The sequence below is a fragment of the Xenopus laevis genome, chromosome 8S (genome assembly GCF_017654675.1).
Source record: "Xenopus laevis strain J_2021 chromosome 8S, Xenopus_laevis_v10.1, whole genome shotgun sequence".
NCBI classification, from domain to species: Eukaryota; Metazoa; Chordata; class Amphibia; order Anura; family Pipidae; genus Xenopus; species Xenopus laevis.
Genome location: NC_054386.1, coordinates 21,958,533 through 22,242,756, shown reverse-complemented (window position 1 = coordinate 22,242,756; position 284,224 = coordinate 21,958,533). Strand labels below are relative to the sequence as shown.

General features: G+C 39.0%; 3 protein-coding genes across 12 annotated transcripts; 1 reads left to right on the top strand and 2 right to left on the bottom strand.

Annotated features, from left to right (window-relative positions):
• Nucleotides 1–46,079: 46,079 nt before the first annotated feature.
• On the bottom strand, nucleotides 46,080–96,113 carry ptpn21.S (protein tyrosine phosphatase non-receptor type 21 S homeolog). 3 transcript variants are annotated; one of them, XM_041574495.1, is made up of 20 exons: nucleotides 95,491–96,113; nucleotides 85,679–85,963; nucleotides 76,801–76,970; nucleotides 74,528–74,625; nucleotides 72,415–72,482; nucleotides 71,690–71,760; nucleotides 69,347–69,434; nucleotides 67,249–67,337; nucleotides 66,312–66,399; nucleotides 64,988–65,064; nucleotides 59,239–59,346; nucleotides 56,910–56,964; nucleotides 56,741–56,819; nucleotides 52,950–54,418; nucleotides 52,073–52,213; nucleotides 50,291–50,512; nucleotides 49,493–49,621; nucleotides 48,344–48,578; nucleotides 48,010–48,170; nucleotides 46,080–46,767 (listed from the first exon to the last, which is right to left on the bottom strand). In XM_041574495.1, exons 2-20 carry the CDS (start codon nucleotides 85,856–85,858, stop codon nucleotides 46,639–46,641), a joined length of 3,657 nt encoding a protein of 1,218 aa, XP_041430429.1. In that variant the 5' UTR covers nucleotides 85,859–85,963; nucleotides 95,491–96,113; the 3' UTR covers nucleotides 46,080–46,638. The 3 variants fall into 3 exon arrangements, with proteins under 3 accessions (XP_041430429.1, XP_041430431.1, XP_041430430.1); XM_041574497.1 differs by lacking the exon at nucleotides 95,491–96,113 and adding an exon at nucleotides 75,872–75,924 and having other exon boundaries at nucleotides 85,679–85,816; XM_041574496.1 differs by lacking the exon at nucleotides 59,239–59,346 and having other exon boundaries at nucleotides 95,491–96,111.
• Nucleotides 96,114–102,229: 6,116 nt separating this feature from the next.
• On the top strand, nucleotides 102,230–128,718 carry zc3h14.S (zinc finger CCCH-type containing 14 S homeolog). Of its 3 annotated transcripts, none has more exons than XM_018231792.2 (17): nucleotides 102,230–102,384; nucleotides 105,282–105,324; nucleotides 106,288–106,402; nucleotides 107,258–107,298; nucleotides 108,057–108,237; nucleotides 108,396–108,807; nucleotides 109,896–110,077; nucleotides 111,322–111,422; nucleotides 111,887–112,030; nucleotides 113,312–113,386; nucleotides 114,799–114,958; nucleotides 115,784–116,001; nucleotides 116,758–116,872; nucleotides 117,958–118,094; nucleotides 124,225–124,316; nucleotides 124,972–125,078; nucleotides 128,351–128,690. In XM_018231792.2, the coding sequence occupies exons 1-17, from the start codon at nucleotides 102,349–102,351 to the stop codon at nucleotides 128,355–128,357; spliced, it is 2,166 nt and encodes a 721-aa protein (XP_018087281.1). In that variant the 5' UTR covers nucleotides 102,230–102,348; the 3' UTR covers nucleotides 128,358–128,690. The 3 variants fall into 3 exon arrangements, with proteins under 3 accessions (XP_018087281.1, XP_018087280.1, NP_001121296.1); XM_018231791.2 differs by having other exon boundaries at nucleotides 116,755–116,872; NM_001127824.1 differs by having other exon boundaries at nucleotides 102,340–102,508; nucleotides 116,755–116,872; nucleotides 128,351–128,718.
• A 4,716-nt stretch (nucleotides 128,719–133,434) lies between these two features.
• Nucleotides 133,435–252,477, bottom strand: LOC108699830 (echinoderm microtubule-associated protein-like 5). Of its 6 annotated transcripts, XM_041574774.1 has the most exons (44): nucleotides 251,964–252,473; nucleotides 217,604–217,763; nucleotides 216,334–216,432; nucleotides 211,166–211,234; nucleotides 199,378–199,563; nucleotides 198,274–198,409; nucleotides 193,880–194,081; nucleotides 190,663–190,800; nucleotides 189,095–189,351; nucleotides 188,659–188,871; nucleotides 186,168–186,335; nucleotides 185,449–185,555; nucleotides 183,975–184,093; nucleotides 182,718–182,904; nucleotides 181,268–181,373; nucleotides 174,951–175,044; nucleotides 174,420–174,520; nucleotides 171,508–171,716; nucleotides 170,782–170,893; nucleotides 170,208–170,335; nucleotides 168,811–168,952; nucleotides 167,062–167,214; nucleotides 166,717–166,848; nucleotides 164,194–164,282; nucleotides 163,756–163,932; nucleotides 162,414–162,615; nucleotides 162,088–162,214; nucleotides 161,726–161,740; nucleotides 158,249–158,257; nucleotides 154,772–154,850; nucleotides 153,539–153,668; nucleotides 152,753–152,851; nucleotides 149,099–149,119; nucleotides 148,814–148,987; nucleotides 146,984–147,192; nucleotides 143,696–143,853; nucleotides 143,255–143,369; nucleotides 141,614–141,802; nucleotides 141,363–141,535; nucleotides 140,454–140,616; nucleotides 138,535–138,638; nucleotides 137,339–137,492; nucleotides 135,908–136,008; nucleotides 133,435–134,136 (listed from the first exon to the last, which is right to left on the bottom strand). In XM_041574774.1, the coding sequence occupies exons 1-44, from the start codon at nucleotides 252,158–252,160 to the stop codon at nucleotides 134,100–134,102; spliced, it is 5,940 nt and encodes a 1,979-aa protein (XP_041430708.1). In that variant the 5' UTR covers nucleotides 252,161–252,473; the 3' UTR covers nucleotides 133,435–134,099. The 6 variants fall into 6 exon arrangements, with proteins under 6 accessions (XP_041430708.1, XP_041430709.1, XP_018087922.1 ...); XM_041574775.1 differs by lacking the exon at nucleotides 158,249–158,257; XM_018232433.2 differs by lacking the exons at nucleotides 158,249–158,257; nucleotides 161,726–161,740.
• Between the last annotated feature and the right edge of the window lie 31,747 nt (nucleotides 252,478–284,224).

The following is a 284,224-nucleotide window of genomic DNA, read 5'->3' as shown; positions in this document are numbered from 1 at the left end:
TGAAAACTCACTGAACATTTATGTCCCATGTGGCCCCCCTTCAAGTCACTGACTAACTCAGAGTTAGAGAGCTGAAAAGCAGGAAGTAGTGTTGTGTTCTGTTATGTTAGACATTCAGTCACTCCAGCCTTTTGGCTAACTAACTATATTAGAAACATTATTTTTTTTGCACTGAACTGTTCCTTTAAGAATATGCGTATTAGATATATTAAAGGAATATACACCTATGCTCAATGAAACGAATAAGTTCAAATACAAAAATGGTTCTCTGTGTATAAGCCCCTCACTTCTCCCAGCTGGCAGTCCGGGTGTGTGGCATGACATTTTTGAGATCATAGACAGTCTAATTGGAATTTCCAGTTAAAGGAGACCCGTTACCCAAAAAAATTATTCTAAATCCTATTTTATTACATTAGTCAAGCAAAATTAACTTTAATTATACTATATTTTGTTGACACTGTTATTAAGGCAAGCCTTGTATCATCTCAGAATCTTGTTTGTGCACCAGAATGGGGGACCTGATGTCCATCCCCATGCACTGGTTACACAATTAAATGGTTAAGAGAATTGGGGGAATGTGGGGAGAGCAGTGACATCTAGGAAGTGCTGAATGGAAAGTGAGGAGTGGCAGACAATATTTTATTGACAGCTGAGATTTTTAAATGAGTTTACTACAGCTATGAATGCTTTAGTAAAAAATAAAAATTGGATTTCATGTTTAATTTGAAAAGGACTTTTATTATACAGATTTTTGTGTCTGGGTGACAGGTCCACTTTAATTAGGTTTTCTCATTGGTCCTTTATAAAGAGATACCACATATCTACTGTATCCCAGCACAGATATTCCCTCTGTAGTATGTTATTACAGTATAGTGTAGTATGACAGTCCAGGAATAAGATTTTAGTTAAATAATAGTGATGGGCGAATCAAATCGCCTGGGGCAAATTTCCACATTTCACCACCAGCGAAAAAAATTGAAAATTCACTGGCGAAATATCTGCCATGACCAAAAAAATTGGTTGAGTGCAACAAATTGTCGCACGGCATGCCCTAGCGTTCTCATCAACCTGACATTCTGGTTATGGGTATGCATGTTAAAGGAGAAGGAAAGGTTGAGACTAAGTGAGTCCTCTGTCAAAAAAAACACAGCATTTCTTTCCTTCTATTGTGTACTCATGGGCTTCTGTATCAGACTTCCTGTTTTCAGCATAAACCTCCTTGCTCCGGGTGTGAGCATGCTCAGTTTGCTCATCTTCCCTCCCCCCCATTCTTTGCTGTTATCTGAGCCCTGAGCTATGAGTGAGCAGGGAGAGACTCAGGCAGGAAGTGATGTCACACCAATCTAATACTGCAGCTGCTATCCGAAACAAACAGAGAGCTTCTAGAGCATTTTACTCAGGTATGGTAAAACATTCTACAGAATAAATATAGCATTCTAGCTTGCACTATTGCAGCTAATCTATTGGCAATAAAATACCTCTGTAGTAGTGATGGACGAATTTGCGCCGTTTTGCCGGAAAATTCGCCGATTTCGCGCGAAATCCGCGAAACGGCGAAAAATTAGCGAAATGGCGCCGGCATCCGTTTTTTTCTCTACGCCGGCGAAAAAAATTTTTGAATTTTTTCGGGCGTATTTTCGCGGGCGTTACGCGAATTTATTCGCTGGCGGCGAATCGTGCAAATTCAGCGCGAATTCACGCCTGGCGAATAAATTCGCCCAACACTACTCTGTAGCTTTCCTTTTCTTTTGTATAGGTAACAGCTATAGGTAAACTTGGGTATTATATTTGCTTACAGCACACATAGTACATATGTTGTAGCCTAACATTGATTCTTTCTCTCAGTAAAAGGTTGAGCTCTGACAAATTTATTTAAGTGCCCGCAGGTCAAGAAAAGGGGGAAAAGCTATTTAATGATATTCCTGGAGTAGATTTGACTCATCTTTCTGATAATGTGACTCAGTGTGTCAGAAGAGAAATGAGGCAGCCTGTATCAGTGTATGTAGTCATCCTGGGATGAACTGCAGTTTGTATTGTACTGGAAGCAAGTAAAGCAGCATTAATGATTAGAGGATGGACATAAATGCCTGTCTGGCAGCCAGGGCAAAAACTGGAACAGAGATCAGATTAATGCTACTGGCAAAGATTTCAGGATATCAATGAGTCAGACTTTCAGAGCATCAAATGGTCCATCAGACTAGTCAGATTGCTCACTATTTGCAGAGCCCCTTGGGAATCTAAGCCATCAATTTCTAGCTCCCTATTTGTAATCTAACCCTGGCATCAGCTGTAGGTTCTTCTTTTATTGCCTCAATAAGTAAGTAAAGAAGAATATCTCCCAGGGTCGTCACTAACTCATACACGTCACCTGACACCCAACCAGAACCCAGAGGTTGTACAATTTATGTTCATCATATATGAGAAAGAACAGATATGTGTCTGTGCATACAATATATAAATGTGTGTCTATTAATATATACAAAATCACTGAAGTTTCCATATCCAATGAGACGTAAATAAAAGTGAACAACATAGCGATGTGCATATTTGCTTTTGTGGGAGCCATGCTTTTTTGGATACATTTGCATAATTTGTAATATATCTCTATGTGTGTGTGTGTGCATTAGACATATGTAACTGTGTAACTGTGTATGTATGTGTGGGCCAGTAAGAACAATAGTTAATTTATTTAATTTAGGCATTGTTAATCCAAACAAAATATACAGTAGGTTTATATAGGAAGCATAATGGAAAACAAATTATTCTATTAACCTTTATTCCCTGACCAGTAACAGAGGTGTTCGCTACACACAGTAAACAATGAATATCTACAGTAAATTATTTCCTGAACAAGCCATTAAAAGTCAGGCATATGTGCTTCAGGACCATGGACAGAGTGGAAAAATAACAGAAAGCAGGAGGGATATAAAAGCTTTCAATACAGGCAATACAGACTTCCTATCTCAGTTCAATTTGAAGGGAGATAAGGACATAAAATGTTGTAGCTTGCACTAATTTGCACCTACGTATATGGGGCAAATTCACTAAAGTGCGAAGCGCCAAACGCTAGCGCAAATTCGCCATCGTGACGTCATTTCATTACTTCGCCGATTTACTAACAGGTGCTGGCGTAAATTCGCTAGCGAAGTGGACCTACTCTAGCGCTACTTCGCACCCTTACGCCAGGCAAAGTTGCGATATGGCGAAGCGACGTAACTACGCTAATTCACTAAATTTTACTCAACTTGCGCCAGGCTTGCCTTCACCACCTCAGACCAGGCGAAGTCAAAAAAAAGCTGGTGTCTTTTCTTTTTTTAAGGGTGATAGGCTGAAAAAGATCGTACATTTTTTTGGGGGTACCCTCATTCCCCCTACATTTCCTAACATATGGCACCTAAACTAAACAGTGGGCACATGTGTAGGGCAATATAACAACTCTATTTTATTTCATGAAGCTTTCGCAGGCTTGTGTAGTGTAATGTATTTGCTGCTACATATACGTCCATTGTACTTTAACTTGGCGCCGTATGCAAATTAGGCATCGCTAGCGTAACTTCGCTTTTCTTGATGAATTAACGCTAGCGCAACTTCGCTACCGTTCGCCTCCCTGAGCGCAACTTCGGATTTTAGTGAATTAGCGGCGCCCTGGCAAAACTTCGCCTGTCGAAGTGCGGCGAAGCCTGCACTAGCGCAACTCCACAGGTTAGTGAATTTGCCCTATGTATCTAAAACCTTTAGACATTTACAGCTGGGCTCACTGCATTGCGCTGAGACATGGTGCAGATGAAAAATATAGCATTATTTGATACATATCTATAGTCTATAATAATGCTATATAAATCCTTGAACTCAAAATGCCATTAATCTGTTTTTTAATCAGATTTTTTGATGTATGCAAAATACATTTTACTGGCTACTGACCCAAGGCAGAAAGGGCTTTGGTAAAAAAAAAAAAAATGAAAACATACAATTACTGATCCACAAAGCTTTTTATTGAATTATGGATTCCTAGAAATCACATGGCATTTTCTTGTTGAAGATAAAAGGGGTTATTTACTTAAATCCAAATTGTTCTGTCAGAGTTTTAAAGGCGAAAACTATTTTTTGTTTAAAAATAAATTGGAATTTTTTCGAGATGTATTATACACCGAGGCTGCTTAAAGCCCGAATACGAAAATACGCCATCTCAAACCTGGTCAGGTCATGTAGAAGTCAATGGCACATGTCCCTTTTACAATTGAAGGATATCATGATCTGTACTGGGTTTCGTACAGGTATGGGACCTGTTATCCAGAATGATCGGGGGCCTGTGGATTTCCGGATAGCGGATCTTTCCGTAATTTGGATCTTCATACCATAAGTCTAAATCATGTAAACATCAAGGGGCAGATTTATCAAAGGTCGAAGTGAATTTTCGAATTAAAAAACTTCAAATTTCGAAATAATTTTTGGGTACTTCAACCATCGAATAGGCCAAATTTGACTTTGACTTTGATTCGAATTGAAAAACCTTCAAAAATTCGACCACTCGAAAATCAAAGTACAGTCTCTTTAAAAAACTTCGACTTCGACACTTTGCCACCTAAAACCTGCAGAATTGCTGTTTAGCCGATGGGGGACCTCCAAGAACCCACCTGAGGCTTTTGGGCAAGTTTTGAGAAGTCAAAGGTTTTTTTTGAAAAATCCTTAGATTTGAAGGGTTAAATCGCTCGATCGTACGATTTTACTTCGATCGTTCAAATACGGCCATTTTCACTGGAAAAAATACTTTGACTATTCGATGGTCGAATGTCGAAGTTATTTTACTTCGAAATTCGATCCTTGATAAATATGCCCCCAAATATACCCAATAGGCTGGTTTTGCTTCCAATACAGAATTAATGATATCTTAGTTTGGATCAAGTACAAGCTACTGTTTTATTATTACTGAGAAACGGGAAATTTTGTCTCATTTGATTCCGTAATTATGAGTTTTCTGGATAATGGGTTTCCGGATAACGGATCCCACACCTCTTGGCGGGTTATAATTTTTCATTCAACTATGGCAGGTTTTAGTTTTTTATTCTTCTACTAAATAATAATTCATATTGTGGAAGAATGAAGTCTTGGTAACGTGACATAATATCAGGGAGGGTTTATACAGGTTTGTGATATGTACCCTTGCCAGTGCTGCTGTTTAATTACAGACCTTTCTACATGTTATTGCACTCAGCTAATGAAGCAGCACTGCAGCTATTAACCAATTACGTCACCTTTTTTCTACCATGGCATTTTTTATACACAATGCAGATTAAGAATGTGCTTTGGAGTAGGACAATTAGATCATCTTGTACATTTTCTGTAGTTTGTATATCGTATGTACAGCTTTTTCAATCAGTGTAAAGCAGCCTTTCGGTGTCTTATTTCATGTATGGCAATAAATCTTGTCTTCAGTGAAGCTGCCAATATATCATATGTCTTGAAATACAGTAGAACCCCCGTTTTATGTTTTTCTGGGGACCAGAAAAAAATCGATCAAAAAACAGGAAACCGTATAATCAGGGAAATGTATTATGCATAATATATAGGTTGGATCACAAAACAAGAATGTAAAATGAGGGGAAACTTAAAATCAGGGGATGTACCTACAATGCATTAATGCATATCCATTGGTACTATGGTACTATTGGTATCTATTTAAGGCTTCATTTAATGAAGATTACCAGTTTATTAAGCAGGAATTATAGGGAAAGTTATGTATTGTGGGTAAAAATGTAGCTGATCATCTCCTACAATAACATACAATTTTGATGCAAAGGACTGGCAAAAACATGACTAATTTCAAAAGGCTGAAGAAAATATTATTTAACATAGTTCATAAAAAAAACATTTAGAGGCATATTTATCCAGGGTCCAAATTTTGAGTTAATGGGAGTTTCTAAAAAATCCCATGAATTCCCATAAACTCAAATTGCGGGGAAAAAACGTATATAAAATGTATATAAAAAAATCGAATTTTCTATATTTTTTGAATAGGTCAACCTGACCTATTCAGTTGTAGGGGGTCCCCCATAGGCTAAACATGAATTTGGCAGGTTTTAGATGACGAATAGTCAAATTTGAATCCTTAAAGAGACAGTACATGTGAATTTCGATTTTTTTTTTTTAAACTCTAATCGAATTTGGACTATTCCCTAGTCGAATTACACTAGAATAAACTCGAAATGTGAATTTAAAAATTCAAATTTTAAATTTGACCCTTGATAAATTTGCCCCTTAGTGTTAGGTCCTCAATCATAATTTTAAGGGTTATGGTATGCTAGGCATGTTCTGTGGTACAAAGACTGCCACCTCCCATTCAGTTGAATAGGAAATACACTGGCATTGGTGCTTTTAGTTAAAAATTACTAACCAGAACATTTTGGGCTTGAAATCCACCTATACCAATTCTGTACATATTTCTTATTCCAGTGAATCGGAGGCTATCAGACAGTGGGGGACAGTAATTGACGGCACTCGTTACTTTCAAAGGTGATAGCCATCTAAACACAATTTATTTGGTTATTCAAGTTATTTGTATAGGAATGGAATCCATATCCACACATTGTTATCCAGAAAGCACTGAAGAAGGCCATCTCCCATAGACTTCATTTTAAGCAAATAAATAATAAAACAGTAGCTTGTACTTTATAGTAACTAAGCTGCATGAGTCCATATGGGATGGTGGATATTTAAATTAATTTTAGTTGACCTCAGGCATGGTGATCCAAATTATGTAAAGATCCTGTATCTGGAAAACCCCAGGTCCTAAGCATTCTGGATAACAGATCTTGTATACACTAAGGGGAAAATTCATCAAGGGTCGAATATCGAGGGTTAATTAACCCTCGATATTCGACTGGGAATGAAAATCCTTCGAAAGTCGAAAGATTTTGCGCAAATACTGCGATCGAACGATCAAAGGAATAATCGTTCGATCGAACGATTAAATCCTTTGAACCGAACGATTCGAAGGATTTCAATCCAACGATCGAAGGATTATCCTTCGACTTAGCCAAGCCTAGGGGGACCTTCCCCATAGGCTAACATTGGGTTCAGTAGCTTTTAGGTGGTGAACTAGGGGGTCGAAGTTTTTTCTTAAAGAGACAGTACTTCGACTATCGAATGGTCGAATAGTCGAACGATTTTTAGTTCGAATCATTTGATTCGAAGTCGTAGTCATAGTCGAAGGTCGAAGTAGCCCATTCGATGGTCGAAGTAGCCAAAAAAACACTTTGAAATTCGAAGTTTTTTTTACTTCGAATCCTTCACTCGAAGTTAATGAATTGGCCCCTAAGTAATTGCTATTGAAAGCAAAGTCTGTCCGGCTGTATATATTCTGCAAAGGTTATTGATTACACAAGGAGCAAAATATTTACCACTTGCCCTTCTGATTACGCTGCTGGAGTTCCATAACATGGGATTTTATTATATATAAATTATGCCTGATTCAGTTACTGAAGTGTTGAATCTAGCATGATATATTGGTAACAAACCTCTAATTTATATAGATTAAAATACCACAACACACATTGAGCACAATACTTATCTGTAGAACCCCCATTCGTTTATATCTGTCTGTTATAGTGACATGTATGCCATGTGATTTACAGAGAATGGGAGCGTTGTTGGTCATCACACAGATAGTATGAGTGCAGCCTTTCTTCTTAAAAGGTTATTGATCTTAGTGACTTACCACGGAGGTGTAATTCAATATTCACACAGAGCTTGGAGGGCGTGATTTGGGGGAAGTATTTAAGGTTCTGAAATACAAGAAGAGGTAGTTAATACAGCCATGACACCAGTGGGGTGTTATTTCCAATAAAATTTTTTATTTTCTGCATACTCCAAACCATAATTTCTAAATATATATATATTTTACAGTCATGGAATTTGGCAAAGCACATTTGCTTAGGTGATCATGTACAAGTCAATTCTAAAGCAGTTGTCCCCAACCAATGACCCTGGAGAAACATGATGTTCACCAACCCTTTGGATGATGCTCCCCATGGCCTCAAATCAGGTGCTTTTTTTTAATTTCTGGATTGGAGGCAAGTTTTTGTTGCATAAAAACCAGGTCTATTGCCAAACAGAGCCTCCTGTAGGCTGCCAGTCTACATGGGGTTAACAAATAGCCAATGACAGCCCTATTTAGTACCTCCCCAGAAATGTTAGCGTTGCTCTCCCAACTCTGTTTATATTTGAATGTGGCTCACGGGTAATTTTTGACACCCCAGAGTTTTCAGTAATAATGTACCTGTATCAATAAACATTTGCAACCTTTAAAACATCTATCATTGAACAAAATCAGCCCCTTGCAAAAAAGATCAAATTGTGAGGAAATTTTCTGCAATTATCTGTCTCATTTATTTTAACTGAAGCAATCTGCATTTTTCCAGGGTGTGAAGTTATTGCAGGAGATTTGTCACCTGTGGGTAGTGCGGATTTCCCATGGGTGACAAATAACCCTGTTTAAGCAGACCCACACACAACCCTAGACCCGCACATTCACGCTCTGTCCTGGGCCCTGTATAGTAATGATGTGCAGGTTGACCTGTGGGTTGAACGGGTTTGGGTTGAAATTTGGGCCACCTTTGTGGATCAGGGTTGGGTGCAGATCAGACTGGGGAAATAAACTCCTCCTCTGGTCACAAACATTAAAACCATATGAGCACGCAGAAGTAGCAAACAGAGCAGGAAGATGCAAGTACGGGCTGGTTGTGGGTCCTACAATGGCAACATTTTGCTGGTTAGGGTCGGGTGCAGGCTAAAGATTTGCAGGTTAGGGTCGTGAGTTTATCCTGACCCGCACATCACTATTGTGTAGTACCTGGAGTTGAGTTAGCTGCTTACAGATAATATAAATTCTTAAATCAAATGAATGTAAAATTGCTCTGAGCACTTTTGCAATTTACATAAATACATTAATACAACATGATTATGTTGTAAGCAGGAGATTGTACTGTGGTGTCGAAGTTTTCTAGTTTTTTTTTAAAAAAAAAAATTTGACCTAACTCCCAACCAAAAATTGCCTTAATTTATCAAAAAATCTTATCGAAAAATATTTGTGCGGGAAAAGTCTCAACAATATTGTCAGACAAATCGAATTGTGTGATTTTTTTTTTAATTGTCACCTGAAAAACTGGATTCATTCAGATTATCAAACAAAAACCACCATATTTTTCAGATTATCGAACGAAAACTAGCGACAAACAGCCCGAAACCTTCGAACATCAGGAAGGCACAACATCTTCCAATAATAAGAGGGACCATCTGCCATTGAATGTTACATGACTTTGACAGGTTTTAGCTGGAATATTTTTGGATTCGGATTTTTATCAGCTTCAGAGCTTAATAAATTTTGAAAAATTTTAGGGGTCTTTTTCCTTTAAAAATCCGGATTTTTCCAATTTCAAACATGATCAGAAATATTCAAAGTTTAATAAATAGGCCCCTTAACTCTCAATTTACAAACAAGCAAATACAAATTTCCTGGCAACAAACTCCCTACTTAAAGGGTACTTGTTGGGCAAAAAATGTTTTCCCCAACCAAAGATGCGGGCTAATAGAGCTCGCATTCCAGATGGGGATAAAAGTATTTTTTTCTTTTTTTAAAAATCCCCCCCGGCCAGCACTATGCTACCGCACCCAGAGGGAGCTCCCCGTACGAGCAGCCATGTCCGGTCACTCGCATGCGCATAATGAAAATGTGCCACGCATTGCTCATTATGCGCATGCGAGTGACACAACATGGCTGCTTGCACCAGGAGCTCCCTCAGGGTGTGGGTAGCATAGCCCTGGCGAGGGGGAGCTTTTTTTTAAAAAAAAAAAATACTTATCCCCAACTGGAATGAGGGCTCTATTAGCTCGCAACTTTGGTTATTTGGTCGTAACTTTGGTTATTTTTAAAAAATATTTCCTTTTTCTCTGTAGGAATAAAACAGTACCTTGTACAAGATCCAAGCTAAGATATAATGAATCTTTATTGGAAGCAGAACCAGCCTTATTATTTAGTGGGTTATTTATCAAAATCTGAATGCCAAAAGGCAAAAACTCTAAAAATTCATGTTTTTTTTACTATAAAATCTAAATTTTTAGTGGAAAAAAAGAAATTGTCTTTTTCAGGATTTATTGAACCCCGAGACTGCAAAAAGTTAGAAAATCCGGCATCTCAGACCTGTCGAGTAGTGATGGGCTGCAGGCAAATAAATTCACGAATTTGCATCGAAAATTCGCTGGCATCTCAATTTCGACGATAAACGGACGCCCATTGACTTTAATGACTCATTTTGACACTGTCTGCGAATTTTTCGACAGTTTCGCGAATTTCTCTGCGAAATTCTTTGCGAAGCGAAACAGGACAAATTCACCCATCATTACTGACGAGGTTCTATATAAGGTAAGGTATGCTATTTGGTAGTATATGTGGTCTATGCTGGAATTAGCAAAAAAATCGAGTGATTCAGGAATAAAACGTATGATTTGGATTTTCACTAGATTTTTCGTGTTTGTCCCAGATCCTCAAAAGCTTTATGAAAAATAATAGAGGTATAATAAAAAAAAACTACAGTTAGGTGGATTTTATAACAAAGGTGTCCCCCCCTTTAGTTTATTATTTTATTTATTGCTAATTTCTGCCCTGTAGACAATGTATTTCACAGCCAATCCTTATTTCTTGGCTGCTTGTGCTTCTGTTGTACATTCCATCACTGTCTAAATCAATTGACCCTTTGTGATAGATGCCGAACATGCAGTTCCCAGGAGAGACAAAGCTTAGCTTTAAACAAAGCATATTTTCTGTGCTGCTTTTCCTATTGTTGCACCACGGGAAAATTTTCAGCCTAGATATTTCCACAAACTGAAAGCAGATCTACACAATAAACCACTATATGAAGAACATCATTTATTTTATAACTACATTTAAATTTGCACTATGTTCATATGATTTGAGTTTGTTGGATTTTGCGACCTTCACTAACTGCATTTTGTATAGATTAGTTCAAGCTGTGTATTTTTGATCTCAGAAAATATATGACTACAAAAATACAATTCAGCACACAATTAGCACTAAAATTCAAATGCGTCCTGTTTGACACACCGGGGAAGATTGTGGAGCAAAATTCATTATATGTCAAAACATGTCATTTGTGTTAAAAATGGCTCGTTGCACTCTTCATTGCAATAATAAATAACCCCTACAGTCACTCTTCTCGCATCGGTAAGTGGAATTAAATGTCTCTTCAATTACAATATCTTTTATATGTGAAACACGTTTAATAAATGAAGATCTGGAAAAGGGAATCCCTTTACTTGACCAGAAAGTAAAATGGGCAATTACAGTAAATATTCACTCATATTTATATTAGAAGCAATGCAAACTCTTTTGGAGATCAATACTTGGCTAAAGCTAAGCGTATATCAGCTAAGATTAACAATGTTGTGATGGAAGCAAATCCCCTTGACAAAGGCCTTGGTGCCGAAACGTTGGGGTCATTCTCATTTTTCTGGTAGGTGTATCCGCTCCCTTGCTGTCTTCTTCTTTTTTGCTGTATATAACTAATGGGTGGTTGATACTTACTTTTAAAACATTGTGAATATTATGCCATATTGTAAGGCATTGTTTGTATTAAATGCTTTTTTGAACAAATAGTAAAAATTTACTCTCAAACCACCTTTTTTGCCAAGTTGTTTTTACTTTGAGTGTGCGAACATGTGGATGAATTAGTGCTGTTATTTACCTTAAGTAGGGGTAACAATTGTTTCTGCACCTCCAATTAACCTTTGAACTTTTTCTGGTGTGCCCTCCATTCATTACTAATTATGGAAGCAAATTAGAACATGATAGTTGTATTAATAAGGACACAAGGTGTAAGCTCTGTTATCTTTTGTTGCATATGCACGGCAAAACATTACAACTGATCCCCTTGATTACCGAAATGCGAAATCTAAAGTTTCATCCTTACTCCAGAACTGCAATCAGGCTGTATCATATAATTGCAGAAGTCTTGAAATTTCTCGCTGGCTAAAATCATATAAAACCCTTGAAACCATCTGATCTGATCCAGAGTTGAATTAAGACTAAACAGGGCCCTAGGCAAGGTAGTGCTTCTGGGCCTCTCCCCTACCTCAAACCACCTAAAGTTATAGTTGTAAAAGAAGCACACCTCCAAACATTTTCAGAGGGATGAAAAAGTTGAAATTTTTTTGACCACACCCATTTTTGTGGCCACACCCCCTAATTACCATGTTCATTTTACAAAATTTGGCAGGTTATTTTTCTCAGTTATTACAAATTACACAGTCGCACTCCCAGAGACCCTTTACAAATTACTATACCCCCAAATAATTATTTTGTAGTTTTTTGTAGGTTTTTTTTTGTTTTGTTTTTTTGGGGGGGTTTTTTGTTTTTTTTCCTCAGTTCTGTCTGCCCCCTCCCTCACTCCTTGCAACAGTTCAACAGTCCCATACATTGCCCCAGCAGCCCACAGACCCTTTTCAATTTTACCCCCAGATCCCAATGTATATAATAATAGTAATAGCAGACCCCAGAATTGTAGCCTCCCACTCTATGCTCTAATAATAACAGCAGAACACAGATATTTGGCCCCCTGCTCTATGCACCAATAGTAATAGCAGACCCTAGACATGTGGCCCCCCGATGCATGTACTGGAAATAGCAGACCCCAAGCAGGTGTACATGGGACATCACTAAAAAGACATGAAAATATGTGGCCCGCTATCTGCAGCATGCTCGGAATGTGACCCCCTCAAAGTGTTGTTGCGACAAACAAAACAAAATACACTAGTAAAACGCAGCTTGTTGTGTCTATATATAAAATGTTATTGACATATTTGCCAAAAATGTGTAAAGAAGAAAAATAACGTTTATCATTTGCAAGTGATGTATGATGACCTGTGCCCACCCCAACCAGTTGGTAGGAATAGCAAACCTCCCCCAATGTATACAATAATGGTAATAACAGGCCCCAGAGCTGTGCCACTCCCCACTGATTGGAATAGCAGACCCCAGAATTGTGGTACCCCAATGTATACAATAATAGTAATAGCTGACCCCAGACCGATGCCCCCCTTCTGCATGTGCTGATAGTAATAGCAGACCCCAGAACTGTGGCACCCCAATGTATACAATAATAGAAATAGCAGACCTATGGCCCCCCCGCTGCATGTGCTGATAACAATATCAGACCCCAGAAGTGTGGCACCCCAATGTATACAATAATAGAAATAGCAGACCTATGGCCCCCCCACTGCATGTGCTGATAACAATAGCAGACCCCAGAAGTGTGGCACCACATCTCTATGCACTAATAGTAATAGAAGACCCCAGAATTGTGGCCCCGCTGCATGCACTGATGACTAGTGATGGGCGAATTTGTCTCGCTTCGCCGAAAAAATAGCAAATTTCCCGCAGAATTTGAGAACAATCCTGAAATCGGAAAGTTCACGGAAAAACCATGGAAATTCAAAAGTTTTCACGAAAAAAGCGTGAAATTTGAACATTTTCATGAACAAATCGTGCAATTTGAAAGTTTTCACTTAAAAATTGAGCAATTCGAACATTTTCACTTAAAAATCGAGCAATTCGAATGTCTTCACTAAAATCGAGCAATTTGAATGTTTTCACCAAAAAATCGAGCAATTTGAACGTTTTCACAAAAAAATCAAGGAATTCGAAAGTTTTCATGGAAAAATTGAGCAATTCGAAAGTTTTCACGAAAAAATTGTGGAAATTGTCGCCGGAAAATTTTCACTGGCAAATTTTCGCGGGAGATTCGTGAATTTATTCGCCGGCCGCGAAACTCGCAAATTCCGTGCCAGGCAAATTTATTCGCCCATCACTATTGATGAAATAAAGCAAGTAAAGCAGTAAGTAAACAGCACCAAGCGGGTAGAAATGGCTTCAGCATAATCTAATTTATACATTGTGGCTTTGCTTGCCATGTCCTTGTCCAAGGTGCTGCTCTGTGAACAGGCTAGAAATCATTGTACACTGCAGGCTAGAAATCATTGTACACTGCAGGCTAGAAATCATTGTACACTGCAGGCTAGAAATCATTGTACACTGCAGGCTAGAAATCATTGTACACTGCAGGCTAGAAATCATTGTACACTGCAGGCTAGAAATCATTGTACACTGCAGGCTAGAAATCATTGTACACTGCAGGCTAGAAATCATTGTACACTGCAGGCTAGAAATCATTGTACACTGCAGGCTAGAAATCATTGTACACTGCAGGCTAGAAATCATTGCAGGGTGCTTCTGGAGTCTGGTAAACTAATGACTCCTAACTAGTCCCTAAAAAATGTGTCATTGTGATAAAGTCCAGGACCCGAATACATGAGCTGCCTTTTTTTTAAAGACAGATAAAGAGAACATAATTTAAAAATATACAGGTCCAGTCTAATTTGGACAAAATGTGTTTCATAAACAAAGAAATATGTAAATTAATGAAGAGGCAAATTTGAGATGAATTTGACTCCAGTCCAGGATGAATGTGTCAGCAAACAGATATAAGATGCATTGTAAGAGCTGCTGTGTTTTCAACCTTGACATGTGCTTAGACAAAGGTTTGCAATGCAAGATAAGACAATTGCTAAATAAAAATTTTGCTAAATAAAAATTTCCGTTAAAGGGGTTGTTCACCTTCCATACACTTTTTTCAGCTCAGTTGTTTTCAGATTGTTCCCCAGAAATAAAGACTTTTTTCAATTACTTTCCATTATTTATTTTTTACTGTTTTTCCAAAATTTAAGTAATGTTCCTGTCTCTGGTGTTTCAGTCTGTTTGCACGCTGCGTCTGTCGTGTCGCGCCGGATCAATGCTGCGACTTCCTCCAACATTTCTATCACTTACCTTATTGCCGTTGCATGCGATTTGTCGCATGCGTTTTACCGCAGCGTGCGGGTTGCGCCGAAAACGTCCGTGAAATCCTACGCTAAGGGGCAGATTTATTAAAGGTTGAAGTGAAAATTCGAATTTAAAAATTTTTCATTTCGCGCTAATTTTCTGTTTACTTCAACTAGGGAATAGTCTAAATTCTATTCAAATTTGACTTCAACCATATGCCATCTAAAACCTGCCGAATTGCTGTTTTAGCCTATGGGGGACCTCCAAGAACCTATTTGGAGTCTATTTGGTGGACTTTGAAAAATCAGTTTTTCTTGGCAAAACTTTGAATTGAATTTGATCTAATGCGATATTACTTCGATCCAAAACTGACCTATTTAGCCAAAAAAAAAACTTCAATTTAATTTCGGTTAGTCTTTTTGAATTCGAATTTCAAAGTTTTTCAAATTTGAAATTTGACCCTTGATAAATCTGCCCCATAGTTGATACATTTCTCACCTGCATTTCTGGGGTATTAGCGACTATTGTATTAATTCTAACAGCTGCCTGGAAAAGTAATTGGAAAAAGTCGTTATTTCTGGTGATCTATCGGAAAACAATTAGTTGCTTGAAGGTGAACGACCCCATTAATGGCACAATGACACATAAACTCATGGCCAACCATAACAGCTGTGCACATACAGTATAAAAGGGCTTCTGAATCTGAAAATACATTTTTATTATTTAAAGTAGTGATGCAGAGCAGTAGGGTACTGTGTAGTTAAAAAAAATGGACTATTCATCCCCATTACATAGCTAACATACATGTTCTAATTAACATCATCAGCAAAATGTCTGTTAACTAACTCCCTGCACCCCACAATAATTGAAGGCAAACTGGGAGTTGAAGCTCAGAAGTGCTGAAGAATGCAATATATTTTCTTATCTTTGAAGGTGACCATAGATGTAACAATTCTGATCTTTGGTCGCAGGAAAGATTGTTCATTTTTTGGACGATTCAGTATTAACAAAATGCAAAAATCCTGAAAAATTCATGTTTTTTTTTCTTATCAGACTTTTAAAAAATCACAAATTTTTCAGAATTTATTAAACCCAGAGGATGGAAAAGTCTGAATCAGAAAATGCGGCATTTCAGGCCTGTCTGAAATGGAGATGTGGGCTGGGTTTCGTGCAATACCCAGAAGTTTTTGGAGTTTTCGAGCAAAAATCGGGGTTTGCGGGTAAAAAATAAAAAAAAAATCATAAAAATCGGCTAAAAGTCAGAAAAATTGTGAAATTCAGATTTTTTTCCCGCAAAGCAAATTTTCGGGAAAATGTAATAATAAATAAGCGGAAAAAAACAGAGAGGATTTGATCGGAGTTTGTAGCAGAAAATATTGAGATAAATTCGGAATTTGATAAATAGCCCCTTGCGTTTCGTGCAATATTATTGTAGGGTCTATGGAAACTGTTGGAGTTGTAGAATAATGTGCTTCTCTTTTTGTAGCATTTAGCACTGGAACAGCTGGCTAAGTGAGCAGTCCAGAACACAAGATCACATGGTGGTTCACTACAATAAAATCCTTGCAGCAAAAAGGTAAAACTATTATTACTTAATTTAAAAAGGCTTCTACAGGAAAGACATTTTTCTGGTGTAAAACAGAGGTAGATCTAATCTGGTTTGCTAATATAATGTTTAGAAAGCACAGCCATGCTCCAAATATTTTTCAGTGTGCCCTGTTTTTTTTATCTATGCAAAGCTTCAGACAGCAAATGTTTTTGTTTCACCATTTTATTTTTTTCTTTCAGCTGCCATTGACTGTTCAGTACCAAAGAGCATGCAAAAAAGAATCTGTGGCTCTTAATGTTTCTTTTTATAGACATAAAGAAAAACATACACAGGTATGGGATCTGTTATCCAGACAGCTCTGGAATATGAAAATACCATAACATTTTCTTTATTAGAGTAAAACAGTACCTTGTGCTTGATGGTAACAACCCTACATAAATACACATTGGTCCTGTTGGTTTTTTAAGATTGAAATGTGTTTTTTTGAAAACCTTGAGATTTGGCTAAATGATTAAAGGGGAATTATCGCAATAATTAAAATTTAATATTAGCTTCAGCATACTGAAATAAGAAACTTTGTAAATACAATCGATTAAAATACTGTATCATTTCTGAAATAATAAAGTTTATCTTCACTATTCCTCTTTCAGCATATGTTTCTCCTCATTCTCTCTTCATTCAGGAGTTGTGTGTCAGATGAATGATCCAATATATCTTATGGGGGGGGCTCATTTTACCTAGAAGATGTATTAGAGCTCCCTCTATTAAAATCACCAGACATCATGGCCCAAAATCACTAAAGTTCGAAGTGACTAACGCTGGCGCAATTTTGCCAGCGTGACGTCATTTCGGAGATTCGCACATTCACTTATGTGCGCAGCAGTACTAACGCTAGTGAAAGAGAAAACGCTAGCAATGATTTGCACGCTATCGCCAGGCGCATGATCGCCCTAGTGAATGGACATAACTTAGCTAATTCAGGGGGACGCTAGCGTTGTTTCGCACACTACGCCTGGAGAATTTGCGCACTGGCGAATAAACGTAACTCCGCAAATTCATTAAGATGCAGATTTTACTGAACGTTATTTCCTTCGCCAGACTTGCCTTCGCCAACTGTGACCTGGCAAAGTGCTTTGGAGTGCATAGAACAACCTCAATCTTCACTTACTTACATTGTAATTTTACGCTGGCATTTTTTCATTTTTTATGGGTGATAGGCTGAAAAAGATCAAATTTTTTTTGGGGCTACCCTCCTTCCCCCCTACATTTCCTAACTCATGGCAACTTAATGATACAGTGGGCACATGTGTAGGACAAAATTTTATTTGCTGTTTTGAAGGTTTCCCAGGCTTGTGTTGTGCTGTTACATATACCTCCATTGTAATTTGAATTTGGCGCCGTATGCAAATTAACCATCGCTAGCGTAACTTCACGAATTAATGCTAGCGCAACTTCGTAACCTTACACTACCCCTGAGCGCAACTTCGGCTTTTAGTGAATTTGCTTAGCGCTGGCGAAAATACGCCTGGCGAAGTGCGGCGAAGGCGTCGCTGGCACATTTTCGCTGCTTAGTGAATTTGGGCCACTGTCTCTCTACATGCAGAATTTGTGCAAAAGGCAGTTATTTTGTTAGATTTTGTTTATACTGGAATCAGTTATTTGGGTGAGCTCTAATACATCTTCTAGGCAAAGGGAGCCCCATATAAAATATATTGACCATTTGGATTGGACAGTCAGCCTCTGATTGAAGTTTATAGCCTTCCCTTTGTTCATGTGAACAGAACAGGTGCAGGAACTGCTTCAATCAGTCAAAGGCTTCTAAAACGGTGTAAAATGGAACTTAGATTCAATCACTGATTTCAAAAAGAAAGTAACCATAGTGAAGACATAAATCCTAATTCTATATAAGGTTATTCAATCTATACTTTCATTAAGAGTTATTTCCATAATAATAGGGGAGTTAATTGCCAGAGATCCCTGCCATTTAATGATTTTTAATGTCTTTAGTTGTTTTCTATGCTCTCTTTCCTTGAATCTGCAGGACCTGTATGTTTAGGTCTTTTTTATTTGCTCTGTTATTCCAGTCCCATTCTCTCTTCAAATTTGCTTTAGTTCCCTGTGCTATTTACTTAACCTCAAGCACCTGCTCCTTAACCTTTATCTTCCACTGTTGGCTTCAAGCTAGTCTTATCTCTTTACCCTACCCCTCTGCATTTAGAAGATATAATTTGGGGGAAAATAAAGGATGCATGAAGAAGCATTTGTAAATGACATGGCACAATTGATGTAGGTTGCAATTATAATTGTGCTTACACCATAAATTATGTGTACATTATAGTATATACACTACATCTGTTTTAATCTAAAAAGGACGTTCCTTCCATTAGAGGTAAGGTACAAGGGGTAGCGTGTGGGTGTGACACCATCTTTTTTGTCCAATCGGAATATTTGTTTTTAAAAAATAATAATATAATCCAATAACATATCTGCATGTGGCAAAAGTAAAGGGAATCGTTAGGATAGTCCATATAATTTAAAGGTGAAAGGTGTTTTCGGTCAATGGGATGACAATCAGGTGTGAGTGAGAGACCTTGTTTTATTTCAAGAATGGTGATCCAGCAAACCTTGATCACATATACAACACATTTGTGGATGTGTATTATAGCTTGAACAAAGGAGGTGTATGGGCAGGGCTGGAACTAGTAGTGAGCCGAGTTGCCTTGGGCACCCAGCACTGTGTCCCGGGACCTCATAAAAAAAGTTGTTGATGTCCATTAAGATGTAAAAGATTTCAAGGCTATCTCTAAAGAATCTGGACTCCACCAATCAACAATCAGACAGATTGTGTAAAAATGGAGGAAATTCGAGATCATTGTTACCCTACCCAGAAATGGTTGACCATCAATAACCCCAACTAAAGGGTGTCTAATAGTCTGAGAGGTTACGATGGAAACCAGCGTAGCTTCGAAGCAACTGAAGGCCTGTCTCATATTAGCGAATACTGATGTTCATGAGTCCACCATCAGGAGAACACTGAACAGCAATGGTGTGTATGGCAAGGTGGCAAGGAAAAAAGCCACTGCTCTACCCCAAAAATATTGCTGACTGTCTACAGTTTGCTAAAGATCATGTCGACAAACCAGAAGGATACTGCAACAATGTTCTATGGTCAGATGGAGCCAAAATAGAACTTTTTGGCTTAAATGAGGAGAGTTACATTTGGAGAAAGAAAAACACTACAGTCCAACATAAGAACCTTCTCCCATAATACTAATTCACTTACTTTCTCCACAAAAGTACAGAGTTAGCAGAAATGGATCATCAATGTCTGCTGTTTAATATAAAAAAAAACAACAATGATGGGCTTATGGTAGGCATAAATATTGCTCTTTAAGAAATCAACAACCTGTAGTTGACCACATTATTGAACAAGTAATTCTTGTATCTAATCTAGAAATCTGACAATTTTTGAGATTTATTACGTGTCAATAAATTAACATCTTACCTTGTTTATTCTTAAAACACTTTTTTCAGTTCCGTTGTTTTCAGATTTTTCCACAGAAATAATGACTTTTTTCAATTATTATTTATTTTTTACTGTTTTTCCAAATATAATGTCCCTGTCTCTGGTGTTTGAGTCTGGCAGCTCAGTAATTCAGATGCAGACTCTAAACTGTTACTCTTTTGCAACATTTAGTTGATCCATTTCTCAGCAGCATCTCTGGAGTATTAGCAACTATTGTATCAATTCTAACAGCTGCCTGTAATGAAACTCAGGGATTCTGCCCAGCAGGGACAAAGATAAGAAATGTATCAACTAAATGTATCAAATTAGAAAAGTTTAAAGGGTCGGCGACCCCCCTCCCAGAGCTGCTTTAGAAGATGAAAAATGACACTTTACAATTCAATATTAGAAAAACGGTAACACAGAAATTTTCTGAAATTGGAAATATATAAGAATATCATCAGTATGACTAGTATAAAATGGCCGAAATTTAGGGGCCTATTTTTTATCATGCTACCGTTGGAAAAAATTATCACCAGTGATGATATCCATAGCAACCAATCAGCAATTAGATCTCAACAGGAAATACCTGATTGGTTGCTACAGACTCTTCTGTATAAGTTCTGTCCTAAGTTCTAGGACCACAAATAAATTGTCACCCCCAAATCTAAACGAAAATTAGACCCGCTATCCGGCGCTGACCCAAACATCAGAGGGAGTCACTATGAGTAAGTTTGTGAATGCGTTTTTTATTCAACACACACTGCGGTGTACATAGCAATGGGTATTTGCAGAAACGAATGCATTTCATGCCCGTACAGCACTTCCTCAGGGTTCAGTGTTGAACACGTGTTACTTAGATTAAATAGATTAGGTGATGCGTGTCGATTAAAACATTTGCATATCAATTAAAAAAGTGCATACATTAAATTCATCAGTGTCTTGTAATATAATAAATAAATAATCAATGTGTCTCAATATATACGTGCTACTTATTAAAAGTGTTTTTTTTATATAGGTGAATTTATTCTATATATGTGCATACTAATAAATACATTAAAAAATATATATACATAATTGTATTCCCCATCAATAGTATAAACTAATTGATCAATTATCTATTTGTTCCAGTTAATAAAAAACAACAAAGTATTGATTGGATCTTACTTTAAAAAAACAATATCAATTAGCATATATATTTTCCTTCCAATGTATTTATATCCAATTTAAATTAAATTATACATAGTAATATATTTACTACAGCATGAATATATAAAAGATTGCTCTGACATGACACAGTAATTCATGTGAACACATTAATCTAATGTTAATACTAATAGCAATGACAATAATATAAATATTAATATTATATTGTTCGGGATTACATATATTGAGTATACTAATCATATTGTACAGAAATATTTATTCCTATATATTAGCATTTGCACTTATATACTATTTCTCATACCTTATTTACTTTTTTGTTTTTAACTTTTAACTCTTTTTCCTATATTAGTTCATTATTCAGTCTACAACAGATTTAGGGGAAGATTTACTATGCTCGAGTGAATTTTCGAAGTTAAAAAAGTTAGAATTTTGAAGTCGTTTTTTGGGTACTTTGACCATCGAATAGGATACTACAACTTTGAATTTACTTCGTCTTCAATTCGATGTAAAAATCGTTCAAATATTCGACCATTCGATAGTTGAAGTACTTCAACTTCAATACTTCGCCAACTTAAACCTGCCGAAGTGCTATGTTAGCCTATGGGGACCTGCCAGAGCAATTTTCTACATTTTTGGGTATGAAAGGAAAATCGTTCTAATCGTACGATTCGAAGTACGATTGGAGTACGTTCATTCAATCGTACTACGACCGGAATACGATCGTACGATGAATAAAATCCTTCGAATTCAAATGTCAGAGGATTCTATTCGATGGTCGGATTTCGAAGTATTTTCCACTTCGAAATTCGACCCTTGATAAATCTGCCCCTATTGTCACATTCCTTATTTAGCCCTCTTGGTGTAACTGTTCCCAACAAAAGTATCCATTTAATCTCTTTCTTGGACAACAATCTATCAATGTCTCCTTTCCTTTTCCCCAATTTCACATTCTCAATTGCAAGATCTTCAGTGTTGTTTCATTTATTCGCTACTTGTTCTTCACTGTATTCCTGTCTTGTCCTCGCTTGGGTCTTATCTCTCTTTTCATCTTTGTTGTTTCCTCCTCTCGTGCCCCTTTGTCGTTTCCTGTTTTTTTCTGTTTGACAAAACTGACCATTCCCTCGTCTCCTTCTTCTTGGCTCATTTCCAGGTCGCTGCCCGACGTCACTAAAAAAGATACACTAGGGGAAGAGGTTTCAGAAGACGTCATTATTAACTTCATTACTGTGTCCCCGATATCTATCTGTTTTTAGAGTGGGTTTCATGCTCTCCCATCTGCCTTGCTGTGAGTTTAATTTCATTCCCCAGGAGAACACTCTCTCTTGGTCATAATCAGATTTGTCTCTCAGATATTTCCTTTGTTTTATCTCCATGATCTTATTCTCCAATGTGTCCAAATCCTTAATCCTCTTGTTAAGTTTTTTAAATTCCAGTCTATCTCTATATATCTCTAATGCTGCATCAATCTGTATAATTTCACTGTCCAGTCTCCCTTGTTCAGACTGGTATTTATTTATCAATATTCGCATCAATTTAAGGGAACATTCAGTGAGTGTCTTAAACCATTCATCCATTAGAATTTTATCTTGGATCTCAAAAGCTGGGAATTTCTTAATCCTTAGACCTCGTGGTACTCTGCCGACCTTAACATAATTTTCTAGTGTAGTAATCTCCCACCAAAGCTTTAATTCCCGTGTAGACACTTTCTGTAAGGTTTTGGAAAGTATGTGCATATTGGTAGTGGACTGATCACTATCTTTTATTGTAGAGGTACCCTCTAATGTGTCCGTGTTTTCAAAGTCAGCAAGCTTTTTGCAGTCGCTTAGAATAAGATCGCTGTAATGACTCCTGCTCCCCAGTTATCATTAGCCCCATACCCACTGCCTTGCTTGTTTGTGTGTGTTAACCGCCATAATTGCTGCCGTATATATAATGCATCAACAGTTGAATAAACAGGCAAATACCTGTCCGTACAGCATTCGGCAAATAGAATCCTTGTTCAATTAAGAAGCATCGTGGGGTCTCCAATGCTAAATATTCACACTCCCTCTGATGTTTGGGTCAGCGCCGGATAGCGGGTCTAATTTTCGTATAGACATACCGAACAGAAGTGGCCGGGTCCCGCGACAGCTGCGACCAACGGAGAAAACGCTGCACGACTATTGGTGAGCCCCGCTTCTGTTACACATCCTCAATCATTGTTTACCCCAAATCTAACCCTACTTGACTTTCAAGCTGGACTTCAGATGTATCTAGGAGAAGTGATGGGCGAATTTCTCCCATTTCCCTTCGCCGAAAAATTCGCGAATTTCCTGCGAAATATATTCACTGGTGGCGAAAGCGGAAACTCGCTGGAAATTCTAGGAGAGCAATTAGGCTTAGTTCTTAACCCTAACTGGCCAAAACACATTTAGCGGTTATGAAACTTCTTTCACATTCACGGGGTGCCAGGCTCACAGTTTGGGATCTGCTCTAGAATTTTCATTGCTTAAATTTACATTTCAAATTATGGTGAATATATATTACCATATGCAGACAAAGTCGTATTGTTACAGAACTGGATTGAGTTCTTTGGAAGCTCTTCTGTCATATGGTATTTTAATTAATGGCATTTAATATTATGTTTGGAAAAATTCCCGCATTGCCATTTATTTTTAGTTATTCCGCTGCTGTATGAACCAGCGGGCAGAGCAGAGCTATGGCTACATTGCAGCACAGATATAGCAAAAATCTTCAAAATGAAATGTGTTAAAGGGTTTTACATCTTTCCTTGACATTCTTCCGTGTCGGTATGTTTAGGTCTGTATTCTTCTGTGTCTGTATGTTTTTGCAGCCCTCTCTTCCCTCCCATTGTATCCTTTCTTTAAACTGATCACCCTTCTATTCAATTATAGTGAATTGAAACCGAAAAAGAAACGGTAAATGCATTCCTGCAACTCCTACTGCTTTACAAATAGTTGCACTAAATGTGCTTTCCTTAGCAACAGTAATAAACACATTTGCGCACACAAACACTATTGGCGGTGACTAAATTTAAACTAATGATAGTAATTATATGTACAAGTGCAGAAACACAGATGGCTCACGAAAGCCCAATCATTCTGTTTTTCTTAATTTTGCAATTTTGTTATTTATCTATTCCTCTACAAAAGAATCCCACTGAGTTCACTGACTTTGTAAAATGCGCCTATTAAAGCAAGTCAACTTACTGCAACAGGGTGGAACAAATGTTACACAAGGTTTTGGGTACCATGCACATCACTGGTACTAGGACATTCAATGCACAGCGGGTCTTTAATATTTAATCTGTCAAGATATTTAGCTTCCCTGGCAACCACCACAATGCACAGGTAGCTACAGTCATATGAAAAAGTTTGGGAACCCCTCTCAGCCTGCATAATAATTTACTCCACTTTCAACAAAAAAGATAACAGTGGTATGTCTTTCATTTCCCAGGAACTGGGGTGTTTTCTGAACAAAGATGCAATGCATTCAGAATTCGGTTCGGGATTCGGCCAGAATTCGGCCTTTTTCAGCAGGATTCAGATTCTGCCGGGCCGAACGTAATCCTAATTTGCATAAGCAAATGCATATGCAAATTGGGGGCAGGGAGGGAAATCGCAGGACTTTTTGTCACAAAACAAGGAAGTAAAAAATGTTTTCCCCTTCCCACCCCTAATTTGCATAAGCAAATTTGCATATGCAAATTAAGATTTGGTTCAGTATTTGGACAAATCTTTCGCAAAGGATTCGGGGATTCGGCCGAATCCAAAATAGTGGATTCGGTGCATCCCTAATTTTTAGTGAAGCAGTATTCAGTTGTATGAAATGAAATCAAATGCAACAAACTGGCTGTGCAAAAATTTGGGTAATTGGGTAATTTTGCTAATTTGATGCATGTAACTGCTCAATACTGAATACTTACAACACCAAATTGGTGGCCTTTCCCTAGTTTAGAGTCCTGAAAGGATGGGCTTCACATAAAAAAAACGTAAAATGTGTTTTGGTTTTCTTATGTACCCAAATCATTTTTCTCTCTTTTCTCTCCCAGACCCCAAGGTCCTAGAATGTGTATTTAAATGACATCTTGGGGAAACCTTCATTGTTTGGATGAGGTAAAAGCTTTTCATTCCTAAAATGTGTGAAGAGGAAATAAAAACCTATAAGTATCATACTAACTGGGCGTTATTCTTCTCTATAGAGTTTTTTATGGTTATTCATTATTAAATTTTCCCAAAAAATTGCTTTGCGGGAAAATTTTCACAAATTTTTCTGACTTTTTTATCCAATTTTACGATTTTTTCGTAAATTTTCACCCGAAACCCAGCACACATCAAAAAATCATTGGTGCTTCTCCCGTAGGCTAATATGCAACCTCGACAGTTCTGAGATGCCGGATTTTCAGATAAAGACTTTTCCATCCTCGGGTTTAATAAGTTAACAGTAAATAACCCCCTTAATGTTTTAATTGGATAATATACTGTATATACTGATACTTAGGGGCCGATTCACAAAGGGTCGAATATCGAGGGTTAATTAACCCTCGATATTCGACTGGGAATTAAAATCCTTCGACTTCGAATATCAAAGTCGAAGGATTTTAGCGCCAATAGTGCAATCAAACGATCGAAGGATTATTCCTTCCATCGAACGATAAAATCCTTTGAAACGAACGATTCGAAGGATTTTAAGGACCTTCCCCATAGGCTAACATTGAGTTCGGTAGCTTTTAGATGGCGAACTAGGGGGTCGAAGTTTTTTCTTAAAGAGACAGTACTTAGACTATCGAACGGTCGAATAGTCGAACGATTTTTAGTTCGAATAGTTTGATTCGAAGTCGTTGTCGAAGGTCGTAGCATTCGATGGTCAAAGTAGCCCAAAAAACACTTTGAAATTCAACGTTTTTTTACTTCGAATCCTTCACTCGAAGTTAGTGAATCAGCCCCTTATATATTCGACCCTGCTGTTTAAGTGGAAACTATGAATGAGTTGGAAGGATCTTCTCTATTGAATTAAAATTCCTGTTTACAGAGGAACAAACATCCTGCGCTATCCTATTTGATGCACCTTTAGCAGTAAGTAATATTTTGCATTGCCATCACATGTCACGCAGTGGGTTCCTCCTTTGCCCATTTAAATTATCCTGATGCAATCCCTCCATGCCACTTCCATCTAAAGCTGTCTGTATCAATAGCATTATTGTAAAACATAATCTTGCTTGAAACTTATTGCAAACTGGTTCGGCTGACAAAACTTTTGGATGCAATGCAAAAAAATAATAAAAAAAGATTATGTTGAAAAAAAAAAAGCTGTCTGTAGGACTCCTATATAACTGCAAAACATTACTCTACAAACTGCATATTTTGTTTCTTTGTGATGCTGCAACCTCTTATCAGTTCCTTTTAATTTCTGGTTTGAGCTTCACTCACCATTTCGTTTAATGCAAAAGTGCATTTATGTGTGTATGTGTTTTTAAAAGGTTAACTTCACTTTTCGAGAAAGTGTGGGGTGCATTCAAAGGGAAAATGTGAAACAAATTCACGCCTGTGTTGAGAATATCATGTCTGTTCAAAGGTGTCTGCAAAAAACATCCTTTTTGTATTCAAGAAACTTTGTTATTCTTGCACTTATGCCTAGTGATAGAATTCATAGAGGTGCCTTTACAGAGAAGCTTAAAGGGATCCTGTCATCGGAAAACATGGGTTTTTCAAAACACATCAGTTAATAGTGCTGCTCCAGCAGAATTCTGCACTGAAATCCATTTCTCAAAAGAGCAAACAGATTTTTTTATATCCAATTTGAAATCTGACATGGGGCTAGACATATTGTCAATTTCCCAGCTGCCCCCAGTCATGTGACTTGTGCCTGCACTTTAGGAGAGAAATGCTTTATGGCAGGCTGCTGTTTTTCCATCTCAATGTAACTGAATGGGGTATATTTATCAAAGAGTGGAGTTAATAGTGAAGTTCCGCCACTAGAGTGAACTTCCGCCACTTCCCATTCATTTCTATGGGGTTTTTAAAGGCGTATTTATCAAAGGGTGAAATTTCACTTTCACCCATTGATAAATACGCCTTTCAAAATCCCATAGAAATTAATGGAGAGCTGCGGAATTTCACTCTAGTGGCGGAACTTCACTCTTTGATAAATTTACCCCAATGTGTCTCAGTGAGACATGGGTTTTTACTATTGAGTGCTGTTCTTAGATCTACCAGACAGCTGTTATCTTGTGTTAGGGAGCTGCTATCTGGTTACCTTCCCATTGTTATTTTGTTTGACTGCTGGGGGGGAAAAGGGAGGGGGTGATATCACTCTAACTTGCAGTACAGCAGTAAAGAGTGATTGAAGTTGAGTGATTGAGCACAAGTCACATGACTTGGGGCAGCTGGGAAATTGACAATATGTCTAGCCCCATGTCAGATTTCAAAATTGAATATAAAAAAATCTGTTGGCTCTTTTGAGAAATGGATTTCAGTGGAGAATTGTGCTGGAGCAGCACTATTAACTGATTCATTTTGAAAAAAATTTTTTTTCCCATGACAGTATCCCTTTAAGATGTGCAGACAAATTGCACAAAGAGCACTGGTTACATACAGCTGTGAAATACCAGGCAAAAACTAGGTGGGGAGAATATGGTTTACTAGAAGGAGGTGGAGAAGATATACCTGCAAATACAAAAATGTTTTCATTTCTATACAAACCTGGTTGCAATGGGTGAAGATCTGTATAAACAATCCAAACTTATCAGAGAAGCCACTGGCACATGTGGGAGATTATTTAAAAAATACACTTGTTTGGGTTTGGAATTAAATTTTGCAAGGTAGAGAAATTCATCTCTGTGTATGGACAAATTGTGTTAATATCTGGCCAACTAGATATTATTCCCAAATTGTACCTCACTTTGACCAGTGTTACTGGGCTGGATGTCAGGCACAAGTCAGAGGTTCAAGTCTTCTTATTGTTACTTTATCAGCCGGTGCCTCATGCATTGGATGTGAGAGACATTTGTCTGTATCTGGAAAACTCAACAATTTATGTTTTAGTATACTAATTCTATTATGCTTGGGCAGTGTCTGACTGGAATGCCAGGGGCCCACCAAAAAACCTTAGACCGAGGGCCCATATTCTAAACTATTGGAACCTCACTCAATCTATTTATACTCCTAGTCTCTTTTCTCTACATACTATACTCTATGCTTCCATTATTAAGCCTGTTTTTCCCCATAAAGAAATAGGGAATGACCATGAAATAGGCCAAATGGTTAGAAGCAAGAGGCTCACTGACACCTGGAGTTTTCCTGGTATCCCGGTGGGCCAGTCCGACACTGTGCTTGGGTTTTTTGGGTTTTTTCCTGCCCTTCTGCTTATCTGAAACTAATTATTACGATTACAAACCCCAGAAACTAAAATACTTGTGCTTGGGGATAATTACACCTGCCCTGACTAAAACTGTGCATTCCCCCAATGTGCCAAAATCTCCAGCAGAGAGGCTTTGGTTTGTGTTGCAAACTTTGAGGAAGACAAATCTTCTGGTCCTCTTTAGGCTCTGAGTGTGCCAGCTTTATATACGTATATATATATATATATATATATATATATATATATATATATATATATATATATATATATATATATATATATATATATATATATATATATAATTCGGACAAAGAAAACCAGCACCAAGGGACTTGAAGTGAGCAAAAACTGTATTAAAGCATATGTATCACCGACGTTTCGGTCCCCATTGGGACCTTTCTCAAGGTACAAATACATATAAAAAAGTGCATTAAATAGAGAACACACCTCCCCCATGTGATCGAATCTGTGACATCATGTGCATTGTTAACTCCTTATAGAGCTGTTTAATAGCCGTGCAATATAATCCTGCTAAAAATCTTCTGTAAAATCAATAAAATAAGGTGCAAGGTTTCTAAATTTGGAATCAACCCCATTTAAACCATGTGTTAACAATTTTAAAACATTAAAAGAACACTGATGAATATTTTAGACCATTATTATCTCCAATCCATTCTGTAACTACATAAATATAGCCATATTAACTTTAGTTGCAATCTATACATCTTAGACAACATTGTAACAAATTTTTAAAAATTTCTAGAGATAATGTTATAACACTGTTTCCTCAGTCTTTCAATATGAGGCGTTATCTTTTGCTCAAAAAGCCATTTAGCTGTAGCGTAGAGTTCAGTCCTTTAGGGGAAACACATCCTAACTCGAAAGTCCAAAATGCCTCCCTCTGTAGCAGCAATTGGTCTACATCACCTCCCCTGCGCGGTGTTTTCACGCAGTCTATGGCATACATTTAAATGAAGCAATGGGATGATGTGCATTTAGCCAGTGTTGTGCCAATGGTTGCTTGGAGATATCCTGCTTCATCTTTTTATTGGCATAATTGGGATCTAATGCTGCCCGTATAGTGGAACGGTGCATGCTGATTCTATCCTTCAATTTTCTTGTGGTTTTCCCACAATACAGCATCCCACAAGGACATTTTATAATGTACACCACATTCGGCAGAGGCTAACGTGTCAATCTCAAAATGTGGTGTACATTATAAAATGTCCTTGTGGGATGCTGTATTGTGGGAAAACCACAAGAAAATTGAAGGATAGAATCAGCATGCACCGTTCCACTATACGGGCAGCATTAGATCCCAATTATGCCAATAAAAAGATGAAGCAGGATATCTCCAAGCAACCATTGGCACAACACTGGCTAAATGCACATCATCCCATTGCTTCATTTAAATGTATGCCCATAGACTGCGTGAAAACACCGCGCAGGGGAGGTGATGTAGACCAATTGCTGCTACAGAGGGAGGCATTTTGGACTTTCGAGTTAGGATGTGTTTCCCCTAAAGGACTGAACTCTACGCTACAGCTAAATGGCTTTTTGAGCAAAAGATAACGCCTCATATTGAAAGACTGAGGAAACAGTGTTATAACATTATCTCTAGAAATTTTTAAAAATTTGTTACAATGTTGTCTAAGATGTATAGATTGCAACTAAAGTTAATATGGCTATATTTATGTAGTTACAGAATGGATTGGAGATAATAATGGTCTAAAATATTCATCAGTGTTCTTTTAATGTTTTAAAATTGTTAACACATGGTTTAAATGGGGTTGATTCCAAATTTAGAAACCTTGCACCTTATTTTATTGATTTTACAGAAGATTTTTAGCAGGATTATATTGCACGGCTATTAAACAGCTCTATAAGGAGTTAACAATGCACATGATGTCACAGATTCGATCACATGGGGGAGGTGTGTTCTCTATTTAATGCACTTTTTTATATGTATTTGTACCTTGAGAAAGGTCCCAATGGGGACCGAAACGTCGGTGATACATATGCTTTAATACAGTTTTTGCTCACTTCAAGTCCCTTGGTGCTGGTTTTCTTTGTCCGAATTGCATACTAATTTATTCCGTGCACAGGGGCAGCCATCAAGAGGCTTACCTGATATGTGGTGCTGTCTACCAGGAAAATTTATATATATATATATATATATATATATATATATATATATATATATATATATATATATATACATACATATATATATATATATATATATATATACATATATATCTCATACAAAGATAATATCACTCTGCTTCCTGCATCACAGGGGAAAATGTACAATCTACTGGACAACCTGCAGAAAGATTTGGGCTGCAATGAAACTAACAATTCCAGTGAGTTTTGGACTTAAAGGGGTTGTTCACCTTCCAAACACTTTTTTCAATTTAGTTGTTTTTAGATTGTTCCCTAGAAATAATGACTTTTTCCAATTACTTTCCATTATTTATTTTTTAAGTTTTTTCCAAAATCTAAGTTTAAAGTTGAATGTTCCTGTCTCTGGTGTTTGAGTCTGACAGCTCAGTAATCCAGGTGCAGATTCTGAACTGTTACAATTTTGCAACATTTAGTTGATACATTTCTCAGCAGCATCTCTGGAGTATTAGCAACAATTGTATCAATTCTAACAGCTGCCTGTAATGAAACCCAGAGATTCTGCTCAGCAGGGACAAAGATAAGAAATGTATCAACTAAATGTATCAATTTAGAACAGTTTACAGGATCGGCGACCCCCCCTCCCAGAGCTGCTTCAGAAGGAGAGAAATGACACTTTATACTTCAATATTAGAAAAACCGTGACACATAGAAAATAGAAAGTCATTGGAAAAAGTCGTTATTTCTGGTGATCTATCTGATAACAACTAGTTGTTTGAAGGTGAACAACCCCTTTAAGTAGATAAATAGTGATGGGCGAATTTGCGAAACAAATTTTTTTGATGCTGGCGAATTTTCGTGAATCATGGGAATTTGACGCAAATTCACGCCTGCCGAATAAATTCACCCATCACTATAGATAAACCATCGAGAACAGTGAATCAATGTAGTGACATAAATCAAGTTCTGCAAGACTTGGCATGCAATGAAGGGTCCCAAAAACACATTGAGCTTTTCCTGTATGAAAGATGCTGAAACCTTCAGAATGGAAAATAAAGCAGATTCTCCTTTGCATTATGAAAGGCTTCTTGTATCAGAGGACACTACTGATTTTGGCAGTTTTCTTGCAGATGGTTCTGAGAATGAACAACATGCTTCACTCTTGGAAACCCTTAATACTTCAGTTGAGCTGAACAGGGAAGAAGGTGACCCTGAAGAAGGGGATTAGTCACCATCAATTGATGACCTGCAACATAGATTTTTCTGAAATGATTACCATAAAGGAAGCAGGGAATTCAGTGAGGAAGCTAATAGCCGGAGACTGGATGAAAATGAGTGAGACTGTAGAGATCGTTTGTGAACCTTCATTCATGAAGGTTAAGTCTTATATTTGATATATGGGTATTGCACCACAGCTTGATTTAAAAGTAAAAGTAGTTTACAGCCTCATATTTCTCTGTTTAATGCTCTTTTTTTATAGTGATACGGGTTTTAGGGGGTTATTTATCAAAATCCGAAATTTTTCTGATTTAAAATAAAAAAAAAATAAAGTCAGACCAAACTAAAATCCATGATTTGCCCCTATTTAACAATAAAAAAACTCAAAAAAATTGGATTGGGAAAAAACGTGACTTTTTTCGGATTTTTGCTCAGAAAACCCACATTTTTCGAATTTGAAGGTTCAAAAAACACAAAAAAAATTAACTTTTTCATGGAAAACCCATCGTCACACCCCTAACATTTCATGAGAGTTAAAACATCTTCAAATGGTTAAGGGGACATCTGCCATTGACTTTTACATGAATCTAAGACTCTTGTTGTGCTGTGCATTACTCAGGCAGGGGTGCTTCGACAGTTAGGCGAGTTGAGGCTGTCGCCTCAGGCAGCAGCGCCCAACTAGGTACCAAAAATGCGGCAAAAATGCTGCTCCTGGTACTTTAAGAGTGAATCTCCGGGGGAGGGGGGGCAGCAGCAACTGCTGCTGCCTCAGGCGGCAGAGGGGCCAGGATCGCCCCTGTACTCAGGTACACAATGGGGCTCATTTGTAAACTTCACGCAGGGCAGAATGGTCTGCACAGAGAACATATTTGCCCTGCGTACGTTTATATTTATAAAGCTAGATTAGGGTGGTGTATTCAATGTGCAAACAGAATTGCAGTTTATTTTTTTGTACTGCAAATGTCCATAAGAGCTTTTTAAATATGGCAAACTTACAAATATTTATTTGCGCACTCAGTTTTTTAAAACTCCCATGAACCTGAAATTCAACCTATCGAAATTTATTTAAAAAAAATAGAATTTTTTAGTCGGGTGAATAGGATCGACCTGCAAACTCAAATTTGAGTTTTTTCCTGCACAAAAAACTTGAATGTTAGGAAGGCTCCAAACAACTTGATCTCAGGACGTCTTCCATGAGCTTAAACAGCAGTTTTAGGTGGCGAATAGTCGATTTTGAGTTCGGGCCAGTGCATAATAAACCTCGAAAACCGAATTCAAAATTTTAAAGAAAACTCTAATCAAAACTTAATAATTCCCTAGTCGAATTTGACAAGTTTGGCCATAAAAAATTCTAATTTTCACTTTGACCCTTGATAAATCTGCCCATCTGTGTGAGTTACGCCACAATGGCGGTGAAAAAATATTTGCAAAACAGTTCCCCAAATTTGCACATTTAAGTTACTTTCAACTCTTATTTTTGCCAACAACAACCTCTTACAGTGGTGCAAACACCCGTCTTTTTTGCAAAAATCATGCACAATGTGAATTCACTGAACAATGGGCACAGACAGCAGTGCAATATTTTAGAGCTCTGGAAAAAACATGGGCAATACAACCATTTGTGAATATATACTTTATAAATGACCCCCAATGTGTTTGGATCTGGTATTGGAAACTAGGTAACATATGGCATAAGATCCGGCTGCACTTGGTGAAATCGGGGCACTGACTAGCCAATGGGGTCACAACTTCACTGTGATAACTGCTCTCCAGTCGGGCTTTCAAAACTGAGGGTGAGGGCTGTTGGAGAACCATTTAGACATTTAAGTCTTACTGCTGTAATGGGGTAAATAAATATGTTTTACTATTCCTAGAAGAGACTTTGCAGAGCAAACATTTATTTAGAGTATTTGAATGTTTTGCTCTTAAAGGAGAACTAAACCCTAAAGTTAAATAACCCCTACCCCCCTACCCTTCCCTTCCAGTATAGCCGTTACCCCGCGCCAACCCCCCCTAACTCTTTACTTACCCCTCCGTGCAGATTCTGTCCAGCAGAGTTCACGGGCGCCATCTTCAGCCGGTTCGGTAATCTTCGGAAAGAGATCGGCGCTTCAGATTCGGCACATGCGCAGTTGTTGCAAAACAGAAATTGCTGCATGTGCATGTGCCGAAGTTTACCGAAGTGGCTGAAGGTGGCGCCTGTGAACTCCGCTGGACAGAATCTGCACGGAGGGGTAAGTAAAGAGTTAGGGGCACTTGCCCGGGGTAGCAGCTATGCTGGGGGGAAGGAGGGGGACTATCTAGGGTAGGGGTTTTTTAACTTTAGGGTTTAGTTCTCCTTTAAATATTGAAAACAGATTAATCTATGCCCTGCCAGGGGCACACCAATGAGGCGAGTTGAGACACTTGCCTCAGAAAAATGCAGCAAAAATGCCGCTCCTGGTAACCAAGTTTTTCAACCTGGAAATTCGGCTCTTCTAATGCAGAGTGCACAATTGTGCCCTCTGCACTAGCGACTGAACTGCCCACCACCCCCTCCCGCACAACATGGACCGCCCCCGACCCCCTCCGTCGATGAAAGGTGTGCTGCGGGGAGGGGTGCGGGACGGCAAAATGGCCGACTCAGGCGGCAAAATAGACAGAATCGCCCCTGTGCCCTGCTAATATGTACAGAATAAAGGTTAGATAACCAATCAATCCGTGTATTCCATATTCTTGTTAATGAAGAACGCTGACCGGAACACTGTTGAGTGAGAAACCACAGGCAACTCCACCACAAGTAGTTTTCTCTTTGATTGTGCCTCCTTATACACTTAGGGGCAGAATTACCAAGGGTCGAATTTCGAGTTCATGGGAACTCGGAAAAAAAAAAACTGACCAATCAAAATTCAAAAAAATTTAATTTTTCAAATTCCAATGGATGGGATCGACATGCAAACTCGAATCGAATTTGAATCAAATTAGTTTCGAGTTTTTTTCTCCAAAAAAAGCCCTTCATTTTCAGGAAGGCTTTTACATCCTAGGACATCCCCCATAGGCTAAAACAACAATTTAACAATTCTTAAAGGGCCAGTACATTTTTCACCAGCACAATTTCAAAAATCGAATTCAAATTTTTTAAAAAACTCAAACTATTCCCTAGTCATATTCCACAAAAAAAACTCGAAAATTCAAATTTTCACTTTGACCCTTGATAAATCTGCCACTTACTCTCCTCCACTGTAGATTTTACAATTAAATGAATATTTAACAGATTATGACAAAATGGTTTTTTTTTTCTTCGTACTGCAAAGTGATTTTCCATATATTGAACAATTTACATTCATTTTGTATATGCATTTTGCTAAATCAGTGTGACTCCCCTCATTTTATATAGCACCTGTTATTTATTTGTATTGTTTACAAGATTTCTTATTGTTTTTATTATTCACTGCATCTCTATCCTATACTATATATAGCCCTGTTGTTTAGTTATTAAAGTTCACCTTTAAGTTATCTTTTATTATGTTACAGAATGGCCAATTCTAAGAAACTCTTCAGTTGGTCTTCATTATTTATTTATTTATTGTTTTAATTATTTGCCTTTTTCTTCCGATTCCTTCAAATGGGGTCACTGACCCCATCTAAAAAACAAATGCTCTGTAAAGCTATAAATGTAGTTATTGCTAGTTTTTAATAACTCATCTTTTTATTCAGACCCTCTCCTATTCATATTCCAGCCTCTCATTCAAATCGATGCATGGTTGCTAGGGTAATTTGGGCCCTAGGAACCAGATCACTGAAACTGCAAAACGGAGAACTGTCGAATAATAAGCTTATTAACTCAAAAACCACAAATAATAAAAAATGAAAACCAATTGCAAATTTTAGAGACTCCGTAATATTATCCTCCAGTATAATTAATAGAGGAATGTATACAGCTCAAATGAAAATTCTTTAATGGAATTGGAACACACAACACTTGTTAATGATTCAGATATTTATTTCCATGGCAAAAATATACTATGTTCATTTTGCATAAAATATTACATATATTACATGTATTTGGTAAAACAAGCACTTCTTCCAATCTCACACCATTTGTACACTGTTTTACAGAATGTATTGAGCTTTAACATGCTAACTGCAGGGATTATACACACAGTTTGTACATTCATATTAATCAAAGCCTGCACCACAAGGAGCTGAGAAGCACATTGATGTGTGTTGCAGGAAAAAAAAACCCTGTTATGAATAGGGGAAAAACATGCTGCCATTTATAAAAACACATCTGATGGAGGACTCTATATCATGGGTGAATTTTAAGGGGTTGTTCACCTTCAAACAACTAGTTGTTTTCAGATAGATCACCAGAAATAACTTTTTCCAATTACTTTCTATTTTCTAAGTGTCACCGTTTTTCTAATATTGAAGTGTAAAGTCTTTTTTCACCTTCTAAAGCAGCTCTGGGAGAGGGGGTCGCCGACCCTGTAAACTGTTCTAAATTGATACATTTAGTTGATACATTTCTTATCTTTGTTCCTGCTGAGCAGAATCTCTGGGTTTCATTACAGGCAGCTGTTAGACTTGATACAATAGTTGCTAATACTCCAGAGATGCTGCTGAGAAATGTATCAACTCAATGTTGCAAAATTGTAACAGTTTAGAATCTGCACCTGAATTACTGAGCTGCCAGATTGAAACACCAGAGACGGAAACATTCAACTTTAAACTTAGATTCTGCAAAAACATTAAAATATAAATAACGCAAAGTAATTGAAAAAAGTCTTTATTTCTGGGGAACAATCTGAAAACGATTGAACTGAAAAAAAGTGTTTGGAAGGTGAACAATCCCTTTAACTCTTACTAGAATTTGGTGGTGCTCAAAATCACATTGGGGCAGATTTACTAAATGGCGAAGTGGCCGTTGCTAGCGAAAATTAGCCAGAAATCTCATCCGCAGGGACATTGTCAATTTACTAACAGGCGTAGAGGACAATTCGCTAGCGAAAGGGACCGTCGCTAGCGCAGTTTCTCGCCCTATAGCCAGGCGACTTTTCGATCTGGTGAACAGTCGTTACACCGCAAATTTTATAGAACGTTACCGGTTTCATAGTTACATAGTTACATAGTTAAATTGGGTTGAAAAAAGACAAAGTCCATCAAGTTCAACCCCTCCAAAGGGGTTTCGCCAGAGTTTCCTTTGCCACCTTAGACCTGGCGAACTGATGAGATGAAGCTACATCCTCCTCAATCTTATGTCAGTGACATCATATCCTGTATGCCAAAAAGTTATTCAAACTATAAAAAAAAAAAAGCTGGCGTTTTTTCATATTTTGAGTGTCTTTAAAAGTTGTAACTATTAAATATTTTTGTGTTGTTTTTTTTAACCAATTTGAGGGGCATGCCACATTTGTTTTAGGGTGGGCTTTAGGACATTAGAGGATCTCTTTTGTCTTTATTTTGCTTCCTGGGACATTTTTAATTATAAGTGGCCACTTCAAGCATTTGCACCAACATCTCTAATAAAGACGTATATATAACCCATATGTACCCACCCTATTCAAATTGACCTAAGCGCAAGTTTATAACGAAGTTTCGTTAGGCAGAAACTAATGTTAGAAAAAGATCGTAATGAAATGCTTGCGCTGACATAGCTAACAAAACTTTGCCACCGCTCGGCTGCAGAGACGCAGCTTCGCAGTTTAGTGAATTAACGTAGTAACGAATTTGCGCCTGGAGAAGTGGTGAGAAGCCTTCGCAGGTGAAAATTCACCGTTAAGTGAATTTGCCCCATTATCTTTTTTTATGTCTCTTATCAGTGGTGCAACCTTGCCAACCGCAAATTTCTAGAAGAACAAAACTATACCACATGGTTTATTTAAATGGGGAATTTACAAAGATTACATTAGAAAAAAAAAATTGCAGTAATACAATGTGACCAGTTTTCGTTGAAAAGTTCTTAAAGTTTCATGTTTAATTTGAAAGGGACTTTTATTAGACAGCTTTGTATGTCTGGTTGGCAGGTCCCCTTTAACGGAGGCAATTCTAAACTGCTCCTTATTTCCCTAAGATTGGCCACTCTTTCTACTACATGCAAATGAGCAGTTTAATTTAATTTAATGCAGCTCCCTTGTTGCAGTATCCATGTAGTCTGCCCAGATATGTCCAATGCTCTCCAGCACCAGGAACTTGCATGCAGGCCCTAAAGTAAACAGTGATCTATTCTAAATGACAAACGTGGTATTCTGTGCCACCAGTGGCGTAACTAGAGTTCGCTGATCCCCCCTATCAAAAATTCTTCAGAGGGGCCCAGCACACTCCAATGCCCATCCTCCCACCCACTTCCTGCTTGACTCCATGCACTCCCCCTGCATCTGCTGAGTCCAGTGGCCGCCTGACCACACCCACTCCACACCGTAACTCCACCCACTCCCCTGATATGTGCGATACCTCGCCATAGATAAGAGAGTGGTTGGGGATGGGGAGGTTTATTGTTAGCTATAGAGAAAGCAGACCCTGCAGTCTGGGGCCCCCTGCGATTGTGGGGTCTGCTTCCTCTATATTTACTCCACTGTGTGGCACCATGCGCTGGAAAGAAAAATGGCAATGAACACAAGCCATTTATCCCAGTCTGTTCCATGGCTCTGTAACCTGGGAGCATCAGCAAAAAAATAAAAGGCCACCTCAATAGAATGTAAACAGTTTCTGCCATAAGATATAATCAAAACGACATTCAAGCTTATATACACTAATATTTCTATACACATGTATTAGTGATGTGCGGGCCTGCCCAATACCTGCGGGTCGGGCGGGTTCTGGCCGACCTCGCACTCCACTTTGTGGGTGGCGGGCGTCGGTTGAGCTCTTCTCCTGCTCTCCCCACCAGCCACCTTCAACTGTCGGCCTCAAATTTCCGGCTTTATAGCTGCGAGCCTGGTCGCCCCGCCCCTTTTGTGACATCATCAGCGGGCGGGTCTATAAAAGGAAGCTGGTAGATAGGTGTGGGTTGGTCTATAAGAGGAAGCTGGTAGGTAGGGTGGGCTGGTCTATAAGAGGAAGCTGATAGGCAGGTGCGGGTGGAGGGAGGTCGGGCTTCAGGCGGGTCAGGAAAAACCCGCACATCACTAACATGTATCCCCTTATTGAACCTACACTCCCATCCTTCTACACACATTACTCATTCCAACTGAAACCTTAGCTCACAGTCTTCTCATTTTGAAGGTGCAGACGAATGTCTCATCTGAAGCTGCTACCCCTCCACACCAACAATAGCTGCTCCACACTGCTGCACCACAATCACAAAGATTGGAACTCACACATTTCTACATTTTTCGCCTCAGATTCCGGCCTATGTAAAAAAAATTTAAAAAAAACATTTGTACCGGACCAATACTGATTTTTGCAGATTGTCATCATGTGAAATGAACACTATTATAGACACATTCTGAAATCATTTGAATCAGGCAGCACATGAATGTAATAAACACTGACACCAAGTTATAATAGTAGTGCAGTGTTGCTCAATGCTGTCCTTGGTGGCATGGCCAACTCAAACACTTTCCCCCATATGTAATAAAAGGCACAAATCTGTCCAGGTGACGTCATCAATGAGATGTTTGCTTTTAAATAGGTGACCAGTAGAATCTATCTGCTAATAGGATGCTATAGGCAACTTTGCTACATCTGCCCTGCATGATTCATCACACTTAAGCAGGATAGAATAATGGTTTCATGAAACCTGTGAGGACTCAATAGCTCATGTGTTAAAGAGTTACTGTCGTGGGAATTTTTTTTTTCAAAACGCATCAGTTAGTGCTTCTCCAGCAGAATTCTGCACTGAAATTCGTTTCTCAAAAGAGCAAAGAGATTTTTTTATATTTAATTTTGAAATCTGACATCGGCCTAAACATATTGTCAGTTTCCCAGCTCATGTGACTTGTGATAAACTTCAATTACTCTTTACTACTGTACTGCAAGTTGGAGTGATATCACCCCCTCCCTTCCACCCCAGCAGCCAAACAACAGAACAATGGGAAGGTAACCAGATAACAGCTCCCTAACACAAGATAACAGCTCCCTGGTAGATCTAAGAACAACACTAAATAGTAAAATCCAGGTCCCACTGCAACAGTTACATTGAGTAGAGAAACAACAGCCTGCCAAAAAGCAGTTCCATCCTAAAGTGTTGGCTCTTTCTGAAATCACATGACCAGGCAAAATGACCTGAGATGGCACCTACACACCAATATTACAACTAAAAAAATTACACTTGTTGGTTCAGGAATGAAATTTTATATAGTAGAGTGAATTATTTGCAGTGTAAACCGTGTCATTTAGAAATAAAAACTACACCATAAAAATCATGAGAGAATGCCACTTTCTTTATACAATATAACTATACACATATCCCATAAAACCCCTTAACCTGTTTCTATAAAAACATACAACAAACACTGTTCACGGTCATTTTCAGTGGCCATGGGGCTACAACTCCTTGCAGAAGTCAAATGGAAATGGAACATGTTTTCCTTAAGAGCTAATAAAAGAAAGGGCTGTGGATTGTCAATCGTTGGAGAAACCGTGATAGAACAGAAGTAACCAGTACATATGGGCAGAGACACACGCACAGATTCGGGGATGTTAGTCGCCCAGCGTCAAATATCCTCTTCTTCGAGGCTGACAAATCTCCCCAAACTGCCTCCCGCCAACTAGAATACAAATCGCCGGTGGGATAGCAATCGATGTGCTTCGTTTTCAGGAGGAAACTTCGAGCGACTTTGGAAAACAAAGAGCTCTGAGTGCCATCCCGCCGGCAATTTATATTCTAGCCGCCGGGAGGCAGTTCGGGGAGATTAGAGAAGAGGCGATTTATTGCCGGGTAGACTAAATCTCCACGAATTTTAGCGTGTTCCCTGACCCTAAAGGCTATACACGCATTTAGATTTGGTGCTTTTAAAGAGGAACTTCACCAAAAAACAAAGACATTGGAACTTTGAAAGGAATTCTCAGCAACTTTTCAATATGCAGTGATGAAAAAGTTATTGTGGTCTTAAAGTTATGTATGAAAGTGTATTAATTTGTCCTTTTCTGCCGCTGGTTCGGATTGTTTAAGAATTGTAGCAGAAGCAAGCTCTCTTTCAGCAAAGACTCAAATTGTATGCATTCTATTAATCAGAAGCTCCAAAATGTAGAGCATGTGCCAATTTGCCTGTTTCCCTGCCCGTCTGTTGAGAACAAAGGCATAGGTTGCATCTTCCTCAGGCTACATAAACGAGTGACAGATACGTAGGGTTCGGTAAAACGCCAAAGCAGCATTTTGTTCAGGCTACATTAACTTTACTAATCAGCTTCTCAAATCCTTTTTTTAAATTTGGTACAGAACACTGGCCTCATTAAGCAATTTGCCAAGGTCAACTTCAGGCTGATGCTAGGAAAACCCCAAAAAGGGTTCTGTATGGGGGAAAAAAAGACCTAAGTTGATGCAAAGGTAAGGGCAAAATGCTACATGGGCAACACCTGGCCTGAATGAGATACCTGGGTAGCTTAGAAGGACAACTCCTGTAAGAAAAAGGTGCAGCCAAATGGAAGGCGGATGATGGACATCTGGCACTTGTCTTTCCGTCGCTCTCCAGAGCTATTTGAAGTACCACCAGGAGTGGTTTCTCTGCAAATTCTACTCTTCAAACCCTGCTCCAATATCATGGACCAATGACATCAAACAAGATCTCTGCACAGTTGGATTTGTGGCTCTGAACCTTAAGGTTCTCTCTATGCGTGCAGACTTGATTTGCATGTTTGCTTGATCCCTAAGCGAGTTACAACCTCTCATTGTTGGTTTCAAGGGCATATTTTGAGTGTAGCAAGAGGGATGTGAAGAACGTCTGTCAGAAGCAAGTTTTCTTTGCATTTACTGTGCAACGAAAGGGCCTTATGGCTAACTGTTAATCCCCTTCCCTCTCTGAAACAGGAGAGCAGAGAACAGAAAGGGACACTTAATTCACATTTTCAATAGTTTTATCAGTTGTATATTGCAAAGTTGCTTAGAATTATATTCTGTTTAGGCCAGGGAGTACCCATAAATGTATCACACAACCATGTGAAACAAAAGTACACACAAGATTACTTTCTTTTAAAAAAAGAGATTACAATGTATTTAAAACATTTTAAAATACATTTACAAAACATGTGCACCTTTGTCATGGAAGAGTGATAACTCAAATACATTTCTATAAATACATTTATCCTTTGCTACAGTAAGAAGTTACAGAAGCTGCATTTCCAACGGCTCTCACAGTTACTAAACTTTGCTTATTGCAGCTCTCAGCTCCTCATTCATTTCTATGTCTCATACAGGAATTTAGTCATTTTCATTATATGAAAATCACTATTATTATTAGGGATACACTGAATCCAGAATTAGGTTAGGGATTCGGCCTTTTTCAGCGGGATTCAGATTCGGCCGAATCCTTCTGCCCGGCCGAACCAAATCCGAATCCTAATTTGCATATGCAAATTAGGGACGGAAAATGGTTTCCCCTTTCTACTCTTAATTTGCATATGCAAATTAGGATTCGCTCAAATTTTTCGCTAAGGATTCATGGGTTCGGCCAAATACAAAATAGTGGATTCAGTGCATTCCTAATTATTATTATTATTATTATTATTATTATTAAATTACCAATTTTCTGCAAGGAGAAAGTTAATCGAATTACATGCCGCACTGGAAAGGTGGGATTGTATTCGGAAATTAACTGTTTTTCCAAAATCTTGAATAAAGCAGGATGCCGCTAGTTGCCTGAAGCAGAATATGAAATAATAGAACTTTAATAAAAATGGAAAAGCTTAAAGTCAACTTTCTCTAATGGCGAGCAAACGTTCTGATTTTAACTCCTACTGTGTGTTTATTATAGGTGTTATAAAGAAGGGAAGATGTCTAGAGCCCCTTTAAAAAGGAATGGAAATATGTTCTTCTGTCCTAAAAAGTGTTTTATACATATTACTTTATGTTATGAACCTGGCACATCTGTTGCATCACTAAACCATAATAATGAGTGAGGAGTCCTTTGTCCTTAAAATTAAAGGACCAGAAACATATTTTTTTTTTCTTTTTAAAAATTTGTTTATACATAATGAAAAAAACAAAAAGACACATTTAACTTTAAATTTGCCATGGCTTTATTAAGAAATAAATTACTGATACTCTGCTTGCGCTCCTCTTCAGGAAAGGCAAAGGGGAGACGATCCATCGTGCACCGCTCGATTTCTCCTCCCTGGATATCTCCTATACAAGGCAGGGAGGAGAAATTAAGTGTTGCACAATGGATCGTCTCCCCTTCGCCTTTCCTGAAGAGGAGAGCAAGCAGAGTATTGGTAAGTTATTTCTTAATAAAGCCTTTGCGAGACATAGACATGCATGACAGGACTGTACAGGCTTGGGACCTGTTATACAGAAAACCCCAGGTCCCAAGCATTCTGGATAACAAATCTTTCTGTAATTCAGATCTTCATACCTTAAGTCTACTAGAAAATCATGTGAACATTAAGTAACCCCAATAGGCTGGTTTTGCTTCCAATAAGGATTAATTAGTTTGGATCAAGTACATGGCGCTGTTTTATCATTACTGAGAAAAAGGAAATCACTGATGGAGTCTATGGGAGACAGCCTTTCCGTTATTTGGAGCTTTCTGGATAACGGGTTTCCAGATAACAGATCCCATGCCTGTATTTATGGTTGGTGCCTTCCTAGGAACCAGACCTAACAGCGTTCCCCAACATAACGATGGGACATCCTGCACAGATATGTGTGATTTCGGTTCTGGCCTAGGTACATGCAACATATTGACTTCTGTGAAAATATTATATTTATTCTTCACTGCTCCGATAACGGTTTTGGAGCCAATGCTGAAAAAAATTAAAGGAGAAGGAAAGCCAAACAACTAAACTACCTTAACTTTGTTCTCCATCAGGCCCCCTCCTGAAACGCAGCAGTAAAAACACTGAAATCAGTGCTGAATTTGTGCACAAGCGTTTGTAAGTTTTCCCCCTTATATGAGTTTGCCGCCGCCATTTTCAAATTGTCACGTCAGTTCCGCCTTGCGCTCCGTCGTGAATGCGCATGCGCCTCCTTCGTGACCCACATTGTGACAACATAATTTACATGTATTGAGTACACTGGGTTAGACAAAAAAATACACGACGTAGTTTGAAGTCAAAATAACATGTCTTTTGCTTTATGCCTTTATGTACAGACCTCAGTCAGACAGACCCGATCCTTTGCTGCCTTTTGTAAAGCTCCCCTCCTCAGCTCCTGCGCTCGCTCACTGACAGACTGTAAATTAAAACCGGAGCGAGCGCAGAGCTTCAAAGCTTCCCCTAGTTTCCTGGCAGAGGGGAAACTGCATCGGCTATTGGAGCTCTGATTAATGAGGCGGGGGCAGAGAGGTCAGCGATGACGAGCGTCTGTGTCACGTGACCGCATCGTCATCACTGCACAAGGAAGAGAAAACACTCATGCGCATGCGCAGGGCATGGATGGAAGCTAATGCGCATGCGTGTGCCCTAATTCTATGGATTTCTTACAGAGACAAAGGTAATCTTTTTCATACATGTCTATACTTTTACAAAAATTGATTGAAGCAAAAAGATTTTGTGAAAAAGTAATGAGGGAATGCTTGCTGGTAAATATATCTACTATACATTGCCAACGCTTAGAGCTTAAGTTTTTTTTTGGCTTTCTTTCTCCTTTAAAGCAGGTATAATCAGCCATTTAGCTCACCCATAAGCTCAGCTGCCAAACCTATTGGAGAAAGCAATGCAGGAGAGTAGCGCAATAGTAACAAGGTGAATAAATCAACATTTAAATGGAATTAACAACTACGCTAATTATATAGCAATTACAAGGAGACCGTAACTTGAGGTTTGACACAGTTTGAAATGCTCAACACCGTTTTGCTTTTTTCAGACTTATTTGAGTAGTAGTTTGGCAGTTACTTGTGGCATGTGTGATGTCTTATACAGAACTGGATGCAGCCAACCAGGGACAATTAGGCTATCCTCAACAAAATGTTTGCTATGGCCCTGAGCTGTATAAGTGGTCTCAATAAATATACATCATTCATATGTATTGATTCTAAGCTGTACTGTCTCTGCTCTTACTGGTGGGATAATTCTAGAATTCCTGTTTTGGTGGAAACTAGGGATGCAACCAGAGCCGGGCCAAGCCAGGCAGGCGCCCTAGGCAGCCTGCCCGGCTGCTCTGCCGGCTAGTTGCACGCTTCTGTGCATGCGCGAAAAGACACTCAGCGCATAGACGCTTCTGCGCATGCGCGAATCGACGCATGCGTTCGCGTACTCGCACAGATGGGCGGTCGGCAGAGAAGAGACCGGACTAGGGGTAGGAGTACGTGCCTGGCGCCCCTCCACCTTTGCGCCCTAGGCACGAGCCTGCTCTGCCTACCCTTAGTTCCGGCCCTGGATGCAACAAATCCAGTATTTGGTTCAGGATTCAGCTTTTTTCAGCAGGATTCGGCCGAATCCTTGTGCCTGGCCGAACCAAATCCGAATTTGCATATGTAAATTAGGTGCGGGTTGGGAAATCACGTGACTTTTCTTCACAAAAGAAGATTTTTTTCCATTTTCCTTTCCTGCCCCTAATTTGCATATGCAAATTAGGGGCAGGAAAGGAAAAAGTGGAAAAAAATGCAAAATATGCAAATTAGGATTCAGTTCGGTATTCGACCAAATCTTTCGCCAAGGATTTGGCCGAATCCCAAATAGTGGATTCGGCGCATCCCTACTGGAAACCCAGCCATAATTAGCCGGGGCATGGTGAACCAGTAATTTTAGTGCAAATGACAGCTATATGTATTTAAATATAATGGGGGGGGGCATTAAGGCACTTTCTTATTTAGGCCCTTAAATACAATTCATTATTTTGACTATAAAAGCCAACCTTGCTTATGTGGTTCGTTTTTCAATAACCAATCGCTACCTGTAAATGTTATGTAAATGTTAACAAACCAAATTCTAACTTTAGACCTCTAAATTCATCTTCCCTTTAAATGTGTGTGTGTGTGTGTATATATATATATATATATATATATATATATATATATATATATATATATATATATATATATATGTGCTTGTGTCTCATAAACAGCGACCCAGAAGTTGTGGCCACATTCAACCCATGCTTCATTCTCATCAGCTCATTAGTATAAAATACATTTCTAAAACAGCACTGGGTTAAAAAAATAAGCAGCATCATAAATAAAACCGCATGGGAATAAAAAGTGCTTCAAAACTTCATTAGCATCATGATTGATTTCAACCAGTAAAATCAGAGCTTTGCATAATAACACTGATAAAATGTGCTTGTCCTGCTACCCCAAATGTTTCAGCAATGGAGTTAAACGTAAGAATCCAGGCTGATAGATGCAGAGAAGATACCATTGGCCGGTCTATGTCTGTGGCTTATTCGGACTCCCAAACAAAGAACATGCCAGGAGCACATTTTGATCTTCCCTTTTTAGAATCTCATTAGATGACTCAGTTCTGAAAGACGCCGGGCCAAATAGACCCAACTACCAGAATCCACTTTTGAACTGCTGGTTTCAGAACTCAATAACAAATATGTGGATCTGTTAGATATCCAAGCCTTCAAAAGAATGCAGCTTTAGCACCATATACCTGGTCTTGGTCACAGTAATACATGGCTTCTTTTGTATACAAATGGCACCATATGTGGAGTTTGCCCAGTCAGACGGGCGTCCCATTTTTACAAAGAAAATGAGCTTCCACAAGCTCCTCTTGCTGCTTCCATCAGTGGCAGAACTCCAGTTGTGGTCAGATCAGCCGGGAACTTTTCAGAAACTGAATCAGGACTTTATATACAAAAGTGTACTGAGAAAGAGTCTGCACCATCAGCATCCTCTGGTGCCGCAGCATGTCCAGGACTAGGGGGATGTCCAGCATCTGAAAAAGAGCAAACACCAGAAGTCATACCACAGAATATACTATCTACCATTTTTTATTTTTGCTTTTGTTCAAAGGGATATGAGAATATTAATTAATGCATAGAGGAGGAGCAGGCACTATTTGATTGACAGCTATTTTTAAAAGAGTTTCCAACAGCTATGAATGCTTTAATAAAAAAAAGAATTTGGGTTTCATGTTTAATTTGAAATGGACTTATTATACAGAGCATTTGTTTTTTAGAAGGGAGCCAGTGACGCCCATTTGAATGCTGGAAAGAGTCAGAATAAAAAGGCAAATAACTATAAAAAATTAATAATGAAAACCAATTGAAAAGTTGCTTAGAATTGGCCGTTCTATAACATTGCCATAAATAATAATTTAAGGCAATGTCAAGACAAAGCCTAGGACTACACGTGGGAATGCTTACACCTAGGGCCGCCATCAGGGGGGCACAGGGGGTAAAAGTGTACCAGGCCAGGGCCTGAAGGGGGGCCTAGCAGTGCTAAACTGAGCCGGGCCCCCCTGAACAGCCGAAATGCGGAAGTGCCGAAAAAAGCCGAAGTGGTGAAAAGACCCGAAGCCACGAAAATAGCCAAAGCCGAAGTCCCGTAGCGGCGTAAAGACCTGAAGTCACGGAAACAGCCGAAATTGAAGTCCTGAAGCGGCGAAAAGACCCAAAGTCATGAAAGGAGGCGAAGCTGAAGTCCTGAAGCCACCAATTGTGTATTTTTATTTATTTTAATCCCCTGGCAACCAATGTATTATTTTAATACTCTATAGGCCCCTGCCAGCAATGTTTTTAAAAAAAAGTATTCTTTGGGGCCCCAATTTTTTTTTAACTTGTAAGGGGGGCCCTGGCGCCAATATTTTTTTAAAAAATGTTCTTTGGGGCCCCAATTTTTTTTAACTTGTAATGGGGTGCCTGGTCCCCAATAGCTTTTTATAACTTGTGTGTGGGGGGTTACCTTTTTTAGCGCTGATGTCTGTGTGGTCTTTTAACGGGGATGTGGAGTGGGCGGGATCTGGGGTGGGGTTTGTGGGCCGGGCCCAGGGGCCCCCGAAAATTATTTTGTACGGAGCCCCATGATTTCTAATGGCAGCCCTGCTTACAACCTCCATAATCTTTGTAAACCGCATCGTAGCTCAGTGCTGGTTAAATAAATTATGTTATGAAGGACACAGGATGTTCGTCCCATTTCTTAACATAATGCTCAGCTTTGCATAGTTACCAAGACTTACCTCATTATGTTCCAAACATGCAATCATAACTTCAGACAAAATGATCACCCCTGCCCGACCAACACCTGCACTGCAATGCACAAGCACAGGGGGATTTGGGCTATTAGGACTGATTGTGCTGTTTGTGTGACGGCGAACGGACTGGATCTCTTCCAAATAGGCTACAAAAAACGGAAATAAAAGGATTTAGAATTTTTTTGTTTGTTTGAAGTAAACTGAATACAAGACTCATTTATGTATTGGGAACATGTGGAATGAAAAGTATTGCTTTTATTTTTCTCTTTAGTATATTTCAGCAATAAATCAGCTTTGAGACAAAAATTACTGAACCTACAGAGGAATCCTTTCACGTCATCTGGATGTCCATGTTCTGGCCAATCTGTATACTGAAGGTGCCACACTGTCCTCTCCTGGCCAGACAGAAGGTGTTTTATCTTTAAACCAGTGGTGGCATAGCAACCAGAGTCAGTTCGGAAGCGGGTGGTGATCTTAAACCTTCCATAATTGACAGTGTTGTGCCTTGAGCCAAGTCTTGGCCAATAGCGATTACTTTTCTCACGACTACCCTCCTTCAAAAAAAGACAAAAAAGCCAAGGTTTATATTACTGGCATTAGCACAGGAATGAATCTTTTGTATAGAACTGTGAAATTCAGTTATCCCTAGAGAGGGGGAAAACCGTAAAGCCTGCTATTAACACCTTTAAGCTTGCAGGCATGCCGATAATAACTCTCAAGGCACTTAAATTTTCCATTTTCTCTTTGAGCTCTTCTATTGTGTTATCCATTAGAAACCAGCTAGAAAGGGGCATGACCAAGCATCCCAAGGATTTAGTATGATGTTTTTGATGTCATGGTCAGGTGAACTGAGGATTAATTGGAAACCTTAATTGCAAGCACCATAAGTGTCTCGCCACACAGGCAGATTTGGGGAGATTAATCGCCAGGCGACAAATCTCCTCTTCTTCCCGGTGACTAATCTCCCCGATCTGAGTTCCCCTGCCTTCTGCCGGCTAAAATGTAAATCGCCTGGGGGCAGGTACACGAAACGCTTCCTTTTCTGAAGTCACCTGAAGTTTCCTCGTGAGGCAATTATGGGCAACTTCGGAAAACAAATCGTTCTGTGTGCCTGCGCCCAGGACAGCAGAAGGCAGGGGAAAGTAGATCGGGGAGTCACTGCGAAGAAGACGAGATTTGTCGCCTGGCGACTAATCTCCCCGAATCTGCCCGTGTGGCCAGACCCTAAACCCCAAAGGCTTTTGCCTGTGCACAGAGATTATTATTATTTTCATTACTGAGATGCCATCAAATAATACCAGAGTAGGCATTCCCTGCAGAAAAGTAAGGGGGAGCTTTAAGTGCACATGAAAATAGCATAGCTCTACTCTTTCCGATAGCAGTGCGCTTTTTCCTTTCGGATATATTTATAGGTAAAGCCCCTACTCTAGACATTTCATGTTTCTTAAATCAGCAGACTGTAACTTACATCTTCCAGTGTTACCATGGCGATTATGGCAATTCCCTGCTCCCAGACCATCTGCCAAAAATCTTGGCATGTGCTCTGAAGTGGGCCCTGTGTGGCGATGTAATCCCAATCAACTCCACCAACTGTCACCTGCAAAAACAGAGAAGCATTTGATACACAGCTAATTTTTTATATCCATACTTCATCTAATAACTTTCAAAAGATCAATTTGTTTAGATAAGTGACAGACAACCTTACCATCCTCTGCAACTCTCAGCAGCCTGTGGTTTAATAACATCTGGTGGGAATCATGGCAATTGCCAGTTGCTGTTTTAGATTCATCTGACATAATTTTGATACATTTTAAATGAACAGTAACACCAAAAAATTAAAGTGTTTAAAGTAATTAAAATATAATTTACTGTTGCCTTGCCCTGGTATAACTAGTATGCATACTTCAGAAAGTATATTCAAGTTGCTGTGTAGCCATTCAAAGCTGAAAAAGGAGAAAAGGCACATGTTTACACAGCAGATGTGTAGTAAACAATGGGATTCTACAGAACTTTTCTGTTATTTTCAATGTAACCTGTATCTTTTCTTATTTTTTTTAGGTTGAACAGGCCCCATGGCAACACAGCAGCTTGTCTATATAAACTATACTAGTATTTCTGACGCAAACACACTCGTTTTACTTATGCAGGGCAACAGTACATCCTATTTTAATTACTTAAAAACAATTTCATTTTATTTGTGCTACTGTTCCTTTAAATTCTTTTGCTTTGAGATTCATACACTGCCTAGAACTTTGACTTATCTCACCTTAATGTGGGAGGCATTGATATAACCAGTGTTGTTTTCTTTGGTTGGAACCAGCTCTACCCGAGTATCATCATAGGGCAGCACATCCTGATATCGATTTCGTTCTGCGTTCTCCGGAAGACGAGCTATGGAGCACTCACTGTCTGGCAGTCTCTTCTTGCTGATCTGTTCATATTCTGTGAACACCATGCCCTGCTCCAATCTCTGTTCCAGCAGTTTACACTAGAAATAAAAAGATGCATTTTCACTCTGGGAGATTTGTAGCTAATCAGCGATAACAATCAGTCCTCATTGTACGTTTACTAGAAACAATTCAGCCTGAAATTACACTGTTTGCAAATTGTAAGGTTCAATTTTTACACATTCTAAAGGTGGCCATACACGGAGAGATCCGCTCGTTTGGCGATGTCGCCAAACGAGCGGATTTCTCTCCGATATGCCTAGGGCCCAACGATCGGATCCTAACGCATGGGAAGCGGGGGTCGGATCACGGGACAGCATCAACGAACAGATGCGCCCGCGATCTGACGGTATTTTTTGTCCCATCCGATCGAGATCTGGCCGACTTTCGGCCACATCTCGATCGGGGCAGCCCGTCGGGGGGCCGCATACACGGGCCAATAAACTGCCGAATTGGTCTGTTGTCAGCTTTTATCGGCCCGTGTATGGCCACCTTAAACCAAGGGTACAACGATGCAACTTTAAATAGCTCCGAAAAGAAGTGTCAACATTTACTGCCAAGAGGAGCAAGAAAGGCACTTAAAGGGGCTGATTCACTATGGGTCGAATATCGAGGGTTAATTAACCCTCGATATTCGACTAGGAATTGAAATCCTTCGACTTCGGATATCAAAGTCGAAGGATTTAGCGCAGAAAATTCGATCGAACGATCGAAGGATAATTCCTTCAATCGAACGATAAAATCCTTCGAATCGAACGATAAAATCCTTTGAATCTAATGATTCGAAGGATTTTAATCCAACGATCGAAGGAATATCCTTTGATCAAAAAAAGATTGGCAAGCCTATGGGGACCTTCCCCATAGGCTAACTGACTTCGGTAGCTTTTATCTGCCGAACTAGGGGGTCGAAGTTTTTTTTAAAGAGACAGTACTTTCTAATATCAAATGGTCGAATAGTCGAACGATTTTTAGTTCGAATCCTTCGATTCGAAGTCGTAGTCGAAGGTCGAAGTAGCCCATTCGATGATCGAAGTAGCCCAAAAAAACCTTTGAAATTCGAAGTTTTTTTACTACGAATCCTTCACTCGAAGTTAGTGAATCAGCCCCAAAATGTTGCCATATTAGAGAACACAGTTCAAAATAAGGCTGGCCTGCCATTTTAATTACTACTACTCCGTGTATTTTTGTTTTTAAAGTTCTTTACTTTACAACATAAAAAGGTGATACCGAATATAAAATAGCAATGATAGCAAATACTAAGCAGAATTACTTTTTTGTGTTAAAAAAAATATATATACTGTTCATTTCTCTTTAGAATTGTGCAGAATTAAGTTAGCACAATAAAATATTACAGTATTAATGCCTAGTAAGGTCAAACAATTGAGTAAAGTAACTAATAAATTGCTGGATAAAGAATGAGCACCATTTTTTGTACTGGTTCCCATTTGTCATACCAATTGCACAGTGGGGTTGGAGTACTGAGTAGCATACAGATACCACACGTTCACCTTTAGGTCTTTATTTCCAGATTAGAGTTCTAGAAAACAGATGCACAACTTGTTGCCATTAAAACTTTTACAAAATTACGTATGGATAATTACTCTGTCGTCATTTGAAGCACTGGAGGGTTCCTCTTTCTCTTCATCTGGTAAAGGCATACGGGACAAAGATAAACCATTCCATGCAGCCAGTTTCAGGGGACCAATTTTTTTGGCTTCCATTCGGGGGCCCTTCTTTATTCCCTAGAGAAGTAAAGTTTCTAATTTTAATATTATTATTATAATAGGTAAAATAAGACAATAGCTTGGCAAATCGCTTGCCAAAATGCTGGTGAACTGTAAAGCTATATTGAGGGATCATATAACAAATTCAAGCACTAGCATTCCAGTTGAATATTATCATATAAGGATAGGGTGAGGGCATTTCAGTAATTTATCAGCTCAAACAGGTTAGGGGCAATTGGTGAAGAAACTGACATCCTCTGTGTGTCTACAATACTCAGGCCCCCCCTAGGCCCGGGCCTAGGGCGGCAGGATTTTAGGGGGGTGGCATGCTGCCCAACCACACCCACATTGGTTCAAAAACACTGGGTATGCGTTGGAAATACAATCATTTTTTTTAAATTCCCATTCGCCAATCCCCATTGCTCCAGTCCAGATGATGAAAATTTGCACAAATAAAGGGGAGGGGACAGGAGCGACAAACGGCCGTGGGCCATGGGGCGCCCACTACGTAAATTCATCAGCAAGGATAATAAAACACAAAGCTATAAATTAATGACAATTATCGCCTATGGAGCTGTCTTGGAGGAGTACAATAATATGTGAACTTGACCAGCCTTATTTGCCCAGAGATACTAATCTAATCCTCAGAACAGAGGGAAAAAACACTTAGATTCGTTTTGTCCAACTAAGCTTCAAAATCCCACGAAAAGTCCCAGAAAATATATTGGGAAGTTCAAATAGAGGGCCTACTTACTCCAGAAGGTGGCAGTCCTTCCACAATATCCTTCTTTCCTGACAGGACATCAGACACTGGCCTCTTTTTTAATGGATCCTTCTTAGGTCTATACCTTATGCTGACTGCAGTTAGGTCTGACTCAGATGCTGAAGGTGGTATGTTGCCCTCCCCTCTCCTATTGGGTTGAAAGTCATCAGAAAATTGCACTGGGCTTACAACTTTAAGCCTCGTCTCCTTTTCCACCTCATCTTGTTTTTTGTGTTCATAAATGTGCAGATGGTTGGCAGGAGCAGAGCTGTAGATGTCATTTGTCTCCAGCTCATCAGGGTACGTTTCCATTACAGTACGCAGTTGTGCTCTATCATAGAACAAGGGCGCTTGAGTAATGCTGGTTCGGTTATCTTCTTCAGTCTCTTCATCATCATCCTCACTGCTGTGAATAAGCATGGTGGCATCAGAAAGTGACTTCTTGTGACCATACCCTCCTCGGTCAGAGTCTTCACCCTGTTCCTCTTTGGTTCTTTCCATGATGACAGTCTGAGATTCACTTGACAGGAGTCTCTGTGGTGTCCCACTGGCAGCAGATGTGGATATCGACCTTTCTTTCATCCTCAAGCCATCAAAGTTATGAGTTAACCCTGCAATTTCAATGCTGTTCCTTTTCTGAAGGTGAACCTGAAGAGCGGCTGTCAAGGGCTCACTTACTTCTTGAAGAGAATGAGCTACCGGTAAGCTGTCTTCCTGAAACATTTGTACAGAATGGTGAACTCTCCTGGTGATGAGATCAGGATTGCTGTTGCTGATGGGATGTCGAGTAAGATCTGGGGTGCTGTTTGCTGGTCTTGGATAAGGATATGGAGGAGGAGGGCGATACACCCGAGTCTTCATGATGTTCGAAGCGGGGTAATCCTGAACTTGAAGTTGAACATTGGTTAGTTCGGGTACACTTACTGCTCCTACAACTGGACGCCTCTCAGCTTGATATGGATAGGGGGACTGACTGTGAAAACTATAATTCAGGTTAAAAGGATAGTGATTGGACTGGGGGCGAGTGAACTGCGCATGCTCCCGAATTTCAGGTTGGCTGTAAACCAATGCATCAGGCCTGCTGTAAGCATAGGAATTGCCAATGTTAAGATTTCTCATTGAGTGGCTCTGCCTCTCTGAATGCATCATGCCCCTGTTCAGCTGCCTCATTACAGTCTCATAATCTGGTGTTGGCCTATAGGAGGGTGGGATGAGTGCACTGTGGCGGTGTGAAGGGATGTACTCTGGTCTCATGATGTCACTTCCTGTGATGCTAGGATTGGATGACATAGGTGAGGGCTGCATATAGTGTTGCTGGGTATTCAGAGAGTTGGTGCTGTGAGCACTATAGATACTTCCATTGCGAATTCTTCCATTGTAATCATGTGCTGTTCGATCAAGGCTAGTCTGGGAGTGGTAATAATATCCATTCTGACTGCTCACAAACATTGGGATATTGTCTGCAAGAATTAAAGGATATATTCCATATTCAGTAAGAGAGCCTGTTCATTATATATTATTTATCTGCATTGGCAGGTTAACAAAGACAAATCAAACTCTCCTACATGTTTAGATAAAACACATTTGATGACATTCATATAGCAAGCGGATGTGAGCAAACCTGCAGCTTTAAAACCTATAAATCTTAAGTTTCACTAGCTACTAAACTGCCAAGTTGTTCATTTTCCGCTGAGGCTGCAAAATCTGTCAACTTTGCAGCTCATCTCCATCTCAGAATTCAGGTTTAGGATCAATAAGCAACCTAATGCTTTGTAATTTCTGCCAAGTCAGGTCTCAGATGGATTTCAGAAGTTCATTTAATGTGACTTTTAAGTATTAAACCATGAAAAATAATGTTTCAGTATTTTTCTTCTGGTGGTGTGTTGAACAATGTGTGCCTGTATGGACCTTCCACATATGCAATATAAATTCTCTAATGGGACTGAAGTGAGGCATAAACGTTTTGGTCATTTTTTTAATACCCTTGACACTAAAATGAATAGTTGGTAAAGGAAGTAGAGAGAAATTGTTATAATAAGCCTCCTACTAAAATTTGCAACCATGGAAGGCTCCAATTTTATGAGGCAAATTCACGTAGGAAAAACTTATTGGAATATATTATAAAATGAAGATTAGTTGAGAAAAGGTTATTAATGACAGGAGCTCTTTATAGTCGGACACCTGTTCATGAACATTTTCTTTAAAGTAAAACTTTACCCACAAAATAAATACTTAAGCAACAGATACTTTCTATAATATGAAGTGGCATATTAAAGAATCTTACCAAACCGCAATATAAATTTGAGTTCTACGGGGGCGTCCCTTAATTCACCTTCAAAACTTTTTATAGTTTTGTTGTTTTCAGATAGTTAACCCGAAATAAAGACTTTTTGCAATCACTTTCTATTTGTGATTGTTTGTTTTTCTATTTTTTCCCCTTATAAAGCAGCTCTGGGAAGAGGGGGTCGCTGACTCTCGTTCTAAATTGATACATTAAGTTGATACATTTGATATCTTTGTCCCTGCTGAGCGAACTCTGAGTTTCAGTAAAGGCAGCAGTTAGAATTGATACAATAGTTGCTAATATTCAAAAGATACTGTTTATAACTCATGAAGCCACTAAATGTATCCATTTGTAACAGTTCAGAATGGATCAGTCTCTCATGTTTGAGTCTGGCAGCTCAGTAATTCAGGTGCAGAGTCTGAACTGTTACAATTTTGCTACATTTAGTTGATACATTTCTCAGCAGTATCTCTGGAGTATTAGCAACTATTGTATCAATTCCAACAGCTGCCTGTAATGAAACCCAGAGATTCTGCTCAGCAGGGACAAAAATAAGAAATGTATAAACTAAATGTATCAATTTAGAACAGTTTAGAGGGTCGGCGACCCCCCCTCCCACAGCTGCTTTAGAAGGTGAAAAATTACACTTTACACTTCAATATTACAAAAACAGTGACACATAGAAAATAGAAAGTAATTGGAAAAAGTTGTTATTTCTGGTGATCTATCTGAAAACAACTAGTTGTTTGAAGGTGAATAACCCCCTTTAAACTTTAAACTTCAATTTTGGAAAAACGATAAAAAATAAAAAACGGAAAGCAAATGAAAAAAGTCTATTTCTGGTGAACAATCTTAAAACAAGTGGACTGAAAAAAAGTAGTTGGAAGGTGAACAACCCTTTTAAAATGACAATTTTCTATTTAGGATTACCCAATGGCACACAGTAATAAAAAAGTATATTTTAATGATATATGGTTTAGTTACATGGAAAAGGTTACTTATGAGCTGGTTTATGCATTTTTATAGAGACCGACATTGTTTGGGGTATAGTTTTCTTTTAACAAAGTATTCTGGGATGAGCCGCAAAACCAAATAGGATATGTGTACATCATTAAGCAAATGTATTTAGAACTATTAATCCTTAAGGTGGCCAAACATGGACCAATAAAAGCTGCCAACTGTCAGAGTTGGCAGCTTATAGTCCTGTCTTCTGGGCCTCCAACCTGCAAGATACTGTATTGATCGCGCAAGTTTATCCATCCCATCAGGGCGAAAAGCACATTGGCTTGTCCCCACAGGCTGCTTCCTCTGCATTGTGATCTCAAGTACGGTTACTGTTAGAAAATCTGCCCATTTGGCAACCTCTCCACACTACCACATCTGTACATGTATGCCCAGCTTTAGTTTTGCTAGAACTAAAAGCTTTATAGACATATATTAATATCCAGTGTGCTTATCTTACCACTCATGCAGTTCATACACATGAAACATCACTCACCTTGTGAAGAAGTATAAGGCTCATATTGTCCATTATAGTGCATCTGGTGCGGAGGCATCATGTAAGGCTGGTGTTTGGGCTACAAAAAGATAGAAGACCATCATTTGAAAAGCATGGACAGTACAGTAGGGTTTGTAATACTCGTCAGTAAAAGACTCCGTTTTCTTACCAGTGAAACTCTGGTTGAAGATCTCCGACGAACAGGATTAACAGTCTGAGATTGTCTGGGGACAAACACATTATATTAATTGCTTGTCTGTTACATCATCAAAATGCATATGAGCGCAAACACAAAGTTCTGGCAGTATAAAACACCTTTAGCAATAGTACTAGGATCAATCCTGAAAATATAACCAGGAACCAAGCATGTTCCTTTGGTATGAATAAATATTTTGAAACCTTTATAAATATGTACAGGAACTTTTTTTGCCCATGCAGTACCTTTTTTTCCACAAGTTTATCAATTCAGTTTCCTTAAGGGAACAAACATGCAAATAAAAACATACAAAAGCATGGGCAGGTTCCCTGAAGTCTTTAGAAGGGTACCCACCTAAATTTTAATTACAGGTTTAATCCCATAGAGAAATTGCAACTTTTTGTTTTTTTGTCCAAAATACAATGACTCAGACGAGGCTCTTGTTGTTTAGGCTCTTGTTGTTTAGGCTCTTGTTGTTTAGGCTCTTGTTGTTTAGGCTCTTGTTGTTTAGGCTCTTGTTGTTTAGGCTCTTGTTGTTTAGGCTCTTGTTGTTTAGGCTCTTGTTGTTTAGGCTCTTGTTGTTTAGGCTCTTGTTGTTTAGGCTCTTGTTGTTTAGGCTCTTGTTGTTTAGGCTCTTGTTGTTGTACCTTATGTATTTGTTATGCTATACTTTCCTGTCACTGGGGAAACCAAGACATTAAGCTGGCCATAGACTCAAAGATCCGCTCGGCCGTATGGTCGAACGATTGGATTAAAATACTCCAAGGGGCTCCGACGGGTCGGTCGGGTAAAAATCAAACCTTCCCGATCGATATCGTGGCCAAATATCGATCGGGAAGGCCCGTCGGAAGCCCCCATACACGAGACAGCTGTCAAATTGGTCTAAACGACCGATATCAGCAGCATTATCTGCCCGTGTATTGCCACCTTTAAGCTTTGAGATTTTTTAAAGATCCGATCGTCATCGTGAGACCACGATTATCTGGGAACGATCGTACAATCGTAAGAATTGTCCATCAACTTGTTTGCCAGGAAAACAAAGGGGAGCTGCCTGCTTGGCCCTGCAAACATAGCATTTTTAACCTGGCCGATCAATTTCCTGATTGAGTTAGTTTGTATGCTACACAATGAGCCTTCCAAATTCTCGACCTCTGTCTCTACTATCAGTCTCCCATCTGTCTACCATCTGTCTACTATCAGTAATCTTAACCAAATAAGGCCACAACTTTGTGGCCAAAATGTGCCCCATTGAGTTCTTCTATAAAACAAAAAGATTCATGGAATTACACGTAAACAATGAGAATTTTGCTACAGCATCACACTGAACAGGACTAAGGATATTGGTTATGCACATTCCAGAGCTCAGTTGATCTAGAAAAAGGGTATATTGTCTGAACCCGTCAAAGCAGCACATGTTGCTCTGACAGAACCTAGCCCACCGTAAGGTTAGCTACACAAGAGGGGCTGTTTGTGAGGGGAGGACTAAATCAAGGACAGACAACAGTGACCCATAATTGCCAAAATATTGTTAAAACATTTACATCATGCACTTAGGGTTGCCACCTTTTCTGTGAATAAAAATACCAGCCTTCCTATATATTTATCAGTTTTCCCTATCAATAACATTGGGATCAGCCATCATTTTTACCGGCCAGGTGGCAGCCCTACATGCACTTGCCAAATGGCCATGTCTGCCAGATTCCTAGAACATGCAAAATGTTTAACTGGAAAACAATAGTTTTCCTATCTTTTTGGCAGTTCATAAATATATAAGCAGATTATATGTATGTTATCTTAAGAAACAAGGCAATTACAATATTCCACGAATCTGCTTTGTAAATTATTTGGTTTAAAAAGTTATATTTTTATATGTTCTTCATGGATATAATGCATTTAAATAAAAATACATAAACAAATATAGAACAATATATATATCTATATATTTATTTTTCACTTAGACAGAAACAAACTTCCTAGCAAAAAGCATGGAAACAAAAGGGTTTTGATTTGAGTTGACTTTAGCCATAAATAAAACTGGGCAGTACAGTGGGACGGAAGCAGATCAAGCTCTTAAAAGCAGGTTACCACAAAAGGAGACAAGCCTCTCTTGTTGGATGGGACTGAAAGTCTGATTGAATACTGAGAGACAGAACAGATGATGAAGCAAGAAAATAAACTTGGAGCAGCTGATTAATGTACAGATCATATGAAAAGTAGAAATAAGCTGTAGGAACATGCTATCCCTCCAGATAAGGCAGCCTCTTGGAGCAGTGTGAATGGTACAAAAATTGCTCAAGCTCACCCTTTGAGAAGAGAAGGACGAGACAGTATTGGAAAGCGTTGAAGGGAAAGGAAAAAGGGAGATTTCTGTAAACCTTCCATAGGAGGAGGAGGAGACTCTGGCGAGTCCCTAAGGACGAAAGGTCAAAAGGAAAACACAAGAGTTGATAATCAAAGACCTGTACTTTATACTTCCAATCCCTAAGTGACCTTTGCTGGTGCCAACACTCTGTCCATGACCAACAAATAAAAACAGGGACCTAACCGAAGCCCCTTACTTCTTTCTTTTTTTTTTTTTGAAGGTTATGTTTTATTTGTTTTAATAAACATTACAACAAAAAACATTGATATATCAATAAACATGTGTACAGTTAAACATGTATCACGGGTACTGGATGATTTACATTTTAAGTTTTCAGCTTATTTTGAAGTTGCATTAGTCTTGGAAGTCATTACAGGTACAAATTAAAAAAGATGCATTATCCGGTTGCATGCTGATCTCTTGGTTGTGCGCCCGGGCCCATTTCCCACCAAGGACTCCATACCTTCTCGAACATATCTGCTGTCCTATAACTTCATGGGTAAGCTTTATTTTGGGTATTGTAGAATCAACTAAATTTATCCAGGAGTCCTTTGTGGAGGGGTGGGCATAATCACACATTTTTTAGCAAAGAATAATAGTGCCCTAAACCTCAATCTTGCACAGATAGTGGATGCTAGGTGCTCCACTACACCCAGGAGACAAACTGTGGGGGAATTCCAGGGTGTTTGCTAAGGAAGCCATTACGTGCGACCAGTAGGCGTTTATTACTGGGCAAGTCCAGATCATGTGTAGAAAGTTGGCTTCTGGGGTCCCACATCTGGGGACGGTGTCATTGTCCTTCTTACCCTTTGCCTTTAGTTTAAGTGGGGTTGTGTAGAGCTGGTGGAATACTTTGTATTGTATCAGTCTATCCTTCATTGCTATCAAACTTTTGTACATAGTTTCTATGGCCTCATCCCAGTCATTCTGGGTTAGCTCTGGGATGTTTGTTTTCCATCGTGCCTGAGCTGTAAGGAATGGAGGGGGGACATTGGCTAGAAGGTTTCTGTAGAGCCTGGACACCAACTTTACAGGTTGTTCAGCTATAAGGGTGTACTTCTTAGCTTTAATGTGACTGGCTCAGCTATGTATTTTACACATAGCATAATGTCCTAGTTTTAGCAAAGCAGCTCAGACTGGTTTTGACATTTAAACTTACAATTTGTTCTACAGATTGAACATTTTTGCATTGTTTGAAAACATTTTATGACATTTCAACATTTTTTTTAAATCTAATTTTAAGAACATTTTAATTTTAAGTGCAATTTGGTTTACATACCAGAGTGTTTCCCCACTACTCCTATTGGCCCATTTATCCAAATTAAGTTTGCCAGCTTTCAGCAGACAGTACCTCCATGTGGCCCTGTGCAAAGCCCCTGCTACCGGGACACACAGATAAACAGTAGGCAAATATTCAGTGCAGGTAAAACAACATGAAATGGAATCTGCATAACTATTGAAATTACTATTACACAGATTAAATGTAGCAACCATAACAAGATTTAGGGATGCATTTGATTAAAATAGCTTCTGTATTATGTTTTCTAACTAACGATGGAAAGAAAGTATACTGCTTATCAATGTCACATTTAAAAAATGCAAACGTATAAATTTGCTTTCGACGCATTGAATATGATAGCACTATATTCAGCATGAGCACAGTATTAAACATACTGCAATGCAAGACACTTGAGAATGGAAAAGGTTAATGATCCTTTATACTTTAAGTGTAAAAACACATTAGCGCCTCTAAGGGCTCTTACACACGGGCGGTTTTTCCTGTGCTCCCCTGCGTTGCGCTTTCTTCCATTCAGCCGCAGGGGAGCGCAGGAGTAGACGCAGTCAATTATTTTGATGGGGGCTGTACTCACACAGACGCTTGTATGCGCCGAACACAGGTGAAATGCAACATGCTGCGTCCCAACCTGCGTTTGGTGCTTACATGCATCTGTGTGAGTACAGCCCCCTTCAAAATAATTGACTGCGTCTACTCCTGCGCTCCCCTGCGGCTGAATGGAAAAAAGTTCAACGCAGGGGAGCACAGGTAAAAACAGCCGTGTATAAGAGCCCTTAGTGTGGGGGCAAGACAGGTGGCAGCTCTCTGCAGCCGTGACTCATTTAGGCTGTAAATTGGCTAAACAGGTGTAAGAGACAGTGAAACAAAATTAATTCAGAGAAAGAAAAAATATTGTGACAGGAAGAAAAGGCAAATGGAAGCATTTGGCCAGAAGGAATGTGCACACTAAGTGACAAAAGCTGCTTGTATTTCTAAAGATACAGTGAGATATACAGCTATACAATGTATGCAATAATGATTAGCAGCTGTCAGTGCAAGACTAATGTTTTCCCTCTGTCTAGAGGCCACAGTTTCTCTTGGAACAGGTACTGCTGCAGAGTCAGAGATCAAATAGGCAGCAGGATTGTGCTGCTCAACACATTTTAAACTAAAAACATAGCGCTGATGCATCAGACAACCAAAGAACAGCTTTGTTCTAAACCGGTTTTCACACAAAGAATGTTTTCTGTGTTCAGCATTTTCATACGCTCCTCTTGGTGCAGCCCCATAAGAGAGATTGGGGTTGGTGTTCCTCTTCAAAAAAAATGTACCAGCCTGGGGTAGTGCTTGTGAATCACCTTGTCACCATATTCTTTTTTCTCTAAATCGTCCTCTCCTGCGACTCTGTAGAGCGCATGCACAGTACTGAAACACGGACTGTTGTACAGCAAACAGTACCAACCCAGGGCAATAGGTAAGCAACTGGAAGCACTGGGAGTGCCTAACAACTTGGCACCCCACCTAGTGATTTTACATTCCTGGCCCTTTAAAAATTAATAAAAATGTCCTAATATATACACATATGGGTTTAGTCATTAAGAAATAAAGACTTAAGTACTGCTATATTACACCACAAAGTCTGATAGCAATAAAGCACAATAAAGATGTGTGCTATTTTTTGGGCACATTCTTGTGGTTAAGCTATCATGCCATCGCAAAAGTTGAAAACTTGAAGAGGAAATTCAGACATCCATGCTTTGACAATCTACAGGTTTCTCGAATATTTCCTAGCATTTTGTTCAGTACTGTTTTTTTTATTTCCTAACAAAACTATATTTGTTTTTCTTGGTATAAAAAAAACTTCACTGGTTATTTTTCCCTGTGCAAGAGACAACTAACTGTCCCATGTGCCAATGCATTAGAGAAATGAACTGTGGGAACGCAGCAAAGTGGGTAGGGACTGCAGATTTAAAAAAAATCCCACTCAACACAACAAGATTTCTGCTCAAAAGTAAACATCAACTTTAAGACAAATTGATCATATTTGGTTTTACGGATTCCAGTAATTTTCTGACTTCCAAGTAAATAAAGAAACAGCTGGGCAGCTGCCAGCATCATCCCCCCACATTTAAAATACACATGAGCACACTGTGGGGCAAATTTCTGGACAAGAGTACACATGTAAGCATACAGGGATCTGTGCAGCTGTACATTCTGAGGAAGACTACCCTCACTCAGGGTGCTCCTCTGTCACCCTAGAGCAGTGATGCCCAACCAGTAGCTTGTGAGCAACATGTTGCTCTCCAACCCCTTGGATGTTGCTCCCAGTGGCCTCTAAGCAGGAGTTTATTTTTGAGTTCCTGGCTTGGAGGCAAGTTTTGGTTGCTTAAAAAACAGATGTACTGCTAAACAGAGCATCAATGTAGGTTGACAATCCACAGAGGCTACCAAATGGCCAATCACAGCCCTTATTTGGCACCCCAAGAACATTTTTCATGCATGTGTTGCTCCCCAACTCCTTTTACTACTGAATTTTGCTCACAGATTCAAAAGGTTGGGGATCCCTGCCCTAGAGGATTCTAATTCTATCGCACACAAAAAAAGTCTCCTTAAATGCAAAATATAATTCAAAGAACCCACAAAGTAAGGTGTGTGTGTCCCAAAGTGCCTTATATGAATTATAAAATTATAATACAGATGAAAATATTTCAGAGACCCAAAGCATATAGTGCACTAAGAGGTGAGTTGCATAACTTTGTGCCCATGCCAGCTCCCCTCCTTGTTCATTGCCACTTGCTGGCAAACCTCCCTTAACTCTAGCGCTACATGCAGAGGGTTCAGAGTGCCGGAGGCACCCCTTTCCTCCCCAATTGTTCCCAAGAAACATGCCTACAGACGGACTATCCATTGCAATGCCTGCTTGTCCTTGGGGAAGTCGCAAACTTCCTATATAGATAGGCAGTGCAAAAAAACACAGGTACTTACATTAATGCAGAATACAACATTGGTAGTAAAAATATTGGGTCTATGAAGGCTTCCAAGTCTAAAGCAACTTGACATTCTAAGTAATCTTGAAAACAACTTGCCTTAGACTGTAAATAAGCAGCATGGATCCATATTGGCGGCAAACAATCCTATTGGGTTTAGTCTTTGTTTTGTTTTTTTTAGCAGACTTAAAGGGGTTGTTCACCTTCCAACACTTTTTTCAGTTCAGTTGGTTTCAGATAGTTCACCAGAAATAAATATTTTTTCCAATTACTTTCTATTTTCTTATGAGTGACCATTCTTCTAATATTGAAGTGTAAATCTAATTTCTCGCTAGGGATACACCGAATCCAGGATTCGGTTCGGGATTCGCCTTTTTAAGCAGGATTCGGATTCTGTGGATTTGGTGCATCCATATTTTTCACCTTTCTAAAGCAGCTCTGGGGAGGGGGGGTCGACGGCCCTCTAAACTGTTCAAAATTGATACATTCAGTTGATACAAGTCTTATCTTTGTCCCTGCTGAGCAGAATCCCAGAGTTTCATTAGGGCAGAAACATACGCAGCAATTCGGGGAGATAAGTCTCCCGGCAACAAATCTCCGCTTCTTCGTATCGACTAATCTCCCCGAACTGCCTCCCCGCCAGCTAAAACAAAAATCGGCGGCGGGATAGCACTCTGAGCGCTTTGTTTTCTGAAGCACTCAGAGCGCTTTGTTTTAGTCGCCCGATGTTTCCTCGTACTTCAGGCGACTTTGGTAAAACGAAGGGCTCTAAGTGCCATCCCGCTGTCGATTTCATTGTAGCCAGCGGGGAGGCAGTTCAGTCACCCCAAAGAAGAGATATTTGTCGCCAGGCGACTAATCTCCCCGAATTGCTGCGTGTGTCTCTGCCCTTAAAAGAATTTATACAATAATTGCTAATACTCCAAAGATGCTGCTGAGAAATGTATCCACTAAATGTTGCAAAATTTTAACAGTTTAGAATCTGCACCTGAATTACTGAGCTGCCAGACTGAAACACCAGAGACTGGGACATTTAATTTTAAACTTAGATTTTGGAAAAACTGTAAAAAATAATAAATAAGTCTGAAAAACTGAAAAAAGTCTTTATTTCTGGAGAACAACTGAAAAAAGTGTTTGGAAGGTGAACAACCCCTTCAAGGTATGATGATAAAAATTACAGATAGATCCCTTATCTGGAAATCACCAGGTCCCAGTATCTGGATAATATATCCTATATCAGAGTGGGATAGATATTAATGCAAAAAAACATGTAACTGAACACCTGTGGGAAAGCATAAAACTCTAAAGTAAAGTTACATAAAAGAAACCAGTGGTTCATATGAAGGCCTATAAGGAGTAAGATTATCCTTTTTTATAGTTATCCATTAATAACAATGTAGCCTTTAACAGGATAGGTGTTACTTACAGATTGCCGTTTAGCCTGTAGAATTTGTGCCTTGCAACACACATCCGCCACACATATTTGGCAGTTTCCATATCCTCCTAAGAGAACAAAACAGGAAAGGTTATAGGAAAATAAAAATGGGCTGGTTAGTTGCTTTCCCAAAATAAAACCCCGTTGGATTCTAATATAACAACATTAATAGAGAAAGAAAAAGTATTTTAAAAAATAAATGCAGCTTTTCCTGTTCTGTGCAGTGAGAAGATGATGTTTGTTTTTTTTTTTAATCCAATTGATAAAGAACTTGGATTGTTTCCCTTACATTTGCCATACAATTATACTATAGTATAGATATAAATACAGACATGGGATACGTTATTCGGAAATTGTTATCCAAAAAGCTGAGAATTACGGGAAGGCCATCGCCCATGGACTCCATTTTATCTAAATGATTTAATTTTTTTTTTAAAGTATTACTTTTTTTCTCTGTAATCATTACATAGTCCCTTGTACTTGAGCCAAACTTAAATATAATACATCCTTATTGGAAGCATAACAAGCCTATGGGGTTTATTCAATGTTTAAATGATTTTAGTAGACAATATTTAAAGTAGGGATGCACCGAATCCACGATTCGGCCTTTTTCAGCAGGATTTGGATTCGGCCAAATCCTTCTGCCCCGCCGAACCGAATCCTAATTTGCATATGCAAATTAGGGGTGGGGAGGGAAATCACATGACTTTTTGTCACAAAACAAGGAAGTAAAATAATTTTCCCCTTCCCACCCTTAATTTGCACATGTAAATTAGGATGTGGTTTGGTATTCAGCCGAATCTTTCGCAAAGGATTCGGGGCTTCGGAGAGAGAGAGAGAGACATATATAGATACACATATATAGATAGTTTTTGGCTAAATAGCTGTTTGCATACAATTGGGACATGCACATAACATGAAAGGATAGAGTTAATTTGAATTTGATTTTCCAGCCCTGGCATGTTATTTAGTTATCTCACCCTGGTCGACAGTGTTTAATGAAATTGCTCAATCATCTTACCAGCCTGCACATCTTGAAAAATAAAACCCATCACAGGAGAAGTGGTGATGCCACTATATGGGCAATGAAATCATCAATATTACAGTAAACATTCCCAAAGAACATATTTATGAATAGTGTGAAAACTCAATATCTCCAATTCCTCTCACCATTACATGTCTTAATATACGATAAAGCGTCACATGGTGTGGTCTATGGACATCACCCCATGCTATTTATACAACCACTCAATACAGATTTTTTTTAATAAACACAGGTAAAAAATTGGTTCAGCAATTATGAAATTTAACACACCATCTGGAACTGGGTGGTTTCATCTTTATTTGCCAATTCGAGAGTAAAAAACGACTTATTGTGAGACATATTTGCGATATCAAGCCACCTGCAAACACAAACAGAAGGAGAATCATAACGGAATCAAATGTATCTTATTCAAACTAAGAAACCAGCCTCATAGCCAAAGAGAGTGCAGTGCACAACCTATAACATGTTGTAAACTACTTTATAGCGGAACCCCTTATCTGTTTGACTCCAACCCTTCCCAAGAGACATACCTCCCTCGCACTGCCACACTAAGCTTCCCATCACACTATATCCTCCCCTTTTGACTGAGAATAAATTTTTTTTTCATAATTTAATGTGGGGTAAAGGGCTGAAGCCCCTAATCCAGCAGAAAACCCAGTTCGTCTCAGCCCTCATTGGCCCCACGACCTAAGACCTCTACCTGGCCAAAATCTGTGGGACCACTCTTCTTGCTGGGCAGAATCTCTGGGCCCACCCTGTTTCCTATAATATTTGAGCAGCCGCACGTTTTCTAGAGAAGAGAACATGGGAAGGTAATCAGATAGCAGCTCCCTAACAAAAGATAACAGTTGCCTGGTAGATCTAAGAACAACACTCAGTAGTAAAATCCAGGTCCCACTGAGACACATTCAGTTACATTGAGTAGGAGAAACAACAGCCTGCCAGAAAGCAGTTCCATCCTAAAGTGCTGGCTCTTTCTGAAAGCACATGACCAGGCAAAATTACCTGAGATGGCGCCTACACACCAATATTACAACTAAAAAAATACACTTGCTGGTTCAGGAATGAAATGTTATATTGTAGAGTGAATTATTTGCAGTGTAAACAGTGTAATTTAGAAATAAAAAATACATCATAAAAATCATGACAGAATCCCCTTAAGACAGTCTGCAAATGCTCTTTATTTTTACAGCACCCGAGAACTCACCGGAAAACAATAGGTGGGCGGCCATTCTTGTGCTTCACAAATATGCCATTGAGACAAGCCCCAATGCAGAGATCTGTACCATGGCTATCCTGGATTGAAACAACAAAACAAAAAAAAATAAATGAGAAAAACTGCCTAGCGTGCTTTGCACTATAGTGTTAAATACACCGCTTGCTCAAATCTGAAATAAAGTTTTATTTTAGTCATATAAAAAAGTTTGGCAACCCCTCTTAATTCTTTGGCGTTTTGTTTATCATATGACTGTAAGGGAAAGAGAGAAAGAACTGCTCTTTTCTGCATCTGCCAATGCCACATTAAAACTTTAGGAAAATCACAGACGTATTTTTGTAAAGTTTGCAGAGACTGAAACAGAGAGAGTGAGTGCTATGCATGCCCAAGTGGCTGGGCATTATGGTCAGAACTGGCTAACGATAATCATGTATGGGCCACCTCAAATATACGGGAATCAATAAAGTAAGATTTTTTCCATTACCAAAGAATGACACAATACTGAAATTGGGGGAAAAGCCATAGAAGACCTACTTGCAAACATCACACAGGCATGCTTAGAACAGTCAAGTAAATACAGATAACTAAAATCAATAATAATATGACTTGTATGCAACGGCTATATTTCTATTATAATAATTTTAAAGGAAGGAACAAAGCCGAGTCAGAAATAGAAAACTTTGTTAAAAGCAAAAATGTTAGCAGTGCTCAAGGCCAGTGTGTGTTTTTTAGTGAATCGTATATTCACTGGGTGAAACGATTCAGATGACTCAATCCCCTATTGACTTGTTATGCAGTTAGTTATATCTCCCTAGGTACATCTCCCTGTACCACATAAATCACACCTGAAAAGGTTGGAGCTGAGCTATTTAGTGCTACACTGTTTTCCGATCTCCCAGCATCTCTGAAAAATATGCTATGATCCAAAGGGAAATGAGTGTTCAGATATACAAACCAGCAAGGATTACCTTTACTTCACCGCAGGGTTCATTTTGTAAACATGCTGCAAGGACGGCTGGCTCGCCACTAGTTTCTGGACTATAGCTTCAAGCATTCTCTGTCAGTATGGATAACAGGTTTCATCGGCTGACATAGAATGCCGGGTGTTGTTGATAAACAACAAATTCTAATATGCTTATTTGACAAGAGAATCGCAAGAGAGCACTGAACTGTATTGTGTATGTGTGGTGTATTCTCTTGTTGTTAAACTATCTACAGTGTATTTATACATGTTAAAAACAACTCTCTGTTAATGGTTGCCATCCCCACAGTTCGAACAGGTCAGTTTGGATAAGCAGTTTCCATTAGGTTCCATAGGAATATTCCCCAACTGAGTAAATCTAAGTCACACATTGAAACAGGACAGTGTGTAAACGACTGTAAAGCGCCAATGTTTCTTGCATGCAGACAGATGTCATATAATAAGCAATAACAATAGGTGGTGCCTTTCAAAATCAAAAGTAAAATATATAAGATATATATATATATATACACTGTATATATATAGCAAAAAAAAACTTCCGCACACATAGGTCTTGATAAGTTGATACATATAATCTAGGGGTGGTGTGTGTGTGTGTGTGTGTGTGTGTGTGTGTGTGGTGTGTGTGTGTGTGTGTGTGTGTGTGTGTGTGTGTGTGTGTGTGTGTGTGTGTGTGTGTGTGTGTGTGTGTGTGTGTGTGTGTGTGTGTGTGTGTGTGTGTGTGTGTGTGTGTGTGTGTGTGTGTGTGTGTGTGTGTGTGTGTGTGTGTGTTGTGTGTGTGTGTGTGTGTGTGTGTGTGTGTGTGTGTGTGTCCATGTTTTGTAAACACATGCACTTCCATTTATACTGAATTGCTTATGAGACAGGGGGCCAGGGAAGTGCATTGTAAGTAGCACTTCCATTACACTTAAATATACTTTAATTTAGCATTGAGTGCTTCCACAACCCCCGAATTTCGTATATATAAGCAATATATCTGTAAATAAAATCTGTCCCTATAGCACATGTATGCTATACATCCAAGCAAGTCTCTAAATTGTGATATATTGTGAACTGTACTACACAAAGCTGTTATTAAGCAGTAAAACACCAACAGATCATTACTACCTTGGCTGAGTAACTTTCCTCTCCATAGCTCTCCAACCTTTCAATCTCCTGCATGTACAATAATTCAGCATCCGAGGGAGAGAGGCCCCTAAAAGTTAGGTAAAATGGGCAGAATTTACAAGCTGATACAGCAGTACTTAGGCACTATTTGTTATGGTCACACCTCACTAGATTCAACACAATGACTCAAAGAGCATAATGCCAATGATAGCAGTCAGATTCCTACCCACATATTTGTCAAAGCCCTCTGTTACATGGCATTTTGCACTTTGAATACTGCCTGTCTCACCAGAGAAAGGGCAGAAAAGAGCTTATTTTCACAATTGTAACTGGAGCTTAAAGGGCATGTAAAGGCAAAAAAAAATAAAATCCAATTTTTACTTTCTTTAATGAAAAAGAAACCTATCACCAATATACTTTAGTTAAAAAATGTGTTCATTTTTATAAGAATCCTGACTGTATGCATTAAAGAAATTCTCCCTTCATTTACTGCTGTGGATAGGAATTGTCAGACGGTCCCTAACTGCTGGGCAGGGAAACAATCATACTTATGAACAGCAGGGGGAACCCCCACTTCCCAGCCATGCAGAACTCAAGCAGCTTTGTTTGTTTCCCTGTAGAGCAGTCGGCGACTGTGTAGAGATTTGTATTAGATTTTACTGTTTTCAACTCCAGCTGCAGGAACAAAGATCATGGAGCCAGATTTAAACAGATAAACTGGGATTCTATTTGGAGGATTATTTTGCTGCAGCCACTGGTTCTGCAGAGTTGGAGAAAGTTTTTATTAAACAATACAAAAACTATAAAATCCACATTAGATTACATGACAACACAGAATCCAGTGCAGTCTGCCTAGTCTGATTATTAATCAGTCTTGCTATATCAGCTTCCGTAAGATATTATTTAACTTGTGTTGTTTTGATAATTGATGACGATCCCTAAGCAGCCCAGACCACACTGAGCATGTGCACAGTCTTGGTTTTGCAAAGATGTTTAACAAAGTTACAATATGGTGACCCCCTGTGGCCAACTTTGAAAGCATAAATCATTTGTTTGATTAGGCTTGTGGTGCAATAAGTTCATGTTTATGTTTAGTATACAAAATACAGCATTTCTAGCATTATTCTATCTTAGATTTAGTTTCCCTTTAAGACTGTTAGCCCTTTGTTTTGTGTACCAGATGAAGCAAAAACACTCCATTTACAGTACAATGATAAAAACAAAATAGTCCTTACTAGCCATTCAGCATTTGTCAGAGAGCAAAGTCAATTCGCTTCTGACAAACCACCTGTTTCCAGTGGTAGAATAAAGGGAATGCTGGGCAGCTACAGCTGAAATATTGCCAAACCACTGACTAGGTTATTGGGTAGCCAGGTGGAATATTTAAAGTGGAATATTTTAATCTTGCTACACCAGAGAGCATGACATGAATTTCTATATGTATAAGAGATGATAGCATTAACACTACACAAATTCAAGTCCTAATGATCTCCTTAGGTTATCAGTTTTGGAATAATGCCAATTCTAAGAATGCCATGCCCCTCTTGACAAGATTCACAGCTGAAACCGAAATACTGATAGATAAGGAAACCTCTGTGTTGTTCATCAATACTTATTTACTGGCAGAAGTTTCAGTTAAACACGTTTTTAGAACTGCCTGCAGAGACTGGCAATTAGATGACCACATAATACAAGGATCATCAGCACACATGTGCCATGTAAAACAGGCTGATAAGTAACTACAATAAAGAATTGTGACAATAACAGAATATATCTTTCTTTGCTCCTCCTTTTCAGCATTGCACATTCGGGCAGATAGGGTTTTCCTGGTCACTGTTGAAACAGGATTCATCTGTCGGACTGTGAGATACTACTACACAGTTACACTACTCCGCAGTTCCACTTCAGAGCACAGTTCAAGGGTAGTAGCCTTTATGTCATTCCAGACAATAGTTGTGCATAGTGATGTTAGTGTTGTGTGGGGCTGCTTGCCAAAAAAAAAAAAAAAACAACTGTGCTCTTGACAAATAGTTCCTGTGCTGACTGGGATACTTTTCAACAGTGAAAATCGGAATTGAGGACAATTTTGTATTTGGGCACCTCACACAGTGTGTCTCACATACTTTTGGTCATATAGCGTATTTAACAAGATATTTGTCAACACCACTGTAATGTAGTGTAGTATAAGCCTGCTTACTGTTGATTCAGGTCACATTTGTTTTGTTTTTATTCTGCATTATAAAATAATTCACATTTTACAGTCAGCATGATATACTGGTTTCAAGACCTACAGAGATATACCTGTATATGGATAAACATAGCGATAGATAATTACTATCTCACCTCAATTTCTTGTGTAGCAAGGCCACATTCTTTGTTGCTTCTTCCAGAGTTTTTTCATCTTGAATCCAGCCCTAGAGAAAAAGTTTTAAGAGTCACGTTACAGTCAAATAATACAAGACAACAAACAGCTAATGGTAACAGCAGGACAATATTCTTTATTATTGTAGAGCAAAACATTCCTTCCTTTTTGTACAGGATTTGAACTTTTTGATGTTCTGATTTGCATTTTAAATCACAAGAATACTGTAGTACAAACCCAGAAAATGACCACTTGTACCCTAGCTGTGTAGGATCTTCTGTGACAGGCCTCTGAGGTATATCAATTCAGTTAGACTGTCAATGCTACGGACCTTAAGGTGGGCCAAACATTGCATTGGAGGGACAGAAATTTGGCATTATTGTATTGGAAATAGCAGCAAACAGAAAGGAGATAACCTTCACATGGCAAGGTTAACCGGAATTTCAAATAAAGCCAACGACAATAGCTTCATATTTTTGAGCAAAAATATATCCAGATAAAGCATGTCCAGACTGCTTCCCATCAGCTGTTATTGAGCTAGAGCTACACATTTACATCCAGATTCTAGATTTGTAGTTGAACAACAGATGGATGCGAACAGTTGAGCTTCTCTGGTCTCAATAAAAACGATACAGGTGGAAAACAGAGGCTGCTGCAGTATCTCACCAGCCCCTTAAAGGCACACAATAGGTAAAAAAATGCTTACCACAGGAAACAAAGCGTATCGCTGCAGGAAATCCTGAGATTCATACTGGTCATAGTCTCCAAAGTCCGCTGAAAGTTAAAAGGCAGAAAACTAGCTTGAAGAAACATTACAGAGCATGTGAATACTTGGTTAAAGTGGAGAAAGCAGTAGGGAGAGCTTATTTGATTTGGTACGTAACTCCACATCTGAAGATGTTTTGCTTGTATGGACCATTATGTGTCCAGCAAGGTCCTAATAAGACACAAATCACTATAGAACAGGGATATTATATAGTGAATAAAGTAACCCCTCTTGTAAATTATAAGGATATTATAAGTTACCGAGGAGTTTCATGACCATATAAAAACACGAGGCCGAAGGCCGAGTGTTTTTATACAGGTCATGGAACTCCGAGGTAACTTCTAATCCTATATAATAAAATCCAAGTGTCTCTGCGTCCAGTCCGTCCCTGTGTCCGTGGAAATGCGCTACTGCGCATGTGCCGTCTCAACTGATGGCGCGACCGTTACTCACCAGAGGGCGTTTCACTGGGCGGGCAAATGGGAGCGTGCAGTCATTCCTCGGCAGTGGGCGTGGCTAACGACAACCAATAGCCGGGCGGTGGCGGGAGGACGCTCGGCGAGCGTGGCCTGTTGCGGCCAATGGGAGCCGGAAATTCCTTTTCAAAAATGGTGTGCGCTGCGCATCCTCCGTGACGTTATTTTGGCGCGAAGGTCCCACATTAAATGCAAAGGAGGGGCGGGGTTATTTTTCTCATTCGTGTCATTCGCCCGCAGCGCCTGTGACGTGTGAGGAGGGGGCGGGGCTTGGATGCTGTACCTCCTGACGGACCCGTCTCCCATGTGTAGCGGAGGCGGCGGCCATGTTTTTATCCCTATTGTTTCAGCTGTTTGTGGGTAAATTGTGACTGTGACAGGGAGGCGGGGGTTGTAGTTACACAACAGCGAGAGGCCGAGTCATTTGTGTCCGACTGATTTGTGTCATAGTTCATCCCTTAAGTGGGGAGGTGGCAATAATAACCTGCTGGGCTGTCTCATGCCCAGAGGCCCCTCAGCTGGACGCCCTGTATTTACTCTCATGGGGCTCAGGGTATGGGGGGTAATTAGGGACCCCATAGAGGCACCACAATGTAAGTCATTTATTCTGATCATTAAGACTCAGCCCAAAGGTTTACAATATAAACTCTTTGAAGGGAGTGGAATTTATGTAATTGTTCCAGACACGGCCTGTGAGTACAGATTGTAATTACCTAACCAGACATTAAAGGGAAAGTTCTGCCTCTGTATGAGACATTCCTGCACTGTCACCCTATGTTCTGCCAAAGTATGTAACATTCCTGCACTGTCACCCTCTGTTCTACCTGAGTATGTAACATTCTTGAACTGTCACCCTCAGTTCTGCCCAAGTATGTAACATTCCTGCACTGCCACCCTCTGTTGTGCCCAAGTATGTAACATTCCTGCACTGTCACCCTCTGTTTTGCCCAAGTATACTGCATGTGCCCCACGGACCGTCTCTGGCGAATTTTTTTAGACTAGAACAATTCTGTTTTTATAAATGTTTGACTACATATGTTCTAGCGCCCGTTAATTTAACGGGCTTAATGTCTAGTATCCTCATAATTTGCAACTGGGGGTACTTTATTTATTATAATACACAAATTTCAGTGAGTCATGTGACAGAAATGACATCAGAACTCAACGTTTATAACTGATGACATCAGAACTCAGGATATAATTTACAAGATATTCATAGCTTTTGTGTATTATATATTGTTAAACGGCTATTCCCAGGACCCTAGACATCTGCAAAACGGAAAGTTGTTCATTCCTGGTAAAATGGAACAGTAACAGTACTTTTCTGTGTACTCTAACTGGCAGCCTGTACTTTGTAAGAGGTGTCAAAGCAGTTCTATTTCAAGAATTTGTCAAGAATTGGTGGGACTCTGAAGCGAGCAAGCTCGGAGAGATAAAACAATTCTAAAGCACATTCCCTTTAACATCCTCTAAGTTCTCTCTATTTATCTTCAATTCCTAATTAGGTGCCATATAAAAATGCATGCTAAATAACTATTTCATAAGGGCACAGAACTAAATCTCCTTTGCTCACTCACCTTGTACAGCCAGACCCGCCAGCTGAACGGTCTGCTCCAAGGTGCATGGAATTTTCCCCTCCAAGATGTCCTTTTTTAACTGCAGGTAATACTGGTATCTGTTGGACACACATTAAGTAGTAGTGATATCAAATAAGAATTGTTTCATAAAGCCATTTAATTCGAATATGAAGCAATATTGCACCTTTATTTTGAAATTAAAGGGGTAATTGACCTTTAAATTAGGGATGCACCGAATACAAGATCCAGAATCCTTCTGTCCGGCTGATCCAAATCCTAATTTGCATATGCAAATTAGGGGGTGGGGAGGGAAATCGCATGACTACACCCAAAGTGTTTTATTAAAATATGCACAGAGTGTGAGCAACATAAATGACTTCTGTATTTATAAAGCACCAACGTATTCCACAGTGCTGTACAATAAATGGGTTTATACAGAGAACATACAGAATTACATACATAGTGACCAATAACTGAAACAGACGAATAATCTCTAATACTTTTTACAGTACTATATACTTTTAACCTTTCCCCTGCTCTGCATTACTAGACTTTGTTATAACAGCTTCCTCCAATTATTTTTATTGGAATAAACCTGACACAGCTTGAACTGAAAGTCTTTTTAAAGGGGAACTATTGCGAAAATGAAAATTTAATATAAGCTTCAGCATACTGAAATAAGAAACTTTGTAAATACAATCAGTTAAATATTCTGCATTGTTTCTAAAATAATCAAGTTTATCTTCACTATCCCTCTCAGCATCTATTTCTCTTCATTCTCTTTTCATGCAGCAGTTGGGTGTCAGATATAAATTGACAGTTAGATGCAATATATCTTATGGGGGACTTCCTTTGCTAGCAGATGTATTAAAGCTCATTCAAATAACTGATTCCAGTACAAAAAAAAAATCTAACAAAATAACTGCCTTTTGCACAAATCCTGCATGTAGAGAGACATGATGTCTGGTGATTTTAATAGAGTGAGCTTGAATACATGTTCTAGGCAAAAGGAGCCCCCCTATAAGATATATTGGATCTAACTCTCAATGATTATCTGACACCCAACTCCTGCATGAAGACAGAATGAAAAGAAACAGATGCTGAGAGAGGGATAGTGAAGATAATCTTAATTATTTCAGAAACAGTAAAAAAATTTAATTGATTGTATTTAGAAAGTTTCTTATTTCAGTATGCTGAAGCTTATATTGAATTTTAATTTTTCAATAATTCCTCTTTAAGCATTCTTTCAGTACGGCACCAGCTACAAGAATTAAGAGCTGCAGAAAAGACAAGCAAGCTTTCAAACTACCTACTACCTACTAAGAGGGGCTGCTTTCAAACTACCTTGTCTTTTTTGAAGTCAGGCACCAGAACCCTGGCACGTGGTCACCGGTACTCTGGAATTTAAAAGGTGTGGTTAGATTTGGCATTGCTGGGTTTCTAGCCTTATATACACAACATGGAATTCAAAAATATCTCTGTTCTAAAGAGATGGAACACAGAGGTAAATTGATCCCTAGAGGACTCTCGCATGAAGTGAGAAAGGAAACAAAGATTGTGATGCAATTAACACCAAGCGTCAATTGTTAGAGGGGCAGTTAAAGGGGCAGAATACCCTCATTTTCTACATGAATCTAAAGAGGTTGGTCACCTTCCAAACACTTTATGCAGTTCAGTTCTTTTAAGATGGAACTGGAAAAATAAAAAATGTATTCAACAAATGTAGCAGATTGTAATAGGTAACCGAGCCTGGATTACTGAGCTGATTAAACACCAGAGAGAGGAACATTAAAGTTTCAACTTTAATTTTATGAAAATTGTCAAAAGAAAAAAAAAAAGGAATTGGAAAAAAAATGTCTCTATTTTATAGTGTACTATCTGAAACCAACAGAACTGGAAAAAAAAAAAAAATTGGAAGGTGAACAACCCATTTTTGGTTGCAAATACCTTTGCCTATTGTTTTAATCAGGAGAAATATTTAAATATATATCATTTTTGTTATTTTTTTTTCATTAAACAGGGAAATTAAATCCACGTCCCATCCGATCCATGCAAGGCAGGCAGTTAGATTATAAGTGCACAGATAACCCCTTGCATAATGATCTCCCAATAACAAAACAGTCACAACAAAAGGAGGAAGGGAGGGGGCTTTATACAGGTAAAGAAATTCTCAGCGTTACAAGGACCAAACACTGAGTAGCTTCAATTGCAATGCAATAACAATCCCATATGCTGGTTTATATTTATGTTATAAGAAGATTAACTCTCTTCACCTTGTGATCTCCTGCTGCAGCTGGAACACAGAAGGCACATAGTAGACCACCCCAAAGTACACAGTGGGTTCCAATGCATACTTGTCGAGTTGTTTCTTCAATGGTTTCTCTAAATCCACCCATCGTTGCTGGTTCTGCTTGTTGTAGTACCACAGACTGAAGTAAGTAACCTGCAGACGATTAAATGTCGTTGGGGGTTATTGTGACGAATGTACCATTATACATGGAAAGGGTGTGCACAACCCAACTCTATATGAAGAGAGTCCAAATTGTTAAACTCCTGCAGTTGCACTACAATTCACAGCATCCCAGAAGCAGTAGTTCAATAAAACCCAGAAGGCTGAACAATCCTCCTTTAGAACTGTACGTCATAGTGTAAAATGCAGGTTTGTGGCATCATTTACCGCACATACAACTAGCAGGCACAAAGTACCAGGCACCAAACTTTTGACGGTTTGGCCTACAAATTGTTGAATTTACTGCAAAATCTATTTTCATTGTCTTCATGGTATATGGGGACGCCTAGCCAAGCAGTCAATATGGAAACTTGTACTACAGGTATGGGGCTTGTTATCCAGAATGCTCTGGACCAGGGGTTTTCCGGCTAACGGATATTTCCGTAACTTGGATCTCCATAACTTAAATCTACTAGAAAATAATGTAAACAATAAATAAACCCAATAAACTGATTTTGATTCCCAAAACCATTAATTATATCTTAGTTTGGATCAAGTACAAAGTATTATTACAGTGAAAAGGGAATTCATTGACTGTGGGCAGGGGCAAAAATAAACGTATTGGGTTTATTTATTGTTTGGATAAAATGGAATCGATGTGTTATATTTATCAAAGAGTAAAGTTAGAGATCGCCACAGTCCACTCTAGTAAACTTTAATTTGTACACAAAAAAAAATGTTTTGAATGTTAGTAAACCAGCCTGAATAGTTTATTTTTTGTTTCTTTTGACAATGGTCTACCTATGCAGTCTGTCTTCTCGTGAAATGTACATTTCTTTTACAGATAATGCCCAAGTTTCAGCCTTAGGGCCCTTACACACGGGTGTTTTGAGCAGCGCTCCCCTGCGTTCCGGTTTCATTAGTTCAGCCGCAGGGGAGCGCAAGAGTAAATACACACCATTACTGTCAAGGGGGCTGTACTCATACAGATGCATGTAAGCTCTGAACGCAGATTGAAACGCCTGCGTTTGGCACGAGTACAGTCCCCTTGACAGTAATGGTGTGTGTTTACTCCTCCAAACGCCTGTGTGTAAGGGCCCTTAAAGGGATACTGTCATGGGAAAAAAAAATTTTTTCAAAATGAATCAGTTAATAGTGCTGCTCCAGCAGAATTCTGCACTGAAATCCATTTCTCAAAAGAGCAAACAGATTTTTTTTACATTCAATTTTGAAATATGACATGGGGCTAGACATATTGTCAATTTCCCAGCTGCCCCTGGTCATGTGACTTGTGCCTGCACTTAAGGAGAGAAATGCTTTCTGGCAGGCTGCTGTTTTTCCTTCTCAATGTAACTGAATGTGTCTCAGTGAGACATGGGTTTTCACTATTGAGTGCTGTTCTTAGATCTACCAGGCAGCTGTTATCTTGTGTTAGGGACCTGTTATCTGGTTACCTTCCCATTGTTCTTTTCTTTGGCTGCTGGGGGGAAAAAGGGAGGGGGTGATATCACTCCAACTTGCAGTACAGCAGTAAAGAGTGATTGAAGTTTATCAGAGCACAAGTCACATGACTTGGGGCAGATGGGAAATTGACAAAATGTCTAGCCCCATGTCAGATTTCAAAATTGAATATAAAAAAATCTTTTTGCTCATTTGAGAAATGGATTTTAGTGCAGAATTCTGCTGGAGCAGCACTATTAACTGATTCATTTTGAAAAAAAATTTTTTCCCATGACAGTGTCCCTTTAAGGCTGAGCAGGAATTGGTGTATACCTTGTACTGCAGGAAGGCAAATACCACTGTTTGTTGAAGTGAAAAGCAGCTGTTATTATTATCACGTATTTATAAAGTGCCAACATATTCCGCAGTGTTGTACTATAATGGGTGTAAACACTGAGCATCCAGATTTACATACAAAGCAACCAATACCTCTTTAATTAAAGAGCAGTCCTGCCCAAATGAGCCATTGTTAAATTATATTTAGTTTATTCTAAGAATTCTTGGACTATGCCAATATATTCAATATATTCAATGTCAAACTTTCCTGGACTTTGGAGGATACAGTTCAATCATATCTTTTATGCAATACAAAATTGCCAATGAAATGTTCAGTGCCTATCCCTACCAACAATAAAAGCATTACTTACTAATAGTGAAACTGTCAGAAATTACTTTGCATAAACAGTACAATTTTTCCCAAAAATGCAAATAACTTGTTGCCACAAACCGTATCAGTCAGTGATAGCTCAATCCAACAGTGATCTGGGTTTGCCACGTCCAGAAAAGCGATATCATGTAGGAAATGAAGATTTCACTGGAGAGCTTTTTTAGTGAAACAGTGAAGACGTTTATTCAAGATGCATTCAAGCACTTGAATAAACGTCTTCACTGTTTCACTAAAAAAGCTCTCCAGTGAAATCTTCATTTCCTACATGAGTGCTTGAATGCATCTTGAATAAACGTCTTCACTGTTTCACTAAAAAAGCTCTCCAGTGAAATCTTCATTTCCTACAATTTTTCCCAGCCTTTACAATGCCAATGAACCCTTTAAAAAGAAGCAGAAAAAGAGTTAACACACAACTGGCAGACCCAGCCAGTGGCCTGATGTACAAAATGTGTGACACAATCCCGCAGAAATCAAGAGAGCCCATGATTAGAATTCTGAACAGTGGCATCCATTAGTCATCTAACCACGGACAGCTACTCAACGTAACTGGCTCGCATGAAAACTATATAACGTTACCATCACAAACAATTAAAGAGCCCCTGTGCAACGGAAAATGGTTAAAAATTACAGCAAAAGGGAGACCTACAATAACAAATAATTTGTTTAGATCAGGCAACCAGCAAAAAGCAGCCTTCTCACCACCCAGGAATGTTTCTGCATTCCATTCATTTTCTATTACTGAAGTAGGAGGGACAGGTAATGCTGTCACACAAAGAGACTTATTCCCACTTGGTAGAACTAGTTATCCCTGTTGTCACTGTAGGTACAGCACTGAACCACTGCTCTCGGCAATTCCCCTCACAAGCAACAAAACATGTTTAACTATCAAACTATGAGGCATATTTATTAAAGAGTGAAGTTACCACAGTCCTCTTGACTGAAATTCCGCCTCTCTCCGTTCATTTCTATGGGATTTTGAAAGGCATATTTATCAAAGGGTGAACTTTCACTTTTTTTCCATTTCAACTTTTTTTCACTTTTCAACTTTCACTTTTTATCCATTGATAAATACTCTTTTAAACATTCCATAGAAATTAATGGAAAGTGCGGAATTTCATTCTAGAGAGTTTTAAAAATGGCAAATCTCTAATTTTTAGAGGGGGGAAAAAATTTTTTTTTTAGATTTATTATGTTACAAAGCTACTAAATATTTTTTTTTTTTTTTTACTCCAGCTAAAAAATGGCGAAATCATGTAGAAGTCAATGGCAGATAGTCCGTTTAACAATTAGAACATGTTTTTTACCTTTGTGGTTCTCGATAGTTTCAAGCTGTTTGCTCTGGTTTTCGTTCGATAATCCGATAGATTCAAGTTTTATTTTTAGTGCACTATGTTCCTAAAGTTTATTGTATATACGAGTATTCATTTACTGTGGCCAGGGCCTCAAAATCAATGTGATGCAGGGAGCAGCATATTTATACACAAAGGAACCTTGTACTTTGAGCCTCCCCTGAGCAGATGTATGGGATCCAGAAACCCATTATCCAGAAAACTCCAAATTACAGGACATCTCCCATAGGGGCATATTTATCAAAGAGTTAGAGATCACCACAGTCCACTAGAGTTAAATTCCGCCACTCTTCACTCAATTGGGTTTATTAATGAGTGAAAGTTCACCCTTTGATAAATATGCCTTTAAAAATCCCATTGAAATGAATGGAGAGTGTTGGAATTTCACTGTAGTGGACTGTGCTGATCTCTAACTTCACTGTTTGACAAATATGCCCCTATGACTGTAATTTAGATAGAAATTTCTGTTTGTGCCTTGCACACACTAAGTCGCAATCATAGTTATCAGGGAAGTTTCACTGAAACTTATGACTCAACAATAAAGACAAGTCATAGTGCCTGGGTCTCTTTTTCAGATGAAACCAACAACAAGTATTTGAAAGAAAACAGAATCAAATAAAACAACCCAAAAACAGAATGGTATCAAAAACAGGTCTACTTATTACACACACACAAAAAAAAAAAAGTGTGGGACTGAATCTACTGAATTATTTGGCTCTCTTGGACAGGGTTAGGGAGTTTCCCTGCTTAACAATAGTTTCATTTTAAAACAAGAAAACCACATTGACAGGTTTAACATGTTTGATGTATTCTGCTTACTATGGGAATAAGTAAAGATTTTTAAATGTCTATTGCACTGCTGTAAGGTACAGGTATGGGAGCGGTTATCCAGAATGCTTGGGACTTGGGGTTTTCTGGATAACGGATCTTTCTGTAATTTGGATCTTCATACCTTAACTCTACTAGAAAAGCATGTAAACATTAAATAAGCCCAATAGGTTTGTTTTGATTTCAATAAAGATTAATTATATCTTAGTTTGGATCAAGTACAATGTACTGTTTAATTACTACAGAGAAAAAGGAACTCATTTGGATTATTTTATTATAATGATGTCTATAACAGACAGCCTTTCTGTAATTTGGAGCATTTTGATAATGGATCCCATACCTGTACTGCTTATGTAGTAGAGCTAATGATGAAGGAGTTCCAGCAAATCCTTACCAGCTCCATTTACATCTAGCATGGGGGTCCCCAACCTTTTTAATCCATGAGCTACTTTGAAATGTAAAGAGTCGGGGAGCATCACAAGCATGAAAAAAGTTCCTGGCTGGAGCCAGATAAGAGCAATGATTGGCTATTTGGTTGACCCTATGGGGCAAATTCACTAAGATTCGAAGTTGCGCCAGGCGCAACTTCGCCGGGCGTAGTTTCGCCAGCGCTCCGCAAATTCACTAAAATCCGAAGTTGCGCTCAGGGGTAGCATATGGTTGCGAAGTTGCGCTAGCGTTGATTCGCTATGTAAAGCAAAGTTACGCTAGCGAAGGCTAATTTGCATACGGAGCGAAATTCAAATTTCAATGGAAGAATACGTATCAGCACTACAAATGCCTAGAAAACCTTCAAATCAGAAAATAAAAATTTTATTTTGCCCTACACATGTGCCCACTGTCTAGGTAAGTTGCCATGAGTCAGGAAATGTAGGGGGGAAGGAGGGGAGCCACAAAAAATTTTTCGATCTTTTTCAGCCTATCACCCATAGTGTAGAAAACACACCAGCGTTTTTTGGGACTTAGAAAAAATTTTGACTTTTTTTTAAACAATCCCTATCTACTCTATTGCGCTTCGCCAGGTCTGAGGTGGCGAAGGAAGTCTAGCGTAAAAGGTAGCGTTCAGTACACTGCGCAAGTTAGTGAATTTGCGTAGTTACGTCGCTAGCGAAAATTCGCCTGGCGTAAGGGTGCGAAGTAACACTAGCGAAACTACGCCAGCGTTCGTTAGTGAATTTGCGCAGTAACGAAAATGCCAAACGCTAGCGAATTAACGCTAGCGTTCGGTGCTTCGGCGCTTAGTGAATTTGCCCCTAGGTGAATTGGCATCTTACAGGAGTATTTGGCAGTAAACGTATCTTTTTTTAACCAAAATTTGCTTTGAATTAAAAAATAGGTACCTGCATTAAGACCGTTGGGTGCAACATACAAGGAAAACAACACAATGCTCATGAGCAAATGGTTGGGGATCACTGATCAAGCGTAAACATCAAATTGTAAGATAAAAAAAGTCAATATAATTTTTTTTAAATACACACAAAGGTATCTGGGTATTTGACTGGGAAAAAGCTGAACAGCCCAATTACACGGTCAGTCTTGGACCTATGTTTCCATTGCAGTCAACTAATGAAAACTCTGGCAGCCCTTCCCCACTGGCAGTGAGTATTCCATGCTGAAACGTTTAGGTAATTTATATGCAGCTAAAATTTGCAGAGATGCTCTGAATCTACAATTCTATACTAATTCTACGATAAAAGATCTGAGCAAATCCCAAACCAAGTCCAAAACCCCAAACAGCATATGCAAATTAGTAAAATCCTAAAACAACTGGAGCATATGAAAACAAATTTCCACCTTCTGTGTTATCCAGTGGTCTAAAGTCATATTTAATAATACTGATGATATTTAGGGATGGGATTCTCTTTCACCTGGCACTGGTGGGATTCGTTGCATCCCTAAAAACTTCTATGCTGACTTTTCTGAATAAAACATTAAGGTCTACAAACACCCAGAACCATTTCCCATTGCATTCAGTAGCAATTTTGCAATGACAATTCAAAATGTTGCTGTTTACATGCTCTCTATGTTTCTTAAGCTGGCCATAGACGCAAAGATCCGATCATAGGAATCCTCGGTTCGTACGATTTTCGGACAGTGTGTGGAGAGTCCTGACATTTTTTGTCCAACGGAGATCGGTCGTTTGGTCGATCAGACAGGTTAAAAGATTTCTGTCAGCTGCCGATAATGGGGCAAATTTACTTACCTCTGAATTTGCCTTTGCCGCACTTCTCCAGGCATAGATTCGCCAGGGCCTGCACAAATTCACGAAGATCTGAAGTTGCACACAAGTTACAGATCTTTTGCGACGTTGCGCTAGCGATGTTAAGATCAGCGGTTCGAGGTTACGCTAGCGATCGGAAATTTGCATAAAGAGCCAAATAGAAGTTTGAATGGACGTGTATGCTGCAGCAAATAAATAACACTACACAAGGCCAGGGAAACTTAAAATTATATAGAGGTGTTCTAATGCCCAACATATGTGCCCACAGTATAGTTTAGGTGCCATATGTTATCAAATGTAGGGGGGAAGATGGGCACCCATCACCCTTTAAAAAGTAAAAAACGCCAGCGTTTTTGGTGACTTAGAAAAATGTTCAATTTTTTTTTTTCAAACTCCTATCTACTCTATTGCACTTCGCCTGGTCTGACCGGGCGAAGTAAACTCTGGCAAAAGAGGTAACATTCAGAAAAAAAAAAATATTAAATTTGCGGAGTTTCGCCCCTTCGTCAGAGTGCAACTTCGCCAGGCGTTAGGGTGCGAAGTTGCTCTAGTCTATCTACACGCTGACGAATTTTTGCTAGCGTTAGCCACTTCGCCCTTTAGTAAATTTGCCCCAATATCTCAGCATGTATTGCCGATCGAACAATTTTCAGTGGGAGACAGTCACTAGCTTTTGTCGGACATAACTTTCGTACGATTGTTGCAAGGGCAGAACTTCGGCTAATCTGTTCTATTTCTACTTTATTTGATCTGAAAGGTTAGTGGCAGGTCTGGAGATGGGATTCGAACGATCGGATCTTTGCATCTATGGCCAGCTTAAGACTAGAAATCGAATCTTTTGTATCGTGAGCCACAATAAAGACTGGTTCTATATGCACTTATACGATTGTCTACAGTGCATCTGAAAATGAAGAAATGTGTTTGGAAATGAATAATAAATATCACATTAACATCCTGTCCTTGTGACATTAACAGTGTGTACTAAGGGCCTGCAATCATAGACTACTGTCTGTATCCAGAGGTTTTAACTACATTGTTTAACTAAACCTCAGATAAACCGTCTTTTCCACTGTCACGTATTAGGTGAATAGCAGAATGGGAGATTTGCTGCACGCTTTTCTGCTCTACTATGCACTAAAAATTTCCACAAAATGCCTTCCCTCTAGCAATAAAGTAAATCACCAATGTAAAAACATATGCAGGCCTTCATTTTCTGAAGAAAACAAAGCACCATGTGTGTTTTCCATCGCCTGTTTAATTTATTGCCAATAGGGAAAGCATTTCAGGAAGATTTGTCAACTGCAGTAGCGCAGATTTAAATGTTAGTCACCTTTAAATAACTAGTTGTTTTCAGATAGATCAGCAGAAAGAACGACTTTTTTCCAATTATTTTCTATGTGTCACCAATTTTCTAGTATTTGCAGTATAAAGTGTCAACATTTTGTGGGCACATGTGGATCCACGGAGTTGTGCTGCTCAGTGGGTATCATAACACTAGCACTGAAAACAAAGGGGGGGGGGGGAGAGACACACTATCATGAATAAATTGCCATATGTGAAGTCTTAAAAAGTGAAATGTATGTGATATTAAAGGAACAGTAACATCAAAAAACAAGTGTTTTAAAGTAATGAATGAATAAATAATAAGTGTTGACCTGTATCTGTAAAACTGTGGTTTTTGCTTCAGAAAGACTATTATAGTTAATATAAACAAGATGCTGTTGCCCTGCACCTGTAAAACTGGGGTGTTTGCTTCAGAAAGTCTATCATAGTTAATATAAACAAGCTGCTGTGTAGCCACAGGGGAAGCCATTCAAGCACACTACAAATAGTAGATAACAGATAAGCTATGTAGAATCACATTGTCTACTACAGAGCTCATCTGTTATCAGCTATGTAACCTGTACCTTTTTCAGCTTTGAATGGCTGCGCCCACAGCTACCCAGTAGCTTGTTTATATAAACTATAGTAGAGTTGCTGAAGCAAACAAACCTGTTGTACGAGTGCAGGCCAATAGTGCATTATATTTTCATTAATTTAATACACTTTCATTTGTTGGTGTTACTGTCCCTTTAAAAATATAATGTTATACTTGGGATCAAGTGCTTAAAACATAGAAGCACTGGCAGCCACTCACCTCTCTAAGCTCCAGCCTCTGTGCAACAGCTTCCAAGCATTCCTGCCCAGAGCTCTCCACTGACAGTGTGAACTCCACAAACTCATTGTTTAGCAGCTGGATCCTGGCCACCAGGCAACTCTTACTAGACACTGTGTATCTCCGAGTCCTCTTTAACTTCAGGCCAAAAGGCAAAGGCATCTTCCTAAACAGCAGGATCAACTGGAGGGTTCCGAACTGAGCCAAGTCACCCAGCAGCCATTAAAAAGAGAGAACAGTATCTGCACGTCGGGAACATCCAAGATCCTGCAAAGAACAAAAGTCATCATTTGTGTCCTTTTATCAAAGCATGAACAGTCAATGCTTAGCAAATTGTAATTCTATTGATTGTCGGGTGGTCCCTCACTCCAAAGACATCAAGGCTATCAGACAGTCAGTGGCACCGTCCAAGCCACACAATATCCAAGGTAAAAGCAAAGTTCACTCTGGAGAGCCAAATTAGATTCAGTGTACTTTATTCAAACACAACATGTTTCGGACAGACATGTCCTTCATCAGGTGCGAATTAGCACCTGATGAAGGACGTCTGTCCGAAACATGTTGTGTTTGAATAAAGTACACTGAATCTAATTTGGCTCTCCAGAGTGAACTTTGCTTTTACCTTAGCAAATATGTATTTTAGTCACTAACCAGGAAACAGAATACACTGTGAGATACACATTTTAAAAGCCGACTGACAACATATAACAACTTAAAGGGATACTGTCATGGGAAAAAATTTTTTTTCAAAATTAATAATTTAATAGTGCTGCTCCAACAGAATTCTGCACTAAAATCCATTTCTCAAAATAGCAAACAGATTTTTTTATATTCAGTTTTGAAATCTGAGGGCTAGACATATTGTCAATTTCCCAGCTGCCCCAAGTCATGTGACTTGTGCTCTGATAAGCTTCGATCACTCTTTACTGCTGTACTGCAAGTTGGAGTGATATCACCCCCTCCCTTTTCCCCCCAGCAGCCAAACAAAAGAACAATGGGAAGGTAACCAGATAGCAGCTCCCTAACACAAGATAACAGCTGCCTGGTAGATCTAAGAACAGCACTCAATAGTGAAAACCCATGTCCCACTGAGACACATTCAGTTACATTGAGAAGGAAAAACAGCAGCCTGCCAGAAAGCATTTCTCTCCTAAAGTGCAGGCACAAGACACATGACCAGGGGCAGCTGGGAAATTGACAAAATGTCTAGCCCCATGTCAGATTTCAAAATTGAATATAAAAAAAAATCTGTTTGCTCTTTTGAGAAATGGATTTCAGTGCAGAATTCTGCTGGAGCAGCACTATTAACTGATTCATTTTGAAAAAAAAGTTTTCCCATGATAGTATCCTTTTAACAATATGTTAAATTTAGTGATTTGTTTAATATGCCAAATAATATCAGCAAAACTAAAATTATATCATTTTATAATTGTGTATTATGTATTATTTTTTCCTAAAAGAGAGAAAGCAAATGTATAATACAAGTGCAGATTTATTAAGGGTCGAATTGAAAATTTGAATTTTCAAAAAAATATGTTATTGTCAAAGCGGCCAAATTTGACTAGGGAATTATCCAAACTTGATTTGAATATGAATTCGATTTTCGAGATTTATCAAAGTCTGGCTCTTTAAGAATTTGAATTGGACTATTTGACATCTAAAACCTGCCGAATTCCTGTAGAAGTCAATGGGAGAGGTCCAGTGACCAATTTTAAGACGTTTGCAGCCTTCCTGACATTCAAGTTTTTTTCCGAGAAAAAAACTCAAATCAAGTTTGATCGAATTCAAATCGAATTTGATTTGAGTTTTCGGGTCAGTAAAATTAGTCCGAGTTTTAAATATTAGATTTTTTAATAGCTAATCGAATATTCGCATTGAGTAAAATCGAATTCATGTGAGTAAAAAAAACAAAAAAAACAAAAAAAACAAATGAATCTGAAATTCGACCCTTCATAAATTGCCTCCCCGCTCCTTGTTTTTCATCTTTTACTTACCAAGGGCCCCAAGTTGTTTTTCCTGCATATGGCTGCTCCCTATGCCTATTTGTATGGTGCATGCAGAAATACTTTGCCAGATGGAAGAAAGGCATAATGAATCTAAATTGTCTGTATCATAAATATGTGAGCTGCATTTTGATGGCAAACCACTACTACAGGTGATGATAAACAAACAGCCCATGTGACATTAGCATAAATATGAATGTATCTTACAAATCAAGCTTGGAATCTGTGAACACGCCACACAGTGAGTAAAAAACTAAAGTCCCTTCTCAGCTGGCAGTTTTTGAATCCAAGCCTGCTGTTTTATCTCATAAGTCCAAACACAAGGAATGTTTCTTTCAGAGACATGGCAAGGGAATGTCATATTTCCAGACAGGTGTATAGAGATATGAAGCCCTTTAATAATCCCACTGCTTTGTTTGCCTTATGGGTATGAAGCTACAGAGGTGGTTTGCATTCTAGAAAAGAATTAGGATTACACTGCCCAGTGTGTCAAACAATGGTATCTAAATGAGAATTGTAAAATCAACTGCTATTGTGTGTAAGTAGTCTTCTTTGTAATGCAAATGTTTAAACCGTTTGATAAAAATTTGGTAGCCAACTAAAAAACAATAGTGTATAGACTGGAACAAATGGCTACAATGCTTAAAATTACTTTCACTTATATTCCACAAAGAAATTTACCTTATAAATAAAAAAAGGTTCCACCATTTTGAAAAAGATACAGCTAAAAAAAACTACCACTATCTTACTGTGTTATTGGCAAATCATCTTTGACGGACTTTAACAATTAGGTTGCCCATTAAAGCCCCTTCACTGTATGCATGTGGTCAGTGGATCAGTGGCATAATTAAGGAGGTCCTTGCCACCACAACTTCCCTCCCCAAATGTTTTTACCTGCAGCACACAAAAAAAATCTCTCCAACAAAACAGATCAGTAGGGTACCCGTAACACAACATAGTGAATAAAGTACCCACTATTGTAAAATATAAGGATATAGTCTACAGTCTGGTCATTTCCCTATGGGAACAGACTGTAAATTATATCCATATAAAGGGCCGCCGAATTTTAACGCAGCGCGTCAAAATTTGACGCCGCACGTCCGAAACGCGCCCAAATTTGACCTCGAAGTTATGTGACCTGTATAAAAGCACTCGGCCTGTGGCCTTGTGCTTTTATATGGTCACATAACACCTTGGTGACTTATAATATCTTTATAAATTACAGTAGGGGGTACATTATCCACTATATTATAAGTCACAGAGGAGTTCCATGGCCATATAAAAGCACGAGGCCAAAGGCGAGTATTTTTATACAGGTCATGGAGCTCCGAGGTTACTTGTAATATCCTCATATTTTTCAACCAGAGGAACTTCCTTATTATAATACACAAGTTTTAGAGTCATGTGACAAAAATGACATCACTGCTCACCGTTTATATCTGATGACATCACTAGTCACCGTTTATAAGAATATAATTTATAAGCTATTCATGGCTTTTGTGTTTTATACACAGATTCCTGATACAGCTGTATGCCTTACCCAAAGAATAATCAGAATGTGGATCGGAGGGGGGGAGCGGGGGTTGCCAAAGGCAGGGCCACTGTTTCACTGGGGTCTTTGCCAATATATCTTGAAGAACAATCACAGAAGAATAAAGCAAATGTACCCCCTGAGTATACAGTCGCTGTAAATTCCCCTTCTTATTTAAATATTAAGGAAATAAAGCATCCTCTGCTACAACAGAGTTTTCAGCTCTACAACCTTCAGTTTAGTTCACAATCTCTTCTCTCTCCCCATAAAGTGAAATACTAGCGATTCCTAGTGATTCTCAGAGATTCCTAGTGATTCTCAGCGATTCCCAGGAGCAGAAGGAGATAAAGAAGAAAAACAAGTCTTTTTAAAGACTATCAACTTTTATCAGGAGCAGAAGAACAACTTGCCCAACCCATTGTGGGTTGTTTGGAGGAAGGTAAGGGTCCTTTATTTTCCCATCCAGGGCCACCATCAGGGGGGGACAGGGGGGACAAGTGTCCTGGGCATGAAGGGGGGCCCAGCAGTGCTGCACTTTTGAAAGCCGGGCCCCCCTTGAGAGCGCCCGAGCCATGCGGCCATTTTTCTAGTAATTTTTCAAGTCCCGAACAGCCAAAATGCAGAAGTGCCGAAAAGCCCGAAGTTATGAAAAAAGACCCCAAGCTATGAAAATAGCCGAAGTCCCTAAGCACCGTAAAGACCTGAAGTCACGAAAACAGACGAAATTAAAGTCCTGAAGCAGCGAAAAGACCCAAAGTCACGAAAGGAGGCAAAGTTGAAGTCCTGAAGCACCAATTTGTGGGTTTTTTTTTAATCCACTGGCCACCAATGTATTATTTTAATATTCTATAGGCCCCTGCAACCAATGTTTTTTTTTTTAAAAAAATTTTTGGGCCACAATTTTTTTAACTTGTAAGGGGGGCCCTGGAGCCAATGGTTTTTTTAAAAAAAAAATATTCTTCGGGTCCCCAATTTTTTTTTTTTTTTTTTACTTGTAAGGGGGGCCATGGCACCAATGCTTTTTTAAAAAAAAAAAAAAAACTTTTATGGGGGGGCCTGGCGCCAATGTTTTTTTTTAAGTTATAAGGGGGCCCTGGCCATCAATAGCTTTTTTATAACTTGTGTGTGGGGGGTTACTTTTTTAGCGGTGATGTCTGTGTGGTCTTTTAACTGTGATGTGGAGTGGGTGGGATCTGGGGTGGGGCTTGGGCAAAAGTGTGGGCAAATTGTTGTATAGGGCCCCATGATTTCTAATGGCGGCCCTGTTTCCATCTGTAATATGTATTACACATTAGATGAGGCTGAAAAAAGACACGTCCATCAAGGTCTACCTTTTTGTGTAACTGCTGATCCAGAGGAAAGTAGGGCCATGACAGAAATAATGGGCTGATTTGTGGACCAAATAAAATGGGATGGTATTGTCTTAAAGTGGGGACATGGGGAGCTGATGGAGAGTGGCATTCGATATACCTAAGTAAGTATTTGTTTCTAATTGGAACCATATTAAAACCATAGTTTCTGAATGAAAAGGGGTTCTTATTAAATAAGATGTAAATATGCTGCTGTTTTTACCTCTGCTCTTTATTGTGTTTATTTGGGGGTTTTACATCTTTACATTAACTCTAACCTTCCCAAATCTCTATTTTATATTACAGGAAAATCAAAGATGGGCATGAGTGCAAGTAGCAGGCTTTACTACCAGTGGCACTATGAAAAGGTAAAGGTGCTCACAGCTAATTTCCTCATTTTATTTTCTGACTGCATAGAAAGGTATCCAAGAGGTTAAAGGAGGGGCTAACCCAATGCTCAACATGGCATATCTTCTGTGTAAATACAATGAAACAGAAATTTGACAGGGTTTAGCATAGTGTGAGCCCTGACCTCAATGTTTTCTTGCTTCTTACATTTAGCACTCACGGTGGTTCTCGCCTGATCCGGACATCTTTGAGATCAGGGATTTTAAGGATACACTAGCGGGCCCTTATCTCGAGTGCATCAGGGACAAGATCACCAATGACCTTAGGTTTGCACTCTACGATCTGTGGATGGCCAAGGACTGTGTGAAGATTACAAAATGGTGGAAATTACACCTTAAGAACGCATTCTGGCAGGACTACAGATAAATCAAGGCCCACCTGAAACACCTCTACAAAGACCTAGAGAAGATCAACAAGGCCATACTGATTAAGAACAATGAGAGATTTTCAGGTGCAGTATATAATCCTTTTCTTTGCCACATTTGGTCAATCACTTAATTTTGCTTAATCACCTGATTTGTGCTTAATGTGCTCCTAAATATTACAGGTGTGGGATCCGTTATCTGGAAACCCATTATCCAAGAAGCTCCGAACTACGGAAAGTCCATCTCCTCAACTAATCCAATTTTTTAAAAATGATTTTTTCTCTGTAATAATAAAACAGTTTCATGTACTTGATTCAAACTAAGATACAGTTATTGGAAGCAAAATCATCCTATTGGGTTTATTTAATGATTACATGATTTTCTAGTAGACTTGAGGTATGAAGATCCAAATTACAGAAAGATTAGTTATCCAGAAAACCCAGGTCCCAAGCATTCTGGATAACAGGTCCCATACCCATATAAGGATTTTACAGGGATATCACTTTCGAAGGTAAAAAAATACATAGTCTGAGTTATCTTGTTTGGTTTTACAAATGGTCCTCGGAACAACTCACAAACAGCACATGATACCAGCACCACCAGCAGTTTCCTCGGTACCAAATACCGATGCACCTCAGTCTAGGCACCACATCCTCAGGAAACAGCAGTAAGTATGGGGCATCTCAATTCCACCAGTGATGCCCCCCTTTCATCCACTGCACTTTCACCAGTGGTGCTTTCAGCCACCGTAGTTCCACCAGTGGTTCCTCCCCTTTATCCAAAATATGGTGTTATACACAGGAACCCCTTTAAGCCACTTGGTAGACCCTGCATTCCTTTTCATTCCATCCCTCAGACTGCAAATGCCGGGGTCTGCAGGCTGCCCAGGGTCCAATGGAATGGAAAGGAATGCAGCATTCATCGTGCGGCTTAAATGTGCCCATGTTTATGCTGCCATAGTCCCTTCTCTTTCTCATCCTTTCACCGCAGTCCCTTACCTTACCATATCCCCCCCCCTCCGCTTCCCTTGATTCAATGTGGCGCATTGATCGTGAGAGCAAATCCGATCGCCTTTACGAACGAAAACGAAATCCACTTTTCAGAGGTTTTTTGCCTTCCTTGCGATCAAAGAGCGCAGTTTATCTAATTATTAATAAAGCTGTGGATTACACAGATTAACTACAAAGTTATTGTGTGTATCTTTATTGTGGGTATTAGGGCTAGGGATTTGGCAGGGATAACATATAGAGGGAGAGAAGTTACAACAAGGCTCTTATAGAGCAGGAAATGGTCGCATTGGTTATGTTTCTCCTTGGTTCCTAACAATGAAACTGAAATAACATATAACTGCTGTGTCAGTCCTATTATCCTCCTTAGGATTTATAGGAACCTATGTAATACTAAGAGCCTATAAACATCCTTTCCAAATCTCACCCTAACTGGCCTTTGGACAACTCTTCCCTTTGGGCCTTTGGAAAAGGGCCGGCCCCACAGTTTAGAAGGGCCCTGCTGGTCTGTGTTGGTTTAAGGAAGCCATTGAAATTGAATATTTAGAGAGAAAACCAGTTACATGCAGATCTGCAACCAAATTCTGTTTTAGAATCATCATCTCATGCTCTTTTACCTTAGTTGTCAAAAATTCCCTGGAATTAGGAAGGAATCTACTAATTTAGCCTCTTCAGTAGATGATAACAAAGGCAAGTTATACTGGGTTGCAACTGGATTAGGTGGGATATTTATAAGGTATAATCTATAGAGGTTTTATGAAACAGATGTTGAGAATCAGACTCCTGGAATGAACACAGGGTTGAACATAGCTAGCTGTAATGTATGGAGGAAGGTTATACAAGCTAAAAGTGCATTACACAATTCCCTCTGTAAAAAGCTGATAAAGCAACAGGGTAATAATGAGACTGTGGGTGGTTAAATGACAGCAAGACCAGCAGTTTAGACATACAGTATGAATGAGGGTATTATAGATAAAAGGGATCATGCAAGCAACTGGTTGGCGGAAGTGATATCATGCACACAGTGTAGGGGGCGTGCTTAGGGCAGGTGCCTAGGGTGCCATCGGACTTAAAAACAGCCCAAGGAGAGAAACAAATTATCTGAAATTAAATGTTAGTACCTTAAAATATTCAATATCATGAAATCTTTACGAGTAGCAAAGGGAACCAACAGCACTTGCTTGTGGTATTAATTTCAAGGTATGATAATAAAAATGTTTTCACCAGGTGTAATTACCTAGAGTCAGTGTCGACTGGCCCACCGGGATATCATGCTGCTAAACATTTGGCATATTTCATGGTCATTCTTTATTTCTATGAGAACAAAAAGACTAAATAGATGATAGTATTATATCATGTAAAGCAAAGAGACTAGGAGAATAGCGGTTGAGCGAGACGAGGAAGAATAATAGTACTGAGTGTGGGCTCCTGGTCAAAGGTTTTTGGGTGGGCCCCTGGTGTCCCAGTCTGACACTGATGATTGTGTGGCGGGGTAAGTTCCTTCTCCCTCAGGGTCCCGGGCTGTGCCATTACAGATGCACATGGGCAAAATAGGCATGAAGTACAAGTCCAGTGCCCATGTTCAAGACAGTGTCGACAAGCAGCTGGTCTAAATCACCCTCCTGTTTCATGCTTTTCAGTCAGATATTTATGCTAAGGTCACATAAGTAGTCATAAATCAATATTTAAGTAATATTTTCCATGGAAAAGAATGCTAACAATGCTTTTATGGACGTAGATCATATTGGGACAACATCTCTAAAAGTAGACCTCGCGTTAGTAAAGTAAGGGCACTCCTGTCCTACAGTGTTAAAGCACTGGAGTTAAAGCGGCCCCTGTTTATTGCAGTTTACAATATAAAAGTATCTTACACAGGGCCTGTAACTAGGGTTGCCATATTTTCCGGAAAAAAATACCTGCCTTCCTGTATATTTATCTTTTCCCCCCTACTAATAACTTTTGAGATCAACTATCATTTTTAACGGCCAGGTGGCAACCCTACCTGTAACTCTCAAGTGTATGGAGAGTATCTGCTTCCAAATGATCTAGCATGGCCTCCATGCAAAGCCTTGTATACTCAGATGCAGTGCAAGTGTGTTGCCACTTTTGATTGTTTGGGCCGCTGTCAGTAGAAAGAAGCATCCTAAAAATTCTATGGCATTTACTTTTATTAATTATTTATTATTATTCTCGAAGAGCAGCATATGATTTTAATACTGGACTATTGCGCTCATTGCTACTAAAAAATGTCAGCTTAAAAACATTTTTCTGATGATAATACTCTGCCAATTTGCAACTTTTGTCGTTTCTGAATTATTTCGTCAGTGCCAATTGTATATAATACGAATGACTGCACAATGAGGTTGTTGCACATCATTAATAAATCCTGATGCCACAAACGTCACTGAAAATACCATATGCCACTACCAACCTGCACATAACTGTGTAAATAGATGTCATACTGTTACCCGAACAAAGGGCAGCCGTTTACTGCCCAGCTGTCACTTTCGGTAGGGTAGCAGCTGTGCCAGGCTCAACTTTAGACTATTAACGTGATACAAAGATATTTCTGATTGCCCTCACTGCCGAACCCAGGCTGACTGGCAGAGCCCCAGATGAAATTCAACCCTTGCACAAGTCAGAAATCTTTATTTAGCGGAGTTAAAAAATTAGGTTAGATTTCCAAGAAACCCTCCTAGATCCTTTACCCTCAAAAAGGGCTACCCTTGCTTAGGGTTGCCACCTGGCCCGTATTTTACCAGCCTGGCCGGTAAAAATGATGGTTGATCCCAATGTTATAAATAGGGAAAAAAGATAAATATATAGGAAGGCTGGTAATTTTTTCCAGAGAAAGTGGCAACCCTACCCTTGCTAAATTTGGCTACAGAACATTATGCACGTCCAGCTCGTGTGAAACTACATTTCCCAGAAGCCCCTTCTAGCCAATCTCGCAAGATACAGATGTCTCCTGTCTGGATGGGGTTTATTGCTTTCTTTCCACTGGCCTTGCTCCAGAAATGCAATGACAGTTCATTGTGTGCTTTGCTGTTGATTTCTCATTCCCAACACCAGACAGCACCTTAGATAATAAACAGAAAAGGCAGCATAAGAATGAGTGAGTGGAACACTACCTGTTACACAGATCCAGGATTGCAGTACAGAAAATCCCACTCAGGAAAGCTCCACGGGTTTTAGATTCGTTCTAGTGGCGAGTGCACAGATCCCCGCTGCACCTCCACTTTCAGTACTGGAAGCTACAACTCCAGCTTTAGCATTGGAAGCTGCAATCCAGCAGCCCAGAGATCCGCTCACTTCCTGTCTGGCAGCGAATCAATGCGCGCAGTAAAGCGGTCCACAAGCAATGGACGGACAGGAGTTTCCACTAGGAAACGTTTCCTTCACTAAATTGTGGCTTTCTTGAGTTCTGTCTATCCCGCCTTGAGCGAGGTGTGTGTCGGAACAGCGAGAGTAAAGGAATGTGAGGGCGAGATTAGTTTTCTGCGGAAGGATCCAGGGGATGGTTTACGCGCATGATCTCAGTTGTTTGGAATGCCAGGCATTGGAATCCTAGCGATGGGACAGCTGCCTCTCTCGCTATGCCCATTACAGAAATAGCAGGCAACGGGGACTTATTTATTCGCCTCATCATGTGATTCTTTATTCTGAGCGCTGCTTACAATGTATAAAGCCTTATACAACCCCTATCAGCACGAATGGCCAATCAAGCTGCCAGCTCAATGGACGCTAGGTGGCCTGTTATCGATATCGAGCTTTGTCATTTAAAGGAATTGTTCACCTTCCAAACACTTTTTTTTCCAGTTCAGTTGTTTTCAGATTGTTCCCCAGAAATAAAAACTGTTTTCAATTACTTTCCATTGTTTATTTTTTACCGTTTTTCCAAAATCTAAGTTTAAAGCCCATTACAAAGCTGGAAACAGTCAGAATAAGAAGGCAAATTATTCAAAAACGATAAAAAAAAAAAATATTATTAAAAAAAATAAATTAGTTACATACTAAGGGGCCCATTTACTTAGCTCGAGTGAAGGAATAGAGGGAAAAAAACTTCGAATTTCGAATGTTTTTTTTTGGCTACTTTGACCATCGAATGGGCTACTTCGACCTTCGATTCGAACTAAAAATCGTTCGACTATTCGACCATTCGATAGTCGAAGTACTGTCTCTTTAAAAAAAAACTTCGACCCCCTAGTTCGCCACCTAAAACCTACCGAAGTCAATGTTAGCCTATGGGGAAGGTCCCCATAGGCTTTGCTATCTTTTTTGGTCGAAGAAAAATCGTTCGATCGATGGATTAAAATCCTTCGAATCAAACGATTCGAATGATTTAATCGTTCGGTTGAACGATTTTTCGTTCGATCTCTCGATCGAACGAATTGCGGTAAATCCTTCAACTTCGATATTCAAAGGATTTCAATTCGGCAGTCGAATATTGAGGGTTAATTAGATATATTTATCTTTTTTCCCTATTAATAACATTGGGATCAATCATCATTTTTACCGGCGAGGCCAGTAAAATACCACCCAGGTGTCAACCCAAGCCACCACCCTTATAATTCAGGAGCTGTAAGTTTGTGCTTACCCCACCTAAATGACAGATCACATATAGTTCTGCCCCACACCTACATGGGCAAACTAAGGTCTAATTAATCCTGCAAGTAGACAAGACAATTGATTACTCAGAGAAGCTCCGATGCTCTCACAAGATTGAAATTGCCAAAAGAACCTGCATGGACCACTCACAATTGGTCTGTCAAATCAGTGGAATATCAAGAAATTAGACTACAAGGGTGCTCCATATGGAGCCATATTGTTTATTGAGACCCTATTGCAGGGATCCCCAACCTTTAGAACCCGTGAGCAACATTCAGAAGTAAAAGGAGTTGGGGAGCAACACTAGCATGAAAAATGTTCCTGGGGTGCCAAATAGGGGCTGTGATTGGCCATTTAGTAGCCCCTATGTGGATTGTCAACCTACATTGAGGCTCTGTTTGGCAGTACATCTGGTTTTTATGCAACCAAAACTTGCCTCCAAGCCTGGAATTCAAAAATAAGCACCTGCTTTGAAGCCACTGGGAGCAACATCCAAGGGGTTGGAGAGCAACATGTTGCTCGCGAGCTACTGGTTGGGGATCACTGCCCTATTGTAAGACATTGATTTGGCCACAGAGGACAAGCAAAAAAAAAACCTGACTATTGAAGATTGGAATTGATATTTTCTACAATTCCTCTGCTCTACACCACAACATATACTGCTTCCATTAAAAAAGAAAACCTTTAGTTTCTGGTGACGGCATCACTGGATAAAAAAAAGAGCTCTAATTTCTTTCCCACTTTTTCCATTTAGTGAGTCAGCAGTTTGTTATACCCACATTTTTGTAGACTGGATCATATGGAAATAATGAGGTCACAAAATCTATGGTGTTCTTGTGCAGTACCCTTAGCAACACTGTTCAACTCAACAACATGGCAATTTAAATGAAACGTGCCCTCAATATGTATCACTTTCAGTTTGATGTGTGTCACTGGCAGTAGTGGTAGTTGTTTGTTCATTTGATACAAATTTGTCTATATATACAGTGTTTGTGTGCGATCAGTATGTATTTGACATTTTCCTTTTGTAAGTATAAAATATAAAAAAATCACCAAAACGTTGGCAAACGTTTCAGGCATGTGTAACAGTGGTCTGACGACTCTGTACTCATGCTTTTTGTTAATGATATCCATGTGAGATCTGGAGCAGGTTAGAAAATAAATACTCTTGCAGTAGGTAAGATCAAATAGCCATTTATTAAATTAATACTATTACAATATCTGTACAGTTAATACATTAAATGCACAAAATTATCCATTCACATTTTATGATTTCTGGTATGTAAATTTTGCCACACAGCAGTTTTGGTGCCAAACCAGTGTCAATGTACCCAGAGAGCAGAATGCTTGGTATGTGAATATCATGTCCCAGACCAGAGCCACAACAGGGTTCAGGTCACACATGGATGGCAGAAGCTTTACTGTACTGAGCATTAGATTGTGAAATGTGATTTGAGTTCATCAAAGAAGTTTCTGTATTGTTTACTACAGAAACATAAACATTTTTCATTGACTATATGGAGATATTTCACAAACACTTTTATTTCATACTTTAAAGTATATTTTCTTGATTCACATGTGACATCATAGGGAGTCATTTGGTGTCAATATTCACTATACAGGGATTGGGACACTCTGGTTTAGTTGTATATCTGGAGAAAGGGTCACTGGGTGGATCTGAAAAGTTGATCTTACATATATATTATTATTACTATATATATATCTATATATATATATCTATCTATCTATCTATCTATCTATCTATCTATCTATCTATCTATCTATCTATCTATCTATATATATATATAGTAGTGCGAAAAACAGGCACTCACGATACTAGGGTCACGGATGCCTGGGTGCAGTCCTCTGTAAAGTAGAATCCATGGAAATGTTTAAGATCACACTCACAGGTCTTAAGAGTAATAAATGGTCTTTATTGATGGACAATCGCTTGTATATATATATATATATATATATTCATCGAATTTGTTAAAGGAATTGTTCAGTATAAAAATAAAAACTGGGTAAATAAATAGGCTGTGCAAAATAAAAAATGTTTCTAATATAGTTAGTTAGGCAAAAATGTAATGTATAAAGGCTGGAGTGACTGGATGTCTAACATAATAGCCAGAACATTACTTTCTGCTTTGCAGCTCTCTTGGTTTCCACTGACTTGGGCTACATAGGTCATAAGTGTTTGCTTTTGAATCAGAGCTGAATGCTGAGGATGAATTGCAAACTCACTGAACAGTTATGTCCCATGTTACCCCCCTTTAAGTCGCTGACTAACTCCAGTCGCTCCAGCCTTATAGATTACATTTTTGGTTAACTAACAATATTAGAAACATTTTTTGCACAGCCTATTTACCCAGTTTTTATTTTTACACTTTAACAGCCAATTTACATGTGATCTAACAAAGTATCGGAAGGTCGGTGTGCACTGAACAATCGTACAACCGACGATCTTTCTTCCAAAATCAGTTGGGAAATTGATCAGGCAGGTTAAAAAATGTTCATGTTTAAAGGACGAAAATTTGTCCGTTGATGGGACAGACAGATGTGCTTTAATGACAGGTGTCAACAGTTGTATAGTGAATGTTTGTTGTCTGGAAAAGAAAGGACACACATACCCTAAGCAACCCGTGAGGCCAACTCTCAGCCCCTATGCGTGTGCAATGGGGTGCGCATACCCTGCCAACCTGCACATGCATGCAAGATTAAAGGAGACCCCCCTCCCTCCTCCCCCTGGCCTACATCCACCTGCGCCGAAAGTCACAAAGTTGGCAAAAAAAGAAATCGGAAAACGTTGTGAGTTTCGGCGCATGCGCAGTAGAGCTGAACCGGCAAATGCTCCTACTAGGCATGCCAAATGCCGGGGAATCCAGGAAGAAGACCACACCGGGAGAAGATGGCGCCTGTGAACTCCACGAGAGAGTACCTGTGCCAAGGGGTAAGTAGCAACTTAGGAGCATTTGCCCGGGGGGAGGTAGGCCGGGGAAGGAGGAGGGAGGGGGGCCTACGGGGGGAGGGGTTTTGCACCGAAAGGGTTTCCTTCTCCTTTAAAGGGGAAGGAAACCTCCTCGGCGCTAACCCCCCACCCCCCCTCCCGTGTATTGCCCCCCCTCCCTCCTCCCCCCTGGCCTACCCCTCCCGCTGGGCAAATGCCCCTAACTTGTTACTTACCCTTCTGCGCAGGTCCAGTCCAGGGAGTTCACAGCCGACATCTTCTTCCACGCGATCTTCTTCCTCCTTTGACCGGCGCATGCGCAGTAGGATAATTTCGCCGGTACGATCTACTGCGCATGCGCGTGACTTTTGGCGCATGCGCAGTAGATCCGTACCGGCGAAATGCTCCTACTGCGCATGCTCCAAAACGCCGGTCAAAGGAGGAAGAAGATCGCGTGGAAGAAGATGTCGGCTGTGAACTCCCTGAACTGGACCTGCACAGAAGGTAAGTAAAAAGTTAGGGGCATTTGCCCAGCGGGAGGGGTAGGCCAGGGGGGAGGAGGGAGGGGGGGCAATACACGGGAGGGGGGAGGGGGGTTAGCGCCGACAAGGTTTCCCTCCCCTTTAAACACTGACAAACCAGTGGGGCTGAAAGGAAGTGGCAAGGGGACAAGGCACGGAACAGGGGTAGGCGGCAGAAAAGATAGTGCCTCTTATGCCTACCCCGCGTTTCGGCATTGTTTTACTTTTTTTTAAACTTTTTTTGCTCATGTTCAACAATGTTCAGCAATAAAATTGAAAAAAAAAAACAAAATTGTCCAAAAGACATGACATTCTTTCTTGAGGCAGAAAAGGCAGCGATCATGGTTTGTTTTCTTCTTTAGCTTCTTCTATTTTCAGTATTCAAAAGAAGATGTGAATATTGAATAGTGAAGAAAATAATTAAGAAAAAAAAACAACTCTGGTAACACAGAGCAACCAGAGGAGTTTCTTTTCAGAGTAGGGTTTACAACTTGGCCAGTATTTTGCTGACCTGGCCGGTAAAAATTAGTGAGAAGGGATATGTCACAAAGGGTATTTGACTGCAGCTGTGGAACCCCTATGTAAAAAAAAAATAAAAAGATAAGGCATTTAGATGTTAGGCATTTAAATGTTATCCAATTGGTTTATTTTCAAAGAAAAAATTTGTGTTTAGCTTCTATTTACAACATACTAAATTGGCAGTATACAGCCCTTTTCAACATTAGCTGCATGGATAGGGCTTGTTTTTTTTGGCTATTTTGATATAAGAGGGGTTCCAAACACTTTTTTCAGTTCAGTTGTTTTCAGATTGTTCCCCAGAAATAAAGACTTTTTTTCAATTACTTTCAATTTATTTTTTACTGTTTTTCCAAAATACCGGCCAGGCGGCAACCCTAAGGCCAGGTAGGGTTGCCACCTTTTCCTATATTTTTTACCGGCTGGTGGGGGGCAGGAACAAAAAGGGGCGGGATGTGATGTCAAAGGGGGCGGACCATGATGTAAAAGGGGACGGGGCCATGACATGCAGCGTTGGAGATGGAGGACAAAAGCTATGTTTACAGGGGATTGGGGGCAGGCCGAGGGGTGTTTTTAAGGGTATTACAAATTTACCGGCAGCTATATTGCCCTTAAATGTGTATAAATGGCCCTGGCCTTGCCAGGTGTTTTACCGGCTAGGCCGGTAAAATATCGGCCGGATGGCAACCCTAAGGCCATGGGGTCCGGAGGGGGGCCCTGGACAGCAGTCCCGGTGGGCTCTGGGCCCCCCAGTCCGACCCTGCCCTGAGATTCTGCTCAACGGGGACAAAGATAAGAAATGTATCAACTAAATATATCAATTTAGGGCAGTTTACAGGGTCAGCGACCCCCCCCTCCCAGAGCGGCTTTAGAAGGTGAAAAATGACACTTTACACTTCAATATTAGAAAAACGGTGACACATAGAAAATAGAAAGTAATTGGAAAAAGTTGTTATTTCTGGTGATTTATCTGAAGACAACTAGTTGTTTGAAGGTGAATAACCCCTTTAAGAAATATCCATGGGGTCTGTTATTTGGACACTAAACAAGTCAAGAATGTAAAGCCAGGTCACTTTAGCACTTCTTGTCACTTTTGGCCCCTAAGAATTTCAAAGGAGCAGCAGAAAAAACAAAGTCTTCATTTGTAGTACAAAGGAGCGCAATAGGACTCCTGGTGTATCGCTGGTTGTCAGTATATCGTATACGCACTGCAAGCCCCTCCTTTTAAAGGTACAACGGTGCAATCAGGACTTCCCGCCGCTTGAGGGCGCTGTGAACACGTCGCTATCTTCTCAGTCAGCGTTCACCTTGCTACCCTTTCTTACTGTATCCACTCGCTGGTACTGTGAGGCCTGTTCTACTAGACACCCGGTAGTCGGACACGGATAATCGTAGCCATGGAAATTGGAACGGAGATCAGCCGCAAAATTCGGGTGTGTTACATGGGCATTTATAGTATTTATTATAGGCAAAGATAACTCAGCAGGCGGGTCACCTTAAGAGCAAGTGTCAGTTCTGCGCGACAGACTTCTGAAGCTCCCCTGTAATAAGCAAATGGTATGAACTCCTGATCCGGGATGTTCTATATAAACTTTCTACTGATACTGGCCTAATGAATCCCCTCACAGTTTAGACCTAAACTACTGATACCAATGTTCCCTCTAATTTCTTGGAGGCAGTATTTATACTTAGGGGAACTTTCTGGTGCGAAATTTTTTTTTTTTTTTTTTTTATAGTTTACCTCAGTGTGCAGTTATATCATACCTCCCAACTGTCCCTTTTTCGGAGGGACAGTCCCTCTTTTGACAGCTCAACCCACAGTCCCTCATTTGTACTGGAAAGTCCCTCTTTTCTCTGCACTGAACAGCCAGTAAAAGAAACAAAATTTCTCACTTAATTGGCTTTTAGCAGAGAGCCCAGAACAGCTAACAGGTGCAAATAAGATACTTTGTAACAATTTTGAGACACAACAACACAGTTTAGATGAGGAGAAATATTTTCAAACTTTCGTAACCTGCCAAATTTTGTAAAACAAACATGGTAATTAGGGGGTGTGGCCACAGAAAGGGGTGTGGTCAGAAATTGCTGTGCTACGTGCGGGAAAATTTTTTTTGTCCCTCTTTTTACTTCCAAAATGTTGGGTGGTATGTTATATGTCAGAAAACTTCTTGCTGAAAGTTAGTTTTGCTACACATTAAAATGTGTTGTCTAATCTGTATTATGAGGATTAGAACACTCAGAAATTAGATTATTTTATGCGTCCTTTAAAGGGGACCCGTCACCCAAAAAAATTATTCAAAATCCTATTTTATCAGATTAGTCAAGGAAAATGAACTATAACTACACTATATAAATTATTTGAATCTTGTTTCCTTCAGTCTGGGATTTCAAAATTATAGCAAGCAGGCAGCAGCCATTTTGTGGACACTGTTATTAAGAAAAGCCTTGTATCATCTCAGAATCTTGTTTGTGCACCAGAATGGGGGACCCAATGTCCATCCCCATGCCCTGACCACACAGTTATATGGTAAAGAGAACTGGGGGAATGTGTGGGGAGCAGTGACATCTAAGAAGTGCTGAATGGAAAGTGAAAGTAATTGTCTGCCCCGCCTCTATGCCACGGGCATAGAGGAGGGGCAGACAATATTTGATTGACAGCTGAGATTTTTAAATGAGCTTACAACAGCTATGAATGCTTAAATAAAAAATAGAAATTGGATTTCATGTTTAATTTGAAAAGGACTTTTATTATACAGATTTTTGTGTCTGGGTGACAGGTCCACTTTAATTCATTGATAACATTGACAGTGGTTAGGGGTGGGGAATTGCAAATCCTGGATGATATCTGCGCATAAGCATTTTATTCCATGCTACTCAATTTATTTACATTTGTTGAGGTTGAAATAAAGGCACCCATCCCTCACAGGAGACAATTAGTGTAAAAAATAAGAATGTACCAGAGCTTTATTCTCATTTAGATATAGAAGAATTGTACTTGTAAAGTAATGTTTCAAACTGATTTATTGAATATTTCTGCAAAAACCCTAATAATCCCTCTCTTCTCTTCCACTTCCTGCTCCCTGAATTCCCAGGCTGTGCAGGGGAGCCGGCGGCTCTCGACTCACTGCACTGTAGGACAGGAACCAATCAGCAGCTAGCAGGACCTGATAGGGAACTGAAGTCTGTCTTTGCTTGTGTGACTGCAGGGCTGTGATTGGCTGTCCCCCTTCTACTGTGCTTCTGGCAGAGACCTTAGGACCAAAATTTGCTCCTTGCATTTCTGTATAGTTGTGCTTTGGGCCGCTCAGTACTAGCTGCCTCGTGTTCTGGAATGACCACAGTTGTAACAATTATCCCAGAGGAACCCTGGAACTCCTGCCACCTCCAATATGGGTGGTAGCACCAGGGTTTCCTACAGTGATCTGCATCAGTCATAGCAGTGCTGACATAATACGGTGCACACATTATTCACATAGCGAATGCTGAATGTCTACTTGCCAGAAGTGATGCCAAGTGGACTTCACACCACGTTAAAGGGGACCCATCACACAAAAAAAATATTCCAAATCCTATTTTATCATGTTAGCCAAACAAAATGAACTTAAATTACACTATGTAAATTATTTGAATTTTGTTTCCATCAATCTGGGAATTCATAATTATAGCAAGCAGCAGGAGCCATTTTGTGAACACTGTTATTAAGGCAAGCTGTGCATCATCTCAGAGTTTTGTTATTGTGCACCAGAATGGGGGACCTGATGTCCATCCCCATGAATTGGCTACACAATTAAATGGTAAAGAGAGAGGGGGAATGAGAGAAGGGGCAGGCAATATTTGATTGACAGCTCACATTTTTAAACGAGTTTACAACAGCTATGAACACTTAGAAAAAAAGAATTTGGATTTCATGTTTAATTTGAAAAGGACTTTTATAATACAGCTTTTTATGTCTGGGTGACGGGTCCACTTTAACAGTAGGTCGCAATTGCATCAGGGGTATCTTCCCCCTGTTCACCACAAAAACACTGGAATTCTCAGGGCAAATGCTGCATTGCGGAAAGAATACATGTCGCTGGCACTTGAAATTGCACTTTGTTACTTGCAGTCTTAAACAATCCCTTTTGTCTGGACTGCGAGCATAGACAGTGGATTTAATGTATCTCTCAGTGAGACACAAGTGTTTTCTGAAAGATCAAGCCAAGCCTAATTTCCTTAGGTGATGTGATATTGTGGGCAGTTTCCTCTGGTGTTCCTGTTTGTGACGCTTACCTTACCCATGGCAGAATGTGTCTTGATTTTTCTAATAATGCTTTTCTTTTTAATCTTGCAGACAGCCATTAAAGGAAAGCTGCAGGAGCTTGGAGCCTATGTTGGTGAGTTATTTTTTTTCATGTTTCTGACATCATTTAGGCTTTCTTACACTACAGAGTCATATTTTTGTGGCGAATAAATGTAATATAATAAATACATTTCTGTTCTAAGTACACAAACAGTCGTATCAAACACATTCCTGCACTTAGCCTTCTGACATTTGTATGAATAAGCATTTAACCATAAGCAGCATCCAATTCTTCAAGGAAAATGTAAATCTACTTTGAGGGTGAAGTTTTCACTTATCAAATTGATGATTTTAGTAACCGTATACCTGGTATCTACCAGGGATTGGAGAGCTCAATATTGAAGGGGTTGTTCACCTTCAAACAACTAGTTGTTTTCCGATAGATCACCAGAAATAACAATGTTTTCTAATTACTTTCTATTTTCTCGGTGTCATGGGTTTTCTAATATTAAAAGTGTCTTTTTTGACCTTCTGAAGCTTCTCTGGGAGGGGAGGTCGCGACCCTGTAAACTATTCTAAATTGATACATTTAGTTGATACATTTCTTTTCTTTGTCCCTTCTGAGCAGAATATCTGGGTTTCATTACAGGCAGCTGTAAGGCCACAATGGGCGTTTTTGGGAGATCTCCCCAAACGCCTTCCCTCACTCTGTGCCGGCTAAAATGAAAAAACGCTTTTGGGCGACTTCGGAAAATAAACTGCCACGTGTGATAAGCGCCGGCGTTTTTTCATTTTAGCCGGCGCAGAGTGAGGGAAGGCGTTTGGAGAGATTGGTCGCCACAAAGACGAGGCGATTAGTCGCCACTGAGAGCAACATCCAAGGGGTTGGTAAGCAACCAGGTGCCTGTCTTTAATCCAGTTACAATTAGCTTCCCTCACGTTGATCCACGGGCCACACAAAGTGGGTCCTTTGGCCACATGTTGTTTGTTTTCTTTACATGATTTTACAAATCTACATGAATGTATTTTTATTTATTTACTAACTATTTATTAACAGATGAAGAACTACCTGATTATATCATGGTGATGGTTGCCAATAAGAAAAGTCAGAAGCAGATGACGGATGACCTGTCATTATTCCTTGGAAGCAACACAACCAGATTCACAACTTGGTACATGTCTAATGACAAATTTCACTGTGTTTGTAACAGTGCAATAGACTTATAATCATAGGAAACAGCTGTATTTTAGAGCACCAGGGTAAAATATTATGTATTATATAAAGTTACCCAAAGGCCCTTCAGTATACTGTGGATCACTAATAATTTAAACTTGTAATTTATTTACACCTTAATAAAATATAATACATTAATATGAAATGCCCAAAAAATGAATTTGGGAATTCGGTTAACATAGAAATGTACTATATACCTGTATATGCTTCATTAGCAACAATATTAACTTCTATACATTGTGTGGCCCATAGTGTGGAGTTTGATAATGCTGAATATTATTAAGGGGACCCCCTAGCACCCCACAGACTAGTCACCATTATATGGAACTATTCAAGTTGCTCTAGCCAGACAGATTGTTTAAATATTTGCTAGACTGCACAGCTTTAATCTATGTACTTAGAAGACAATAGCATGTAGTTGTGTAGATGATATTATTAGGTATAATGTTTCACCTGAATCTTTTCACTAATCATTGTGGGTGTTGCTATAGATTGTGTTTTTTTGTTAACCAAAAACATAGTGGGGGTAGATGCAAGTAGGTATAACTCATAAGTTAGCAGCATTGTCGCATGCCAGAAGTATCACCTGCAATGAACAGTGTTGTGCAAAATAGAAAGTAGCAATCCGTTAAGTGGTCTCTGATTGTCATGGTTTGTGGTAATACTAAAAGGGCCTAGAGTATTCATTTTTTTTATATTGCAAAATACTTTTGCATGGGAACCGTTTGTAATTTAGTGTTTTTAGCTTATTTATATATATATATATATTTTTATATTTCTCCTTTTATTTTAGGCTGCAGGGAGTACTGGATAAACTGCGCTCTGTCACTCCAGGTTTGTGTGGAAAAAATAAATACATTTATATATGTATATAAAATTTGTTTTTTATTTTAAAAAAACTATATTAAAAAGAAAACTGCTATGTTCAAATACAGGTATGGTTATCCAGAATTCTCATGGCCTGGATCTTCATAACCTTAATTCTACTAGAAAACAAATTAAACATTAAATAAACCCTATAGGCTGTTTTCGCTTCCAATAAGGATTAATTATATCTTAGTTTGGATCAAGTAGAAGGTACTGTTTTATTATTACAGAGAAAAAGAAAAAAAAATTTGGTTTCAAATGGAGTCGGCATTCTGTAATTCAGAGCTTTCTGGAGAACGGGTTTATGGAGAACAGATCCCATACCTGTATATGAAAAACTGGGACACAGTGTAAGTAAATAACACATGCATTTGCGTTATTGAAGACAATGATAAAAAAAAAAATAATGCTCTTGTTTTAAGAATAATGCATTGCTTTTCCAGGAGTAAACCCATTATGTACAAAGACCATATACATTTTGAATTTCAGCCTACTAATTGTAATGTATTTGCCATGCTAGTCTGGCTGGATTTATTTGCTATGAGCACAGCATTATACTACATTAGACAGAATATTGTGTGTTTGTATAGTTTAGAGGCTGTAGCTTACCCTCATACTGTATATACTAAATTTGGTAGCACAGCTAGGCTGCATATTGAGCACTGATGCTAATTTGAGTGCTGTATATGGTTTAGATTGTACCCTTTATTTTCATGTTCAAACAGAGTCCAACAGCATGAAGACTTCAGATGCTATTATATTTGAAAGCAGCATGCCATCACTTAAAAGTCTATCCAACAGCAGGGATGATTTGGCGAAAGATGTTCCAACTCTCACAGTCTCCAGCACAAGACATGGAAGATATGATTCATCCACCAGCTCACACGTGCAAGCAACAGGTAGCAGGTAATTAAGCAATCTAGTCATAAATTAGTCCAGTATTAATGATGTCAATTTATGTGATAATTATAAAACTAGTTTAGAGATAAAATTTTTCATTTACTTATGCAAAGACAAAATCCATAGCTTTTTTTGTATAGTGTGTTCTGCTTTCTTTCTGACAGTGGCTCTGTGGCACGCCTGACTTCTGCTGTGAAGCCACTTCGGGAGTTCTCACCTTCTGAAGCAGTCATTGACATTAAACTTGACCTTGATGACCCTTTTAATGAGGACCTTAGTTTAGCCACTGAAATTGCTAATCTATCAAGAAAGAGAACTGCACTGTCTGCTAGTTATAGGACTTTGCGGCCTACTGCAGAAGTGTATAGACCTCCAGGGATCGGGCAACATGCATACCATACAAATGAAAACAACTCCAGCTTGCACAGATTTCCTCAGAGCAGCTTTGTTTCTGGAAGATCGCTTAAGTTACAAAGCAGCATGACTGTTGGATCTTCAAGAATACAGGATGTGAGTGACTTGTCTGAGACCTACAAGACTGCTTTCCGCTTGGCATCTGAAAAATCACTCAGAGAGGTAAATACTTATCCTTGTGAATCAGTAATACAGTAGAACCCCCCATTTTACGTTTTTCAGGGGACCAGGAAAAAATTATGTAAAATCCGTGAAAATTTAAAACAAGGGAAAAGTAACTTTTTCTTCAAGTTCTGAAAGAATATAATCACAGGAGTCCGTTTTACTTTGAGCTACAATATTTACTGTGTTAAGGAGAACTAAACCCTAAAAATAAATAGGGCTTAAAACACAAATAAAAAATGTAAAATGCGGGAAAACTTAAAATCAGGGTACTTAAAGGGATCCTGTCATCGGAAAATCAGTTAATAGTGCTACTCCAGCAGAATTCTGCACTGAAATCCATTTCTCAAAAGAGCAAACAGATTTTTTTATATTCAATTTTGAAATCTGACATGGGGCTAGACATTTTGTCAATTTCCCAGCTGCCCCAGTCATGTGACTTGTGCCTGCACTTTAGGAGATAAATGCTTTCTGGCAGGCTGCAGTTTTTCCCTTTTCAATGTAACTGAATGTGTCTCAGTGGGACATGGGTTTTTACTATTGAGTGCTGTTCTTAGATCTACCAGGCAGCTGTTATCTTGTGTTAGGGAGCTGCTATGTGGTTACCTTCCCATTGTTCTTTTGTTTGGCTGCTGGGGGGAAAAAGGGAGGGGGTGATATCACTCCAACTTGCAGTACAGCAGTAAAGAGTGATTGAAGTTTATCAGAGCACAAGTCACATGACTTGGGGCAGCTGGGAAATTGACTAGCCCCATGTCAAATTTCAAAATTGAATATAAAAAAATCTGTTTGCTCTTTTGAGAAATGGATTTCAGTGCAGAATTCTGCTGGGTGCAGCACTATTAACTGATTCATTTTGGAAAAAAAGTTTTTTCCCATGACAGTATCCCTTTAAAATAAAGGTTTTTATATGCAAAACTGTATTACATTTGTTTTACCTATTGCTTGTGAGACGTCCCATTTGCCTTGCTGCAGCAATCTAGCAACCTAAGTTTAGCTTCTTGTTTGTCTGGGGAACTTAAATATATTAAATGGTTTCTACTTATTATTTTTTCATTTTTTTTAATCTCCTGGTCTTTATCATTTAGGAAGAAACGTCACGAAAAAGGAGACTGCCTGTGGCTAGCTCAGTAGTGAAAGTGAAAAAACTTATCACTGATGAAGAAGAGGTAGAGGAGGAGGGGGAAGAGGATGAAGAGGGTACAGACTGTATATTTCGAACAGCTGGTATTTCTAGCAGTGTGTCTGTACCAGCCAAGCCTGAACGAAGGTAAACAAAACACTACCTTTGTGCTGCATTAAGGTAGTTATACACATGCAGATTTCATGTGAGGGACTGATTTTAGCACAATCAGATAAAATTAGCTACTTATTACATTGATGCAGTGTAAAGGATCGTATTGTTCTGAAAAAATTGTCCTAACAGTTGATCTGGTATAAAAATTGTCAGATAATTTTCAGATAAATGATCTTTCACTGCACATGCCTTTTGCGAAAATAAACAAAGGAACAGTTTGCCGTTGGTCAATATATGTTAGATCTTGTAGCCTACATGCCAAAGATACACCAAAAGTCTCCTCACATATCTGTTACCATGTCTGTTACCATGAACGGGTGAATCGATTGCTCAAACTAATGTTTTTAGCCGATAAGATCGTTTGCAGAATGGAGACACAATCTGTCCGTGTATGGCCAGCTTTACATAGTTAAACAGGATTTTATAGTTTACTGGAAAGCACATTTTTCTTTAGCTCCTTCCTCTGGAAGCTAGGGAGTTAAGTGAACAGATTTAGCTTATTATCATGGTGCACTACAGAAAACATTCCTATTACATATAACTGTTTTTTTTTAAAAATGAGTGGGAAAGTAAATATTACCCTTTTACATCTTTTGTCTTGAATAACCATTTCGTGATGGTCTGTGTGCTGCCTCAGAGATCACCTGACCAGAAATACTACAACTCTGTCTGTAACTGTAACAGGAAGAAGTGTGGAAGCAAAAGACAGATCTCTGTCTGCTAATTGGCTCATGTGACCTAACATGTTTGGTTTGTTTGTGTGCACCATGAATCCTAGGATCCCAGGAGGCGGCCCTTATTTTTTAAAATGGCAATTTTCTATTTATGATTAACCAATGGCACATACTACTTAAAAGTAAATTATTATGAAAATGGTTTATTTACATGAAGCAGGGTTTTACATATGAGCTGTTTTATTCAATATATTTGTATAGAGACCTACATTGTTTGGGGGGTATAGTTTTCCTTTAATCCAGCAGTTGATTTTTTTATGCAGGGAAAGCAAAAACTATTTCTTAAGCTGAACACTTTTTTTTTATCTGGACAAAGTTTATAATATTATAATGTCACCTGATAATGTGAATGCATCTATTCAAGTAATTTTTGAGTGCACTGTTACTAATGGGGAAACCAGATAAAATACATATGGTATATTTTATTGCTTACTTCTCTAATACTGGAAAATAAATTGCTGTACAAATTATTTTTCTTTCCAGACCATCACTTCCTCCCACCAAGCAAGCTAACAAGAATTTAATTCTTAAAGCTATATCTGAAGCCCAAGATTGTATTTCCAAAACAACAAATTATTCTACAGGTAAGATCTCATTTACCTTGAAACTGTTTGTTTATACGATACACATTTCTTTCCTTCTTTGGCTTTGTTTCATTTAAATGTGCTAATGAAAACTGTTCACTAATAGTCATTTAAGCCCTTAGAGGCATTACAACTTTTGCCTATCATTGTACAAAAATGATTTTAAAGAAGCAGTGTTACTTTTAATTCTGAAAATCACAGTATGGTTTTGAGTATTGAGAGAAACTGCCTAGACTACATTGGTGTTGTAATGTGCTGGCAGTTTTATCTTGTTTTTTCCATGAAGTCAAAAAATCAAGCAGTGAGCTGACAACTTGGTAAAATATGCTTTTATGCAGCATATATAAAACAGTTCTATTTCAAGGATCAGATATCCTTTAACATTGTCATATAACTTTTTTAAAGAACACTGATAACTAATATCTTCTGATCTGAGCTTTATATTGTATGTATTTTCTCTCAAGCTGCACCCCAAAAGCAAACCGTACCAGTGATTCCAAGATCACGTCTGCTTCCGGAGGAGGAGCAGCTAATGTTGTTGCAAAATAGATCATCTCTACTTAACTACCCTTCACATTTGCAAGAGCTCCAACATCAGGCAATGCCAGGTAATAAGACACAAAATTTACCTTTCCTATATAAGTATGGGGTCTGAAGCTTCTTAACGCCTACATTTTGGCCTGCTGTTTTTTTTTTTTCAGATTTGAAAAATAAAGCATCTAGTTAACTTCTCAATGCAGCACATCAATTAGATATAGCTCTGAATGCATGGGCAATAATAAGAAACTTTCTTACAGAACTGGACTGCACACTGTTATTTGCCAAAATGCATGCATTGTTTTTGCTTTTATGAAAACCATTAGTTTATAACAGGAAAGGTTCCCCCCCCCCACATGGCTTAATTTTTTTCCTGACTATTTTTTTTTTTTCTGGGGGAGGACAATGAGCACAGGTTATTGAAACCCTTTATAAATTGCAACACCTGCGAAATTAAATGAATAGGTTCAGAACCAGTGACTAGCCCCACATTCAATAACATTTAGCTCAGATCAACACTGTGCTGTATCTGACTTGATAACGATGAACTTTCATTTGGTTTAATGCTCCTTAAAATTGTCAGGAACATTTTTATTCTGAAAAGTTATTGTACAAGTATGGGATCTGTTATCCAGAATGTTTAGAACCTGGGATTTTCCAGATAATGGCTCTTTCTGTCATTTGGATCATGCCCTAAGTCTACTAGAAAATCATGTAAACATTAAATAAACCCAATAAGATGGTTTTGCTTCCAATTAGGATTCATTCTAAATTAGGATTAAGAACAAGGTACTGTTTAATTATTACAGACAATAAGGAAATAATATTGGATTATTCGGCTAAAATGGAGTCTGTGGGAGATGGGCTTTCTGTAATTTGGAGCTTTTTGGATAACAGGTTTCCGGATAACCCATCTCATACCTGTGATGTTTCGGCTGCAGTTCATATATTTTGATGCTTTTGAACACAGGGATTATAAAGTTCATTCCCAATTTTGTGCACTGTGCTTTTAAGTTCATCTTAACCTGCAATATTCATACAAGAACTGCAGGTACTAAAAGCTGCTAACAGGGAAACCGTCTGGGTGTTTTGATGAGCACTTCACAATAAAGGTGATAAACGCCCCATGTGGTACATCCTTTAACTTGGCTATTTTCTTTGGATGTAATTGCTCCCTCTTCCACCCACGAAAATAGACAAAGGGATTTTTTTTTAACATGAAAATTATCAATTAAACAGTACAAGAGAATATTTTTACCTTGGTTTATACAGATAATGTTTAAATTATTTTATCTATAGAAACATGAGCATATTAGACTAAAAAATATGTATTTTCTCTATATTTTTATCAGAACCTCTGCACAAGTTGGATCTACTCTCCAGGCTGCAGCCAAATCTAGAGGAAGAAATAGAACTGCCAAATCCAGGTTTGTATATTGAGTTAAATAATTATATTGCGTTAAATTATCATTTTCATCTTAAAGAACCAACTAATACAACATTTATAACTATTTAATTGATGTAATAAGAAACCTTGGTAAGAAAAAGAAAATATTTGGTGAGGAGGGCTGAAGTGTGTTAAAATGGTCCAATTTATGACAATAAAGTTGTAACTTTCCTCTATTTTACTGAGTAAACAAAGCATCTAAACATAAACTGACAGAACAGGGGAGCAGGAGCTCATATATCTCCTATTAGGGGATGTACTAGTCCTTCACCCACGTAATGACTTCAGAATCCACAGGAGGAAGACAATTGGGGGTCTTTTATCAACACTGGTCAAATTTGCTCATGGGCAGTAACCCATGGCAACCAATCAAATTGCTGCATTCATTGTTCTACTTGCAGCTGGCTTTAAAAAGCTAATCACTGATTGGTTGCTTTAGGTAACTACCCATGGGCAAATTTTCCCAGTGTTGATAAATGAGCCCCAATGTATAGTCAATCTGCATTTTTTTTTCATTTGGACTACTACAGAACGAGTTGCCGCTAATTTAATCTAACATTATCTTATCCTGCAGGCTAATTCCTGCAGGATTTAAATGTTAAAAATATATATATTTTTTTGTAAGGCTATTCAGTGCGAATCATGAAAATATAGAATCTCAAAATCCTTCAAACAAAACACAGGTGGTGATTTGTTTAAGCACCAGATAAGCAGGTGAATAAGGGCAGAACTTATAGCATATAGAAAGATAAAAAATGTTACCTGTACAAGAAAGAAACCATATTAATTTAATAATAATTTTAATAATAATTTATTTTATTAACCAAGAGACCCTGGAAAACGCATTACTTTGTAGGACAAAACTTTGTTTTATTATTACATAGCAGCATAACAGTTCAGCCGAGCTTCTACTAAAGTAGTGCTGTCCTAGAATGCATGATATAGATATATTAAAAATATGAATTGGCAATCCATCAATGTGCCCTGCTGTCAAATACTAATTTTATTATCATACTACTATTATTATTCTTTATATAGCACCAAAATAATCACACACACAAACACTCATCAATTTTATCAGGAATTACCCTGCATGCATGTTTGAGTGCTGAAGGAAACTAGAGAAGTATGAACTCCTAGCAGATAATGCCCTGGTTGGAATTGAGTGCTAATAATTCTGTGGCTGTGCTGTATTATCAATACCAAGAAAAAATAATCAGGAGAGTTGTTGAGGTTAACATAAGTAACACACAAATCACCTTTTCAACATCGTACTATTAATGCAAATTTTATGCTTAATGGTACTTTCCAAAACTGTTCAACATATGGGATGGATAGCAAATGAAAAAAGTATTCGTTTTAATTCAAACCTACTGACCTTTTGGTTTCTAGTGAACTCAGAGGAAGCAGAAATTCTGAGACCACTGGATAGCAGATCCTTTATTTTGAAAAGGCCTAAACTATCTAAGGAACCATCTCCACAAATCCAGAACAATTCTGTCTCTCCTCCTTGCCCAGCTCAGCCTCTGCCAGGGCGCATGATTCAGCCAAGGTAAGACTTTCAAATAAAAAAGGATTTGAAGCAGTCTGTCCATGCTCAGCAAATCAAATTTAACTGAACTGGAGAGCTCTTGTATGGACGAATGGTCAAAAAAACCACCATCCAGAATCCAGACACTCATCAAATGCTATAAGAGGTGTCTCGAGGTTGTTAAATTTGCAAAAGGAGACTCAACTGAGTATCGATGTAATATCTCTGTTGGGGTGTCCAAATTTATGCACCTGTCTAATTTTGTTATGATGCTTATTGCATATTTTTTATTAATCCAAAAAACGTTGTCACTGCTGAAATACTACCCTTTCCATAAGGCGTGTTCTATTTTAAAAGGAAATTGCTACTTTGAAAGCTCAGCCAATGATAAACAAAACTCCAAAGAATTAAAAGGGGTTCCCAAACTTTTTCATGACTGTATATTTTAGTTTAAATCAAGAACTGTACAAGGTACTGTTTTATTATTATTATTATAGAGAAAATGGAAATCATTTTTAAAAATGTGGATTATTTGATCATAATGGAGTCTATGAGAGACGGCCTTTCCGTAATTCGGATCTTTCTGGATAACGGGTTTTAGGATAATATATCCCATACCTGTATAGTGCAGATGTAATAAAAAGGAATGACCCCATACACACTCCCTGCAACAGTATCAATGTTTCTCATGTTGATGTGGCACATTTCACATTTCACTTTAAAGTTTGACCACAGAACTCTATATTGGTCTTTTATGATCACAAACCCTTCCCACTCACGACGTATCTGGCTTGCTGAGTCATTTGTTTAAAACAACCGTTTAATTTATTTTTTATGTTACTGCAGGGAAGCACCGACATATGAGAAACCTGCAAGCCCCAAGTTTATTGTGACTCTAGATGGGGTGCCCAGTCCACCTGGTTATATCTCGGACCAGGAAGTAGATGAGTCAATGTGTTATACTGAGCAAGGAGAAACTTGTGTAGAACAACTCGGTGTTGTTGCAAGGCCTGAGCAGAACTATCCAATGCAGCTTGTTACTGAGCCTCTATGCACCAATGATGGTAAGTTTGCTACAACTTTAATACCTAGAGGGTGATTTATCAGTGTTCACCATCTAAATGATCGCAAGTTCATGTAGAAGTAAATGGGAGCTGCCTATGGCAATTTACTTTTACAGCAGATTGAAAATGTTAGGGTAAAAGTTCCAGCTATTTGAATTTTTCTCAATTTTTTTTTCTAAATAAGCATTCAATTTATTTTTTTCAAATTAGAGTTTATTTGAAGTAGAATAACCTCTAACCGACAGTAGCGGCATTTGGTCAGGAAGGAGTTTTTCAAGATCGATCATAGAAAACAAACAAGCCTATACGATCTATATGCTCTCACATTAATTACCAGTAATATCAAAAAGAAATTTGTTGGTATAGATCAAAAAAAAAAAACCCAAAGCAAATAAACTTTAAAATTGCAATGTCTTTATTAACTAAATACCTTACCGAATTTCCGCTTGCACTTTTGCGCTCCTCATCACAAAGCGATTGGGTGATCCTTCATGCGGAGCTCAATTTCTCCTCCCTGCCTTCCTTTAGAAGATAGCCAGGGAGGAGAAATCGAGTGCCGCACGATGGATCATTGCCGTGTCGCCTTTTCTGAAGAGGTGCGGAAGCAGAGTTTCGGTAAGTTATTTCTTAATAAAGGCTTTGCGATTTTAAAGTTTAATTTGTCTTGGTGTTTTTTTTTATGCATACTAACGAATTTTTTGAAAAATTTTTTTTTGATTATACTGGTCCTTTAAACAATTTCTGTCTTTACAGTAGTGATGGAAAATACAAGTAGTGGTACCAAGGAGAAAATTAGAGAGCGCTGCAAATATTGGCCTGCCTGTAAAAATGCTGACAGCTGTGCATATCATCATCCAACATCTCCATGCAAGTAAGTCCTAGATTATTTATAAAGTGAACTGTAAAATCAATTCTATTTTAAACCGGTAATGATCTCAATGGTAATGTAATAGCAATAAGCACAATAAGCTTTACAGAGCTTGTTAGTTTTTATAGTGTTATTTCTCTGTATGAATTACAATAGCACATGCTCAGTAAATACCTTTGAAAAGTTAACAGACTAGAGGTGCCTTACAACTTTTTGTTCTTATGTCTTATTTTTTGGGAAGCATTTCAAGTACAGTATAGTTCATGGATAATGGTTACGACTAGAAAACTGTTATATGCCCTAATCCTGAAAAGTCCATCGTCCTGCTAAACTATATCAACTCGTTTTTTTTTGATCTGTGGTTTTAAAGATGTGTAAATTAGCCTTAATTTGGGTTTGTACAGACAGCTTGCAATCCCATAAACAAATGCAAAGATGTACTTTTGTGTTTGGAATCTTACCTACAGTATATTTACCATCTTAAAGGACATGTAAAGCCTACATTTTTAAATTTGGCACATCTCCCCCACCCAAACGACGTTATTTGTGCTGCATATATATTCCCTCCATTTGACAGCATCATTACATTTCCCTAAAACAGCATCTTTCACCTGGGGGCCATTTTCCCTCTGACACATCATTAGTGCATTTATATCTGCCAACCGCACATATACGATGTAAAGCTTATGCAATTAAAGAAGACAAGTTCTGCTTGAATTGAGCACTAATTGCAGTGGAGGGTGTGTTTATTAATCTGAGTTGAGAAGAACTGAGCATGCTTATGAGCCAACAGCCAAAGGAAATTCCAGAGGGAGGGGGCAGAGGTGGTTAGAGGAGCAGAAGGAATCCTAAGTGATTAATGGGATGCTGCAGCCTTACTGTTAACCTTTGAACATCCAGAGTGGCAGCTATTTAGAGTTTTCAAAGAGGCGCTTTAGTGATTACATTTTTGCGTGGGGAAGTTTACATGTCTTTTAAGTTATTTATATTGAAGCAGCAGATTTCCCAAGTCAAACTTATGTTGCACAGGATCTGTTTGTCGGTTGGTTTGAAGCATGATTAATTTTTATCACCTTTCATTTGCACAGATCCTTTCCTAACTGCCGGTTTGCAGACAAATGTTTCTTCATTCACCCAAACTGTAAATATGATGCAAAGTGTAAAAAAGCAGACTGCCCCTTCACGCACGCCAGCAAACGGTTTCCAGTGCCACCAGTAAAACCAGGTGATTTTGGATTTTTTAAAGGAATCGCTATTCAGTATCTGCATCTAGAACACCGTCCCAGCAGCCTGTCCATTTACTCACATAGCAAATGTATTGCTGTGCAACCCCTAAAATCAGGAATATTGTTATTTGCTTTTGTAATATGACAGTTGCATACCATCCATCCTAAATCACTTTCTAAAGGCAGCCATACAAGGGGCGGAGCAGGTACGCTCTCCATCCATTCAATCCATGGGAGGTTTCACTATATCTGTTTCATAAGATACCATATAGTGGGGTGATTTGTTTTCTTTGCTCACCCATAAGTACTACATACAAGTCAGACAGGGTGCAGTACTAAATTCCCAAGTCCATAGGAAGATTTCTTGCAACTTTTCCTTTGCGTTCTCAGGGATAGTTAGGGGTTTTTTCTAAATTTGAACCTAAAAATAGTTAAATAATTTGCCAATTTGTTGCCTTGTAGAACTGGCCAGTATTGCATAGCCGTGTATTCATTTTTCTCCATTGATTGCTAAACCCTTCGTTTTGCAGGATGAATTAATGTATTCATTTGAGGTAGAAAGTATTGAGCTGGGAGGCTTGAGTATTCTATGCAAAATCAATCCATAGTTTTTAGGGATGCACCGAATTCAGGATTCTGTTTGGGATTCGGCCTTTTTCAGCAGAATTCAGATTCGGCCGAATTCTCCTGCCACGCCGACCAAATCCGAATCCTAACTTGCATATGCAAATTAGGGGCGGGGAGGGAAATCTGGTGACTTTTTGTCACAAAACAAGGAAGTAAAAAATGTTTTCCCCTTCCCACCCCTAATTTGCATTTGTAAATTAGGATTCGGTTCAGTATTGGCCAAATCTTTTGCAAGGGATTCGGGGGTTCATCTGAATCCAAAATAGTGGATTTGGTGCATCCCTAATAGTTTTCAGAGAGATTATGCTAGCATTGCATGCTTCATTCATTGATTAACCAGCCAATTGCTCTCTTGGACAGTTTATTAATCTTGTTCTTCCTTTACATATGCACATTTGCTAAATATAATGGAAACGTCAGATTTTTTTTTTTTGCAACTTTAAAGTTATATTGACCGAGCAACTGTTTGTTTGTCTTGAAATGTTATAATGTTCTCCTCTCTCTCTTATCTTGCTGAACGTTTTCTCCTTTATGGTCCTTAAAGGACCAGTAACATCAAAATTTTTTTTAAAAGAATTCGTTAGAATACAACGAAAAAAAACACCAAGAGAAATAAAATCTTAAAATAGCAAAGCTTTTATTATGAAATAACTTACAGAAATTCTGCTTCCGCTCCTCTACAAAAAAGGCGACACGGCGACCATCTATACTGCGGCGCTTGATTTCTCCTCCCTGGCTATTCTAGTGACAGTGTTTCCTCTGCCCCCATCTCCTTTTGCAGCTCTCTGTGCCGAAACCCCTTCCTGCGCTGCGATATCAGTCGGCAGCTGCGAGTGTTGCAAAGAAACAGGACTTCTTCGCCAGCCTGGATGAGACCCTATTGGCCCGAGCAGAAGCATTCGCTGCAGTTGACATCGCCGTTTCCCAAGGCAAGAGCCATCCCTTCAAGCCAGATGCCACGTACCATACTATGAACAGCGTGCCATGCTCCTCCAACACCACCGTGCCACTCGGACATCACCAGCACCATCAGGTGCTGGAGCCCGGGGACCTCCAGGAACACGTCACCTCCACGTCCCTAGCATTGATGGCCAGTACCGGACATGAAGGAGTCAGCGGCGGCGAAGGAGGTGGAGGGGCAGGAGTTGGTGGCGGAGGCTTGATCTCTACCTCGGCAGATCCGCACAGCCACATGCACGGACTGAGCCACCTTTCCCACCAGGCAGCCATGAACATGACCTCTGCCCTTCAGCACCCTGGACTGTCACCCCTAGTTTGCTCCTCCGCTACTTGAATCGCTCAGCAAAGGCTTCCAACTCGCGCGGGTCAGTCTCTGAGTCGCAGACACCTAGCCTGCCGAAGCCACCTGCCCCCCATTGCAGTGATGAGTGGCGACCATGCTAGGGACAGGGAGGTGACATGTTCCAGGAGGTCCCCGGGCGAAAGCACATGATGTTGGTGATGGTGAGGGCCGAGTGGCACGGTGGTGCTATTCTACTTCAGTTTGCTCCGCAAGATCCGTTCCAGGACTGTAAGTAAAGGGAGTCTTGTGTGTCTGTGACTCAGAGACTGACCCGCGCGAGTTGGAAGCCTTTGCTGAGTGATTCAAGTAGCGGAGGAGCAAACTAGGGGTGACAGTCCAGGGTGCTGAAGGGCAGAGGTCATGTTCATGGCTGCCTGGTGGGAAAGGTGGCTCAGTCCGTGCATGTGGCTGTGCGGATCTGCCGAGGTAGAGATCAAGCCTCCGCCACCAACTCCTGCCCCTCCACCTCCTTCGCCGCCGCTGACTCCTTCATGTCCGGTACTGGCCATCAATGCTAGGGACGTGGAGGTGACGTGTTCCTGGAGGTCCCCGGGCTCCAGCACCTGATGGTGCTGGTGATGTCCGAGTGGCACGGTGGTGTTGGAGGAGCATGGCACGCTGTTCATAGTATGGTACGTGGCATCTGGCTTGAAGGGATGGCTCTTGCCTTGGGACACGGCGATGTCAACTGCAGCGAATGCTTCTGCTCGGGCCAATAGGGTCTCATCCAGGCTGGCGAAGAAGTCCTGTTTCTTTGCAACACTCGCAACTGCCGACAGATATCGCAGCGCAGGAAGGGGTATCGGCACCAAGAGCTGCAAAAGGAGATGGGGGCAGAGGAAACACTGTCACTAGAATAGCCAGGGAGGAGAAATCGAGCGCCGCAGTATAGATGGTCGCCGTGTCGCCTTTTTTGTAGTGGAGCGGAAGCAGAATTTCTGTAAGTTATTTCATAATAAAAGCTTTGCTATTTTAAGATTTTATTTCTCTTGGTGTTTTTTTTCGTTGTATTCTAACGAATTCTTTTAAAAAAAATTTTGATGTTACTGGTCCTTTAAAGGGATACTGTCATGGAAAAACATGTTTTTTACAAAATGTATCAGTTAATAGTGCTACTACAGCAGAATCCTGCACTGAAATCCGTTTTTCAAAACAAGAAATGGATTTTTTTTATATCTAATTTTAAAATTTGCTATGGGGCTAGACATTTTGACATTTCCCAGCTGCCCTCAGGTCATGTGACTTGTGCTCTGATAAACTTCAGTCACACTTTACTGCTGCACTGCAAGTTGGAGTGATGTCATTACCCCTCCCTCCTACAAGCTGCTGTAATGTAAATAGAGCCTTGTCTGCTGAGCCTGTCAATTGAACAATTGGCAGGAATCAAGATAAGCTCCCACTGACACCACTTCAGAAGGACTGAAATCCTGCATACAAACATATAAATAATAATATAGTGCCTGTGATCACTGCCCCCACTTACGTTTCAAAAATAAATAAATATATATATATATACACACACACAATTCATTTTGGGCACTGGAAAAAATATTTTATATAGATAGTTTATTATATTTGTTTACACAAAAATGAATGGCAGAAACACAGGAGTACACTCCCAGGACTGATGACAGGGAATAGAAAAAAAGGATAAAATAAGGAGGACATACTTGAAAACCAAGAAAACTTAGGAGGAAGTCTAGGAAGGGTTAAAATGGCTCAGGAGAAAGGAGGCAGTAAGTAGTTAATGAAAAAAGAAGTATTGCAGGTAGGAAAGGAGCAAGGTCTGTGTGAGGTGGATAGCAGAGGGAACTCACAGCTCCTTTACCTCATCTAGTAACCAGTAAAACAAACTAGGAAGGCAGCAAGGAGAGAAAGTTCCCCCCTCCAAAGGAAAGCAGAGAACAAACTTACAGAACAGCAGGAGCTTTGATAGTGTCTGTGGGAGGAGGGGCTGCTAGTGCAGCTGTAGAGCAGAACGTAGGAAAGTGAAAGTAATTGCTTCCCTGCAAACCATGTGACGTCTCTCCTCCAAACAACACACGCATGGGCAGAGAGGGGAGGGGGAGTGTACAGCTAGATTCTCATGTCGTAGTGCGACCTGGCTTTTCATTACAGAGTGGCTGCCTCCAAGCACACAGGTAATGCTGTGCCTGCTGTTAGAGCAGCACAGGATGAATGTGTAATGAGCAGAAATGGAAGCCCCCATGACAAAATACAAACTAAAATAACTTATGCATGGATTTGTGGATTAACATTTTATTTGCCAGACAGTGTTTATGGATGTGTGTTTTTTATAAAAATGCAATAAAATTTTTTTTTTAAAATGATGACAGATTCCCTTTAATGATCCTCAGCATGCCAAGTTGAAAATAGAAATCAGTTCAATTTACCACATTATAGAACTATGAAGGGCTTTAGTGTTTCATGACCTGTATTTAGTCTTTAGAGCTTTCTGAATATTTCAAATAATGGACGTTATTATACAATATATACACCTGTCTCTATTATACAGTTGTGTTCAGAATAATAGCAGTCCGACATCACTCACCAGATCAATCCCTGTTTTTGGTAGAAATGACATGTCTACATGGCAAATAGTTTACTAATTTTAATAGCAATTACAAATAATATTATCTTGTTACAAATAACAGCAGTGTGGAGTTCAATTAATGAGGTCAATCATTCTGTGAAAAAACAGGTGACAATTGTGGCCATTATTTAAGGAGGTAAGGCAGCAAATGTTGTTGTTCCAGACATTGTTCAGAAGAACAGCAAACTTTGATTAAAAAGTTATTTGGAAAGGGGAAAACATGAAGAAGCACAGAAAATAATAGGCTGCTCGGCTAAAATGGTCTCAAATGCTTCAAAATAGCAACCAAAACCTGAAAGATGTGGAAGAACAGAAGCCGACTATTTAAATGGATAGAAGAATAGCCAAAATGGCAAAGATTCAGCCAATAATCATCTCCAGGAAGATCAAAGAAGGTCTAAAGTTACATGTGAGTAATGTCACAATTAGAAGACGCCTGTGTGAAGCCAAGCTATCGGCAAGAAGCCCCTGCAATGTCCCATTGTTGAAAAAAAGACGTGTTGAAGAGGGAACAATTTGCCAAAGAACACATTGACTGGCCTAAAGAGAAATGGCACAAATTTTGTGGACTGATGAAAGCAAGATTGTTCTTTTTGTGTCTAGGGGCAGCAAACAGCTTGTCAGACGACCCCCACACACTAAATTCAAGACACAGTACAGTGTGAAGCATGGTGGCACAGGGAATGTTTCTTATGCTAGTGTTGGGCCTATTTATCACATACCAGGGATCATGGATCAGTTTCAATACAAGAGGTGGGGGCGGAGTTTGCCTGCTAACCAAGATGGCCGCTTGAGAGGAGCGCTCCATCATTAAGGAGAGTGGAATAATGGAGAAATAAGAGAACATTTCCCACAAACTCTATAATCTTACAGATCAGCATCGATTAAATGAGGGGGGCCAAGAAAACGAACAAGAAACAACAGAAAGCAGTCACCGCTTTCTTTAATCTGGCTTCACCTAAAGCTGCACGCGAGAACGCTGACACCAGCGCCATCTTGGATTTACAACGCAGCCCAAGAAAGGCAGCACTGGTGATCATGGCAGATAAGACTTCGGAGCAGGCACCGGCTACAGCAGCCCCGATTAAAGAAAAGCTTCAGAAAATGAAGCACACCCTGCGGAATGACATTAAACAACTTACCGATGATCTCAAGAAAGACATCAGAGACCTGGGCAACCGCACGGCACATTTGGAAGACAAAATGCGTGAATTTGCAGAAGCCCATAATGAGCTAGCGGACACCCAAAGTAAGACCCAGATAGAAATTGAGCACCTTTCGACAAGGTGATAGACCTGGAGGATAGATCCCGTAGGAACAACCTACGGTTTAGAGGTATCCCAGAGTCTGTAATTCCCTAGAGACTTGGAACAGCATATCACTGCTCTACTCAAAGCAGTGTTACCAGACTTATATGCCCTTGAATTGGCAATCAACTGCATACATAGAATTCCAAAACCCAGGGCAGCTCCTGATAATGCACAGCTGTTATTCTAAACTCAACTGCAACTTGCGTGTTTCATGTAGCTAATACTGTACCTTCTAGGAATAGCTCTTGTTTTCCCCCCAGATACTTTAGATTTAAAAGGATGCATTGTTCTTTCAGTTTCCACCACCTCCTCTTCACATCCTTCCTCCCAGCCATGCCGGTACTTCCCTGCTTGCAAGAAAACAGACTGCTCTTTCTACCACCCAAAGGTAAGAGATTGGTTTTATTATTAAATGGGACACTTAGGGGCATATTTATCAAAGGTCGAATTTCGAATTGAAAAAACTTCTAAATTCGAATTCAAAAAGACCAACCGAAATTAAGTCGAAGGTTTTTTTATAGGTCGATTAGGTCCGTTTTTGATTGAGTAGGTCCCTATTCGGCCGAACTAGAATCATGCGAATCAAAGTAATAGGGCGTTTGATCGAATTCGATTAGAAGTTTTTCCCCCAAAAAAACTGATACATGATAAATTTCGATATTCAAATTTTTTTAATTTTTTTCAAATTGAATTTGGACTATTCCCTAGTTGAAGTGCACAAAAATAGCTTGAAATTCTAATTTTGTTCATTCGAAAATTCACCTCGACCTTTCATAAATCTGCCCCTTAATTGTGGAAGATAAACGTGTATACTTTTGAAAAATGTAACTCATTGTTATGCCACACAGCTGGAGATAGGACAAATATACTGTTGTGGTTTTTTTTTGTTTCTTTTTAACAAATAAAATCAGTGCTGTGAATAAATCTCTTTGCAGCAGAAGTGTGCTGCTATTGATTGTATACAAGCACCATCACACTGTCTTTTACTGGATCTTCAGTGTTTTGTGGATATTAAACTCTTGCTTTTGTTTTCCTACTTTTAGCACTGCCGTTTTAATACCCAGTGCACACGACCCGACTGTAAGTTCTACCATCCTGCAGTTTCTGTACCTGCTCGGCACACTTTAAAGTGGACACGTGCACAAGCCAGGTGGGTGTTTGGCTGTAGTTAAAGGGATACTGTCATGGGGATAAAAACGCATCAGTTAATAGTGCTGCTCCAGCAGAATTCTGCACTGAAATCCATTTCTCAAAAGAGCAGACAAATCTTTTTATATTTAATTTTGAAATCTGACATGGCACTAGACATATTGTCAGTTTCCCAGCTTCCCCCAGTCATGTGACTTTTGTGCTGATAAACTTCAGTCACTCTTTACTGCTGCACTGCAAGGTGGAGTGATATCACCTCCGCCCCCCCAGCAGCCTAACAATATAAAAATGGGAAGGTAACCAGATAGCAGCTCCCTAACACAAGATAACAGCTGCCTGGTAGATCTAAGTACAACACTAAATAGTAAAATCCAGGTCCCACAGCGACACATTCAGTTACATTGAGTAGGAGAAACAACAGCCTGCCGTGAAGCAGTTCCATCCTAAAGTGCTGGCTCTTTCTGAAAGCACATGACCAGGCAAAATGACCTGAGATGGCGCCTACACACCAATATTACAACTAAAAAAATAAACTTGCTGGTTCAGGAATGAAATGTTATATTATAGAGTGAATTATTTGCAGTGTCAACCGTGTCATTTAGAAATAAAAACAACATCATAAAAATCATGACACAATCCCTTTCAGATATTTTGTTTCATTTGTGGGTTTGGTTATATCCCAGCCTTTTTTTTCTAATTATACAGAATTTGGATTAAGACAGACTTTTGTGTTGGAATTTCATATTTAACTGAATCCTAAAATTGTGATTTTTGTGTACAGGTATGGGATCCATTATCCAGAAAGCTCAGAATTACAGAATGGCTGTCTCCCGTAGACTCCATTTTATCCAAATAATCCAGATTTTAAAATGTTCCTTTTTCTCTGTAATAATAAAACAGTATCTTGTACTTGATCCCAACTAAGATATAATTAATCCTTATTGAAAGCAAAACCAGCCTATTGGGTTTATTTAATGTTTAAATTAATTTCTAGTAGACTTAAGGCATGAAGACACAAATTACAGAAAGATCCGTTATCCGGAAAACCCCAGGTCCCGAGCATTCTGGATAACAGGTTCCATACTGTAATGTATTTATTTGTTAAAGGGGTTGTTCGCCTTTAAGTTAACTTTTAGTATTGTTTTTAGTTTTTTATAAAAGGTTTTTTGAGTTATTTTGCTTTTTATTCAGCAGCTCTTGATTTGGCATTTTAAGCAGTCTGGTAGCTAGGGTCGAAATTACCCTAGCAACCATGCATTGATTTGAATAAGAGACTGGAATATGAATAGTGGAGGCCTGAATAGAAAGATGAGTAATAGAAATTAGCAATAACAATAGATTTATAGCCTTACAGAGCATTTGCTTTTTAGATGGGGTCAGCGACGCCCGTTTGAAATCTCTAAAGAGTCAGAAGAAAATGGCAAATAACTATAAAAAAAAATATAATGAAAACCAGTTGAAAAGTTGCTTTGAATTGGCCGTTCTATAACATGCTAAGGGCAGAGACGCACTCCGATTCGGGAAGATTAGCCGCCCGGTGACAAATCGCATCTTCTTCAGGGCGACTAATCCGACTGTGTGTCTCTGCCCTAAAAGTTGCCTTAAAGGTGAACCACCCATTTAACATCGAAATAAATAACTTCTGCTATGACGAAGATGCAAATGAAAAAATCTGTTCAAGGAAGGAGCGTTGACTAAATTAGATACAAGCTAATTGTGTAATGAAAGTAAATGCCATTTTAATGTTCCAATATGCATTAAAGAGATACTGACACCAGAAATTAACCTTTTGTTTTAAATCTATCATAACCATATCTTTGCATGCAATTTATAATTTTGAAATAAAAGCATTTGCAGGTTAGAGTGGACCTGTCACCCAGACACACAAAGCTGTATAATAAAAGCTCATTCCAAATTAAACATGAAATCCAATTAAAATTTTGTATTAAAGCATTCATAGCTGCTGTAAGCTCATTTAAACATCTCCGCTGTCAATCAAATATTATCTGCCCCTCCTCTATGCCTTAGGCATAGAGGCGGGGCAGACAATTACTTTCACTTTCCATTGAGCACTAGATGTCACTGCCCTCCCCACATTCCCCTGTTCTCTTCACCATTTAATTGTGTAGCCAGGGCATGGGGATGGACATCAGGTCCCCCATTCTGGTGCACAAACAAGATTCTGAGATGATACAAGACTTGTCTTAATAACAGTGTCCACAAAATGGCTCCTGCCTGCTTGTTATAATTATGAATTCCAAGACTGATGGAAACAAGATTCAAATGATTTATATTGTGTAATTAAAGTTCATTTTGCTTGACTGATGTGATAAAATAGGATTCTGAATAATTTTTTTGGGTGACGGGTCCCCTTTATGAAGGGAGAGTCAGGTTGGCAACTTCAAATAATAATTACTTACAAAAACAAATCTCTCAGCACAAAACAACCAACATGAACTATAGGTAATTTGTGTATATTCATATTTTGAAGATTCGGCCGAACCAAATGCGAATCCTAATTTGCATATGCAAATTATGGGAGGAGAGGGAAATCCCATGACTTTTTGTCACAAAACAAGGAAGTAAAAAATGTTTTCCCCTTCCCACCCCTAATTTGCATATGCAAATTAGGATTTGGTATTCGGCCGAATCTTTCGTGAAGGATTCGGGGGTTTGGCCTAATCCAAAATAGTGGATTCGGTGCATCCCTAATTACAAATTATCACTTGGTTCAAAGTTATTTGTAAATGTCATTGACTATTAAAAGCAGTATTTTTGTCCCCTTTTATCCTCTGCACTCACTCCTGGCTCCAACTCTTTAAAGTTGTTTGGATTTTGTCCTCCTGCAGGTCAATTATCTGGATTCTTTCATTTGTTTGAGGAGTCAGACCCAGCAGTGCAGAGAATAGAAGCAGCCAGACAAATAACTGCTTTCAGTATTCTGCAGAAATGCTTTTTGGCGAACTTCCACGTTGCGGAAATTGCGGGGGCCCAGTGACTTTAACACTGGCGTCAAAATTGACGCAATCGACTTTTTCGGACGCCGGCATCAATTTTCAAGTTTCACAAATTTTTCACAGTTTAGCGAATTTTGTGGGAAATTCGCAAATTTTTCGCCGTTTACCGAATTTCGTGGGAAATTTGTGAATTTTCTGGCAAAACGGGAGAAATTCACCCATCACTATTTGTAGACCTTCCCTAACATAGACAACATAACAATTTGTTAAAAGTCCTTACATTCTTTGCTTATATATTTGTCCTTTCTCTCACCAGCGACTGATTTTGTTCCACTAGACTGAAGATGTTGCTCTTTCTGGGGCATTTATTGTGTGACAGCTGAAGCCATGAAGACTCCCTCGAAAGGCAAAAAACAACTCCCTTTGGCTCCTTACTGAAGACACTGTTTTTTTCTTGTTTTCTTTGACTGCACCTCCATTTTGCTTTTATGGGTTTTAGACTTTGTTTTAGTTACACTTTGGATTGTAAAATCTATTTTTTGTAATGTATTTAGAATGGTTTTATATGCTGCTGAATGGGAAATCCTTGTCATGTTTTTAGAACAAGGACTTTTTCCTCCAACTTTTTAAAACCATTAAAGCCTTATGTTGTTGAATTCTGCAGAATACAATTATTTCAACACACGCCTGTTATTTTTTATAGTTTGTTACTCTTGAGTGGACCACTACACTTGTCCAGCATCTGTGTGTGTGATCTGTTGTCTTAGATTACTCTCATATACAGGGAAGACATTATCCAAGCTTAATAATCATGTATAATGTACCTGGGTATGGTCTGCTTAAAATACATAGGTAGGTAGGTTGCTCCAGTCATTAAAGGAGAACTAAACCCTAAAAATGAATGGCTACAAATGCCATATTTTATATAGTTACATAGTTAAATTGGGTTGAAAAAAGACAAAGTCCATCAAGTTCAACCCCTCCAAATGAAAACCCAGCATCCATACATACACCCCTCCCTACTTTTAATTAAATTCTATATACCCATACCTATACTAACTATAGAGCTTAGTATCACAATAGCCTTTGATATTATGTCTGTCCAAAAAATCATCCAAGCCTTTCTTAAAGGCATTAACTGAATCAGCCATCACAACATCACCCGGCAGTGCATTCCACAACCTCACTGTCCTGACTGTGAAGAACCCTCTACGTTGCTTCAAATGAAAGTTCTTTTCTTCTAGTCTAAAGGGGTGGCCTCTGGTACGGTGATCCACTTTATGGGTAAAAAGGTCCCCTGCTGTTTGTCTATAGTGTCCTCTAATGTACTTGTAAAGTGTAATCATGTCCCCTTGCAAGCGCCTTTTTTCCAGAGAAAACAACCCCAACCTTGACAGTCTACCCTCATAATTTAAGTCTTCCATCCCTCTAACCAGTTTAGTTGCACGTCTCTGCACTCTCTCCAGCTCATTTATATCCCTCTTAAGGACTGGAGTCCAAAACTGCACTGCATACTCCAGATGAGGCCTCACCAGGGACCTATAAAGAGGCATAATTATGTTTTCATCCCTTGAGTTAATGCCCTTTTTTATGCAAGACAGAACTTTATTTGCTTTAGTAGCCACAGAATGACACTGCCCAGAATTAGACAACGTGTTATCTACAAAGACCCCTAGATCCTTCTCATTTAAAGGGATCCTGTCATGGGAAAACATGTTTTTTTCAAAACGCATCAGTTAATAGTGCTACTCCAGCAGAATTCTGCACTGAAATCCATTTCTCAAAAGAGCAAACAGATTTTTTTATATTCAATTTTGAAATCTGACATGGGGCTAGACAATTTGTCAATTTCCCAGCTGCCCCTGGTCATGTGACTTGTGCCTGCACTTTAGGAGAGAAATGCTTTCTGGCAGGCTGCTGTTTTTCCTTCTCAATGTAACTGAATGTGTCTCAGTGAGACATGGGTTTTTACTACTGAGTGCTGTTCTTAGATCTACCAGGCAGCTGTTATCTTGTGTTAGGGAGCTGTTGTTGCCTGGAGCCCAAAATATAATGTACAACTACTTCTTTAGTTAAGCTTTAGTTCTCCTTTAAGGACCAGGTGTGATGCTGTGGAATGTACGAGCAGCTGGTAACTATTTATGTCAGACTGTTGATTCTATAACTGACATATAGGGGCAGATGTATCAAGGGTCGAATTTTGAGGGGTTAAATCCCTCGAAATTCGACTGGGGAGTAGAACCGAATAGTGAATTTGGGCGAATCTACACGCTGGCGAATAGTCGCACGATCGAATATTTGATCAAAGGATTTTCATTCAATCGAATGCCTTTTTATTCGATCAAAAACGTAGAAAACAAGCCTATGGGACTTTCCCATAGGCTTTTAAAACAATTCGGTAGGTTTAATCTGGCGAAGTAGGCAGTCGAATGATCAGTACTTCGACTATTGAATGGGCGAATATTCGCAGCGTTTTTGCGCTCGATCTATTCGAATCATTCTACTCAGATGAATTTACGCCAATTCGATAGTCGAGGAGCACAAAAAACTACTCGAAATTCGAATTTTTTTCCTTCTATTCTATTGTAAGGTAGTAACCTGATTCTCGGGCGATAGTTTTGTATTATATAAGTTCTGTAAAGACATTAAAAAGCAGGGACAGCAGCATAGTGTAATTTGCCTTTATTTTTTAAAAGGTTTTAAAACGTATTGCACTTACATAAGTCACACTTCTGAGCGCAAAACCAACAATCCAGTCTTCTAGTGCAGATCATGGAGGTGAACCTTTGCAATACGTCCCTCTCCTTTATGTTCCACCTGTACATCAGCAGTGAGTCGATGTTCAGGAGAGGGAGACCCTGGAGTTGATAATATTGATATGCTCTTTTGTAATCAGGAATCTTGTAAGTTGGCGATTCCACCAGAGAGTGGAGAAGCCTACCGATTGAAGAAAACACTATTGCACCTTATTTTAATTCATTTTACCTTTTGAAGCAAGCACTAAAAGCACTTTGTTTGACTTCATTTTATTTTGGCGATAGCACCTTGTACAAATCACTGTAGCACTTTGATACACACACACGAAAAATCTGTGCATAGACTTTCTATGGTTCAAGACACACACTAGTTCCTTCAAATATAGTTGAGACGAACTCATGTGACTTTCACACACTGTAATCCAAATCACAAAAAAAAATGATGGGCTTAACTATATCCTAAACGTTTGTGAGTACCCAATCGATAACCACAGTTGGTGATGTGTGTGAAACATGAGTTTGCTTTGCCAATAAACTCTGTATATTTGAGAGTTTGGAGAGTGGGCTAAACATACTACACTATATATCACTATTTGTGTACTGCTAATCCCCTGAAGCTTTTTTAGCGCTGTCTCCACTATATTTGAAGGACGTTTTGGTGTACTCGGAGGAGAACGAGTGTTTAAGAGCCGGCAAAGAAAGGGGAGTTCCGGTAATCTTTGGATAACCATTTGACTTATGAACACACAGATTAGTGTTGTAACACTTTGGTGATTGCACTAAATATTAACAATATTGCACTAGGTTCTATTATTTGGGGTTTTTTCCATAGCCTGTGGCGCTGATCTTTAATTGTATCTTGATTTGATGATCCAGTAGAGGAATTGTGAAAAAGATCGGCAAAGGAAAAAATTCTGAGAGTTTACTTTTCCTTGAAATCTTGCAAATATTTGTTTTTTTGCAATTTTAATTCTGTTATACATTCTGGTTCATCTGCCTGCAGCTATGTGTGTAACGTGCTATTTACAGTAGTTCTTCTTTGATTGGCATTGGGATGCACCCCTACTGTATCTCCCAACAGTCTTCTACCAAACAATGGGATTTTGTTCTTTACATTCCCTGAGGATTATAGTGGCATTCAGGGCTTCCCACCCATAACGTTTAGTGGAGGTATCTTGAGTTTTTACACGATGAGCTGGGCAGTTTCAGGGAGAGGGATTTATGCCCATCAAACCCCTATAAACCACTGTCCTTATCATGGGACGTTTCTAAAATCCAGCCTCCTCAGACTAAGGGGCAAATTCACTTACCTCCGAAAATTCGCCAGCTACGGCTTCGCTCACATCGCAATACTTTGCCAGGCGTAGATTCGCCAGGACAACGCTAATTCATGAAAATCTGAGGTTGCGTCCAGGGTTCCAAAAGCTAGTGAAATTGCACTAGAGATAATATGATAATCAGGTCGAAGTTACGCTAGCGATGCTGAATTAGCATACGGCGTGAAGTTAAAGTACAATGGACAGGGTCAGGGAACCTAAATAAAATAGAGTTGTTATATTGCCCTACACGTGAGCCCAGTGTATAGTTTATGTGCCATATGTAAGGAAATATAGGGGGAACGGAGGGTACTCCCAAAAAAATTTACGATATTTTTCATCCTATCACCCTGTAAATAGCGAATTTCTCTCGATATTTTTTGACTCTGGCGTAAGAATTCTTACGCCAGCGACAATTCCAACGCCAGCGACAATTCCAACGCCGGCGACAATTAATAGATGCCTATAGCCTTTAATGTGCATCTGAATCGTCAAAAAATATCGGGAGAAATTTGCCCAGAACTTTTTTACAGGGTGATAGGATGAAAAATATCGTAAATTTATTAATTTATCAAATATATTTTGATTTTCGCCTGCGATTTTTTGCGGTGATATCGAAAATGTATTCGCTTGTGGCGAAACGCGCAAATTCGTGCCTAGTGAATAAATTCGCCCATCACTACCTGTAAAAAGTAAAAGACGCCAGCATTTTTTGGGACTTAGGAGTTTGTTCAAAAATAGTTGAATTTTTTTTTTCTTTCTACTCTATTGCACTTCGCCTGGTCTGAGCTGGCGAAGTAAACTCTGGCACAAGAGGTAACAACGTTCAGGAAAATCTGCATCTTAGCGAATTAGCGTAGTTACGTCCCTTCGCCAGACAGTGCTAAAAATTTGCCTGGCGTTAGAGTGCAAAGTAGCGTTACAGTTTATCTCCTTCGTTAGCGGATTTACGCCAGGGACCCAGGTCCGGACTGAGAAGTAAAATAGGCCCTGCTATTTCAGGTACACAGAGGCCCAATCAGCCCCCACCAGCCCACTAAATAGAGACTTTCTACCTTATAGCAGCCCCTCTGGCATTTGCCAGAACCCACAGATTGCCAGTCCGGGCCTACTGGGACCCTTAGTAAATCGCCAAAGTAGCAAAAAGACGTCACGCTGGTGAATTTTCGCCACCGTTAGCCACTTCGCACTTATGTGAATTTGCCCCTAAGAATTCTGCCTGGGTTTTGGTGAATATGTAGAAATAGTCACAAATAATAAGGTTATCCCTTTTTTTTTCTAGAAACATCTGTTTCAGTATTAAAAATAAGTAAGAATGACAGAAAACGTATAGCAAAGTATATTTACTAAGTCTCGAAGAATAAATGCACTGATTATACAGTCAGTGCGCCCCATACCGGCCCTGAATGGGATAAAATACAGCTTCACAGACTCAATAACATCCTCATACCAGCTGCAAGGTAGGAAATACAAGCAGCACGGATACAGTACGTTGATATGGCATGTGACAGAGCTGAACAAGGCAAACACAGGACTTGTTACTTTGGGAAGGCAGGGAAGGCACTCGCAAAATGTGAGCCACATCCCAGCTGGCACTGCGAGTGACAAGTCTTAACTGTCCTGGAGCCGTCCACCTGTGTAACAAGACTGAGAACTAGGGTCTCTTCATGCTCCTATGTCTCCATAAATAACCAAATAATTCCCCACAAGCTAGGAATGAGATCCCTGCTCCAAATGCTGACATCAGTGGTAACATATGTGATCCCGTGGGTGCAATGCATGCTGCCTCATGATGCTCATCTTCTTATGTGGACTCACGGGAAGCACGCGCAGCTCACTGGTCATTTCTTTACGCCAGTAGTTTCTTTTTATTCTGGCCTGCACTTTTTCGTGACTTCTCCAGCCCTAGAACTTTGCAGCTTCAGAATCATTTGGCCACCAAGCTCACCCATTGTGTGCCATGCGGGGTGCCCAGTTTATTCTGCGGCTGTTTTCAGTGTGGCATGTGCACACATTTCCATACGAACAGGCTGGAACGTTAAGAACATAAAACGGTTAATGAGAACACCAGTTGTGTGATAATATTGTTTTATAGGAGAAGGAAAGCTACTGAAGCAGTTTAGTTTGCCAATTGATTAGCCACAATAGTGCAAACTATAATGCTATATTTATTCTGCAGAATGCTTTACCATACCGGAGTAAACGGGTCTAGAAACTCGTGTTAATAACTGATTCCAGTACAAAAAAAAAATCTAACAAAATAACTGCCTTTTGCACAAATTCTGCATGTAGAGAGACAGGATTTCTGATGATTTTAATAGAGTGAGCTCTAATACATCTAGGAAAAAGGAGACCCCCTATAAGATATATTGGTTCACCCAACTGCTGCATGAAGACAGAATGAAGAGTAACAGAAGCTGAGAGAGGGATAGTGAAGATAAAGTTGACTATTTCAGATGCAGAATATTTAATTGATTGTATTTAGAAAGTTTCTTATTTCAGTATGCTGAAGCTTATATTACATTTTCACGATAGTTCCCCTTTAAGGGGCAGATTTATCAAAAATCGAACACAAACTTACACATCCGAGTTATATATTTGAAAACTCTATGGGGTATATTTATCAAAAAGTGAAGTTAGAGATCACCACAGTCCACTAGAGTGAAATTCCGCCATATTTCAGGCGTATTTATCAAAGGATGAACTTTCACTCATTGATAAATACTCTTTTAAAAATCCCATAGAAGTGAAGTGGAGAGTGGTGGAATTTCGCTCTAGTGGACTGTGGTGATCTCTAACTTCACTCTTTGATAAATATACCACATAGTCTGTGCATTAATAAGGGGAAAAAAATTCAAATCTAAAAGTTTGGTTTTTATTTTATTTACTCAGGACATAAATTTGATTGATTCGAGTTTTTCCAGACATGAACTTGATCATTCGTTTTTTTCCCCCCCATGGTTTTTCATGCAAGTTTTTGACATTTGGATATTTCCATGAACACGCAAACATTCGAAATTTGAGTTTATCCAAGGTAGAAAACCCCTCACACAACTCACAAATTAGATTTTTGTTAAATATGCTATGTTACAACCATGAAAAACACTAAAGGGCAGATTTATCAAAGGTCGAGGTGAATATTCGAATGAAAAAAATTCGAATTTTCCAGCTATTTTTTGTGTACTTCGAATAGGGAATAGTCCAAATTCGATTCGGATTTGCAAAAAAATAGAAAATTAGAATATTGAAACTTATCATGTACTGTCTCTTTAAAAATTCAACTTTGACCATTCACCATCTAAAACCTGCCGAATTGCTGTTTTAGCCTATGGGGGACCTCCTATGACCTATTTGGAATCAATTGGTGGACTTTGAAAAACTTTGAATAGAATTTGAATGAATGCGCTATTAATCGATTCGTACAATTCAAATTTGGGCCTATTTGAGCGAAAACTGACCTATTCGACCCAAAAAAAACTTTGACTTCATTTCGGTTGGTCTTTTTGAATTCGAATATCGAAGTTTTTTCAATTCGAAATTCGACGCTTGATAAATATGCCCCTAAGACTTCACCATCTAAAGGCTGTTGAGGTCAAGTAGAAGTCAATGGTAGTTGTCCTATTCCAATTGTACATTTTTTTTAATACATCTTTATTTGGGTCTTTTAATAAATTACTTTCCATTTGTGGTTTTTGAGAAATTTTGATTTTTTTTCGTGGTTTCGAATACCTGTAAAACCACCACAACCAGAATGTTGATAAATGGGCCTCTGCCTGTAATACATTTATTACATTTAGTCACCTGCAGTCATCTCCTCCAGCGCTGACTACATAGCGATCTCCACTGGTGAATCGGATATTAGCCAAATGGGCTGAGTGCCCTAAAAAGCGTTTGTGCTTTGCCTTCAGAAGAGTACAATTAAAATATAGATTAATAACCACTATCTAATTACCAGATCCATTTTTTAACAGACATATTAACATAAAAACAAAACTTGTTTTATCTAATGAACAGATATTTAATTATACTTTAATTCTTTTCCGTAACTTGACTGTTACTGTCAAGTTACGGACTGTAACAAGAGACTGTTCTACATGGGGGGGTGGGGGCTGACATCAAATTTCGAGGTCAAGGGGAAAAAAATGTGCATGCATTTAAGAGAAAACTTGAAAAAAATATTCATGGATAAGGGGAGAGTTTTTTTGTGTTAAAAATCTTGCACACAAGTGAGAATCACACTGTTCCATTCATTTTCAGTAAGGCAGGAAATCTGAAAATTTTGACTTTTCATGTTTTTTTATCTTCCTGCCCCTTAACGACTTTGCTACCCTTTCCCATAATTCCACCCCTCTCATCTCTTCTCCCTGACCCCATCTTCCCCCACTGCCATCATTATTTTTTTTTGTTTTACACTCTAATCTTTCCTTCTGCTCTTTTCTTTATCTTCTGTATTACCCCTTTCTCCTCTGTATTACCCCTTTCTCTTCTGCATTACCACTTTCTCTTCTGCATTACCCTCTTCTTTTCTGCATTACCCTCTTCTGTATTACCCTCTTCTGTATTACCCCTTTCTCCTCTTTATTACCCATTTCTCCTCTGTATTACCCCTTTCTCTTCTGCTTTACCCCTTTCTCCTCTGTATTACCCCTTTCTCTTCTGCTTTACCCCTTTCTCCTCTGTATTACCCCTTTCTCTTCTGCTTTACCCCTTTCTCATCTGCATTACCCCTTTCTCATCTGCATTACCCCTTTCTCTTCTACTTTACCCCTTTCTCTTCTGCATTACCCTCTTCTCTTCTGCATTACCCTCTTCTCTTCTGTATTACCCCCTTTCTCTTCTGCTTTACCCCTTTCTCTTCTGCATTACCCCTTTCTCCTCTGCATTACCCCTTTCTCCTCTGCATTACCCCTTTCTCCTCTGTATTACCCCTTTCTATACTGCTTTACCCCTTTCTTTTCTGCATTACCCCTTTCTCTTTTGCATTACCCTCTTCTCTTCTGCATTACCCCTTTCTTTACTGCTTTTCCCCTTTTTCTTCTGCATTACCCCTTTCTATTCTGTATTACCCCTATTCAAGTGTGCAGCAAATTTTATGCTTTATTTAGGGTTCAGATTTGGTTTGGCTAGGCTCTTGCATTTGGCCAAATCCTGCTAAAAGATGCAGAATCCAGGGTTCAGTGCCTAATTAGTGTAGTATTCAACAAAGGGCTAGCTTAGAAATATATTACTTACAAACTTCTCTGGACATGGAAAGTCAAACAATTTGACCAATCCAAAGTCATCGCCTGTCACAAGGCTGATTCCTGAGTGAGAGACGCAGGCACAAGTCACATCAGATTTCTCATTGTGTCTGGACCAGATGCCAACAACTTCATCACCAAGGACACTGAATGGAAGATCAAAACCAGGGTTACTTTGTGGCACTCATTCATGTCTGCTGTTATATACTGTAAAGATCATTTTTGTTCTACAAGTTTAATTAATGCAGAGGGCTGCTTGTACTTTAGCCCTAAATATTAGAGCAAATGAATTGGTCTTTAGTTCTCATTTAAGGTTAAAGGCTAAGCTTTCCTCTGCAGCCAAGGTGTCAAATCTGTACTGTCTTTACTGATTTAGAACAACAAGTTCAATAATAACAATGGGGTTGCATTTCTGTGACAGAAACATAAACTTTAACAGAGCTTTTACCTTTTTTACTAGCTAACTGCTGCCATTATTAAAGGGATTCTGTCATGATTTTTATGGTGTCTTTTTTTATTTTCTAAATGACACTGTTTACACTGCAAATAATTCACTCTGCCATGTAAAATGCCATTCCTGAACCACCAAGTGTATTTTTTTAGTTGTAATATTGGTGTGTAGGAGCCATCTCAGGTCATTTTGCCTGGTCATGTGCTTTCAGAAAGAGCCAGCACTTTAGGATGGAACTGCTTTCTCCTACTCAACGTAACTGAATGTGTCGCAGTGGGACCTGGATTTTACTATTAAGTGCTGTTCTTAGATCTACCAGGCAGCTGTTATCTTGTGTTCCCATTGTTCTGTTGTTAGGCTGCTGGGGGGGGGGGGGTGATATCAATTCAACTTGCAGTACAGCAGTAAAGAATGACTGAAGTTAATCAGAGCTCAAGTCACATGACTGAGGGCACCTGGGAAACTAACAATATGTCTAGCCCCATGTCAGATTTCAAAATTAAATATAAAAACATCTGTTTGCTCTTTTGAGAAATGGATTTCAGTGCAGAATTCTGCTGGAGCAGCACTATTAACTGATGCATTTTGAAAAAAAACATGTTTTCCCATGACAGTATCCCTATAAGGAGATATTTAGTTTCCTGTGTGACAAACTACAACACAGATTACAAAGCATTCACAAACATGTTTATGGATTACAGTCCAGTGAATACACAGTCTGGCTCTGAAGTCCTTACCTGGTCCAAGTTGCCCATGTTATCCTATCGATCACTGCCTGCTCTGTAAGGAGTTTTCCTGAAGGCACTTCATAGACTAATCGCTTATAACATCCCGTGGAGGCCTTCAGAATGATCATAAATACAAGATATTTAATGGATGCATTTAACAGGGTTTCCATTCACCATCCCACCATTTCATTTACCTCCCTTTATAAAGGTCATGGCAAATGCACGTGGCACGGAATGACCTCTAGTTCTAGATCATGTTCTGCTGTAGAATCGCTAAATGCGATCTTTACTCTTATGGAATCATAAACATTGGATGCACTGTGTCATCTATATTTTGGAGTGCTGGTTTAATGATTTATTATTGTTTTCATTATTGTTTCACTCATATTTGCACTCGAATTGTGCAAAAGCTTCTTTACGATACAGGTATTCGACCCGTTATCCAGAAACCCGTTATCCAGAAAGCTCCAAATTACGGGACGACTATCTATCATAGACTCCAAATAATATACATTTTTTTAAAATGATTTCCCTTTTCTCTGTAATAAAAAAACAGTATCTTGTACTTGATCCCAACTAAGATATAATTAATCCTTATTGGAAGCAGAACCAGCCTATTGGGTTTATTTAATGTTTACATTTATTTCAGTAGACTTAAAGGAGAATTCAACCCTAAAGTTAAAAAAAACCCTACTCCTCTACCCTACATAGACCCCACTCCCTCCCCTCCACCTAACTGTTACCCCAGGCAAATGCCCCTAACGTTTTACTTACCCCTCGGAGCAGATTCAGGCACGGGTGCCATCTTCTTCTCTTCAAAATCTTCGGAATGAGACCTGCGTGTCGGCTCATGCGCAGTTGGAGCAATTTTCTGTATCACGACAACTGCGCATGCGCCGAAACTCGAATTGCCAAAGCACCAGTCTCATTCCGAAGATTACCGAAGCGGCTGAAGACGGCGCCTTGAACTCCAATGCCTGAATCTGCACCAAGGGGTAAGTAAAACATAAGGGGCATAGTGAGTAAAACATTAGGGGCAAATGCCCCTAATGTTTTACTTACCCCACGGTGCAGATTCAGGCATCAGGGGCTGGAGGGGAGGGGGTCTATGTAGGGTAGGGAGGTAGAGGTTTTTTTAACTTTAGGGTTGAATTCTCCTTTAAGGTATGAAGATCAAAATTACAGAAACATCCGTTATCTGGAAACCCTCAGGTCCCTAATGTTTTACTTACCCCTCGGTGCAGATTCAGGCATCGGGGGTAACACTTAGGCTGGGGGAAGGAGGGTCTATGTATGGTAGGGGGAAGGGTTTTTTAACTTTAGGGTTGAATTCTCCTTTAAGGTATGAAGATCCAAATTATAGAAACATCCATTATCTGGAAACCCCCAGGTCCCAAGCATTCTGGATAACCGCTTCTATACCTGTATATAGTAAAGAGAGAGAGAGAGATTGTGTATGCCTCTCCTTGATGTCGTCAAACGGGCGTATCTCTCCCCGGAATGCCCACATTAAGGTGGGCGATATCGGGCTGATCCAATCGTGGACCCGAGGGCCCAACGATCAGATAAGAATGGAGGCCATATGCGCGGACGGGTCGCAGGACCGCATCAATGAACAGAAGTGGATTTTTTTACCCTGTCTGATCGGCATTAAGCTGACTTTCAGCCAGATATCGATCGGGGAGGCTCTTCACTTGACCCCACACACGGGAAATAAGCTGCCGACTCGGCCTGTCGCCAGCTTTTTTTCGGTTTGTGTATGGAGACCTTTAGACAAACTGGATTTTTAGGTATGAGCATCTTTTCTACTAACATGAGCTACTGCTTGTCAGAACACACCTTTGACTTGTGATACAAAAATGAATAATCCCTGCAGTCTTATACAGTTTATGGAGTACACCCAGAAACAACATAATGTGTAAAGTCACCTGAACATAGTGGCTGTCTGCTGAGAAATCTATTTGCAGCACAAAGCTGGGGATGTCTTTACAGTAACTGATGCGGTTCAATGAGGGGCCCATGGTAAGGTCGTAGAAATCGACAGCATTCTCACTGGAACCTACAGCCAAGTAGTGGGAATCAGGGCTGAATCTAGACACAAGAAAACCGTGTAAGGAAACAAAAGTGTAAAGGAAATAAAGTGTAAAGGAAATAAAGTGTATAACACTAGGTCGGTTCAGTGTGCTGAGAAGGTTCATCCAAAAGCAGATAAAGCCAAGAGTTTGTTTTATATTAAATATCAGTTATAGGGCATTGAAGGAGAATTCAACCCGTAATAAAAAAACCCTCCCCTCTACCCTGGGTAGACCCCCCTCCCTCCTCCCCCCAGCCTACCTGCCCCCCGGGAAAATGCATTTTCAAATACCCGTAATTTTTTAATCACCCCTCCATGCAGATTCTGGCCTCAGAGTTCACAGCAGCCGTCTTCTTCTCCGGTAATCTTCGTGCCTTGACGGCATTTTCGGAGCATGGGCAGTCGGAGTAAATTTCCACTGCGCATGCGCCGAAAGTCACAATATATTTCTGAAAAATTTTGTACGTTTTTGTGACTTTCGGCGACTTTTGTACGTTGTTCGGGACCAGAAATTTACTCCAACTGCGCATGCACCAAAAATGCCGTCAAGACGCGAAGATTACCGGAGTAGAAGAAGTTGGCAGCCGTGAACTCCGAGGCCAGAATCTGTATGGAGGGGATAGTAAAAAATTAGGGGCATTTGCCCGGAGGGAGGGGGTCTACCCAGGGTAGGGGGAGGTTTTTTTTTATTATAGGTTGGATTCTCCTTTAAACTGGGATTTTACCGTATGTCCTGGATCTTACCGTATGTCCTGGATCTTACCGTATGTCCTGGATTGCTGATCTGCGATCTCTTTTCTTTCCCCAGATTTTGAGTGAGGTTACAAGTAGGATAACGAACTCCCCATTCTTCATGCCAATAGCAACCATGTCCCCCTCTGGACTATAACACACAGTACGGGCAGCATGGCCCAGATTGACTTTATTCAGCATCTTCTGTGAGAAATAAAGAAAGATGGTAAGAAACCTATAGTTTCTCTAGAAGCAGGAATATCAATACTTGCACCCACATACCTTATCTACAATATCCCATAGTCTTACTGTCCCATCCTCGGCTGCAGACAGGAAGAAATCTCTGGACGGGTGAGTTGCCAGGCCCCATATTGGTCCATCCACGTGACCATTTATCAAAATGTTACAAGCTGCATTTTTTTCTCCAACTTCAATTATTTCTGCATTTCGGGTACCGACTAATATCTTACCCTAAAGACAAAAAGGCATTGATAAGCAATTCTGCAAACTGCTCTGTGCTTTTTTTTGCCGTGCCACTTGCTATCAATAAAGTTATAGTATCTTGAATTTTTCGATTCACTTGGAGATTCATGTATACTGATTTTTCAAGGTTTTCTTCATGCCTGGAATTTCTTGATAAATGGTCTTTTAGAGGCACATTTATCAAAGTGATAGGCTGGCACAAACGGGACCACACTCCATTTATTGAAGCAGAAAAAAGTTTTAATTTTAATAAAAAGACATCTCAAGAGAGCCTAACGCGTTTCGTGCCTTTTGGGCACTTATGACACAAGGCATGGAATGCGTAAGGCTGTCTTGGGATATCTTTTTGCTAAAATAAATACTTTTTTAACTGCAACAATTAATGGAGTGTGGACCGGTTTGTGCCAGTTTATCACTACATATTAGCATATTGTTTGCTGAAGGTCTGGGGCTTGAGCACCTTAAGCCCTATTTCTTATCATACTCAACATTGAGCGGCAGATTTATCAAAGGTTGAAATGAAAATTTGAATTTAAATAATTCAAATTTGGAGCTAATTTTTGTGTACTTCGACTAGGGAATAGTCCAAATTCAATAAGAATTTGAAAAAATTCGAAAATTCGAATATCTCTTTAAAAATTCAACTTAGACCATTCAATTGGTGGAGTTTGAATCGAATTTGATTGAATGCGCTGTTACTTCAATTCATACAATTCAAATCCGATGGAAAACTGACCTATTCGATCGAAATGGACCTATTCGGACCTATTCGGAATTTTGATAAATTTCGATTGGTCTTTTTTAATTAGAATTTCGAAGTTATGGGAGTTCAAAAAAAACTCCCATTACTTCGAAATTCGACCCTTGATAAATCTGCCCCTGAAATTTTCAACAGTAATTACATTTATCAAAGGTTGAATTTAGAATTCAAGTGAGTTTTTTTAAACTCCCTTAAATGCGAATATATTCGAAATTCAACTGGGGGGGGTAATTTAAGAAAAAAAAAGGAATATCTTAAAATCGGACGAATTATACAGACTCAAAAACTCTGGAATTCGATTTGATTTCAACCGAATTCGATTCGAAATCTTCAAACTGGTCACTGGACCTCTCCCATTGACTTATACAGGAATTCGGCAGGTTTTAGGTGGCGAATAGTCAAAGTCAAATTCTTAAAGGGCCAGAGGATGATAAATCTCAAAAATCAAATTTGAATTCTTTTAAAAACTCCAATCGAGTTTGGATAATTCCCTAGTCGAATTTAACAGCTCTGACCATAAATAAAAAAAAACGAAAAAATTAGAATTCTCAATTCTTTCCTTAATAAATCTGACCCTTAATCTCATAGGCAACGTGCAGTCTACTTGAGTTATAGGGAAAAAACTGCTTTTGCCATGAAATTAATTTTGTGTTTTTCTTTATATTTCATGAGTTGCTCACCTTTCCTCGGCACACAGACCTAACACAGTCAGTTGTTTGTCCGGTCTCCAACCTAAATGCACGACATCTTTTTAATTCCTGATCCCACAGCTTCACTGCGCCCCCTTCTTTGGACCTAGAGAAGTCACAAATACTTCGGCCAAATTCAGCAGTGTCAAAAAACCTTATTATACAGTTACACCAATCCTGATTCATTTCTCATACTGAACTTTCATACAAATACTGTGACTTAAAAGCCAAATATTGGCATTTGATATAAGGCTGCGCAGATGAATAATGTTAAAAATTAAAAAAAAAATTAAATTAAAAGTAAAATTAAAGTTAAAAAGTAAGGCATTAGCAGAACTTGCATGAACAATCATAGACTCTGAACATACAACTCCTGCTCTCCTCACAGTATAAACCTCCTCACAGTTTATAAAGCAGTAATAAGTCACTCACGGCCTCTCTTTTCCACCAGTAACGATCAGACCGTCTCTCAGTGTGGTGTACATCGTGAACACAGGCCCGTTGTGAGCTTTGGCCACAATTCGAGACAGAATGTGGTCCTTCCAAACACATACATCTCCGCTGATCGTTCCCGTGAAAGTCAGATTACCCTGCACAGAGTAAAATGGAAACAAAAATAAGAAATAAAACACAAATGTGTTAAAAAATCTAACACATACTGTTGAATGCATTATATTTTTAAACAAAGGAGCTAAAGTTATTCAGTAAGGATGGAGGAACATTAAGGGGCAGATTTATCAAAGGTCGATGTCAATTTTCGAATGAAAAAAATTCGAATTTCTGTTTTTTTGTGTGTACGTCGACTAGGAAATAGTCCAAATTCAAAAATTTGAACATCGAAATTTATCATGTACTGTCTCTTTAAAAATTCGACTTCAACCATTCGCCATCTAAAACCTGTTTTAGATTTTTAAGTTTTAAGTTTTTTAATTCGAAATCCAACCTTTGATAAATATGCCCCTAGGCTCTAGGCACACAGGCTGTTGGCTCTGGCTGTTGTAGCTTGCATATTTTTGGGGGCTTTGAATTTTCAGGGTTTTTTATGGCCAAAACTGTCAAATTTGACTAGGGAATTGTTAAAATTCAATTTGAGTTTTTTTTTTAAAATTCAAATTTGATTTTTGAAATTTATCATACATTTTAAGAATTCAAATTTGACTATTTGCCACCTTAAACCTGCCGACGGTGGCCTATGGAGGACGTCCTGGAATCAATTTGGAGTTGTTTGAAGCCTTCCTGACATTCGAGTTTTTTTTGGAGAAACAACTCGAATCGAATTTGATCCAAATTCGATTCAATTTGAGTTTTCGGGTCGATCCTATTCACCCGAGTTCCAAAAATTAGATTTTTTAAATAAACTGGTCGAATTTCGAGATCATGGGAGTTATAAATAACTCCCATGAACTCAAAATTTAACCCTTTATAAATTTGCCCCTTACTGTAGATTTTAGTATCCCAATAATATGACTTTCATTCAAGCCCTACATTTTCCTAAAATGTCATAACACAAAGGGAGGCACATGGCAACAAATTATCAGGTGTACACTAAGGGGCAGATTTATCAAGGGTCGAATTTCGAAGATAAAAATACTTCGAAATTCGACCATCAAATTAAAATACTTCGACTTCGAATATCGAAGTCGAAGTTTTTTTCAGAGAATTTGGGTATCCTGCGTTCGAAGTAAAATCGTCCAATCGAACGATTAAATCCTTTGAATCGAGCGATTCGAAGGATTTCAGAGATCGATCAAATGATTTTTCTTCTACTTCAAAAAACGTAGAAAACTGCTCTAGAAGGTCCCCATAGGCCAACATAGCACTTCGGCACTTTTTGAAGTCGAAGTTTTTCAAAGAGACAGTACTTCAATTATCGAATGGTTGAATATTCAAACTATTTTACTTCGAATCGAATTCAAAGTTGAAGTCGTAGTATCCTATTCGATGGTCGAAGTATCCAAAAAATTATTTCAAATTTTTTTACTTCGGAAATTCCCTTGATGGTCTACCATTGATGGATCTGCTCCATAATTATATATAGTCGTGGTAAAGACACTTGAGGGTTGGCATCCAGCTATGGTTTCCATATTTTCTCAGATTTCTCGAGTGTTTCCCGAGCATTATAAGTCAGTTTGATGAGAGCCAATGTCGCATTTATTAACTCAACCCACTGTTGGAGTGTAGAAGAATTGGGGCTCATCCATTTTATAATTAGCAACTTTTTTGCAAAGAACATAAGGGAGTGTAGAATTGTTATAGATTTTTGTAGTGGTACTAATTAATCTATTAATCTATTACACCTAGTAAGCAAATTTCAGGAGATCTGACTCCAGGAAAGGATAGACATTCATTAATATAGCGAGTTACTTCTATCCAATATAATGCTACTCTAGGGCAATCCCAAACTAAATGAAGAAACCCAGCCTCCCCCATACCTCATTTTACACATTTAGCTCCTTCTGATCTTCCCATAACTTTAAGGGGCCGATTCACAAAGGGTCGAATATCGAGGGTTAATTAACCCTCGATATTCGACTGGGAATAAAAATCCTTCGACTTCGAATATCGAAGTCGAAGGATTTAGCGCAAATAGTGCGATCGAACGATCGAAGGATTATTCCTTCGATCGAACGATAAAATCCTTTGAATCGAACAATTCAAAGGATTTTAATCCAACGATCGAAGGAATATCCTTCAATCAAAAAAAGTTAGCCAAGCCTATGGGGACCTTCCCTATAGGCTAACATTGAGTTCGGTAGCTTTTAGATGGCTAACTAGGGGGTCGAAGTTTTTTCTTAAAGAGACAGTACTTCGACTATCGAATGGTCAAATGGTCGAACGATTTTTAGTTCGAATAGTTCGATTCGAAGTCGTAGTCGAAGGTCGTAGTAGCCCATTCGATGGTCGAAGTAGCCCAAAAAACACTTTGAAATTCGAAGTTTTTTTACTTCGAATACTTCACTCGAAATTAGTGAATCGGCCCCCAAGTCTCAGGGGTATAATATCGATTTGGTGGCTCATCTTAAATTGTCCCTTAGTGATATTAAGAAAGGATATAAGTTGGCTTCTTCCAATTGGTCATCATCTAATGAATTGCTAAACCTTGTTAGTGTGTTTGTGTTGTGCTCCACACATAAAATATTGCCAACTTCTTTGATTCTTTCACAAAGGATAATAAGCATACAATAAACCTACATAGAAGCTTTCTCGTATCGTTCTCATGTGTTTTCGATTGAAGAATTTTATTTGCCCAAAAGCCAAGAAATGTTTTTAACGGCTATTATTTGTAAATGCTTATTTATTCAATTTTGTGTCTACATTTAAGTTTATACTTGCCCAAAATTAAAGTATGGTTGATCGATTAATTTCCCCCTTTAACGGTACTTATCATGAGACTCTAATGAGCTCTTGCACAGGCTTAATAGCCTTCAATACTAGACAACATTAACATAGCCTAGTCTTAAACCTAGCGCAGGTACTAAGACCATCATTTTTAAAGTGTCACCCAGCCTTAGTTCATGTGAATATGTCGATTTATATTTTGTATGCTGTATTTAAGTTTGCTATATAATAATAATGAGCAGGAATGTTCTAATATAATATAATAATATAGGGATTAGCAATGACATACTGTTAATTAGGTGTTCCCAATGCATATTCTCTAAATTCATAGTATATACGCTGAGAAGGCATAAACATGATTTACATAGAACTGCCACTTACCGCTCCAAAAGCTACAGCCAACATTGTCTGCATTCTGGCATCCTCAATGGAGCTCAGCATACCCTTTTTACTTAGCAAAGCTCTGCCAGCCAGAGTCCAGAAGCGAATGTGCTTCACCCCCACAGAGACAAACTGAGTGTCAGAATCCGGTCGAAACTCAGCCACAAATATTCGCTGATTGTGCCCCACTTTGCTGGCAATTCTGGCACCTGAAACAGTTAAAGAGAGAGTAGATTGGATGGCGTCGTATCACTTATAATGAGCAATGCACAGCATCATAAACACAACGTGTCTATCACACCGTTATTTACATTGTTTGTCTGGTGTAAAACATCTTACACGGCTTTATCAATAGGCTCCTTAGGGTCACTAACAAAAGCGTCTTTTTATAAATTGCAGGCAGTTACAAAGGAATGGCAAATGTATGTTCACTTAGATAAAAGTAAATGATAGCACTCTTTATCCAAGCAAACAGAGTTGTAAGAAGCACAATGCCTGACATAAGATACAGATATGGAACCTGTTATCCAGAATGCTCCGGACCTGGTGTTTTCCAGATAATAGATCTTTCTGTAATTTGGATCTTCATACCTTAAGTCTACTAGAAAATCAGGTAAACATTAAATAAACCCGACAGTCTGGTTTTGCTTCCAATAAGGATTAATTATATCTTAGTTTGGATCAAGTAAAAGGTACAGATATGGGACCTGTTATTCAGAATGTTCGGGACCTGGGGTTTTCCGGATAATGGATCTTTCAGTAATTTGGGTCTTCATGCCTTAAGTCTACTAGAAATTAATTTAAAGATTAAATAAACCCAATAGGCTGGTTTTGCTTCCAATAAGGATTAATATGGGACCTGTTATCCAGAATGCTCGGGACCTGGGGTTTTCCGGATAATGGATCTTTCCGTAATTTGGGTCTTCATGCCTTAAGTCTACTCGAAAATTCATTTAAAGTTTAAATAAACCCAATAGGCTGGTTTTGCTTCCAATAGGGATTAATTATATCTTAGTTGGGATCAAGTACAAGCGACTGTTTTATTATTACACAGAAAAAGGAAATCATTTTTAAAAATTTGGATTATATGGATAAAATAGAGTCTATGGGAGACAGCCATTCCGTAATTCGGAGCTTTCTGGATATGGGGTTTCCGGATAAGGGATCCTATACCTGTACTGTTTTATTATTAATTTAAAAATCTGGATTATTTGGATAAAATAAAGTCTATGGGAGACGGTCCTCCCGTAATTCGGAGCTTTCTGGATAATGGGTTTCCACATAATGGATCCCACACCTGGATAATGGATCCCATCTGAATTACAGCAACAATTATGTGTGAAAATATAATTTTTTTACATTAAACTGTATAAAGCAGCCAGATACAAATATCGATTATTCACAGTGATCTATTACGTAACAGTAGTGATGGGCGAATCTGACGGTGAAATATTTGCAAAACGCATTGAAGTCCATGGGCCTAATAATTTTGACACGACAATTTGGACGCGAGCGTCAATTTTTATATTTTGTCCAAATGCATTAAAGTCAATGGGCGTCCGAAAGATGTTGATGTGCGACAATTTGTTGTTGTTGTTGTTGCATGGAATTTTCTCCAGCGATTTTTCGGCACAGTTTCAACAAAAAACTTTTGCGGGCAATTTTGACGCGCAACAATTTGTTGTTGCTGTTGTGCGAATTTTCGGCGCAGTTTCACGAAAAACTTTCATGGTCGGAAATTCGCTGCAAACCCATGCCTGGTGAATAAATTCGCCCATCTCTATGTAACAGTTTTGGCCTTTTTTTATAAGATGGTGAAATGTGGAGTACCTTCCTGCCACTTCCATATGGTGACGGTATGCTCAGGGTCCAGTCCCACAGACAGCAGGAGTTTGCCGGTGGCACTGAAGCTGACACAACAGACGCCCTTGGAATGATAACACCGCAGTACAGACAGGGTTTGTTTGCTCATTGCATCCCATACATGAATCGAAGGGGCTGTGGCTGCAAAAAAGAGTATAAAGCATTGAAACTCTAATGGAACACCATGGTATCTGTATAATATATGAATTTGTGTAACTGTAGATATCTTGTTTTTTTCTGTTTTTTACTTACCAGACATATCACCTGCATCACCTGAAAAAGAAAACAAACTGATTAAAAAAACTGGTGATTTGTCCCCCCAACTAAACACCTTTACATCTCAGGGAAGCTGCAAGTACCAAACAAGACTTCTATTTTATGGGCCCTTATGTGACATTTCCAGGTATATTATTTCTTTCTTTATGTGTTTGTTAAAGGAACAGTAACACAAAAAAAATGAAAGTGTTTTGATTTAATGAAAATATCATGTAGTGTTTGCTTCAGAAACACTACTATAGTTCATATAAACAAGCTGCTGTGTAGCAATGGCGGAAATTGAAAAAAGACTATATGGCACAGGTTAAATAGTGGATAACAGATAACGTTATGTTCTACAGAGCTTATCTGCTGTGTAACCTGAGCCTTTTCTCATTTGAATGGCTGCCCCCATTGCTACACAGCAGCTTGTTTATATAAACAATAGTAGTGTTTCTGAAGCAAACACAGCAGTTTTACCAGTGCAGGGCAACACTGCATTATATTTGTATTACTTTGAAACACTTTCATTTTTGGATGTTACTGTTCCTTTAATGTTGGACTATGTCATTTTATTGAAAACACCACAAACTGAAAATAAGACTGATCCAGCCTTGTTATTTCAGTCCCCTCTTAGTTATTTGGTGCTTCCGTATCGGAGGGCTGGTTACAGATAAAGTTGCATGAATCAATTTTTGAAAAATGTGAACTGCACCTCCATTAAAAAATGTATCCTTTATTGTTTGGCTATCATAAATATAAGATCAAAGACCGCATCATTGCCTGATGCGTTTTGGACTACAGTAGTCCGAAACGCGTCAGGCAATGATGCGGTCATTCTTCAACAAAAAAAAAGATGGAATTCTATTGCTTGAACTCCTGCAGGGAAGAGGAAGAAGTACTGTGGGGTGGAAGTGACTACACTATAGTCTGCCAACCATGGACCTGCCAGAACACCGTCAGTGCAGCTGCAGTATACAATATCAAAGTAGGAATGGGGATAATGACCATAATTTCTCCTATAAGTTTTCGTACAATAAATGGATCCAGTGCTTTGTATACGTTCACTTTCTGCACTGTAAGAGATGACTGTTGTGTTGAACAGATACAAGTATGCAGTGGGCTATAAAGGCTTGGAGTTCAGGCTTAAAAACATAGAGTAAAAGAAAAGTATTATGATGCAATTGTATCAGACGTATTTGGCAGAATGTAAGATTTTGCTGGGACAGGGAAGCTGAAGTTTAGCTTTAGATCTGTGGCCATTTGTGGGGACACTGTAATTGAAATTTGAAAAATATACATTTCCATGTCTGTGTACAGCATTTAATTATTCCCACTGTTTTTTTATGTGAATGGAAACCCACTTAAATTTGAGTTAAAATGAGTTGTTGCTGCTTTTTGCTTTCCTAACAATAAAGTGGTTATTACTACTGAGCAGGCTGCCTTTGGCCAAAAAGCTGCTTCTCTAATGCTTCAGGGCTGGGATTCCACACAGAAAACCATCAGAGCACATTTTGTGTTGAGAACAATGATCCTGCAAATGACAGTCTCAGGATTCCAAGGCTTATGTCTATATTAGAAAAGGTTAAAACTAAGATTTCAAGTAGTAAAGCCAGAGCTGTACTGTATGTAAGTTTGTTACTAATTGATATGATTACACACAGACAGGTTATGTAATTACTTATCACAGAAACATCACATTACCCCATTCCCATTTTCTTCCATTCTTGAGGATAGAAATGAACACTAATGTGATGTCTACTTGGACTGGAGTTATTATATCAAGATCAACATCTGAGGCAAGAATATAACTTCTATCTATCTATCTATCTATCTATCTATCTATCTATCTATCTATCTATCTCTACTGTATCTCTAAATCTATCTATCTATCTATCTATCTATCTATCTATCTATCTATCTATCTATCTATCATCTATCTATCTATCTATCTATCTATCTATCTATCTATCTATCTATCTCTACTGTATCTCTAAATCTATCTATCTATCTATCTATCTATCTATCTATCTATCTATCTATCTATCTATCTCTACTGTATCTCTAAATCTATCTATCTATCTATCTATCTCTACTGTATCTCTTAATCTATCTATCTATCTATCTATCTATCTATCTATCTATCTATCTATCTATCTATCTATCTATCTATCACCACCATCAATCTGTTTGTCTGTCTCTATCTATCATCTATCATCTATCTCTCTATCTAAGTTTTAAAAAGTAAAGTTCTTAAGAACGCCTGGCACCTTTACAGACACCTACACAACTCTGGATTAAAATAGATTAAAATAGAGGAACCCCGTCCTGTGTGTAGAATCTAAATATAGTCAATCCTTATCTAACCTAGCATCTAGTATGGTATTTTATGGATTATAATCTCCATTTACATTGTCCCTGACTCTCTGCCATAGTGCTGCAAAAGTGTGGTTAAGAATCAGGCAATGGATCAAACAAAAAACAGTAACATTTATAAACTTAACCAGGAAATCCAATAGTAGATCAATAACTCAGCAATGTGATCTTATTTGGGGACCACATTACACTCAAATCATCATTATTTCATACTGTGAGTTTTATGTTTCATGTCCCTGTATGCACTCAAGGTAATCATGCAAATCATTTTAAACTTCCACTCCAGAGTCTCCTCAAACCATAGAAGTGTTCATACTTCTGACTTTGGGGCAGATTCACTAAAGGGCAAAGTGGCTAACGCTAGTGACATTTCGCCAGAAATCCCATCCGTAGGGACATCGCCAATTTAGTAACAGGTGTAAGCGACAATACGCTAGCGACGTAGACCGTCACTTGCGTTAGTTTGCGCTCTATCGGCAGGCGACTTCCGCTTTAGCGTACCAGCGTAACTCTGCAAATTCACTTAAATGCTAATTTTACTGAACGTTACCTCTTTCGCCAGAGTTGACTTCACCACCTCAGACCAGGCGAACTGCTAAAATGAAGCTACATCTTCCTCAATCTGATATCAGATCAATCCTGTCTGCCGGAAATGCATTACAGTTGTAAAAACGCTGGCGACTTTTCGTTTTTTAACTGGGATTGCCTGCAAAAGTCCCAACTATAAACTTTTTTGTGTTAATATTTTTCCCCAGACATTTGAGGGGCATGGAACGTTCCTTTTAGGGTGGGCTCATGTGTAGGGTATTAGAGGATCTCTTTTGTCTTTATTCAGGTTCCTTGGACATTTGTAATAAAAAAGTGGTCACTTCAAGCAATTGCACCAACATCTCTAATAAACACGTCCATACGACTTTAATGTACCCGCCCTATTCAAATTGACCAAAGCGTAAGAGGACAACCAAAGTTTCACTGGGCAGAAGTGATCGCTAGCGTCGTTTCACTTTGAAACTATCGCACTGACGAAGTAACACTAGTGAAAAGTCGTAATTTTTGACGCTCAATACGCAACTTCTTATTTTTGTGAATTAGCGTAGTGGTAACGAATTTCCACCTGGCGAAGTGTGCTGAAGCATTCGCTGGCGACATTTTGCCCTTTAGTGAATTTGCCCAATTATGTAAGAAAAAGTGTACCCAGCGCCACTCTCATTTAAATGTATTATGAGTACTATGACTTTTGCCCACGCCCTGTTACACTACTGCATACAAACATACCTACTTGGCCAGTTGCCACTACATTGATGAACTTTGGATGCTGATTCACAGTCAGACACAATATGTCATCGGTGTGTTCCTGGTAGAAACTCTGAGACCCTGCAAGATTTTCAAGAAAATATATTACTGCAAGTAGAACAACACGTGGTTTTGAATATTACGGTTAGGGTTATTGACCTAGCAACGTGAATATTCAGCATTTAAGAGAACAATCACTCAAGCAACTTACTTCTTACTCAATTTAGAAATAGCTAATTAATCACATTTGTCTTTGGAGGCATTGTGATCAGACATTATGAATCAGATTGTTGTGGCAGATGTAGGATGTAGATCAAATGTCTATCATTTCTGCCCACATTTTCATTAAGGTGTTGCATGACGCAACTTACATTTTTTACCACTACCTTTAAACCAACTTTAAACCATCAGCACACGTCAATCATATACTGGAAAGCATTGGAAGAGAGTTGCACAAACACCATGTTTTTTTGCAGGTGGGGAGCTTATCCCTTTTATTTTTGAAAAATAAAAGGGGTAAGCTCCCCACCTCCAACTAATTAGTGGGTCCCAGTACATTCTGGATAATCCTTTAAACTTGTGATATTAAATGAGCCCTAATGGTGTTAATATATCGTTTTATGTAATGAGCTGATATCCCTTATTATGCATTGGCTGGAACACCAGTGCATAATAAAGACATAGAAATGTTATTTTCCCACTCTAAAAAGAAGTATGTAAAAAAAAATGAATATGAAAGTATGAGCCGCCAATATGGTAGTTCCTTACCTGTGGCTACATTGTACAGGATCCCTACAGAGGCAGCATGGTATAGAATGTCATCACAATCATTTAGATAGTGGACATTATTCCTGCAGTCTTTACCCCTATATCCAAAGACCAGCTCCAGCACCAAGTCCTACAATGACAAAAGAAGACTATTTTTCTGAGTGTTCTTAATATATATACAGAAGTTGCATGAGTCCCTGCTGGTGGCAAAACAAAGTTCTTTTTTTAAAAAATGTTTACAATGTTTACAAATTACTAGCAGTGGTTGGAATTAAAGAGCCAAATTATGAAATAAGACATTATCTGGAAATCCCACGTCACAAACAATGTAGATAAAATAAAAAAAAAAACTTTAATGGGGTTGTTCACTTCCAGACACCTTTTTCAGTTCAGTTATTTTCAGATTGTTCACCAGGTATAAAGACTTTTTTCCAATTGATTTCCATTTTTTATTTTTTACAGTTTTTCCTAAACTGAACATCAAGAGGCAGATTTATCAAGGGTCAAATTGAGAATTCGAAATTCAAATTTTTGCGTTTTTTGATGGTCAAAACTGTCAAATTCGACCAGGGAGTTATTAAAATTTGATTTGAGTTTCAAGATTTATCATACTTTGGCCCTTTAAGAACTCAAATTCGACTATTCGCCACTTAAAACCTGCCGAATTGCTCTTTAAGACGATGGGAGACATCCAGGGATCAATTAGGAGTTGTTTGCAGCCTTTCTGACATTCAAGTTTTTTTCGGAGAAAGAGAGTTTTTAAAATTCAAATTCAATTCGGATTTGATTTGAGTTTTCGGGTTGACCCTAATAACCCGAGTTTAAAAAATTAGATTTTTATAATTAATTTCGATAGGTCGAATTTTGAGTACATGGGAGTTTAGGGGGGTTTTTAAAAAAAATTCACATGAATTTGAAATTTGACCCTTGATAAATGTGCCTCTAGATGTTTATGTCCCTGTGTCTGGGGTTTCAGTCTTGCAGCTCAGTGATCCAGGTGCAGATTCTCAACTGGTACAATTTGCTACACGAGTTGATGCATTTCTCAGCAGCATCTGTGGAATCTTTGCTATAATTGTATCAATCCTACTCAGGGATTCTGCTCAGCAGGGACAAAGGTAAGAAATGTATCAAATATAAAATATAATGTAACAACGATGTAGCCATGTAGGAAAGCTAGAGAAGAAACTTTAAACACCAATGAGCCTAATTCTTTCGGGGTTACTTCCTTACCTCTATGGGCCTTTTCTTTTTCCCAACATTGTTGGTTTGAAGCTTTTCAGGAGGTGGTAACGCCCTACTAACAGGAGGTCTGAAACAGAGAACTGTGAATAAGAAAAGGCTGGTCTGTCACCCATTTTACACCAGAGCAAGGGATCTGCAAAGGAAACATCTGCCAAACTCTCAATACAAGCAAATATTTGACCACCAGTGCAGATGTATAACTTGATGTTGTATGAAAAAGCATGTTGTAAAATCTACAGTACAGATTACACACTTTCAAATGTAATAATCCTCATGTACACACAATATTAAAGGGATACTGTCATGGGAAAATGTGTTTTTTTCAAAATGCATCAGTTAATAGTGCTGCTCCAGCAGAATTCTGCATTGAAATCCATTTCTCAAAAGAGCAAACAGATTTTTTTATATTCAATCTTGAAATCTGACATGGGGCTAGACATATTGTCAGTTTCCCAGCTGCCCCCAGTCATGTGCCTTGTGCCTGCACTTTAGGATGGAACTACTTTTTGGCAGGCTGTTATCTCTCCTACTTAATGTAACTGAAGGAGTCTCAGTGGGAATTGGCTTTTACTATAGAATGTTGTTCTTAAATCTACCAGCTGTTATTTTGTGTTAGGGAGCTGTTATCTGGTTACCTTCCCATTGTTCTTTTGTTTGGCTGCTGGGGGGGGGGAGGGGAGATATCACTCCAACTTGCAGTACAGCAGTAAAGAGTGACTGAAGTTTATCAGAGCACAAGTCACATGACTAAGGGCAGCTGGGAAACTGACAATATGTCTAGCCCCATGTCAGATTTCAAAATTGAATATAAAAAAATCTGTTTGCTCTTTTGAGAAATGGATTTCAGTGCAGGATTCTGCTGGAGCAGCACTATTAACTGATGTGTTTTGAAAAAAACATGTTTTCCCATGACAGTATCCCCTTAATGATACATAAATATAGGCTTGCAAGTTTTTTTTTATGAAGCAAGATCTCTTGAAAGACAGTATGACCAAATTGGTAATTTACAGATGTTTAAAATATCACTCACTTTTTGGAAAACCAAAAGGTATTTCTACCTCTTTACTTCCAAGTGGACTGTGGGAAGCATTTTTCCAGGGCTTGAGTTATTAACCAGACAGTGTTGGGATACTGCTTCGGAAAAGGAACTCCCTAAGATCCTTATTATCAAAAAATATAATCTTTTGAAACAACTACACCCCCTGAAGGAAGGCTGATGCACATGTTCTATTGGTATTTGGCAAGTCATCGATTGAGCCATTAGCACAACCTGCTAGGGTTGTCAAGGCCTTGGACTAGAGCGTGTATGTCATTAATTCACTGGCCATCTAGTAGTTCAGAATAATGGTGAACATTGCAGAACTGACTTCATACAAAACAATGACAATATAAGTGCCATAAACAAATATAAGAGCCCCTGTCAGCCTATAATTAGTTTCTTCATTCACTTTATTGTGTACTGGAAATAACAACAAATTTCTTCTAACAAAGAAATTTGCTTAAAATCAAATCATGACTTTGATACCATCCTCGCCTTTTTAAAGGAGAACCAAACCCTAAAAATTAATGTGGCTACAAATGGCATATTTTATATACTGAACTTATTGGATCAGCCTAAAGTTTCAGCTTGTCAATAGAAGCAATGATCCAGGACTTCAAACTTGTCACAGGGGGTCACCATCTTGGAAAGTGTCTGTGACACTCACATGCTCAGTGGGCTCTGAGCAGCTGTTGAGAAGCTAAGTTTAGGGGTCGTCACTAATTATCCAGCAGAAAATGAGGTTGGCCTGTAATATAAGCTGATGCTACAGGGCTGAGCTGATTATTAAATTATCATGCTAGTTGGTTTCTGAGCTGACATGTAGTAATTATCTGAATTAAAGGATAAGTAAACCTTTAAAATAGGTCAATGTAAAATTGACGATAGTGCTATTCTAAGCACTTTTGTAATTACATTCATTGTTTATTTTCTTTTTATTCCAAGATATTAAGGTATGTACTGTTAATATGAATGAATTTTGTTACAACATCGCCACCTGCTGGTCAGTTTTCCACCAGTCTGACCACCAAGTAGTCAAGGAAGTTGTCAGATGAAAGAAAGAGGCTGCTCTGATGTTCCTCAGCTTTGGAAAAAAATTAAAAACCTTTCTCAAGTCTTTCCTAAGCAGAAGAACATCAGAGCAGCCTCTTTCTTTCTCCTGACAACTTCCTTGACTACTTGGTGGTCAGACTGGTGAGAAAATGACCAGCAGGTGGCTCTGTTGTAACAAAATTCATTCATATTAACAGTACATGTATCCCTTAATATCTTGGAATAAAAAGAAACCAAATAACCAAAGAATGTATGTTACAAAAGTGCTTAGAATAGCACTCTTGTAAATTTTACATCCATTTATTTTAAAGGTTTACTTATCCTTTCAGTACTAATTAGCCTTATATTGTGACATTTCTATTCTATGTTTACTGTATATTGTGAGTGGGTCCCTTAGCTCAGTAAGTGACAGCAGCACAGAGCATGTGCAGTGAATCAGCAGAAAAGAAGATGGGGAGCTACTGGGGCATCTTTGGAGACACAGATCTTCCCTGCTAAATGGCTGTGTTTGCCTTGGGCTGGTACAGAAGCCCAAAACATAATGCACATCATTTCAAGCCTAATTCTTTAGTTAAGCTTTAGTTCGTGTTTAAGGGAATCTGAATAAGCTGCTGTTGTTTTTAAGGTATAAATCCCAGCTGTGAAAACCCACCGCAACACAAGTTAAAGTACTTAACCGTGAAAGCTGGAAAACTTCCAATCTACTCATTAGCTTCTTTTTATTTTATTCTTTATTTGAAAGTAACATGGCTCTTGGGAGTTCACCCACAGCTGTTAAATATTAATCTTCTCCACCATTTTGCACAGCCCAAAAGTTGACAAATGCATGCCGTATATATATATATATATGAAATATATATATATATTTTTAATTTGAAATTGCTACACAAATGTGGCACTGTACCTGCTGACCTGTACATATTACAACAAGCTTATTCATAGCCACACAATTATAGAATGTACACCTGTTTACTTAAATGTGCTTATAACTAACATCATATTCACAAGTTACTAGACATAAATATCAATATCATATGAAATAAACCGTTCAAACTCCAGCATGGTTTGCCTTAAACAATATTTCAGGGATGGCAATCATCCCCATATCATAACGGAAATAATGATCCACTCTGGACCTTTCTGAGACCTTATGTAATGTTACCATTTAGTAAGAAGAGGAAAAAAAATACAGGACTGGATCATTATCTCCCTAGTGACATTGGGTTGGTTGATGTCTCTAATACTTTCATCAATGAAATATACAGTTTGTATCAACAGCAATGACAGTGTTAGTAATGGATGATATTAAATGGTTGACAGCTCATTAAATGTTGCTGATACTGATGATATAACACTTAGGGGAAACAAATTACCTGGAACCTCTACACAGCAGCAAGTAAGAAAAAGATAAGAATTATACAAAGGACAGCCGGAGCTGGAGACTAAGAGAGGAAGCAAGAATGAGAGATGTAATCAGGTGCTGCATAATATATATGGACCAACTCCCCTATGGCTTTTGACCTTTGCAAGGCCAATTATTTCAAGGGCAAGTAAAACAAAATGGGTTTTGCTTTTCCACGAAATAAACAGTGCACTGGGGAAATGTATACGCTTTAATCTTTGAGACAGTTTGTTTTTAATTAGCACAGTTATTAAAAATAGTATTAATATGCCTTTCATAAAGTATTTGCTACTCTTTGGCATTTCTAAATCGTTTATGTAACTTCATTATCACTGTATGTCACTTTAATCTGATTACAAACAGGACGATCAATCAGTAATTAGGGGAGTGGGAAGAATATTCTTTTTGCTTCTGAATCCTGCTACAAAATGTAGTTGAAATGGTTCAAATATACTGTATATTCTGCAAACATTTGTCAAGCTGTTGATGATTGATGACATTCCCCAGAAATGTTCCACATGATTTATAATGGTGTTTCATTGCCAAATTGACAATAAGTTTGCACAAAGTGTTGTGTTATACCTCTAACAAACCTTTAGGGGGTTATTTATCAAAGTCTGAATTTATCTCAATTTTTTCTGAGAAAAACTCAGACCAAATCTGCACAGGGTTTTTGGGCTTATTTATTAATACACTTTCTGGAAAATTTTATTTGCGGCAAAAAATTGTGAAAAACACATTTTCCGATTTTTTCAGAAATTCCTCGCGATTTTCACGTTTTTCTTGGATTTTTCGCCAGAAATCTCAGATTTCTTATGCTTTTTGCCTGAAAACTTCGGGGTATTGCACGAAACCCAGCGCACATCAAAAAATCATTGGGACTTCTCCCACTGACTTATGTGAAACCTCGACAGGTCTGAGCCACGTGCAGCGTGACGCAAAAGGGGGAAGGGCCCCATCGCAAGAGGGGCAGAAGATGAAGGAGGGGTAAGTTTCTTTTGGAGGACCAAAGGCTTTTGTTATAGGTATTACAAATTATCGGCAGCTACATTGCCGGTAAATTTGTAATACCGGCCCTGGCTGGTATTTTACCGGCTAGGCCGGTAAAATACCGTCCGGGTGGCAACCCTAATTGCCGGCAGCACCTGCACTCTATTTAGGTTTGTTAGAGGTATAACACAACTCTTTGTAATCCGTTCAATGACAGACGGACTTTATTCTCCCCTGTGATCTGAACTATCAGCTTTACAACTGGCACTGTGTTTCTATCCAGCCATGTCTTCTAAGGGCATTATTAATGGAACTGGCACCACTGTTATTGGCACTATTAATTATCTTGTGTTTTCTGGTGAATGGCACTTGTTTATTTTGTTTATATCCCCTGTGCTCTGGGGGATTCTCTATTGAACTGAGACCATGTTTACACTGGGAGTTATTCAGGCCTATTATACACAGAGTTGGCGCTATGTTTTTAATGTTACCACATGGAGACAATTGACATAACAATATTAAACAATATTGCGGGGCCCTATGCATCAGATTGGCACTGCATTGTATGTGCTTGTATGAATTCTTGTGCCATTTGACTATGAACCGAGTAATTGAGTTTATAGCTGTAATTAGCCTTCCCAAACCAAAACATCACAATCTGCCTTTGCCTGCACCACTACTGGAGTCCCCAGCACCACTAATGTGTAAGGGATCAGTTGAATTTATCCTCCGAATAATGCAGGTTTTTTTCTGTGTGTCCATCTCAGGCTAGTGCCACACGTGATGTTTATTGGCTTCAACCCACTTGCTTATTTCTCTGCACTGAGAGGGAACTGTGTCAGCCTGGGCAATGAAACACGGAATGGGTTTCAGCACAAAAGCACGTTTTCACTCCAAAATCTGCTGTGTGTGTGTGTACCCAGGCTGACACTGTGCCTGTCAATGAAGAGGCAAAAGCAAGTGGATTCCAGCAGATCAGTTGTTTTTTCATTAGTCTGAGACTGTAAATGCAAGTGTGTGAGTCAATGCAAGTGTGTACATAAGCAAAACTAAGGTTACTGACCATTGCATTTGATGCACTGACACACCTTCTAATGTGTGTGCCTAATGCATTGATTTGCTTGCAACGTGGATAAAGATGGCTACGTTGGCTCATATAATTTCCTTTGCACAGCATTTCTTTTCACTATCAGGCTATTTAACCCGACAACCATTTTAGCTGTCCAATAGTTCTTTCAAGTGCGTTAACAATTTCAGCCCTAGATTTGTGTCTTTGCCTCAAAAATATTTGTAGACATTTTGCTTGTGATTCATTTACCTACTTGCCCCACGCTGAAAATTTTTCTGTGGACGCCCATGCGTGGCCCAGCAAGTAGGGATGTCGCGGACTGTTCTGCGGCGAACTTGTTCGCGCGAACATCGGCTGTTCACGTCCGCCGCAAGTTCGCGAACGTCGCGCGACGTTCGCCAATAGGCGTTCGCGTCAAAATCGTTCGACCATTCGACCATGCGGTCGCTAAAATTGAACGATTTTCGTTCGATTCGAACGAAAATCGTTCGATCGAACGATTAAAATCCTTCGATCGTTCGAATCGAACGATTTTCGGATGTTCGAAGTTCGCGAACTGTTCGCGAACTGTTCGCAATTTTTGCCGGTGTTCGCGAACGGCGTTCGCGAACACATTATCGGCGGTTCGCTACATCCCTACCAGCAAGTTGCGTGACCCAGCAACAAAATTATTAATCCACAGATTTCAGTATCAACTAATATGCTAGAAGCATATCCTGCATTCATAAGAAAACATTACTTGTATCAAGCAGTACTAACTTTTTATTGTGTTGTCAATAGTGACAGCCTTGACGGCAGATTTTACAAGTCCCTTCGGTATTTAGATAATTATGAAATGCAAATAAGTTTGGCATAAGAAACATAAAGAAAAGTAATTAGCTGAACATCTGCTGTTGCTTCTGGGTAGATTGTCAAGGGACATGTGAAGCAGGATAAGTTATAAATTCACTTTATTGAGTTTTTCCAGGCAATAGTAATAGATCTTGTTGTTTTTAATCATGATTGTTCTTTTCAATGGATTTAACTACAACTTAAGAGCCCAGTATAAAGGTGGCCATACACGGAGAGATACGCTGGTTTGTCGATGCCGCCAAACAAGCGGATCTCTCTCCGATATGCCCACAATATCGGGCTGATCCGATCGTGGGCCCTAGGGCCCAACGATCGGATCCTAACGCATGGGAACAGGGGTCGGATCGCAGGACCGCATCAACAAACAGATGGGATGGGATCCGACGGGATTTTTTGTCCCATCTGATCGAGATCTGGCCGACTTTCGGCCACCTTAATACTAGGACCGATAAAATCAACAGAATAAAAGCCAGCCATGGAAGTAACATTTTATTAACAACGGACTTTGTAAACGGTTCTTATGTTATGGCTTCTTACCTGACTACGCCCTGCCTTCATGAATGCAACAAAAAATAAAACCCAAAAAGAAAATAGTTAATGTGTTGGCAGTAAAAACGGGACATCAGTTTATTTAGACGTTCGGCTCATTTTGATCATGTCTAGGCAAATAAATGTATTGTATTGCTATCAGTAAAAGCTTATTCTCTTATCAGTACAGAAACAGAGGAACGTAAATTCATATAAGAACAAAAAACAAACACAGATCCTAGTTCTACCACAAATATAGCTAAAAAAAATACATTTGAAGTAAAATCACCAATATTACTCAAGTTTGTCTTTGGGTCTTAAAATTTCAGACTGAAACCGCCAGAAGTGGATATATTTTTTCTCACAGTTACCTCTCATCCAGGGAAAGCTCTTTCTGCTGTAAGTGGGGCTTGATTCCAACCATAGGCCGTATGTTAGTGGATAAGGCTTTGATGGTGTAGTTCATTTCATTCTCCCTTATAACATCGCTGTCATAACCTTGGAAGAAATCAAGCAAAGTCAAACAATATGCTCACCAATCATGCCTATACAAAAGTAACTTTTAAACACACTCACTGATTCCATTCTACTAGAGGTTGAACTGCAAGTGTTTTCTCTGCCTTATTAACTTCCAGTATTAAGCAGCTATTAGGTAAGCAAGAGTTGCTGAAAATTATTTCTCTTCCATCTGACTTACCACCATCTTCCTCGGAGTCTAAATCAGACTCTTCGCTGTCACATAATCTAGTTTCCCGGTGTCCTTCCATCTCATGAGTCCACAGCATGAGCGATGCATCCGAGCCACCCACTGTTATTAACAGACTGTCATCGTGTATCCAGCGAATGTTGGTAACGTGTGAACTGTGTGCTACATACCTCTTAAATTTTCCAAATTTCCCCTGGGAATCACAAAAGAATGTTTTTTTTTCCAACAGAATGGGCACAGTACTAGCATCATCATATCCATATTTACTGGTTACAAATAGAAAGAAGCCTCTGCAAAGTGGTTTCCATCATTTGAAGGCTATGGAAACAATAAACAGAATAGCTAAACACACGATTGGGCCACACAATTTTTCAACCTATTGAAAATGACCAAAAGCTGAATGGAGAGTGGAAAAAAATCCATTTTGGATCAACATTGATCCATGGTTGACAGGTTGCCGGACAGTTATTGGGGTAATTTGAAAAATTACAAGATACCCTGACAAGTTTTTATAGGCTCCAGTAGATCATCATGGAAGTGATTCAAAATGTATAAATGTTAGGTTCTCATACTAGGCCTGTAAAGAGAAAGTTACATGGAACTGGTGGTGTTTTAACTTCTAACTCGTTGTCATAGATTTACATGGAAAACAACGTTGCCTAGATTGATCTGTTTTTTCATATTCATTATTTTTGATTCAACAGTTGCCCTTTGCCGTATTATCTGTTTCCCACTGTAGCCTCCAAAACCCATACTTTTCTGTTACTGCCCTTGGTTGTTGTGTGTTATACATTACTTCTCTGTTATTATGTTTTCTGTTGCCCCAACTCTATCACAACTCTCCTGTCTATCTCTATTCCTTTTAAATCGATTGCCATCTACCGTATATACTCGAGTATAAGCCGAGTTTTTCAGCCCCCAAAATATGCTGAAAAACTCTACCTCGGCTTATACTTGGGTCAAGCACAAAAACGGTCGCCGGCGTCCAAAAATAGTCTCCAAGAATATTCGCCAGCGTCCAAGAATGGTCGCCGGCATCCAAAAACGAGAAGCCGGCACCTCCAATGGGAGCAGAAACCCTCAATTTTTTGCAGGGCTGCTATAGAACCATACAGTTAAACAGAAGTCAGGACCCTCGGCATACTTGAATTATAAAGACAGCACTCCCTCTGTCCCTGAATGCTGTTCTTCCCTGAAGTATGTCAATTATCTTTTATTTACAGTTTTATGGAATCTATGATTTCTTTATTCATTGCTATAAAAATGTCTTGAGTCATTTAAAATGATTGTTTTTGCATCATTTATTAATTTTATTTTAGCATTAAAAACTTACCTTAACTGGGTACCGGAATAGCTTCACAAAGCCAAAGTCGTCCCCTGTTGCCAAAACTTTGCCGTCACTCGTGAGAGAGGAAGCCATCACATCACTCGCTTCTCCAATCACTGGCCAGATGCCTTCACAGCTTGAACCTTGAACACCTGTCCAAGATGCCCAGGAAATGTTTTCTACCTGAGAAATAGAAAGCGCAGAGTATATGCCTCATCAATCTATAAAACCACTATGTGAAGAATCAGTTGAAGTCAGACATTTCTACTAGCCTCGGTAACATAAAAGGCTGATTTCACTTTCACTAATGGTACATTTATTCTTTATTTATCTAATTTATTCCTGATTTTTCCAGCAAAAAATGGCTCTAGATTTTCTTTAATTTATAATTTAGGTGATGTAGGATGAATAAATGAATGAGAAAGCTGCAAGTCCTCTTCTTACCTCATGGCTTGGAATATTCCTTTTTTTCCCACGCGGAGCTTCAAAAAAGAGCTGCTCTTTAGCACCAGTGTTTACTTGGATCAACTTCCCTGAAAATAACAAAAGAGTGTGGCCTGATCTTAGTACAAGTGCTCTTATCCTACATGTTTTGCCATTGTTTTTCAGTCATATTATGGAACGCACTGGCACATATTAGAACAAAGAAGTATAATATCACCATGCAGTACAGGTATGGGACCTGTTATCCAGAATGCTCGGGACCTGGGGTTTTCCGGATAACGGATCTTTCCGTAATTTGGGTCTTCATGCCTTATGTCTACTAGAAAATCATGTCAACATTAAATAAACCCAATAAGCTGGTTCTGCTTCCAATAAGGATTAATTATATCTTAGTTGGGATCAAGTACAAGGTACTGTTTTATTATTACAGAGCAAAAGGAAATAATTTTTTAAAATTTGGATTATTTGGATAAAATGGAGTCTATGGGGGATAGCCATTCCGTAATTCGGAGCTTTCTGGATATCGGGTTTCCGGATAAGGGATCCTATACCTGTATTTTCTGCATTATTGTTTATTCAATCAAAACGTACAGGTCTTAAGTAATTTCTTTTAATTATATTCTGGATATTTTTTCCAATGTATGAAATATTTGATTTGATTTTTACTTGAAACCATACAAATCAAATTGATACAGAACATATGCAGCTTAGGAAAGATTGGATATTTTTTCCCACAGAACTGATCACACAAAGAAGACAAAAATGTCTGTCATATTTTGCAGGCACTGTGCAACTAGCCAGTCGGAAAATGATAATTGATTACGCCAATGAAAATACATAAGATCGTGACATTCAGCACCAAAAGAATTATTCTCAGTCAGCACTTTTTCAAGGTTGTGGTTTCTTTGTTCATGTCCCCAAATGACTATATAAAAATCACCATACACAGATTTTTTTATATTCAATTTTGAAATCTGACATGGGGCAAGACATTTTGTCAATTTCCTAGCTGCCCCATGTCATGTGACTTGTGCCTGCACTTTAGGAGAGAAATGCTTTCTGGCAGGCTGCTGTTTTTCCTTCTCAATGTAACTGAATGTGTCTCAGTGGGACATGGGTTTTACCAGGCAGCTGTTATCTTGTGTTAGGGAGCTGTTTATCTGGTTACCTTCCCATTGTTCTTTTGTTTGGCTGCTGGGGGGGGGGGGGACGGGGGTGATATCACTCCAACTTGCAGTACAGCAGTAAAGAGTGATTGAAGTTTATCAGAGCACAAGTCACATGACTTGGGGCAGCTGGGAAATTGAAAATACGTCTAGCCCCATGTCAGATTTCAAAATGAATATAAAAACATCTGTTAGCTCTTTTGAGAAATGGTTTTCAGTGCAGAATTCTGCTGGATTAACTCATTTATTTTGAAAAAATTAATGACAGGCGCGCTCCAGGCTGTTTTGCCGCCTGAGGCAGCGTTTGAAATGCCGCCCCTGCGCCCGTCGTGCTTACCTTAAAATCGCCAACGGGGGTCCAGGGGGGGCCGCATCAATAGTGCAGAAATCGAAATTGCGCTTTCTACGCTAGAAAAGCTGAATTTCCGGTTTAAACAATGGAAATTCGGCTCTTAAAGTTACAAGGAGCGACTTTTTGCCACCCCCTTGTAACTTCTGGGGAGATGCCGGCTGAGGCAAGGTAGAAACGCACCTCGTTAAGGGTCATAAACAACCATTTTAGAGACACTTTTGGTACATAGGCCAGCATTTGAATAACCTTGTTATTGTGTACCAGTACTGCCTACCTTACATTCAGCATCCCTGCGATTATCCACCCACCTAAGACATGGATCATATTAAAAACGAATTGCGCTAAATCCTTCGACTTCGATATTCGAAGTCGAAGGTTTTCAATTCGGCAGTCGAATATTGAGGGTTAATTAACCCTCGATATTCGAACCTATGTAAATTTGGCCCTTAAACATTTTTTTGGAAATGTGTAGGTGAGTGTAAAAAAGTCTTTGTTTGAGAAACGTCACAAAAAAACTGCATGTTTCAAGTGCAGCTGACTTTCTTACGCAGAAATCTCGAACACTTTTTATACTCAAATGTATTTGCCAACTGAATTTGCCCTTTGACTTCAATAAATGAGAGCAGGTAGGTTTTTTTTTTCTGGCTTAAAAGTATATAAACAGTGCATGCATATACAATGCATGATGTAAATACACATAAAAAACAACAACAAACCCCACCATTAAATTTAGAACTTTTGTGCCATTTTTTTAAAAAAATGTTTGTAAAAATATTTTACACATCTTTATACTGTACATATACCCCTTGTATATTACTCCCAAAATTACCTGCAGCAGTTAACTATAATTCTTGGGTGTTGTTCAAAAACATAATTGTACTTATACCTGAATATGTGTTGGAGAACACCTTTAAAAGAGTTATAGAATTTGAGAGAAAGAAACAGGTCGTCTTACCTAAAGTCTGATAGTAGTAAACTAGATGAATGGAAGCCGTGCATACTCACCAACTGTGTCCCAGTCTAAATGCGTGATATAGCTGCAAGATCCCTTGCAAACTCCAACCCTTTTGCTGCTCATGACGTTGTAAATATCTACAAAGTTATCATAAGAGGCAACAGCCAAGTATTTTCCGGTACCTGAAAAATATTCAAGGTCCATGTGGATTTGTAGAACTGGGACACGTCGTCGGTTTACCGGATCATTTGAAAATTTAGGGACACGTCTAATAAATGCACGTTGTAGATCTGCACTGATTGTATTCAAATGAAACTTTATTTTCTAGATGTGTCCTTGAATTTTCAAGTGCTCTGGCAGCCCTACAGTAGGTCCAATGCCGATGTTTTATTTACCTGGAGAAAAACGAATATCAGAGATGACATCCTTCCTGTGATGAAAAGAAATCAGATCTTCCAGGGTATCTGCATTTACAATTATAAAGCTCCCATCATTCAGCCCAACAGCCAAAGCCTTTCCATCCGGAGAGAAGGAGCAGCATCTACCACCTTTGGGCAGAAGAATAGTCTGGGCTGTAAGTATTAGGAGCATAGAACTGGCAAAGAAAGTCTTTTTTTGTAATTATACAAGACTAAATTTTGCAGCAGATGAGAAAGAAAGGGAATGCAAAATGAATATAATTGATATTGTATAATAAAAGAAAACAGAATTCTAAGTAAATATCGACTATGCATCATTTGTACATTTGTAAACATTTGCACACTGAATATTTAATGTCTTCAAGGCATTGCGGAAATCACAGCAACCTGCTGCAACACTGCAGGTGGTACATAGTCAGGACAAGAAGTGCAGGCAATAGTAAACAAATTAAAAGTCTCTTTGGAATAATTACTTTATGTTGAAATGTTGCTGTAAAAAAAAGAATAAAACAATAAAAATTAGGAACTTACTGTGACGTCACTTCCGCCTGACGTGTTTCATCAAACCAATCGGCTTCCTCAGGGGCCTCTAAAGGAAGCCGATTGGTTCGGTGAAACGCGTCAGGTGGAAGTGACGTCACAGTAAGCTGTGGGTAAACACCACGAGGGAGAAAGCAACGCCGGAAATTCTTCTCCTTTGGGAACGAACTGGTGACACCTGCTAAAGGCTTACATGTATGTGACTCATGGAAAAGAATATTGATGACCACTACGTGTTAAACTTACTACAATCTTGTAAGTAGGCATTTTAGCCAAACTTGGCGAAGGTCTCTGAAAAAAACTGATTTAACTTTACACACAACTGGAACATAAAGGAAAAGTCTCTTCTAAAGAGGAACTCACACTAGTGACTTTTATATTTCCAGCACAGGCGGCTCCAGAAAGAACTTAAAAAATACTAGTTTTTTTGCTTTCTCCGTTTGCTTTAGGCGCTGATCCAACATTTTTTATGTGACAAAAAAAGAAGGTCGAAGGTTGCTTTCTGATTTTATAATAACATCCCCTTTCAAATATGAAAAACTGTCTCTCAGCTAAGTTTAGTGCATACATTTTAATGTATAAACGGGAAGAAATAATCACAAACTGTGAAATGGTATTTTTGTAATAATTCCTGAATCTAGTTTAAGATACATAAACATTACAGGGCACATTTACCTAGGGACGAATATCGAGGGTTAATTAACCCTCGATCGAATGATTAGATTTTAATCCATCGATCAAGGGTATACCTTCGATCAGGAAATTGTTAGGAAGACCTTCCCCATAGGCTAACATTGGCCTCGGTAGGTTTTAGGTGGCGAACTACGGGGTTGAAGAAATTTTTAAAGAGACAGTACTTTGACTTTCGAATGGTCTTAGTTTGAATCGTTCGATTCGAAGGTCGTAGTCGAAGTAGCCCATTCGATGGTCGAAGTAGCCATATTCGACCATTCGAAATTCAAACTTTTTTTCCTCTATTCCTTCACTCCAACTAAGTAAATGGGCCCATACATATGCTTCAAAAATAGAATCAGAAGAAAAGTGACAGCTAATTTGGTATCATTTTTGTAAAGATCTATATATAATGTTTTGGGCTCCATATATAAAGGAATATAATAATAATGTGCAGTAACTCCGATCCCACACCTCGCCCTGCAGATCATTTATGTGTATGAGCACGCTTACCCCTCTTCAGTTTGCGTACGGCCAACATACAGTGGCTGGGAGAAAGGTCCCAGATGCGCAGGGTCTTGTCATCACTCACAGTGGCGCAGATCGGTAAGTGCGGATGCGTGGCCAAGCCCCAGACCTCCCCTTCCATGTGTCCCTGCAGAAAATTAAAAAATAAGAGGTTGAGATTGGAAAAAATGCTCCAGGAAAAGCGAGATAGAGCACACCTGTCACTGCAAACGCTGGCAGTCATTAATGCAAATTCAGAGAGAGGCATCTTTCAATGTCTCATGTGTAACCTAATTTTGTGGCATCATTAGCCTCTATCTGGCTGATCATAAAATAGGTGCGTGTATAGAATGGGGAAGATCAGTGTGTTTATATACTATGTGCTTCATTCAATTTCATGGGACAGAAAGACTGTTGATATCAGCAGAACATATGCATTTATTGGTAATCTATACACATATTGTATTCCAGGCTACAGCCCTACAGTTAATATGGCTGGGGTATATAATTCAGCAGCAGACGGTAGAATGTGTATGGTCCAGAGATCATCATTTTTGAGATTTAATATATATATATATATATATATATATATATATATATATATATATATATATATATATATATATATATATATATACTTCCCAACTGTCCCGTTTTTATCGGGACAGTCCCGCTTTTGACAGCTAAATCCTGCATTTGCACTGAACAGTCAGGAAAAGATACAAAGATTCTAACTTAATTGGCTTTTGGCAGAAAGCCCAGAACAGCCACCAGGTGCAACTAAGATACTTTTGTGGCAATTTTGAGATAAGCAAATAAGTAATTTCGATAAACAGGTCTCTTGGGAGAAGTTAGACTCACAGCTTAAAGGGCAATTCAACTTCATTAGCAAAACTGTACTAACTGTAAAAAAAACAAAACGCATAAATATGTTCAAGCTTTCATAACCTGCCACATTTTGTAAAATGAATATGGTAATTAGGGGGTGTGGGCACAAAATGGGCGTGGTCGAACATTTTCGCCCCTGTTGTTATTTCCAAAATGTTGGGAGGTATGATATAGATATATATATATATATATATATATATACATTTGTAATACGTTTAGAGGGTCTGAGCAATCCAACATCTCTGCAGCCATTTTCTCCCCTGACATTCAACAAACCAGAATTTCTATATCGGATAAAGAATACTAATGTCATTGAATCAGAAACAACACAGCACAGAGCACCAACACCGTTGAAAAACAGCCTACTGTCTGCTGGGGGTTCAATTGTGTGGTTCTGCTACACAGTAGTCTCATTTGTACAGTGGTAGAGTTGAACATGCACCTCAAACACATTTAAAAAGTTCCTTACGAGTAACTAAAAGAACATATGGGGACATTTCTGGCATTGGAATTACCTGAACAAGTAAAGTGACAGGTCCATTTTTATCCACCTCCAAAATCTCACCATTCTTAGTCCCTACCAGGATATGTCCATGGCCTAGAGATATGGCACGAATAGAAGGATTATCTTCAAGTAAGAGCCCTGTGTGAATTCGAGATGAGAGAACAGGGAAAACCGTAACCATAAGTTTTAAATTGAAACTTGATCTTACAATAAAACTTGTCATGCACTATATGTGTAATACAAGTGGTTTTGCCTTTGACATTAGGAAGGCACCAAAGATAACATTCTAGCTTGGACCATTGGCTTATTATGTGAATAAAGAGCAGATCCCAAGCTTTGGGAAAGCATGTTTGCTTAGTGCTTTGGTGTGCTTGATGAAGGCAAAATCAGTGTTTAGTAATTATTTAGAATGCAAAAATGTCCCTAAATGTTCTATAACAATAGAGCCCCATAGGGGAGTTTTAATTAATTAAGCATCTCCTATAGGCGTGCTATCCAATCAGTGAACAATCTTATCTGTTACTGGGGGTAGAAAAATTAGAAACCATTTTTTGACAATCTCTCCAGTTGTATTTTAAGATCACCTTTAGATCCAGGAGCCAATGCAGCTCTTTTGATGGCATAAGTTTTGAGGCATCGTTCAAAAGAATCGTCCCAGAGAGCCACAACTCCATCTTTCCCTCCGGTCACAAAGCCCTATACAGATGTCAACAGACAAAATACCATACAGTATTATAGCATTGGCCAGTCATATCTAATAGGGATGCACCGAATCCACTATTTGGGATTCGGCCGAATCCCCGAATCCTTCGTGAAAGATTCGGCCGAATATATAAATTAGGGTTAGTAAAGGTATAAGTGGAAAAAATCCTTCTTTTGTGACGAAAAGTCATGTGATTTTCCTACCCGCCCCTAATTTACATATGCAAATTAGGATTCGGTTCAGCCAGGCACAAGGATTCGGGCGAATCCGAAACCTGCTGAAAAATGCAGAATCCTGGCCGAATCCCAAACCGAATCCCGAACCGAATCACGAACCGAATCCTGGATTCGGTGCATCCCTAATATCTTATAATAACTTGGGCCACTCATACCTTCTACTATGTTCTGCTATTGAGGCTAATTCAAGAATTTGAAACTCATTGGTATCTGGTATGTGTCAAATTAATGTAGTTAAGTCTAGTGGAAGGATATAAGGGGGTGTGTGTGAATTATAAGTGCAAATAGTTAATGCGATGTTGAGGTTGCCCAACAGATAGGAAAAAAAACATGACCCCCTACTGTGTCTTATGAATCAGGCTGCCTTTTACCTTATCCAAGGCATGCATGCTAAACACTGGTCCATCATGAGCTTTCACTGTTTTCATAAGAAACAGATCCCTCCAGATACAAACATCCCCTGTAGAGGTGCCAGAAAAGGTCATCTCTTCTGTCCAGCCATACACCACACACATCATTGTGTCCATTTTTGCTCCTGCTCCTGTACCAATACAAGCTTTGCGACCAATGAGTCCCCCTCCTGGCAGGGAAACAAAACAGAAACAATTTAAAGGAGAAGGAAAGGTTAAAACTGAGTAAGTCTTATCAGAAAGGTCTATATAAACAAACCAGTAAACCCCCAAAGTAATGCTGCTCTGAGTCCCGTCAAAAGAAACACTGCATTTCTTTCCTTCTATTGTGTACACATGGGCTTCTGTATCAGACTTCCTCCCTTCAGCTTAAACCTCATTGCCCTGGGCAAGAGCATGCTCAGTTTGCTCCTCTTCCCCCCCCCCTCCCTTCTCTACTGTAATCTGAGCCCAGAGCAGGGAGAGACTCAGGCAGGAAGTGATGTCACACCATGTTAATACTGCAGCTCCTATCCTTAACAAACAGAGTTTCTAGAGCTTTTTACTCAGGTATGGTAAAACATTCTACAGAATAAATATAGCATTCTAGCTTGCACTATTGCAGCTAATCTATTGCCAATAAAATGCCTCCGTAGCTTTCCTTCTCCTTTAAATGCATAACAAACTTAATGAAAAACGTATCTGTATTTCATTTTAATACATTGATTACATTTGTGCCCATCTTACTTAATAACCGAAGCTCGTCTATAATTATTTCACCTACACATATAGGCATGGGATCCGTTAATTGGAAACCTGTTATCTAGAAAGATCTGAATTACAGGAAAGTCCTCCAATAGACTCCATTTTAATCAAATAATTCAAGATTTTAAAACATACTGTATTTCCTTTTTTTCTATAATAGCAAAACAATACCTTGTACTTGATCCCAACTGATATTAAATAAATCCTAACTAGAAGCAAAACAATTATATATTTAACGTTCAAATAATTTTTTAAGAGATTTAGGGGCAGATTTATTAAGGGACGAATTTCGAAGTGTAAAATTCGACCATCGAATGAAAATACTTCAAATTCGCAATATCGAAGTCGAAGTATTTTTCACCGAATTAGGCCATCGAACGATTGAAGTAAAATCGTTCGATCAAGTGATTAAATCGTGCGAATCGAACGATTCAAGCTTACAATTGAACGATTTTACTTCGATGTGTAAAGACTTAGAAAATGGCTGTAGAAAGTCCCCATAGGCGAACATAGCACTTCGGCAGGTTTAATTTGGCGAAGTATTGAAGTTGAAGTTTTTTTAAAGAGACAGTACTTTGATTATCGAATGGTCGCATATTTGAACTATTTTTACTTCGAATCGAATTCGAAGTAAATTTGAAGTCGTAGTATCCTATTCGATGGTTGGATTATCCAAAAAATTACTTTGAATTTCGAATTTTTTTACTTAGAAAATTCCCTCAAATTCACTTCGACCCTTGATAAATCTGTCCCTTAAGGTATGATGAAATAAAATTATGGAAAGACCCCTTATCCGTAAAACCACAGGTCCCGAGCATTCTGGATAACAGGTCCCATTCCTGCACTATAATTCTGAAAACCTGCATAGTGAAATTGCATACCTTATTCTATTGTAACTTTATATTTATATCCTTACTAATGTGAACATAGAACAGGCCTTGGTCCATTTTGCACCTTGTTGAAGTGAGCACAAAGAGTTGTGAACCTTTTATATATGCAGCATCAGAAGTGTGTATGTATATATATATATATATATATATATATATATATATATATATATATATATGTCGTCTGAAGGTGCACACCGTTTCCACGTTCACGTACCTGGGTGCCAGCAAAAAGTTTAGATAGATGCAAAGTCGAAAATAGCGACACTCACAGGTTTTGTAGAAGGTTTGAAAAAACAAAAAGTTGTTTATTAAAGCTCAATAAACAACTTTTTGTTTTTTCAAACCTTCTACAAAACCTGTGAGTGTCGCTATTTTCGACTTTGCATCTATATATATATATATATATATATATATATATATATATATATATATAATATAGGGGTGGTAGGCAGAATGGGTGTTTTAAAAAAGAATTGTGATGATTGTGTGCCTTTACTTTCTCTTTTGAAGCCTGAATGCTTTTCACTTTGTAGCCTTCTGAAATAAAGTCAAGTCAGTCTTCTCCGATAAAAACCATAGAATGATTGTGTAATTATAAATTTCTCCACTAGGTGTTGCTGTGAGATAATTTTTCTAAAACTGTCATGTTCCATACAGTTGTAACCGCATACAATGTATAACTTATATTTACTAAAGAAAATAAAATCACTTTTTAGTCAAGCCTAACTGAATGATTTGAAATTCATAGTCAATCATTTAACATATGAAAATCTGTCCTAAAGCATCTTTCATTTTGCACTGATTGACATCAGGGTTATATATGAATAGTGATGGGCCAATTTATTGGCCAGGCGCGAATTCTCGGCAAATTCCCGTGATTCGCAGCTGTCGAATAAATATCGAAACCGCTGCGAAAATTCACTGGTGTCAAAATAAATGGAAGTTGGCGAAATTCAGGAAATTTGCGCATTTTTCAGCAAAGGGAAACACTCCGAATTCGCCCCATAACTATATACAATATGAATCCATTTACAAAGCCTGTGAATAAAAAAAGAACACCATAAAACTTTGGAAGACTTCGACGGAGGCATATCGATTGTCCGAGATTACAATGTGGCTCTAATACTACATCTGAACTGAAATTATTATAATATTATCTATGGATTCCAAAACTGGGTACCCCTGAATGAAGCTATGTCATCGAAACAAATAGTACCCTATAAATAGTCCTTTCTATACCTGCCCTTCTCCAGAACCTCATGTGCTTTATCCCAGCAGTGATTAACTTGTCAGGCATGTAAGGGTTAATTTTCACCACAAAAATCTTTTCTTTGCTTCCTCTGGAAAACAGAAAATATGTTTAATGTTATTATTAGCCTGAAATAGAAAGTATTCATGCAGAATGTAATAAAGCTGATAAATTGGGCCCAACTCAACTGGAAACAAGGGCAGATTACCCTCCAAATTCACGGCACACACGCAGATTTAGATTGCAAGTGCATAAGCCTGAACATCTCAAGGGAAAGTCACAAAAGAGGCTTTAGAGGAGTGAAGAAGTAAAAGAGCTAAGACCGCTTAGCAGAGGACGAATGAATGTGCCAGAATGTAACAATTTGCCATTTGTACCAATTTTTAGACAATTTTACTTTTAGACATTTTATTTTAAAAGTTCATTCCGCACCCTTAGAGACAAACACCAGTTTAAAGATTCCCCCTGCCCCTACACTCGTGCATGGGATGTCTGGGAGACATATCTGCACATTCACATACTTCACAGACGACAGTTTTTCTCCTTTCTTCCAGTCCCACAGGACGATGGTGTGATTGTCATCAATGCCAACGGAGGCCAAGCGTTTTCCATCGGCTGAGCAAGAAACAGAAAAAAAGATGAATTGGAACGGTATATTTCTCCTTATATTCATTTTAAAATCAGTTTTTTCATGTGCAGCTAGAGAGTTTCCATGACACACTGACTGCTTGAAATGTGGAGCAAACCCGTTATGTGGAGCAAACAGGGGGTGGGGGGGTTGATAGCTCTGCATAACACATAGATAGAAACCCACAGATTAATCCTCAGTAGCCATTATAGACTAGTTCCCTGGCTGTCTGCATACATACTATTCTCCCTACTTCAGCAAGTAGGGTTGCCACCTGTTAAGGTGGTGGCACACAAGGCTACTGGGGGAGATTAGTCACCCAGCTAAAATCGCCTCTTCTTCGGGCGACTTATCTCACCTAAATGCCCTGCTAACGGCTAGAATGTAAATCGCCGGCGGAATGGCTAATAGCTTCGGCTTTCCAAAGTTGTCCGAAGTTTCCTCGTGAGGCGAAGAGTTCCGTTCCGTTCCATTCTGCCAGAAATTTACATTCCAGCCGGCGGGAAGGCATTTATGGGAGATTAGTCGCCTGCCCACCCCCAATGTCAGCGTGAATGCCCCTGACATCATCTGACCCGACCCCGCCCAGTCTGCCAGTTTGCAGAAGGTACGCAAGTACCTCACACACTTCCTATTTCCTGTCTCCTAGGCAAAGAGCTCATAGTGCCTGTATTAATTATTACATGTTGATTGCACCCAATCTATTATTCTCCTCATATACTGGGTCTTTTAAAGCATTCTGGAAGATATGTGAATTTCCCTCTAGTGTTTTCCCAAAGCACAGTAGTGGAGCTTTTATTAGCTGAGGCAGCTTCAGGAGCGGAGTTAGGGCTCTTACTGACAAGCGGTTGAAACTGCGCTCCCCTGCGTTCCGTTTTTCTGCGTTCAGCCGCAGGGAAACACAGAAATAGACGCATTTTGCTTTTTTCAATGGGGCTGTACTCACACAGGCGCTTGTAGGCACCGAACGCAGGTTGAGACACAACATGCTGCATTTTTCCTGCTTTCGGCCCCATTGAAAAAAGCGAAATGCGTCTATTCCTGCGCTCCCCTGCAGCTGAACGCAGAAAAACGGAACGCACGGGAGCGCAGCTTCAACCGCTCGTCAGTAAGAGCCCTAAAGGAGAGTGCTGGTGGGTACTGGCATCAGTTTGCAGGGCAGCAGTAAAGTAAAACAGCAGTTTATCAAAATAGATTTCAGGAGACTGAAGAAATTATGAGAAATAACAGCAATGACTTGCTTAATGTCTCAATTGTACGGTTAAATATAAAAATATTGATTTGCTCTTTTAAAAAGTATTTCCATAGAGGATTATGTGTAATGACAGCTATTAATTGATTTGTTTTGAAAACAGCATGTTCCCCATGACAGTAACCCTTTAATGTGTGCAAACTGATAGGCAGACAAAACAAATAATTACATGTTTGTGACAGCCAGGTAGAAACAGACTATAATTGTGCATTCAAAATAATGGTATAAGACTTTATAAAGCATTCGGACTGGATTATTTTGTGGTGATACATATAGCTTCTTCATTATTTATTATTCTTCATTATAGTTAGCAGTGTTTTTTTAAACAACAGAGCTGTGCATAGTGTCAGACAATATATGGGCTAATATTCACAGATAATTGTTCCAGGAACAAACAATAAGAGTTCTTACTTTAAAATAAACAACAAAGATTAAGTGGCATTAATTCAAATTGCTTTTTTTAAAAGCCATGGTATTTATAAAAGTGTGGCCGTTTTCTACAGAAGCTGCTTTGTATGCTGAATAAAATTAAATTGCACTGAATTAAATGCAATAGATATGTATCTAACATGCATCAGAATTCAGTGCTCTAAATATCAGATCTAAACCATGAAATGCAGTGGTATTTACATCTCATAATGACAAGTGGCAGGTGAGAGAAGTGAAAATGAATCCGTTCTCAAGCTGCTTAATATAGTTGTATGTATATGATTTTATATCATCCAAAAACGAGCCTCACTCACAGAGCTTCAAATAAAGAAATTGTTTAATGAAGGTTAAAAGACTAAGGGCTCTTACTGACGAGCGTTATTACCTGCGCTCCCCTGCGTTCCGTTTTTCTGCGTTCAGCCGCAGGGGGGCGCAGGAATAGACGCATTACATTTTTTCCAATGGGGCTGTACTCACACAGGCGCCTGTAGGCGTTGAACGCAGGAAAAATGCAGCATGTTGCGTCTCAACCTGCGTTCGGCGCCTACACGCGCCTGTGTGAGTACAGCCCCATTGGAAAAAATGTAATGCGTCTATTCCTGCGCTCCCCTGCTCTTCTGTAAGAGCCCTAAAGTGGACTCACATGGGGTAAAAACAAAGTTTAGCTCTTTCACTATAGCTGCCAGATAAGATTGCTTTCAGATGGGTGAGCAATAAATTGGACCAGTTGATTGGCTACTATGTACCAGTACAAGTTCAGGATCTCTTATCTGGAATGCCAATTTCTAGAAAACTCCAAATTGCAGGAAGGCCATCTCATATGGGAATTCACAAACATTTTGGTAAAGGTAAATTTTAATATTTGCACACATTTATTCACAGACCAATTTTCTGTCATTTTTCCACCTCTACTGAAAATGTAAAAAAATTGTTGTTTAAAAGTGGGCATGGCAATTTTCACAACTTTTTGTACATCGTTTTTGAGAATTAGTCATACCCACCACATTTTTACTGACTTTTTTCCCACAAAAATGTCTGCTGTGAAAATATTGAGGAAAAATGTTCATAGCTTAATTTGGCTTAAGTCTGTATATAGAAACTTTAAAAAAAAACGTTTTAAAATTTTAAAAAACCTTTTTTATCATTTTATAAAGCACTTTTTAAAATTTGGCAGCATTACAACAAATCCATTAAACTATACAATACCTTCTATAAATTTGTCATGCTTACACATTTTTACACTTTGGCGACAATTTAAGAACTGTGTACTTACCAACACTTTTGTGAATTCCCCCCTTTGAACAAATTATTTTAATTTTGTAATTTTTTTTTAAATTCATTTTGTAATTTTGATCTCTGATAAAAAAAATAACCCCTTGTACTTGATTCTAACTAAGCTGCCATTATTCATATTGATGGCAAAACATTGGCTGGTTTATTTAATGTTTAAATGTTTTTAGTAGTCGTAAGGTATGGTCAATTTACGTTAAAAAACGTTATCCAGAAAACCCCAAGAATTCCTGACAATTCCGATAACTGTATAAATGCAAATCTGTTTTTGCCGTATAGATTTTTTTTTATTTCAAATTGTTATAATAATGCTGAATTAATTCATAATGGATATATTTTAGCACAGTGCTGAAATGGGAATATCTTTTCAGTCCTTCGCATTGACAGTAATGGGCATTGCACTAATGCAGCTGTTTGACGTACAAAGAAATTGCTTACTAAGGGATCAGCCACTGCCAAGAGCTACTGCTGACAATGTCTCAGGCTATTAGGAAAAAATGTTCTGATATCTCTGTAATGGACTGAAATATATTATAGTCACTGCATTTTCAGCTGAAAACAACCGAATTGGACAAAGCTTGCAAATAATCTGCCTTTTAGAAGCACAAAACAAACAGTTGAGAGGTTATCTGACCCCTTTTTAATCTGAAATCACTTGTAAGAATGGTAAGGGGCCGATTCACTAAATTCGAGTGAAGGATTCGAAGTAAAAAAACTTCGAATTTCGTAGTATTTTTTGGGCTACTTCGACCATCGAATGGGCTACTTCGATCTTCGACTACGAATCGAAGGATTCGAAGTAAAAATCGTTCGACTATTCGACCATTCGATAGTCGAAGTACTGTCTCTTTAAAAAAAACTTCGACCCCCTAGTTCGCCATCTAAAAGCTACCGAAGTCAATGTTAGCCTATGGGGAAGGTCCCCATAGGCTTGCCTAACTTTTTTTGATCGAAGGATATTCCTTCGATCGTTGGATTTAAATCCTTTCGAATCGTTCGATTCGAAGGATTTAATCGTTGGATCGAAGGAATAATCCGTACAATCGCAGTATTTGCGCTAAATCCTTCGACTTCGATATTCGAAGGATTTCAATTCCTAGTCGAATATCGAGGGTTAATTAACCCTCGATATTCGACCCTTAGTGAATCAGCCCCTAAGTGTTGCCCTTTTATTACAATGCTATTTGTATTGGATACTATGACTGAGCTGGCACAGGAACATACTGTATTGTGGATAACATACCCCCCTATTCTAAGTTCATAGCCAGTCATATATTTTAATGATTTGCTTGCTGGGAGATTGGATGACACAAAAATAGGCAATCCTGCGCTTGGCACATCTTCATTTTATAAACAGTATTTAGTTCTCCTAACACATGACAATAGCTATGCCAACACAGGGTATATAATCATCATTTTTAATTTATGTTTGTTATGAAAGTTTGGTAAAGAGCTTCCTAATTTGCTAACACTGTATAAATCGATAATGATGATGGTAATCCACCAGGTGATTAGCAATGTATTAAACACAAGCTTGTTGTTAGAAATGTGTCTAACATGAATCAAAAAGCAATTTTCTGAAGCCAAGTACTTTATTTAATCAAATGGAAGAGGTAGGAAAAAGAATATACTTGATACAGAATAAATCTCAATATTCCATTCTAGGCAATAAAGAATAAACAAGCACTAAGATACTTAAAGGATTTGTACATTAAAGATTTAATTCAGAACCTTGAATGTACTAACGCACAGAGAAAAATGACCCTTTAGAAAGTAATATTTAGACCAAATAGAGTAGGTGTCAGAACCACTGTACGGCCTTAGTAAAGCACTGTTTTTCCAAGTAAACGGCAAATTCCTTCCAAACTACACTACTTTCTGTTCAGAATCTGACAGCTGCCTAAATATACCCGAAGGGTTTATTACTCGGCACATTAGAAAGTCCTACAATGCAGAACAAAAACAAAGAATAAAGTCAAACATAAAACGTTACTGCTGTGTAAAAACTTTATTATGCAAAATAAAAAAATGCATTCCTCACTCTGAAAAACAACCAGAAGTATTGGTCATGCTGTAAAGCATATGAGGCACATTTACTATTGGTCGAATATCGAGGGTTAATTAACCCTCGATATTCGACCGTCGAAGTAAAATCCTTTGACTTCGAATATCGAAGTCGAAGGATTTACCGCATTTCGTTCGATGGAACGATTAAATCCTTCGAATCTAACGATTTTCCTTCGATAAAAAAATACTTAGAAAGCTTATGGGGACCTTCCCCATAGGCTAACATTGGTGCTCGGTAGGTTTTAGGCGTCGAAGTAGGTGGTCGAATTTTTTTTTAAAGAGACAGAATGATTTTAAGTTTGAATCGTTCGATTCGAAGTCGTAGTCGAAGGTCGAAGTAGCCAATTCGATGGTCGAAGAAGCCAAAAAAAACCTTCGAAATTTGAAGTTTTTTTCCTTCTAATCCTTCACTCGAGCTAAGTAAATGTGTCCTTAAATGTAGAATCTACAGCATTGTCAATCTGGTACTTCTTCTATGGCATAGGAAGGGTTAAAAGCAATAATTATTGCTGTAGATAAGGGTCACTAGACTTACTTTCTGCTTTACAGATATCTAAAATCCTATAGGTGGAAGAAACTAGAATTTCAATATATTACATTATGAAATGGGAAAATACATGCAGCCATTTACATTTAAAAACGTATAGAAAGCAGTTGTCTTTATCAATAATAATTTAACAAACTAAACAGCAGTACATATATATATATATATATATATATATATATATACCTTTTATGATTTTATTCTATTTTTTTTAGGGATGCACCGAATCGGTTCGGGATTCGGCCAGGATTCGTCTTTTTCAGCAGGATTCGGCCGAATCCTTCTGTCTGGCCAAACCGATTCCGAATCCTAATTTACATATGCAAATTAGGGGCAGAGAGGGAAATTGTTTGACTTTTTGTCACAAAACAAGGAAGATAAAAATGTTTTCCCCTTTCCATCCCTAATTTGCATATGCAAATTAGGATTCGGATTCAGTTCGGTATTCGGCCGAATCCTTCGTGAAGGATTTGGGGGTTCGCTTGAATCCAAAATAGTTGATTCAGTGCATCCCTAATTTTTTTGTATATTTTGGTAGTTGTTCAACTGACACAGCACTATATCTTGCATATCAGGATTTTTTCTATCAACCATTATAAGAAAAAAAAATGAATGTACGATAGTTCACCTGAAAAATCCACTGCACACACTCCATACTGGTGATGTCCCTTTAACACAGAAAGTGGTTTGATTGTCTCAGTGTCCCAGATGTGAACTGTACTCTCTCGACCCACCTAAAAGACAATACTGAGTGACTGTGAGGAATGATACAACCAACTCAATAAGACAACTGGTTATGATTTGACACCTTAATTCAAACAAAAAAGGAAAATTTTTGTCTAATATTAATAGTAACAGTAATAAAATATATTGCAAGTGATTTATCTACATGTAGTAAAATAGTAATTTTGAATTTTGTTGTTGGATTTTTTGTTACCTTGTGCTCAGGCTGCAATCTTATCTAGAACATTACAGCAAAATCATTTAAAAATGTCAGTTTAAATAGATTTAACTTGAAAGAACCCTCTTCCACTATCAAAAAACGAACCCAACAGACCTGTAATCAGGGCTGTAAACCAATCACATGGTGTAACGCTTCCAGTGCCCTCACTTCCGGTTCATCCACACATGCGCGTCTGATGCATTGTTCCAAATAGGAACTTGCACCTGGATGCTAATTAACTGTTCTATGTGTTCATTGGTCCCCTTTTCTGTCTGTCAAGTCTGCTCTTCTCCCATTGGCTTCTAGCCCTTTAAATAGCTTCTTCCCTTTCCTCTACTTGCCCAAGCTGGCTTCTGTGTACTCAGATCCTGCCTAAGTGTTGCTCCTGTGTATGATTCCAGTTTATGACTCCTGCCTGCCTTTTGACCTTGATCCTGCTTAACCCTTGTTGTTTATGCTGTTCCGGTTTTGACTCTTGCCTGGTTACCTACTTTGATCCTTCCCGCCTTTCTTGATTTCTGCCTGGCTCTAACTACGACCGTGTCTCTTCCTTGCCTGTACTTCGCTAATCCTTGACGTGTTCTAGTTCCCTACTGGTCCTGCCGCAGAAAGTTCCGGGGCCACAAAAAGGCGTTGGTGAAGACCAGGATCATCAAGGGTGACCTAGTTCACTGAAAGGTAGGTTCCAGCTGTCTTTTTGGGATTCCTTGTTAATTAGCATTATACATAGACCCTTGAATGGGCTATAGCTGTCTGTGCAACCAATAAGCATTGCAGCAATATTAGCAACTGCATCACACGAGCACATTTTCTGTGTCCAGCTCGAACAGTACCTTTCAGCATTAATGTAACTGGCTTTGGTTATGCTGATGCAGTTAGTGCCTAACTGGTGCTTTGCTACATCAGACAGGACCAGGTTGAGTGTGAGGAAACTTGTCGACCCCACGGCCTAATGTTTCCTGCCCAAGAGATATCTGATGGTGCTCTAACATTGAATTTGCTGTAATTGTATCTCCTATACAATAAGATGACAATGAGGTCAGGAGTGGCTGTATATGCAGCCAATATCGTCCATGTAGGGCCAGCTTAAGCACTGCAATGGCTACTAAGTGAATACTGACTGATAAGGACCTACCTGTCCTGTTGCTACATAATCCTTTAAAGGGTGAATGGCAAGGCAAAGGATATCATCATTGTGTCCTAAATAAAACCTCTGGGTGTTCTGCTGACGGTTGTATACCACACCAACTGCTGCCACATGGTAAACAATCTCACCAGTCTGGGTGTAGAATAGGTTACTCCGACAATCGTAACCCCGGTACCTAAAGAAAACAAGAATCATTTTGGTTGACATGTTATTAACATATAGAGAAAAGGAGCAACATAATTTATGCTTAAAATAGGGATACAATGAAACCAGAATTTGGTTCAGATTATATTGGCTGAATCCTAGTGCTTTTCAAAGGATGCCAGATTTTTTTTTTTTTGTGTTCAGTCAAACTAAATATGAACCCTAAGCGGCATATTTATTATACTGTATAAAACAAAATTTGCCAAAAAAAAAAAACTGTGTAAAAAGCTGTGTACAATAAATGGCGAATGTATGAAGGGTTATTTTACGCAATAGGAATGCCAGATTTATTTTACATTGCTTCCGGCAGTAGTCACTCTTAGAAAATATGCATAAAAAATGTACGTTATTTTTTACACAGCGAAGCAGGGCGATGTGTGGTGTAAATCAATGTTTTCATTTAGTGTGCTGTTACAGGATTCTTAAGAATAGTTTCTTATGAGAAAATATTAAAGGGGAACTCCACAAAAACATGACTTTAGCTTTTTCGAAAAGTAAACATAATTTCAAGCAACTTTGCAATATACATCAATTAAAAAATTTGCAGACTTTTCATGATTTTTAATGGATTCTGACAGTTCCCTGAGCCTAGCCCCCTGCTCTCCTGCTGATCTGTCTGACTACTTTGCTGAGCTGGCTGGCTACTGTTACTTTGTATCAACAGCCAACTGTCCTCAGCCTGCATCCTCCAAACCCCACAATTCCCTGCACACGTGATTTCAATAAGGAATAGAACATCACAGTGCAATGCATTGTGGGTTATGTAGTTTCTGCATGCTGTCCGTAAGCTGTGGAGAAGTTGCTACAATTTGTAACATCCCTGCCAGGATTTCAAATGATGCAGAAAGAGAAGAACTGTTAAACAGCTGGATTGCAGCATAGAAAATGGCATTTATTCATACTTTTTGAAGAAACAGGTAACTGTGATGGATATATTCGGAGTTTCTGTGTTATGTGGGCCTCTTTATCAAATTTTGGTTTGGAACCCGGAGTTCCCCTTTAAATATATTAAAGTTTATACAGGATGGCAGAAATTCCCACCCATGCACAAAATGCAGACGAATGCTGTTCAGAGGAGCACGTTCCCGTTTCTTGGAAGAAGCACTTCTGTGGAGGTCTTTGCATTGCTCTTTAAGCTGAGGTAGATCTTCTTTATAAACCTAAAGTAAGAAGTGAATTTGCAAATGAAAATCCCTTTTTAAGGCATAAATAAAATTCAGTATTATAATTTTCACTTAACATATCTTACTATCTCTTGTAGCAAAACCAAAACATGAGTGCAAAAGAAGTATTTTCCACTATCGACACTGCACTATGCACTGAGAGTTTTTTTGTAGAAAAATGATTCCAGGACAAATCACCAAAAGAACAGTAAAATGCAATCGTTTGTGGAACTAATGCCTGTATTTTTATAGCACATGAGGCACCATAAAAAATTCTAACTGAATGTCTGGAGTCATCTATAAAATCATCTTATGATAGCTGCCCTATGACTGAGAGTTTCTATCTTACTATAATGGAGATGGCTAGGTGTCAGTCCAGTTCACCAGATAACAACTTTATCTACTTTATCTAAGTAGGTGATTATCGATTATACTACGGGGCCGATTCACTAACTTCGAGTGAAGGATTCGAAGTAAAAAAACTTCGAATTTCGAAGTGTTTTTTGGGCTACTTCGACCATCGAATGGGCTACTACGACCTTCGACTACGACTTTGAATCGAACTATTCGAACTAAAAATCGTTCGACTATTCGACCATTCGATGGTCGAAGTACTGTCTCTTTAAGAAAAAACTTCGACCCCCTAGTTCGCCATCTAAAAGCTACCGAACTCAATGTTAGCCTATGGGGAAGGTCCCCATAGGCTTTCCTAAGTTTTTTTGATCGAAGGATATTCCTTCGATCGTTGGATTAAAATCCTTCGAATCATCGATTCGAAGGATTTTATCGTTCGATCGAAGGAATAATCTTTCGATCGTTCGATCGCACTATTTGCGCTAAATCCTTCGACTTCGATATTCGAAGTCGAAGGATTTTAATTCCCAGTCGAATATCTCTTTAAGAAAAAATTCGACCCCCTAGTTCGCCATCTAAAAGCTACCGTACTCAATGTTAGCCTATGGGGAAGGTCCCCATAGGCTTTCCTAAGTTTTTTTGATCGAAGGCTATTCCTTTATCGTTCGATCGAAGGAATAATCCTTCAATCGTTCGATCGCACTATTTGCGCTAAATCCTTCGACTTCGATATTCGAAGTCGAAGGATTTTAATTCCCAGTCGAATATCGAGGGTTAATTAACCCTCGATATTCGACCCTTTGTGAATCGGCCCCTACATGTTCAAGAGCAATGTGTGATAGTATACAACAAACTGATTGGAGTCCTTATGTAGGCTGGAAGCCATACATACCAACTGTTGCATACAGCCAACAGTTGGTAGCCGGGACCCTCAATTTAGATTAGAGTACGATTTAAAGAAAACCAATACTCTAGTTCTTTACAAAGGATAATATTACCTGCCGACGATAAGTGATCTGGGTCTCTTGCTCAATCTCAGAGTCCAGCTCTGGGATATCAGACTGATCTGAATCTGACTCTTCACTGTTGGAATCGACCAAACTTTCTGATTCCAAAAAATCAAAGTAGACAATGGACAAAAACATACAACAGTCAAAACAAGAATGTGTAACTTAGAACTATGGTTTATTAGTACAGGTATAGGATCCCGTATCCGGAAACCCGATATCCAGAAAGCTCCGAATTACGCAATGGCTGTCTCCCATAGACTCTATTTTATCCACATAATCCCAATTTTTTAAAATGATTTCCTTTTTCTCTGTAATAATAAATCAGTAGCTTGTACTTGATCCCAACTAACATATAATTAATCCTTATTGGAAGCAAAACTCGCCTATTGGGTTTATTTAATGTTTAAATGAATTTCTAGTAGACTTAAGGCATGAAGACCCAAAATATGGAAAGATCTGTTGTTCGGAAAACCCCAGGTCCTGAGCATTCTGGATAACTGGTCCCATACCTGTAATGGTTAACTGGCATGATCAAGGTTTGTTTTAATGTGATTATTTTCACAACATTCATTCAGAGAGTAAATAATGATTGAACATTTTGCTGTATGGTAGATTAATCTCCTAAAAAAGACTTAATATTATGATATAGCATGAAAATTTATAGATGATTCTTCAGGAATATGTATGGGAATATATGGGACACTCACCTTGTGGGGCTATGTGTAAAACATCTTTCAGTTTCCTATCAGGGATAAATTTCCACTGGAAGACAGAATGATCAGCTCCCCCAACTGAAATGATCCACTGGTAGTCATGTGACCATCTCACATTTGTCACATGAGCTGAATGACCCAAATACTTTCTAAATTTTGCACCTGTACAGAAAAAGATTATGCTCAGGAAAATGAATTATTGGTGTAAGTAAAACATGAAGCATTAAAGGAACACTGCCATGATTTTTATGGTGTCGTTTTTTTTTCTAAATTACATTAGTTTACTGCAAATAAATTCACTCTACCATATAAAATGTTATACCTGAAGCAACAAGTATATTTTTCTTTAGTTGTAACACTGGTGTGTAGGCAGCCATCTTGGCAAGTGCAGTGAGAATTTTAGATTACTCATAAGAATGAATTAAGGCTCTGTAACTCTCTATCCTTGCTTATAAAGCTTGGCCCATGGTCTGTTTCTCACACAATTAATGGTAAAGAATAACTAGACTTCAATGAAATAGAAGTCAGATACTTTAACCAATGGTGACTCAGAAGACAAGGAAATAATTACACTTTCCAGGTTTTGACTTTCTTTCTGCGCTAAGAAAAATCCTTTACGCTGCTGAATGTGAAGCCTCCAGTTCACTAATCTCTACATGAGATCTTGCTTGTAAAGCCCTTGAGAGAACGAGGAAGGTCTACTGCCAAAGCAACATTTTCAACCATAATGAGAGAGAGGAAATATTCCTGCAGTTGCTTCCTATGAGTAACTAAGTTCTCAATGCACACTCATTTCTTGAAACACATCATCAAACTACAACCAAATGATTTCACACCTCCTAAGGTTAAAACATGAATTTAGAATGGTGCTCAATGTGTGAATGATTATTGTTTGTTAGTTGAATATTTAAAGGAATAGGCAGACATCAGTGACTTATTAAATCCACTGATTCAGTATGAAGTATGTGGAGGCTTATCAACAATCTCATTTTAGTGGTTTTAGAGGTCTTTGAAACCACAACTAAACTCACTTTTCTCTAAAACCACAGATTTATTAAAAGATATGAATTTAAAAAGAACGAAAAAAAAAGAAAAAACGAATATGAATACCTCTAAGATCTTTAAAAATTTGAGGACAATTACTAGCAAGAAAACATCTTAAAGTCAGAATTAGTTAAAAACAGTCCAATAAGATTAGCAATATAGGACCGTGGCAACTTTTACTTGGCAACTTTTGTGAATTAGAGGTTTACGTGGTTTTTACACTTAATAAACCTTAAATTTTTAGAGCTTTTAAGGGATACAGAAAAACCACAATATTTTCACGATTCGTGAAAAAAATAGAAATTCGATTATTAGTCAATCGGCCCCAGGGGTGTCACTACAGAGGAAGCAGACTCTGCTGCTGTAGGGGGGCCCAAGATGCATAGGAGCCCCATGAGGCCTTAATTCATATACAATTTCAATAAAAATTGGTAAAACTGGTCAATCTCTAGACATTTTGGGGGAATAAATAATAATATATTGTGGGGCCCAATAATATCTAGTTACGCCTCTGATCAGCCCCTTAAACTGCTTGTCGCTGGGACTTCACTTATCCTAGAAACCAAGCAGTGGTTTGAATGACAGACTTGAAATCCTAACTTACTTTGTGGCAGGTTTTCCAGTAGGGATACACCGAATCCAGGATTCGGTTCGGGATTCAGCCTTTTTCAGCAGGATTCGGATTCGGCCGAATCCTTCTGCCTGGCTGAACCGAATCCGGATCCTAATTTGCATATGCAAATTAGGGGCGGTGAGGGAAATCGTGTGACTTTTTGTCACAAAACAAGGAAGATAAAAATGTATCCCCTTCCCATCCCTGATTTGCATATGTAAATTAGGATTTGGTTTCGGTATTTGGCCAAATCCTTCGTCAAGGATCCGGGGGTTCGGCTGAATCCAAAAAAGTGGATGCGGTGCATCCCTATTTTCCAGGTATCCACTCAAAAACAGGGCATTTGTCTCATACAGTGTTTATCTTCCATTAGCTAAATGTAATGTAGTGTTGCCTCTGCCTATTTTAGCAATACAAATACAAGATGCAATTCTAGAGACCCTGCGGTTTAGGTATGTTTTCCCTATATTTGGACACCAAAGTGATCCTTTGATTCACCCAGGCAGCTATGCCACCTTTTCTGTTTTCCATTGTAGTTCAATGTTTGCCCAATAGATGGCAGTGTTTAAAAAAGAGAGCACGCACATGCTCAGGGCTCTCTTCCTGGATCCCACCAAGCCACCCATGGGTGTACTACACAAGCTTTGTTGCAAACAAAGAAAAACCATTGCATGAATTGCATGAATATAAGTTGGATTATAGTTAATAAAAAGGTTATAATTATGTTATTGTTACTGACTGTTACCCTTGATGTAACATAAGTGTTAAAGGTTAAACACTGGGGAAAGGGTCCGATTATAAGTAAATACAATCAAAGCTATGTAGTACCTTTTTTTAGAGTTGGATATCTGAAAAGTTTAATGATCCCATAATCATCAGCTGTTACCAGAACTTGCCCGGGGTAATTGGCATCTACTGAACTGATATCATTACTCTCTGAATATTTAGGCCAGATTCCATTTGCTTCCAAACCAGAGACACACGTCCATCTAGCCCACTGAACTCCTTTCAGCTCCTCCTTATTGGACACTTCTTTACCTCCTAAACAAATAAATAAAATATAATTGACAGAAAGAGGATAGGAATCTTCAAATTACATAATGTGTGTTTTTTCAAACAAAGATAGGAATGAGTACTATATATTATTATATGTACTATATATTAGCATCATAAGTGCAATATTAGAGGGAACAGATTTGTTTTAATCTTGCCATAGCTGGAAAGCTTTGCAAGTTTCTGTGTTGAGGTCCATATTCTTATTTACCAGGCATTCTGTAGAACATTCTTTTTCCACTGCCATCATTGGTTTGAAGAAATTTGGAGTCTGAAGACCAGTCCATGTGGGTGATGAAGGTCACAGATCCCATGCACTCTCCAACCTTCTTGTACCTCTGTACAACACCATAAATATCTACGCAGCTGTCATTGGAGCCAACTGCAAGGAAACTACCATCAGGGGAATACTTCAGCTCATGGATGGCTTCTTTTCGATCTTTTATGTGGACAACTTCTGTCATGTCTCTGAAAGAAACCATAACTTAATAGTAATAGTCTGCATTAAAACGTTTACATTTGATAAATGAATGTGTTCATGAAACAGAAATATTTACAGGTTAGTTTGAATCTACTTATAGGTCCTTCATCAACCATTTAATAAAAATCAATATATATTTTGTACTTTAAGATACTTGCTAATGTCTATTCGGTTGCCCTTTTGCCAAACAAGCAAAGTGGGCCAAACTGTCTAATATATTTGCTGAAATTTTGCTTTGGCTCTATTGGGCCATTCTGGTCTTTCTTCCTTAAAGTGGACCTGTCACCCAGATACAAAAATCTGTATAATAAAAGTCCTTTTCAAATTAAACTTGAAATCCAATTTCTATTTTTTATTAAAGCATTCATAGCTGTTGTAAGCTCATTTTAAAATCTGAGCTGTCAATAAAATATTGTCCGCCCCTCCTCTATGCCCTGGGCATAGAGGCGGGGCAGACAATTACTTTCACTTTCCATTCAGCACTTCCTAGATGTCACTGCTCTCCCAACATTCTCCCGTTCTGTTAACCATTTAATTGTGTAACTAGTGCATGGGGTTGGACATCTGGTCCCCTATTCTGATGCACAAACAAGATTGTGAGATGATGCAAGGCTTGTCTTAATAACAGTGTCCACAAAATGGCTACTACCTGCTTGCTATAATTATGACTTCCCAGACTGAAAGAAACAAGATCCAGATAATTTATATAGCGTAATTAAAGTTCATTTTGCTTGACTAATGTGATAAAATGGGATTTTAAATAATTTTTTTGGGTGACGGGTCCCCTTTAACTGATAAATTAGAAAATGCTCACAACCCCCCTAAACTGTAGCGGTTCAAGAGCTACCTGCATGTAGAAGTTGTAATGAAAAGAACAGCCTATAGCTGTTGTTGTTCATGCAGATTTGGGTTTACAAGGAAAAGTACAAAGCTCTAACTAGGCTATACAGGAATATGGTCAGATGCCAGACTACCCATTTAAAAACTAAAGTACATTTTAGTAAAACTAAAGAATAACCCATTTAAAAAGGCTCTGAGTGTACAGTAAATATACTGCTTTCACCACCTACAACACAGACTAGGCTAATGCATTAAATTCAGCAAAAAAACTCTTGGTCTGACACTCTTAATAGGGGGAACTGTGATGTCCTCAATCAGTATCAGTTAACATTGTTTTACTTTTACTTGGCAAAATTATCAATATACAAAATGAAAATGTATAAGGCCAATAAGGTTGTTTTGCAAGATATAGCAAAGACAGACGCCTTTTTGTTTTTATTTTTACTTTCATTTGTCACCTGACTCGGAGCACAGTGAAAGATCCATCCTTCATTCCTAGGGCTAGATGGATGCCATCTGTACTAACAGCAGCACAGCGAATGGGTTCCTCCATGTTACATCGGGCAATCAGGGCGTGGTCTATCAAGCTCCATATTCTGCAGTACAGGAAACAGGAGACTTCTGAACAGTGGAACACAGAAGAATGTCTTCATTGTTTAGAAGAAGATACAATGACTTTGCTAAACTGAATTCCCATTATTAGAGCTTACACTGTATATGACCTAAAATAAAAGGATTATCTCATTGACTGAGAACCTTCAATGGCCCATTCAACCTTTCACCGACATCTGGCTTACAATGCACCACAAAAAAATGACCAATATCAGTTTTCATACTAGTGTACACTGTATTCCAGACATGTATTTGTTATACTTCTGGTGGAATAAAAAAAAAATCATCATGGTTTCTCCTTTCCATTTAGTGCCTCCGACCTGAATTTCTTTTATACTCTGCCCTAACCTTGAGACGGTTCCCCAAAATAAAGATTCTGAAATAAACAACAACAATTCCAGCAACATCTGTTAATGGCTACTAGGTCTGCTGATGTCAAAGCTGTCTAGAGGAAATGTAATGGCTCAGAATATTCACTACACACTATGTGGAATTGACCAGTCTCAAATTTATTTGCAATAAAAATTTTAAATTATTTCCTATAAAACATGTTTTTATTTTAAAGAAAAGCTACATCTATAATTAGCTTCAGGCTTCTTAAAGGGATACTGTCATGGGAAAAACATTTTTTTTTCAAACTGAATCAGTTAATAGTGCTGCACCAGCAGAATTTTGCACTGAAATCCATTTCTCAAAAGAGCAAACAGATTTTTTTATATTCAATTTTGAAATCTGACATGGGGCTAGACATATTGTCAATTTCCCAGCTGCCCTAAGTCATGTGACTTGTGCTCTGATAAACTTCAATCACTCTTTACTGCTGTACTGCAAGTTGGAGTGATATCACCTCCCTCCCTTTCCCCCTTAGCAGCCAAACAAGCTGGCTAATGTTTCAGTTTTCATAGACTACGTCTTCCTCATTAATCATTTGTAGTGAGCATGCAGAAATATTAATATATATTGCATATATATATTTGGTAATACAGGTATGGGACTTGCTATCCAGAATGCAAAGGACCTAGGGTTTTTCGTGAAAAGGGATTGCTCTGTAATTTGGATCTCCATACCTTAAACTGCACCGGCCCGGGGTTATTCCAGCAAGCACCACAGAGCGATCCTCTTCCGGCTTCTTCTTTCTTCAACTTTCCCGGGGCAGACGCATGCGCAGTAGAATGAAATAGCCGTTTTTTTAAAATTAAAGTTCGGCTTTTCACTCTAATGCACATGCGCAGCCGCGAGAAGAAATAAGAAGTCAGAAGAGGATCGATCCGTGGTGCTCACTAGAATAACCCCGGGCCAGTGCAGTTTTCTGCTGATAGGAGCAACGGCCCGAGGTTTCAGGTAAGTAAATACATTCACTTGGGGGTGCCTAACATTTGTGACATGACTTTCCTTCTCCTTTAAATAATTTAAATAAGAAAATAATCCCAATTGTGTTTCCTCCAATAAGGATTAACTATATATTAGTTGGGATCAAGTACAAGTTAAGGTGGCCATACACTGAGAGATCCGCTCGTTTGGTGATGTCCTTGAGGTGGGCAATATCGGGCTGATCCGATCGTAGGCCCTAGGGCCCAACGATCGGATCCTAACGAATAGCAATGGGCGGTCGGATCGCCACGGTCTGTCGGCAGCTTTTATCGGCCCGTGTATGGCCACCTTTACTCTTTTATTATTACAGAGAAAAGGTAATATTTTTTAAAAAATTAGCCTCTAGATAGCCTTTCTGTAATTCAAAGCTTTCCGGATAACTAGTAGAAATAGATGGCTGTGTTCTACGTGGATATTATTAAAAAATGAATGAAGGTTTTAGTTTACAGATTTTATGGGTGAAAATAATAGGAGCTGAAGTGCAGCAACTGGATTGCATAGCCCTGGATTATGATGGATGTGGTGTTTACATCCCAGTAAGACCAAATCTCAGTGCATCAAGCGTCAATTCTGTCCAGACAGTAAATATGTTTTACTGTCAGTTTTAGAATAACTTGTTTTTTTTGGTTCACATCCAAAAGAAAAGCTTTAGTCTACCACATAATGGCATGCAGAACACATTCACTGAATTAGGAATGCTAATGTATTGTGGTTTTGTGCAACATTTTGACAAGCTAATTGGAAAAGTGCACATCCAGAAACCTGGAGTTGCTTGATTCCCCTCCTCTCTATGTGGATCAGAGCCAGCTCTTTAATGAATCCATTCAGGCTCTCAGTTCATTGGTTATAAAGCCTTTACCTGGAACAGTGCATTAACTGAAAACACTCTATAGTGTCCCCTGCCTCAGCAGCTCATGTAGGAATGCAGTGAAAATGATGGATTTACAAGTAGTAAATGCTAAAATAAACCAATACATTGTTAATGACATTTATATTGCCAAAAAAATAATATATAAATAAAAATAATACATTCTTATAACTGATAGATTTGGGTTTGTGAGAAATGCTGTTATTGCTATGGAGATAATAGTAGATCACATATCAAAACATGTTATAAGGTTAAGGGAACCGAATAAATCATTCAGTGGGACTAAAACTGCCGTTTTAATTCTTGAAGCATAATAGTGAATGGCGCCTGTACTATAAATATGTCCTTTAGCATCAACAAAGCTGAGGTTTATATATGTTTCCGTTTAATAGTTCAGCTCTATACAGATTTCTATAATTTCATTTAATTAAAGGTCTCTTATAAAGCACAGGATTTCATGTAAGCCATTTGTGTATAATACTGTCAATGTAGCGGCCTAGGTTTGGAGCTTTTATGTGATAGATAGAGAGAAAGGAGTAGTGGGGTTAGGATAGCGCTTTTACCATCTCTAAACCAATCACTTATGCTCTAAGGAGTGAAGATCTGGTGAACCCCTTCCCCAATAATCTATTATGCTTCACTGTACATATTTTTTAGGATTTGATAATTGTGTCTGTCCAGTCTTTGCCAGTCTCACTATGTTTGCAGGAGTTTTGGTTATTTTGTATGTGCCCTTTCCAAGACGGGTGATCTACTAACATGGGATGACATATATGATATAACATGTGCATTATAAAATGTAATATCAGGCATGTGATTCAGACCTCACTGATCGATCGTCACTCCCAGTGATGGCCAGAGGCTTTGTAGGGTGGACAGCCAGAGCCCAAAGTTCCCCTTCACAGTGGCCCTGCATTATCAGGAAGGGTTTGTTACGTTCATGCACCACAATCTCAAATATTTCACTGTCCTGTGTCCCAACCAGGATGTGATCTCCTCTCCAGCATACACTTCGGACTGATAACCCTGAAAAATAAGAAAAGAAATATTACAAAAGAAATAGCTTTAGAAAATGTCCAGGAGTGTGGGTTGGGTAAAACAATATATTCTAATTATGAGGCAAATTCACAAAAGGGCGAATTGTCGCCAGCGAACGCTTAGCTACACTTCGCCAGGCTAAAACTCGCTACCACTATTCTAATTCACTAAGATTCGAAGTTGTGTCCTGGGCGCCGAACGCTGGTGACTAGCGTTACTTTGGCAGTGTGAGCGTTTCAAAGTGAAATGATGCTAGCGATCGCTTCTGCCTAGCGAAACTTCGTTAGTTCTTGTTATGTTATGGGTAGCTGAGGATGAGTAGAGTATAACAGTGCTTTATTAGCAGTCTCATGCAGCCATTACACAACAGTAACTTTTACTTTCACTTTTAAGCTGCCCAGACAGTATGCACAGTATAAGACTAAGCACAGTGACATCTACAGGCCATTTGTATAAACACCACATATTCCCCCTATAGTAGGCGCAACGTGCCATGCAAAAGTCCTCTTACACTTAGGTCAATTTGAATATTAAAGTCGTATGGACGTCTTTATTAGAGATTTTGCTGCGAATGCTTGAAGTGGCCACTTTTTATTACAAATGTCCAAGGATAAAGACAAAAGAGATCCTCTAATGCCCTAGACATGAGCCCACCCTAAAATGAATGTTCCATGCCCCTCAAATGTCTGGGGAAAAATGTTAACACAAAAAAGTTTAATAGTTAGGACTTTTGCAGGCAATCCCGCTTAAAAAAAAATGACAAGTCACCAGCGTTTTTACAACTTTAATGCATTTCCGGCATACAGGATATGACATAAGATTGAGGAAGATGTAGCTTCATTTTAGCAGTTCGTCTGGTCTGAAGTGGCGAAGGAAACGCTGACGAAAGAAGTAACGTTCAGTAAAATTCGCATCTCAGCGAATTTGCGGAGTTACGCACATTCTCTAGAGTGAAAAGTCGCCTGGCAATAGACTGCGAACAAACGCTAGCGACGATCCCGTTAGCTAGTGAATTGTCACCTACACCTATTAGTAAATTGGCAATGTCCTTGCGGATTCGATTTCTGTCAAAATGTCGCTATAGTTAGCCACTTCGCCCTTTAATGAATCTGCCCCTATGTATCTATATTTCTTTTTTTGCCTGCCCCCCAAAACACTATGCGGATGTACATACATATGTTGCAAGCACAGAAAAGTGGCAAGTTTTTGTAGCAAGCTATTTGAAAAACAAGCCCCAGAATCTCCCTCCATCCAGTGGCGGAACTACCGGGGGAGCAGGGGGTGCGAGCGACCAGGGCCCGCACCCCCTCAGGGCCCCCCCGGCAGCCCACTCGCCACTGAAATCTGCCGTGTACGGAGGGGGGGGGGGTGGCTGCGGGCTACGCACCAGGGCCCGTCCCCCTCTAGCTACGGCACTGCCTCCATCCCAAATCAGCCCTCCATGTGCTACAAAACTTCTGATAATTCTGAAATAGCAAAGATTTCCCTGCATAGTAGGGTATTTAAAGTGCTTTCATTGATGGATTTGCAATAAATTGCCTTTCAGACCTGGAGATCACACAAGTCATGCACTGGCACATCTGGGAGGCCTGTGCATACCTTTTCCAGGAAACACAGCATCATGAGAGTTAGAAAACAATCACTTTATTGCAGGGAAATTCCTCCAGAACCAATTTGGTTAAATGTGGTATGTATATAAGTCCAGGAATCTGTGATATTTGTCTGCAGGCACAGTTGTTTATTAGTTTGTTTTTTTATCTGTTCCACCATCTGCAGCACAAATAAAAATGGGTCAGCTGAGAGATATGATTTGATTCAAAGACTCCGACGGGTAATCTTCCTTCACTTACTGGAACATAACTGCAAATACATCTCCATTCCTGTCTAGTTAAACTGCTGTGCAGGGAATAGCAGCTCAGTGCTATAAATATTGGACATTCGGTATACACAAGGTATATGCGAGACTGGGAATACTATGACATTATCAGTGTAATGTATCAAATGTGGGTTTCAGGGGCGTAACTACAGAGGAAGCAGGCCCTGCGGCTGCAGGGGGGCCCAGGAGGTACAGGGGGCCCCATGAGGCTCTCATTGATGAGCAATTTCAACATATATATTGTTAAAACAGGACAAACACTGGATATGTTGGGGGCCCTAAAATTTATTTGCTGTGGGGCCCAGCAACATCTAGTTACGCCACTGGTGGGTTTCTTTGGAAGAATTAAACAGATCTTTTTCTAACTGTGCAATATCACATTACAATTTGCATCCATTTCTACAGATAACAACCTTCCATATTAGTGTCCATAATCTCTTGTGCAAATTTAGGGCTGGTAGTGGAATTCAGACTGTTTAGGACACTTTGGCACCATGTTTATTAGCGCTTAAAGTACCCAAAACAGCATTATGTGTCATTGCCCTACTGCTATAGTGTAGATAGGAAAATATGAAGCAAAATAGTCATTGCAGGGAAAGACAGTAGTGTTGCTCATTAATCTTCAGTATAGGAAAACAAATGTTTTCAATGCATGGCGATATTTGCACATCTGAGCTAAATTAATGATTTCAGACAAAGCTTGCAGTAACTCAGCTCTAAATCCTGCAGAACTGGCATTACTTGGGCTTGCATAAATACATATATAAAATTCACTGACCATGAATTAGATTTTGCATTCAGAGCTGATCTTTGCTTGACTTGACCACCCAGCAGAGATGCCAACCAGCCCCATATCATGACAATAATAAGCCATTTTGAAACCTTATTTTATGTTATCATTTAGGGGCAGATTTACATAGGGTCGAATATCGAGGGTTAATTAACCCTCGATATTTGACTGCCGAATGTAAATCCTTCGACTTTGAATATCGAAGTCAAAGAATTTACCGTAATTAGTTCGATCGAACGATCGAACGAAAAATCGTTCGATCGAACGATCAATCGATCGAACGATTTTTCTACGACCAAAAAAACCTTAGAAAGCCTATGGGGACCTTCCCCATAAGCTAACATTGAGGTTCGGTGGGTTTTAGGTGGCGAAGTAGGGGGTCGAAGGTTTTTTTAAAGAGACAGTACTTCGACTATCGAATATTCAAACGTTTTTTAGTTTGAATCGTTCGATTCGAAGTCGAAGATGTAGTCGAAGGTCGAAGTAGCCAAAACATTTTTCGAAATTCGAAGTTTTTTTATTCTATTCCTTCACTCAAGTAAATGGGCCCCTAAGTGTGGAAAGGAACAGGACTGGATCACTATCTATCTCATGGCTTGGTTGACATTTCTGACCCAGGTGGTGATGCGAATCAAGTTGATACGATTGTTCCCTCTCTAAGACAATTATTGGATTACAAAAGGGTGCCCTATGCTGACTGGTCATTTCTGCCCAATATAGAAAGCTGCTGACTTTGTCAGTATGTTATATAACAAAGTAATTTTACAGAAAATCCACTATTTTGGATTCCTTTGTGAAAGATTCGGCCGAATACCGAACCGAATCCAAATTTGCATATGAAAATTGGGGATGGGAAGGGGGAAAAAAAATTTGACTTCTTTGTTTTGTGACAAAAAGTCACACAATTTCCATCCCCGCCCCTAGTTTGCATATGCAAATTAGGATTCAGATTCGGTTTGGCTGGGCAGAAGGAATCCGAATCCTGCTGAAAAAGGCAGAATCCCGAACAGAATCCTGGATTCGATGCATCCCTAACTGAAACACTGTTTCAGACATTATAAATGAACAAGTCCAAGCAACATCTGAATGGAAGACTTAAGCATAACATCCTAGAATTGTAATAAATATTGTATTTATTTCGAATATGTTGTAGGTGAGGTCCATATAGAAATTACTTCAATCAAAAAGTCTGAGAATGATTATGAAATCATATACTCATACTATTGACTGGTTTGCTCTTCCATAAAGCCCACGAAGCAAACAGAACTAGATAAACCCTCCTAGCTATTTATGACTGGTTAAGTCAAGTTATAGTTAGCTAGATACAAGGTAGTTTTCCAACACAAAAGAATAATCTATTCTTAGTTTTTCTGTAAAGGTGTAGACACTTTTGTTCAACATGAATGAGAGCATGTTCATTGATTAGAAAATAAACGAATGTTGATCGCCTTAAACTAATTTATACACAGTAAATATACCCATTCACAATCTGCCAGTGGTTAGAAGCATGTTACCTTTGTATCCTTGGTCTGTTTCCCTGAGATCAATCACAGTAATTGGTTTAAAATTTAAATCCCATAGACGTACACAGCCATCTCGTCCTCCAGTGGCAAAGCCCTCCTCACAGGCATTCATGCTGAAGATTCCTGCCTAGAAAACAAAGCAATGGCAAGAAATAGATAGACAAACAGAAGACAGATAGATAGATAGATAGATAGATAGATAGATAGATAGATAGATAGATAGATAGATAGATGATAGATAGATAGATAGATAGATAGATAGATAGATAGATAGATAGATAGATAGATAGATAGATAGATAATAGATAATAGATAGATAGATGATAGATAGATAGATGATAGATAGATAGATAGATAGATAGATAGATAGATAGATAGATAGATAATAGATAGATAGATAGATGATAGATAGATAGATAGATAGATAGATAGATAGATAGATAGATAGATAAATAGATAGATAGATAGATAGATAGAGATAGATGATAGATAGATAGATAGATGATAGATAGATAGATAGATAATAGATAGATAGATAATAGATAGATAGATAGATCATAGATTCATTGGGGTAAATTTACTAACAGGCGAATTTTCGCTAGTGTTACTTCAGCAATCAAAGAGAAGATGCGGTAGCGTTCAATTATGCCTAGCGCAACTTCGTTAGAGGTCTTCGCTCATGCTAATTTGCATATGGCGGGAAATTATAACATTGAATGGTCGTTGCAGCAAATACATTATATCACACAGGTCCAGGGAACCTTAATAAATAAAATAGAGTTGTTATATTGCCCTACACATGAGCCCACTGTATATTCCGTATGTTAGAAAATGTATGGAGAAATCCGTGACTTAGAAACTTTTTCCACTAAAAATATGATGTAAGTAACAGAAGATTGAGGAAGATCTATGCACTCCATTCCACTACGCCTGGTCTGAGCTGGCGAAGAGGTAACGTTCAATAATAACATATTCGGCCAAACTTTGTCGTTTGTGAATATTAATCCAATGGCGACAGTAGCTTGTTATATTTTATGGATAAAAAAGCACATAAAAAAAGATATCACAGAAAATCACAGAACAGGCAGCACTTACAGCATGAGCTCCTTGGATTGTACGAGCAAGGTTCAGCCCCTTCCAAACATAAATATCCCCATTTAGCGCCCCAGAATATGTCACTTCATCCCGTGCGCAGGCCAGGCACAGAATGGTCTGCAGGTCTCCTGTCTTCCCAAACACCCCGCGCTTCGGTGTCAGTGAGTTTCCACACATACTCCAGAACTGGGAAAAAACAGATGGTCAGTAAATCTGGTGACAATAACATTACTCTGTCAAAGGCAACATTCAGATTACAATATTTGCTCGTTCCATTAACCGACGTTCTGAGACGAAAAGCTAAAAATGCAGATTTTCTGTTTCTAGAATTTTAATGCTGTGGCTCCTTTAAAGGGATGGTTCACCTGTAAATTAACTTTTAGTATAGAATGGCCAATTCTAAGCAACTTTTCGATTGGTCTTCGTTTTTGAATTATGTGCCTTCTTTGCGACTCTTTGCAACTTTTAAATGGGGGTCACTGACCCCATCTAAAGGTTCTATAAGGCTACAAATGTATTGTTTTTTTTTTATATTCCACTTTCTTTTCAGACCTCTCCTATTCAAATTCCAGTTCAGGGCATGGTTGCTAGGGTAATTTGGACCCTAGCAACCAAATTGCTGAAAGTGCAAATTGTAGAGTTGCTGAATAAATAAGCTAAATAACTAAAAAAAAACTCCAAATGATAAAACATGAAAAACAATTGCAAATTGTCTCTCCACATCATACTAAAAGTTAAAGGAACAGTAACACCAAAGGTGTTTTAAAGGAATGACAATATAATGTTGTGTTTCCCCGCACAGGTAAAACTGGTGTGTTTGCTTCAGAAACACTACTATAGTTTATATAAACAAGCTGCTGAGTAGCTATGGGGGCAGCCATTCAAGCACATGATACACAGTAGATAACAGATACGTTCTGAAGAATCCCATTGTATACAACAGGGCTTATCTGTTATCTGCTGTGTATTCTGTGCCTTTTCTCCCTTTTCAGCTTTGAATGACTGCCCCCTTGGCTACACAGCAGCTTGATAATATAAACCATAGTAGAGTTTCTGAAGAAAACACACTATTTTACTAGGGATGCACCAAATCCAGGATTCGGTTCTGGATTCAGCCTTCTACAGCAGGATTCAAATTCGGCCGAATCCTTCTGCCCGGCCGAACCGAATTTGAATCCTAATTTGCATATGCAATCACGATATCTTCCCATTGACTTATATGCAACCTCAGCAGGTCTGTGATGCCAGATTTCGGATTCTGGCTTTTTCTATCCTCGGGGTATAATAAATTCCAAATTTCCATTAAATAAATTGTATTTTATAGTAAGAAAACTATTTTTTTTTCCGGGTTTTTGGCATTAGGACTTTCATAAATAACCCCTAACCAGTTATGTTGCTGTTCTTCAATAATGAGCCTCACCTCTCTTACCCCTTTGCAAGACTGATATCATTATTTAGTCAAATGACAGATATATGAAATGGTTGCTACAATTAGTAGTATAATGAAGTAATTGGACAGATGAATGGTAGGGAATGGAACACGGTCGATGGGAGTTATCAGAAGAAGCCTGCAGAGATGTGGTTTGTGCCATCTGCTTATACTGAAACCCATTGTACATCTATAACTAATTTGTTTGGCTCTGGCTCTTATCAATCACAGATCATAGTGGCTACATACAATACAAATATAGGGATCTATATCTTCATTTTGGCTACAAATAAAGCATGGTGTTTGTCTGTATCCCTATCTTTAGGCCTGGACTGGCAATCTGTAGATTTTAGTAAACCAAAGGGGCTACTGTAAGATGTCATAGAAAATCACGTTTTTTTGGACATGTAGGGCCGTTTGGGTCTCTTTATACCTGAAATGCCAGGGCCTATGCTGCATCTAATTCCAGTCCTGCCTATCATTGTATTGGACCTTTTATGTAGCCACTACTGATGATGATATACATATATATACAGTATATATAAATATAAATATATATATATATATATATATATATATATATATATATATATACATACATACATACATACATACATACATACATAAGGCTTATAAGTTTTATTTTATTACGTGAGAAATACAAATAAACACAGTACCTGTATACAGTATACAGTATAAGGGTGTTTGCAATTGGTTTGTCTTTAAAACTGATTCCCTGATAAACGTGAATTTTTATATAATTCATAGTGACAGTAAAATGAATGTCAAGTGTAGGTGCACTTTTCTGTTACTAATGGCTGATACATATTATATGATAAACAGTTACTGCATCCATAACGACGGAAGGGAATCTGTCCAATAATTGTGTTGGCCAAACAGAACTTGTCCTTCAGGGTAATTTATCAAAACCCTGTAATAGAGCTTTTAGGGACTGTGTAATTACTTTAAGTAAGAGACATTTCCTAGTCGGCTAAAAGCTAAATGGATTAGTGTCCACAAATCTTCCTCCAAGGAAAAGAACAGCTGAGACCGCAATATGGAAAACGTCAGTGAGGGTAGTCTCTTCCAATACAATAACAAGAAACACAGCTCAGTCACTATGGAATTCACTTTTGCCTTTAACGCCAACAAACCTTTTTTAATAAATAGTTAAACTATTAACTAATAGAAAATTAGCCTTTGGCATAAGGCTAATTGTTGAACCCAGTGCTTGAATTGGAGTGAAAAAAGTGGAGAGATGCTCTGTATTCCTTAAAGGGATACTGTCATGGGAAAAAACATTTTTCTAAAAATGCATCAGTTAATAGTGCTGCTCCAGCAGAATTCTGCACTCAAATCCATTTCTCAAAAGAGCAAACAGATTTTTTTATATTAAATTTTGAAATCTGAAATGGGGCTAGACATTTTGTCAATTTCCCAGCTGCCCCAAGTCATGTGACTTGTGCTCTGATAAACTTCAATCACTCTTTACTGCTGTACTGCAAGTTGGAGTGATATCACCCCCCTCCCTTTTCACCCCACGGCAGCCAAACAAAAGAACAATGGGAAGGTAACCAGATAACAGCTCCCTAACACAAGATAACAGCTGCCTGGTAGATCTAAGAACAACACTCAATAGTAAAAACCCATGTCCCACTGAGACACATTCAGTTACATTGAGAAGGAAAAACAGCAGCCTGCCAGAAAGCATTTCTCTCCTAAAGTGCAGGCACAAGTCACATGACCAGGGGCAGCTGGGAAATTGACAAAATGTCTAGGCCCATGTCAGATTTCAAAATTGAATATAAAAAAATCTCTTTGCTCTTTTGAGAAATGGATTTCAGTGCAGAATTCAGCTGGAGTAGCACCATTAACTGATTAATTTTGAATTTTTTTTTCCCATGACAGTATCCCTTTAATCTGCTGCTGTTTAATACCTTTCTCTCCTTTGTTTCTCCTGTTTTCTTCTTCTCTCCTTTTCTCTATAACCCTCTCTGATGCCTCCATCTTCTTAATTTGTTTAACACTTTTTTATATTTTCTACTTCACTCCCAGCAATCCTTTATCTCCTTTTATCCTCTATATATATATATCTATATATTTAACTATATTGTATTTTAGTGGAGGAGAGCAAAAAAAATCCCCACTGAGGGGATGCTATTTCACAGAAATAAAGAAGTGAAGGGATGGCACCCCTGCCCAATTCCAGCACTGGTTGAACCCAAAATCAAACTCAAAGCACAAAAATGTACCTGCCCATAAAACTCCAGTTGCTTCTGTCTATCGGTGTAAGGTGTAAAACCTCAAGGGTTCCTTTATGTGTTGTGCCTATACACACAAATGATTTGCACATAATAAATTGCAATGAAAATGGCATTTTCTATTAGCAGAGAGCTGATCTGAACTGCATGTGCAGCTTCTTTGTAAGTGACACACCAACTTGGTTGCTTTATAGAACTCAGCAGAAACTCTTCAGCATAACATGTCTGCAACAGGAAGTTTTATAGACAACACACAAAGGAAGAGGAAGCAGAAAATCACACAGGGTTACAGGTCAGACACAACATCACATTGCTAAGCAATGCATTAAGTAACATGCACTGGACATGCACTGGACATGCACTGCCTGTTGTATTCCAACATTTTCAATATTGTGTCCAACAGAAGGCTGGAAATTATGCAATTCACAATTCTCGACTGCCAAAATGAAACATGAACACAACGTGTAAATCATCTACAGAATTGGATGCCTATCAAGCATCTAGCTTGAAATTTCAGCCATTTAGGGGGCAATAGACATGATGCTGTGATTCTGGGGAAAAACATGGTTATTTGCATGTGTATTTCTAAATATGTGTGCAGTGGCAGAACTACTGGGGGAGCAGGGGGTGCAATTGGGCCAGGGCCCGCACCCGCTTAGGGCCCCCGGCAGCTCACGCACTGCCGATTTCCAGCCGCATCGGCTGATTTCGGGGAAGATAATCTGGTACGGAGGGGGGCAGGGGCCTGGAGGCAGGTCCCGCACCAGGGCCCGCCCCCCTCCAGTTACGTTACTGTATGTGTGTCTTTCTATTTATTGTTCAATGAAATGGACTTGTGCTAAACATGCTTTTTGTCTATTGTTTTAAAGCCACATTTTACTTCCTGATCCCAATTAGCAAAGTCAAACAAATTTGCAGCAGCCCTCTGCATAAGTAAATCCCTCCCTTCCCCCAGCCTGTTATCATTTTAGATTAAAAAAAACAGCTCATTATACAGAAGCTTAGCTCAGTTGGCATATGGTTTGTTTGACTTTGCTCTTTGGGATCAGGAAGTAACATGTTGCTTTAAGGTCATACATGGGCAGAAAAATCTGCCTGTATAGGTCCTTTAGATCAATTCGGCAATTTATCTGCCTGTGTATGGGGGCTTCCGACGTGTCTTCCTGATCAATATCTGACCACGTTATCGATCGGGAAGGTTTAATTTTTCCACCGACCAACCAGTCGGAGCTCATTGCTCCTCGTTGTAATCCGATTGTTCGGCCATAGGGCCCAATGTTCGGATTACCCCAATATAGCCCTGCCGTTTGTGGGCATATCGGTGAAAGATCCGCTCGTTTGGCAATGTCACCAAACGAGCAGATCTCTTCATGTATGGCCAGCTTTAGTTTCATTCTTACATTTTGCTTTGTTTAGTGCAAGAAAAAATAAACCACAGACATTTCCTAGTTAAAAGAAAAGGCAACATTTATGTTCAGTACAAGCTCTTTTCGTTTAAGTGATACTGACACTAAAAAACTACTTTTTAAAATATGAATGTACATTAAGGGGGCTATTTACTAAACTCCGAATGCAAAAATCCCGAAAAATTTGTGATTTCTTTTTTTTTATATAAAATTGGACTTTTAAAAAATCACAAATTTTTCGGAATTTATTAAACCCCCCGAGGATGGATAAGTCCGAATTAGAAAATCCGGCATCTCAGACCTGCCGAGGTTGCACATAAGTCAATGGGAGAAGTCCCAATGATTTTTTGATGTGCGCTCGGTTTCGTGTAATAACTCGAAGTATACCGAGTTTTCGGGCAAAAAAGAAATTGGAGTTTTTGGTTGAAAAATCCGCAAAAATGTTTTTCCCGCAAAAAAATTTTCGGGAAAATGTAATAATAAAAAGCTTTCAAAGGCAATATTATGATAGATGTAAAAAAGAGTTTAATTTTCTACTGACACTAGAAATTAAACTCTTTCCTACATCTACAGTATCATAATATTGTTTTTGAAAGCTATTTATAACTTTGCCATCAAGTATTTACATTACCTGTCTGATGCCCCATGTTCTGTATGAGGGGGCTGCCATATTTGTGTAGCAGGAGTCCGTTAGCATTAGAAACTAACAGGCTGAAATGGGTCAGTCAGGTTGGCAAAACAGTCAGGTTTAGTAACTTCAACTAAGGAAGTGGGCTGTTCATGGTTAATGGGGTACATAGGTTCCTAGAGCAAAGCCAAATATAATTCCATTCCTGGCAACCAGACTATAGTTTGAGTGACAGACTGGAGCTATATGGCGCTTAAGAATTTCTTGAACACAATAATCCTTTCTCAGCATTCCAGCCTAGTTTATTTATGTGATAAATCTCTTCACTGCTTCTCTCTATTCCCACTGTCTCTGTTAATGATGTTTTGGAATTCTGCAACACGAAACCTATTACTGAACTGTGGATTTGTGAGGGATTGAGCAGTCGATCGGTCCCCACTAGTTTGCCCGGGTCAGACAGCCACTGCATAAGCAAAGAAAATATGTTCAGATCGATTTGTGTGCTGCTTTGGGTATCCCACTTGGTTTGTGGTGTAATAGACACAAACTATAGTGAAATAGCATCTCTGCAGAGTACTGAAGCTGTGGCATATAAGATATACATTTTTCTTATTTTTCTCATGTTGTTAACAGGAATTACAAATAACTTAAACCACCAGAAAGAAAAAAAAGTATTGTGGAGATGGAGAATAACTATCCTTGGATAGAAACTGGCTTACACAAGGCAGAGATGTGCAAGTGGGAAATTAAGCAGCAGTAGCCTGAGATTAGAAAATGGTTAAGATTTAAGGGAATTTCACTGCATTTTTTTGCATAATAAAATAGAATGAATAAAAAAAAGTATTCCTAAGCAAATTTCCAGTAAATATTAATGAAATGTTTCAATGCTTTTAAAGTGATACTGATACTAAAAATGCTCTTTTCAAAATATTAATCTACATTAAGGGGCTGATTCACTAAGGGTCGAATATCGAGGGTTAATTAACCCTCGATATTCGACTAGGAATTGAAATCCTTCGACTTCGAATATCGAAGTCAAAGGATTTAGCGCAAATACTGCGATCGTACGATCGAAGGATTATTCCTTCGATCGAACGATTAAATCCTTCGAATCGAACGATTCGAAGGATTTAAATCCAACGATCGAAGGAATATCCTTCGATCAAAAAAAGTTAGGCAAGCCTATGGGGACCTTCCCCATAGGCTAACATTGACTTCGGTAGCTTTTAGCTGCCGAAGTAGGGGGTCGAAGTTTTTTTTAAAGAGACAGTACTTCGACTATCAAATGGTCGAATAGTCGAACGATTTTTAGTTTGAATCCTTCGATTCGAAGTCGTAGTCGAAGGTCGAAGTAGCCCATTCGATGGTCGAAGTAGCCCAAAAAATACTTCGAAATTCGAAGTTTTTTTACTTCGAATCATTCACTCGAATTTAGTGAATCGGCCCCTAAAAGTTACATATAGGTCACATATAGGCCCCCTGAACTTAAGTAACAAACTGGTAATTATTCCACTTTTGGATATATATAATAGGGTTATTATTTGTGGTATAACGCAAGTATGAAACCATTTGTACTCAGAATGAATATGAATGCAAATTTGTCCCTCGTGGATCATTCCGTTAGCATTAACAATTCTGTATTACTGATCTAGGCACTGATGCTAAAGGATACGACTTCTGATATCAACTATATCATGCCACACTGAACTAATAAAAAAATCAAGAATTGCACCATAGGGTCGTAGTGCGTGGAGATGCAGCCAAACTTGGTTAAAATCGTAAATAGCTTTATTAATCCATTTAAAAACATCACATAGGGTGAGATAGGCTTAACGCGTTTCGTGACCTACTAGTCAATTCATCAGAAGCCAGAGCACCCCCTACAGACAGACTTGCTTATATAACCACCACCAATAAAACCAAGATGAGTTAAATGCATGTATTAATTAATTAAAAAGGTCACATAATGCTATGATTATACAGTGTCATTTGGATGGTAGTAACAATGATCAATTAAAAAAGGAGCACATTAATACATGTATGAATATAAATATATAAATGTAAATTCTAAGTTCACAGGGGTTGACTGATGTGATTCATTAAGGGAAACGGGCCTACATGATATAAAGTTAATCATTCTCTACAACTTCATAATTAATAAGTCAATCCTGGTCGAACCTGGTGGTAGGTTAAGAACATTTTTTATGTTGACTCAGGCTGGACTTGAATGCAGGTGAAACAAAGCATGTTTCAAGTGTAAAAAACAGTGTGCAAGGTCCCTAACACATATTTATTATATTAGATATTTTCTGATAATCATTATTAGTGTTGTCCAGAATATTATAGAATTTAAGTCATACTCGGGAATTAGACAATGGCTCATAAACCACATGAGTATTCTCAGTCAATATCTTAATTCTCCAACATCTGAAAGAAGTTTCCTCTCTTATTCAATCCCTGCCTTAAAGAACAACACACTGTAATTACCCCTGCTCTAGTATTGAAACGGAGCATCAAGGTAATTAACTCTGGAAAGGTAACTAAAATATATGTACTATAAAAGATTAGTTCTGTCAGAATGAATCAATCCAATACAGTACTGTTTCTGAGAAAAAATGTGCCTATTGAGCTAGACATATGGTTTGTTTACAGTTGTTTGTCACATGAAGAAAAACTGGAAGACTACACATATAAAAGCCTTCATGGCAGTTTGATATTAATAAGGAAACTGCTGCTGATGGAGTCTTGGGGACATCAAGATTTAAATATTTATCTTTCTGTAAATAATTCATTTAATCAGTTAAATAATTCAGAGTAAAACAGGGCAGTGAAATGTTATTCAAGTGCATGCAGTCAGCCCATCCACCTTCCCACTGTCAGCGCCTGGCTGTGCCTCTTCAGTAACAGCAGCTCTCAATAATATTATAGACAGGTATAGATGAATGCAAGTATTCTCATACACTGTATGTTATCTCCTGTAATGGGACTCCTGGTGCTCAGGGCCAGGATGTTGTCGAGCCCCAACTTAAAGGGGACCCGTCACCCAAAAAAATGATTCAAAATCCTATTTTATCACATCAGTCAAGGAAACTGAACTTTAATTACACTATGTAAATTATTTGAATCTTGTTTCCTTCAGTCTGGGACTTCAAAATGATAGCAAGCAGGCAGCAGCCATTTTGTGGACACTGTTATTAAGACAAGTCTTGCATCATCTCAGAATCTTGTTTGTGCACCAGAATGGGGGGCCTGATGTCCATCCCCATGCCCTGGTTACACAATTAAATGGTGAAGAGAACGGGGGAATGTGTGGAGAGCAGTGACATCTAGAAAGTGCTGAATGGAAAGTGAAAGTAATTGTCTGCCCCGCCTCTATCCGTAAGGCATAGAGGAGGGGCAGACAATATTTGATTGACAGCTGAAATTTTTAAATGAGCTTACAACAGCTATGAATGCTTTAATAAAAAAAAGAAATTGGATTTCATGTTTAATTTGAAAAGGACTTTTATTATACAGATTTTTGTGTCAGGATAACAGGTCCACTTTAAGAAAAGGTCTACAAGAATCAGGCATGTATATCCTGTGGGCCTTTAGTTGTTGTTTAACTACAGATCCCTGTCATTAATATAAATACTAATATGATTTAACAATATGTACAGTAATATCAAATTACTTGTACTTTCAACAAAATATGTTTCTTGGGAGACCAAGACAAATGGAAAAAAAGAAAAGAAGTTGTTGCACAGCCCATTTAGAAAGCTAATTCTGAAGCTTGGTCAAACTAGCATAACTGAAAAAACTTAGGAAGAGGAGTAAAACTACCCTAGATAACCATTGTACTACACTCCTCACCTACTGGATAAGGTAAAAAGGTGATATGAACACGAAAACTTAACTTTTGCACTGAGAGTAAAATAATTCCTATTATACATAAAGCATAAAAGGACAAAACCCTAAAACTTTGTCCAATGGGCCAACGCTAGTCAATCTCACTATCAATTCCACTTTGCAAAACGTCTTTCCCTACCTGATAAATAAATAGATAACACCTCTGTATCCTCGGTATCCCTAAAATGCTAATCTATGCTAACTAGTATCAAAATACTAAAGTATGTACCATAAAAATACGTAAACCTAATTAAAGGGATACTGTCATGGGGAAAAAAAATCAAACTGAATCAGTTAATAGTGCTAATCCATCAGAATTCTGCACTGTAATCCATTACTCAAAACAGCAAACAGATTTTTTTATATTCAATTTTGAAATCTGACATGGGGCTAGACATATTGTCAATTTTCCCAGCTGCCTCAAGTCATGTGACTCTGTTAAACTTCAATCACTCTTTACTGCTGTACTGCAAGTTGGAGTGATATCTCCCCCCCCCAGCATAGAACAATGGGAAGGTAACCAGATAACAGCTCCCTAAAGGTGGTCATAGACACACAGATCCAATCGTACCAATTGAGGATTCGTATGATTTTCGGATCGTGTGTGGCATGTGCCGACATCTTTTGTCCGGCGGAGATCGGTCGTTTGGTCGATTGGTCAGGTTTGATTTTGACCCGACCGAACTATCAGATTACCCCCGATATAGCCATGCTTGTTAATGGCATATCGGGGAAAGATCCGCTCGTTTGGCGATGTTGCCAAAGAGCGGATCTTTGCGTCTATGGCCACCTTTACACAAGATAATACCTGTCTGTCAGATCTAAGAACAACACTCAATAGTAAAAACCCATGTCCCACTGAGACACATTCAGTTACATTGAGAAGGAAAAACAACAGCCTGCTAGAAAGCATTTCTCTCCTAAAGTGCAGGCACAAGTCACATGACCAGGGGCAGCTGGGAAATTGACAAAATGTCTAGCCCCATGTCAGATTTCAAAATTGAATATAAAAAAATCTGTTTGCTCTTTTGAGAAATGGATTTCAGTGCAACATTCTGCTGGAGTAGCACTATTAACTGATGTGTTTTGAAAAAACATATTTTCTGATGACAGGATCCCTTTAAGCCTTACATTCTTTGCAGTTGTGAACTTTTGCACTATATCTGCTATAAAGGCCCAGACCTTATTTATTGAATGAAAGCTACTTAAAGAGAATCAAATCTTGTCAAAGCAATTTATATGCTGTACATGACATTGTTCATAGAGAGACAGCAGTGATACAGTAGATATGTTCCAGCTCTTTTCAAAGGCTTTTGGTACAGTGTCACATAAAGAGTTACTGATAAAATACATTGGTCGTGGGAATTCTACATGTGACTATAAGGATGTGGATATGCTCTTGATTTCTATAAAAAAATATTACATTACATACAGAGCAGAGATACTTACAACAATTTAAATAGAGAGCAAAGTAGTGTACAAATTGCAAAAACATAGCACCACTGCCTTCCTGGTCATAACTGACCACACATTTCCATTCCCCAATAATCTGGTAAATCCCCACAGTTTAAGGTGCAGCAACGTTTCCTACAAGTCTAATCACCTATAACAACCAATCAACAGGCACCATTTACTAGTCCAGTATTTATAATCAAAAATCTGATTGGTTGCTATACGACCCAGGGAGTGCAGTATAACCTCTTTCGGAACTGCCAGCAAAAAATGTTTGGTAACAGAAACTTCACATGTATCATTAACAAAAACAAGCCCTATATTTTTGTACAGAAAGTGATACCATCCACCTTTACCAAAAGAGATATTCATATGTGCTAAGCACAAATAAGTAGCAATAGTGCATATTTAAATGTAAAATGGGATACTCCAAATGTTTACTTATAAGGGAGGAATGATGACTACATACAATCAGTTTACTACAAATAGGGTTCACTAGTCCAGTTGGTGAAAAATAGCAGAATAAATAGGGAATAAAGATAACAGAAAAGAGAATGCTGGAATTCGTTTTGTGAAAGGGCAGAAGTATTTGATTATTTGATTTGTTAGTCCCTATAGATCTATACAGAATTGATAAAGATGGCAGACTAGGTTTTGTTAAAAATTAAATTTTTGATCTAGGCGAGACATTGGAGAAAATATATAATATTAGGCCTGTAACTACCTTAATGTGCTTCACACCACAGCTCACAACTTTATTGGGTTGGTAGAGGTCCCATGAGATGTCAAATATCTGCAATAAAGCAAAATAAAAAAATGAAACTAATCGCAATGCATTGTTTACACTAAGATAAGCAGCGATGGTCAAATGAGATTTCAAATTGCAGTATAATCACGGCTCCGCACACACTTCATAATCAGCAGGTTATTTATTGTTATTTTCACCACACATCAACGTTTCGGGGGGTTTTCACCACCCTTCATCAGGATGATGAAGGGTGGTGAAAACCCCCCGAAACGTTGATGTGTGGTGAAAATAACAATAAATAACCTGCTGATTATGAAGTGTGTGCGGAGCCGTGATTATACTGCAATTTGTTGAGGGGCCTTGCCGGGCCCGCGGTGAACCAGCACCACCAGTGCAGGAAAGTGGACAAGGTGAGGGTGCGGTAAATATAACACTGGACTTTGTATATATTTTTGGCAAATGAGATTTCACACAGTGTTTAACAGCTGCCTACACCAAACACATCATCAGTAGCCCCCTACACATTAACCCTGACTTTCATAAACAGAGTAATAGTGGCTTGTATTACACCAGTGAGAAATAACAATACCATTAGAAATTATATACCTCAAAATACGTGCATACTTTGTCCCTTCAAAGACAACAAGAATAGCTTCAGTATTCAGATTCACCTCATGGTATATGTCAGAGGAACTGTTGGGGAGGCAGATAATATCCGTGAGGAGTCAGACTGTGAGGACTTACCCTAGTGGCCTAGTGGGCGGCGGGGACGCCCGCCGTGCCATCGTCGGGGACGCCAGCCACGCTGCTCCTCTTCAATGTAATGCCGGTTCCTTAGGGCGCTCGCGGCGCGCATCTCCTCCTATTATAGGCGCATTGACGCTGGCGTCATGACGTCAGCGCACAATGGCCGCAAAGTTCAAATAATATTTAACGGGACTTTTTGACTCTTGCCCATTATTGGTTCAATCCTGTGAGTTCCTGATGCTATTCCTGTACAAATCTGTTTATCTGTTTCCTGTTTTGACCCGCCTGACTGCCTGACTACTCTAACTTCTGTGATCCTGACCCTGGACTGATATCGGACTATTCTGAACTCTGTTATCTGACCCGTGCCTGTCTGACCATTCTGATTGATCCTCTGGTTTTGACCTTTGCCTGCCTGACTTCGCTTGAATTCTGTCTGAACCGACCCAGCCTGTTTGACTACACTCACGTCTGTTCCTTAAACTGTGATCTTCTGCCCAAAAGACTTTGCTTTACGTTCGTGCCCCTCTGCTCATCCAGAACCCTCGCTTGGCTCCTCTCTTTTTAAGACCTGGCGGCATCCAATTAGCCGAGGGCTCCTCCCGAGGTGAAAGGCGGCTGATAATGGCGGAAGCAAGAGCTAAGGACAGGGAGCCTAGCATTGGTTCTGGATTTTGGGTGCCGAACGTGACACAGACATAGAGACCTGACAAATAGCAAGGGAACTAAGTTAAACAAAGGGAACATTTGGGGGAATTGGGGGATGGGAATACTCGACTGCATACATTCTGCTTTATAATAACATTCTGTCTTATATTGAAACTTAAATGCATGTTATGCTTTTATGACTGGAGAAGGTCGAAAATAGTGTGTAAACCAGACACAGTCTCAAAAATGCAAAGTTTTATTCATAATTGTAATAACATGATTGCTCTGTTGTTTATGTATTGTACTATGGTGCAAATAAAAAAATTTAAAAAAAAATGTGACACCGAAGCTAAAATAAACATAACATACAAAAAAAACATTTAAAAAAAAAAAGAAATATTATACCCCAACATTAATGTTACTTGGTGATGATATAAAATATCATCCCTATGATATATCTCAAAGCATATCCCACTCCCATCAGAATGGAATAGTCAGATAGTCCCATGTAAAAGGCAAGCTTCTTTGGTCCCCTTCTAGCAGATGCTAGGATGCACATGATACAAAGTGACTGGCAAAGTTAATTCTGTAAATGAGACCTGTCTAATGTAAGAAGTGTTACTGTAATCTATTGAATTATTAAACTCTGCCATGGCCCTGTGCCACATGCTGAACAAAGACATAATAAGGTCCTGAATGTGGTGTAGAAACAATAGCAATGGCATTACAATAAGGTTAAAATAATAAATAAAAATAGTTGAAATTGAAATAATATTCAAAATACTTGTACATTTTGGGGCAGATTTATCATATTGTGAGATTAGAGTTTACTACAGGAGGTGTGTGTTTATCAATGAGTGAAAAGTAGAGTTGACCATTAAATACAGAAGATACTAAAAAAGCAAGTTAAATGAAAAATAGGAAACAGGGAGCACTGCTACTTCTCAGCCAGTAAACACATTTATACTGTTTAAAGTTTACAATAAATAAAAATTAAAAAAAAAGCTTATTTTATCATTTTAAATTTGCTCAGGCTGCATATGCCTTTAAGATTTAAATCAGAGAAGTATGAAGAGAAAAGCTCTGTGGCGCAGTACTTGGAGCGACTTCCTGACAGGGGGGCTGTGGATTGGCTGTCACCAGTCATGGAACTCGCAATTCATGATGAACATGAACAAACATGTTGCACAGTGCTCAAAGGAAATATACCCTAGGTAGGAAATTAGATACTATTATAACAGGGGTTCTTAACTTCTTGGCAACCCAAGTTGCGTGTTTGCCTTTGGCACATTCATATATAATAAAACACAGATAAATAAAATAAAAATATGTTGAACCTGATAAAATCTTGAATTGTAAAAAAACATATATAAATGTGTATGTATAATGCATTTTGATTCATCCCATGAGCATACATAGATTTAAATGTCTGTGTGTAATGGCCCTTAAGTAATAATTTCAAACAGTCTTTATCAATCTTATTGTCAGTAAAAATGGGTATATTGTGCAACAGTATTTAAGTGTTAGATGTGAGGGATAATACACTAACAGACTTCTAATGGTGCAAGACATTTGCCAAAGTAGATGGAATGAAGAAAATTTGCAAAACAAGTTGGATCATTACATTCTGACTACATTCAACAACAGGGTGATGGGGCTGAGTTTACAAAATGCTAGCTAAAAGGGGTGGTTCACCTTTATATTAACTTTTAGTATGTTATAGAATGGCTAATTCTAAGAAACGTTTCTATTGGCCTTCATTATTGATTATTTATGGTTTTTGAATTATTTGTCTTCTTCTTTCCAGTTTTTAAATGGGGGTCACTGACACCATCTAATAACAAATGCTCCGTACGACTACACATTTATTGTTATTGCTACTTTATGCTACTCTTCTTTCTATTCAGGCCTCTCCTATTCATATTCCAGTCTCTTGTTCAAATCAATGCACGGTTGCTAAGGTAATTTGGACCCTAGCAACCCGATGGCTGAAATTGCAAACTGGAGAGCTGCTTAATAAAAAGCTAAATAACTCAAAAACCACTAATCATAAAAAATTAAAACCAACTGCAAATTGTCTCAGAATATCACTCTCTACATCATACTAAAAGTTAATTTAAAGGTGAACAACCCCTTTAATGATCTTTATCCATGTCTGCTCTGAATTCTAGGGAGCTAGCCCACGGTCAGATTTCCGAACTGCCTTCCCCGTGCCTGCCGCCTGCTATAATGAAAAAACGCTAGCGCCAATGCACTCGCGGGGCTTCAATTTTCGAAAGTTGCCTCACAAGGAAACTTCAGGCGACTTCGGAAATCGAAGCACCGCGAGTGCATTGGTGCTAGTGTTTTATCATAGCAGGCGGCAGGCACGGCGAAGGCAGTTCGGGGAGATTGTTGCCCCGCAGAAGAGGCGATTAGTCAGTCGACTAAATTTCCCTGAATCTGCCCGTGTGCTTGAGGCCTTCGGTCTCAGGGCAGGGCTTTAAAGGAGAAGGAAAGCTACCGAAGCAGTTTATTGCCAATAGATAAGCCACAATACTGCAAGCTATAAGACTATATTTATTCTGCAGAATGTTTTACTATACCAGAGTAAACAGCTCTAGACGCTCTCTCTGTTTGTTTAGGATAGCAGCAGCCATATTAGATTGTTGTGACATCACTTCCTATCTGCGTCTCTCCCTGCTCTCTCATAGCTCTGGGCTCAGATTACAGCCGAGGGAGGGGGACATGGGAGGGGGAGAGGGAGAGAGGAGCAAACTGAGCATGCTCAAGCCCTAGCCCTGGAGGTTTATGATGAAAACAGGAAGTCTGATACAGAAGCCCATGTATACACAATAGAAGGAAAGAAAATCTGTGTTCAGAACAGCATTGCTTTGAGGGTTTACGTGTTTATTTATATAGACATTTCTGATAAAGCTTACGTAGTTTTTGCCTTTCCTTCTCCTTTAAATATATGGGCTGCATATCTTACACCTGCAACCAGGGTCAGGGATCAGCCAAGTTAACACAAAGAGATCTTCCCACACAGAAGGAAATAGTAATATTAAGAGACCCAGACAACAGGGAAATGTGGAGTTTGGGGGAAAGGGCGGCCAAGGCCCTCTTACTGGTACTCATGCTTTGCCTGGGATATTAATTAAAGGTCCCATCCAGCTGGCCATGCCCTTATTCTGCTAGAGGCCTATGATGCTAGAGGACTGCTTTAGAAGTGAGGATAGTTTGAGCCATATCAGAGAACAATACATGAAAACTGAGCTAGTAACATAGTATAGGTGTTATGTTTTGGTAGCCGAGAATGAGTAGAGTATAACAGTGCTTTATTAGCGGGTTCATGCAGCCATTACACTTCAACAGTAACTTCAACTCTAATACTTTTAGGCAGTATAGAAAGTACTATGTACACAGTAGAAATCTTGTGCACAGTGACACCTACAGGCCCTTTGTATAAACACCACAATAAGCTACACACAAGAAAAATGATTACTATAGACCTATTTACATTACACATACTGTATGCTTAGCAGAATAAAGCATATATTTTATATATTTGTTTTTCTAATGTTAATGCTTCATATAGAAATGACAAGGGCTGGTTGAACTGACCTCCATTAGATATGTAATATACACATGTATTATTCAGTTGATTGCTAAACTAAAGTTTCAACACAGTACAGTCCATATGATAGAACCTCGACAGTAGTGCATTTGGCAAAGTGAAGCAAGAGTATAAAACAGATAATGGTGTTTACCCTATCTGTGTGACCAGGAGCCATAGAAAGCATCTTCCCTTTTTTCCAGTCCCACACACAGATTGTATTCTTGGCATCAAGTCCAACAGAGACCAAACGCTAGAGGAGACAGACAGGTCCAAATTGAGGCAGAAGAAGAAAATAATGTAAGTATCAGCACACACATCACAACCAGATATATTTCTCAGTGTGTTATCCTAAATATATACATTAGAATTTGGAAGGCGCACACCCATTGGCATGCTGAGGTGCTAATCCAAGGGGGGCTGCCAGTGGCGTAACTAGATGTTGCTGGGCCCCACAGCAAATTAATTTTAGGGCCCCCAACATATCCAGTGTTTGTCCTGTTTTACCAATATATGTTCAAATTGCTTATCAATGAGAGCCTCATGGGGCCCCCTGTACCTCCTGGGCCCCCCTGCAGCCACAGGGTCTGCTTCCTCTGTAGTTACGCCCCTGGGGGCTGCCCAATCATAGCCTCCTGATAAGTATCATATAAATAAATAAATATATGGATTGCACACTCAGACTTATATAAAAAGTCAAAATTTATTATATCATATCAGTAAAAACTTACAGACATCACAGAAAAACCCGACGCGTTTCGACCACCACAGTGGTCTTCATCAGGGGCAAAAAGCTTATACTGAGAAGCTTTTTGCCCCTGATGAAGACCACTGTGGTGATCGAAACGCGTCGGGTTTTTCTGTGATGTCGGTAAGTTTTTACTGATATGATATAATAAATTTTGACTATATATATAAGTCTGAGTGTGCAATCCATATATTTATTTATTTATATCCTAAATATATAGTCCTCTAAGATTAGATTAGAGATTTAATATTGACAAGAATCTACTCAGCTAAAATGGTAATATGTAAATGTAATAATGGCTATGCACTACAGGCTAAATTGTGTTATAGTATAGAGCTGAACTAAGCAAAACATTTATGACTCATTTAATAGAGATGTTGCTCGATCAATAATCAGGAATATAACCCATTTAAAAATATGTATCCGGCTGCACTAAGCAATACTTTTATGAACCAATTATCATTAATGATAAGATCAATTCAGAATAGATACATAGATGTTGTCCATTGGGTTCCTCTACATTTAACCTTCCATCTGTTGCATTGACCCATTCAGTTGAACAGGATCTCAAGACCCAGATTTTAATATTACATTTGGCTCTTAGTCCTATTGATTGGCCAATGACCCATCTTTGAATCACAAACATCAATTGATGTAATTGTATTAACGTAAGTACCTGCCCATCCAGATCAAATGCCAAACATGCTATCCCATGCGTATGAACGTCCTTCAATATAGATACAGTCTGCACAGTGTATGAGTCCCACACACAGATGTATGGCTCCTTCCCAACTTGTCCTGTTGCCACCAACACTCGCTCAGGGTGCAGCGCTAAGCTAGATAGGTAAAGAAAATTTATTTTAAATGTGATCTTCCATCCAAATTTAGTTGGACAGGTATGTCCTTCCAAAGTAAAACGATTGCCCTTTATTAGGCAATTACAGTAGAATCCTAATTTTACAATTTTCAGGGGACCAGGGAAAAGTTATGTAAAATCCGGGAAATGTTTTTAAGTAACTTTTTCTTCAAGTACAAAAAGGATTTAAGCACAGGAGTCCGTTTTACTTTGAGATACAATATTTACTGTGTTAATAACAAGGGTTAAGCATTGCAGTGTTAAAGTTACACTATAGGGGCAAGTGCAAGACTCTCTGTCAGTCACATACACAACCTAAAGCAATAAGTGATTGGTGCAGGACTGTATAAGGGGCAGACTAATTGGAAATGACTATTCACAGACAAAACCATGGCAAAATTAGGGATGCACTGAATCCACTACATGGGATTCGGCTGAATCCAAGAATCCTTGTTGAAAGATTCGGCCAAATACCGAACCAGAATCCTAATTTGCATATGAAATTTAGGGTCAAGAAAGGAAAAAGCGGAAAAAATGATTCTTTTGTGACAAAAGTCACGTGATTTCCCTACCTGCCCCTAATTTACATATGCAAATTAGGATTTGGATTCGGTTCGGCCAGGTACAAGGATTCGGCCGAATCCGAATCCTGCTGAAAAAGGCTCTGAGTCCCAAACTGAATCCTGGATTCGGTGCATCCCAACAAAATATACATTTGGTTAGTATTTTAAAACTTTTTATTTCACAAATAATAACATTCATAGAGGGGAAAAAAAGCAGTTTTTGGGTACATCAGGACAAAATTTTGATGTCAAATCCGGGAAAACATTACATAAAATCAGGGAAATGCATGAAATAAATTATAAATTGGTGGGACCACAAATAAAAAAATGTAAAATGCTGGAAAACTTAAAATCAGGGTACTTCAAATTTAGGTTTCACTATACAATGCAACAGTGCATAAACTAGTACTGCAAGAAAAGATTTATATTTTATTTAAACCTAGATTCATTTTTCTATTTTAGATACAGTAATTGTATGGCAAAATGACAATGAAGTAAATGCCTCAAGGAACAGAGGCTCAGATGAGTCAGGGTCAGTGGTATAGTCAGTTGGAATTTAGATATGAGGAGACGAGAATGGTTGACTAGCTAAAGACAAAAGGTTCGTAATTTATAGGAGTTTCTTAAGGAATACTCATTAATCATTATTGATTAACCCCTGTGTTCTAGGAAGAACTATAAAACCAGCACAATAAAAAGAATGATTGGTTTTTCCTCCTCTTTTTCAGTGATCTTTTTTAACACAACTGCAAGGGTTTTCAGACATACTCTAAGCAAATCAAATCACCCTTTAACTCAATTAAACTGCAAATAAGCCCTAATTTTATAGATATGAGTGGATGATATACCGTATTGTACAAGCTAGACACAAATGATAATATTTTATAGCAATGCTTAGTCAGCAGTAACTGTAAATGTAATATGCTGATGACATTCTTTGCAGTTGAAGGCAGCAGACATATGCTTTCTCTTTTACACACGCATATACACACACACCTGAAAACGTCCTTTGCATTCCTGCTACTGAATTGCACAATTGCAGATATGCACTAGATCTTCAGTTGTTGGTAGTGACAGCTAACATAGTTACATAGTTACATAGTTAAATTGGGTTGAAAAAAGACAAAGCCCATCAAGTTCAACCCCTCCAAATGAAAACCCAGCATCCATACGCACACCCCTCTCTACTTTTAATTAAATTCTATATATACCCATACCTATACTAACTATAGAGCTTAGTATCACAATAGCCTTTGATATTATGTCTGTCCAAAAAATCATCCAAGTCATTCTTAAAGGCATTAACTGAATCAGCCATCACAACATCACCCGGCAGTGCATTCCACAACCTCACTGTCCTGACTGTGAAGAACCCCCTACGTTGCTTCACCCCCTACTTTTCTTCTAGTCTAAAGGGGTGGCCTCTGGTACGGTGATCCACTTTATGGGTAAAAAGGTCCCCTGCTATTTGTCTATAATGTCCTCTAATGTACTTGTAAAGTGTAATCATGTCCCCTCGCAAGCGCCTTTTTTCCAGAGAAAACAAACCCAACCTTGACTCCCCTCATAATTTAAGTCTTCCATCCCTCCAACCAATTTAGTTGCACTTAGTCTCTGCACTCTCTCCAGCTCATTTATATCCCTCTTAAGGACTGCAGTCCAAAACTGCACTGCATACTCCAGGGACCTATAAAGAGGCATAATTATGTTTTCATCCCTTGAGTTAATGCCCTTTTTTATGCAAGACAGAACTTTATTTGCTTTAGTAGCCACATAATGACACTGCCCAGAATTAGACAACTTGTTATCTCCAAAAACCCCTAGATCCTTTTCATTTAAGGAAACTCCCAACACACTGCCATTTAGTGTATAACTTGCATTTATATTATTTTTGCCAAAGTGCATAACCTTGCATTTATCAACATTGAACCTCATTTTCCAGTTTGCTGCCCAGCTTTCCTACCACTGACGTCAGACTAACTGGCCTATAGTTTTGAGGCTGAGAACGGGATCCTTTTTTGAATAGAGGCACCACATTAGCAATTCGCCAGTCTCTCGGCACTATGCCAGATCTCAATGAATCTAGAAAATTAAGTAAAGAGGTTTGGCAATCACAGAGCTAAACTGGGATGAATACCATCTGGCCCCGGACCTTTGTTAATCTTAACATGTTCTAGTCTCTTTTGAATTTCATCATGTGTGAACCATGCATCATTAGTTGTATTACTAGAATTCTTGGTTAACAACCAAGAATCGAGAATAGCATACAGATGGAATTAAAATGGACTCTAAAAATATTAGTAGTAGTGTGTATACTTAAAATCAGTGCATAGAATTAGTGATAGCTGCAGTTAGCCATCTTCTTTTCTTCGTTAAACTTCGGAAGCAGACCGTCATTTTTGACGCATGTGAAGTTGGAGTAATATTCCGGTCCCGAACAACTGCACCGAAAGTCACGAAGATTTCTGAATATTTTTCGGACATTTTTGTGACATTTTTCATGACTTTCGCAAATTTTCATGACTTTCAGCGTATGCGCAGTTGTTCGAGACCGGAATATTACTCCAACTGCGCTTGCGCCAAAAACGACTGCTTCTGAAGTTTAACGAAGAAAAGAAGATGGCTAACAGCAGCTATCACTAATTCACTGGGACAGAATCTGCACCGAGGGGTAAGTAAAAAGTTAGGGGCATTTGCCCCGGGTACCAGGTAGGCTGGGGGGGAGGAGGGAGGTGGGTCTACGTATGGTAGGGGGGTAGGGTTTTTTTATGTTACGGGTTAAATTCTCCTTTAAACTACTCCAATTTTTTCAAGAATAAATTGCATACTGTATATACTGTAGCTTGAGAAAGGCAAAACAAATAGGAGGTTTTTCAACTGACATGGAATGTGAAACCCATAAAAGATCAAATTATGCAAAACATTTTTGGGCTTAGGTAAATAAGAGGAAAAATAAATACTAGGCTACACGTTGCTTTGATTTGAGTTTAAACAGTAGTTTAACCGAAAAGATACCTGGTGACGCAAGATGAGGATGGGGTTTGCACTGAAATCTTTAGGCTCTTCAAAAACACTGGTCATTTGTTTTGCAAACTTATAGTGAATAGTAATGTAATTTCTCCTACCGCACACCTGTAGCTCACCAATCCTGCAACTGGTGGTGCGTTTCTTCCGTTGACCCGGCCGGGTCCCTTAGCAACAAATGTGTATAGAATACGGATCCGCACACACTCTGGTTAATGCAGTCGGGGAGTATCCCCTTTTATTCAGCCACCAAACATTCAACGTTTCGGGGGGGAACACCCACCCTTCATCAGGGACTGCATTAACCAGTGTGTGTGCGGATCCGTTTTCTATACACATTCGTTATAGTGAATAGTGGCATCACTCAAGGGCCCACTTGGTGCTTTATATTGTTGAAAACATAACATTCTTCTTACATTTTGAGAAGACCTTGAGAAGAGTGAGGACCATTAAAATCCATTGGAGTGCCATATCTTGCATATAGGACTCCAGTGGGACAACCCTGAGTAATACTTGTTCTAATGATCAGCAATTGCTGGACAGTTGCTAGAAAAAAAGTTCCTGCATCACTATTATATCTTGGAAAATTCTGAGCAGTCCATATGGCATTGAATATGAACTTGAAAGCATTTTGTAGTTCTCTGTAGGTCTCTTAGTAATCTACAACATGCCAACCAGGGTACAATTTTATTTGCTATATTTTAATAAAACGAAAAATCCAAAATATAAGCAGAATAACAGATGCTGTGAGTGATGAGTCATATCCTGGAGGAGGGGAGCTCACAGGAAGTAGGAAGTCTGTGTGCGACTGAGCGACAGGTGTGAAGGGATACTTCTGTGCTAAATCTGTTGGAGACTGAGGTATGGTCTAACCTTAAGTGGGAATAAACTTTGCTATAAAGCAAGTCCTCTGCAGGCAGAAAGCAAGAGGAACAGGCAGTTTTGGTGGTGTCCCATCCAAGATGGCGCTCCCATGAACCATGTGGGCTTACTCCAGCGTCTTGACGCCAGAGTGATGACGTCACGCTCCTGGCATGAAAATTGAAAATAAAATGTCATGGATTCAATTCCCGATTATAGTAATTGTTAGCTTGTATTCCTGGGTGTTCCTAACTTGTTTATTAGTATTTTCCTGGGCTTTTGACCCTGCCTGAACCTTCTGACTTTGATCCTTGCCGCCTGCCTACTGAACTTCTGCCTGAACTCTGACGACGATTACTCTTGATCCCTCTGGTTATCGTGAACTTGAACTTTGTCCTGAACTTTCCTTCTTGGTCGGACTTCACCTGCGCTTGGAGCAGATAGGCCACTGACAGTATCAAAGTAGCTTTGGATATTATACTGTACTTGTCCAAGAAATCATCCAAGCCCCTCTTAAAAGCATTACAGGGGGACTAAAGTCTAAAATAGAATAATGCTAGAAATGCTGTATGTTGTATAATAAACATAAAAATTAACTGACTGCACCAGAAGCCTAATTAAACAAATTATTTGTGTTTTCAAAGTTGGCTGCAGGGGGTCATCATCTTGTAACTATGTTAAACATCTTTGCAAGACCAAGACTATGAACATGCCCAGTGTGGTCTGGGCTTCTGTTGGGAGGTTAAGCTTAGGGATCGTCAGAAATTATCAAAACAGCACACGTCAAATAATATCTGCCATAAAAGCCGATACAGTAAGACTGATAAAAAAATCAGGATATGCAGACTGCACTGGGTCTGCAGATACAAATCTCTACACAGTCACCATCTGCTTTATAGGGAAACACAGGGGCTCCCCTGCCGTTTGAAAGTATGATTGTTTCCCTGCAGAGCAGTTAGGGACCGTCTGAAGTTTCCGATCTGCAGCAGTCAGAGCAAGCAAAACAAAGGGGGAATTTCACTGCATACAGTCAGGTTTCTTATTAAAATGGTACAATAACGTATATTGGAGATAGATTTGTTTAAAGAAAGTAAAAATGGGATTTTATTTTTTTCCTTTACATCCCCTTTGAGAGAATCAGCCTTCACAACATCATCCGGCAGTGCGTTCCACAAACTCACTGTCCTCACTCTGAAGAACCACCTATGTTGCCTCAAATGAAAGTTATTTTGCTCTAATCTCAAGAGATGGTCTATGGTGCGGTGATTAGGGTTGCCACCTTTTCTGGGGTTGGAAAACACGCATGGGGATGGGGCGGGTGACATCAGAGTTGGGGCGTGCCGGTGATGTCAGGGGCGGAGGCCGGTGAAATCGGAAGCGGGACTGGTGATGTTGGGGGTATGACTGATGAAATGCGATCAGCTGATCGACATGTCATTATTTTCAGTGTACTGTCTGGATTTTCTAATGCTACGTCCAATGCTATTTGTCTATAATGTCCTCTAATATAAAGTGTAAAGTGTAATTATATCCCCTCGCGAACCTCTTTTTTCCAGAGAAAACAACCCCAACCTTAACAGTCTACCATCCCCATAACCAGTTTAGTTGCACATTTCTGCACTTTCTCCAGTGTCCAGAGAGAGGCTGGGAATTAGCTGAGCAGAGCATTTCAAATATGGTGATGAGGGAACTGCCTCCCAACTGTCCCTTCCTTTCCTAGGCAATTAAAGAAATGAGCCATCTGCACATACTTCAACATTGCAGCATTTCTCTTAAGCTATTAGTAAACCATTAGGCTAATGGAATTTTCATATACTGCCCTGATTACTTTAATATCTATATATCGAGAGTGATCAAAGCAATCAACAATAGGGGGGCACATTTACTTAGCTCGAGTGAAGGAATAGAAGAAAAAAAACTTCGAATTTCGAATGTTTTTTTTTTGGCTACTTCGACCTTCGACTACGACTTTGGATCGAACGATTCGAACTAAAAATCGTTCAACTATTCGACCATTCAATAGTCGAAGTACTGTCTCTTTAAAAAAAACTTTGACCAAGTACTTCGCCACCTAAAACCTACCGAACATCAATGTTAGCCTATGGGGAAGGTCCCCATAAGCTTCCTAACAATTTTCTGATCAAAGGAAAATCGTTCGATCGATGGATTAAGGATTTAATCGTTCGATCGAATGATTTTTCCTTCGATCGTAGGAAACGCGGTAAATCCTTCCACTTCGATATTCGAAGTCGAAGGATTTTACTTCGACGGTCAAATATCGAGGGTTAATAAACCCTCGATATTCGACCCTTTGTAAATGTGCCCCCTAATGTTATTAGTTATGCTTATTATCTGTGAAACACTTAGCCAGGGAGATCACCAGGTAATAGACTCGGTAGAACTATCGCTCTCTGTAATCACTGCTGAAAAAATAAAACATACAAAAAATAGAAAAATGCAAGCCAAACAAGCCCCAGACTGTTTTTTTGATAAAGGCCCTCTTCTGGCCTGTCATCTTTGATCAGTAATTCTGCTTGATACATAAAATGGCTGCTGGCAAAATGTGCTCCCCTACCCAGCCGATGTTCCATTGGCTGGTCCCTGAAATCTCTTAACTCTGTCACAGCCACAGGCTCTTACCAATGGCTAATCCATCATAAAACGCTTTGGAACATCCATCTGTGTATTTAAAATGCTGCAGATCTGCCTTCATGATATTTATAGGTCTGCTTTACAATCTTCATTGATTTTATTTTCCTTTAGCAATTTCAGAATCAGAGAGGTTAACATTCTCCCTTCCATACTGTCAAGCAAAGTGAATTGCTGTGTCTATGAAAAGGGATGTTTTGAGGACCCAGAAGGTAATGCACTGAATGAAGCCAGCCTAAGAGGGGCCAATGGCAAAAGGAAATCTTTATAGTTGCTAGAACAGTGCATAGGGGTAAATTTACTAAGCGAAAATTCGCCAGCAACGGCTTCGCAGCCATCTGAACACTTTGACAGGCAAAAATTCGCTCAGACAAGGCTAATTTACTGAAATGCGAAGTTGCGTCCAGGGTGGCGAACACTGGCAAATTTTCACTAGCATTACTTCGGCAATCAAAGTGACGATGCGCTAGCGTTCAATTATGCCTAGCACAACTTCGTTAGAGGTCTTCGCTCAGGCTAATTTGCACACAGAAATTATAAAGTTGAATGGACGTAAATGCCCACTGTATAGTTTATGTTCCATATGTTAGAAAATATACGGGGGAACCCAGTTACCCCAAAAAAAATGTAAGTACTTTTGCAGGCTATCACTCTGTAAAAAAGAAAAAGACGCCAGCGTTTTTTGGGACTTAGAAACTTTTTCCACTAAAAATATGATGTAAGTAACAGAAGATTGAGGAAGATTTATGCACTCCATTCCACTACGCCTGGTCTGAGCTGGGGAAGGCAAGTCTGGCGAAAGAGGTAACGTTCAGTAAAATCCGCATCTTAGTGAATTTGCAGAGTAACGTCCATTCACCAGAGTGAAAATTCGCCTGGCGAATAACTGCTAGCGTCTGTCTCTTTCTCTAGCGAAGTTACACCCGCGCCCGCGAATCGTCAAATCCCAAATCAAGAGCAAGCAGGGTGACTGGTGATTTTCTCCAAGCAATGAATGAGTGAGATTGTAAGAATAGTAAAGTAACAATTGTAAGGGGAATATTGAACACACACTTATGTTGCAGCATCCTGACACTTCTAATATACAGACAGTATAATAATGTATCTTTTATTTCAAAGGAATATGTTAATGTAGTGTTATTTATGTGCATTGACTATGCCCTAATATTGGTATCATTATATGCAAGCAAACTAATTATTCATCTGTAAATAAATCAGTGTTTTTGTACAAAGCATGTCGGCATTTGAGAAAATGAAATTTGAGAACATTGGAATTATATTAGAACTATGGGGCAGTTGTACTAAAGGACGAAGTGACTAACGCTGGCGACATAAGTGTGTGTTCAATATTCCCCTTACAATTGTTACTTTACTATTCTTACAATCTCACTCATTCATTGCTTGGAGAAAATCACCAGTCACCTTGCTTGCTCTTGATTAGGGATTAAATCGGAGGAACTAGGATTAACATTGTTATAAAAGTCAGGATAAGGTTTATGTGCCTGTCAGCCATCGACAGAGTCCCACTAATCTACTCATACACACAAAAGCTTGCTGCGTAGATGAGAAGGAGGCCACTGCCTGCATTAAGTTAAATATTAAGTTAGTTATATTAAGTAAAATATTTCCTTGTACCTCACTGTACATATACATATATTGAACCACAAATATGCTTATTTCGGTACAATGTATGTTCAGTGGCAGTAAAATGATGTAGTATTTGCTTTCAGAAAAACACTGTGAAAAAATGAAACATTAAAGGCTAATTTGTTTTGACAATTAAACAATGAGAGGGATATCCTACATTGGGACATATGGGGGCAAAGTAGCGTCAAATCGCTAGCGTTACCACTCGCAGGGACTTTGCAGATTTCCTTATATAATAAGGTGAGCTATAAAATAAAAGAACATTAAAAAAAGAATCTGTCATTGTACAATAAACACTTTTTTATTTTGTTGTTGTTGTCAGGGTCACTGAAAACTAGACAAGAAGTTTCCGCTTTATACTGCAGGCTATTCAGTCCAATAATTGATCTCTTAGGCACTCACTAAGACATTGTTTGTGGCTTGGATGTTCTGCATTAAAGGGGTGGTTCATCTTCAGAACATTGTCTAAATGTATAGCCCCAGTCAGAAGAAACATTTTTGAAATCAATCTTTATTGAACCTACAGACCATATAAGCTGTGGGTCGTAGCTGTTAAAAGTCTCTCTCCTCTGCTCTCTGCTGCCTCTCTGACTGGGTGTGCCGACACCGGAAGTCCATTCTGCCCATATAGGAAGTTGGCACTGATTTAGTTACTGCGCACCCACCCGAACCGCGTCTTGCCCACACCCGACCTATTTTATAGACAGCCCGTCCCACTGATGACATCACAAAAAGGGGCAGGGTGGGGCATGCGCGTGCCTATAAAGCCGGAAGTTGGCAATGTAAGGTCGCAAACCGGCAAACAGCACAGTGAGGTCAACCCGAACCTCCCCGACCTGCGGGTAAACCAACGGGTTCCGTGGGTATCAGGTCGGCCCACACATCACTACTGCGCATGCCTCCCCGCTCCTGCTTCATTTGCATTTCACTAATCCTATTGGCTAAATTTTGCCAGCCAATCCCATAATATGATATGCAAATGAACCAGGAGAAGGAAGCATGGGAAGAGCCAGTTCAGTGTGATGTGTTTTTTTGTTTGGCTGCCTGCCCAGTCCCGGATGAGAGCACAGACAAGAACATTTAAAATAATAAAGATAAATTGCAAAAATGTTTTTTTATTCTCACAGGGGCTATTCAAACAGAATACGGTCTAAGGTGAACTTCCCCTTAAAAGAAAAAAGATTGGTCACTTGCAGATGCATGTGGATTTCAGGACTATATGAATTATTATGTCTCAACTCCCTGTGATTTACAGAGACATTAAATCACAGAGGTTAATTCAGTCAGATGCTTTGCAGCATGTAAGATTCCTTGGTGCCAAGATTAACTAAGTGCCCCACTGTAATGAGCATAAATGTAGAACAGTAAAGATTTAAAAATTCAAACTTATGTATCATTTAAAGCAAAATTATACACGCTGGACCAATTTGTCCAGGAATAAAATAAAAATGTATATCAATCACTTTAGTTCCTACTAACCTCTCATGCTCTCACCTCTATTTATGGTGCACACAGAGATTTTTTATGGGCATATATAACAAAGTCCCTTACCAGTATCAATGAAAAGACAATACAACATGTAGCAACTTTCTCCAGAATAGTAAAATGCATAATTCAGTATTTCATGACACATTATCCATCTGTTAGACACAATGAAACCTGTTTCCTAAAAGTTGCAAAACATATATGTTGCAAGCGCAGGCAACATTACTTGTAGGCTCTTTTGTACAGCCAGGTAAAATTGCTTGCACTGTAAATGAGGCCACTGAAAATGAGTCCTTAAAGGGATACTGTCATGGGAAAAAAAATTTTTTTCAAAATGAATCAGTTAATAGTGCTGCTCCAGCAGAATTCTGCACTGAAATCCATTTCTCAAAAGAGCAAACAGATTTTTTTATATTCAGTTTTGAAATCTGACATGGGGCTAGACAAATTGTTAATTTCCCAGCTGCCCCAAGTCATGTGACTTGTGCTCTGATAAACTTCAATCACTCTTTACTGCTGTACTGCAATTTGGAGTGATATCACCCCCTCCCTTTCCCCCCAGCAGCCAAACAAAAGAACAATGGGAAGGTAACCATATAACAGCTCCCTAACACAAGATAACAGCTGCCTGGTAGATCTAAGAACAGCACTCAATAGTAAAAACCCCTGTCTCACTGAGACACATTCAGTTACATTGAGAAGGAAAAACAGCAGCCTGCCAGAAAGCATTTCTCTCCTAAAGTGCAGGCACAAGGCACAAGTGCAGGGGCAGCTGGGAAATTGACAAAATATCTAGCCCCATGTCAGATTTCCAAATTGAATATAAAAAAATATGTTTGCTCTTTTGAGAAATGGATTTCAGTGCAGAATTCTGCTGGAGCAGCACTATTAACTGATTCATTTTGAAAAAAAAAATTTTCCCATGACAGTATCCCTTTAAGGGTGAACTACTCCTGTAACCAGTGTGAAGTTCAGCTTCCATGGGCACAAGGGAGCCCTGTGCCTTACACCTTTCACTGACCAGGCCTTAAGTACAGAGCTAACATAACATATTGTTCCCATGACATTGCATACCTCCCAAGTGTCCCGTTTTCAGCGGCACAGTCCCGCTTTTGACAGCTCAACCTGCAGTCCCGCATTTGTACTGAAAAGTCCAGACTTTCTCTGCACTTAACAGCCAGAAAAAGATACAAAGTTTCTAACTGAATTGGCTTTTGGCAGAGAGCCCAGAACAGCCACCAGGTAATTGTAACTATTTAGATAAACAGGTCTCTTGGGAGAAATTAGACTCACAGCAAGGGTGAGGCCACACAAGGAGATTCGGGGAGATTTTGTCGCCTGGCGACTAATCGCCTCGTCTTTTGTGCGACTATCTCCCCGAACTGCCTCTGCGTTTTTCCCCATAGGCTAGGATGAAAAGTCGCCTGCGCTAATGCAAACGCAGCGATGCGTTTTCAATAGTTGCCGACTATCTCCCCGAACTGCCTCATCGTTTTTCCCCATAAGCTAGAATGAAAAGCCTCTGGGGAAAAACGCCGAGGCAGTTCGGGGAGAAAAAACACAGAAATATGTTCAAACTTTCATAACCTGCCAAATTTTGTAAAATGAACATGGTGATTAGGGGGTGTGGCCACAAAAATGGACGTGGTAAACAAAAATTTTGCCGAGCTAAGTGCGCCAACTTTTCTTGTCCCTCTTTTTAATTCTAAAATGTTGGAAGGTTTGTCGAAAAGCATAAAAGTATATGAATGTGGGCTACCCACACAATGACATTACTGCAGGTGCTAATTGCACACTGTGGGAACAAGCATGGTGAATTGCATACATTTATTTGCACGAAGAACTTTGTGCCAGTAGTAAACAAATGACACACTCTGCGTGCTGTTTTAACGTCGATTAATAAAAGTGGTTGTTTTTAAACAATAAATCGATGTTGCGGAACTCCATTCTGAACTCTTCTATTAGTAAACAAATCCCCCAGTCACCTAAAGTATTCGGAGGGGAGAAGCTGTTGTGTAGCATATGCTTTGACTTGTTGCTGCCACACTGAAACAGTGATGAACAGCCTCACACATTGAAACTGGAATGATGGAAAGATCACCACTTCACAATGAACAGTGATGTATGTGAAAATAATAGCCCTCTGGGTTTTCTCAGTAAATCTGCAACAATTTTAACCCTGTTCGTTTTAACCGTAAAAGATCATTTAACTGTTTATAGTACAGTTAGGTAAATAGCTACTGAATTGAAAATATAGCCACCATTGTTGCTACTCATTTGTATTTATAATCTTGCAACCAGTGCATGTACAACAATAGTCCATATATATCTAAGCCTTCTTATGCTCTCCTCAAAAAGGTCTTGTGACAAACAAGCAAAATAGGGTAGAATGATTAGGAGCTCTTTGCACACCATAACAAACATCATGGGAATATAGAACTAGATAGAAAATTCTCCTACTTCAAACAATGGGAACAAAGAGTAAGGGAAGAGACACATGCTCAGATTCGAGGAGATTAGTCGCCCGGCCACAAAACTCCACTTCTTGGGGGTGAATAATCTACCCAAACTGCCTTCCCACCAGATGGCACTTGGAGTGCTTAATTTTCGCCCGAAGTTCGCAACTTCGATAATGAAGCGCTCCGAGTGCCATCCTGCCGGCGATTTACATTCTAGCAGGCGGAAAGGCAGTTTGGGGAGATTAATCGCCTGAAGAAGAGTAGATTTGTCGCTGAGTGACTAATCTCCCCGAATCAGAGCGTGCGTCTCTACCCTAAGACTAAATTCAATGTCAAAGACAAATATTTTAATTCAATTCCATATTTCTACTTAAACAATGAAGTAAGCTATTCCCATTAATTAGAATCTGGCACAACCCCTTTCCCATTGATTTTACACTGTCTTTGTCTTGTCCACACAACAGATCACTTGTTCTAAAAGTATAAAATGTATCTAATGTGGAGTCAGGGAGCATTTATTGCCTTCTGTGCTAATTCGGAGAGGCTTCAGATGGGAGTTTCCACCTTCCTCTGGGTCAGCGTTGGCAATGTATGTGCTTATGGTAGGTATGATCCACCTAGTATTAGAATACTAGAATACTGATACAGTAGCAGGAATCATCAGTCGTATCGATGTATTAGTGCATCAGCACAGCACAGCATCTGCTCTCATGGATAGAAATGTTGGCTACTGAGTTGCCATTTCACACATGACTTACATGCTGCTGCTTTTTCTGACAGCTGAGCTGTTAGAATAAAAGGGTATGCCATGCAACAGGCAGTTTCAGCTCACTGTGAAACCCAATAAATTATGATATCTACTGCAGGAGCACATACTCCAGTGTACACGGGCCCAAAAACTAGTTCTAATCACCATGCCAAAGACAGTCATGAAACATAAACAGCAATGGTTCAATTATGTCATGAATTTAGCATTGTTCTGTGTACCAAATTAAAGCTGAAATATGAAGGCTCTGTACTTAATATGAAGTTTGTGTAATGTCCATATGTGTGTGCAAGATAATTGTACAGTTGAATGTACAAAGAATGGATCAGCTATACTGTTTTGTTAGTAACGAAGGGAGTCATTTCCTTTTGTCCTTTTCAATTTATGAATAATTCCATCTCTGTAAACTGGTACTAATTATAGTAATAATGTTGCCTCTCATCATTATGTTGCCTACGCTGTCTCCTCAGGATTAGGTTCTATTGTATTTTTATACATAGAGATAATATTATCTATTGAAGAATATAAAATAATTGCAGAACAGTGGCAAGACATTTGTGACAGACAAATATGGAGTATGATCCGTTAAAGCGCAAGAATCATGTGACTTTATCCTTATAAGGCATCACTTCCGGTTGCTCGGCCTCTTGACAAAGCCACGCTTGGTGGCGAAGCGGCTGTCGAGGTGCAGCGTTGCATCGGAGCTCTGAGGTTTCCCTACCTAGAGGACTTGCGATTGCTGAGGCACACTATTCCGGCACAAGTTGATATAGCAGGAAGAGGAAGTTTTGCCTATAGCGCACCTGCATTCACGATCGGTGTTAACTTGTTACATCTTTCACTGGGGCTGAACTAATTTTGGAAATATCCCTGGGACACATTACCATCAATGCGACTGTTAAGTTGCTAATTTGGACTCTTGATCCACAAACATATGCATGGGAATCCAATCCAACACAGCATTCACCTTGATGAGGCCAATATCCTGTATAGCCCCATATCGACCTTGTGATTCTATTTGGAACTGATTAGTCTAACTTTCTTTGGGGCTTAGTACTCCTTCACTGTGGACTAGGGACTGTGTATATGAGCTCTGTTGTCCAGATATTTTTTCCTGCATTTTATGTCACTTGAGACAGTGCCCTCTCCAAAATTGGAATCCTAACGTCTGCATATATATACGTATACATGGATGAACACAACTAAGGCCTTCTGCAGGCGCTATTACAAGACTTCAAATTACTTTAGTTAATTACCTTTAACAACATTTTTTTGCATGCTATTCTCACATGCGATTCGTGTTGAATTCGCTTGATGGGTTAATATTCAATAAGGAGAGATCTCTCATCTTCTATGCAGCGCTGCTTGTTTTAAATGTTTTTATCTACATATGGCATGGTGATACATAAATATTGCTTTTTAATTTAAGTTAATTTAGCTATTTTGTGATCTGTTATATTGATTTATTGGGGGACTATTGGATTGGAGTAGAAGTCCCATTTTGTGTGTGTATATATATATATATATATATATATATATATATATATACTGGTAGCACAATGACTTACCAAGATGGTATCACACAAGATACCATGTATAAATGGAATAGGAAGAAAAAGAAGATGGCAATTCAATATTAGCTTCGGAACTTTATGTAATTCTACCATTACTCAGTTTTTGTAAGCAACTTTTAGGGTAAAACTCCACCGGGTGATTTTACCTGCGATGCTTTCCGTTCTGACGCAATGAGACTAATTACAGGCGTCACGTTGGATGCGCCAAATCTAATGTAAGCAATACAAATGTCGCACGTAGAAGCTGATTGCATCCGACACGACTGTCGGATGCGAATGCTGCATGTTGCGTCTTCATCCAACAGTCACGTTGTGTCGGATACTATCAGCTTCTATGTGCGACTTTTGCATTACTTACATTAGATTAGTCTCATTGTGACGGAACGAAAGGAATAGCAGGTACAATGATACAATAAGGCTTTCCATAAAATGCACTATACAGTCACCACACAACAAAGAATAGGTTAAGATGAAAGCCTAGCAATTAGTACATACTTTGGAAATACAGTTGAAAGAAATACATAGTACAGGGTTTTTATAAAACTGAAGGTCAAAAATGAAGAGAGTTATTGTATGGTTTTATTTTTATTTTCTAATGAAGGGCACATGATGGAACAGAGAAAGCATTAAACTGCCTTTGTACAAGTTATTTAATCTACTGAAATTTGAGGCAGACCATCAATTGAATTACAAATGCAATGTTGTTGTGCAAAGAAGGGCTGTCCATATAGAAATCCCCATTGCCATCAAAGATATGTTTTAGCCCCCAGTATGTCTACAATCATCACAGACCTCTTTGTAAGAGATCCCTGATACTGTGGCCCCCAGCATTTGATATGGTAGATAATTGGCTCACAAAATGGGAAATCTTAAAGGGATACTGTCATGGGAAAAAAAAATTTTTCAAAATGAATTAGTTAATAGTGCTGCTCCAGCAGAATTCTACACTGAAATCCATTTCTCAAAAGAGCAAACAGATTTTTTTATACTCAGTTTTGAAATCTGACATGGGCCTAGACATATTGTCAATTTCCCAGCTGCCCCAGGTCATGTGACTTGTGCCTGCACTTTAGAAGAGAAATGCTTTCTGGCAGGCTGCTGTTTTTCCTTCTCAATGTAACTGAATGTGTCTCAGTGAAACATGGGTTTTACTCCGAGTGCCATCCCGCCGGCGATTTACATTCTAGCCAGCGGGAGGCAGTTCGGAGAGATTAGTTGCCCCGAAGAAGAGGCAATTTATCGCGGGTGACTAAATCTCCCTGAATCTGAGTGTGTGTCTCTGCTTCTTCACACAAGGGGGCAAATTCACTAACCTCTGGAAATTCGGCAGCGACGACTTCGCTCAAATCACCACACTTCGCCAGAACAACGTTAATTCACTAAAATGCAAAGTTGCTTCAAGGGAGCCAAATGATGGCGAAGCTTCGCTATCGTTAATTCGACAAGCGAAGAGAAGTTGTGCAAGCAATGGTTAATTTGTATACGGCGGGAAGTTATATTTCAATGGACATATATGTTGCAGCAAATACATTACATTACACAAGCCCAGGGAAACCTTAATAAAATAAAATAGAGTTGTTAGTTTGCCCTACACATGAGCCCAGTGTATAGTTTATGTGCCATATGTTAGGAAATGTAGGGGGAAGCCGGGTACCCTAAAAATTTACGATCTTTTGCAGCCTATCACCCTGAAAACCGGAAAAGTCGCCAGTGTGTTTTGGGACTTTTTTTTTGAGGAACTCCTATCTACTCTATTGCACTTCGCCTGGTCTGAGGTGGCGAAGGCAAGTCTGGCGTAAGAGGTAGCGTTCATTAAATTCCGCATCTTAGTGAATTTGCGTAGTTTGGTCCATTCGCCAGAGCGAAAATTCGCCTGCCGTTAGAGTGCGAAGTAGCGATACAGTCTATCTCCTTCACTAGTGAAGTTACACCTGCGCCCCTTAGTAAATCAGCGAAGTAATGAAATGACGTCACGCTGGCGAATTTTCGCCATTGTTAGTCACTTTACCCTTTAGTAAATTTGCCCCAATAGGTGAAAAAGAGCTTCTTCAGTGTTCATGTCTAAAAACCATGGCAGGACCTGATGTGATCAATGAGAATAATCAATGTAGTTGGTTAGCTATTACAGGCGGTGGTTCAGGGACATTGGGTACTGGATATGGTTATACATTAATTGTTCATGGATACTCCCTTAATATATATCAATAAAGCTCCCATAAAGCTCTGGTGACATTAACTGCAAATTATGCCATTAAATAAAACAATCTAAAAGAGAACAAATATTTCAATGAACAATATGATTATGTGGGTGTCAGCATGTTGTTGAGTTATGTGAATGTACATACAGACCTTTAAATAGCACCTAGAACAGAATATGCCCAGTGTTTGATAATGATCAAATGATCAAAACAAAGATGGGTTTATATTTCCAGTGCAAGTGCCTTATGGGTTGTTTTTCTAATCTTAGAGGAAGATCAAGGGAAGCACAGGGCTGCATACTATCACAATGGTCACCTAATCTCTATACTATTTTTTTTTTTAGAGGTTAGAAGAGACAGGAAAATGTTAGCTGTTTAACAGTGAAGTAAATCATTTTCCCTGGAGTAAACAGCCGTTTGTAAACAGCCACCATAGTCATAGTATCCAACAGTCTACTTGGCACCAGACAATGGGGTATTATTCGCTATTGTGTAGGAGTTGCATTCAAAGCCTCCCCTAGTACCTAGTCATTGATCTTCTGTTTATAATGGGTAAAATCGACATCATTTTCTATGGATAAGATTTTTCAGTATGTTGGCATTCCGAATAGTGACAATTTTCGATACCATTATGCACATTATTAAAGGACCACTAAACCTAAAATACAAATTGTTTTGTTTAAAGGAGAAGGAAAGGCTAAAATGAAGTAAACTTTATCAGAAAGGTCTATATAAATACACCAGTAAACCCTCAAAGTAATGCTGCTCTGAGTCCTCTGTCAAAAGAAACACAGCATTTCTTTCCTTCTATTGTGTACACATGGGCTTCTGTATCAGACTTCCTGTTTTCAGCTTAAAACTCCCGGGCTAGGGCTTGAGCATGCTCAGTTTGCTCCTCTCTCTTTCCCTCCCTCCTCCCGTCCATGCTGTAATCGAAGCTCAAAGCGAGGAGGGAGGGACTCAGGCAGGAAGTGATGTCACAGCAAGCTAATATGGCAGCTGTTATCCTAAACAGGGCTTAAGCATGCTCAGTTTGCTCCTCTCTCCCCCCCCCCCCCACTCCTCCCATCCCTGCTGTAATCTGAGCTCAGAGCTGTAAATGAGCAGGGAGAGACTTAGGCAGGAAGTGATGTCACACCAAGTTTATATGGCAGCTTATATCCTAAACAAACGGAGACAGTGTCTAGAGCTGTATACTCAGGTATGGTAAAGCATTCTGCAGAATAAATATAGCATTCTAGCTTGCACTATTGTGGCTAATCTGTTGTCAATAAACTGTCTTGGAGCTTTCCTTCTCCTTTAAAACAGAATTATAATCACAGGTCACAATCAGTGTTTTCAGAGCATTTCAGCACTAAATATTTTGGTATAAGTTTGACTGTAACTTTTTACTATCAACAAACAAGTCTCAAAGGGCACATTTCTGCCCACTGGCTACACACAAAAGAAAATAAGCACAACAAGTGGCATGTTTTCATTTATGGACCCTTCAAATTAAAGCAAATTAGAAAGAATACTGCTATATTGCTCAGCAATTTATATATCATGGGAATAATAAACGGAAAAAAAAAACATTTTTGTTTTCTTAAGATTTTAATGTATAAAACTAGTACACAGCTGTAAACGGTGCAGGTATCGTAAGAGCAGACTGCAATATGAAATGCCTAAACACAGGGTACAGTATTTAAAGCTTTTGATATTTTTCATCCAAGTTTGTGGTTACTAAGAGAAGAGTACCAACATAAAGATAATGAATATAAAATCTGTGCCTAAACTTTACAAATATTTTTTCTGGTTGGTAGTCAATGGCCATTTAGACAAACTAGCATTTACTTGCAAAAAATGGAAACTCAAATTTCAAGATCAAGCTACCCCCAACTAAAAGATGATCAATTTTATTCTTGCCTGCATTTCTTATTTAACTGAAATGTAATAAGTGTATTGTTGTTTATATTAGTAGAAATGATGGAATGAGTACAAGCAGAAATAATATTTCTTCTTGCAGAAAAACAAATTGCATGCCAAGGTTCCTGATTATGCCTGTTACTAGTCCACCAGAAGGATCGCTTTCGAGGTTTATTCATTTAGAAATCATACAAATGCCTGGCTTTGCAAAAGTTTATTCATGCAGAAGTCTTGTTAGAATGCACATGAGAGAGCTGGGTTAGCAGTCAGGAGATTGTATACGACTGTATAATGATGCTGTTGTAAATAACTTAGAAATACATTGCTTATTAATGAGATTTTAGATGTTCAAATCTATCCCATAATGAAACCCCATAACTCCTCAGTAACCCAGTAAACAAATCATATAAAGATTTTCTGCAAAGAGTTTCTTATCTGAGGGGACTTTTAACACAAAATGCGAGCAGTGTGGTTAAAGGGGACCCGTAACCCCAAAAAAAATATTCACAATCCTATTTTATCACATTAGTCAAGCAAAATGAACTTTAATTACACAATAGAAATTATTTGAATCTTGTTTCCTTCAGTCTAGGAACTCATAATTATAAAAAGCAGGCAGGAGCCATTTTGTGGACACTGTAATTAAGGCAAGCCTTGTATCATCTGATGTCCATCCCCATGTCCTGGCTACACAATTAAATGGTAAAGAGAGAGGGGGAATGTGGGGAGAGCAGTGACATCTAGCAAGTGCTGAATGGAAAGTGAAAGTAATTGTCTCCCCTGCCTCTATACCTAAGGAATAGACGAGGGGCAGGCAATATTTGATTGACAGCTGAGATTTTTAAAGGAGCTTACAACAGCTATGAATGATTTAATAAAAAATAGAAATTGAATTTCATGTTTAATTTGAAAAGGACTTTTATTATACAGCTTTTTGTGTCTGGGTGACAGGTCCACTTTAAGGATGCCTGCTAAACAGTGTGTGCTGCAGCGTGCACGTGATTTACCACTGTAAACGCAAATTTGCAAATTTGCTTTAATAAATGATGTATGATATGATTTTTTCTTGCATTGTGTCTTGTTTCATTTCTGGTGCACCAATGCACATAGCACAGAAAGCACTATTAATTTGTAATTCATTAGCTGCAAGTCAGTTACATGTGTAGCGCCAACACTCCAAGGGTGCCATAGTAGTAATAGCTATTCGAAACAGGAATTACTTCTAGGACTCCCTAGCCCTATAATTTAGGGGTCATTTATTACAGTCCTGTTGCAAGTGCAGGAACACCATGGGGTGCAAAAGCAAGGGCACTGCTGCATTCTGTACTTTGAGTACCTTGCGTGCCTGGTGTATTATGAGGTTCATAAGGGGCACAAGTAGGGTTGCCACCTTTTAAAAAAAAAAAAAAAAAATTACCGGCCAGTCATGAGGGCAGGAACTAAAGGGGCGGACCGTGACAAAAAAGGGTGGAGCCGGCAGGGTGTGTCGTAAAAAGGGGCGGGCCACGGGTAGTGCCGCAAAACGGGCGGGGCCACATCGCCAGAAGCGGAAGAAAATGTAAGTTTTCACCGGCGGGCAAGGGCTTTTGTAAATGGTATTACAAATTACCGACAGCTACATTGCCGGTAAATTTGTAATACTGGCCTCGGGCCTGGCAGGTGTTTGACCGGCTAATCCGGTAAAATACCGACTGGGTGGCAACTCTGGGCACAAGGAAGTCCTGTCCTTAGGACCATTTGCACACTTAATGATTTAAAAGATAGGTGGCAGGATGGTGTAATATATTGTAGTGCACACTGGGTGCAGAAAAATGCTTATACGTGTAAAGTGAAACTTGTTGATGTAGGAGGTTCTGTGACCATCTTGGAGTAGCTTAAACCTCACAGCAGCAGCCCGCAGGTTACCAGGGGTACCAAAAAGCCGTTGCTGGTAACTTAAATAGCCAAAATTCTAATTTTTAAATCTGAACTCTGGCTCTTCTAGTGCAGAAAGCACAATTGTGCTCTCTACACTAGTGATGCACCCCCCACCCCCCAACTTGCTCTAGTGCATAGAAAGGTAAGCGTCAACTTCGCCTCCTTTAGTGACTTCTGGTCTTTTCAGTTTCGGCTGTTTTCGTGACTTCAGGTCCTTTCTCGGTTTCGAGACTTCAACTTCCGCTGTTTTCGTGACTTCGGGTCATAGCTACGGTAATGTAAAAAATCTAAAAAAAAAAAAAGCTGGACTACCTCTTGGCAATCAGATATATGTTAGAAAACGTGGATACAGAGCTCTGCAATTAAAAATAATTATTATATTTACTGATACCTTGGCAAACTGGATGTCTAGTTTGAGCTACTGTCTGTGCTCTAGGTTTGAATAATGTCCGAAAACTGCAGGGCATCAGCTGTAACCTGTGCTAATCCACTCTGAAATAGCAGATGTTGCACAAGATTATTTTTTCATGCTGGAGCCCTGCCAACTGGAACAATCACAAAACGCACAGTCCTTTAGAAGCAAAACTCCAGTTTTATGAAAAAATACACTTTAGAGTTCACAGACAGCAACAACAATATCCAGTGACCTAAATAATCCAGTTTGGTACTTAATCAACAGTAAAAGGGCAAGATAATGAGTTACACAAGAGTTCGGAAAGAAAATCATGGGAGGTACATTATTCTTTACAGTATATAGGGCATTAATAAAGAGCTGCATCAGTATCTGCTGCCCTGTGTCACTGTTGGAAATGTAGAAGTAGAACACCAGATAAAAGATTGACTTATCAACTTCCCAAACAACCTAGCAGGTGTACTGATTATACTGTTTGTCAAAGGGTTAAATGGTCGTTTGCATCCTCCCCATTAAAGATGAAAATGTGAAGTCTTGTAAAAAGCTGATCAACATCCTGGGTCGGACTGGGGGGCCCGGGGACCAACGGGACAGCTATCCAGGGCCCTCCTCTGGCCCAAGCCTTGGTGGCCTCTCCACAAATCCAGGCCTGGTGGTTGGTGTTACCAACGCAGAAGTTGGCTGAGAATGATGAAGGGAGCAGCACTCCCATTTTATTACCCACAATGCTGTGTTTTTCTCTTGCATAATAGAGAATGACATTAATAATGGTGTTATCATGTGATTCATTAGGTCAGGTTATAGCTTTTTTAAGGAACCTGGAAGTAACACCTTCTCAAAACAGGTATTAATTTCAGAGCTCAATTTGTAAGAAACGTGTATATGTACAAGTACCGTGTGCTCTTCGACTTGCATCAATAAATGACCCCTTATGTGATCCACCGTGAACTCTGGGGGCCAAACTTGCAGCATACCATCTTTGCTTCATAGTCTGAGTTCGATTTCATAGTCTGAATTTGCACTGGTCCTCGGTAAGTGATTGGATGCACGCTCTAATGTCCAATCCAATTACCAGTACAATAACAGGTCCAAAATGTGGCCTCCATGAGAGAATTTAAAATAAAGCAAAGCTAAGTTATAGTGAATGAGAAAGCAGAATATGGACCGCACAAGCTCACTGTTTTTCCGCCGGTTCAGGTGCTCAGTCACACAGTGTCCCTCACCTATGATTAAGGGATATCTCCCGAAACGCGTCAGGTGTTACCAGCAGGTACTCCAATAAACCCCAGTTTCAGAAGTGCCGTCTGCTTCCTTGAAAGCTAAGTTATAGTTCATTTTTAGAAATGAAGATTTTTGTTCTAATTAAGCGGGAAGTGCTGCTAGTTTTAATAGCATCCACTCTACTGATATCTCTGCCGGATGCTCTGTTCTCTGCATGTTAAATTATGCCCTGGTCCCTTAAAATAGCAACTGTTTCTTCTGCTCTGCTGTAAGATCTAATTTCTTTATTAACTAGGACCCTGGTAAAGTTGCAACCTCTAAAACCATCTATAGTAACTGCCCTATGTAATTATTTTTAACTTGATTATGATAATTAAGTTATGGAAGCAATACATATGCTGTCAGTTCATTTAATTTGTAAACAACCTTTATTAAGCAAGGGTAGGTATGCCCTAAGCAAATGAAAAATTCTAGTTGCAAAAAGGGAAATTGCAATAAAATCTACAGATACAGTATATTCAGTTTACAATGCCTCAGCCAGGTTTTAGGCCTTTCTGACAAGCCAGGAAAATTTTTTTTTTGCTGCCAAAAGATTTCAAAGGCATAGAATAATAAGTAGAGCTAATATCTTGTGTAGGTAGATATTCAACATTTTCTAGAATATTGAAAAACCTATAGATGTCACATACTGTACAGTACACTGCAGAAATCATAAATCTTTGTATTTTGTTCCTGGAGTCAGCAACCATTTAAATGCAAGGTGGATGAATGCACTTTAAGCAAGTTTACCTTCTAGGTATCTTATGCAGCTATTGTTTTTCTAGCGTAATCTACCGCTCACTACAGATTTTCATTATCTCCGATCAAGATGATTTTGTAATCCAAAAACATGTAATGTTCCTCCAAGGGATATCACCAACAGTGTTACATCCATGTAATAAAATACTATGCTAAACATGTTTATCATTTGCACTTCCATTAATGGCATATTTCAAGTACAGGTATGGGATGTATTATGGGAAATGTTTAGGGCCTGGGGAATTTTTGGTAATTTGCATCACCATACTTTAAGTATACTAAAATGTATTTAAACATTAAATAAACACATTAGAATTGTTTTGCCAGCATTATGGTTTCATATCGCTGAGTTACAATCAAGTACAAGGTACTGTTATAATATAACAGATAAAAAGAGTATAGTTAAAAAGCATTTGAATAATCTTCTTAAAATAGAGTCTATGGGACAAATTCCCATAGAAATTCGCCAGCGACAACTTCGCTCACATCGCCATACTTCGCCAGGCGAAAATTCACCAGGACAAATTCACTAAAATCCGAAGATGGCGCAGTTTCGCTAGCATTAATTCGGCAAGCAAGGCGAAGTTGCGCTAGCGTTAGCTAATTTGCATACGGCGGGAAGTTAAATTTTAATGGACGTATATGTTGCAGCAAATACATTACACTACACAAGCAGGGAACCTTAATAAAGAAAATACAGGTGTTATATTGCCCTACACATGAGCCCAGTGTATAGTTTATGTGCCATATGTAAGGAAATGTAGGGGGGAAGGCGGGTACCCTAAAAAATATTTACGATCTTTTGCAGCCTATCACCCCGAAAAACTGAAAAGTCGCCAGCGTTTTTTGAGACTTAGAAAAATGTTGACATTTTTTTTGAGGAAATGTTGAATTTTTTTTTGAGGAATTCCGATCTACTCTATTTCACTTCGCCTGGTCTGAGGTGGCGAAGGCAAGTCTGGTGCAAGAGGTAAAGTTTATTAAAATCTGCAACTTAGTGAATTTGCGTAGTTACGTCCAGTCGCCAGAGCGAAAATTCACTGGGCGTTAGAGTGCAAAGTAGTGCTACAGTCTATCTCCGTCGCTAGCGAATTTACGCCAGCACCCGTTAGTAAATCAGCGAAGTCCCGAAATGACGTCACGCTGGCGAATTTTCGCCAGCGTTAGTCACTTCGCCCTTTAGTAAATTTGCCCTTATGGGAGATGGGCTTCCCATAATTCAATGCTTTCTGGATAACTGGTTTACAGATAAGGGGCCCCATATTGCTCTAAAGACAGCTTTATAGGATGGTTGAATGGGAGTGCAAAATTGATAAAAGTTCATAAAGTAGACTTGTGTATGGGCCATTTTAATTAGGTTTTCTATAGTGAATAAAGTAATCTGCTTATGCTTGAGTATGATATATGAATAAATGCAAGGCAATGTGTGACCAAGTTTTGCACTGTATTATAACAAGTTGAATTCAACTGTGATTCTGTTTCTGGGGTCAATGTCATGTATGGCTGCCAGCTTGTATGAGAGAATCCACAGAGATTTCCATCAGGCATTAATGGCGTACATTTTTAGATTGTTGTCTGGTGTGATGGAAATTCAGAATGAATTATTTTGCTGCATTGGGTTTTTAGATATTTCTTATGCAATGCAATTAGGGTTAATGCACTCACATAGATTTGCCAGACCATCAGAGCTTTACCTATGTAACCAGATGATGATATGTGTATATACTGCAACCACAATAGGCCAGATGTTGTTATGCACCAAAATGCAGTTAAAAGTGTATTGTCAGTGGCCTAGATATGGTGTTGATAAACCCATATGCTGTTTTAATAATCACAACTAGGGGCACATTTACTAAGCTCGAGTGAAGGATTTTGAAGTAAAAAAAACTTTGAATTTCTAAGGTTTTTTTGGGTACTTCGACCATCGAATAGGCTACTACGACCTTCGACTATGACTTTGACTCGAACGATTCAAACTAAAAATCGTTCGACTTTTCGACCATTCGATAGTCGAAGTACTGTCTCTTTAAAAAAAACGTTGACTACATACTTCGCCACTTTAAACCTACCGAACTACAATGTTAGCCTATGGGGACCTTCCCCATCAGTTTTTTAGGTTTTTTAGGAAAATCCCTTGATCGATCGATCGATTCGAAGGATTTCATCGTTTGATCGAACGATTTTTTCCTCCTACAGACCCAATATATAGTGACTGTCTATGGCATATTACAGCAACTGCTCTAGCATTTGCCAGAATCTACATTAAATTAGCAAACAAAACAGATATAACAGATGCAATCATCATAACATTTTCATGTCCCCAAATGCAAATGTTTAATGGGTTAAACCCTAATGTCTCAGGATCCATCAAAATACACGAGATTATCAACAAAAGCAGAAACAGGGAAACACTACTATTGTCTCCACTGATGAATGTGGATATATTGCTTGCCAGAAAAATATAAAAGGGTATTTTCAAAATGATAAGGTCCAAGAACACATTTTAGAGATAAGCTAAACTATGCCTCTATAAACTTTATTAACTTGTTTAGATCCAGTAACACAGACAAGCCTTTTAGCATTTGTAATTAAAATACAGTATATTGCCATCAGGAATACACCAAATACTGAATCAGCTGAATCTCAAACCAAATCTGAACCCTAATTTGTATATCTAGAAGGGATAAAAAAAAACATGCTATGCTATGACAAAAAGTCACATGATTTTTGGATTTGGTTCGGCCAGGCACTTGCATTTGGCTACTGAAAAAGGCAGAATTCTGGGCTAATCTCGATCCGAATCCTGGATTCAGTGTATTCCTAATTGCCATATTTCACAATGCTACTTTGGTAGGGTGTTTCTATTGTACAGTTGTACAATGGTTATCAGCATCTGTCGGAATCTCACAGTTTATTGGATATTGATTGGATATTGTAAACTGCAAATTTGGGTGGGTTGGGAGTTATGTCAACACTTAGCCAATGATGTCAGAAGTCCATAGTCCAAGGCATTCAACGTAATTATATTAAAGATGGAAACGCAATCGAATTAGCAACATTTGTTTTATGAAACAAAGTAAAAAAAACACCCACACAGGCATATACGTGTGTTGATTTTATTGTTCTGTTCAGTTATAGGATAAAACTTTTGATATGAAGCATAACAAGAGTGGTGTAAAGGTGATACATTAACTGGCTAACCAAGGTGATAATCACAGCAGGCTTTCAGAACATTTCAGTTCCTTTTCAAAGCTGATTATTGTTCTGCTGAATGTCATTGTAATGATGGTTGCTAGGGACAACTGATAGAGGACAGGCAGGCAGTAGAGTGAGATATATATTCGGTTTTCATCATAGTTCATTAAAGAAACAGTAGCACCAAAAAATTAAAGTGTTTTAAAGTAATGAAAATATCATGTTCCATTGCCCTGCACTGGTAAAACTGATCTGTTTGTTTCAGAAACACTACTATAGTTCATATAAACAAGCTGCAATGGTGGAAATTGAAGAAAGGCTATATGGCACAGGTTAAATAGTGGATAACAGATAACACCATTATGTTCTACAGAGTTTATCTGCTGTATAACCTGAGCCTTTTCTCCTTTGAATGGCTGCCCCCATTGCTACACAGCAGCTTATTTATATAAACAATAGTAGTGTTTCTGAAGCAAACACACCAGTTTTACCAGGGAAACACTGTATTATAGTTGTTTTACTTTAAAACACTTTAATTTTTTTAATGTTACTGTTCCTTTAATGTGTAGTCATTCTCCATGATAATCTTATCCAGATGGAAAGGGATTTTGCTTCCCAGAAAAAGGGGCTTTGATGATCTGCATGCTAAATTGGTGCATTGGATTATGCCATGTGACCCTGCACACCCGCTTATCACAATACAATGTTCGCGCTGAATTTTGGTGTTCAGGATATAAACACCAAGCAGATAAATTATTCAGGTGGAAGTAGTTCTCTGCATTGAAAGACAATCTCTGCTGTATCCAGATTCATTGCAGGCCCAAATATTTGTCCAACCTTAATTTAAAAGTGAGTACATTTGAGTTTGGGTGCACAGTCAGGGCTGGATTTAATGCTTCTGTAGTCGTAGGCCACTTGCAGCCTATCACCCCCTCGCACCCACTCATATCTAACTGACCTACACAACCACTGCTTCCCCTGTTGCTGTTCCCTCAAACATCGGCTCTTTTTCACATTCAAGATGCAGCTAGCAGGCAGCAATCACCCTCTAAACTTTGCCACCCTAGACCCAGGCCTTTGTGGCCTGCCTGCAAATCTAGGCCTGTGCATAGTATAAAACTGTGATGTTGTAAATACATAACATACAGCAAATACTATGATTCATGAAACTTCAGACCTACTCATTCCAGTCTATACTAAAAAAATGTTCATGTGCTGTTGCAGGGCTGAGAAACACCAAAACAAAATATTTATTTTAAAAATCTCCATGCACCATACTAGTTTGACCAATATCTGCCTTACTTTTCCTTAAGTTGCAATCTTATTGTGGTATCCTGAAGATTTTTAGAGCAGAACAGTGGGCTGAAGTGTAAAAGACATAAATAGAAGATGGTTGTATGTAGGCCACACAAATATATCATTGGCTTTATTCGGGTGCTGTCCAACACAACACTGCTAAACTAAAAGTTAATAACTTCGATGAGAAGATCTGACCATTAGTATTACATTTACTAGCAATGCCTGTTGCAATGTATTCAATTTATAGTTCACATGATGTATGCTCCCAGAAACCTATTCATTTTTTTTGCGGGGTGGGGGGACAGATAAAAGGGCCTAGAGCACCTCACCCAATTTCCATCCCAGTCCAGCAAAACACTTGAGTGTTATTTACTAAACTCCGAATGCAAAAATCTAAAACATTTTTTATAAAATCTGACTTTTAAAAGAATTTATTAAACCCCGAGGACGGAAAAGTCCGAATTTGAAAATCCGACATCTCAACCTGTCAAGGTTGCATATAAGTCATGCATGTGGGCTGGGTTTTGTACCATACCCAAAGTTTTCAGGTGAAAATTCCAAAAAAAATTTTGAAAACAGGATGAAAATTAAAAAAAAAAAATCGCGAAAGCCGGATGAAAACTCTGTAAAAACCAGAAAATCAGATTTTTTTCCCTCAAAGCAAAGTTTCAGGAAAATGTAATAACAAATAAGCATAAAAAACCCGAATGGATTTGATGGGAGTTTGAAGCAGAAAATATTGAGTTAAATTCGGACTTTGATAAATAACCCCCTTGTTGTCTTATGTTTCTTTGTGTTTGCCTATAAGATCAGAGGTAGGCTTGGGTTAAATTATATGTAGACTCAGATCTGAGTTACACCGAACAATGAACAATGCATAGTCTGCAAAACTGTATATTACATTGAGATTATTGTTTGCTTATTTGTGAGACAGATGAATGTGCTGCTCCATAACGTCACAGGGCAATTCCTATTGGTGGGGGTGGGATCACAGTTTACGTGCATTATCCTAAGAGCCGTCTGGCACTTTAGGGTTTAGCAAGAGCTTCTTGTGATCGCAGACACGCATAGCAAATGCTGGGTGCTGTCCATCTCAGTGGTGCTGAACTCCCGCATCTGCCAAGTTATTGGCAACTTTGCATTATTTTATATATGTGCACACACCCCCAACATCCTCTAGTTGTTGGATTCAGTTCAATACACTATGAAACGTCTTTATTAGCATGGAGGCAAACAACAAAGTATTTAAGCTGTAGCTCCAAACTGTGCTGTTGCTCTAGATGAATGACTAAAAGACATTTTATATATTTTGGAGAGTTGCCTGAAATAATCATCTTGAACTGAACACTCCCGTGTGGCAGCTGCTGCATGTTTACCAGATGCAGTTCAGTCAATGGATTGTTTTCCCTTTACAGTTACGGAGGTCCTTGTTGCAGCTTAATAGTAACATCTATTAACAACTTGCAAACCAGAGACTCGTAAAATCATAACGAGTTTTCCAGGAAGTAAGAAAACGTTCCTATTATTTTACATCCGCCTGTCAAAAGTAGGGAGATTGCTAGGTTCATGTGTTCTGGAAGTTTAAAAAGCATGATGTATACTGTAACCCACTTTGGGGGTTATGTAACATTACGAGCAACGTTTTGTCACTTCTTATCAACCATAGCAACCAATAAACAGGTAGCATTTACTGGCCACCTGTTTAAAGTGATGCTGACATTAAAAAAAATATATTTTCAAAATATTTATCTACATTAAGGGGCAGATGTATCAAGGGTCGAATATCGAGGGTTAATCGACTGCCGGATTTTGCGCAATTCATTAGATCGAACGAATAATCCGATTCATTCGATCGAACGATTAAATCCTTCGAATCGAATGATTTGAAGGATTTTAATCCATCGATCGAAGGATTATCCTTCGATCAGAAAATTGTTGGCAAGCCTATGGGGACCTTCCCCATAGGCTAACATTGGCCTCGGTAGGTTTTAGGTGGCGAAATAAGGGGGTCGAAGAAATTTTTAAAGAGACAGTACTTTGATTATAGAATGGTCGAATATTCGAACGATTTTTAGTTCGAATCGTGCGATTCGAAGTAGAAGGTCGTAGTCGAAGGTCGAAGTAGCCAATTCGATGGTCGAAGTAGCCAAAAAAAACATTCGAAATTCTAACTATTTTTCCTCTATTCCTTCACTTGAACTTAGTGAATGGGCCCCTAAAACTTAAATGTAGGTCAAGTTGTTTTTTGCGGATAGTTCTGCTTTTGTAAGTAATTGTTATTTGAAGTTCCTAAACCTGACTGTTTTGCTAACCTGACTGTCCTGTCTTAACCTGTCAGTTACAGTTTCTAATGCTAACGGACTCCTGCTGCACAAATATGGCAGCTCCCTCATACAGGAACAGGGTAGTAAGAAAGGTAATGTAGCAGCATCAGGCAAATACTTTTATGGTAAAATTATAAATAGCATTCAAAGACAATGTTATGAAAGATAATAAAAAAAGATTATTTTCGAATATCAGTATCTCTTTAAAAGCAAGCATCTTATTAGTTGCTCTTGGTCAGTGCTCCTGGGCAAACTTTTTGCCTTTTATTACATATCGGGGTTTGTGTTTTAAAAAAAAAAACAGCAGGAAGGCTTTCATGACGTCTCACAGGACGGAAGGCCAAGCCTTCAGGGTGGCAATATTTGGTTATCATATTTTCGGAATCTTGACGGTAGCCCAAAAAGGTATGATACATTGATACTGTAGTATCAAATAAACAGCACCTAAACCCATTACATTATCTACTGAACTTCTCCCAGCAAGTAGGCATTAGACATTGGAGTGTAAGATCACAGTGAGTGCCGTTGGCTCTCTAAACCACACCATGGCTCGTAAAGGGGACCTGTCATCTTAAGAAATGATTCCAAACTCTTTTCTATCAAGTTAGTTGAGCAAAACAAACTTTACTTACACTATATTTATTAGTTACGTTTTGTTTCCTTCAGTCTTGGAATTACACAATCACAGCAAGCAGATAGGTGCCATTTTGTAGCAATTTGTTATGAAGACAAATTGTGTTTCACCCCAAAATCTTGTGTATGCACCAGAATGGGGGACCTAATGACTATATGCAGTGCCCTACACAATTATAGAGTGTGAGGAGACAAAGGGGAATGTGTGGAGAGCAGTGACATTCAGGAATTGCTGAATGGAAAGTGAAAGTAATTGATTGCCCCACCTCTATGCCTCAAGCATAGAGATGGGGCAGGTAATATTTGATTGACAGCTCAGATATTAAAACACCTTTATAACAGGTATGGATCTTTAAGGGTAAGACTACACAGACGTTTTCGCCACAATCTGACGCGATGTGACAAAACGTATGCGACGGAAATAAGGTGAGAGATAGAAATGTCGGATGAAGTTACAGCATTGAACAGACGCGACACAAGCGCAGCATCTGAATCTGCGTCCGACAGTCGGATCAATGCTGCGACTTCATCCGACAATTCTATCTCTTACCTTATTTCCGTCACATGTGTTTTATCGCACCGTGTCGGATAAACGTCTGTGTAGTCCTACCCTGAATAAAAAAATATTTGAGGTCCATGTTTAATTTGCAAAGGACTTTCATTGTACATCTTTTGTGCAGGTGACAGGTCCACTCTAATAATTACAAGCAAATGACAAAACTGAAGGTTAATCTGTTAATTACATGTTTCTACTGAATTCCAAAAGTGCAGGAGTAACTAATACGTGCGACTTTTGGGAACTATCAAATCAGAAATACAATTATACTGGCAAACAGCAATAACATTTTGAAAAGACACACAAAACTGATATAGGACGTTTGTTTAGCCTCATCCGTTTGAGATTCCAGGATGAAGTGCACAGCATTTTAAACTGCCTGTAAAACACACCCCGCCCCCTTTAAGACTTTTTATATGCACTAGATGTGCTTGTAGTTCCAGGTGAGGTTACATAAGCTTCACACCAGCTGACTGTAACACAACCCTTGCACCTGACATGCACTCTGTATGAGGAAGTGATCCCATGATAGAGCATGATAGAACTCTTTTGTGAAAATTGGGTGGTCAAGTTAATAGCAAAATACAGTTTGTATAAGGTTAGTCATGCTTAAAATCCAAGTCAAAGGGGGTGGTTCACCTTTAACGTAACTTTTATTAGATTACAGGGCGTCGCTGATTTCCTTTTAAAAAAATGAATGCTCTGTAAGGCTACTGTTATTGTTACTTTTTATTACTGATCCTTCTATTAAGGCCCTCTTCCAGGGCCGGGCCAAGGTATCTGGGCACCCTAGTCAAGGGCTTCAATCAGTGCCCCCTACCTGGTCCTGCATTACCATTTCCAACCTTACCGTTCATATTGACCCCTGTACCTGTACCAGCAGCCATTATGTTGCCCCATGTATCTGTGCCAGCAGCAGCCAAACCCTTATATTGCCATGAATCTATACCTGTGCCAGCAGCAGCCAAAAGTCCATCATATTGCCCACAAATATGTACCTGTGCCAGCAGCTGCCAACAGGGAAGTGGGGAGTGCTTCTGCCTGCAGTACGAATCACAGGCAAGAGCGGGTTGGAACAGGTGGTTTACATCATTTAAAAACTATTAAAGGCCAAGCAAATCAGGGTTTAAAAAAGAAAAAAATTCCCCTTAAAAGTGCGCCCCCCCACATGATTGCCCTCTAGGCGGCTGCCTATCCTGCCTGCCCCTAGTTCCGGCCCTGCCCTCTCCTATTCATATTCCAGTCCCATATTCACTCAATGCATGCTTGCTAGGGTAATTTGGACCCTAGACAGAAAAAAAAACGCGGCTGTATCCAAAAAGCAGATACTCCCAATTTCCAATAAAAAACCAAAGCTCACCCAGCATGTGAATTGACCTGGGTGGGTGGCCCCAGGTCCATCTCTTATGGGTATAGCATTATCTGCAAGTTAATTCAAATAATGTAAGTGTTGTTTCGCACTCACTGATGAAGAAAAGTGGCCCGGGTGCAGTGCCTGGAATCCTAAGCTTGGGGTGAAATGCAACGAAATAGATGAAAAGGCACGCACTCCTGCGACACACCAGCTAAAATAAAATTTCTTGATCTTTATTCCATAGGTTAAAATCAGATGTCCTAAGACATTTGATTTTAACCTATGGACTAAAGATCAAGAAATGTTATCCTACCTGGTGTGTTGCAGGAGTGCGTGCCTTTTCATCTATTTAATTTGGACCCTAGCTACCAGGTTGGTTAAGATGCCAATTGAACAGCTGCTGAATAAAAAGCTAAATAACTTAAAAACCACAAATAATAAAAAATGAAAACCAATTGCAAATTGCCTGGATATACCACTCTCTACATCATACTAAAAGTTAATTCAAAGGTGAACAACCCATTTAAAGGGATACGGTCATGGGAAAACATGTTTTTTTCAGAACGCATCAGTTAATAGTGCTGCTCCAGCAGAATTCTGCACTGAAATCCATTTCTCAAAATAGCAAACTGATTTTTTTATATTCAGTTTTGAAATCTGACATGGGGCTAGACATATTGTCAGTTTCCCAGCTGCCCCCAGTCATGTGACTTGTGCTCTGAAAAACTTCAGTCACTCTTTACTGCTGTACTGCAAGTTGGGGTGATATCACCCCCCCCCCCCACAGCAGCCTAACCACAGAATAATGGGAAGGTAACCAGATAGCAGCTCCCTAACACAAGATAACAGCTCCCTGATAGATCTAAGAACAGCACTCAATAGGATAAACCAAGTCCCACTGAGACTCCTTCAGTTACATTAAGTAGGAGAGATAACAGCCTGCCAGAAAGTAGTTCCATCCTAAAGTGCAGGCACGAGTCACATGACTGGGGCAGCTGGGAAACTGACAATATGTCTAGCCCCATGTCAGATTTCAAAATTGAATATAAAAAGATCTGTTTGCTCTTTTGAGAAATGGATTTCAGTGCAGAATTCTGCTGGAGTAGCACTATTAACTGATGTGGTTTAGAAAAAACATGTTTTCCATGACAGTATCCCTTTAAGTACTTTTACAGAGACAAAATGCTCAATTGTTTCCTAAATGGAATTAGGGTGAACTGGTTCTTATCATATAGATAGATAGATAGATAGATAGATAGATAGATAGATAGATAGATAGATAGATAGATAGATAGATAGATAGATAGATAGGTATAGATATACAGTGTGTACACAGGTACCTGATTATATCATCGTCGTGGCCAATGTAGAATTTCTGCTTGTGTTCCCTTGTGTTATAAACCACACCGACCCCAGCAACAAAATAGACAATTTCCTTGGCCGCTGTGTAGTACAGATTGTTGCGGCACTGATGTCCCCTGTAGCCATACACCCATTCCAGACGCAGGTGACAGTTTGGGGCCGTCCTGTCAGCCATTGCCACAACTCTAGAGGCTTAGATTTGCCACCTCTGCGTCGTGTAGGAATTCATGCAGGAGTCGCAGGTGTGGGCTCGTTCAGCTTTCCTACTGCCGGTGCGCCGGATATGTGACCGCATCAATGGGAACTGGCTTGTTGCTTCCCTGCTTTATCTCTAGCCAAAGGCAAGCGGGGAGAAGATGGGGCATACTCCGAGCATATCTCCTGCTGCTGCTGCTGAATCCCTCGCCTAGTTCTCCCGCTGCTTGTCACCTCTATAGACACGTCCTCTGGCCGCCAGCATCCTCCACAGACCAATGAACGCTCGGTCACTGACTCAAGGCTCCCAGACACGGACACGCCCTTCCTTGTCGACTACTGGTTTACCGAGTTTGAGGGATAGGAAGTTTTGTCCAATCACTGGAAGGCGTGATCACTTTGATTCCGCCTACTTTGCTTTTCCTCAGAATAAAGCGACGGCTGCTGAACTGTGAGACGGATACCGCTGTTATCTGCTGTTTTGGGTATTAGTTGATTCCTGACATAGAAAGTTGGCAGGTTTCATACACATTGATGCTGGACAATAGCTGATACAAAATGTGTCTCACCAGGACGTCATCCCTGCTAATTGTAACAACTGAACGAATGTAAAGATGGCCACACACGGGCAGATTAAAGCTGACGATATCGGTCCTTATCTGCCATATATCGATCGGTCATGTTTGATTTCTCGTAGGATCCAGGACCACATCGGCTAGTTGATGCAGTCCAGCGACCCGTCGGCCCCAGGGCCGAACGTTCAGATTCACACAATATCGCCCAGCCATTAGTGGGCACATCGGGTTAAGATCCGCTCGTTTGGCGTCCATGCCAAATAAGCGGATCTTATAGTGTATGGCCACCTTAAGTCTTGCACGACTCTATCCGTTTTGTATTTTGTTATTTGCAGGGCCAGGCCAAGGTATTTTGGCACCCTAGGCAAGGGCTTCAATCAGTGCCCCCCCCCACCCGGTCCTACATTACAAATACCATTTCCCACCTTACCATTCATATTGCCCCCTGTACCTGTGCCAGCACCCATCATGTTACCCCCATTTGTACCTGTGCCAATGGCAGTCAATACCACAGATTCCCCCCAAGCCCCCAATCTGTACCTGTGCCAGCATACGTCTAATCATAGTATTACCCCCAGTCTGTAATTATGTCAGCAGCAGCCGAAAAAATCCATCATATTGCCCCTAATTTGTACCTGTGCCAGCAGAAGCCAAAAATCCATCATAATGCCCCAAACATCTGTGTACCTGTTCCAGCACCTATCATAGTATCCCAATTGGTACTAGTGCCAGCAGCAGCCAAAGCCAATCCCTCATATTGCCCCCAATCTGTACCTGTGCCAGCAGGGCTGGATTTACATAGTTGGCGCCCCTAGGCCCACGGTCGTTCATCGCCCCTGTCCCCTCCCCTTTATTCGTGCAAATTTTCATCATCTGGACTGGAGCAATGTGGATTGGCACATGGGAAATTTAAAAAATTATTGTATCTCCTGAACATCCCCAGTGTTTTTGAACCGATGTGGGTGTGGTTGGACAGCATGCCGCCCCCCTAAAATCCTGCCGCCCTAGGCCCGGGCCTAGGTGGCCTTTCCACAAATCCGGGTCGGTGTGCCAGCAGCAGCCAGAAAATCCACAATATTGTCCCCAAATATGTACCTGTGCCAGCAGGTGGGGAGTGCCTGCAGTACAAATCACGGGCAAGATTGGGTTGGAATAGGCAGTTTATAGAATTGAAAAACTATTAAAAGCCAAGCAAACCAGGGTTAAAAAAAAGAAAACAAAAGCCTCTTAAAGTGCGCCCCCCCCCATCATGATTGCACCCTAGGCGGGCGCCGACTCTGCCTACCCCTAGTTCCGTTCCTGCTTATTTGCATTTGCTCCTGCAGTGTGACTCTCAGGGGCAGATTCAATAAAGGGCGAAGTGGCAAACGCTAGCGACTTTTCGCCAGAAATCACATCTGCAGGGATATCGCCAATTCACAAGCGCAGATGACAATTCGCTAGCGATAGAGACCGTCGCTAACGTTCGTTCACGCTCTATCACCAGGCAACTTTTCGCTCTGTCGAATGGTCGTTGCTCCACAAATTCACTAAATTGCAGATTTTACTGAACATTACCTCTTTCCCCAGAGTTCCCTTCGCCACCTCAGACCAGCCGAACTGCTGAAACAAAGCTACATCTTCCTCAATCTTATGTCAGTGACATCATATCCTGTACCCAGGAGAGTCATAAAAAGTTTAAAAAAACGAACTATAGTCCGAACTATTAAAGATTTTTAACACATTTGAGGGGCGTGCCACATATTTTAGGGTGGGCTTATGTCTAGGGCATTAGCGGAGCTTTTATGTCTTTATTAAGCTCCCTTGGACATTTAAAAAGTGGCCACTTCAAGCATTTACACCAACATCTCTAAAAATTGCATTACACTATAATCAGGAACGAAGAACATGGAGCCAGAGTTACACATGTCAGGTGGATTTTCATTGGAGGGTTATTTTGCATTTTAATGCAGCTGCTGGCACTGGTGAGCTGGGAGAAAGTTTGTTATAAGACTTCAGCTCCCAGTATGCCTTGATAATATGTTAAGGATGCTGAGATTTGTTTTCCAGCAACAAGTGAGTAAAGTGTAATTGAACAGTGCAGTACAGTAGTATTTAGTGTCCCTTTAATGTGGGTTTAACTACAAAAGTCTTCTTTTTAAAAATGATTTTTTTTTTTTTTAAAATGAGCACTATAAGTGCATAGATTTATTGCATCACCCTGTAGTTTTATTCAAGGAGAATAAAAATAAATTTGCAGACTACAGGTCTAATTTATTATTGTGAGGCAAGGGACAGAGTGCAAAATCAGTCCCAAATTTTGCCTTTTTTTCTACTTTAGTCATATTCCATTCTCACATGGTGCACAAAATGTACAACTTTTTGGGTTCACTGTACTGAGCTCATTGATTGATTCTCTTTAGAAGTAAACCTAAGGGGCAGATTAATCAAGGGTTAAATTGAAAATTCTAATTTTCAAATTTCGATTTTTTTTTTTTTATGGCCAAAATTGTCACATTCGACTATGGAATTGTTAAAATTCGATTCGAGTTTTTTTTGTAACTTCTAATTCGATTTTCAAATTTACCATACACTGGACCTTTAATGATTCAAAATTCGACTATTCGCCACCTTAAAACTGCCAAATTGCTGTTTTAGCCTATGGAAGACTTTCTGGGATCAATTTGGAGTTGTTTGCAGCTTTCCTGACATTCGAGGTTTTTTTTTAACTAAAAACTATAATCGAATTTTAAAAGCCTAAATTGAAATCGATTCGAATTTGCGGTTGAACCTATTTACTCGAGTGGGAGATTATGGAAGTTTAAAATGACTCCTATGAACTCAAAATTTGACCCTTTATAAACCCGCCTCTAAGAGTTAAGGACAACACAATGTGACTCAATTTAGAAGGAACTTAATTCAGGACATGTAAACCCCCCACTCAAAAATGTAATCATTGAACAGCATCTTTGAAATTTTTAGATACCTGCCACTCTGGCTGTTAAAAGGTTAACAGTAAGGCTGCAGCATCCCCTTAATCACTTAGAAATCCTTCTACTCCTCTGACCCACTTGGCCTCCTCCCTCAGGAATTTGCTTTGGTTGTTGATTTATGAGCATGCTCAGTGATTAATAAACACACCCTCCAGTCTAGCAGCCAATGAAGAGATAGCATTGCTGGTTCCCATAGAAACTCTAGCTGTCCGATCCTATTTTTTTCTCCTAACTACTTCTCCTGAGCTCAGCTTAACCATTACAGTGCTCAACCCCAGCAGAACATTTATTAATGAAAGTATGTTGTGCCTGTGTAAACCTGCATTCTGCATTGCATGAACTTTATAGCATACATGTCTCAATGTTACTGATGATGTGTCAGAGGGAAAATAGATGGCTCAGCTCAATCAAATCAGTGGCTATTGCAGGATACAGTACATAAAAGTTTACTCAATATTATTGTGAACAAGACACTGGGGCCAGATGGAATACACCCTAGGTTTCTTAGCGCGCTTAAAGGGGTTGTTCACCATTCAAACACTTTTTTCAGTTCAGATGTTTTCAGATTGTTCCCCAGAAATAAAGACTTTTTTCAATTACTTTCCATTATTTATTTTTTTACTATTTTTCCAAAATCTAAGTGTAAAGTTTAGTGTTCTTGTCTCTGGTGTTTGAGTCTGGCAGCTCAGTAATTCAGGTGCAGACTCTAAACTGTTACAATTTTGCAACATTGAGTTGATACATTTCTCAGCAGCATCTCTGGAGTATTAGCAACTATTGTATCAGTTCTAACAGCTGCCTGTAATGAAACCCAGAGATTCTGCTCAGCAGGGACAAAGATAAGAAATGTATCAACTAAATGTATCAATTTATAACAGTTTACAGCAGGCATGTCCAAAGTCAGGCCCCTGGGCCAATTGCGGCCCATTTTCAAATTTACACCGGCCCTCAGTCTCCATCATGAAATTATAATAATGTGGCCCCCCCAGCACAGTGCAATCAGGAATCGAGTAGCCGTAGCAGTTATATTTGGGCACATTAGTGAAATGATCTTCTATACTGCTGCCTGTGTGCTGAAGATGTTAGTAATAGACACGTACTGGCACATAGGGATGCACCGCTTTTAATACGTCTATAGGGCTGAAGTGCAATAGACGTACTGATGTGCCAGTACAGTAAACTAAAGAAGTATGCGAGAGCGGTGCATCATTAAGTGCCATTACTTGTCTATTGCTAACACCTTCAGCACACAGGCAGCAGTATAGACAATCATTTCACTAATCATGTGCCCAAATATTACTGCTACAGCTACGAGATTCCTTGTCTAAATTAGGCGCAGAGATTAAGTCCAAACAGATTCCACTTCCTAGACGCCGTGTACACCTCCATCTCCAGGAGTGAATGATCCTGATCCTGGATGTCAGGCTGAATGGTCGGCCCTCAGACATTTTCACCTCACTAAATCTGGCCCTCGTTGCAAAAAGTTTGGACACATCTGGTTTACAGGGTCAGCGATCACCCCTCCCCGAGCTGCTTTCGAAGGTGAAAAAAGACAATTTACACTTCAATATTAGAAAAACGGTGACACATAGAAAATAGAAAGTAATTAGAAAAAGTCGTTATTTCTGGTGATCTATCTGAAACCAACTAGTTGTTTGAAGGTGAACAACCCCTTTAAGTCAGTTTTAGCCAGGCCTCTCTTTCTGATTTTCTCAGACATGCTTTCATGTGGTATAGTATCCAGGGCCGTATCTACTGTTAGGCACATGAGGGCCTGTGCCTAGGGCGGCAAGATCCAGGGGGCTGCACAACTACAGATGCTTTTAAAATTTTATTTATTAAAAAAAAAAAAATAGCATGGACTGACTCACTGGCATTATATTAAAAACTGTTGAGAAACCGAGGGGGGGTGGAGGCATGGCTGGTCTTCTTAGGCCAATTGGGCCAGTACACCCCCATTTATTTTTAAATGGATACTGTCATAGGAAAACATGTTTTTTTCAAAACGCATCCGTTAATAGTGCTGCTCAAGCAGAATTCTGCACTGAAATCCATTTCTCAAAAGAGCAAACAGATTTTTTTATATTCAATTTTGAAATCTGACATGGAGTTAGACATATTGTCAATTTCCCAGCTGCCCCAAGTCATGTGACTTGTGCTTTGATAAACTTCAATCACTCTTTACTGCTGTACTGCAAGTTGGAGTGATATAACCCCCTCCCCTTTTCCCCCCAGCAGCCAAACAAAAGAACAATTGGAAGGTAACCAGATAACAGCTCCCTAACACAAGATAACAGCTGCCTGGTAGATCTAAGAACAACACTCAATAGTAAAAATCCATGTCTCACTGAGACACATTCAGTTACACTGAGAAGGAAAAACAGCAGCCTGCCAGAAAGCGTTTCTCTCCTAAAGTGCAGGCACAAGTCACATGACCAGGGGCAGCTGGGAAATTAACAAAATGTCTAGCCCCATTTCAGATTTCAAAATTGAATATAAAATATCTGTTTGCTCTTTTGAGAAATGGATTTCAGTGCAGAATTCTGCTGCAACAGCACTATTAACTGATTCATTTTGAATAAAAAAAATTTTTCCCATGACAATATCCCTTTAAAGGACCAAATATTCACATTCCCCTTGCAATGATTTTGTGTAGTGTAGCTTCGGGTCTGCTGTAAATTCACTGTACTTAGGAGCTTATACCATATACCAAACATGCAGGTGTATCATGTAATAATGGCTTTACACTTTACCTAATTGTCTTATCTAAATAAAGCTTTGCTTCTTTCTTCTGTAGAAGGCATCTGCTTTCTTCACAATTTTGACAAAATATATTCTCATTGTTCCAAGGTGGTATTTCCTTAGATAAAATACACAAGTGTAACTCCTCCCAGCTTGTGGATACTATGGGAATGTGGTGACAGTACAGTTTTGTTATGCAATTCTTTATGAGACTTGACATTCTGCTATGTTGTGTCTGAGAGGATAAAGAAAATATAAATGTAATGACTGTGGCCCTGAAGGTTCTGAATATAGATTTTTTTAGGGATTATTGCAATGCTTGTTTGATCCAACTTTGCTTTTCCAATGGGCACCATAAACCCTTCAGTCTTGCCTAAATATGCCCTTATACATTACCCTACTTGGGTGTATAATTTGGGACCAAATCACTTCAAAGAAATTGACAGTGCTTTTGTCATTCCATTAGGTGGGTCTCTATCACTGACCATATCGGCACATTGCTTGGCTTTTAGGGGTGGTTCACCTTTAAGGTACCTTTTAGTATGTTATAAAATGGCCAATTCTAAGTACATTTTCAATTGGTCTTCATTGTTTTACAGTTATTTGCCTTTTTCTTCTGACTCTTTCCAGCTTTCAAATGGGCATCGCTGACCCCTTCTAAAACCAAATACTCTGTAAGGCTACAAATGTATTGTTATTGCTATTTTTTATTCCTCATCTTTCTATTCAGGCCTCTCCTATTCATATTCCAGTCTTTTATTCAAATCAATGAATGGTTGCTAGTGGAATTTGGACCCTAGTAACCAGATGGCTGAAACTGCAAACTGGAGAGCTGCTGAATAAAAAGCTAAATAACTCACAAACTACAAATAATTAAAAAAGACGACCAATTGCAAATTGTCTCAGAATATCAATCTGTACGTCATACTAAAAGTGATCTCCCTCCCCGGCCCCTGGGTGCTTCACATGCAGGCGGCAGATGTCGGTGGCAGTGACCGGCTTCGAGCACTCAAGAATGGATCCAGCAGAATGCGGGCGGCGATACGGAAAGTCAGGGGTTTTGCAGCCGAACATAGCATTCTAAGTAGCGCTGTGCTAGTGAGTTACATCTCTCGGATACAAGAAGCGGTGTGCGGCTGGTGTCCGGCTGGTGTCTATGTGAGGCGCAAGAGTGAGCTCACACCGACAGCCGCACGCTTTTTTCACAGGCAGCAGCAGCTGCACTCGACCATTCTCATGCACAGATTGTAATCTGCATCCAGCCGCTGCTCTGAAGCCTCCTTAGTCCAGCTCTGGAGAGAGGCCGCTGGGATTGTACCGATTCCCCCTTTTGGTTCCACTCAAATCCCTCATCACCGGGGCTCCCCTCCTCCTCCTGAGGTTTATCACCATTCCCCTGTCCCCTCCTTTCGCCTCCGTCGCTCCGGCTTCAGCTCCCGGTCACTGCCACCAACAACTGCCGCCTGCATGTGAAGCACCCAGGGGCCGGGGAGGGAGAGATAATGTTGTGAGGGCAGTTCAGCTCTTCATCCAGCCGGGCTGCTTTCCAGCACCGTCCTCCTGCTGTCAGTAGACTATGGGAGCTAGCCAGGGAGGACAAATCCAGCACCGCACTATGGATGGTCGCCATATCGCCGTTTCTGAAGAGGACAGGAAGTGGAGTTTCGGTAAGTTATTTCTTAATAAAGGCATTGCAATTTGAAATTTTAACTTGTCTTGGTGTTTTTTTTTGTTGTATTCTAATGAATATTTTTTAAAAAAATTTTTTTGATGTCCTTTAAAGTTCCTCCATGTCACTTTCTGGCAAAATCTTTAACTCTGCCTTGTTGAATTTTGTTACCTCGGTGGTATAGAATTTACAGTATGTCCCAGATGCAGTGACTAACACAATGGCTCAAATTCTGGACAAGCCTTAATGCTTCTGCTCATAAATGTGCACAAATAGTAGTTTTTGTGGTTGTATTCAGTTATCTGTTTGAATTAGGAATGGGCGAATTTTTCCGCCTCTTTTCGCAGTGCGCCAAAAAATTTTTGATGCCCATAGACTTTAATGGGCGTCTGCGACATTTCGCCGGCGGGTGAAATTCGCCCATCCCTAGTTTGAATAAAAAGGATCTCATAAAAGGCATCTATCTCATTATCAGTCTATATTATTAAAAAAAAAATTCCTACTACTGCAGCTTGATGCAATGTAAAACCTGGGGGGGGTTGGAATAGGGGGGCGTCATCAATCAGAGTGCCTAGGGCAGCACAAACTGTAAATACAGCCCTGAGTTTTGGCCTCCAGTTCTTCAGAAGGATATAAAAGAGCTGGGGAGAGTGCGGGACATGCAACTAAACTAGAATATCAAATTTGAGGCGTAGGGGACATGATTGCTCTTTACTAGTACATTAGAGGGAATTATAGACAGATAGCAGGGAATCTTTTCTCCCATAGAAAAGATCAACGGACCTGGAACACCCCTTTAGATTAGAGGAACAGAAATTTAATTTGAAGCAGTTGTTCTTTATGGTGAGTGTAGTGAGGTTGTGGCGTGCTGTGCAGGGTGATGGCAGATTCTATTAATGCCTTTTACAGTGGCTTGGATGGTTTCTTGAACAACAACAATAACATCCAAGGCTATTGTGATACTTAGATATATAGCCAATATAGATATTGGTATATGAAGGAGAGAGAGAGATTTTTCCTTATCCTTGGGGGATAGATGAGATTTTATACACGTTACCATTAAGTATTTATTATGACAACTCCACTGCCATTGGCCTCGTATCTAAGGGACGGGATCACGGAAGCAGAAGAAACAGCTGTTACTATCCACGGGACCTTCCTCATGGGGAAGCCAGTCTATGAGCCAGACAAAGGGACATAACTTACATGTATCAAGGGAATTCTATTTAAAGCATGAAAAGAACATCTAATATGCTCAGCGACTCTACTAGAACATTACAGTGGTAGTGTGTTTAATATATGGGTGTTTTATCCTGGGGAATATAAAATATTTACTTGTTCAGGGACTCCATAATTGTATCATGACAAAATGCAGTTTTAGCTACCTCCACCTCTGAACCAGAATGAAATCCCTGGTGTTCAATTTGCATAAAAGTGTGAATGCAATTGTGATAATTTTAACAAATACGCTGCAATTACACTGACACATCTCCTGCCAGTGACCACAACAACACTGGAATCCTTGGGAAAAATGCCGCAGTGTGAAAGAGAAAAAACATTGCGATTGTACTTATAATTGCACACTACTCTGCACTTGACAGCAGGTGCCTAGAGGGACCTTGCATGGATCTAAGAGTGAATGCAATGAAGGTGTGCAAAGTTTGATCTGGGTTTAATCCCCTATAGAAGGGATCCCCAACCTTTAAAACCCGTGAGCAACATTCAGAAGTAAAAGGAGTTGGGGAGCAACACTAGCATGAAAAATGTTCTTAGGGTGCCAATAAGCGCTGTGATTGACCATTTAGTAGCCCCTATGTGGATTGTCAACCTACATTAAGGCTCTGTTTGGCAGTACAACTGGTTTTTATGCAAATAAACTTACCTCCAAGCCAAGAATTCAAAAATAAGCACCTGCTTTGAGGCCACTGGGAGCAACATCCAAGGGGCTGGAGAGCGCTCATGAGCTACTGGTTGGGGATCACTGCCCTATAGTAACCAATCAGCGCCCTAGGCAACCCAGTCAGCAACGTCACTCCAATAACAGCAGAAGATTGTAAACATTGGAACTGCCCTTTATAGGAGGATTCAAGCTTTTAATTGGGGCCAAGTTTAAATTAGGGAAAGATCTGGGGTGATTGTTTTTACTTGTCTAGGTACTTTTATTACAGTGGCATCTGTCATATTGTTGGGCCACCAGAAGGCATTGAACAAATATTGAGCATAAAATAGTTAATTAACCAAATAAAGGTGTGAACACCTTTAAAGGGATACTGTCATGAAAACAAAATGAATCAGTCAGTTAATAGTGCTGCTCCAGTAGAATTCTGCACTGAAATCCATTTCTCAAAAGAGCAAACAGATTTTTTTTATATTCAATTTTGAAATCTGACATGGGGCTAGACATATTTGTCAATTTCCCAGCTGCCCAAGTCATGTGACTTGTGCTCTGATAACTTCAATCACTCTTTACTGCTGTACTGCAAGTTGGAGTGATATCGCACCCCTCCCTTCCCCCCCAGCAGCCTAACAAAAGAACAATGGGAAGGTAAACAGATAGCAGCTCCCTAACACAAGATAACAACTGCCTGGTAGATTTAAGAACAACACTCAATAGTAAAAACCCATGTCCCACTGAGACACATTCAATTGAGAAGTAAAAACAGCAGCCTGCCAGAAAGCATTTCTCTCCTAAAGTGCAGGCACAAGTCACATGATATGGGGCAACTGGGAAATTGACAAAATGTCTAGCCCCGTGTCAGATTTCAAGATTGAATATAAAAAAATCTGTTTGCTCTTTTGAGAAATGGATTTCAGTGCAGAATTCTGCTGAAGTAGCACTATTAACTGATGCGTTTTGAAAAAAACATGTTTTCTGATGACAGGATCCCTTTAATTAGGAGACAAAATCACAATATTAGGACCTCTGCTCCAAAAAGAGTTTGGGTTTACAGCTGCTGTATAAAAGTACATAATAATGGTAATTTATAACCATAAGTGCAAAGTGCAATCTGTCACTCAAACCATTATGTTTTCTACCAAGATTGCAGCATTTCTTCCTATACTTTTAGTGTAATTATAGGCACATGGGTGAATTGCATCCGGCACAATTGCAGGTCTGTCTAAAAATACATACAATTGCATGTGTACATTTTGATGAATCGAATGCAATTGCACTGAGAGTTTTTAAAGTCCGAATTACATAATTTCTAGCTTTTGGAGTCAAAATTCTATCTGCACGTGATTCTTTAGTTGCATGTACAGTGCACCTAGAACAAAGCAGCGGTAGCTTCAGGGTCCCCTTCAGAACAGGAGGCAGGACAGATACAACAGTGCCAAGTTCAGCAATGTGGTAGTGCAAGGAGCATGTTTGGCTTCAAGTTATATTTAACAATGTTGTGTAACCACGGTTGTAAACTACTCTCGCATTGTTTATGTCACAGTAACAGTATTGATACAATTATGTCTTCGTTTATTTGCATTCAGATGTTATTGGAAAGTATACAAATCAGCTGAAATGTATTATTACTTATTTCACTTGTACTAAATGCCCATTTTATCTACATACAGGTCAGATCACTTAGGATACACAATTTGCCTGCATAAGGCAAGGAATACATAGTGGCCTGTGGGTGGCAGTGTGTGGCAACATTCCACTAACAAGACCTCCTTCACAAAGAAATCCCTGGAGAACAAACAGGAACAGTTATAAGATCCACACATATGGCAAAGTCACCAAACGAGAGATTCTTTCCTCGCTGTGTCCACCAAAGGGCCAAATGATCAGATTACGCCGATCTAAAATATTGGAGAAGCTGTTGAAACTACAAGATAAGTCAGTCTGTGTCATAAAGTGAAGGAAAAAAATTTACATTTCCCCCAAGTGAAGCAGAATTACTCAGAATAACCTTTTTTTAATGCTTGATGCAATGTGGCACCACCTCAGAACTACAGTATATTCCCATAACACACAGAAGGATGGTGCTAATCTGCCCTTAGGTTGGGTTTACCATATGCTTGCTTAGATATAACCTGGACTACAGGGTGTTTTAACAGAAGATGCAGACGCAAGTGGTTCAGAGAAGGGCAAAGCTCAGTGTACTTAAGCAACTGCCCTGTAAATTAGCACAGAGAGGAGCAAATGCGACTTTATAATGTAATATATTAAGTTCTAAGAACTGAAAAATTAGACATTTTTCTTGCCCTGGTCAGACATGCCCCTAATTCATTTCTTATCCAGTTTTTATATGGCTCTCTTGGGGGTAAATTTAGTAAGCAGCGAAAATTTGCCAGAGACGGCTTTGCAGCCATCGCAACACTTCAGCAGGCAAAAATTCGCTCAGACAACGCTAATTTACTAAAATGGGAAGTTGCGTCCAGGGCACCGAACGCTGGCAAATTTTCACTAGCGTTACTTTGGCAATCGAAGCGAAGATGCACTAGCGTTCAATTATGCCTAGCGCAACTTCGTTAGAGGTCTTCGCTCAGGCTAATTTGCATACAGTGGGAAATTATTGAATGGTCGTATATGTTGCTCTCCAACCCCTTAGATGTTGCTCCCAGAGGCCTCAAACCAGGAGCTTATTTATAAATTCCTTGTTTGGAGACAAGTTTTAGTTGCATAAAAACCAGGTGCACTGCCAAACAGAGCCTCAATATAGGCTGACTATCCACATAGGGGCTACTAAATGGCCAATCACAGCCCTTATTTGGGTCCCCAGGAACATTTTTCATGCTAGTGTTGCTCCCCAACTCCTTTTACTTCAGAATTTTGCTCACAGGTTCTAAAGGTTGGGGATCCCTGGATTAGAGGAACAGAAATTTCATTTGAAGCAGTTGTTTTTTATGGTGAGTGTAGTGAGGTTGTGGAGTGCCTGGCCGGGTGATGGCAGATTCTATTAATGCCTTTTACAGTGGCTTGGATGGTTTCTTGAACAACAACAATAACATCCAAGGCTATTGTGATACTAAGATATATAGCCAATATAGATATTGGTATATGAAGTATATATATAGAGAGAGAGATAGCACAGAAATAGCAATACACTAAACAGGTATTTTTTTTTTCTCCAGTAGCTTTTAAATCACTTTAATCGAATGGAGATTAACCTCTTTAACATCTGACTTTGTTTTCCTTTCTTTTCTCCATATCCTTGGGGGATAGATGAGATTTTATTCACATGTTGCCATTAAGTATTTATTATGACAACTCCACTGCCATTGGGCTCGTAGATAAGGGACGGGATCACGGAAGCAGAAGAAACAGCTGTTACTATCCACGGGACCTTCCTCATGGGGAACCCAGTCTATGAGACAGACAAAGGGACATAACTTACATGTATCAAGGGAATTCTATTTAAAGCATGAAAAGAACATCTAATATGCTCAGCGACTCTACTAGAACATTACAGTGGTAGTGTGTTTAATATATGGGTGTTATATCCTAGGGAATATAAAATATTTACTTGTTCAGGGACTCCATAATTGTATCATGACAAAATGCAGTTTTAGCTACCTCCACCTCTGCACCAGAATGAAATCCCTGGTGTTCAATTTGCATAAAAGTGTGAATGCAATTGTGATAATTTTAACAAATACGCTGCAATTACACTGACACATCTCCTGCCAGTGACCACAACAACACTGGAATCCTTGGAAAAAATGCTGCAGTGTGAAAGAGAAAAAACATTGCGATTGTACTTATAATTGCACACTACTCTGCACTTGACAGCAGGTGCCTAGAGGGATCTTGCATGGATCTAAGAGTGAATGCAATGAAGGTGTGCAAAGTTTGATCTGGGTTTAATCCCCTATAGCAACCAATCAGCGCCCTAGGCAACCCAGTCAGCAACGTCACTCCAATAACAGCAGAAGATTGTAAACATTGGAACTGCCCTTTCTAGGAGGATTCAAGCTTTTAATTGGGGCCAAGTTTAAATTAGGGAAAGATCTGGGGTGATTGTTTTTACTTGTCTAGGTACTTTTATTACATTGGCATCTGTCATATTGTTGGGCCACCAGAAGGCATTGAACAAATATTGAGCATAAAATAGTTCATTAACCAAATAAAGCTGTGAACACCTTTAAAGGGATACTGTCATGAAAACAAAATGAATCAGTCAGTTAATATCGCTGCTCCAGTAGAATTCTGCACTGAAATCCATTTCTCAAAAGAGCAAACAGATTTTTTTTATATTCAATTTTGAAATCTGACATGGGACTAGACATATTTGTCAATTTCCCAGCTGCCCAAGTCATGTGACTTGTGCTCTGATAACTTCAATCACTCTTTACTGCTGTACTGCAAGTTGGAGTGATATCGCACCCCTCCCTTCCCCCCCCAGCAGCCAAACAAAAGAACAACGGGAAGGTAACCAGATAGCAGCTCCCTAACACAAGTTAACAACTGCCTGGTAGATTTAAGAACAACACTCAATAGTAAAAACCCATGTCCCACTGAGACACATTCAATTGAGAAGTAAAAACAACAGCCTGCCAGAAAGCATTTCTCTCCTAAAGTGCAGGCACAAGTCACATGATATGGGGCAACTGGGAAATTGACAAAATGTCTAGCCCCGTGTCAGATTTCAAGATTGAATATAAAAAAATCTGTTTGCTCTTTTGAGAAATGGATTTCAGTGCAGAATTCTGCTGAAGTAGCACTATTAACTGATGTGTTTTGAAAAAAACATGTTTTCTGATGACAGGATCCCTTTAATTAGGAGACAAAATCACAATATTAGGACCTCTGCTCCAAAAAGAGTTTGGGTTTACAGCTGCTGTATAAAAGTACATAATAATGGTAATTTATAACCATAAGTGCAAAGTGCAATCTGTCACTCAAACCATTATGTTTTCTACCAAGATTGCAGCATTTCTTCCTATACTTTTAGTGTAATTATAAGCACATGGGTGAATTGCATCCGGCACAATTGCAGGTCTGTCTAAAAATACATACAATTGCATGTGTACATTTTGATGAATCGAATGCAATTGCACTGAGAGTTTTTAAAGTTCGAATTACATCATTTCTAGCTTTTGGAGTCAAAATTCTATCTGCACGTGATTCTTTAGTTGCATGTACAGTGCACCTAGAACAAAGCAGCGGTAGCTTCAGGGTCCCCTTCAGAACAGGAGGCAGGACAGATACAACAGTGCCAAGTTCAGCAATGCGGTAGTGCAAGGAGCATGTTTGGCTTCAAGTTATATTTAACAATGTTGTGTAACCACGGTTGTAAACTACTCTCGCATCTAAATGTCACAGTATTGATACAATTATGTCTTCATTTATTTGCATTCAGATGTTATTGGAAAGTATACAAATCAGCTGAAATGTATTATTACTTATTTCACTTGTACTTAATGCCCATTTTATCTAAATACAGGTCAGATCACTTAGGATACACAATGTGCCTGCATAAGGCAAGGAATACATAGTGGCCTGTGGGTGGCAGTGTGTGGCAACATTCCACTAATAAGACCTCCTTCACAAAGAAATCCCTGGAGAACAAACAGGAACAGTTATAAGATCCACACATATGGCAAAGTCACCAAACGAGAGATTCTTTCCTCGCTGTGTCCACCAAAGGGCCAAATGATCAGATTACGCCGATCTAAAATATTGGAGGAGCTGTTGAAACTACAAGATAAGTCAGTCTGGCAAAAGAGGTGACGTTCAGTAAAGTCCACATCTTAGTGAATTTGCGGAGTAACGTCCATTCACCAGAGCGAAGATTCACCTGGTGATAGAGTGCGAATGACCGCTAGCGTCTGTCTCTTTCCCTAGCGAAGTTACACCTGCGCCCGTTAGTAAATCGGCAAAGTGCCTGAAAGCAGTCGCCAGTGTTAGTCACTTCGCCCTTTAGTAAATCTGCCCCTTGGGGGTTCGTGTTTGGGGACGCTCCTCCCTAAATAGGGAGAAATATAAGGTGAAGTGAATTGAATAACTATTTAAAAGAAACTATACCCCTCGAACACTTAATGTTATGCAAATATATTGCATAAAACAACTCATATGTAAAACCCTGCTTTATGTAAATAAACTTTTTTAGTAGTATGTACCATTGGGTAATCATAAATAGAAAATTGCCATTTTAAAAAATAAGGGCCGGATCCTAGGATTCACGGTGCACACAAACAAACCATACTTGTTAGGTCACATGAGCCAATTAACAGACAGAGTTCTGTCTTTTGCTTCCACACTTCTTCCTGTTACAGTTAGAGCTGCAGTATTTCTGGTCAGGTGATCTCTGAGGCAACACACAGACCATCACAAAATGGTGGTTTAAGGCAAGAGATGTAAAAGGACAATATTTACTTTAATATTTATACCAGTTTGGTAAGATTATTTAATATGCCTCTTAATGTGATATAAACTATCTGTTGCTTAAGTATTCATTTTGGGGGTATAGTTTTCCTTTAAATATTGAAATGTTTTAAACAGTACATGTATTGTCTAAACATAGGGATTGTAGCTGGGCATGACAAACACAGTCAAGGTTCCTAATGGACTTTCAGCACTTGACCATTTAAAATTATAGTTGGTTCATATCTCAATAAGGGAGCTAATTCGATTTTTCTTATTTTCTTGTATCTTTTCAACTCTCATACCATGTGATGGATTTGTCTACAGCTACAGGACAGCATGTGCAACATCTCTGGGCCAGGGGAAGTGGAAGGTGCAAGATCTGTGGGTGATTATTTAGCTGTTCATAGATCTACAAAAGGTTTGAACTTGGACTGGTGTTTTCCTAACCTTTAACAGCTATGCAACTGTTTTATTTCTGGGCTTAGTTGATATTTCAATTCATGAAATGTATTTCCCCTGAACTACAGGCTGTGCACCACTGAGTGGCACTGATGCATCACTACACCACAAGCAGTTTGAAAAGAGGATTGTGTTTTTGTTAATCAGACAGGGCTTCCCTAAATGGAATATTGCACTGTATGGTGACGTCAGTAATGCACCTACGTAGCCGGAATTTCATGGAATGCATCAGGCAGAACAATACAAATGGAACCCCATCACAAGTGTTATGCAGAGTGAGCCCTGCACAATCTATTCATGAAATGCAAAATTTCAGGGGCATGCACCTTCGCCAAGCATACAGATCATCATACAAGAAGCAATAAAAAAATAAAGATAAAACAAGATGTAAAGTAATTAACTACAAAACATAGTGAAAATAAATTTATGTCCAAAAATGGCAATCCAGATAAATTTTAATAGTCCAAAGTCCAAAATATTTTCTAAATTCAAGCTTAAAATATCAGTCTATCCAGTCAGCACACGGACTAATTGCTGCAAAGGAAACGACAACATGTTTAACACATTTAGATACACTTAAACAATCGAAACATATTAAGGTAAAACTGTAACAAGCAGTAATATCATAGTTTTGAAGATTTTGAATTCAGACAAGCTCTTTGGATTTTCTGGACTTTTCACTTAATTGATGAGTTTGCATATATGGGCTTGACGTATATAAATCAATACTGGGCTTATTTCTTATGTGATTGAAGAGGCAGATAATGCCCCACATAAGAATTTTGGAGAGAGTGAGTGGGGGAACTGCATATTAAAATAGCTATTCATTACTAGAGGACATTTGCCGCCTGAGTCTTAAAACCATTAATACTTCAGGGTAAGATAGAAACAATTCAGTGCTTTGCAAAGACATCACAGAAATTTATATCAAAAAGGTATATGTCCCAAGGCTTATCTTCAATAAAAATCAATCATTTATTGTTCACATTTTAAAAAGTTTCATGATAAATACTGACCCGACATGGCCCACCTTACGCATTTCACACCCTCCGGCGCTTAGTCATAGGTGTCTAAGGCTGATGCCACATTGCACTTTCAGCCTAGGGATTAGCGATGGGCGAATAAATGTGCCAGGCGCAAATTGGCGATAAATTTCCATGTTTCACCACCAGGCGAATACATTTGCGAAACTCGTGATAAAATTCACCGGCGTCAAAAAATTGTGGACGCACATCGGAAAAGTCGATCGCGTCAAAACGGACCTGCGTCAACTCTATTCGGATGCCCATTGACTTTAACGCCGGAGTCAAAATTGACGCTGGTGTAAATTTTTAAGTTTATCAAATTTATCGCCGGTTCGTGAATTTAATGGGAGAAATTCATCCATCATTACTAGGGATAAACACTGACATCAGCCTTCTCTGGGACTCCCGCACGGGCTTACAGGGCATTAGCATAAGACTGACATCGCAAGGGCATTTTATTTAAATTTGTGTTGTTCAGTCAGCAGAGAGGTGCCCCAAAACCACCAATACTTGAAATTCTTGGCCCAAAAACACACATTATATCACTCATACACACACACACATACACTAGAGTCATTTTCAGTAGAAGTATAATAACCCCCCCAGTATCTTTCTGACGTGGGAGAAAACTTGAAATACACAGTCTCCAAACCAGTTGTAATAGTATCCAAGCCAGCAAAAGCAGGGATATATATATATATATATATGAGTATATATAAAGCACAATGGCCGCAAACCGCTGTATTACTTTGCCTCAAGTGCATGGTACGTAAACTGAATACTTCAAAAAAGAACTTGTGAAAATATTCTAAGTGTATTCAAAATGTATATACATACACCCACAGTGAAACCACAATAAGAAATGCATTTCCCTGATTTTGCATTTTTCTGAATTGTACACAATGTTTTTCTGGTTACCTGAAAAATTAATTAAATTAAATTGGGGTTCTAATGAATAACCATACAACACATAGGCATTTTTGACATTGGATGCAAGTGCTACAGTGCAGAGGGACTTTTTAAAGGAGAACAAAACCCTAAAAATGAATATGGCTAAAAATGACATATTTTAAATAATGAACTTATTGCACCTTGTCAATATCAGCAATGATCCAGGACTTCAAACTTGTCACAGGGGGTCCCCATCTTGGAAAGGGTCTGTGACACTCACATGTTCAGTGGGCTCTGAGCAGCTAAGCTTAGGGGCCGTCACTAATTATCCAGCAGAAAATGAGGTTTGTCTGTAATATAAGCTGATGCTACAGGGCTGATTATTACATTCTGATGCAAATTGCACTGTTTTCTGTGCTGCCATGTAGTAATTATCTGTATTAATTACTAATCAGCCTTATATTGTGACATTTATATTCTATGGGGTATATTTATCAAAGAGTGAAGTTTATAGTGAAATTCCGCCACTCTCCATTAATTTCTATGGGATTTTTATAGGCGTATTTATCAAAGGGTGAACTTTCACTTTCACCCATTGATAAATACGCCTTTCAAAATCCCATAGAAATGAATTGAGAGCTGCGGAATTTCACTCTAGTGGTGGAACTTCACTCTTTGATAAATTTACCCCTTAGTGTACTGTATATTGTGAGTGGGTCCCTAAGCTCAGTGACAGCAACACAGAGCATGTGCAGTGAATCAGCAGAAAAGAAGATGGGGAGCTACTGGGGCATCTTTGGAGACACAGTTTTTTTCTGGTACAGAAACCCAAAATATAATGTACAACATTTCTAGCCTATTTGTTTGGTTAATCTTTAGTTCTCCTTTAAAGCCTTTATATGTTGGAAGCAGAATGTATTTAGTCGATAGACTATATAAAATATATATTCCTATATTTCCTATATAAAATATATTCTGAATACAGTGACACATCTTTCAAGAATGTTTTCCTGATCCCCTGAAATAAGTTAAATGGGGGTCCTACTGTATGTGATTTTATCAGTGGTTGGAACAGTCTCCAAACACAGAACTAGAAATTCATAAACAGATTTATGCGAGGTATGAAAGTGCACATGAACATAATATATCATGCAATCAATGACATGAATGCAAATGCAAAGGCTTTTACATGTGCATTCCTCAACGGTGACTTTTATTTAATGCATCGTACTGCATGGAAATGCAAGTATGAAGACTAGGGTGGGGGGGGGGCAAAAAAGATTATGTGCAAGGGAAGTCTTGTTAAAGGACCAGTAACATAAATGTTTTTTTTTAAAAAAAATCGTTAGTATACATTGAAAAACAAGACAAGACAAATTAAACTTTAAAATCGCAAAGTCTTTATTAAGAAATAACTTACCGAAATTCCGCTTGTGCTCCTCTTCAGAAAAGATGATCGGGTGATTCATCGTGCGGCGCTCGATTTCTCCTCCCTGCCTTCCTTATAGGAGATAGCCAGGGAGGAGAAATCGAGTGGCGCACGCTGAATTGTCGCCCTGTCGCCTTTGTTGAAGAGGAGCGGAAGCAGAGTTTCGGTAAGTTATTTTTTCATTAAAAGCTTTGCGATTTTAAAGCTTAATTTGTCTTGGTGTTTTTTATTTTTGTTAGTATACTAACAAATTTTTTCTAAAAAAAATTTTCATTATTTCTCTGACTGATTTGGGGGGGGGGTGTTATATATGGGTAAATAAACAATATAATTTAACACTTTCTAAATATGTATTTATGTAAATTAAAATAATATACATATTAACTCAACATGTATGCTATAAATAACACCCTAACTTCAATCCTAAATTGCTATACCCCCCCCACCATAAAAGTTACCTTTTAGCACTGAATGGAATTTCCCAGAAATGAGAAACAGCCTGTAATAACATGTATTGAGTTGTGTGAAAGTGAATAAAACAGACTGGGAGATTTACTGCAATGTTTTTACTTTAGCTGGTGGAAACATGGCACATCCTGAATGCCGTTGTAGCACAACACAACTGGAGAGAGTCCAGCCATTGAGCTGCCTAATGAACATTAATGGAGAGCTACAATTATCCTTGACTTGAGAATGCAAACAGCAAGTACAGAGTCTGATCCCTATCACACTGCTTAGTCTGGCACGGAATCTGCACAGCATTTGCACTGTTGCCTAGTGATAGAAAATAGGCTTCTCTTATCAGCTCTACTAAGGTTTCAACAATGGATGATATTGGGCTGAATAGGTAGAAAATGAGTTAATTTGCGTTGGCTTGGCACTGGTATTTGGCAGCAAACCCACATAGCTGATATTGGGCTCCATTCACCACAATGAATTTCCTTCAGCGCTGCTTTAAATTCTAATTTGCCTGACTGCTACAGATGCAGGGAACCGACTGTGACGCGACAGAGGAGTTCTTTATTCATAAGCATATGCTTATGAATTATGATTGTTTCCAAGCAGAATGCAACAATATACTCTATTTTAAGCACAGTTACAGTCATACATTGGCTTTGGTTATCCTGAACAGATTCTCCTATGAGGTTACCTCATCTACTGATTAAAATGATGCCCAAATTTGTAGAAAAGAACAGTAAACTACCAGTGCTACCAAAATAATATAATATTTATATAAAACCGTATTTAAAAACAAGACAAGTACTATTTTTGGTCCCCTAAAAAACAAATGGGGGGGGGTGTTTCTAATGTATATTTATCTTTCTTCCCAATTAATAACAATGGAATCGAGCATCATTTTTACCAGCCAGGCAGGTACTGGTACAGAGTCAGAACCAGTAGAGAGCAAATAGGGACAAATATACAGTATATATTTATGAAGTATGTAATTTCATCATGTAAAACAATTCAGATGAAATTCAGATAACTTGTTTGTTTTCATTAAAACTGATATGGCTTGAAGCCACTGTGGCTGTCTTCTTCCCCCTACCCCCTGAGAACCACTGCCCAAGGATTAAAGGAACAGTATCACCAAAAAATATGTGTTTCAAAGTAATTAAAATATCATGTAGTGTTGCCCTGCACTGGTAAAACTAATGTGTTTGCTTCAGAAACACAACTATAGTTCATATAAACAAGCTGCTGTGTAGCAATGGCGGAAAAAAAGGCTATATGGCACAGGATAAATAATGGATAACAGATAATATTATGTTCTACAAAGCTGTGTAACCTGAGCCTTTTATCCATTGAATGGCTGCCCCCATTGCTACACAGCAGCTTATTTATATAAACAATAGTAGTGTTTCTGAAACAAACACACCAGTTTTACCAGTGCAGGGCAACACTGCACTATATTTGTACTACTTTAAAACAATTTCATTTTTTGATGTTACTGATCCTTTAAATGGTTATGTCTGTCATGCACTAATAGGATTCTACTGTGGAGGAAAGTCTGGCGCTGCATAATGCAGCTTGTTCACATTCAACTGCCTTCACGGTCCTGAACATTTGCGTAGCCTTCTTTGATTGGTTACTGCTTTAATTGAAGCCTTTTAATTGGACTTTCCTGTCCAAGGAAGTGCTTGTTGTGAATGTCTCTATGTGCGCTGTCCTGTGGAAGAAATGGGTGGAGTTGAGCTGTGATGTAGTTCTTGTGTTCCTTGCGGGCTTGCGAGCCTAAAATGGGGGGTTGGCAATGCACGTTTCTGTAAGTTAAGGTGGCCATACACGGAGAGATCCCTCGTTTGGCGATGTCGCCAAATGAGCGGATCTCTCCTGATATGCCCACTATCCCCAATATCGGGCTGATCCAATCGTGGGCCCTAGGGCCCAATGATCGGATCCTACGATGGCTTTCCGGGCAGTCGGATCGCGGGACCGCATCAACGAACAGATGCGGCCGCGATCCGACGGGATTTTTAGTCCCATCCGATCGAGATCTGGCCAACTTTCGGCCAGATCTCGATCGGGGGAAGCCCGTCGGGGGGCCCCATACACGGGCCAATAAGCTGCCGACTCGGTCTATCTATCATTATTAGTAGTAGTAGTACTAGTATTAATAATAATAATAATTATTATAATAATAATAATAATAATTATTATTATTATTATTATTAAATTCAAATCAGATAATGTTTTGTGCCTTTGTTTACTGAGCCAAACGAAATGAGCAAATATCTGTTTAAGGTAAAAATAAGGCCAGAACTGCAGTGCTCCTTGTGTTTAATATGCTGAAAAAAGAAGCCATCCCTAGAGGCTTTAAATCTTGCACATTCAAGGTTTCTTCTGTAAATCATTGTTTTTCATTAAATACCATAAAAAATATCAACCAAAGCCTCTGTCGCCATGAACTTTGAAGGGGTTGTTCACCTTCCAAACACATTTTCAATTCAGTTGTTTTCAGATTGTTCATCAGAAATAAAGACTTTTTTTCAATTGGTTTCCTTTTTTCTCCCCCAAATCTGAAGTTTACATTTTAATGTTCCTGTCTCTGGTATTTCAGTCTGGCAGCTCAATAATTTAGGTTCAGATTTTGAAATGTTACAATTTGCTACATAAGTTGATTCTATTGCATTTCTCAGCAGCATCTCTGGAGTTTTAGCAACTATTGTATCAATTCTAACAGCTGCATATAGCGACACACAACACCCGACATGTTCAGAAATTAGATTTAAAACAATCTGCCATTAAAGCTGTGGGATTTTAAGAATTTGTTTTCATTTCCTAAAATACTTCACAGTCTTAAAGGGGTTGTTCACCTTAAAGGAACAGTAACACCAAAATATGAAAGTTTTTTAAAGTCATGAAAATATAATGTGCTGTTGTATTGCACTGTTAAAACTGTCATGTTCGCTTCAGAAACACAACTATAGTTTATATAAACATACTGCTGTGCAGCCATGGGGGCAGCCATTCAAAGCTGAAAAAGGAGAAAGGGCACAGAATACACAGCAGATAACAGATAAGCTCTGTATTATACAATGGGATTCTTCAAAACTTATCTGTTATTTATTGTGTATCCTGTGCTTGAATGGCTGCCTCAAGGGCTACTTAGAAACTTGTTTATATGAACTATAGTAGAGTTTCTGAAGCAAACACACCAGTTTTACCAGTGCAGGGCAACACTACATGATATTTGCATTCCTTTAAGACACTTTCAATTTTTGTTATTACTGTTCCTTTGACTTAAACTTTTAGTATGATGTAGACAGTGCTATTTAACAACATTTGTAATTGGTCTTCATTATTTATTACCTGTGAATTTTGAACTTAACTTTTGGTTCAGCAGCTCTCCTGTTTGGAATTTTAAATGCTATCGGGTTGCTAGGGTTTAATAATCCTAGCAAACCAGGCAGTGGTTTGAATGAGAAACTGGAATATGAATAGGAAAGGGCCTGAATAGAAAGATTAGTAATAAAAAGTAACAACAATAATAAAATTGTATTCTCACAGAGCGATAGTTTTTCGGCTGCCAGGGTCACTGACCCGATTTAAAAACTGGAAACAGTCAGAAGTCAGATTGTTGTATTTAATATTGGGACAAAAAAAAAACTGAGCATTGTGCAATAGCTTTTAAATGATGCAAAGATACTGCAGCCTTGTGTGGTTTTATTGCAGTTTGTTCCAAGGTTTAAGAATCTCAAATGACATCTAAGGGCAGGGGCACACAGGCAGATTCGGGGAGATTTAGTCGCCTGGCGACTAATTGCATCTTCTGCGGGGCGACAATCTCCCCGAACTGCCTTCCATCTGCTATAATGAGAAAACACCAGCGCCAATGCACTCGCGGCGCTTTGATTTCTGAAGTCGCCCGAAGTTTCCTTGTGAGGCAACTTCAGAAATCGAAGCGCCGCGAGTGCATTGGCCCTGGTGTAGTCTCATTATAGCAGACGGCAGGCAGGGGAGATTGTCGCCCCGCAGAAGAGGCGATTAGTTTCCAGGCGACTAAATCTCCCCGAATCTGCCCGTGTGCCCCTGCCCTTAGGGATATTATTTTTCTTTTATGGGCATGACAATTAAATAACAAATTTGCTAATGATGCTACTGGTACTATTATTTTGGTGACCTGATGTATTTTACTTATAACAGTAGGTACCCTTTTTAAGTCCTTTCATTTGTTATACATTGGGGCATATTTATCAAGGGTTGAATTTGAAAAAACTTCGAAATTCAAATTTAAAAATAATTGTTGGTCGAATAGGTCTGTTTTCGATCGAATAGGTCCATACGGATCGAAGGAATAGCACATTCGTTCGAATTCGATTAGAAGTTTTTCCCAAAAAAAACTTTGATTTTTCAAAGTCCATCAATTGACTCCAGATAGGTTCTAGGAGGTCCCCCATAGGCTAAAACAGCAATTTGGCAGGTTTAGATGGCGAATGGTCGAAGTCGAATTTTTAAAGAGACAGTGCATGATTTCGATATTCGAATTTTCTATTTTTCTTTCAAATTCGAATCGAATTTGGACTATTCCCTAGTCGAAGTAAACAAAAAATAGCTCCAAATTCGAATTTTTTTCATTCCAAAAATCACCTCGACCTTTGATAAATCTGTCATATTGTGTTCTGTACTCGTAAGGCAGTATCACTATAAAGCCGTAAGGTTAAGGTCAAAGCAATCAGGGATACATTTGTTTGCAACTGAATTAAACCTCTCACCTGTTTTTTGAACACAAGTCATTATTACCATCTATTGCATTTAGTAAATGGATGCTTATGGGATTGAGTGCCGAAAATAGCGCTAATGCAGCGATAAACAGACTAAGGATATGCAGAAATATAATTTTCATGTATATGATAAATTGAAGGCATAGAGTAATTGAAAGCATAGGACATCTCTTGAATAACTGGTGACATAAGGTTCTGCTGTTGAATCAATCCCATTTCAAGCAGTACACAAAATAATTGCTTGCAAGACTGGAATTGTTTTTAAATCACAAATCCAGAACACAGGCAAATATCCTAATGCAAGTAACACGGAAAAGCAAAATTGAAAACCAATGGGTCATCATGAAATATATTGAGGGCTTAAGTGGATTGTTACAAACCAGAAATAAATAAAATACAAGGGACTTTGTATAACCTGATGAGTTAGGCACAGCTGTTAACTCCTTGTTGCCAGATCTCAGTCTCAGCTTTATTCTAATTCAAGCAAGAATATCCTTTTAGCGCCACATTTCTTCTGTCTATCCAAGCAAATGCACTGGTTTTAGGGAGGAACAGCCTATCAGGTTGTGTTTATACTCAGTGCACATTGCTAATGATTATTTATATGGATAGGACATGCCTTAGAGGTAGATATATCAAAGGTCGAAGTGAAAATTAGAATAAATAAAATTCAGATTTCGAGCTCATTTTTGTGTACTTCGGCTAGGGATTAGTCCAAATTCGATTTGAATATGAAAAAAAATTAGAATTTTGAAATGTATCATGTAGGGGCAGATATATCAAAAGTTGAAAGTGAAAATTCCAATTTAAAATATTTAGATTTCAAACTAATTTTTGTGTTCTTCGACTAGGGAATATTCCAAATTTCATCCGAATTTGAAAAAAATTCGAAAATGTATCATGTACTGTCTCTTTTAAAATTGGACTTCCACCATTCGCCATCTAAAACCTGCCGAATTGCTGTTATAGCCTATGGGGGAACCTCCTAGAATCTATTGGGAGTCAATTGGTGGACTTTGAGAAATCCATGATGTTTTGGGAAAAACTTTGAATTGAATTCCATCGAATGGCTATTCCTTTGATTCGTACGATTCGAATTTGGCTGGATACGGACCTATTTGATTGAAAACAGACCTATTCAACCAAAAAAAAGCTTCCACCAATTGACTCCAAATAGGTTCTAGGAGGTCCCCCATAGGCTAAAACAGCAATTCGGCAGGTTTTAGATGGTGAATGGTTGAAGTCGAATTTTTAGAAAGACAGTAGATGTTAAATTTCTAAATTTGTTTTCAAATTCTAATTAAATTTGGATTATTCCCTAGTCGAAGTACACAAAAATAGCTCGAAATTAGAATTTTTTTTCATTTGAAAATTCACCTTGACCTTTGATAAATCTGCCCCGAAGTGTCAACTAACTAACCTGCAAAATCTTAATGAAGGAATGGGCAAGAATTATTAGCAGTGCAAAGTTACTACATAATTACTCCAAAATATTTAAAAGCTTTAAAAAGTGGCTCTACAAAATATTAATGTGTTAGGATTGAATACTCCTGCAGTGTTCCCCATGGTGTTAATAGAGGCATCATTGGAGACTCGTATGATGAACTTTGAATACATATTTTTGTGTTGTTTTGAGGAAAGTCCTAAAAGTGGACCACATTTCTCACATTGTGTAATTCTTTGCAGATTTATTGAAACCTAGAAAGAGAGAGAATTTAGAAAATGGTTTTCAGTATTTTCCTCTAAATTAAAAAAAAAAAAACATTCTTGTGTATACATAGAGAAAAAAAAGAAAAAACATTGTAAATGTATGAAAATTACAAGGGGGAAAACCTTAATGTACCTCCTCTGTCTCGCTCTCTCTCTCTCTCTCTCTCTCTCTCTCTCTCTCTCTCTCTCTCTTTTGAAGGGTATCTTTCATTTGTGTGAATTTAAAATATTCTGGTAATAAAAAAAACCTCTGTGTTGTTTTTTGAGGTTCATCCCACGGCCATTAACAAAATTTATAAGGTGGCCTTGAATAGTGTTTTGAGAAGTGGGCACTTTGCTTCCTGAGAGTCTTGACTTCGTAGCTCTGTCTTCTGTACATTCTCAGCCTCTCAACTATTCCTTTTACCAGTGTAAATTTATTGCTTCTCTGTGTCCTTACGAGCAGAGCATTTTAATTTGCATTGGACCTCCATGAATATACATAGAGCCTTCACTGAAGTGTGGATATATTTAATGACTTTCTTGAAGCTACAGTTTTATGAGGTTTGGACCCCAGGGCTACTGAAAAGGCTGTAATGAACACCGTCCATTCCAGAAATGGTGTTTTTTGTGTGAAAGCAGTTTACTCAATTAAAACTATTGCTATATGTGCTTGTAGTTGTAGCCTTCGCAAGCAACATTTTTGAACAAGGAATTTATATAAAAACTCTGACATTGCCATGAACAATACTGGATTTAAACTTGATCTGTCTGATTAAGCAGCACTATTATACCCTAAATATACCCGCACAATAATATTGTAATTTATGTTAACAAACAAGACACGTGTCTATCAAGTTCAACATTTTTATTTCAATAAAGGCTCCCAAGCTGCTAGTTAACTTTCACAGTGTTGTGGATAGTGTCTGATTAACTTTGTTGCATAGAGAGCAGTGTCTTTACCTGCTACAAAATAACCAAAGTTGTTAATACGCCTAGGGGGACATTTAGGGGCCAATTCATTAACTTCGAGTGAAGGATTCGAAGTGTTTTTTGGGCTACTTCGACCACGACTTTGAATCGAAGGATTCAAACTAAAAATCGTTCGACTATTTGACCATTCGATAGTCGAAGTACTGTCTCTTTAAGAAAATACTTCGACCCCCTACTTCGCCACCTAAAAGCTACCGAATCCAATGTTAGCCTATGGGGAAGGTCCCCATAGGCTTGGCTAAATTTTTTTGGTCGAAGGATAATCCTTCAATCATTGGATTAAAATTCTTCGAATCGTTCGATTCGATCGAACGATTATTCCTTCGATCGTTCGATCAAAGTTTTTGCGCAAAATCCTTCGACTTAGTTAATTAACCCTCGATATTCGACCCTTGATGCATCTGCCCCTTACTATTGGTCAAATATCGAGGGTGAGTTAACCCTCGATATTCGGCCGTCGAAGGATTTACCGCAATTCGTTCGTAGGAAAAATAGTTCGATCGAACGATTCGAAGGATTTTAATCCATCGATCGAACGATTTTCCTTCGATCAGAAATAGCCTAGAAAGCCTATGGGGACCTTCCTACCTACCTCGGTAGGTTTTAGGTGGCGAAGTAGGTGGTCAAAGTTTTTTTTAAAGAGACAGTACTTCGACTATCAATGGTCGAACAGTCGAACGATTTTTAGTTCGAAACGTTCGAGTCGAAGTCGTAGTCGAAGGTCGAAGTAGCCAATTCGATGGTCGAAGTAGCCAAAAAAAACCTTCGAAATTCGAAGTTTTTTTTTATTCTAATCATTCACTCGAGCTTAGTAAATGTGCCCCCTAATGTAATGTCCTTAGCTCACTAATATGTTACCAACCTTTGCTATCACAGTTCGGCAGTAGTATAGTTCAGTAACTTAAATGGGTATCTGTCATGATTTTTATGATGTAGTAGTAGACATTACTTCTTATGGAGGACTCTTGTCTTAATGCATTAAAGTCAATGGGCGTTTTTTCTTATGGGGACTTTTTTTTGTCCTAATGCATTAGGGTAAGGCCACACTGGGCGTTTTGGGGATATTTGGTCGCCTGGTGACTAATCGCCTCCTGAACGTAAGCCCCCGCCGCATAACATACTTTAAAAGAGAACTAAAATTTAACTAAAGAAATGTTGTACATTATGTTTTGTGCTTCTGTACCAGCCCAAGGCAACCACAGCCCTTTAGCAGTAAAGATCTGTGTCTCCAAAGATGCCCCAGTAGCTCCCCATCTTCTTTTTTGCTGATTCACTGCACATGCTCTGTGCGACTGTCACTTACTGAGCTTAGGGACCCACTCACAATATACAGTACATACAGTACACACAGGGGGTTATTTATCAAAGTACGAATTTATCTCAATATTTTCTGCTACAAACTCCGATCAAATCCGCTTAGGTTTTTAACGCTTATTTATTATTACATTTTCACAAAAATTTGCTTTGTGGGAAACAATCCGATTTTCACGATTTTTCCAGATTTTTTCATTCAATTTTCATGATTTTTTCAGAATTTTCACCAGAAAACTCAGAAAACTTCTGGGTATTGCGCGAAACCCATCGCACATCAAAAAATCATTGGGACTTCTCCCCTTGACTTATATGCAACCTCGACAGGTCTGAGATGCCGGATTTTCAGATTCGTACTTATCCATCCTCAGGGTTTAATAAATTCAGAAAAATTTGTGATTTTTTTAAAAGTCAGATTTTATAAGAAAAAAAATCATTATTTTTTTTCGTGATTTTTGCACTCAGAGTTTAGTAAATAACCCCCATAGAATAGAAATGTCACATTTAATTAGTAATTAATACAGATAATTACCAGTGCAACTAGCATCATAATTTAATAATCAGCCCTGTAGCATCAGCTTATATTACAGACCAACCTCATTTTCTGCTGGATAATTAGTGACGACCCCTAAGCTTAGCTTCTCAACAGCTGCTCAGAGCCCACTGACACTTTCCAAGATGGTGACCCCCCTGTGACAAGTTTGAAGTCCTGGATCATTGCTGCTATTGACAAGCTGAAACTTTAGGCTGGTGCAAAAACTTCAGTATATAATACATGGCATTTTTAGCCATATTCATTTTTAGACTTTAGTTCTCCTTTAAACCTTAATTATATGTTGAGTTTTGTGCATTGCTGTCCGGGAATATCTGAAGGACTGACTTTAAGAAACAGGGATGTACACGAAAGGCTGCCACAAACGATTCCATACATTTCTAAAGATTTTACCAGTGAATTTGAAATCTGTTCAGATGAGAATATCTGATATTGATGTTGCTCTTACACTTACACTTCCATTGGTCAGTCCTCTGCTAGGGAGTGTAAGGCTCATAACTCATTTTCCCTTTGTTCCAGTTGGAAAACTCTCACTGCCATCATTTTGCTGTGATTAAATAACCTTGTGTAGTTTGAAGGCACCTTTGATAATTTCAAATGAATTATTCATTAAAGTAGATGGCAAACTAATTGATACAGTGTTTTCGAATTTGTGAGTTACTTTTCATTCCCTGTTCTATTTCTTCAAGGTTTCTTATTTGTAATAAAGGAAACTTTTGAGCAGTTTTCTGGAAGAAAAGGACCATTTGAGCAGATAAAGTGTTCTTTGTGAGTGTGCTTTAGCTGTGTATTATGAGTGTGACCAGCCTAAAACTACTTGACTTGTGCCCAAGACCCTAGTGTACCTGTGCAACTCCCTGCAACTCCCGGTACCTTGTGTAGTTCCGTGCAGCGAAAGATCCATTCAAAGTTACTGATGACACTATGGGGACGGGTTAATATTTATAAAATGATATACATGCCGAAACTGTTATATGTGCTGCTGAACTCTTCAAGAAGGTTAAGAAGGTTACTTCACTACTTATTCCATTCCTATGGGCTAACAAACCACCCAGAATGTCCTGAATTGCCTTAACTGCTCCCATTGACAGGTGGGGGGGGGGGATTGGGGCTCCCGCATTTGTTCCTTTATTATATAGCAGGCAAACTCTATCATATTCACTCCTGGTTTCACCCGGAAGAGGACAATCCTAACAGCATATTATTGGACACGCTACTAGGCTCACAAGAATCGCTCCGTAACGTCCCCTACAGGCATCTAAGGGACTATGGCCCATTACCAACTACGGTTACTACCCCACATCATGCATGGAAATTGGCATGTAAAATCTCACACAGGTCTATACCCCTTAAGTCCCCCCCCCCATCTGCCTCTTTGGAGAAATACCTACCTTCCCCAGCTCCAGGGGTTACAAGATTTCAAATTACGAGTCAGATTCCTTAATGACCTTCTAGTTGACTCTAAGTTTCCTACTATGGACCAACTTAAGCAGAACTCAGGTCAGCAAAACATCCAGTGGTTTAGATACCTCCAAGATGCCTTTCGTGCACAATTCTCTTCTCTGCAAATTACATACGACGCCCCCAGGTTTGAAGAGTCCCTTTGGGATGTGAGTAAGCAAAAACTGGTCTCTAGGCTGTACAGGTCGCTATTAGTCTGCTTCCAGGCCCCCTTTGATAGGGCCCAACGGAAATGGCAAGCGATTTTACCATCACTAGACCCAGATGACTAGGATGAGTCTACTGATTTTCTGATTTCAACCAGGGACCGACTCATTCAGTTTAAGTTTACTCATCAGCTATATGTCACCCCAGTGAATCTTAAAAAATTTGGTAGATCCCCAGAAGCCAAATGCCCCAAATGCCAGCAACCTGATGCTACTTTTTATCATATGTCCTGCGAATGTCCCCTAATCTCCCGATTCTGGACTGAAGTCATAGGACACTTATGTGATCATCTAACATTCCCAGGGACAGTCACCCCTGAGGTGTGTCTGTAGGGCATTGTTGAGGAATTGTTTCCACGAGTTAAATCCAGAATAAAAACTGTTATTTTATGCTAAAAAATCGCTGATAATGAAATGGATGTCTCCTCATCCCCCCTACATTACAGCACTGCTTCTCCCTTTTATAAATAAAAGCCTAGTTAACATAAAGCTGACTTACGAAGGCAGAGGATGTCCCGATAAATTCGAGAAAATTTGGT

Excerpts from the sequence above, each read along its gene's own strand:
- zc3h14.S (XM_018231791.2), top strand. The coding sequence starts at position 102,349 with ATGGAAATTGGAACGGAGATCAGCCGCAAAATTCGG. Across the intron at positions 105,325-106,287 it reads GGAGCTTGGAGCCTATGTTG|ATGAAGAACTACCTGATTAT; the intron begins GTGAGTTATTTT and ends ATTTATTAACAG. Across the intron at positions 113,387-114,798 it reads AATAGAACTGCCAAATCCAG|TGAACTCAGAGGAAGCAGAA; the intron begins GTTTGTATATTG and ends TTTGGTTTCTAG.
- LOC108699830 (XM_041574774.1), bottom strand. The coding sequence starts at position 252,160 with ATGGCTGACAGGACGGCCCCAAACTGTCACCTGCGTCTGGAATGGGTG. Across the intron at positions 174,521-174,950 it reads GAAAAACTGTCGTCTGTGAA|AGGAAGCAAAGAAAAGATTT; the intron begins GTATGTGAATGT and ends TCTGTTTTCCAG. Across the intron at positions 136,009-137,338 it reads TTCCATGTCCAGAGAAGTTT|GCAAAGCACAAACGCTTTTT; the intron begins GTAAGTAATATA and ends ACTCTTCTGAAG.
- ptpn21.S (XM_041574495.1), bottom strand. The coding sequence starts at position 85,858 with ATGCCTTTGCCTTTTGGCCTGAAGTTAAAGAGGACTCGGAGATACACA. Across the intron at positions 65,065-66,311 it reads AAACCACCCAGTTCCAGATG|GAGGATATGGAAACTGCCAA; the intron begins GTGTGTTAAATT and ends TTGTTCTCTTAG. Across the intron at positions 56,820-56,909 it reads CTTCAACCAGAGTTTCACTG|CCCAAACACCAGCCTTACAT; the intron begins GTAAGAAAACGG and ends ATCTTTTTGTAG.